The sequence below is a fragment of the Amphiprion ocellaris genome, chromosome 14 (genome assembly GCF_022539595.1).
Source record: "Amphiprion ocellaris isolate individual 3 ecotype Okinawa chromosome 14, ASM2253959v1, whole genome shotgun sequence".
NCBI classification, from domain to species: Eukaryota; Metazoa; Chordata; class Actinopteri; family Pomacentridae; genus Amphiprion; species Amphiprion ocellaris.
Window position 1 is genome coordinate 27,006,556 of NC_072779.1, and position 288,358 is coordinate 27,294,913.

General features: G+C 40.3%; 7 protein-coding genes across 11 annotated transcripts; 4 read left to right on the plus strand and 3 right to left on the minus strand.

The window, feature by feature from the left end:
* Positions 1-11,099: 11,099 nt before the first annotated feature.
* supt4h1 (SPT4 homolog, DSIF elongation factor subunit) lies at positions 11,100-15,746 on the minus strand. The gene is made up of 5 exons (XM_023269351.3): positions 15,559-15,746; positions 12,373-12,479; positions 12,236-12,291; positions 11,484-11,537; positions 11,100-11,367 (listed from the first exon to the last, which is right to left on the minus strand). Exons 1-5 carry the CDS (start codon positions 15,625-15,627, stop codon positions 11,300-11,302), a joined length of 354 nt encoding a protein of 117 aa, XP_023125119.1. The 5' UTR covers positions 15,628-15,746; the 3' UTR covers positions 11,100-11,299.
* A 1,043-nt stretch (positions 15,747-16,789) lies between these two features.
* hsf5 (heat shock transcription factor family member 5) lies at positions 16,790-20,664 on the plus strand. Its single transcript, XM_023269336.2, has 7 exons — positions 16,790-16,861; positions 17,327-17,808; positions 18,086-18,397; positions 18,654-18,745; positions 18,902-19,258; positions 19,660-19,758; positions 20,242-20,664. The coding sequence occupies exons 2-6, from the start codon at positions 17,343-17,345 to the stop codon at positions 19,756-19,758; spliced, it is 1,326 nt and encodes a 441-aa protein (XP_023125104.1). The 5' UTR covers positions 16,790-16,861; positions 17,327-17,342; the 3' UTR covers positions 20,242-20,664.
* A 648-nt stretch (positions 20,665-21,312) lies between these two features.
* Positions 21,313-133,015, plus strand: LOC111567938 (E3 ubiquitin-protein ligase RNF43). Its single transcript, XM_023269335.3, has 9 exons — positions 21,313-22,691; positions 86,449-86,562; positions 127,017-127,091; positions 127,225-127,356; positions 127,671-127,772; positions 127,863-128,033; positions 128,132-128,234; positions 128,580-130,082; positions 130,276-133,015. Exons 1-9 carry the CDS (start codon positions 22,470-22,472, stop codon positions 130,299-130,301), a joined length of 2,448 nt encoding a protein of 815 aa, XP_023125103.2. The 5' UTR covers positions 21,313-22,469; the 3' UTR covers positions 130,302-133,015.
* A 2,865-nt stretch (positions 133,016-135,880) lies between these two features.
* hpda (4-hydroxyphenylpyruvate dioxygenase a) lies at positions 135,881-144,432 on the minus strand. Its single transcript, XM_023269338.3, has 14 exons — positions 144,363-144,432; positions 144,121-144,147; positions 143,774-143,836; positions 143,100-143,204; positions 142,972-143,014; positions 142,809-142,891; positions 141,184-141,273; positions 140,982-141,088; positions 140,079-140,156; positions 138,913-139,075; positions 138,681-138,752; positions 138,445-138,567; positions 138,242-138,358; positions 135,881-136,209 (listed from the first exon to the last, which is right to left on the minus strand). Exons 1-14 carry the CDS (start codon positions 144,363-144,365, stop codon positions 136,096-136,098), a joined length of 1,188 nt encoding a protein of 395 aa, XP_023125106.1. The 5' UTR covers positions 144,366-144,432; the 3' UTR covers positions 135,881-136,095.
* A 13,169-nt stretch (positions 144,433-157,601) lies between these two features.
* mtmr4 (myotubularin related protein 4) lies at positions 157,602-221,259 on the plus strand. 5 transcript variants are annotated; one of them, XM_023269331.3, is made up of 20 exons: positions 157,602-157,653; positions 163,505-163,605; positions 182,829-182,918; positions 190,139-190,255; positions 191,316-191,345; positions 191,768-191,850; positions 194,437-194,603; positions 194,688-194,784; positions 198,555-198,668; positions 205,851-206,041; positions 209,431-209,559; positions 212,506-212,617; positions 213,175-213,370; positions 213,530-213,715; positions 213,933-214,103; positions 214,540-214,694; positions 214,824-216,294; positions 216,436-216,546; positions 216,712-216,800; positions 219,448-221,259. In XM_023269331.3, exons 2-20 carry the CDS (start codon positions 163,603-163,605, stop codon positions 219,623-219,625), a joined length of 3,690 nt encoding a protein of 1,229 aa, XP_023125099.1. In that variant the 5' UTR covers positions 157,602-157,653; positions 163,505-163,602; the 3' UTR covers positions 219,626-221,259. The 5 variants fall into 5 exon arrangements, with proteins under 5 accessions (XP_023125099.1, XP_054873072.1, XP_023125100.1 ...); XM_055017097.1 differs by lacking the exon at positions 157,602-157,653 and adding an exon at positions 158,119-158,137; XM_023269332.3 differs by lacking the exon at positions 157,602-157,653 and adding an exon at positions 162,099-162,222.
* Positions 221,260-224,627: 3,368 nt separating this feature from the next.
* ca4a (carbonic anhydrase IV a) lies at positions 224,628-237,519 on the plus strand. Its single transcript, XM_023269347.3, has 8 exons — positions 224,628-224,909; positions 230,171-230,215; positions 232,044-232,208; positions 232,298-232,443; positions 234,258-234,350; positions 234,449-234,515; positions 234,604-234,767; positions 235,730-237,519. Exons 1-8 carry the CDS (start codon positions 224,846-224,848, stop codon positions 235,907-235,909), a joined length of 924 nt encoding a protein of 307 aa, XP_023125115.1. The 5' UTR covers positions 224,628-224,845; the 3' UTR covers positions 235,910-237,519.
* Positions 237,520-286,424: 48,905 nt separating this feature from the next.
* Positions 286,425-288,107, minus strand: LOC129350557 (E3 SUMO-protein ligase KIAA1586-like). Its single transcript, XM_055017449.1, has one exon. The coding sequence runs from the start codon at positions 288,105-288,107 to the stop codon at positions 286,425-286,427; it is 1,683 nt and encodes a 560-aa protein (XP_054873424.1).
* Positions 288,108-288,358: the final 251 nt, after the last annotated feature.

Genomic DNA, 288,358 nt, shown 5'->3' on the forward strand with positions numbered 1-288,358 from the left:
ATGACAGTCAAGGGTCACTCATGATGCTACAGTTAGAAATAAAACACATCTATACCAGCAAAGGCAGTGAGAAAATTTGCAGCACATGGCTGCTTTAAAAGCTACACACATTTTTTTTTTTTGCCTTTTGTCATCCAATCTCCTGATCTCTGCTCTGCATTGTGCTAATCTCTGAGCTCTTCAACCCACTGAGTCACCACTGAGGGAGAACACCGGCCTTCATCTGGCGCACGACCGGCTGCTCACATTCACTCCTCTGAGCCATGGAGGAAGTGATCCTAACTCCCTGTCTGAGCAGTTCACTTAACTCTGGGGCCTTCCCAAGCCAGCCTACGCTGGCTCTGATGATAGAACTTATCTGGGCCGGCAGCCATTTCCCCTCCCTGCTGGCTGCTCTGTCCAGGCTCCTCACAGGGCCACGGTGTCGACATCACCGAGATGCTCTGATCCCTCACGGGATCCTTCACCACTGCCCCACACAGGCCTGAACTGCTCAGTTGGTTTCTGCAGAGCACCAATGAAAAATTATAAGATTGTAAACTACAATGTGGTGAATATGAAACCAGTTGGTCTTAACTTTTTTGACTGGTGGATCCTTACAAAAAAAATGTGTCTGGAGCCAAAAATCTGTTTTGCTTTGATCTTCTTAATATGGTGCTTTAAAAATTTTTTAAAAATTGGTTCATTTTTGTTTATGTATAGTACCTTACCCCACATAAATGGCATTCTTTTAAGCACAAAATCAGCCTGACTCATCATTTTGTCAGTTTAACAAAGTATAAAGACACCAGAAACACAAGAAAAATGACAGTAAAATGAAAAAATATCCAAATCTTTTCATGGCTCAGAATATTATGATAGAAACAGTTTGTTGTAAAAGTGATTGTTTTACTGTAAACTTAAATATACAAATACAGCAGAAGAATGTAAGAAATAAATCTACACTACAGTGTATTTGCATATAAAGCAATTTTATTTCAACTTGCTGAAATGTGCAGTTTCAAGGTGTGCTCAGCCATCGTGTTTACGACTTATATATAAAAAAATATATACAAGTTCAAAATCTTCATTCTCACCGAAGGTTTTTTTTTTTATATGTATAGCTTTAAATGAATGAGTTGATGTTTTAACATGGGGGTCTCTGAGGATTGAGTCACTTTTGAATCCAGTTGTTTGAATTTGAATGTTGGCTTCATATTTCAGTACCAGAGGCTACTAATTTGTGAAATTAAAAGCAAAACCTTTTTAATAAAAAAGAAAACCAATTTGTGTTCTGGGACTATAATTAACTAATTATCAGACAGCCCTTCAGATCTATCAGTTGACCACTGGGTGAGAACTTGACCCCACACTGGACACAGGTGCCTGAAGCAGGTGAGTAAAGGCAGAACTAGCTTCATTTGGAGCTGCTGCAACAAAAACGTACTGCTGACACACTAATGCATCAAGTACAATAAATTATCATTCACTGGGGACATTTTACAGCAGAATGCTGTCACTTTTGATTTTTTTATGTACATGTTACTGATAGTATGTGTGTGCTTCAGGATCTGTGCATGCACCTTCACTTGTAAAACGAGTTGAAATCCTTGAATATGATGAGCTACTCTTGGTTCTGTAGCTACTTTCTAATCAGTTTTGTCAGCCTTATGAAACACACACACACAGCAGCAGCAGCAGCAGTGTGTGTGGCCATGTGTTGATAATGTCCACCCCCCGTGTGAAGCACATCCCCTCACTTCCCTTTTCTCCACATTATCCCATTCTACTAGCCCATATTTCAAAACTGAGCTGGAGAAACTTCCACTTGCTTTTTCCTTCCACAGCAGAGGTCAGCCAGCATTCAGTCTGAATCTTGAGTCAACACCTAGTCTTCTGATCTTATACTTTCCCTTTAGCTCAAAGCCTTCATATATCCAAATAAGGGCAAAAGACAGTTGTGAGCACCAATGAGGCCCCTCTGTGTGTGTATGTGTGTGTGTGCGCACGTGTGTGTGTGTGTGTGTGTGTGTGCGTGTATGTGCATGTGTGTGTGTGTGTGTGTGTGTGTGTGCGTATGTGTGTGTGATATGCTGCTACAACACTTGATGTGTGGCACATGGGTGGAGCTGAAAGTCTTCCTGACAGCGCATGTGGTCGTGGAAGCCGGGTTCTCGGTTTTGTTTTTAGTTTACAGCTCTCGTGAAATGACTTCACCACATGTAGTTTTTAGAGAGGTTCAAGTCACATGGAGAAAAATCTGAAAAACTACTCTGTCTTAGGGAACTGTTGTGTGTCGCAGAAAAGAGGGTAAATATGAGCAGTTACATGCAGTCTCTGAATTCAAAACCCACATGGACGCTCCCAGACAGACACTTGTGGTTTATTCTTATTTGGTGATCAACTGTCTCCAACCACCAGAGACTGAGAGTGAGCTCACAAAGACCTATGATGGAAAGAAACCTTTAACATTCTGTGCATTTGAATAACAGACATTTTTGATTTCTGTGTTTTTTGTTTCAGTTTTTGAAGAAGGAGACAGAAGCAAAGTGGCTCTGAGGGGGTTTGAATGTTGAAAAATGAAAGAGCAGACTGGGGTTTTACTTATGTACTGAGGTTGTCCATTTCAGAGATAGTTTTTTGGGTTTTTTTTAACTTTTAACTCCAGTCTGCTTTTTGTGTCTCAGAGATGTTTGATCTACACGTAGCTGATGAGTATCAAATCTGACTGGTTGGCCTGATGAATTGTTTTTGGGCTAAGAATCCTTTTCTTTGTTAAAATAGAGTTTCATACACTGCTTCTTCAACTGGAATGAAACTTATAGCCCCAATAATACACTTATGTTTAAACACACTGTCAAACATCATCTTAAAAAACAAACAAACAAACAAAAAAACAGTATACACATGTTGTAGACAACTTACCATTTGTAAAATAATACAGATTTTTGATGTGGCCATTATTTACAGTTGCAGCGGGGTTTTATTTTGGTTTTTACAGTGAACATGCAAATAATACTTGTACATTTGGCTAAATAATTTAACAAAACAATGAAACTATGTGAAATAACAATTACATTTATTAATAGACATTTAATTTTTCTTTCAAACAGCATATATCTGTAAAACATCAATATTTTCTAAAGCTAATTTTAATACATTGAAAGAGTAAGATTTTTTTGGTTAAATTTTGTTTGAAAACTGTAGAAATGGTTAAAGTAGCAGTAAATACACTTAAAAGATATTTATATTTTTTAGATCATTTAAAAACAGTAAAATTGTAATATTATGGTCATGCATTGTAAAAGAACAAATTTTAAATGTGTACATTATTTACAGATTTGGGCATTTTTTTCATTGTTCAAATATTTTTTCTGTGATTTTACTAGTAATATTTTTATTTTCTGCAATTTAACCAAATGGAGAAAATTTGTAACATAACAGTAAATTGTACAAAGATATGAAAGTTACAAACTGTTTTAAAAAGCTTCTTCTTTTGAGTGCAGTACCTTCCTACCCAAGCTTAGAGGTGCTTTACATACCACATACACTCCCAGGCCACTTTATTAAGTACATTTTAAATAATTTCCTCCTGGATGAATAAAGGAGATCTTATGGCATCTTAACTCTAGACCAACACAACAGCTCTGCTAAAAAAACATTCTACTTTGACGAAGCTTCTACATTTTCTCTGTGCAAACGGTGTTAACTGTGCTTTAGTTTTCTGATTAAGGTCATAGTGGGTGGTGCTGGTGTTCTGGACCATGTTACATTTAAGTGTTCCTAATATTTAGTACAACTCACTGACATACATTAGGCGGGCAAATATTAGGAACACTTCACCACCCACAACAACCTCAGTAATACAGAGAACAAAACATAGGGCAGAAATATCACCTTTTTTTCTTTTTGACAACAAACACTGAGAATTTAGATGCTTCATGAAAGTGGAATTTATAGCAGAGCTGTTGTGTTGGACATACATTAGATTTTACAGATGTACCTAATAAATTGATTGTGAGTCTGGTCTTCATGAGTTAATATATGGGAAGGTGGAATGTGTCAAATGTTTGATCATCCTTACTATGGAAAGCTAATGTTGAAATTAATTTTAATGCTGGGTTTCTATTAGAATAATTCATACAGTATATTCACAGTATAAACATCTACACTCATCAGCCACAACATTAACACCACTGACTGGGGATCAGTTTGTTACAGTTAATGCTCTGCTGGTAAACTCTGGGTTCTGGCAGTGAAATCTGTGTTGAGTTCAAGGTGTCGACTCATTCTCTAAACTCCTCTCATCGTAATCTGATCCAGCACCTATTAGATCTGCTGAAACCAGGCCGACTCTCAGAAGCCAAACCCCTCAACTCACAGCAGCCAGAAGTTCCACTGTCCTCTTTCACACACCACAGGACATCCTCAGAGGTCTGAGTCCATGGCCCAGTGGGTCAGAGCTGTCTGCTGTCACAAGTGGGGGTTTTAGTGCTGTGGCTGATAGGTGACTATAGCACAGAAATGCCTCCCATATTAACATAGCATCTGCTTTTTTCTACTGGTCTTCTGGTCTTTCACATGGCGACATCATTGAGATGTGTTTTTGGATCTATGCAGGAATTCTAAAGACGATAGTTGCAAAGCTAATGGGTGGAGGAACGGAGTAAAGGTTACAACAAAATCAGGCAATTTAAGTAGACAACAGGGCCAAGAACAAGAATGAAAGGTTTTGTGTATCAGCAGGTGCCAGCTGCTGGTTGTTGGCTCTGACCTCTGACCTCAGTGAAGCAGCCGAAGGGAAAAAAATGTAGCTTTGAATTAGTCTTTTTATTCTCTATAGTGGAACAAATTTCCTATATTAATCCTTTAACTTTGTATGTCTGTTATCTGCACTGCAAATGGTTACTTTCCAGATTAATGCATTTGTTTTAATTAGACTCTTCTGCTCGTATTTATACATAACTTTTACTTATATTGGAACATTTTTTTGTGTGCTGATATTGATACTTTTATATATCAAAATAAGCCACCGGTGCAGGTGGAGGATGTGAAATAAGGTGTAGCTGTTGCGTAGTTGTGGTTTTTTTTTTTTTAGTTGTAAATTGACATGTGACCTAGTTCCTTGCATCTGCATCTTTTCTCGTAAAGAGATTCTGCCATCATTAAGAACAGATAAAGAGATATTTCCTTCTACATTACTTAACACAGAAATGGCTTCCTTGTTCGTGACAGTTCAAAGAAGGAGTAGTGTTTCAATAATTTAGGTCATGGCTTATGTTTTTGGTCATTCCATCTCTTCCCCCTCTTTCTCCCTCTACCAGTCATTGTTGTCTGTCCAGAAATGTAAAGTGAGAAATGTTCCTGGATGCATGAAAATGGGACGACTTTCCTGAATATCATTTTACAGATGCATTTCTCTTTTTGTGCAATTTCCAGAATAATTCCATAATAATAAATAATGGCAGTAAAAAATCTGAATAATTAATTTATTTTTTCTGTGACTTCTCCATCAGTTGTGACCTGTTAGTGTCATACAGTTGATTCACTATTAATGTCTAACTACAAAATACCAGCTGCGGGTTTCAGTGCAATAAAGTGAGGCTGTAGTAACTATGTAAACCATCACATAAGACAGCAGTCAGAGCTCACTGTTCTCACTTATGGAGATTTAAGTGTCCTCGGTGTGCATGACCCCGATCCTTCAGGTTACATTGAAATCACACAATGCCAGGACCCTTTGGCATTAAGCAAGCTTCCTAACTGTAACACAGTCCAACAGTACAGAGCTATACCTGCACAGCACCCGATATACACAGCAACTCACGATGACAACAACCTATAAACCTGAGATGTTTTTCTGTCCCAGCCTTTGTGCAGGGAAACAGTAACCACAGAAATGACAGGAACAAAAGGTCTGACATGTTTAACTGGAGACTGTATTCATGAAACACTGCAGGTGAGAATGTAACCAGATTTACAAACTAATAGTTTGGTCCATGGTTCCCTTCGTCTAAATTGGGTACCCAGTAAAAAGCACCATCTAGTGTTGCAGTTAAACAACTACAGCGTTCCTTTAACTGAGTCTGTCCAGTCAAATGTAATGAGAAGATCTCTGAGGCCTGTTCAGCAGTGAAACACCGCTCTATTACCTCATGAGTCAAGGATCTAAACATCATTCTGTGGTGGTGCATATGAGTGTATTTAACTCATTCAAACCATGTAGGAGTGCTTTAAGCAAAAAAAAATGTTCAGTACATTGCATCAGTGTGCACACGAGATGATAATATCACTAGTTCTGCAGCTGCTTGTTAGTGTTGTTATTAGAATTTTAGCCAGAGTCTTACTAATCAAAACATTTAATCTGGATAAGAATGATATTTTATTTAATAATTCCATGTTAGGCAAAAACTAAAAAAGGAACAGACTTTTCAAGATTACAAAATCTGGATGACCAGTGCTCTAAATGGGACCACATATCACAATGTAAAGTACCAGCTGAGAAAACACAAGCAGAAGAGCCAGCACAGAAAAAAAAAACAGCACAATAAAATGATACAAACATGTTCCATTTTTGCTTTCTTTAAAACAGTCAGACCCCTATTTGACCCACACAAAAATCACAAATACAATGTGGATGCTTAATTTTTGTAGTCATCATCCTAAAGTTAACAAACTAAAGAATGCTCAGAGTAGACTGGCCAGCTTTTAAGTTCTGTTGTTATTGTTGCCATTAATATACAGTGATAAATGACAGTTACAGTGTTTGATATTGACATTTGTTCAGGGGATTATTTTACAGAAATAAAAAAAAAAATTGTTCCTTACTTTGGAAAGTCTAGTGAGCTAAGCTACCAGTTTCTCAACTGAAAATGAAACTTCACTACAGTGAAGCTGTCCCTAAAAGAAATGTAGCAAAGTAAGTCACACCAACACAGCAGAAGTATTTTATTACATTGGAGGCCACTTCATTTATGTATGTATATTTTAAGTTTTGAGGATGGTGGTGAGAGGGCTGTCCAACATATCAGTCCAAAATCTGCCATAGGTGTTCAGTTGGGCTGAAATCTGGTATCTGTGAAGGTCTTAACATATGATTCTGTCGTGATCCCTGCTCCAGGCCTTGTTCCTCTCCCTCTTTCCCCCTCTTTTTTCCTTCTTACTTCCTCTTTGTCCTTCTGTATCTATTTTGACCTGTCTGACTCCCTGTATCTGTCACCTCTCCCTCATGTCTCTTTTTCTCCCTGTCACTCGCCCTCCTGCTCTCTGCTTCACCTGCCTGCACTCTACCTGCTGATCACTGCAGTGAGTGTCAGCTGCAGTAATCAGCTGAACTCAACTCACCTGTTCTCCACCTCACCTCCAGCTATTTTAGCTCTGTGCTTTCATTCACTCCCTGCCTGATCATCATCATCCACATGCCTTCATAGACTCTGCTCCCGCATGGACTCTGCTTCTCCACTTCTGGGCTCTGTTTTCCCCTCCTCTGGATTTCCCTCACTCGGACTCAGTTCTTCTTTCGGATTCTCGCTAGTCCTGCTTTTGTCTCCAGCCAGTAGCTCTGGTCTCATCTCCGTTCACCCCAAATTTCCTGAGCCTGCTTCCCTGCCCCTTCTGTTGTCAGTTCCCCCCATCTTGTAAGTGCCCCTCCTTAGCTTAGTTTTGTTAATTCAGTTTAGTTTTGTGATCTTCCATTTTTGAATTCATAGTGTTTGTTAATAGTAGTTTGGTTTAGTTTTGTTCCCCCCCCCAGTTCAGTTCTCCATTTATGTATTGTTTTAGTTTTCTGATTTAATAAAATTCTTTCCTTAATTCACCTGTCTGCCAGTCTCTTTGTCTGTGCCTGGGTTCTCCAGCTCCCCCCATAACAGATTCACATCGTTTTCATCAAAATGTTCATTGACTCCTTGTGTTCTATGGATGGGAGAAAACATTCCTATCACAATAGAAATGTTTCATCAGAGGATAAGGATGATCACACAGAACAACATGTATTAATTTGTCGTGAGTCTTCCTTCTGTAGTCGACCCAAAGAATTCCAGCCAAATGTCCCAACAGTATGATAACAGAGCTACTTGACTCCTCACTGTAGGGTCCAGGGTTCTGGATTTCCCTTGGGTACCCATCTGTATGTGTGGCAGAAAACTCTTGAACAGCTGCAGCTTTAAATTCTTCATGGTAAATGGTGAAGTAACTTTTAAAACAGAAACGGAAAGGCATATCTGTATGTAACTATCATCACCATGAATAAACTGTGGATTCAGGATCAATCAGGTTCAGTTCAATTAACTCATGCTTTAAGGCAGCAATTTTAAATCTAGTTTGCTGGTTAATAACACCGTCTCTGATCTCCCCTTCACTTTTTCTGGCCCTCCTCAGGGCTGTGTCCTCTCACCTCTTCATTCTCTATACCAATGACTGCAGGTCCACCCACTCCCAGCGCTGAAATGGTTCCCGTCAGGACGTCAGCTCTGCTGTCCTGGATGCAGGACTCAGAGGTGAAGAGCAACTTTTGTTCCCAGGGATGTTCAGCTCCTCAACTCCCAACCATCACTGCCCCCAGCCTCCCATGGACCCCCCTTGCTCATCCTGCTTGCAATCCCCTTGTATCAACACATAGCATATGCCATACATTACAGACATGCACCTGTACCTTAAACTATTTTAAAGTGAACTTGCTCTTCCAGAGGCAGAAGACCAGGAAAGCATCAGGCCCAGATGGAGTGTCACTCTCCTGTCTTAAAGCCTGTGCTGACCAGCTGGCTCCAATCTTCACCAGGATCTTCAACAGTTCCCTGGAACTATGCAAAGTAACATCTACATTCAAACATTCCACAATCATCCCAGTTCCCAAGAAACCCTCCATCACAGGACTGAACGACTACAGACCGGTAGCTCTGACATCTGTGGTAATGAAGTCCTTCGAGAGACTGTTGTTGAGCCACCTGAAGTCTATAGTAGGACCTCTACTGGACCCCATGCAGTTTGGTTATCACGCAAACAGGTCGGTTGATGATGCAGTCAGTCTGGGACTGCACTACATCCTGCAGCATCTAGATGGCCCTGGGAGTTATGCAAGGATCATATTTATGGACTTTTCCTCAGCATTCAACACCATCCTCCCTGAAATCCTCTCGACCAAACTCTCAATCCATATGTCAGTGGATTACCAACTTCCTGACAGACAGGAAGCAACAGGTGAGGCTGGGAGATATCACCCTAGCAGAGGTGTGGTCCTGTCTCCACTACTCTTCTCCCTCTGCTCCAACGACTGGACCTCCAAGCACCCAGCTGTTAAACTCCTGAAGTTTGCAGATGACACAACAGTCATCGGCCTGATCCAGGATGGTGACGAGTCTGCATATCGGCAGGTGGTTGAGCGGCTCTTGATATGGTGCAGCCAGAACAACCTGGAGCTGAACATGCTCAAGACTGTGGAGATGATAGTGGACTTCAGGAGACAGCCCTCGTCACTGCTCCCCCTCACCATCAGCAACAGCCCTGTGCCAGCTGTAGAGTCCTTCAAGCTCCTGGGGACTTCAATCTCTCAGGACCTGAAGTGGGAGACGAACATCCGCTCCATCCTGAAAAAGGCTCAACAGAGGATGCATTTCCTGCAACAGCTGATGAGACACGGCATGCCACAGGAGCTGTTGATCCAGTTCTACTGCAGTCATTGAATCTGTCCTGTGCACCTCTGCCAATGAGTGGTTTGGATCAGCCACACAGCAGGACAGAAACGGACTACAGCGCACAGTACAGAATGTAGAGAACATCATCATAGTCCCCCTGCCCTGCATCCAGGAACTATATTCCACTAGATCCAGGAAGAGGGCAGGGAACATCATTAGAGACCCCACTCACTCTGGACATAAACTGTTTCACCCCGTCCCCTCTGGCAGGCTCTACAGAGCCACGTTCACTAAAATCATCAGACACAAAAACAGCTTCTTCCCCACTGCCATCACCCTAATAAACAGCTGAGCCATTCCTACACACCTGTACAATAAACAGTATTCCAGTGGACATGTACAGTACTTTTTGCACCATGAACAGCATTCTCTGCTTTTTGCACTGCATCATGCAATTATTTGCATGACTGTGTTCATAGCAATTATCATTTTGCACTAATGTGTTTATGTATTCCTTTCTAGCTTGTAAATATCTCTATATATTGTTACATTTAATTTTATTACTTTTTTTTCTCCCTGTTCTTCTTTCTATAGTTTCTTTATTTTTATTATTCTCTTCCATATTCCTTGTATGTCGTGTACGTACTTGGCCATTAAAGCTGTTTCTGATTCTGATTTATTTGTTGATCCAACTGCTTTATGCCTGTTCATTATCGGCATTATCATCTTGGAATATGCCCATGCTATTAGGGAAGAAAAACTCCACTGATGGAAAGACCCAGTCATTCAGTATATTCAAGTAGTCAGCTGACCTCATTCTTTGGGAACATTACGTTGCTGAAAGTGACCAACCCCAGATCATAACCCGAAACCCCACAGGCTTGTAGGCACTAGCCATGATGAGTGCATCACTTCATCCGCCTCTCTTCTTACCCTGATGCACCACTTTGGAACAGGGTAAATCTGGACTCCTCAGACCACATGACCGACCACTTTTGCTCCTCGAAGATGATGGTTCACCACTATCCTTCCACGCTTTAATAATACGTTGGATGATTCTTAACCTGATTTTAGTAGTTTCAGAAAACTCCTTAGTTGTTTTCTTTGCTTGATGCAGGCCAATGAGACTTTGCTGAGACAGAATAACATCCTTTCCATGACCACAGGATATTTCTTCCAACATGGTTGTTTAAGAAATGAGAAGCTACTTACTGTATCAGCTAGGGTTAAATTAGTTGTTGCAGCTGAAACATATTCATCACTGCAGTAATTATCCAGTGGAAGGCTCTTACCTATTTGCTTCGTTAAATCCAGGTGGCGACTTTTATTCAGGCCAGGCAGTATATTTGTAAATGAAGTAAGAGCTGTTCTTTTTCATGACTCCCATTATTTCAATTATCTTGCGTAGGTAGTTAGATTTGTCACTCAATGTTCACTGTGTTTGCAGCATACATAACAATTGTACACATACAGTTTTTTGACAATTAGTCAAGTATCTTATAAAACAGACCTTTATTTTTCTGTTAGTCAAAGGAATAGGAAAGATCCACTTTTGATTTTCTCTAATCATCCATGTCAATATTTCATATTACATGAAAAAAAAAAAAACCATCAGATCACAAAGACTTCACAGCAGTGGTGCTGCAGTGTGGTACAGCTCTGAAAACATAAACTGGAGACAGTCAGAGTTATGACTTCACTGCTGTGTCTCTGGATTTGTACATCACTCCTCTGCTTTTCAGCTCCCTCACCACACCTTTAGAGAAGGAAAATATAATGAGCAACGTAAACTGCAGGGTTGTAAAGCAAATTTAACTCTTGGTAAGGAAAGCAATGCAATCAAACTGTGTGTGTCTCGCTATATGAGTGTACCTGGAGGTAGTCGACCCGTCACAGATACTGCGTATACACCTGGCTTGAAGTTGCCTGCAGGATGGAGCATAAAATATAAAATAAATTGCAACTCACCAAATAACTGAAATGTAAAATTACTTGCATAGGCAGAAGAAAAAATTTAATTTTGTGCTTCAGTAAAAGTAGGAGTACCACAGTGTGGTAATACTCTGTTACAAGTAACATCCATATATTTAATATTTTCTTAACTAAAACTACAAAAATATTACCATCCAAAGTACTCATTATACATAATGTCATACCTCAGAAGAATGTATACTGTAATAAGAAAAAAAAAAACTGGTGCATTATCACTTTGATATTGAAGCTTGCAAAGGTAATTTAGCTTCTTTACATAGTTTGCAATAAAGTTTTCCATTAGTGTGTAATATATCATAATTTATTTGTCTATTATAATTTGTATAGTTAAAGAAAATCTGCGAAGTAACCAGTAATTAAATCTATTTAGTTACTTTTCACCATTGATTAACTGACATGATCTCAAAAAAACAGTGAACAAGGTCATGAATAAGATTGTTCAAACAGCATTAGGGTAGAACAATGCATCAATGTTTTTTTTTGTTTTTAAATTATCATCAACACATTATTACATGGGAAATCAAGACAGTTCATTTAAAGAGAAACCCACAAGCATTAAGGACCTAACTTTACTCTCTTTCAACTAACTGTTTATGCTTCACAGCTGTTTTAAGTGTGGTTCATCTCCTTACCTATTCTCTGCCATTTAGCAACCCAACTGTCTTCAGGACTCATCATGGCTATAACGCTGCAGACAATAATGGTAAACAGTTTTAAAAAATCTACATAAACAATAGGAAGACAGAATCAATGCAAAATCAATATTTACCCATCAAACGAAGAACTTGTACATTCATAAACCATCTCTCGGTTTCCTTTCATCTGAAGGTAAGACTCGCAGTTGTCGCAACCGTCGTATTCAAACTGGTCGATGGTCTAAAGAAGACAAGAAGATGAGAGTTAAAAAAAAGATGGTAAAAGATGATATGAATACGAGTTTAACATCCAAGTTAAACACTTGATGATTGAGATTGAGAAATCATGCCCATGTTGATTGGTGACAGTTACAATGGTTACTAATGCAATCTGTATTTCCAACATGTCCTTAGTCTCTCTTGACCAAAATTGTCAACAGTGTCTTTTTGGTGTACAACATGGGAAATATCTGTAGCACAATAACGCTGAGTTTTAATAGTCTTTAGCAGACTTTGTGGTTTAATGTGTAGAGCGGGTTACAGACAAACTTGTCGTCCTTTTAAGCAAGAAGATTGAAACTCACGTAATTGCTTTTATTAATTAGGGTCCGAGCACCAAAGGTGCGAAGACCCTATTGGAATGCATTGGGTTTCTTATTATTACTATTAGGGTATGAGGGTACTATTCTTTTTTTCTGTCGCATTTAAAATTGCAAATTTGGCGGCCTAAATGTACCCCAAAATGCGTGAAACTTCGCACACACATCAGGACTGGCGAAAAATTTGATATTTTATGGGCGTTGCACGTGTGTGGCAAAATGGCTCCATAACGCACCCTGCAAAATTGAACATTTGGTCATTAGGCCAACTGGCAGGGTGTTTCATCTACAGCTACAAAGTTTTGTAGGCATATTCAGGACATCAGGAAACACAAAAAAGTCAATCACAGCCATACTGTAAACCCAACAGGAAGTTGGCCATCTTGAATTAGCTTTGAAAATTTTTGAGATTAATAACTCAGCGGGGTTAAGTCCGAGAGATGCCAAATTTGGCCAGCATATACAACAGCCCTACCTGATGAAAACTTATAAAAATGCTCCGCAAAAGTCAAAGGGCGTGGCAATGGCGACTCCCAAAAATATTGATCCTTCGCCATGAAACAGGAAGTGGTGTCTAACTTTCCTGAACATGCTCCAATCTGCCTGAAATTTTACATGTATGATCAGTGTCCTGCCCTGACGACATCCATGTGGTTATATACATTCAGAGTCATAGCGCCACCTTGTGGTATCAGGAAATAGACATTTTTTACATTTTGATGTACTATTCTTAGCAGGTTGATCGGGGTTGGTGGTGATTCACACAGAAAATGGTGACTCATCGTCAAAGGGCTTGTCTGTGGCGGTGCGGCGAATTTTGATTTCTCGCCATGAAAATTGAATTATTTATATCTCAGCTGGAAATGGTCCAATCTGGACCAAACTTCAAGTGATGGACACCAGTCCAGGTCTGAACATATCCACATTCATAAATTTAGAAATATTCATAGCGCCACCTATTGGCAACAGGAAGTTATTGTCATTACATTTGCACCTACCATTGCCTGAAACTTTGTCATATCATCCTGAAAATTGGTCAGCTCAGTGTTCACACCATAACGATGCCACAGTGTGAACATTTTGACAATTCATAAAATTCTGTTGCCGTGGCAACGCAATGTTGCCGTGACATGTACTTTTTGACCGGTTAGGAACGCTCATATGCTCGCCAAAATTGCCACACACATCAGGACTGCTGAAAAATTTGATATTTTAGGGAAATTGCACGATTGTTGCAAAATGGCTCCATAGCGCCACCTGGAAAATGTCAAACAGTTACTACGGCCAGTACGTGTCATCTAGAATTATGAAATTTGATACACATATGTAACTCATCAAGACGCACAAAAATTTAATTGACACCCATGCCCAAAACCCAACAGGAAGTCAGACATTTTGAATTACCTGTCACATTTTCGATGATTTTGGCTCATTTTTAGACATTTTCAAAAGCTATAAACTCAAACAAGGTAACTCCGAGAGCTGAAATTTGACCAGGTTGTACAGCAAGCATGGGTGACCAAAAGTTATCAAAATGCTCCGCAAAAGTCTGAGGGTGTGGAAATGGCGGCCCCTAGATTTTGACAATTCGCCATGAAACAGCAAATGCTGTGTAATTTTCCTGAACATGCTCCAATCTGCCTCAAACTGTACATGTATGATCAAAGTCCTGCCCTGATCACATCCATATGCTGATATGCACAGTCACAGTGCCACCTGGTGGATAGACAGTAAGTGGTGTAAAAATAGCCTATACATGCTCCAATCTGCCTGAAATTTTATGTGTGATCGGAGTCCGGCCCTGATGAGTTCCACAGACCGATATACAGTAACAGTCACAGCACCACCTGGTGGATAGACAGGAAGTGGTTCATAACTAGCCTGTACATGCTCAAATTTGCCTAAAGTTTTACGTGTGATCAGAGTCCAGCTTTGAAGACATCCATAGACCAATATACAGTCAGATTGATAGCACCAACTGGTGGATGGAGAAGAAATGCTGTGTAACTGCCATGTACGTGCTCCAAACTGCCTCAAACTTTCCATTAATGAACAGAGTAATGCTCTGATCACATCCATATGCTAATATACAGTCATAGTCATAGCGCCACCTGGTGGATGGACAGGAAGTGGTGTATAACTTGCCCGTACATGCTCTAATCTGCCTGAAATATTACATGTGTGATCAGAGTCCAGCCCTCATCACATCCATAGACCAATATACACTCTCGGTCACAGCGCCACGTGGTGGACATGCTTGGATTCGCCGACAAGGAAGGATGCGAGGACCCGTTCAACGCTGCTTGCAAACTTTAATTATTTTATTAATCCCTGCTAGCGCTTTATATCGTCTGAAATGAAAGATTATAACACAGCAAACTAGCCCCGTGTGTTTAAGGCGTTCTGTCATTTTGGCATAATTTTCACGAATATGACTGACCTGTGACTATTAACATCTGAGGTTCAGTTTCCTAAGCTAAATCGTAAACACACATCGACAAACAACATGGTCCCAAAATAAAGTGAACATGGTGCTACATACAAGCATATGAGGGTAGAACAAAGACGACCAAACAAGGTCAAGTGCCTCGGTGTCGGGTATTACTCGTTGAATAAAAGTTGGCAGGAAAGGGTTTAATTCACAAGTGAGACAAAACAAAAAGCTGCTACATGGTAGCACAGAAGCTAGCACGAGTTTCATTCTCGTCAATCAAGGTTTACCTTCACTAGAGAACAGAGAAGACACGCACGCAGATGGCGAAGGTCTTTAGGGACCGTTTCCAATGCCATAATAATAATATTCTCCGACAGAAAATACTGCGAAAATACTAAACAATCAGACTGACTGCTGTTTTGAATATTTTTTAAGACGCTGGGCAATTGCGTCACTGTGAGGATCTAATAAAGGACCCACAGAGAGGTGTCCCTGCTGTGCGCCTGAATGAAATATTCTATGACAACACACAGCTGAATTGGAGGGACTGTTTTTATATTTGTTTTTTTATGGTCAGGACCATACATTTGTTCATCTGTGCTTGGAAATTTGTCATGAATTTACTGAGAAGTGATGTTTATGCATGTGGCCATTAATTAATGTATTTCAACCAAGTAGAACTTCTCAGTTATAGTACATATTCAAATACTAAAGCAAGGACAGGTGACAGATACCCGATAATAATTTTAATCTAAGGCAGACTTGAGCAGTTTGAGGTTTGCGCCCTACGCTGCTTATTTTTGTGGACTGTTATCGATAAATGATGTTTCTAACAAAAGCCCGTTGATCTGCAAACTGTCGTTTTCTGCATAAATACACACACGCACGCACGCACGCACGCACGCACGCACGCACACACACACACACACACACACACACACACACACATACACGACTGTGTGCCAATTTCGAGAACGGGGTTATTAGAAGATGTTTTTTCTTTACCATCTGTACAATGTTACCATCGTTTTTCATAATTTACAAAAAATATTTTTAATAAAGGAATTGCGGCTAAACTGTCCACGTAAAGTAATATAAATCAGTTAAATGCATACTCACTTAGCCTTCCTGTATTGTAATTGAGAATATTTGTGAACTTTATGTTCCTTATATTCCACTTTATTCAACAGTGAAACGTTGTAGCCTACTTTTCAATGGAGATCTGCTTGATTGCTACTTTACAGATCTAAAAATTTATTCAATCTGTCACTTGCAACCTCCAATGCAAATCATTATACAGCCTTTGAGCATAAAGAGTTCTCTTACTTTTAATGCATTTGTGTAGCACTTTGCGCTCCTAAAAGGATGCATGGTTTAAACTTCGTGGTTTTTTTTAATTACACCATCCACCATCATTTAAGAAGACGAACAGTCCTGCGTTAGAAGAAGCTGCTGGGCGATGAGACAGAATAATGACGGTTGGATCCAGAGTCAGTCACATGCAGCCGTTAGAACGCGAACAACTCTAACGGTTCGGCAACTGTTCAACGGTTCTTTATGAGACCAGGAGAGTCCTCTTAGGAGATCCAGGTACACTTATCAATCTGGTTTATTTTTTGCTGTAGTAAGACTTAAAATATACAGTGCAGCATCGAATGAGTTTTTTTTTTTGCAACCTCTGCAATCATTACTGCGCGAAAAAATTATGTCAGACGTTCATTGGTGAGCTAACACAGACGCGATTCTGATGTTAGCTAATGCTAGCTGGGTACCTAACGCTAAAAGTTTGCGTACATCTCTCCTGGACTTAACAACATTCTGACATTTACAGTAGTTAACAAAATCAACATTATTTTCTAAGTTTTGAGAATGACCGAGTTTGATGATGTGTTATAACTTTGAAATATTAAGCGTTTCTGTTTCTTTTTTAACCACTTTGCCGTTATTAAACTATGAAATCATAGATCAATTAGTTACTTTATGACTGTACACTAACGATGTTACGGTGGCTAGGTTAGCTTACCTCAGTGTTGAAAGCATTACCTCTGTTTCCAGTTGTACAGATAAAACTATGGATGCCGGTGAAAATCCACTCCCTGACAGCATCAACCCCAACAACTTTCCTGCTAAACTGTGGCGTTTGGTGAACAGCCCGGCTAACGAGGCCATCTGCTGGGACAGTCTCGGAGAGGTGATCGTCATTGATCAGCAGCGCTTCGAGAGACAGGTGCTGTCTCCGGGCAGTATGTCCCCCAACAGCCCCGACGCCTTCAAAACGACAAACTTCTCAAGCTTCGTCCGTCAGCTCAATCTATACGGGTTCAAGAAAGTTGAACAAGATGTTACCCTACCTAAGTTGGGCAACTCGACCTTTCATTATTTTTACAACGCAAGCTTTAAGCGCAGCCACCCTGAACTTGTTGCGAGACTGAGAAGGCTCACAGTGGACAATAAGGCCAAACTCCAGGCTGGTCTGGACGTGAACTGTCGCCCTCCGTGTAGATACCAGCGTGTGAGTGGGAGTGAACATAACAGAGGTACAATGAGAGGAGGCTGGTGTCACTGGATCACTGCGGAAGAATAATCATTTCAATCTTGATAGAAAAAACCTACAGTAATAATAATCACATACATTTCCCTTTAATGTTAAAGTGAATAATAATGTAAAAAAAAAATAGTATTTTTCAAACCTTTTAAGCACAGAAAACTGTCCTCGAATCCCACCTTCATTTGAGCCAAACATCTAATTGCAGTTTTACTTACACAGTCCAGCTCTAACAGATCCTACTTTGTTTTTTGTTGATTCTGCTGAAGGCCCTTCACTGCTGAGCCCCAGCCATCAGCAGTCAACTCATCCTTACTATCCAAGTAAAACCCAGGCCACGAAAGCCCTCAATGGAACCCCAGTCCCACCGCGGTACCTGATGAGGGGTCTTGGTGCAGCTTTTTCTCCTACTAACAGTGAGAAAGCAGCATTTGTAGGCCAAGCCTATGCTGGGGTTACCTCTAGCCCAAATGCTGTGAGCATGCAGCAGGGCTTACTGCCCTATGCAAACCAAGGAAATCCAAATTTCACTGGTTTTAATCCTCATAATGCCCCATATCAGCCTGGCTTCTATTCTCCAGGTGAGCATGGCATCATTAGAGGTAGAACAAGGGAGAAACTACAGTTGTTATATACCATTACCTTAGACATACGTAAGACGACGTAACAACTATGGCAAGAATGTATTTGTATTGTACTAAAATGTTTTCACAGGCATTTATATGTTTAATAAATATTATTTATGAAGTTCGAAGCAAAAAAAATTGCTTTTAACTTCAACAGGAGCCCAAACCCTTGAATTAATTTTTCAAATATTATATGTTGTCCTTCCTGAAGTTTTCCATTGCTACTATCCAAACCCTGTGGGACCGCATATGGCAGGTGGTGGCCTTCAGAGACGGATGCTTTCCCCTCAAGGTTATTATCAGGTCGGTGATTTTTAGTTTATTCACTCTGTCATGTAATCTGTGACTTTGGTGAAAACAAAGCAATGATTGGTTCAACAAGATGTATTTTTTAAATTAGTATTTTAACAAATTTTATCATACGTCTAAAACTCACTTTTACTGTTTTCACCATTTTAGGCAGGACCTCCTGTGAATATGTTCTGTCAGGACTTACAGAGTAAAGAAAACCAGGAGGTGAAAAAAAGTGACACTAGCTTGGATGCAATTTTCCAGATGGCAGATGAGGTGATGCAAACTCCACCCAGTCGCTGCCTGGTTAAAGTTAAAATCCCAGAGAAGCCAGTCTCTGAGTTAGAGCCTTCTTCCAACACCTGTAACCCTAAAAGCAGTGACAACAGCATGAAAGCAAATCCTCTCGGTGCTGAACCCATTCTAATGGCTGTGTCAAACTATCCTCATCTAACTACATACAAACAGGAGGAGCAGTGTTTGGTTTCAGTACCTGAGCAGATGCCTGATGATGCTATCTTTGAGGTAAGCGTATTCAGTTTAGATTTCCTGAAGGCATTAGGCTGTATTTTTAATTAAGTAGAGAAGGCTTACCAGGAAAGATTTGCAAATAGAAATATTCCCATCCATGTATTTTTGTGCTTAATAGCAGGGATTCACAATATCAGTATTAAAAGCACTGTCTACATGGTAGGAGTAAGTGTAATTATATGTTAATCATACTATGGGAGAAAGTTTTTGTTCTCTGCGATTAGGTGGAAAAAATATCTGCACATATCAGCAGTTGCAATCACCCAAAAACATTTGGCAAATATCCAATACTGCATTGTGCATCCCTATTTGATAGGCTATGTAATGTATATAGTCAAACAGAAGCCCTGTACTTGATTTTCTGTGGTCTTCCTCTGTGCTCTGATCATGCAAAGGAGGCTGAGGTTGTAAGTGTTGAAGTTAGCACAGATACAGTCGGAGATACCAGGCATGATCATAACAGCAGCAACACTGGAAGAACGGCAGATCTTTAGGTAAGATGTGGTTGAACGTTTAAAGTTGGAGTCTGGTTGTGGAGGTTGTCGACATTTAGCTAGTTAGTATATTTAGATAGTTATGATGTGACAGATGTACCCTTCCTAGGACCCAGTGTGCGCCCCCCGCCCCCTTTCTTTTTTTTTGCCTTCTCCTCCCTTTCCCCTAGGACCTGTGCACCAACTTCAACATGCACAGAACTCACTAATTTTGTGTGATTTCAATCCAAGCCACTTTCTTTGTTTTCCATTTATGGAGCCAGAGCACACCACATTTATTGTTGCAGTGCACACACAGTACGTACAAGTATTCATTAAGAATTTAATTAAAAGTGTATTTTAGAATCATATAATTCCTATTTATGGAGCACATTCACAATAATGCTAGTGAAAGGAAATGCATTTAGTGTCTTAGTATTTGTTTGCAAGTCATCACAATGATATCTTTAACAGCTTGTTGTATTTCTTGTTTTTCGATCTCAGGTGGTCGATTTCATTGCCATATGACAGGGAGTCTTGGTTCACCCCAGGATGTGATCTTAAATTCTCACAATGATCAGATATCATTTTTCACATTAGTAATTCTTTATTATTTGTTGCCGTTTTTAATTTAAACCTTACTTTCAAAGTTTTGTCAAATTAGTTGAACATCATAGAGTTTTACTTAGTTTTATTATTATTATCATTATTTTTAAATAACTTTTTTGTTTCTGTAAGATTTTTAACTGCTTGTACCACAATACATTTAAAAATGTATGATAGGCTTAGGCTTTAAACACAATTTTTAAGCAATGTAAAGTTTGTACATAATTTAATAAGCACATTTTAGACTTTAAAATAAAGTGCTGTGTAAGGAAGACACCATCTTTTAATTAGAGAAAATATTGAAATATTTATAAATGTCAGTACTTTATGTGCTATGGATTGTTTTCTTTATTGTAAGACTGACATGCGGTGGTATTTTCTCCACCTTTTTATTTTTCACTGCATTTCCTTATGGGTGTGCTATTTTTAACTGGCAAGTTAAACGGACACTTGTGTCAAGCATCAATAAAATGGACGACAGGGGTTGTTTTTGTGTATTGACTTATTAATGGGGTTTGCTGGTTGTGGACACTAGAGGGAGCCACTCACTTGTTTTTGATGAGCCCTGCTGCTCCGCCCTCGTTGTCTTATGCTGCCTTCAGGTACTACTCGGAAATACCGACAATACTAACTTCAAACTTTTTAAAAATATATTTTAACTTTAAAGTACGTTTGGTGGATAAAACAAAGTTTGTAAGGAAAGTAGTAATTGATGGTAACTTAATTACTGAAGTGAATTTGGCGGAAGCTAGAGAAAGTTAGACAGTTATACATTTTAGGTTGCTTTTCCCGTAGTGGCATAACAGTAATAAAATAAAATTCCTGTAATAAGATTCAGTTAGACGGCCTATCTTTCTTATTCCCTTTCTCTTATGTTTATTTGCTGGCTCTGTAGCAAAGTTTCTATAAGCATCCAATCTCCGTAGGGCCTTGAAGGCAGCGGGACAGTTAGCAGGTAGAGACTGTCAATGAGATCCCAGGGGGAGCGACAGAGTCCGGGAGGTAGACTTTTGGGACGGTGTCATAACTGAACTCTGCGTCCCTACACTTTACCGACTCTAACCGGAGACCATGTGGAAGTTGGACCACTTCTATCCCACACTTTTTGCAGCGTTTCTTCTCCGAACTCGTTGATAACTTTTGATAAACGATAGATTTTTCCCTCGACGTTCTCTGGAGGAGCTCTAATTTGTCCCAAAGCGGAGGCTCTGAACTCCGGGAAGCCTGTTTTTTTTTTAGCTGAGCAGGTTTAAACGAGGACCGACTGTGGGGAGTTCAGTGACTGTCGCTTGGGTTCGGGACCCAGTTCAGTTACAAAGTTATAAGTGAAGTACAGCCACAGTCCATTTGCTTCGGTTAATAATTACAGACAGCGGTGTGCTGCATTTAACAGTTTCTTAGAAGATTAATTTTCGCAACTTCTCGGTTGTAAAAAATATTAGCCAACTTTCGGGCAGCGTTTATCCGTCGGCATGCCTTGTAGCCGTGCGGCGGCAACCTGTAGCCCAGCCTTTGAAGTTCAAGCCGTCGCTCTGGTGCGTTTTTCGGTGGATTTATCTAGAAAATGTGGCGCAACCAGGACGGAATCTCTTCTGAAGCTTCGCAAAATGTGATTGTAGGTTCCAGTGACTGCTGTGCACTGTAACAAACCACAGTAAGGATCTCCGTTGGCAGGACCTGTCCGTCTGGGAGAGGAGACAGCTACAAATGAGGAGATTTGTTGTGATGAAGAGCAGCTTGTTGGAAACCAATGCACACTTGTACATGTAACACAACACAGCGCGTCTTCATGGTGCACTGGTGCGTGCAGAGCTCCACCACCCACACTAATGACACTGGATAGAAGTTCATCAAAGCTCGGTTTATCTCGGAACATATGAGAATTATGCATTTGTTTGACGAGCCTAAATAACTGAATGGAAGTTTCAGGACATTCAGGCGTGACTCATGATGGAAGCCCTCCAGCTTTAAAAGTTTGGATTGTATCCGTTAAGCTGTAACAGAAAGAAGAAGTGGGACGTGTGGTATATCTGTGTAAACATATAGAGTTTTTCGGTTTATCTGTGGTGCTTGCCTGCTTTGAAGTCCACCATGTGCGGCCGGGCACCGCCGCTACAGCCGAGGCCATGACCGTCACCCAGCGGCGCCTGGCCGGGCTCTGGCCGTGGCTGCTCATGGCGGCCTTGCAGGTGGTGCTGGGCCAGCCGGGCCTGGAGTCCGAGCGGCCGACCCTCCGAGCGGTCATCAAGGTGACACTGCTGAAGCACGAACCGACGGGGAAGCCCATCATTTTGGAAGGGGTGTTTGTGGGAAGGAGTGCCGGCAAGGCGGAGGGAAAACTAATGCAGGTAAGATGTCACTAAACGGTGGTCACATAGTGTCACCATGTACCTCCAAACACACCCACCTCTGCACCTCGCATCTGAGCTGATTACTGAGTAGCAGTAGGGTTGCAGGAAATGTAATGCCTTGCTCAAAGACATCAACATAGTTTACATTTAAATATTTCGTCTGCTAGTCTTATATCTGTAGGTTAGCCTCAACACTTATACATTAATTCCCTCCTATTTACAGTTTCCTTCAGTTCCAGCAGGATTACTAGACTTAAATCTCATCCTGCTGATGAAACTAAGTGATGTCATGCTTTGGGGATCCCCTCTATCGCTCATCTACTTCGGTCACCCTGTGGCCATGCCACATGGAGAGTAAGCTAGTCCATAGACTGGAAGGAGAACATGCACATATTAAGCATTCATATGAAACTATCCCGTCTTTCAGTGAATCTGGTACCATGTTTCTCTAACCTAATAAACAGTTTACATTACCAAATATTGGTAGTACCTGCACTTGGGCACAATCAAAATCCTGTCGTGACCATGTGTCAGAGAGCTGCTCACAGTACCACACTTTTCACTCAGCGCTCGGCATGTGATGACAGAATATCTAAACTCCTTTAACAATAGTGATGACAAACAGGTGTTATTAAGGTTACTTTGTTTTCAATCTATTTTTAACCCACCCATGAAAAACAGTGGTTAGATTGAGGCTGCCAACTTTTTTAGGTGCATCTTTCGTTGCTTAGGTGTCAGCATTGTTTTGCAGTAACTATTTTTGGCATCTAGTCTTCTTCCAATCTAGTTAATGCCAAGGTGTGGCTGGTGAAGACTCACATCATGTTGAGAGCCATGTAAAACTAATTTAAGCAAAGTTTTTTTCTTTCATTTTTTTGTTACCACTTAGATATAAACATGCGTGAACCCTGTAAAATGTAAAGTATGTGATCTATTCAGTGTGCATATTTAGGATTCAGGAGTGGATTAAGGTTCCTGGGCCATAAAGCTCAGCTACGTCAATTTATTTACCATCTCCAAAGAAACAGGACCACAGATATGAGATACTGTAGGATATTGTCTCTTTTCACTCACCAGGTGTGGGAAGTTTTGCGAATGGTGGGCCAGATGCTGTAGTTTGTCATAATTGATGAGGATTTACATGGCTTATTGCTCGAGAAAGCCCAGCATTAGGCACCTTGAAAAGCCATTGCTGTTTTCTTCTCTACTTGAAGCTGATCTGACTTTAATGTGCCTGTGTGGGATGTTGACAACATGTTATGGATGCATATCACAGTGCTGAGATAAAAGGCACTTCCAGCTTTCTGGGAATTCCAGCTTTCTTTTTTTTCCCCACATAAAATCACACACTCTGCACAGTTTGCAGAGTGAATGGACTTAATGAAGGATGTAGAAGTGATATGTGTATTTTCCTAAAGGTGTGAAGGGAGGTGCGCCAATGCTACATTTAAATCTATATTGAATGAATGGCGACAGCTGGATTGCCTCCTGATAAGATTGCTCCCTTTTCTTCTTTTTGCTCTCTAAATGGTGTGTAGAGTTGATTATGTTTTCTCCTCTGTTTTCTTGTTTCTGTAAGTGAGAGAACTCACTGTGGTTCTGTTTAAGGCTTGGAAGGGTAGTTTAGTCAGATTCTCTTCCTTGTTGGGTTTCACAGTGCACAGAGGTGCTGTTGTGCTGCAGGATGCTCTGCTGCTGCTTAGGCCTGTTCAAACAGGTCTTCACTGACTCTGCAGGCAGCTCTGTGGTCCCACTTTATGTTCCTGTCTTCCAGTGGATGAGGGAGATGAAGGCTGTGCAGTAACATAGATTCTCTCCCTCGCTCTGTCTTTGTCCTAGCTTTCACTTTTTCCTCTGGATGATGCTTGTCTCTGATTGTGCTTTATTGTTGCCGGTGGGTATTTAGCAAGTCTTCTGGAAGAGTTTCAGATACCCCAGATTTAACTGCAGACCATGCAGAAACATCACAATTGCCGTTCATAAGCTACAGTTAGTGTTTGTGTTTTGGCAATTATAAGTTTTTTTTAAGCCTAAAATGTCTCATGTAGCACCAAGCCCTGTTTTTATCATGTTTACTAACATGTGTGGGTCAAGCTTCGACTACTTGGGATTGAAGAAGTTCTCAGGTTTCTTTACAGTGTCCAAGTCATGAGACTTTACTTTGGTATGGGTCTCCCTCTGATCTATTAAACTGTGATCTCCCTGGAAATATGCACTGTCCTCTGAATGAACACGCTCACTGGAACACTGGTTGGGCTCTGGCCAACAAGCTTAGTGAGCAGAGGAGAACTCCAAAAGCTTCAGAGATAACTCTGAACTCAAGAGGATTTTTGTTGAACTTTCCTCAAGTCTGTGTTGAGAGAATGAGTTGAAGTTTATCCTCTTATCACACAATGCCAAAATAAAGGACATCATTAAAGCTCCATCTATTTTCACTTGAAGCCATCTTGACTTTCTTTTCTTCCCTTTCTGTATTGTATTTTCGTGTCTGAAATGTTGAGTTGACCTTTGAGAGCTCCCTGAAATACATCAGCTGTAATTAAGATGGTCCAGGCACTTGAGTGAACACCAGTTGACTCTGCACCACTTGACATTCCTCTGTCTCCCTTCTCAGTGTCCCACAAGGTACTGAATACCTCCTCGTCTCCCTCCCAGAGGCCTCGGCTGTCTGAGGCTGCTATCTGCATGTCTCCACCCCACCCCACCCTGCCTCACCCCCCACCCCGGCTGGCCCTCAGCACGGCCGTTTGGGAATGAGGGATGGGAGGGCGGAGGGGGCGCTGAGGGAGAACATCAAAGTGTGTCCAGTTCCGAACGTGAGCTGGGATCATTAAAAGCTGAGGCTGTTTACACTGCACTTCCCATATGGGCCTGCTCCTCCCCCTCCCTCTAGATTTCCTGTCCATACTTCCTATCTCCCTGGATGAGATAACAGCTTGTCCAGGGCTCCTTAGGGCTCCTTGCTGCTTCACTTTGCTGGGGTTGCTTCAGTGTATAGTTTTACTCTTGTATATGTGACTTACTGTATATATCAAAGTTACATATAGGCTTTTCTTAAAGTGTGTGCAGTATTTGGTCCATTTTTACTTCATATCTAGTCTCATTGTGAGGTTAAAGAAAATTCTGCATAATTACATTTACATTGAGAATGGGCTTGCCTCCTATTTCACAAAGCTTTTATGAATTGGGATAGCTAATTTGGGATAATTAGATGAGCAGCTAATTTTGATAATTGAGAAATAAATGTACCAGGATGCCTTCCCCACCCCCAACAAGTGAAGCCACTCTTTCTGAATTTTGGCATCAACTTGGTAATAAAGTGTCGGTTCTTGTGGATCCCTACTTGCTAATATATCTGGGACAAGCTTTCCGCTCCTACATTTGGCAAACAGATCTGTTCACTGAGGTCTGATTTCTGTTTTTTTTATACAATACAATAACAGTGAAGAGGCCTTCTCTGAATGTTGCAGGAGCCTAGTTCACATTCATGGTGCTCATGTCTGGCACGCAAAGCTCTGCGTTGCCCACCAGTATGGACACCATATGAGACCTCAATATAAACAGCAGTGGAATCACGTCCCCATCCATCCCATCTGCCCCTCGGCAGCACTGGCAGTTACATAAAGGTATGAATGAAATTGCCATAAGCTCACAATTTCCCCCTGCCTTGCCACAGCGCCTGTTAAAAAGAGGGCTGACTTTTCTGTGATTATCTGCTGTTTGTGTAGAAAGGGAGGCCATTCAGGGACAAATGCCAACATAAAAGTCAGCATATAACATTAAAAACATGCTCAGGGTTGTTCATACAGAGATTATTTGCATTCATTTATTTGATCAGCAAACACAGATCCGCCATTGTGATGTTTTTTTTTTTCTTTTATTCCATATGGTCATTAGTTCAGCCTGCCTGCCATTGCTTTGCTGCCATCTCCTTCCTTCAGTGAGACTAAAGTTCTGTGTTGCCTCTGGCTTATGCCTTGAACAGACCCCCATGTGTGTCCAGGCTATCAGACAAGCCGTGGACTAATGGTTTCTCCTGAGCAGGGATCTAACAAAGCTGCAGCCTGCAGCACAGGAAGCAGAGGTTAGTGCTGTCCTGTCTGCCCTTTTCCACCAGAGATGGCTGTTGAGATGTTTCTTAGGGTGCTGGGAAGAGGGGAGACGCAGGTAGGGGAAACATGGCACGTCTCTTTATCCAGCTGGCCCCCTTCTTTTTAGTCATTAGACCACGTCTGGAATTCCTGAATGTTATACAACACATTCTTGTGTCCCTGTCATAGCTCTCTTCATGCAAATAATCAGCGAAGACTCCACCGCTATCACTGTTTCATTCATCCAGCCACTCGCTCTTAAATTTACAATAAAGTTGTAGACTAAATTCCATGTTTTCTTCTTCGTAGTGTACCTATGTAGCGCATGCAAACAGACACAGACACAGACACACACACACACACACACACACACACACACACACACACACACACACACACACACACACACACACACACACACACACACACTCTCTCTCTCTCTCTCTCTCTCTCTCTCTATGTGTGTGTGTGCAGTATGGTAAAGGCATTACTACTGCACTTATCCGTGAACCGGAGCTGGAGAGGACAAAAGAGGAAAAAGGGGAACATCACATCAGAGCAGGGACAAACACCATTACCAAATTTCACATTAAAGCCAAGGCTTGTTCTCCTACACCACGATGTTTGCATGTGTGCTCTCACTTTTCCACACTTCAGAAGTCTCTGACGGACTTGAAATGTTGAAATGTACATTCACTTACATGTCAATGATCCAGACTTTGTCCCTTGCTTCATTTTGAGCACTTCTCTCGTCTGTCCCTCTGAGAAACCACGAACACACTCAAGGAGTAGCTCTTTTAAGTTGTGCCATTATGTAGCCACGCATTCATTACAATGTAGTGAGTGAGTCACCACCGACTATAAAAGTACACATGCGCTCATATACACACACACACACTTGTACTAACTTTCCTTTGAAGGCAGCGTACCTGACATTGGGCCAGGTCGGACCAGCGTGCTTTCAGGGTCAGTGGAATTCAATTATGTAAAATGCCTGGAGTTAAACGGTCGAGAATGTCTTGGCATTTTTGCATTCTCAGTGAGATGTGTATCTTCTGTGACCTTTCTGAATTTGTCCTGATAGCTCAGGTCAAGTGAAGCACCTGTCTCTTTCCAGTTGAAACCGATCCACTGGGAGTACACAGGAAAGCCTACTGATCCATGGCGGGTGTGGAGGCCAAGCTATCCCTTCCCTGGGGATCAAGGCCACATTTATAGAGATTTACAGAGAACCGTGTTGCAACAGATGACAATTGTACCACACAGCAGGAGAATCCATATGCTACTGGTGGGAAAGTTGACTGCGTCTGTTTTATATCTTCCAACAGGTGAAAGGTTGTGATCACAGGGATAGGCTGCCTAAAAAGTGTTTTCATAATTATTTTCATCATTCATAATTTATGAATGAAGCTTCTATCGTATTTATTTAACTATGGCCCTCATCCACATGGACTTACAAAAAGTATCAATAGATGCAACTGTAAATGTGTCAAAATAAAGACCATTCCAACCTTTATGCAAGTGACATGGCTGTCAGGATGGCAGTGTTAGTTGGTTCACATTAATATCTCAACAATCAATCATTGAAATCTGATGCAGATACTCCTGGTGCCCAGAGAGTGATTCCTAATTACTTCAGCCATCCTTTGTCTTTTTAGTTCAAGATATCCACATCTTAACAATTGATTGATGCAAGTTTTTTTCAGAGACATTCATGCTTCTCAGAGAGTGAATCTTTTTGATCTTGACTTTTTGTCTAGCGCTACCGCATAAACTGCATCTAGAAGATGAATGCAGCCACTATGACGTCACCCACTGGTTTGTGGGACTGACTGCTATTTTGACACAGCGAGTCTGGCATTTGGCTGTCACCATTTTGGTCTTTTAAAAGTAGATGTAATGAACAAGGGGTGGATCTGTTTGAACCCGAGGACTCTATGCATGCATGCCAATACTGTAGCAACCTGTCAATCACTAGGTAGCCACACCCTAAAACATACCCTACTTTATCCTCCATTTTACTCTAAATGTGATCACAACTTACTAAATTAACATCATGCTGTATTGAAGAAGACTCAGAACTAATGACTCTGAGAATGTAAAACCTCTTGGGATAATTTCTGCTGAGGTAACAGATCAAATAAAAAGTACAGTCATTTCTCATAGACTTCTGTATAATCAGATTTTTTTGTAGCTTTTGGACTAGCCCCCTGATTGCTGTTGAGATGGTGTGTGCTGGAACAAGAAACACTTATTCCCCTATCTTAAATAGAATAGATGGAATTTAATAAAACATGCTGAAATTTTATGTCGTTGGAAATTTGTTAGCATTTAGTTCAGAGCGCCACAGTAATTATGTACTGCTTTGCAGCTTAGGACTTGGCTATAGATTTTCAGTCTTGTTGATTATCTGTAGCCCACAGCAGAATGCTGTAGTGCTTGTCTCACCGTAATATGAAAAGTTTAGAAAACACAGTTCACTTTCCACTTCAATCAAATCACCAGAATAGTTTTAAAGTTTCTTCATGTTGGTTTTCACAAGATTCTTTAAAAGCTTTGAATAGTGCTATTATTACAACACAAATTATCCTTGTAGATATATGGCATATCATTGAAAGTGTACATTTTATTGAATTTTGATTTTGCTTCTGTTTTGTTTGCAAAGATGTGGTGCTTTGAACCATTTTGAGCCCCCTTTAAGCTTGCTGTCATGTTATTCAACAGTTAACACACTGCTAATTTCAGTCATGAATTCAGTCACTAATAACTTCTGCCTCGCCTTTAGTGGCAAGCGCAGACTTTTCTGCTCCTGCTAACATCAAAGGCTCAGAAACTTCTCTGCAGTTTTTCATTTGGCTTCTTGTCTCGCTCCCCTTTCTCTCAACAGCGCAGCTTCAAATTCCTCCTCCTCACCTCCTCTTCTCTGACCAGCCCTTTCTTGTTTCTTGACAGCTCTTTAAAATGGTTGTAATTCATTGCATGTGCTTTAGTTTCAAGGACAAAAATGGCTACATGCACTCAAAAGGCAGGAAGTGCTTAGTTTGCTAAGAGGTTGGAGGAAAAGAGTCATCACCATACCATAGATAAATGCTGTCTGACAAACTCCCTCCCTCTCTCTGGCTCCCTGTGGCTCCTTTCGTCACTCTCAGACATTTTTTGTGGCTTTGTGCTTGCTGCTCTGGCAAATATAGTCAATAACACCTCCCAGCACAATAATTTAATTTCATATTGTTCGGGTTCTGTATGAGGAGCTGAAAATGATCTGTTATACATGTTTATGACAGATACATTTTGCTTGAGAGCTGCTGAGTGATATTAAGAAGCAGAATCTGCAGTGAGTGCAGAGAAGTAAATTCTCTTCTTTCCTGCTTCAACACTTGGCTCAATGATCTGCAAGAGGAAGAGCTTTCACCTGTGTGACCGTCTGATTCTTTATGTATGTGTGTAAAAGCATGAGCGTGTGTGTGTGTGTGTGTATGTGCATGCGCACATGCACGTGTGCCCACAGGAGACGGAGCTCCCATACTGAGATCATTTACCAAACTCTATTAAGCAGGATCAAAGTGACTTAGATCTTTCAGTGCTGCATGACTACAAAAGCCATATTGTAACCCCAGATCCACAGAGATAATGCTGCTGACAAAAAATGCTTTATGTCTCAAAAAGTCACATGGTCAAACCACAAACAACATGTCCCATTTTTGACCTTTTTTTTTCTTTGCTTCTTTCTCAGAAAGGCTTCAGTGTTAGTGATAATAATGGTCCTTATACTCTCCTGTTCATGCAGAGATGGATTTATTGAATTAGTAAAACTGAATACACTGTCAGATCTTACCATGACAAAGATTCTCTGATTCAACCTCACTACACACAAAATATGAAACAGCACTAAAGTCTCTTTGGGACATGATGGAATTGGCTGCTTTTGATTTTGGCCCTGCAGTCCTGTAATACACATTGTCACTTCCATGAAGGCCACAGATCACCCATCACACTCTATTAGTGTTAGTTGGTGTATAAGTGGAGTCAGGTGGGTGTATGCATTCTCTTCAACATCAAATATGTGGTAGCTAAGAAGTTAAACAATAACCTGTGAAATAGTGGTCAAAGCATGCAATTTATGTACCACTTTTCTAGTGAATTGAATCCAACATGCTTTCTGTGGTTTATGATTGTATTTATAATGTATGCTAATACCGGGATAGCAATTACAGAGCATGACTATGTTTCCATGTGCATGCTGTGGTAGGTTTTTGTTTTTAGTGACATGACTACTACAGGACAGCTACAGTCCTTAGATGAAGGTCAAGGTTGTTTTTTTTATTTTTTTTTAATTTTTACCCTTGTTAACATGTCCACATAATGTTTTTGTGTGGTGGAAGACACATCAAGAGCAAAAAAGGCAGCGAACACCATAGCTGAGTATTTCCACTTTGACACTGCGCCGGTGACAGTCTCAAAAACAGATATTCAGGCCTCCAGGGCTTTCTGTAACATTCTTCTTCTTCAGAATCTGTTTCTGGTTCAGATATGTATGCCTGAATGACTCCAATATTACAACTTACTATTCTGCAGCATTAAGTAGATGTACAGTGTTTTAACAGAGTTGTAGGTGAGCTGGTGTGCTTGAGGTACTTCCCAGAACTGCAGATTCTAAAGATTAGAACTATTTTGAGTTACATCTAAGCCACTTTGAGGCACAAAGAGATTGTTTTCATGGAAAAATGTCTTAATATGTAAATTTGGTACATGGAGAAGATTTTTTAGGGGTTTAGTCAATGACCAGAGAGTGATTCAGTGACACACATAGTTTCTGGTGGTAACAGCTAGTGGTTCAATATTTGTACTTTGACAGGTAGGAATGTACATGATTGTTGACTCAACAATTAAACATCGCTATCCTCAGTAGTACTACTAACAGAAATGCTAGCTTGTTAAGCTCTTTATTTATATTTTATTAATACAAAATGCTGGTTAATTTTCTGAAATGCTACACAGCCTCCTGCCACTATCTATAGCTGTTGCCAGGTAGTAATTGACTTTGGAGTTGGTTGAACATCCTATTGAGAATATCAACGGGCACATCTGTTCACAGCGCAGCAAATACATTGTGTTTTGTGTGACTGCTTCGGCAGTTTTATAAGAGTGTGCTTTTAAATGGAGAATATCTACGAAATAAAATTATAGCCAAAATGGATTGACACATTATTTCCCATGAATCCTTTATGAGCAGGTTGGTCATTTGTGTGGGAACAGCGATTGTTGTCATAGAAATCATATTACCATGATATGTAATTTTGAAAATTATAATTTTAAGGACTTATTCTACAGATTCTGATGTATGACTACAACTAATTACTAATTGTTTAGTGTACATAGTTACAAAACTTGAAACACTGAGATTATGATTTTGATTATGGTTATGATTTTGCCAGTGCACTGATGACTTTTCTGTCACCCTCTGTTGTCTTGTTTTTTTAAGATCCCTGTAATCTGCACTGCAGACAATGAGCAGTAATTTCCCAATATAGCTGGCTATTATTCACTATGGAGAGGTAGTACATTGCAATATGCAACACCAAATGAGAAAACTCTTTTGGCTTAATAGCTGTATTTCTTCCCTTTGCAGCTGCTTGCCTGTATGTTTGCTGCTTGATTGGGAGGTGATTGTTCTCTGTGAACAGAGTTGCTCATTATGCATCCAGTCACATGCCTGCCAGCATGATAGATAGCTGTTCTCTCAGTTGGACTAAATGAAAAGTGCCTGCCTTTGAACCAGACAAAGAGGTAGTATGTCTGCCAGACCTTAACTGATGTGCTCATTTCTGTTCTGCAGGGAGAGCTTTCCTCTTTCCCCTTCAGGGAGTTTTGTTGCAAATGCACACTCAGGCCTGCAGAGAGAATTCCAGTGTGACTTGCTGAGGGAATATGAACTGGTGTCACATGGCCTGGGGCACTACTGTACATGCACCTATGCATGTGCTTACAAATGCATTTCATGCAATTTTATCAATTGCCATCAGTACCACTTTGGTACTTTTGTGAGTTAAGTTGCATCCATGTTACACTTCAGAATTTCAGATCTCAGATCCAAGTCCCACAAATTCTAAATAAATCTGATCAGAGAAGTTCTTTATGTGCTAATACTCAGTCTAATGGGATCAGGTAGGATGTCATTCTGTTGCCACAGGTCTCAGTGTGTGCTGAAGGTGGCGTTCTCGCTTTTTGGGTCTGTTATGGTTTAACTTTGGTTGGACTGTGCTCTAATTACCTTTGGGGGACATCAGTTTTGGCTGGTTTTCCACAGAATGCATTCACACCTCTGATGAGCATCCTTAAATGAGTATAACAAGTGCCAAACAATAGTGCCAAATAATTAGTCTCTGCTGGAGTTTTCTGCCCCACAGAGCAATAAAATGATTTAACAACTGCTCCCACTGCCATAATGTCCTGCAGAGTTACAGAGCTACGATCTGAATGCCAGTTAAATACCGAACATCAAACTGACTTTAATGTTTTAAAATCTCCTATTTGTGAGGAGCCAATCACAAATAGGAGATCAATAGTGCAGTTTTATGTAGTTTTAGTGTAGTTTACAGGATTTTTAAAGAAAGAAGTCAAAATTCTACGTTTCTGATATTTTCTTTTGCTCCTTTATGACTGTAAAGTGAATATCTTTTGTGAACTAAACAAGACATTTAGGGACCACAGCTTTGGCCTTTGGAAAACACCAATTTCAAATTTCATATTTTAGAGCTCAAACAACTAATCCATTATCAAGAAAACAATAAACAGTTAAATTGGCAATTTTATTAATAGTTCCAGCCCTATTAGTCACCAGCTTCTCTCTTTGTAGTCATTATTGTTTAGCACCTAGAGTGTCTATGTAACCTCAGCCTATTGAAGTTCCCTTCAGAGAATCAAGACCAATTAATGGTCATGTAAGTTTGTAATCGTCCCAGATTCAGTCATGATGCAGCAGGCCTGTCTGCACATACATCAGAAAAATAAACTTTTTTCTTACACCTTATGAATATTCTGTTGTTTTTTTTTTTTACCATCATTGCTCCTATTATCAGTTGGATGCACTATTCTTAACTACTCTTCTGTTATTCAGCTAAATATGATAAACAATAGAGCGAGTCTTGTTGCCATCATGTTATCTAATTTGCATGAATTAACTACGACCAACCAGCAGATTTGTCTTTCTAGGAAGCAGTTACATAAATTTGGTCAACCCCTCTAGAAAATTTCTGTGGCACTGCATGCTGTTCATTATAATACTTTCTCTGGCCATAGTGAAACTATTTTGGAGATCTGCTGGCTTCAAACTTGAATGAGCAATGCTGCCACCAGCCATTTATTAGTGTTACCTAAGGTGGAATAACAAATTCAGCTGAGCCATGCAGTGACCTTGTTGCATGCTCCAAAAACAACTAAACCCAAACTGGACTGTGTCTGGTTGATTGTCCCAGCAACTCCAGGAGAGGACTGTGTATCTAGGAGACCTACTGCAATTGGCCATGACCTCCTGACTAGCTGCTCCTAATTAGAACCAGTCCCTCACAGTGCCTCCCTCTCTTGTCCAAAAGTAAATACCTTGGCACCCAGCAGGAATGCTGACAGACTGCTGTTTAGGGTGCTGTGACTGAGCCTTGGACAGTCACCGACTCCCCTCACATTTAACCCTCTGGAGTGTGGTGTGGCCAGCACCAACAACCAAGACCAGTCGGCAACACAAATGATCTCAATCAAAGTATGCATTCCTATCTTGGCTTTTCCATGGCAGCACACTGTGTGGATTTTCCACTTGCTTTCAGATTATTCTCTTCAAATGGCCTTGACCAGAGAATGGGAGTTTGTAGGGAAGTGATAGAGGTAGTGGAATATCATCTATATCTGCGTTACATAACCTGCATATTTACATTTACTTTGCGGCATTAGGCTTCCGGCAGCCTACAAGCAAAAAAACAGATCCTTTCAATGTCAACTGCCCTTGGTGCACTGTGGCTGACTGAAATATGGTGGGCGGATCAAAAGGCAGTCTGTATTTGAGCGGACAGGGCCATGATGTCTCATCAGGGCCGTTTACCTGATAACCTCCTCTGTGGGAGCCACGCCAAATCAACTTGACAGCTAACAAGGCATGTTTTTAGGGCTGGTTGGAGTTATATAGGCTCTCTTTCTCCTTTGAGATGGTCAGTGGGTGACTCAAGCTGCCAGGCCTCATTCCCTCACAGCCTGCTATTTAAATTCCCAGGTTGCTGTGCATGAATGTAGCCTAGCATGGTGTTGGTCTTTGTTCTGGGCCCTAGGTTAAGGTTAGCACTGCATTATACCACAGCAGCCCCAAAAGCCAGCTCTGAAGACTAAAGCAGAGCTGTGTGTGGTTTGGTGTTTGGTCTGCTCGCTCTGAGATTAGAGCAGCAGGCTGGCGGAGGATCGAGTAATGACATGTCTACCACTTTCTGAGTCCATGGAGTCTCTAAGATTGCAGGGGTACTCAACAGCAAGTAGAGCCCTTCTTGCTCTACCAGAGGACCTTGACTATGAATAATCACTAAGACAGTTTAACATTGTGGTAACAAGCAACAACACAATATATATAATCTCTGCCAGACAAAATGTCTTGGATACCCAGATGACACGATATGTGTCATCTGGGTGTCCAAACCTATTAGTTAGACTCATGTCACTGAGTCAAAACTTTGTTTTCCAGAGTGTTAAGTCTCAGCCAATGTTAATAGTAACAAAATAAAGCAATAGGACACGAGTGGAAGTGCCCAATGTCATGTTACTATAAATAAGGTTGTGCTAATAGTCTCTGTGACACAAATTATGTAATAGGGACTATAATTTTAATTATTGTCCATAAACACGGTGGAAATTAATGTGTGTTAGTAGTTATGCAATTTTGATTCATGTAATTCTGGATCTGATCCATCATGCTTAAATATCAAAAACAAACAAAACAGTACATCTTAATGTTAAGCCCTGTGCACAGAGGATCAGGCCAGCACTGATGTGACAACCGGAGACCAGAGAATGTCAATGAATATCAGCATCATGTAACGATAGTCCCGAACTAATCTCTGCCAATGACAGCAAAAGATACAGTTGATTGATATATTACACCATCACTGAGTTCTCCAAATGTTTACCACAAGGAACCAGTGTACATACTGTGTCTATGGTTCTTTAACCACATCAAAATGGACAAGAACCTTCATCATCTCCAGCAAACCTGAATTGTACAACTGCTCTCACATCTCTTATAAGGACAAATATATAAATTGTGATGTCTGGGTCTGTTTCTGAAATCACTGGAATCATTGACTATTTTTGTGTCTGTTAACTAGCTATGGATCTAATGGCCAATGTTATTGTGTTCTTTTCTTTATTTCAGAAATATGAGTTTTCACATTTTCAGTTTTACAGTTAAATTATTTGTTACACAGCAGCCCAAGCTTCATCGCAGATGTTGCAATATTTTTTTACTGTTCGTAAATGACTAGTCCGTTTACTCGTGTGTAAACTAAATGAAATTAAGCATTTGTGAGTGGTCACTATTGAAGTGTAGACTAATCGATTTAAGATTAGGGAGGGGAAGTACACAAGGTTACCAAGGCAACTAGACCCTGAAACGCCCACTGACTACCGACTCTCGGCCACAAGGTGATGTGCAACAAGCAAATCGTATGTGAACAGGGCTGTAGGTTTTTAATTTACTGAATCCTAAAAATGTATCTATACCACATACAAAATTTTTTAAAGTAGTCAGCGGGGCTGTTAGAGGACTGCCTACACCCATCTGTATTTCATGAAGAAAGTTCTTTTGATTGCTCATCACATCACTGTGTCCTGTAGGAGTCAACAGCATGTTTATGAAGCTCCAATCCAAAGCTAAGAGCCAGAAGCTGAGCCAAGAGCCCCAGTGCAATGCCAGATCTATCTGAGAGGGAAGAGGGGAGGGTTGGGCTTGGGGGTAGGGGTGAGGGGTTGAGGGAGAAGAAGGGGAAGCGGTGTGTCTACTGCAGTTCTCTGACCTACCTCCATGCTGCTGACTTCCACTGTTTGCCCACTCTGTTAACTATTACCAAAAGGCTGTGTACCTTGGCTGCAGCCCAGCACTCTTACACATACTGTGGCCCATTATCAAAGAAGACCTGCACTACAAGCCCTGGAGTCCTTCTAAAAAAGGGCCGCAACACAGTTTGTGCTTCAAGACCTATTCCAGCACTGCAGCACTATCTGAACACTCCCTTCTGTTTTGTCTCCCCATCTCCCTCTCTCTAATGTCCTCCTCCCATTCTCCCTCCTTCTCCTCATCCCCTTGCTTCAACACGTACATGCTGGTTAAACTGTCCTTGGCAGGTACCTCACCCACACAGATTTCTTTTTATAATCCCTCATATGTTTGCCTTCATTTTCTTTGGTGTGGTTACAAAGTACAAAAACAGGGAAAGAGTAAAGCCATGAGTGCTTCACCTCAACCCGTGAAATGAAGGATTTAAATCACCTGTTGCAGTTTTGTATTAATAAAAGGGCCTGTTGAATCTAATGCAGTACCACAATGTTTTTACAGGGTTTAGAGTTCTAGCAGCAACATGAGAATCTTACTTGAATATTGTCTTGTTTTTCCAGAATTGGAAACATAACAAATTAAAGCTTTTGGCTATAATTTTAAATATGAATGCCTTTATTGATTATTTGTATTATTGATTCAATTCTTTCTTGCATAATCAACCAATTTTTAGATTTATAAAATAAATATATTCTCATTACTTATTTATCCAACCATCAGTCCATTATCATAAATATAACAGCCTACTTTTGAGAAGCTGAAACTGTGAAATGATTGATTAATTTTGTTTAAAAACAGACTTTGAGTCATTAAATATACTAGCCAATAATAATGAGATATATATACTTGGAGTCTTCTACCCTTAAACTATTTTTTTTTAAAATCTCCCCTTGAATAAGCATACCCAAACTCAGCCAGTAACAGATCCACAACTGTAACGCCACAATGAACAGCCTTGGGCTTTATGGATAGGAGACACATTTGGAAATACAATCATTTTCTGTGGCTTCACAGCAGACCAGAGTGAGATTTCCAGCAAAACTGACATTTTTACTTTCATCTAATGAAAACTACAATGGTTTATAGCGCAAACAACCTCTAACAAAGAGTGACACTGAGGTTTTCACCCTGTTCTAAAAATTCTCAACTGCAGCTCTACCAAATTTAATCCAAAGCACAACAAATGGTACATCCATCTTAGTCACAATAGTAGCGAGTGGCCTCTTCGCTGAATGGGCTATTCCTAGTAAGCTTGGCTTTGCAAATTGTCAGTGCTGTAGTGGACAACTGTGTAATAGTGACACTGTTTCTAAATGATCTCAAACATAGCTGGGCATTTGAGTATTTCAAGTTTTTACTGCACCGATATGTGTAATATGCCTTCTGCAGCAGTCTAACTCTAGTCATTTTATCCCAGATGCTTTTACTGAGTATCTTCATGTTGGTGTATTATCATTTTAAACAACTGTTTGCATGTCAGATAACCATGGAAGGGTTTCAGCCTTTTTAACTGTATAGCTTAAAAAGTGAGAACAAAAAAAATCGAAACGTATGTAATGTAAATCAGGCAAGTGCAAAATTAACAGATGCTGCTTTTCTAATAATGAGACTGTTGAGGTTGTTGCTTTATATACTCACGCTGAAAGCGGATGCAGTTGCTAACAAATGTTTTATGCCAGTCATCTCATGTCACATCACAAAGTCACCATCCACAATCCAAATATAGAGACGCCTCACCTCCTGAAATCCAAAACACCAGACTGGGGCCTGCTATTACAATCAACTTGTTATCCCAACTTTATTATTTCATTATTCGTTATCATAAATTACAATTTAGTGCATATCTAGCCCATTATTTTGAGATAACAGTTCCATTATATTGCTGTCGGACACTAATATCTTACAATCAGGACTTTATTATCTTATTATCTCAAGTTGACAATTTCATGGTTTTGCCACAGTTCAGCCCAATAGCCTTATCCATGCTGACAGAGTCTATCCATGAGGAAGTACGTGTAGACATGGAGGTCCACCACTGATCAACAAATCTCATTTTATATCAATCAATTGCTAACTTAAAAGAGTAAAGATTACACAATGAGCAGGCTGACTTAGATAGAATATCCTTTGGCAAGATAGTGTAATACACAGATCACAAGAAAACAATTTTATCTGAAGTAATTACATAATTTTGTCATAAATAAGGCTTGTGACGACCAGAAAATCCCGTTGAGATATTGTAAGATAAGTGTACTCTCAGTTGAATTTTGAACAGATGTCTATGAAAGCATTCTGAGCAACCAGTTTCATTTTTCATAACTGCATAATCATTAAAAATGGAAATAAACTGCATTGACAAACAATCTTTCATAGTGCATACACAGAGCTGTAACGCATTTTACACTACAAAAAAAGGAAGCTGTTTCTTGATCTTTTCGCATAATTCACAATGCATGCTTCAAATAACAAAGTGAAATGTTTTAAATATTGTAACATATATTTTATATCTTTGACTTTGGTGCCATCATGTCACAAGGGATTCATTACAGCCAAGTTCCAAATATTATAATTAAATTGGCCGCATCATACAGTGTCATACTCCGGTCAACTAAATTCAGAGATCACAATTTAATGTATTTGTTATGCCCCCTGTTGGTTAATACTGATATATGGCTGCCATATTGTTGTAATTTTAGACTGCACATAGACTGTTGTGTGTGACAGCACATTGATATTATTCCTTGTTTGTGATTTATTGTGTTGGCGAGAGGAGTTGACAGCAGCCAGGTGAATACTGTGAATGTGTTTCTATTCTAGTGTATTGTGCAGCTTATTTGATCAGGTGGCAGCCTGGTCATACTTGAACCAGGTGCTCCATCCATATTAGGTTGAGTGTGTCTGTGCACACAGTGCTCTTTGTGGCATGTAAACATCCCATACTTTTAAAGTGTGGATAATTGTATGTCTATCAAACTTGAACTCGGACTCTTTGTAATTGACATGTCCACCGAAGGTGCTTTGAATCGTGTATGTGTGCGCGCGTGTGTGGTGCAGACTGTATCTGAAAGTGTGATATCAGATATCCTAGGGCACTGTGCTACTCTGTTGGTTCATTGGAGCTGAGAAGAGATAGTCCTCACACACTCCTACAGACACACACCCATCACAATCCCTCTTCCTCTCCCAAGCAGGAAGTCCTGGCCTTTTTTGCCTGGACAGATTAGTGGAGACCGTAGCTTCTCATCTGAGCCTCATCTCTGCAGCTTTTAATTAACTATGAGGTGTTTATTCCCTGCCCTGTCATAGCTGCATTTAAAGCCAGGGGAGGGCTGATTAGGTGCACAATAGCAGCACTGTGAAGCTATAATCCTTGTTTTCAATGTGGTTCATAATGGCCACTTTATTAGGTACATCTTGCTAGTAAAAGGTTGGACCCTTTGTTGCCTCAAGAACTGCCTTAATTCTTCATGGTATACTTTCAACAAGGTGTTGGAAACATGTCAGGCTCACAGCATGACAGCAGTTTATAGTGCTGTGAGACAGGATTTTACAGCTCTGTGACATTCCCTTGGTGGAAATTATTTTATACTTGGTTGCAATGATCACATGATAATGGACTGCATTTATTTCATGCAGAGCTAAAGTTGGTCTGAACATGGCTTATGAAATGACAATGCCAGTGTGCCATTATGCTCACAATAGCATTGCTAATAAAAGCTGATCATGTTTTCATGTTAATTGTTAATTAGCACAGTACAGCTGAGGGATGACTAGTTTTGCGCAGCACATCTATGGATTCGTCATGCAACGAACCATAAATGTCAGCTCAATACCTCATGGCCATTCATTAAAAAGTTGTTCAGATTTTTCTGAACCAAAGCAGTGGATTGTCTGACTTGGCAAACAGAGCCATAATGCCAGTATGGCTAGTAAGGCAAACTCTAAGCTGTAGTCAACTCTGGAAAAATCTTAATCAACTCAAATCATAACTGCTTTTCAAACAATGGAGTGGTCACAAGAAATAAAAGTCTCCATGTTAACTCTTAATGAATCTAATCAGCCACAGTGCACTGAGTGCACTTTAACTGCTCGCTTTATCAACCTAAATGAATAATAAACAAACATAAAAAGTGGAGCAGACCAGCGTGCCCCTGGCCATATTCATATGATTTCTGAAGACACAACCATGTCAACTCCTGATATGAACACAAGAACTATGAAGGAATATAAAGCAGACAATTTGGCAGTTTTTTGCTGATATGCTATGTTGATTCCTGAGCTGTTTGCAAAGTTTACACTTGAACTTTTGGCCATCTTCCAGCACCAGTTAGTTTATGGCTGACTCTGAGAAAATGTTCAGTAAACTTTAAATAAGCCTCTATGAGGTTCAAAGTTGTGAAAACAGAGTTGTGTTCACAGATAGTTGCCACAAATACTGTAATAGATTAATCCTGAAGGCTGTTGCAATAGCACCTTTCTCCTCATGAAAGCAACACCTGCGATTGTCTGAGCAACGAGAGTTTGGTTTAATCAGAGTGATCAACCAGTGGACCTGGACACTGCAGTTAACTAACAGATATCCTCAACTGACTTAAATATGCAGAGGAATGTGCATAAACATGCCCGATTGCTGTGTCAATACTTTGCGTGAAAGCTGAAAGTTAGGTACAGATCTTCCAGGCTTTTACTACACTTAAATTACTTGATTTATGTTATGTGGCTATCGGCAGTAATCTCATTTCGTTTCAGATGCAGATCTCTTGGTAGCTTGTTATGTAACAGTTTGTATATGGCACTGTAGCAAGTGTTTCTTACATGAGGCCTTTGCTGAAGGGATGGTAAAGTGGAGAGCCGACTTTGAGAAGGCCGGCATTATTTGACTCATATTTGTTGGTGCCCTGAGGACAAACAGTCGCAGCACTTTACAGCTGGGTGTTGCTAAAGTCTTCACAATACAGTGTACACAATGATGTAAAGGCCACAATCTGGATAAATTACAATCTCCAGTTTAAATGTCTGCACTTTCCAGTGCATAATTATGTGTAAAATATAGTTACTCACCACCTCTTGAACACAGAGTTATTGCTTTAAAGAGCCTATTTAAACACAACTTGAAAATTGACTGGTGAGATCTCACACATACCACCCACACACACTGACAGTACAACACACACAGACATAATAATGCTCTGTAGCAACCCAGTGGTTCCAGTGTTCATGGCAAGCATGGAGCAGAGAGGGCAGTACCCTTCAGAGGGTTTCTCTTCCACGCCTATGATGCCTTTGTTTTCAAGCATAGTGATTTCCTTTTGGGTCACCTCTCCTGCCTTTCAGGGCAGTGAAAGTGGATCTGTCCAGGGCCTCTCCATTACATAGCCCATCAGATAGCGAGCGCTAGATAAGTCCCCCCTGTATAATAAATGTCTCATATTTTATCTTCACAGGTGGGAGTGATCTCACAACACTGTAGCCAGGGTGCCTCTCCTGGGACAGCAAGCACAAACACCTACTTTTTAGAAGGAAAAAGACACGTCCACATACATTTTCACATATACTGTATCAAATAAACACACTTTTACAGAAAAATGCACACCCCAATGCTGCTGTTTCCTGTGACTTAACAATTTTGGTCCATGGGAAGGTGAAAGGTTAACGTACCCATGCTTATTCAGCCCAAGCAACCTTTCAGGAAGCTTTATGGTGCGAATCGTAAATGAGTTAACCCCCAACCCAGAGCCCTCTCTGTGTAGCTCACTTCCCTGCAGTGTTGCCTCGTAGGTTCAAAGTTCAGACTCAGGGCCCGGTAATCATTAAAACAGTACAACAACACCATTTTAATTAAAGGAAATGTGCTGGGAAATCAAAAGGACATATAAGACTTCTTGGCTCCAGAATAGACAAGCGAGCATAAATACAGAGGAAAGTAAATAGTGGAGGCAGAATGTCAGGCTGCCTTGTTAGCAGGTATAGTATTGCACAACTGTGGTCTGAATGGGAAGCACTGGAAACATGGGAGGCAATCTTAGCTGTGAGTTATGTTTCCCTAGCTGCACGGGTATGCAGTGCTTGTTCCCTCCTTCAACAGTCAAAGCTGTGGCTTGTCAATCAGTTTTTTCAGGGTGACATTTTGTTTGGGGATCATTTGCCACCCAGTGCAGGGGTGTCCTCCACTCAGCTCAGTTAGAAGCTCTCCCTCTCAGCCCCACCTATTGCTTCAGTTGACTCTGGGACACTTTGTGCCCTGGTATGGTAGAAACGCAGTGACCTGCTTTTGTGCTGTGCCTGTTTGCCTGCAGTATCAGGAACAACACTGTTTCACTTGTCATTTAACAGAGCTACACATGGCATACATTTAACTGCAGTCAAAGTGCTGGGAAAAGGTGAATATTAAAGACAAAAGAGTCCAGAATTCATACAGTGGCACTTTGAATGAAATGCTGTTGGAGCTATATCCAGATCAGCAGCAGTAATTTATACTGTTGGAAGTCTCACAGCCCTTTGTTTACTCCACTTAAGATATGGCTTTGAAACTTTGCATTGTTCTTTGTTTTACTGTTATGCAGATGGCTTATCTAAAGTAAATAGATAAAAGATTGTCAATATCAGTGAGCTATTTTAAATCAAAGTTTGTTTTTCCGGCAGGGGAAATAGTTGGTTATACTCCCTCTTTAAAGAAACATGGATTAATAAAAAGTGCCATTTAAATAGTTTAAATACTGCACTTTGTATTCAACATTATGTACAGGAACAAGTTGACTGGAGGATAATCCACATACAGGCTTCATTCCGTAGCAAAGTTAACTGATGACCTCAGGCTTGTGTTGTTGTTGTCAGTGTTTGTATCCAGTTGCAATGGAAACAAGTATTTCCTCGTTTTATCTGTTTCCCCCACTACACAAATTCAGTCACTGTAACTTGCACGCTTTTGTCTGTCATCGTCTGCCGGCTTCTTTAGCCTCTTATGTTTTTAGATTTAGTTTTAGATTACTTATCTGATAGTGTCATGGCAATGCAGAATAAACAAACCATTTGGATAGCCACAGGTTTTTTGGTTGGAACCTGTCTGTGGCGGCTTTGATCAGAGAGGCCTTTTATTCTGCCAAGAAGCTTGAGAAGCTGGGAGGGGAGCTGCAACCGCAGAGGCAGCCAGAAGAGCAGCGGTGTTCCTGAATGTGAACAGAAAGAAATGCAGCTCATAATTCTTAGCAAATTTTTAGCAAAGTTTTAATGAATCCACCTATATGAAGCTTCAAATGCTGGAATCAGGGTACACAATATTTAGGTATCATAATATACTATACAGATATTAGGAGATTTTATGTTGATGACCAACCAGTCGTAGGTTGCTGTCTATCTTCAGGAAGGATGTGTCGGAGACCACCTACCAGAAACAAGCAATGTTATGAATGAAACTAGCTGAAGCCTAAAAAATTACAAAACCAAACCAAACTGTGGGTGTGGCCTGTACAGGACCTTTCTGTGACTTCACTGTTTTGTATGTGGCAGAACACTTTGAGGTTCTTTTGGTCAGTAGGTTCTCGCTTGGACCAATGCACATGTAGGTTGTCACACAGCAAGAGAGAGCATTAAAACAATTAAAACTGCAAGCAGCGTTGAATAGGTCCTTGCACCCTTGCTGGTCAGCAAATTCAAGCATATCCACCACGTGGTGCTGCAATTGAGAGTGTATTTCGGCCTATGTATCTGGTGAAGGCCAGACTCTGATCACACATGTAAAGTTTCAGGCAGATTAGAGCATGTAGAGGCTATTTAGACAGCATTTTCTGTCCATCCATCACGTGATGCTATGACTGTGACTGTATATTGGCTTGTGAATGTCATCAGGGCAGAACTGTTATCACATTTGTAAAGTTTGAGGCAGATTGAAGTTTGAAGGATGTAGAGGCCAGTTACATACCATTTCCTGTTTCATGGCAAAACATTGAAATTCTGCTGGCCGCCATTTCCACACCATCAGACTTTTGTGGAGCATTTTGATAACTTTTGATCACCCATGTCTGGTTTGCATCCTTTTTGAATTTCATCTTTCTCGGGGTTACCCAGTTTGAGTTTATAACTTTTGAAAATGTCAAGAAGTTACCAAAAATTGTGGAAAATATGACGCATAATTCAAAATGGCTGACTTTCTGTTGGGTTTTGGGCGTGGATGTCAATTACATTTTTGTGTGTCTTGATGAGTTACATATGTGTACCAAATTTCATAAGTCTAGGTAACACATGCGTTTTGCCGCACACGTGTGCAGTTCCTCTAAAATATAAATTCCGGATGTGTGTGGCAATTTTGGCACGCTTTCGAGCATTCCAAACCTGTCAAGAAGTACTTTGTTTGTCACAGCAACGATGTGTTGCCATGGCAACAGCATTTTTATGAATAGTCAAAATCTTCACACTGTGGCACCGTCAACATGTGAATACTGAGACGACCAATTTCCACAATGATATGACAAAGTTTCAGGCAATGGTAAGTGCAAATGTAATGACAATAACTTCCTGTTGCCAACAAGTAGTGCTATGAGTATTTCTAAATTTATGAGTGTGGATGTGTTCATACCCTGACTGTTGTCCATCATATGAAGTTTGGTGCAGATATGATCATGTGCAGCTGAGATACAAACACTTCAGTAGTCATGGCGAGACATCAAAATTTGCCCTGCTGTCACAGACATGATGTTTGATGACAAGTCACCATTTTCTCCATGAATCATCATCAGTGTATTAAGGCTTATGTCACCACATTTGAGATGAATATGGACAACGGGCTAACAGTAGTACATCAAACTGTAAAAAATGACATTTCCTGTTGTCAGCAGGTGGCGCTATGACTGTGAATGTATTTCATCGTATGGATGTGATCAGGGCAGGATACAGATCATACATGTAAAGTTTCAGGCAGATTGGAGCATGTTCAGGGCATTTACATAGCACGTGATATTTCATGACAGAGGATCAAACTTCCAGAGGCTGCCATGGCCAAGCCCTTCGACTTTTGGGGAATAGTTTGATAACTTTTGATAGCTAAAGCCTGTTGTATGTACTGGCCAAATCTGAGGTGATTTGGAGTTATGCCCTTTGAGTTTATAGCTCTTGAAAATGAGCAAAAATCATCAAATTTCAAACAGTGAGCTCAAAATAGCAGACTTCCTGTTAGGTTTAGGATATGGGTGCTGTTGACGATTTTAACTAATTTTCAACCTTAAGGCGTGTTGTATATACTGTCCAAATTTCAGGTCTTTTGGAGTTACCACCTGTGAGGAATTAATCACTGAAAATGAACAAAAACACCAGAAATCTGACATTGAATTCAAAATGGCTGACTTCCTATTCGGTTTAGAGTATGGGTCCAAAAGACTGTTTTGTTCGCCCTGCCATGCTACATATGCATACCAAATTTCGTAGACGTAGGTTAAACTTGCTGCGGGGGCTATTTATTAAAATACTGCAGGGGGCACCATGGCACATGCTGTGAATGTATTTTGGCATATGGATGCAATCGGGGCAGGACTGTGATCAGACATGTTAAGTTTGAGCCAGATTGAAGCATTGCAGATGGTAGTCGGACAGCAGTTTATGTTTCATGAAAAAGCATCAAAATTCTGGAGGCTGCCGTGGCCACGCCCTTGACTTATGCAGTTGATTTTGACACATTGAGATTTAGTGATTTCATTAAGACCTATTTTACTGTCCAAATGTGAGGTCAATTGGAGTTATCCTCTATGAGTAGTTAACCATTGAAAATGACCAAAATTACCAAAAATCTCACACTTAATCCAATATGGCGGACTTCCTGTTGGGTTTAGGTTTTGGGCCCCATAGACTTTCCTGATGTGTGTGCAAAGTTTCATGCGTTTTCCAGTATTTATAGACTGCCAAATTTGAGTTTCAAAAAATGGGAAAATAATTCACAAACAGGTTACAATAAGGTCTTGGCACCCTTGGTACTCATACCCTAATAATTCCTTAGATTACAATAGGGTCTTCACACCATTTGGTGCTCGGACCCCAATTATGGCATGCCTGTGTGCTACTTGGATGTTAGGAGGCATCCCAGATGCAGCATTAGTTGTCATCAGCTAAGAGTATACAAGATAAAACATGACCAAGAAACATAGTGTTCATGATGTGATCCTTGAAGAAGACATGGAGATAAAGTACAGTAAGTTTGTTTTAGTGTTATTGGTGTAGTACATATAAATATATTTTTCTTTCTTTACACAGAAAGTTGCACGTTCATGTTGGTGCAGTAAGATCCATGTAAACATGTAGCATGTGTTACCACAACATACAAGGTTAATAAAATTGTGTCTGTCGTGCTCAAGGCATGTTTGGCTGGAGTTGCTGGACTGTAAACTTCTCTAAACCAAACAAAGAGCAGTTACTCTAAACTCTGATGCAGCATCTTGGCTCCCACAGAGCAGACATTCCAGACCTGGACACGTCACCCCAGCAGCAGCCGAGGCTGAAAGCATTACGATTTCACAGACATGTGTAATACCATAAAATGGTAAAGTGATTACATTTTATATGCAGAAGGTCAAAGGTCTGCAGGGACATACATGTACACTGCACCTTGTCTGGATGGTGGAGACATACAAGTGTGAGGCGATAATTTCAGCTCTAATATAACCAGTAACTAAGACACAGTACTAGATTTTTGAACAATATTCAATATGCTGCAGTTTGCCATATCATTTTGGCTGACTGCCAGTTCCGATATATGTACATATTTTTTGTCACGCCTGCTCTTATTTTCATGCTGACAGGTGCAGACAAAAGGCACAATGCTTTTCATATTCAGAAAGGTATTTCAATTAACATGTAAACCGTGCTATGTTTTCTAACGTAAAAATTTCAAACTAAACTGTAATCTTTCATTCTGCTTTAACCAGCTTGGATGCTGCTCTTCCTGTACAACAGCCACAGCCTGGGCAAATTTGACCGATTTCGCAAGTTATAAAACAGGAAAATAAATAAACCGTTGTCCCAGGGATGCAGCGTAGAGCATTAGGTCATTTTATCTGCCTGTCAATGTTGATTTTGGTCCGATGCCAATATTTCATAGTGAAGGATTAGTCAGGCAATATGATGAAGTGCCAATATTGTCATGCATCTTCTGTGGCACTGCTGAAATGTGTACTTAGTTTATGAATTGTTCTACTGGAGGTAGGTAGTAAACTATTTAGTAAGACATGCTCACATTTGCAGGCCACACTAGAACAGATAAACACAGTTTATTTATTTAGTCTTTGTTTTTCCCCCTAACCCTCTAAGTGCCAAGTTTGACTTCAGGGACTCCTCTTCCTCGACATTTGGAGATATTAAAACTAGGGCTGCAACTAACGATTATTTTAATAATCGATTAATTGGTTGATTATTTTTTCGATTAATCGATGAATCGGATAAAAAAAACAACACATTTTTAATTTCCGCCGCTTTATTCAGAAAGAGAAGATTTGGACTGACAGAGCAAAAAAGATCATTGTAGTGAAGTATTCGTCTTCAACCATCAACAGAAGCCTCATGTCAATGACCATCATGTTGAGGATGCTCTCAGTCAGGACAGATGCTTGCTGTGGTGGACATGATGTCTTGCTCATCATGAAGCCTGTCATTGTTTGCTGTCCATGAAATGAGAAAGATAGTATAATATGAGTATGTATTACAGCACAATTTACAACAACTCAGTAATTATCTTGTTTTATTTGCAGTATTAGGTTAAGGCAAGTAAGTAGCCCAAAGAGCAAAGCACAAAGCGCACGCACGCACGCACACACGCACACACACACATATATATATGTATGTATGTATGTATGTATGTATGTATGTATGTATGTATGTATGTATGTATGTATGTATGTATGTATGTATGTATGTATGTATGTATATACATACATACATACATACATACATACATACATACATACATACATACATACATACATACATACATACATATATATATATACACACACACAAGCACCAAGACCGGTGTGACTTTGTGAGAAAATTAAAACTTGAGGCTTAATCTTTAAATTATTATCACCATTGTGGGCAAGTTACGTTTATTTATAAAGCATATTCAAACCCTGCTTAAGCTGATTAAAGTGAAATAAAAAGTATCACACACACACACACACGCACACACGTCCTCTCACTGTCACTAATCAGCTAACAAGCAAACGCTAGCATCAGGCGAGCTACCAGAGAGACTAACGTTACGTTTCCTCACTTTACAACGGAACAAACGTAGGATACTGTTATGACTTACCTGCTGTTGAGCTCCTTCATCCTCAATGGCGACTCCAACGTGTTTCCGTTTCAGGTGCTCTATCATCATCGTGGTGCTCCTGCACCATCTCGTATCACTTTTGCAAAGCTTGCATGTTACACATGTTTTTTGTTTTGTGAAGCATGAAATGCTCCCACACTTTTGAGGACTTCGATCAAACTGTTTTCTCCGTGTCAGTCAGGTTTCATTGAATTTACTTTTCCTTTGAAATACTCTGCCTTCACCTTGCTCTGTTCACCTCGCTCTGCAGGTGGGGTTTTTGTTTTTTTTTAACAAAACTTTATTTCGGTCAGCCAGCATTGATTAAAAAAACACAAAACTTTATTTCTGTCAGCCACCATTGACAAAGTTTTGCAGGTGAAGTAGACAGCTCCGCGACATAGTGAGTGACTTGTGAATTGCGCAACACAACGAATCGACGAGAAATTCGTTGCCAATGCTTTTAATAATCGATTTTTATCGATTCGTTGTTGCAGCCCTAATTAAAACCTTAACAGGTCGGCCCTGTTAGGGTATAGTCGCTATGGTATGATTGGACGATTGCCGTTTGAAGACTGGGCTCAGTGAACAGATGGCTCATGACATTCTGACAAACATTTCATGAAGATATAATTATGAATTTGACTGTTCACCTTCAGTTCATGATAGCACTAAATTAATCACACCTGGATGCTACAGAATGCAAAATCAGACATTGTACACTGTATCTGTGTCTGCTGCTCACCCACACATTCACCCTCTTTCTCCTTTACAAGAAAAGAACAGAACCCAGCTTCATTTCCAAGTAACAATAAATGGTTTCAGCATCACTTTCAATCATGAAATCATGTTTACATCACTTGTCGTTAGAGCTGTCAGATATAGCAATTAAGTCATCTTGCCAACATTCCAATCACATCTACAGTATGTCTTGGAAACAGTTTGGTGTTTTGATTATGTTTGCTCAAAAGAACATCCTGTTTCTGACAAAAGACAAGCAACGTTTTTTTCATCTACCTACTTTGTGCTTCTGTGGTTGTACCTATCATAGTAACTTAGAGCAATTAAGTGATACTGGTATGGGGCGCCGGTTGCAACGGTGGAGTAGGTGTACGGTTGTGAGCTCACGACTCTGTTTCTGTGTGCCAAAATGTAGGTTTTTATTGACAATGTGTGCGTGTGAAGTTGTGCATGAGGGCCGAGCCTCTGCATGGTGAGGTCACTGCTCATTGGCCTTTTTGTGGGGGTAAGGTTGGGAGCAGTGATGCTTGCTACAGAAGGGGAGTGTGGGAACCAGCAGGCCAGTGCACAGGGGATGGGGGTCGGGGTAAAAGATGAGGTAAATGTTCTGGAGCCCAACAATCAGCATGTTGATGTCTTCACTGGGTGGCCTAGTTCTATGGAGGCTGCAGGACAGAGCAGGTCTCTGGGTTTCAGTGCGCTATGGGAGCACAGCCCACACTGCTGGATGATGGATGAGCTGTGCTGCTCACTGCTAAAAATAACGAGATGGAGTGTCAAAATATGTACTCCATTTGATACTGAATCCATCAATATGAATGAACTGAATCATTGTTGGTGTGTGTATTTGTGTCTTTTAAGATTGTAGTATAGACACTGTGATTTTATGTTAAGTCGCTTTAGGATGCCTGGTGTCACCAGGAAATGAAATTCCATTGTGTTGCATCACATACATGTTTTATTTACACATATACAATAATTCTATTATAAAACAAAACAAGTTATGAAAGACATATGAAGTGACCTGTAGCTCTATTCTCGTGTGACTGTATTTGCAGGCATTGAGCCCTTTAGCCTCTGTTTGCATTATGCTGTTAATACAAACTCAACACTTTTCAGCAGACAGAACCCTTCATTTCTGAACAGGGCTTTCATTATGGAATTTATTTTACTTTTTTAATTTAGTTTATTTATTTGGACGGGAAAGTGCGTATTAATGAATATACAGTCTCATAGTAGTTTACACAAGGTTGCAGTAAATACGCTAGATTTAGCACTAGACTAATTTCCATCCATTGTCCCACACATAAAGAAAAAAAACAAAAATAAAAAATACAGCATTACAGACGTATAAAAAAACAATATAGTAAAACAAAGACAATGACAATTAAGTTTAGCTAGCATGGACATTATTGGCTGGTCCCAGGAGTTTATCCACCCTTGCTTTCTCCCCAATCTGTATTTGGGGGCCAGCTTTTATTTTTTCATTTTGACCATGCCAAAGCCATCATCAGAGACCTGGATTTCAATTGTCCAATGGTATAATTTGAGGGAATACAGTAAAAGGGTCTGTTGTGAATAAAACACCTGATGTATGTCTTACTGTATAGATTGAATCCTGTCATCACTGTGCACACTCACTGACTTGTCATCATTCATGTGGTTTGTAAAAACATTCTCTGAGCATTTTTATATAATACATCAAACAGGCCTCTGTTTATTCCCTCATTAAAAAACATATCCGCTGGTGTGTGTTCTTAACTCTGCTGACACAACCGTAGTCCACAAGGTCGGGCCTTTATTGTGGGTTGGGCTATGCTGGCATAACATCACAGATTTTAGTCTTGGTTCTGTGATTTGCAGCTTTGGCACAGTTAGTTTACAAATAAAGATTAGTTTTTCCTTTTCTCTAGAAATAGCATCATTGTGGTGAGTCCTCCCAGCGACTCTGTTGAGTCCTCCTCACTCGAAAATACAATATCTCCATCACTTCTCCGGGCCACTCTGTCCCACAGCATATATTTATATTTTCCAAGCACAGTTGGCTCCTGTTGTGACGATGTCAACGTCCTCTCCCACACCCCACCCCCTTTGGAGTGAAATCTTTACAGCCAGCACTCAAAGCCTGTCAATGAAAGGCCAGCTGTTCCCCGCCCTCTGCCGGCCTGCGCAGGCCTCCGTTAGATGCTCAATGTTGGACCCCCACTCTTAACTCACACATGCTCTCACAAACACACACTCACACACTGACAGCCCAGGCTTGTGTGAAAGCATGAAATGCCATTACCAGTGAGCGTCAGGTTACATGGGCACGGCACCAAGCTATGTCCCCACTGCTAACGAAGGATGTGGTGAGAAACTTCTATGCTACATGCTACAGTTCTCAGCATGGCACTGTCGCACACAAACACACAGCTCTCAAGGCTGTCGGCTGTTACAGCACAATTCTGTAAAACCTAACCATATGACAGAAATAGAACACAGCAGTCTTTAATGTTAGAGGCTCCTCAGGAAAACACAGGCTGCTAGTGGGACCCCTTGGAATAAATGAAGACTTATGTGGCCACCTCATATGTTTCTGTAAGAGAAGAGATCTCTGACTGTTTTGAAGCGGTGTCTAATCAAACACAGTGTGGGAATGCCACTGCTAAACAGTTATACATTTATGACAGAGTATTTTCATCATTTGGCTTTTCAGCTATGCTAACAGCATGGCTGAGTACTAGTGAAACAGCCTCAGCTGTACTTTATTAGATTGACTCAAACTATCCAAAGATTTAATGTAGGGGAAGCTAGAGCGTTCACAAATTGTTTTCATTTGTATACTTTCTGCACCTTCTGGTAGCTTTGATGAAACATCTTAAATAAACTAGGAGAAAAAAAAATCACCTGAAGCTCCATGAAGTCGAAGGACAATAATGCAACACTCCAGTTATATAGACCTGGACTCAAATATGCTGCAGTGATAGACCATTTTACTACTATTATCATTTGCATTTGACTGATAGCTGAGGAAACACTGAAACTCCTGTCTTACACAAAAACTGTCTAGTTATAGTAGCTTCTAGGCTCAGGATAATAAATTGTACTTTCATCGGCTGACCGTCTTTTGCCTTATTTTGTCTATACTTAAGTGGTTAGATCACTTCATACCACCACTGCAAAAACAGTAGCAAAACTGAAACGGCTCTCTGATAATCTACTTCATATGCCTGAAGAAAATCTCTGGAGGAAACAATATTTGCAGAAAGTGAAAATGTATGAACATCTCTTCTGATGTCTTGTTCATCCTAAACTCGATCCAATTATTTTACTCAGAAACTGTGAATCTGAGCAGCAGCTCATGTGCAGGAAAACTGCCCCCGTCTCAATTTGGAAACAGAATAGGTCCTGCTGCTTTGTGATGCTACAGCTGTGTAATAAAGTCAGAAAAAAGATGAGGTTTTACATTTGTTTGTTTACCACAATACAACATCTTTAAGTGAGTTGGGAATGTTGTGATACTAAAGAAAGATGAAGCTGATCTCCAGCAAGATGTGATTTGGATGTCAGAAGATGAATCTCAAATTTTAAATTCCATTCTTTAAAAGTTTAATAGCAAATATGATATATATGCTAACTGATATGCTTAACTGGCCTATTATCATAATTTTTGTTAAACCTACTTTTTTTGCAGTAAAACAGTGCCTTCAAATGTTGTGTCTAGCAGTATAATCTTTGACACATGAATATTACCAGGTACACTGTATATTTTAGAATTCATTTTGAGACATTAAAACAACATCAAATAATATTGGCCACATGGTGAACCCTTATAGGCATGTCCACAGTGTTTGACAGCTGGGATTTAAAATCCATCAAGACAATTTTGGTGTCTTAATGAAATGATAATTACACCCTTTCTGTGTTTAAAATAGTATAGTTAAGACAAGATAACACAAGATAACTGTCAGTTCTGTTTTACTCTACACATGTGTTTTAATTACATCATGCATGACAACAAAACTGCATCTGGGCGACTGATACCACACTGTTGTGGCTGATAGCAGTGGTGGTGTTTTTGACAGTGAGGAGAGATTGGATATTTTTCCGCATGTGGGAGGCAAACTCTGCATAGCTCAAGGACACAAACCCAGATATCTTTTCAATCTGATGTCGGCTACTATCAGTTCTTGAGTGTCATCCATGACAGGCTGCATATTGTCTTTCCTCTCACCAGAGCCTTTTCTCTGCTTCTGTCTCTTATCTGTCAAAGATGAGTATTTCCAGAGTGAAATTTATTTAGGATCTATTTAAGGAGATTTATTTTTTAGATACTTTTGTCCTGCTCTTAATCTCTCCCTGCACTTGTCTTTGTCTGAGGCGGGTTAGCTTTAACGAGTGGACTCCATTGTTAGTTGGGACGGCTGCCTGCTTGCAGCTGTGGATGAAACTATCTGGTGTATTTGGCATGGCGCCTGCCTTCGGCCTCAGTTTCTTACAGGAGGAGGTGGAGGCCAGTGCCTTGGATGTACTTGATGTGGACTGATGGACAGCAGACAGCTTGCCATGTCTCCAGGAAAGTAAGACTGCTTTCCTAATCTACTTAGACAGGAATCCACGGAAACCAAATGCTGGACTGGGAGTTACACAAGAGCAAAGATTGCCTAACAGTACTTGAAGTGAAAGTAACTCTGTTCTGCAAAATTGTGCATTTTTTGGCAACTACTCCATATTACATCTCTGATGTTTTACTTGTTTCCTTACAGTGTAATCTGTTTGCACGGTTGTCATGCTGTAGTATGTGACAACATTCAATGACAATGTAAATTATGCCTTAACCTGTGCACTCCACTGTCCCCTCAGTCATTATTGTGGCTCATCAGATGCTGCTGACAGACTGTCAGACAAAACACTCTTTTCATTTTATCTGCCCAGTGCATTACTTTGGTTAGCCAATGGGATAAGCCTCTCTTGGGCTTTCCTAGTATGTTTTATACTTGGTAAATCTTCTTTCCAAAATTCTCACGAGTCTGAGCGAGATGAAGGCACTGTCATGGAACTCCCATATTGGACATCACTCAAATATGGTAATGTGTAATGTGTGAATTCATCCACAGAGTGCTTTCTTGAGCTGCATTGAGTACTGTTAGATTTCTTCTCAGATGAAGGTCACAAAAGTTGTGTAATAAAATAATACAATTCTAATGTTGCAGGACATTATTATTTAGGGATTGATGTGTTATTTCACAGGACCAGCAAGGTGATTAAAATACCATTCTCTCAACTTTGGATTAAAACTGGCTGAACCTGGATTCATAAATATATTTTTCACATGGGATGCACAATTATTCAGATTTTAATTGTCATCACGATTTTGGCCTCCCACAAATAACTGAACATGATCAACTGTAATACTGACATTTAAAATGGTATGCTCATAGAAAACAGTCCATGTAGATCAAATCTATTCACTATGTGTAAATCTGAAATTAGAATGCCTCATTTCACTCTTTTAAAAGTAACTTTTGGTCACACACCTGTCTGAGCTGCTGTGCTGCATTAACTGAGTGGAGACTAGAGGCTTCTCCATGCATAGTTACCTAGCATTCACTATAGCTTGCACGCTCAGCAAGTGAGGTGTTTTAGATTACATTTTAATTATATTTTGCCTCTGTGAGATGCACTGAATTCAGATGAAGAAGAGGTTATTTGAAGTGTTATTTGGATAGAGAATAGCACAACATGCAAGTGGAAGAGCTCTGCTTATACAAATGTCAAAGTACAAAAAAAATTATGCCACCAAATTCAATGAAATATCATGATAAACACTTAGGATTTCAATATTCATCCATACAATCATGATTATAATTTTGGCCACAATCTATTCATGCCCTTTTTCAGTGTCATGTAACATTTTCCTCTAAAAAACATGTGGTGTAGGAGGTAGACTGGGAAGGAGTCTGTATACATGTGTGATGGCAGTATCCTGAAATTCCATGATCTAGGGATTTTTTATTTGTTCCAAAACACAGTACAGGCTGGGCAAGCAAGTAGTTTTAGTAAGCCAAAATATCTGAACACTTGGAGAAGTCATTGCTATCATTCGTATTTATCACAGTCATATCATTGTGTCATTTTTTGGCCAGCTGCAATAAAATTCCATTTAGTGGCCCATTTTCCTTTTCCTTTTTTTGCAACACACTATATACCCACCCATACATCAGAATGTGTATGTAGGTATGGGCATCATGAAGACCAGTATGCCATCAGATTGTCGACATGCTCAGTGGTTTGGCTGCTGGACCACATTTGACCATGTGAACTGTCTTTTGTGTGGTTTGTGTGCAGTATATTGTGTCTGCGTGGTTTCCATGCCACTCTGATCAGCAGCAGAGCAGAGCTACTGTAAGTAACCAGGATGGAAATAAAGAATATGAAGGAGGACAGATTACATATTCATCTGGCCCATTTAGAGGCAGTGAAGCCTATAGAGGTGCCTGTCGCAGTGCACTCACAAACCCAAGATTACTCACAGGTGCATCTGTGAGACACACAAGCACCTCTGCCTTCACCCTCAATCTCTGTCGCTCTCTATACCATACTCTTTCTTTCTTTCCATTTCAGATGCTTGTGTTTCACCACCTTCAGCTTGGTGTTTCTTATCATAAGCCCTCATCTCCCTGGTCTTGGCGCGTTTCTGCATGTACAGTCTTTGTCTCTTATCACCAATCTGCACGGCTTATCAGTACCCTTTTATGTGCAGGATTTTTCTTTTTTGCCTTGTCTGTTGTCTGCAGGCTTTTATTTTTCCACAGTTACTCATAATAAAGTCTTTCATAGGAACGTCCTGCTCCAAGGCCAATGATGTTTCTCTTGTCAGTGAAGGGGCCCAGTACAGCCTGTGATGTCATGTAAAACATAAGAAGTGGACAGATTAGGGAAACTGTAATTTTTACTCAGTAATTGTAGAATAATCTATTTTTTTCTCCAATGCATTAAGCAGCTTTACACTGTTTGGCCTTCAGACAATTACCAGAACCAATACAGGCCTCATGTGGTTGGTCTAGTTTACTTGACTTTGTCCTAGGTTACCATTTTATTCATGTACAATTAGTGAAACCCATGAAAACTATACTGCTTCTCTCTTGTCATTACCTGCAATTCAATCACTGAAGGTTCAGTTGTAGATTTGGGTATTTTTTCATTAGTACTAGCCATGTAGCTTTGTGCTGCAAGCTTCAAGCAGAGATGAGGCACGTTGCGCAATTAGGTGAATATTAATCACGGTCACAATTTTGGCTTTTAATAGTTAAATGAACATGAGTGACTGCGATATTGATATTAAAATTCCTTTGCTCACATACACCGCTTATATACACTTGCTTTCAACTTGGTAAATCTGTCTTTATAACGCTTTTAATATTGATCATTATCATTGTGGCCGGAACCTTGCAGTCTTGATACACTTGCCTCTTCTCTGTCACTTATGTTCTAATAATTTAACTAAGTGTACTTTTTATGCATTTGCAGCACTTGAAAAGGAGACATTGAAATATGATGTTTTGGAAAATTACTCTACTAGTAAAAGTTGTCTGCATGCCTATTCATACTAACGTGTGAAATAAATACTCTATCATGTGAGAACTCTGCAAACAGGGCAGGAGACTCAGGCATATCCATTTACTGCCTCAGCATATTCTACATAATGTTCATTTTACAATGTACTTCGCTTGTCAGAGCATATTGTTTGTCTGTCTTCCACCTGTTCTCTACAGTGACTACAGCAGTGTGTGAGAGATCTCTGGTGCCCTCTCTCTGTAAACCCACTGGATTCCACTATTGCAGGTGGCCAACTGGCTTTGCATCACACTGTCAGACCCACAACTGATAAAAAGTAACGAAAACTACTAGGTAGCATTCAAGTTCACTCAAGGTTCAACACTGGGAACCATCCAGTCACTACTGAGAACATGTCTCTTGGTCCAACAGCTTTTCTTGTTCCCACATGTGCTGTGACTGAACAGCAGCGTGCAAACCATTGGCAGCTTTGGGTTTTGTGCCTTTGTGCAAAAATAAAAAAATATTCAATAAAAATCGAAAGCTCTGGAAAGAATGTGACACAATTCTAGCCTCCTGTTATGCAGTGGACTTTTGATGCTCTATTTTTGACCCTGGTGACTTCAAGTGATTTCCTGCACTGTTTATGGACTGCTTGATAACAAGGTCAACACTGAAATGACACCAATCACGTCTTCTATGACATTATCATTCAGATTTACCGCCTCTTAAATACGGAGATTGTGCACTAGCTCAAGATAAGCACTCTTGTTGATTTTATGTGGAGGATTTCATTTATGAAATATAATGTAGAACAACATTTAGGCAAAACTCTTGGAAGCCACAGAACCCAGCTAAGAAACTGTTTGACACACAACTCCGCTCCATGTGAAGCCAGAACTTGTTTTTCTACAGATTAAACTGGAAGATTTGCGTGCTTATCCATAAGCATTAGTCTTTAAGCTAACTGTCTCCTGGCTGCAGCTTCGCATTTAGACAGGAGAGTGGCATTGATCTTCTCATCTAACGCTTGACAGGAACGCAATTAAGCTCATTTCCCAAAATCTCAAAACATTTCTTCTTTTCTGAACCACGGGTTCGTGAGCAGAAGTGCAAAGTGCTGCAGTTTGGCTGTCCTTGAGGGTCTCTCAGCTTGACAAGCGTTTTTGATTCATGACTGATCTACTTACTTGCTCCTCTCCCACCTTTTGCCTGATTGGCCTGAAGGGCCAAATAGACGGCATGTTTCTGAGCAGATCTACACCAAAGGAGTGCAGCAGCTCAGCTGTCGTGGGTCTGTGCCTACGGCCAGATCCATCGCATGCAACCAACTCAGCCTGTAATTAAGCTTCTGAAGGGAGTGACAACCTTTATTAAGAATAGAGATATAACTCAGTGTACCACTGTTTCCTCTATATTCAATGCCCCAGCTGTGAAGAAAGGCAGAAAACCAACTGGAGGCACCTTCCATTCAAGCGCTGTTTTAATCTTAGTGGAGCTCCTTTATAGACTATATTCCTGTCGTTATACTTGTGTATGAAAATGAGTGTGTGGATCCGATTGTGCTTTTGCATCATGTTAGGATGTGGCAGTTGGATTGGGGGGGATGACTACACCAGATGATCTTGTGTCTAGCAGCAACAGCAACACAGCTGGAATGGTTATCTACTTTGATATTAGGGCAGCATGTAATGTGGAAATCACCCTGGGCCGACTCCACTTCCTCCTCAGACGATAGGGGTTTCACATGCCAGTTGCTTTTTATGATCCTCTCGAGATTTGTAGTTTATTCCACTGAATTCAACCTTAGCAATGTTAAATATTTCCCCACTGCTGTTTTGCTGAAAGAAGAATACAGGGAACTCACTCTCAGAGAATTAAGCCCCAAAGTCAAAGTTGCTGCTTCAAGAAAATTGCTTAATCTGTATCTATGGTAAAACTGGAAAATGTTTAACAAAGTGACTGACCAAGTAGGTGGAGCAGCATAAATAACAATCATGCTGGCATATTTTCCTCTGGGCCTTTGCCACTGATCCAGCACGCCCATGTGATAAATGTCTGAGAATCTCGGCCTGTCTTCCTAGCCTAACAACATATTCCTTAGACGGGAGTACGGGGGAGGAAGTGCTTTGGATGTTGTTGCCCATCTACCCAGAGGGGCTGCATGTTCAGACACACCCCTTCCTCCTCCTCTCTTTCCCTTCCCGCCTTCCCTTCACACCCCTTCCACTGATCTTCCAGCCCATCCATCGCTCCTGAGGCGACAGTCACGTCTCCTTTACTAGAGCTGTCTGGCCTGTGGGGTCTGCATAGTAAGACAAACACTCCCCTTAAATGTGCTGCCAACATCACTTCAGCACTCCAAGATATTGCAGATTTTCTCATGTTGGTGCCCCTATAATTGTGTGTGAAGTATGTATGTGTATTAGTTTACGCCAGGGGAATGTCTGAAGTAAACCAGGGATACAGAGTGAGGTCTGGGCAGCTGTTGTATGCCTCTGCAGACACAGATGTTTGCTGTATCTCAGCAGTGATCACTGGATGGCCTGTTATCTTAGTACAGTGTACCCCATATATGTAAGTGTTGTATTTGTTTCCTTTTTGTGAAACTTTTGGGGTCATTATTTGCCATTCCCTCTAGGATTATGATACCTGTGGTACTACACACATTTTTTAACAGCACCATTTGCCCTTTTGAGAGTGTAACTAGCACAGATATTCAAATAGATGCCATCCATGCAATTTAGGATTACTTTTGTGTCATAAATCAGTCATTACATATTAAAAAGAGATTCCATTAGTTTAGCAACTATTCAAAAGCAACGGGAATGTCTTTTAACAATGTCAAAGCCTCTAGAGTCATATGTCAAATTGTTAGCATTCAGAGGAATAGAAAGTTGTAAGATATTTTGGTGGTTTTAGTCATTTACTGATCATCTTAAGCTGGCTTAACCCTAGCCCTAGGGGCAATGACAGCATGCAGTAGTGCTATCATAGACTTTAGATAAAATATGCGTGTATTGTTTGAGTCTGAAAAATGAAACCAATGTGGAAGTGCCCTAAATCTGCATTTTTTTCCCTCACAACCAGCAAGGCACAACTCCTCTTGCTCCAAAAGTAAGTGTGATTGTTTAGGAGTCTATAAGAAAACAATTCTACTTCTCACTGGATTTATTACTGCAGTGAACATTTATCTAATGAGTTTATAATCTCAGCTCCTACTTCCCACTCCCCCCTAGTACAACTTGGTGTTCATTTAATAAATTATGTTCCCGTTTAGAGGAAAATAGATGATAAAACAGAGTATGCTTTAGAGAAGAGCTCCCTACAAGTTGCTACCATATAGTCATGCATCGTGACCCCGTGTTCTCAGTCAGATTCACCTCCTGCTTGTTTTGTTCATTTTCAGAACATGAAGGCTTTTTCCTTATGCTAAGCTAAGCTAACGAACTGTAGGCTCCAGCTTCATGGAGGACAGACATGAGAGTTGTATCTAATCTCTTTTTGATGTCATGTGAAGTTTTCGTTGCTGAAATAGTGTTAAAGGTTTGTTGTAGCCACCACTGTCCAACAGCTGTAGTTTTCAATTTTCAGCAAAATAATGAGCTGCTGTCTTCAGATGAGCCAGGGATTTCATGGCATACCTTCATGCAAAGTAATAAATCTTTCCCTGTGTGGGAGGTCAAAAGAGTTGGGCTGATGTTCTGCTCTAAAAAAATAAAATCTTACCTTCAGAAAAAAACAAAATATATAATAGCTAGTTAATTATTTTTTAATTAAATAATAGGGAATGAAAGGCTACGTTAAGACGTCCCCCTAGTATAGTATATCAGTGCCTTGAAACTCTTGAGTGTCCTGTTCTGAGGAACTAAGCAGTCCCAATAAAACAGGTATCAAATGAAAGACAGCTTGCGGCTAAAAAACACTGAATAATACAACAAGAGAAACTGGTTTAGAGTTTCATCTTCAGGCCTCTGTCAAAGAAATCTTGTTGATTTATTTTCATTCTGCTCTTCAATACCATTTATAATACCTTTCTTACCATTTAAAAAAAGTCTTTATTTAAACTGGACATTGAATTAGAAAACTTGATAATAATTTTTCTGAAATCCAAGTTCTGGCTGGTTTAATTATATGGTTCTTTCCGTGGTCATTTTAATGGCAATTTAATAACAAACAAATAACTCTTGATAGAATAATTGTAAGCATTAGGATTTACAGCAGCAAGACTAATGATATTGCACTGTTTTGATAACCTGAATGATGCATTTAGCTGGCATCTTGGTGAAAAGTCTATCTTAAGTGTGTTTGAGTGCCAAGAATCACAGAGAGAGTAGAGATAAAAACTTAAGTTCATGGTAATGCTGCCTAAGCTTGAACAGTGCAGCAGTCTGTCTATAAGGATGACTCATATAGGGCTCGCAGTGATAATAAGCTGGCGCAGTGTCAGCATGACTAAATATCTGCTTGAATCACACGTCTGCCGCTATTGATTTAATCATTGATTCTAGGCTCCAGGACCGGTCTGAATACTAAGATATATAGAGGGACACACCTACAGCTTACCTAATGCTTTATGAGTGTTAGACTGAATTAATTCCTCTGCAATTACTGAGCTTATTGAATGTAATGAGTCACACCTTCACATAGGCACATGAAATTAATTGAACTAAATAGAAGCATATGGGAAAACAAACATGTTGAAATAATGAGCATGAGATTTTTTGTCACATTCTAGGATTCTAGTACTGAAAGGAGCACTTTTTCATGTATTTGGGAATGGTCGGATAGACGCACACAACAACTTAATATTCATTCTGTTGACATTTCACATGGAGCGTCACTAAAACATGCCAGACCGAAACTGATCAAAGTTTGTAATTATATACAAATGATTGCAAGATTGCGCCCATTATCATCATGATGTAAGGACAATGTGTCCTACATTATATGTGCTGTATGTATCAGAGCAGTGGTAATGCCATCATAGTAATCTAAAAAAAAAATACTTTTAAATTATGGCAATATATGCTACAAGAAATAACCCACAGTGCTACATGTTGAGATGTGAGCACTGTCAGCATTTTTAGCAAAGATAGTAACCAAACATTGCTGACACTTCAGCAGAACCAGATAATCATTCACTTTCTCAGATTTTAAATGCAAGTTTATTACTTACTTATATAATAATTTCAATGCTCCTCTCAGACTTTTGCCTAGTCTTTGCTATTTCACCTCAGAATGCAGCAGAATGCATTTGGGCTGTGTGCCATTTTCTTAAACAAAGCTGCATTAATTGGTGAACTGATTCAGTCAGAATTTTTATGAAAATCTAATTATCAGCTGCAGTTTCTCACTTGATAGGTTTTTGCTTTTCTGTGTTCTATGTATATTAGTATTTGTGTTTTTGATTGTTGTTCACAGAAAACGGCACATTTGAAGATTGATCAGTCGATCATGTATATTCAGTTGTGTAAAGTCAAAAGCGTCATCGATATTCAGCCATTTTGCTTCAGCTACAGAAACAAGCTTGTGCTGGAAAACAATAAATTGAAAGACAGCAGCCTGCAGTGACTCAGAATTTAAAGTTTATTCAGGGAGTTTGGGAGCACTAGCAAATCCCTGAAATATTTTTAACTACTTTGCTTCTTGGGCTGCTCCCCAGAAATATATTTTTATATTATTTAAATATGTGTTTGTTTTATTTTATAGTTTGCTGTAGGGCTGGGTGATAAATCGATTTTATCGATTAGTTCGAGTTTGTACTTAATGTCGATTTGTTTTTATGAAAATCGATTTTCTCATCAACATCCGCCACCAACGCCTTCCCACTGGGCTCCCGTAGTTCAGAGTGCGCGCCCCCCTCCCCCCCCCCCGCGCTTGATACACAAACAACATGGCAGCGAGCGGTGCAGATCTAAAGGCGCGTGTCCACTAGATGCGATTTTCCCGGACGGCAACGCACCGCATCTGAAAATCACATGGACGGCAGGCGGTCACTAGCGGACCACAACATGGTCACATGACAGCGCTGAGAAACAGCGGGCCGCTACGTGGTGACGTCACCGAGCTTTCAGCTGAACAGTGCTGCAGACAGGTGGGATGAACACAGCGGCTCGGCCGCAAACTTTCCCTTTTATTTCAAAAACCACGTCACCGAAAAGTATTTCTGAAAGCATTTGAAGCGAGAAATAATCTGTGCAGCAGCTGAATCGGTCCTCGTTTTATGTCACTGACGCCTAGATTAGAAGTTTGAGGACAGTTTACCGATGCGTGGAATCTCTGCACGCCGCATCCAATTTGCATAAAGTACGAGTCAGTCTACTTTATGCAAATGAGCTGCAGCCCTCTCCAGGTAAACACACCGGATCGCAGCGGAAAACGCTCTGCAACCGGACCAGCATCCCACATGCGGCGCATTTCCAGCTGCGATCCAGTGTGTTTACCCGGAGAGGGCTGCAGCTCATTTGCATAAAGTAGACTGGACTCAGGCGTGCAGAGATTAGGTAGGAGGTAAAAAAAAAAAATCAGATAAATCGTGAATCGGGATTTTTTGTGAAAAAATCGGAGATTTTGTTTTTAGGCCATATCGCCCAGCCCTAGTTTGCTGTCAGTATGTTTCAGCTATAGATATATCTTTCTCAGTGTTATTAAAAAGTCACTAAATAAAAACATGTCTTGTAATGATTAAAAATCTGAAAATGTGGGTGTTTTCCTTGCCTGTGTTGTTAACATTAACAAAACGCCCACAAGAGCTTATTTGGGGCTGTTTAGCTAAATCATTTCAGGCTGATGCACTGCCCTTCTTTACGCTCTCTGTTATTTCATCATTATCCTGCAATGATAACCAGGTGTGAATGGGAGGAATGTGACAATCAGGAGGTGATGGGTGGTGTTAAAGGTCACAGTTGCTGTTGGTTTGGCTGTGATGTGGTGAACCAGGAGAGCTGGGGCATAATACAGTTTGGCAGAGTGGCAGCTGGCCTTTGCCACATTGCACCAATTCTTGTAAAGAGCTGGTTGTGATTTACAGCCCACCCACATAGCAGCACAGCTTAGATGGACCTAACTGAGGAAATGCTGTGCTTTCACCCAGCTTTTATCATTTTCCTGCCAGGAGTTTAATTTTATGCAGTTATTTACTGCTGTTCACATTTGAGTTCCATTGCTTTTTTTTCTCTCCCTCTCCTCCTTCTTTCCGCTGCGTGCAGGTGTGTGTTCACTCAACCGATGAGATTTGTTGGCTTGTCTACAAAGGCACTGACATAAATATGGATCAGGAAATTCTGGTTCAACTTTATACTGAGTCCCTCCCCTCACATGGTAGTAAATGCTGCAAACCAACCGACCCACAGCTGCAGGACAAGGTGATGTAAAGTTGTTGCCTCATTGTTGTTGTCACCTGCCTGCTGCTTTCTAGTGGTCTTCAATTAGTACTAAATTTCAACAATTTGATCAGTCGGGCGGAAGGTAGGAAAATCCCGTTACAGGAGGTTTTTTCTTTGTGCTGTAGGCGTTTCTGCAGACAAACTTGACTCAGGTGACAGTGGACCCTGCAGTTGACTCCAGTTGAGACAGGATTCTCGAATCTATTTTCATGTCATATGAGGTCAGTCTCTTTTGTGTGTGTCGTTATACTGCTTGTGTGTGTGTGTGTGTGTGTGTGTGTGTGTGTGTGTGTGTGTGTGTGTGTGTGTGTGTGTGTGTAGGTGTGTAGGTGTGTAGGTGTGTGTGTGTGTGTGTCTCACAGACACACACACACACACTTGGTTACAGAGACTCTGTCCTCACAACCTCAGGGCCAGAGGAGGAGACCCAGCAGAGGAAGTGTAAAGGTCTAATGTGAGACTGCTTAGTGACTCTGGAAGGATGCCAGATCAGGTTCCTGGGCCAGCTAGGTCAGTATTGTAGAGATGAGTTGATCTGTCTCGGTGAATGGGCCTTGCATCCGTCAGTTGAGTCCTGTTTGTGTAGACCCATGGACCTGCCTGTAGGCGCTAACCGCAGAATGCTGCCGTGGAAATTTGAATTTCTTTGTGCTGCAGAGGAATGCCATTCAGGATTTTCCAACTTGGAAAAAGACACTGGACCCAGTAATTCATGACAACATAATTTTGTTATGTGGTCTAATTTTTTTCTAGGGAGACAGGAACTAAGGAAAGGTTGTTGAGATCAGCAAATCAGTACAACCTGAGACATGTTAACAATGACAAAATGCATTTTTATTTTTCTTAAACTAGAACTTGACACCAAATCTTTCAAATGCATTTAAATCAAGAATCCTGCTCAAGATCAAAGCTGTGATGTTACTTACCACTGCCATACAATATAGAGGGGTGACTGTTTTCATTATCCAGTGATTTGTCAATTTCTAATATCTATGCATTGCAGTCATTACAAACATATTAATGCCTGCTTTGCCAACTCTGCAAAAAGGCTTCTGTATGTAAACACTTATGAACACAGTGAATGAAACAATGATATTTATTTCCGTCTCTATACACATTTTGCCCAATCTCTAAGTCTCCAAGTATTGCCAGAATCCTCCGTGCAATTCTGAAAAAATATGTCTTTTGCCAGTACTTAATGGTGAGATACATATAAAAACAAACCATTTCATGGTTAAAAAAACAAAAATGATTTCCCCTTGATAAAATGGCTAATATAAGAAAATCTGCTAATATTATCATATTAAATCATGAAAGACCTTGATAGTCAAAACTAGTCCGAAATAAACAAGATCCAGCATGTATGACCAACCCTCATAATGACCAAGATAAGTGCTTAAAAGTAAATGCAGTAAGATTACACTGAAAATAGCCTCAGGCTCATAGGGTTAATAGACTCATTTAAAAGAACAAAGGAGTTAAGTCTGTGTCCCTAAAAACAATGCACAGCCAGAAGGCTGAATGTGTTGATGGGGCCCAGAAAAAAGGACTCAGGGGTGAAAAGACTGACCCCATGACGAGCTGAGATTGAAATAAATATTCCAGTAGGAAATGACTTAAGGAGCTTCCTGGAACTGAACCAGACTGGTTTAGTCATTTGCCAGAGGCTAAAAGACAGCAGCAAAATAAGGAAGACACACTTTCCATCAGGAGCATAAGTTCTCTTTTCGACAGAGGACACAGCACAGAGGATTCAAAATATCTCTTTACAGTGAACGCTATCCAATGATAGTAAGAAGAAAAAAGTACATGCAGAACCTTCTCTGTTTGCCTGTGATTGTATTTGGATGATTTCTCTGTTTCTGCCAATAATCTGCAAAAATACTGAGTGTTTTGTCCGCAAGCCCAGAGAGCTTTAAGGTTTGCAGGAGGAGAGTGCATGCATGACTGACGGAGATGAACTACTGCTGGGGCTTTATGTACCTGAAGGCCAGTTTATGGTTTGGAAGTGGACGCAACTGTACTCAAACTACAATAGGTACATGTTGATCTCCTATGCACATGGTCACATTGGCCCTCATTATCACACACAGAAACACACACAGGGCTCTCATGGATGTTTTTTTACTGCTGGTTACATGTGGGGCTTTAGCACTGTGATTTTTTCTGAGGTGTGTTGAGCACAGTGGATGGACATAGCACAGGATATCTGGAGAATTTAGAACTTCATGCTGTGTTTGGGCACTAACTGTAGATCATTTCCCAGTACAACAAGCATTTGTTCAAAGTTCCATTTGTTTTCCTAGTGCATGCAAAATCAGTGTATGCGGACGTTTGCAGAAGGGTCTGTGTGAAACCTTGTGGACTTGGGTGGATAAAGTTTACATCCTGTGGACCATTGTGGACATGAGGACGCAGAAAGCATGGCTTTGCCTTTACCCTCCTGACCAACGTGGGCCAGTATTGGAGTGGTGCCTACTTGTGGTATCGACTGTCCCCTAAGTCACAATAAGTCTCTTCCCTGCTTAAGAGATTTATCTAATGGGTACAAGAATATACCAGCAGACCTGCTATGTCAAACAGCACAAATACCAATGTAAAAGCTTTCATATAACATGACAATGTAGCAGTGATGACAGGCCACGCTCTGTTCTGGGCACCACTACCTTTTATCCTATAGAATACGGAGGGGCAGTGGAAGTCAAGGGACCTTTAAAATAGGAAGTACTGCACCATACAGTTGCCATTGCAGTGAAAGGACGCCTTGAGCTTTTTTGTCAGATTGAGTCCATCTCAACATATGCTTCTGTAATTATGCACCAAATATATTTTAATGAGGAGTGATGCCTAAATACATGTCATTTGTGCATTCAGTTCTCTTGAGCTGCTGAAAGATATTTTGGCTGTTGCTCTATATAGATAATTTCTTTACCACTGTCACCCAGACAGAATTACAAAAGGTGAATGCTGCAGAGTTCATTCATCAGACTCGGGGCTGTGTGCTGATGTTCCAAGACGCTCTGACTCTCCTCCTGAGATGACACAACTCCGTGAAAATGAAATCCCTACGATGGCAGACAGCATCAGCAGCCACGACTCAACTGTACTTTGTTAGTGTCTGTGTGCATGCTCTATACATACTGTTACCAAGTAGGACAAATGATTTATGTGTATATACACATATATATATAGACTTTTATGAGTGTATATATGGATGTGTTGAGTGCGTACCGCTGTTGGAGTAGACAGATGTTATGTGATGATACAACCTTTTGCGTTCAGTATTTAAGACTTCCGTTGCTGAAGACAAGCACTGTTTGTCATCTATTTATGTAATAGGATGATGAATCGTGCATTCGTTGCATTCAGTTCATTCCATTTTCTGTGTGACTGAACATGTTTCTACTCTACCTTCCAACAGATTTTTACAGGAAATTTCTTATTAATGAGATGATTATGTACACTAAATAATAACAGTGTTCTACAGCTACTTTCAAAAGAAAGTTTTGGCAGTGTCAGTTTGTGACTGTTGGGGACATGTGGTGCATTAGGCAGGTTAGTCCGGCCAGGATCATCGTTATGGCAAATTTAAATGAGAAGCCAGAGAGGAGCATTAATTACAGAGCAAAGTAAAGCATAACTTCTGGGTTCTGTTCCAGGTAGGGCTGCAACAACGAATCGATAAAATCGATAATAATCGATTATTAAAAGCTTTGGCAACGAATTTCATTATCGATTCGTTGTGTCGCGCGATTCGTGCGTCACTCGCCATGTCGCGGAGCGTCTAACTTCACCTGCAGAGCTTTGTCAATGCTGGCTGATGGAAATAAAGTTTTTTTTTTTTTGTTGTTTTTTTTTTAAATAACTCCACCTGTAGAGCGAGTTGAACAGAGCGAGGTGGCGGCAAAGCGAAAGTAAATTCAGAGTAATTTCAACCAAACATGACCGACACGGAGAAAACAGTCAGACCGAAATCCAAATGTGGCAGCATTTCACGCTTCACAAAACAAAAAACATGCGTAGCATGCAAGCTTTACAAAAGTGATATGATCTACGGGAGCACCACGGTGATGATGCAGCACCTGTAACGGAAACACGGAGCCGCCGATGAAGATGAAGGAGCTCAACAGCAGGTAAGTCACTACATTATCCAACGTTTGTTTTGTTTTTAAGTGAGGAAACGTAACGTTAGTCTCTCTGGTAGCTCTCCTGATGCTAGTGTTTGTTAGCTGATTAATGACAGTGACAGGGCACGTGTGTGTGTGCGCGCGTGTGAAACTTTTTATTTCACTTTAATCAGCTTAAGCAGGGTTTGAATATGCTTTATAAATAAACGTAACTTGCCCACAATGGTGATAATAATTTAAAGATTAAGCCTCAAGTTTTAATTTTCTCACAAAGTCTGAGTGAAGACACTGGTCTGTGTTGGAGTGAGGCAGGATGAACTGCATTTAGACTGGGGTTAAAGTAACTTATTTAGTATGTAATATTTTTGTGGTGCTTGTCCTATCTATCTATCTATCTATCTATCTATCTATCTATCTATCTATCTATCTATCTATCTATCTATCTATCTATCTATCTATCTATCTATCTATCTATCTATCTATCTATCTATCTATATGTGTGTGCGTGTGTGTGTGTGCGTGCGTACTTTGTGTTTTGCTCTTTGGACTACTTACTTGCCTTAACTTAATATTGCAAATAAAACAAGATAATTACTGAGTTGTTGTAAATTGTGTTATAATACATACTCAAACTATACTATCTTTCTCATTTCATGAACAGCAAACAATGACAGGCTTCATGATGAGCAAGACATCATGTCCACCACAGCAAGCATCTGTCCTGACTGAGAGCATCCTCAACATGATGGTCACTGACATGAGGCCTCTGTCGATGGTTGAAGACGAAGGCTTCGCTTCAGTGATCTTATTTGCTCTGTCAGTCCAAATCTTCTCTTTCTGAATAAAGCGGCAGAAATTAAAAATGTGTTGTTTTTTTAATCCGATTCATCGATTAATCTAAAAAAAAATAATCGGCCGATTAATCGATTATTAAAATAATCGTTAGTTGCAGCCCTAGTTCTAGGACAATAAAACTGAATGCTACTTTTTCTGACAAAGGAAGGCATAGACATGTTTAGGCAGCAGAAGTTGCAGCTTAAAGGGAAAATGTCATTAGTAGAAAGTAAGGTATGAGATGAGAAAGATGTAATTGCTATAGTGGGGCAGCTCTAGAATTCTTATATGGTGTCATTTCAATAAATGTTCAAATGATCCAGTATCTCACCAAAGTCAAAGATAAGAGAAAAAGTAAAACATCTGAAAACAGATTTGTGTATCAGAACTTTCCCCCCCTTTTTATTTTTTTTATTTTTTTGCACTGTAACTGTTTGTATAGTTGTATTTCAGAATAAGTAGTGCAAATGGTGCTAAAAGGTGAATCAGTGTCCTTTGCCATGTCTATTACTGATTGGTTGCTAAACAATATATTTGCACCACGTTGTAGTCAGATGGAGAACCTACCACAACCTACTGGTCTTTTTAGTATTACTATAATCTGCATTCTGAGTTTCTGAATGCAGATATCTTCATTTCTTATTTAGCTAGATTGTACCCCGACCCCCACCTGACAGGAAAGAGTTCAGGTTTAGGAATATTTTTCACTTTCAGCCCTGCAAGTGTGGCTGCAGTAACAAGCTTGCTGTGCCTGACTAACAATATGTCTGTGGTTTGGAATTATTTCCAAGCCCACATATATCGGTATTGGTATCAGTTGACATCGGAATCAGAAATTGAGAGTTGGACAATATCAGCATATTGGTTTTTGGCAAAAAAGCCAATATTGGACATCTATACTTGCAATAGTATATTTTAACATCCTTGTTCTGGTACTTTGAAGTAAAGGATCTGAATACATTTTCCACCACTGGTCATTGGTTCGATTGCCAAACAGGTAGGATTAAAACTGGGTGGAGAAAGTGAAAATGCAGCACTTGCTTTTCCCTCATTATCACTCCTAAGGTACCCTTGAACAAGGCCATTGACCTCAGCCACTCCAGTCAAAGCTATGGTACTGGGAGCACTGGGAAGACTCCAGGTGTGAATGTGTGAAAAGTGAAGTTGGGAAATATGTCCAGGAAAAATAGTATTGCTTGGAGTAAGGCTTAAATTTTATTTTACAATAGACTACTACATATCTATTTGATTCAGAACACTAAAACAATTATTCTTTTTAAATTTATTGTAACCACAAAAGGGTGTAATTGGAACAGACAGGCTTAAGTGCAGAAGGCACTGAGAGTGAGAAACAAGGGAGGGGAGTAAGTCCTGTGAGGCTGAATCTCCTTCCACTCCTGCAGTGCTGTAGTGCAATGTGATCCCTCCTTTTTCTGTCCCTCCTCTTCCCTAAACTTTCCTTGCTAGTGCAGTGATAAAGACTGAGTAAAACATAGTTTTAATATAAAGAAGCAGGTGTTGTTACTCACTGATTTCGTTTCGCAGATATAAAGGTTAGATAATTGCTCATAAATTAATGGCTTACTAGCTAAATTATGATTGAGTAAATTAATCTCCATTTAACAAAACTGTTTAAAACATATATTTTTTTCTGTATATTTATAACCCTCCTCTGAAGGGGCTCTTTTTTGTTCATTCTAGTTGTTCTTTCCATCTTAAACTGAGTCTTTGTTTCCCTTGTAGATTTCTTACTTGGTGGCTGGCAAAAATGCATCATGAAATAAAGGCTTGTAGGTAAACCAATCTAAATGCTGATGGTGCCATCATTCTATAGACTCTCCATTGTGCAATCAGTATTTACTTTATAATGGTAAGGTAAAGTGAAAAACGTGGTCAGTGCTCACATTTGGTTTAATTGACTAACTTATCATTTGCAGATGTTTGCATTCCTTCATTTTAAAGCATAAATCATGCACCACTAGTGTTGAAAATATCAAAGTTTATTTTCCCTTCAGCACGTGACAAGCATTTCCCAACAAAACACTTTTTGACATTGAACCCTCAATATTGCATGCTATCACACTCCTAATAGGGAATAGTTTGGGTGTAACACTTACATAGTCACTCTGTTACACACACTGGTAGTAAGAGAGAGTGGCGTTCCAAAGGGCAGCAGTGTTTACCTGCCCACTTGAGTGGATTCCTCAGCCGGCTGGCTCTGACGCTGAGGTACAGACTCTGGTGCCTTCGTGTCTACTGTCTACACCAGAGACATTCTTAGCCTAATATCATTGCCAAACGCTCAACAAAGGTGTTGAAAGGGTAGGGGGGTGCGAGAGGTAAGGATAGGGAGGGAGAGAGATGGACTCGGTTCATAAAATTCACTGTAGGCAGCAGGGGCCGGAAGCCTTGAAGTGTCGTGCTTGCAGAGGGAGAGCAGGTGTGAGCTTCTGTATATGTTGTGCGGATGTGCTGTATGTGGCTGCACAGGCATGTGCGTGGGTGCATATGTGTGCTTATGTGTTGGAGCGATTGCATCTGTGTTTGAGTAATAAATGGAGCATGTGTTCCAGCCAGGCGGACGTTGAGCCACGCAGAAAATGCACTCGAGCTTGTGTTCATGCAACCACTAGAACACTAGTTAAAATCATGCTTTCGTGGTTAATCACATAGTAGTGTGTGTGTGTGTGTGTGTGTGTGTGTGTGTGTGTGTGTGTGTGTGTGTGTGTGTGTGTGTGTGTGTGTGTGTGTGTGTGAGAGTGTGTGTGCGTGCGTGCGTGTGTGTGCACTTGCGTGCATGCGTGTGCTTGTCTGTGAGTGATAGGGAGATGGAGCAACTTCAAAGCGGCATGGCAGCATTCTCTCAGCCCAGCCTGTTTACACTGCTCAGTGGAGTCTGCATTCCTCTGTCTCATTTTTCCATGGCATTCCATGAACAGCTCAATGGTCTTGGCTATGTGCCCTACAAAGTTTACCCCACCCCCTCCCAATCACCCCTACACATATAGTGCTTACATCCTTCTGTACACACAACTGTACACTCCATTTGGCCATTAAAACAAGACAGGAACCAGCTGGGAGTGAAGCTGCCACTAGCAAGAAAAGTTTAGGGAAGAGGAGGGAAAGAAAAAGGAGGGATCACATGCACTGCAGGAGTGGCAGGAGATTCAGCCTCACAGGACTTACTCCCCTCCCTTGTTCCTGACAGATTCAGGTGGATCTCCAGACGCATAAATGTCACTGCGTCTCTCCAAAGTGGGACAGAAACATCTGCACTGGTTTCTCTTCAAAAGTTCTCAGTGCATTCCCTGACAATAAATCAGGCAGCTTTTATGCTTGCCTTGCAGCCAAGGTGAAATATAGCAGTGCAAAAGAAAACAATTATGCTGCCAATTACAAGGTGTGTTGCAAGCCACATCAGAGAGCTTCTGCACTGTTTTGTGTCTATTTACTGCCAGAGTTGCTACGGATGCATCATGTGCCCAGACAATATGGTCGCCTAAACATTTGCGATGAGTAAAAATAACACCAAAAAATGTCTTAGTGAAATTATTGTGCTTACTTGGTCTTTGCCTTTATGACTGCGTTTCTCCAACGGCAGCTATAGGTGGCTATGGGATTCCCTGTGGGGTGGAACGGAGGGATGGTGGCAGACGGTGACATCTGTGGAGAAATATGTCACTGTTTCTCTTTTTTCCTTTCCACTGGATCCTTCCTTAGATTAAATTAGAGATCTTATATGGCATAGTAGGTAATGACAACTTCGCAGCAAAAAAATCCATCTGAAAAAGGATTTTAATCTAGTTTGGAACTTCCAAATATTTTAAAAATGTGGGAGACTGGGGAGATCATGTTACGAAGTTATGTTTCAGACTGTAGTCAAGTAAAAAATAAGTGGTACAGAAAAATAAGATTTAAGGCTTATCAAGTAACTCCATGACTTTAGGCTTTGCAGAGTATAGCAAGTGTACATAAACCAGGACAGATGTTTAAAGAATCAACTGTAAGAAAAGAGGAAGTCAGTGGATGAAGTCATTTTTGTTTGTCATTTGTTCTGCACAGATGGGAGGATGAGGAAGAAAATGATTTACACAAACCCTGATAACTGAGCCTGAGTGTTTCTCTGCAACCATTTACAGTCAATTCACATTTATGCAGGTAAAACATAGCTACTGCCAACTCATAGGCATAATGGAATACAGTACTGTTCATTAAACACAACCTAATATTCAAGTCAGTATCATTACTCAACATTTACATAATGCACTTACTTTTCACTCACTCGGTATATATGTATGTGAATGTCCCTCACTTTTCCCAACAACTGTCCATCTGATCTAGCCTACACTTGCCATTTGTATCACTCAGACCCAAGAAAGTGCAGACTCCTCACATTTTTGCAAAAGGTAGCTTTCTGTTGATGCTTTGACGACAGTATTTTTTCAATATTATGTGCGCTGACCTCACAATTACAAAAGCTCACTAACAGCCGCTCACTACATTTGTCAGGGCATCAGATTTGGGACGCACAAACGTCACCATCTGTGGCTAATTCTTCCTCTGAACCATTCTGCTCCAGTGCGTTTAAAATTTTCCTTTGCATCATACACAGATGCTGCCATTTTTGGGGTCTCACATACAGATGGTGCAGTGTGCATATTTGTTTTCTGCCAGTACAATGACACAGTTGAACATTTCTTTTTGCTGTATTTAAAAAAGGGTTAATATCTAAAACATTTCTAGATTCTACAGCTTTTACTCTGCCCTTCCATCTCACTTTAGTTTCTTTTTATTATATATAGTGACAATTGTGCAGGGTACACTGCACAAAGCAATGTTCCATTTTAGCCTATGCATATAATATCAAATATAAGGTCACGTATTACATACCAATGATTAAGTCATCGAAGCTAAATGTTTATGACCTCCATCAGCTGGGTACAAATGACTTTGTCGCTCATGCTGCAAGTCACAATCAGCCAAAGCTGCATGTTTTGGACTGGCATTGCATTTATGCAAATCAGTTTAAAAAGCAATACTTCACATTTTGAAATATCTTCACTTAATCTCAATATATTCATAGCATTTTTGACAGAAATTAGTAAAAATGTGTTATGCTTTATGACCAAAAATTTAAAGATAATAATCAATATCAAAGTATGGTATGGTGATAAATGGAAGAGATTTCTTCCCTAAAATTGAACATTTCTTCTTTAAATTTAATTTTTAGTATTGATTTCTTTAAAATGGAACGTTTGCATCTCAGAGTTCTCTCTAACTGCTTGCTGGTTTGAAGAATACTCCACCAAACATTTCCAGATTCATGGTTAACCAATTTGTTTTTCATAGACACATTCTTCTCCCTTGTGAAAACTGCGGACTACATTTCCTACAATGCAACTTGACTTCTGACTGTTTTGTCTCAGAATTCAGTGTTTTATGCAAGTAGCAGCTTAATGTAGCCTCCAACAGCTAACTTCAAGCACAGTTGTGGAGCAGGCTACAGTGACCCCCAGATATTCATCCTTTCTAAACTTGTAGTCTTCACTCCCAAAGTTAGATAAATCAAACTTCATGCAGCTGACAGGAGGCTGTTTGCAAATTTTTTCCATATGTATTCTTTCCAAAACCTGAGAACGGTCTTTGATGTGTATTAATCAGAAGAGTTCCCTTTTAAGCTTCCACAGTAGGGGTTTCAGGCTGTTCCTGCCATCACACACTGAACAAAGATCAATACATTAGTGTTCATTTTCAGCCCAGGAGCTGTGCTTTGAGTTTATGCATCTGGCTTCTGCAGCAGTTTAACACTTAAATTTAAAAAAGAGAAAAATGCCTCTCTCTCATATGTCATTATAAACTTTGACCTCTCTTTAATAACCATATATTGCTACAAAAGATACATGTTGGTGGGTGGGTTTGGTGGGGATTGGATTTCCAAATTAAAGAGTGGTGGTAAAAACACCCCCAGCAGTCTACTGTTTTCATTTTATGTGCCAGTGTGTAAAAAAGGCACCTGTCTCTCGTGAAACTCTGGCATGGTGTCCTGTACTGTCTGTGGAGAGACTTTCACACAGTGGTTTTATTTTGAAACCGTGTCCTCTGACAGTCGGGTTGAGCTGATCTCTAGTCAGACTCTTATCTTCGATGAAGGTCCTTGGACATGCTTAACCTTTGCAGTTGCTAAAAGTGCAACATTTACATACCATTTGGCTCAGTGGTGTTGGTCACATATGTGTTTAGCTATGCTAGCAGCATGGGCCAAGGTTTGGTTGGTTCACCGCTTTGGTCTTTACTGAAATATCTCAGCAAGCATGGGATGGATTGGTTTGAAAAGCTGTCCATGTTTACATATTCAGAAATTCCCACAATTCTAGTGATCTCTGAGCATTTCCTACATCACCATCATTACACCAGTTTGATACTTTTTTTACCACAGAGTTTGCTTTTTTGACTTGAGAGACATGAGATTGTGTAAAAACATGATTTACTGAAATGTTTAGTCTGCATTTCTCTGTTCTTGTCTCTTCACCATCATGAATCATATGTACAATTCAACTTTTACTTATTTCTGAGTCTTGCATGAGGGTGATTAGTCACTTCCAAAATTCTTTGTTTTTTGTGACTGAAAAAAGTGAGCTTCCTCAAAAGTTTACACACTGACTATTTCACTCCTGCTGAGATACTCTTTCTGTAAAGCAGGTTGGAGACTTGTGTAATATTAATTATCAAAAGCAGAATATGACCTTTTGCATTCATGTTTTTGTTGCCATTAAGCATCCAATCACCTGCGCTAACACCCAAGTCTAAGCTGATGTAAAACTTACTTTACTGGGCGATAAATGGTGTGATTATATAAAATTGCACAAGTAGCTATTATAATAATTAAAATAAACCCATCCCTCATTTTTGCACTCTTTGGCTGACACTCCATAAAATACATGTTCATCAGTTCTACGGATTGCACAGAAAATCCCAGCAAATATGTACTAAATAAGAAATAACTGAAATTGGTAACTTGAAGTCACTTGGTAAAAAGCTCATCCTTTGCACTAATTTGGGTACATGTTGGCTTATAACAGCTCATCCTCCTATTTCTTTGCCTCATAATTCCTTTCGATTGATTTTTCTATCTCTCTGTCTCCCATAATTTGGAGTTTCCTTCAGTGAGCACCCTTCCTCATTCCCTGGCGAATCGCTTTCCACATCACTGACCTTAAGTTGCCAACCGTAAGTGATTGGCACACTGAACAGTGTGGGTTTTCTCTCTGACTGATGTTATGGAACCTGAGAGAATTTGAGAACCGTCCTGCAGGCCAGGGACGGGCTGGAGGAAGCCTGGAGGCAGTGTGGATATGTCTACAGGGAAGAAGGATCACTGCAACACTAACAAACTGCTGGGCTGCCAAGCCACTGACTTGTTATGACAGGGAAGTGCTGTGTTTATGTTTAACTCGGAGCTTTGAAATGTATAGTGCAGCATTGGCCTGAGGCTGATGGAGTGGCCTTAGTTGTTATTGGTGTATGTTAATGTGTGTGTATGTATGCAAGCATGTGTTTGTCTTAGCAAGACCACAAAACCTGTGCATGAAGTGTGGACAGGACATAGGGCTCCATCTTACACTGTTCCCATGTCAGTCCCAGTGCAACTGAAACACTTAGTCTGTTGAGCCGCTGGAAATGCCTCATCACCAGACAGAGAAACAGCAAGTCATCATTCTGCTATGACTAGGACCCGACCGATATGGATTTTTTGAGGCCGATGCCGAGTCCAACACACGGTGAGTTGCTGTTACAGCCTGTGTCACGTTCTAGTATTTTCTGACAGAGTAAAACTAAGAGTGACATGACATCATGACGGTTGCTTAAGATGGACAGTCATATTAATCATTTGAACTGAATAAACCCCCTCCCCTCTGCCTTCACATCACTCCTCCTTAAATGCACCTCAACACACAGCTGACGGAGTGATGAACGGTCCTTCTGTACTCTCATTAATTTTGTACACTTACGTTTTTTTCTGCAGTTACTTACTGGTTATTAAGCTGTTAGCTAACGTTATGCTAGGTTGGCATAATTACAATGATGTTATTGCTAACAAACAGACGCAGAATAACTTAAGCTAGGTTAGTACAACTTTAGCAATGCAACATAAATGAAAAGCATGACCGACACAACGAAGCACGTATCACTTGTTGTGACACATGGCAAAGAGAGTTAGACTGAAACAGGAGACATGTTGAGTCATTGTTAATTTCACAACGATGTTATAAACTTATCTGTTGGCAAGCTCCACTCAGCCCACTCCTGTAATGTTGCCTGGCTGTAGCTTACTCGTGTACGTTACTGAGAAGACAGCGGTGAGGACTGAGGATTGAATGGAGTCAGAGCTCCATGGATTGGACAAACAGCGCAAGGACGTCATTCTGCGTGACACCAACACTTAACGGCGTTCATTGTTTTATGAGAAATTAAGAATATATCTGCGTTTAATCGGCAAAACTCCAGCCGATGACAATTATTTTGAAAAGGGCTATAATCGACTGATTTCATTAACTGAGCCGATAAATCAGTCGGGCCCCAGCTATGACTCACCAAAGCAGCTGTAACAATAATATCAACCCAAATGATTCAATGAGTAATGTGCTTTGTGACACTTCAGTAGACCCGAGAGTCAGTCTGGAGGTTTGCAGACAGAAATAAGTAATAATGTCTTTCAACTGGTAAGTAGATGAGGTCGTTATCGAAAATGAGAGCTAGTTCTCAACTAACTTACCTGGTTCAATAAAAGTAAAATAAATAAAGCAGAAAGGCATTGTGAACGATATCAGGTTTGCTGATTAATCCGTAGATTTTTAGATTACTCACTCATAAATGTCACATTTGACACAGCTGATCATCCAATATTTTCCTGCTGATACTTGATGCAACCAAACAGTTCCGGGACTGTTTATTTTATGTGTGCACAGAGAGGATCACAGTCACGCAGTGCAACATGTCCAAACTGTCCAGAGTCAGGAGGCTACATGACATTATGCTCTCAGCATCAGGACCTGTGCTGCAGATGTTTTTGTGACTGCTGGTAGGTGCCCTCTTGCAATTTTTCCATGGACTGCAAACTGGAGCAGAGAGTAAACACTGCATTTTGTGTCAGTCAGCTGCAGCAATGATCCAACGTTAACGTCAAGGGTCATCAGTGGTGGCGAGAAGTGGGTCTGTGGTTCTGACCCAAAGACCAAACAGTAGTTTTCACAGTGGAAGAGCCTGCAATTGCCAAAACTGGAGAAGTTGTGTGAGGTCAGGAGCGCAGCAGGACCATGCTTATTATTTTCTTCAGCATTTCCATGATTGTGCGCTGCAAATTCAACCCCGACTGTCTCTACTGTCAATGTAGAGTTCTAGCTTGAGGTCCTGAGGTGTCTGAGAAAAAATTTGGTGCAAACAACCTCAACTTTTGCACAATGGTATGTGGGTGCACCAATGTGGAGTGCACTGGGCCACAATGCAGTGATTAGACAACACAATTGTTGCTTCCCATTCACCCAACTCACCAGATTTGGCTCCTTGTGACTTCTTCCTTTTCTGCAAAATGAAACTCAGGTTGAAGGTTTGGTGTTTGGTTTTGGCACAGTGTAGGAGATTCAACACTAATCACAGATGGACATGTTTACATAAAATGACTTCCAGGCAGTGTTAGAAGCCTCGCAGAAGTGTTGGAAGTTGTGTATTGTTGCATAAATAGAAAAATTTGACAGGGGTGGTAGCCAAATTTAAATCAAACCCATTTTTTGATTTTTACGAAACTTATTGATTTCACCTCTTAGATTTGTTTTCATTTTGGGGTTTGGACTTTGAATACAGGTCAGCTTTGCTTTTAGCTGTCCCTCTGTGTCCATCCAAATTCTGTCTAACTTTTTTCTACAATGTGTGTTTGATGAATACAAAGTACAGTGAGAGTTAAGGTAAGAGCCCAACTTAGTACATACATGTACAGGGAAATTTATACATAAACTGTTGTTTTCACAAAGGGCATTATGACTCCAAAGACTTCTAAAATCTGCTATTTTCAGTGACATTTTCTAAGTCTGAATGAAAATCTGCTGCACTCATCAAAGCACAGGTGTGGCTGGACCCAGCTCGGCGTCTCAGTGTGCAAAGTTCATCCCAGTTGAACTTTAGTTCTGCCGGTTATCTCATAGAAGCAAGGGACACAGCAAGTGAGGAGGGTAAAGAAAAATGTGCAAAAGTGTTACATGTCATATGTGAGCAGCATGGTCTGTGGAAATATGATGCGTCACAAAAATGGAACAGTTATTCCCTTATGTGGCATTCCTCCAATGCTCAACTCACTCTTCAGCTTCCTTTCTCTAAAACCAACTCGTCTTCCCGCTCCAGGTTCTTTCTTCTCCGTCTAATCCCTTTTATAGAACGGAGAGACAATCTGACGGGCCTGGAGTTGGGGGGAAGCAGTCCTACTTAAAGAAAGCGCCCGAGTAAATTTGGGGCAGGTGGTAATTATTTGGGCCTCATTATGGGATCACATTTCCTCAAAATCATTCTCTGTGGTAACTGTTACTGGATATAGGCCTGACAATGTCAATAAAGCAGAGGGAAAGATGACACGCTTTTTGTTTTGACAGGACTAAAGCAACATTTGCAAAGAGAAAATGTAAGGGCCTCAGAGCCCACTTTTCCACATGCTCCGACAGAGAACGACTCTCTGCTTTGCTTCCCTGGCACTCGGTAATCTGGCATCAGTCTCATTTGAACATTTCATGTAAATCTACTTAGTTTAGGGTCACAATATACAAGGATGTCTGATTGAAGAATGCGTATCTATGTGATCTGTGGTACTGAGAGCTGGACCACAAAGCGTGTGTAGAAGTCAGCGCTCTTTTATCATTGAATGGATATGATCTGAGAAAAAGCTCAGTGTCTTGGCTGTCAGCACCCCCCCGAATCAACCACCCAGATTCAGACACACAGTCCTGCACCTAGCACTGTGTTACTCACAGAACCATGCAGGGACTTTCTGCACAAGTGGATCAGTAGACACACTCATGTACACATATGTTCACATGCAAGCACTTGCTCAGATGCCTCAGCAACAATATATTGCTGTCCTCTCCTCTTTAACCCACGCTGTTGCACAGACTCTCACATGCTGATGTCAAGCATACTTGTTACCTGACGTCTTTTCAAGAAGCAAAGGGTCAGTGTCTCACCTCATCCTGTCACCTCAGAGTCCATTATCTCTTTCTCCTTTGATGTGCACTGTGGGTCAGGTGATACCTACTTTCCATTGAATTTGGGTCACTTTTGACCTATTTTTGCACATCAAAGGGTTAAAAGAAAAATGCACAGACCAGATGGTAGCAGGGATCCACAGTGTGTGTCGCCCAGTGATCCCAGCAGCTAGATCATTTTCAGCTATCACATGCTGTCTTGATGCTTCCTTTGGCAGCCACTGTTCCTGGGCTTAAAACAAACATTTGCTCTCATTGTAGAAACGTCTGCCAAGTTGAATGAGAGAAAACTCCAATTCAGACATTCAGAGAAAACAAAATGTGATCTGGAACTCGGAGGGAACAGATTCAGGTGCTTTCATTTGTGATGTGTTATAAACCTGTGTGTATGCGAGAGTCAAACCAGAAAGAGTTTTATCACCCCACCAGCTGTCATTGAAGATTATTAGCATGTATGCATAACAGGTGCGTCTTTAATGCTTCAAGAGAAGGAAAGAGACAAAGAAATTTAATTCGATGTAGAGCCAGGATGTAAGAGTCACTGGCTGAAGAAGTGGGTCAAAACCCAGGAAACAGATTGTTTTCTGCATTTATATGTGAATGTGTGTTTATGCAGGTTTGCATGTGGCAGGGTTGATTGAATTCTTCCCGGATATACACAAACCTGGCAGGCTTTCCAGCCTCAAGGTAGAGCTCCATAGAAGAAGCCTTTTGATTTCGTCACTCTCAGTCCTGTCTGCTATGATAGAATAATCAGCACTGATGTACTTCTTGTATGTCCTTCGACTCCAATCTGTTTCATCCTGGTTTTTTGCATAGCATTTTCGCCGATAGTTCTTCAGAAGCCCTGTGACCTGAGCAGCTGGTAATTGAGTGGTAGAGTTTGATGAGAGGTGCAAGCTGCTTTTGCTTCCCCCTTTAACACACACTGACATAACTGACTGGGCCTGGTTCCCTGCTGGCAGGAGATGAACTAGAAAGCTCTCTTGCTGATTATTGGCGGATGAATAAAGGAGATCTGCAGGGCTAAGTGAGGGGAAAAATATTATTGACTTCTCACCGCAGCTACTCTTTATTTTCCTCTTTTTCTGTCCATGTATTTGTTTTTGAGGCTGTTAGATTCTTTCCTGGGAATATTTCTGGTGTAGTCTTTGACTGAGCTGGAAAGGAATGCTTTTAATCCTGGCTACAAAGGAACCGAGGGACATGTCCCCGTCAGTTTAGCAACAGATCTAGACAGATGAGGAGGAGGAGGTGGAATGGAGGAGTGAGCATTGTTAACAGTCTGTGGGGAACTGTTTGCGTGCCCTGTGGTTTCTAGTCCCTGTGAAATGGAGACTCAGTGATTTGGTTTCCCAGGCCCCTTTTTCTCAGGGCCATACAAAAACCAAATGAAGACGTTTCAGTCTGTCTTGGTTGCTGTTTATAGTCTAGTGTGTCTCTAAATGGTAGATGGCACCAATGGTGGCACATGTTCACACCGCCATCTGATTGTAAGTGGTGTGGGCATATCTAAAATAGAAGATAATGCTTAGTCTTGTCGACGTTGCAAACATAGTCACTGCGACCATTGAGGTGGTTGCCCTCAGAGCCTCAGAAAGCCAGAGGAAAGTAAAAGCAGTCACTCCTTCTGAGTCTGCTTGGCTCAGCTTTGGGATTTTTTATCAGCTTTATTAGGTATTATTACGTAGTCTCATGCATCAACATGTTTAAATATCACAGCATGATCCAAACATCATTGTGTAACTCTAAAGACTCAAGTGAAGGATGTTATTTTTCAGTAAAATTTTGTTCACTTACTGAAAGTTGTTCTTTCTCAACATTTCCCACAAATCTCCAGCAAGAAAGAGCAGAGGTCATAGCTTCAGTGCAGTAGTGTCATTAAAGGATTTTTTAAATTTTATTTTCTTTCTTTTTCTTCGTTAAGGGCCAGGTTCAACTGTAGGCCTTTAATTTGAGCCTAGTAAATGCAGCCTGGTAGAGGCAGCTGGCAGTGCAGCATGCAGGCCAGGCCAGGCCAGGCCAGGGCGTCATGCTGTCCTGCCGCCTGTCTTCCCTCCTGAGCAGGGCAGCCATGAAGGCAAAATGCAAGTGAAAACATTATTCAAGACAGAATTCTCCACAGTTTCTATTTTCAGTCTTGTACAGTCAAAAGTTACTTTTAGTAACTTATTTCAATAGTTTATCTATTACTTTTAGCTAATTATTAGATATTTTCCCATAGTGACTCACAGCAGGATATTTTAACAGTTCTGTCTGTGGTTTAGCTTAGCTTAACTATTTTAAATGTTTAACCTTTACTTTTAGCAAGTATTTGAATGGTTTCTTTGTTCCTTTCATTCATTATTTGAACAGTTCACTCATCAATTGTCAATTTTAGCCATTACTTTTAGCTAATTATTTGAACTGTCTCAATGTGGCTTGAAGCAAACTGTTGATTCACTGCTTTAGGTACCCATTTTAACTGTTTGAAAAGGGCTTTTCATTTAAATAATTTATTCATGAGTTTAGTGTAATGTTTGAATAATTCATTATTTTTAACTGTTGGAGCAGTTTCTTCATAACTTCAACATATTACTACAACTAAATAATTTTAGCTAACTGAAACATTTATCTATTTATGTGGAGTTAACAATTTAGTCAGTTTTTTTATTCGTTACTTATAGCTAACAATTTAACAGCAATTAAATAATTTAAATTTTTTAACCCTTATGTGTAGCTCATTACAAAAACTATTTATTCATGAATTTATTACATTTTTGTAGCTAATTGTTTATTACTTTTAGGTTATCGTTAGAACTGTTTAACCATTACTTTTGGGTTGCTACTTTTCATTACGTTTGGTGAACGTTTTGAAACAAATGAGTCCCCATAACTGGTGGGTTAATGACTATTGTGCCTGTACATTCACCAAAGATTACCTGCCCCTCCACAATCATTCCATGAAGCCCCTGGACAGTGCAGAAGTAACCCCCAGAGGTGCATGTGCACCTGGTTAGGAATCATTGATGTCTTGGTCGTGCTGATGTTTCATGTGGAAACACTAATGGTGGATGTCATGTTAATTTGCTGCCGCATTTATTAATTATTAATCCACTGCACACAGGGCTCCAGACTAACTTTTTTTCCTAGGAGCAAAGTGGCCCCAACTTAGAATTTTAAGAGCGCAAGCAGAAAATTTACAGGGGCACACCAAAATTGACTTGCAAAATAAATATTCACATTTCTTGTCATGTCATTGTATTACTGATAAATACTTGAAATATAAATGCAGAAACTGTAATGTTTTCAATTCACATTTTATTGTGCAGCAGTTGACACAACATAACAAGAACTCAGAGAGTAGTGCTGGATCCGAATATTTGGTCCCGACGGTGGTATCCGGATATTAATTTTGAGACCCGAATGTTCCCCAATACTCCGCTAAGGCTGCTCAGTTGATGTATCATTTCCGACAGATGAAATCTTTAATAAAAAATGACCTTGTGCTGAGCACAGGCATGTGTTATGCATGTGCATGTTATGTATGGATACAGAATTCCGTGTAAATGACTCTTATAAATGTCTGTTGATCAGTTCATCACTTTTGGCAAGCCTTTGTTTTGCTTACTGGTAAAATAACCGTTCCCTCCATGCTTTTATTTTGAAGGTGTATTTTTGATGGTACAGGCTTTTATTTTGTCACCATTCTAGCAGCACGGCAAGTGTTTATCTAAGAAGCAGTTTCTTGACATGACAAAGACGCTGCCGAAAAGTCCGAAAGTTCACATAAAGATGAAAGAAAACAGTTCCACGCTGTTGCTGTCTAGCAAAGGATCTAAACTTAGAAGCACCTAGCTGGAATGGGGACAAGCTCTTACGGTGTTTCCTGAAGAAAAGAGTGAAGGACAGAAAGGTGAATTTGTGTTCAAAATAAGGCTGATGGCTGAACGTAAATAAAGGCTTTGTGAAATCCCAGGAGCTTCACTGTCATTTGCGTCCCGCTCTCACATACATTGGCCCGCCCTCTTCTTTTGGAGTTAATGTCGGTTGGCAAACCAGCTCATTTCATTCCTGTCAATTACTGGGCTGAAGTGTGGAGCAGAACTTTATCAGCGACAAAAAATATTCAATAATAATTTTAAGAAAAATTGACAAATTTACTGGTTGCACATGCGAGAGTAGATGAAAAATTTATTCGCACTTTCTCAAATTTTAGTCACAAAATGCGACCATTTTGTCGCAGTCTGGAGCCCTGGCACAGCACAATCGTAACACCCTAAGTGTTTCCCTTCCACCAACCCCCATCTCTCATTTCTTTCCTTTTCTTTTATCTTCCTGTCCCACCACAGTTCCCCAAGTCTCCTGTCTTTCTTGTCTCCGCTCTCCCGCTCCTTCTGACGGATATGCACCAGCCCTTGCAGAACATTACGTCAATTCCTTGCCTAGGGGTGCCAGCTGTTGATGTCACCCTTGGGTCTTTTTGATTTAGGGATTTCCGCTGGGTGAGATGAGGGGAACCCCATGACCTCAGCCTACAGCCACATGAAGAAGCCCACCAGGACAGAACGAGGCCGGGATGGGCCCATAACCAGGCTGGGAAGAGCAGGGCAAGGCAGGGCAGGGTGGTAGCGCTCCACTGGTAGCGGTGTGGGTGAGCACAGAGGCGGGGTGCTGCAGGGTGATCTGTGAGCTTTAACAAGGGCTGATCTGACAGCACTTTTTTAGGGGGTGTCATCATTCATGATGGGCAAAGTAGTGATACATGGAGATGTTTCAGTGCTCCCTCTCTGACTGCCGTGCAACTCCTCGTACCCGTGACAGCTTGTCTGTGACTTGCAAACACTGCTGCTATCCCTTGAGCTCTTAAATACAGCCTTTCAGCAGCTAAGAATTTCCTCCCTTTCAGAGGGGATCAAATGTTCCTACCAAAGACTATCTCTCATTCTTTCAGTCCTCAAGGCTTTGAGTGGGAGTGAACATCACCATTCCATGTAATTGATTTCGTAGGGTGCCACAGTTTTTCCTCTTTATATCAGCTGGGTATAGTTCAGAGGAAACGCCTTCGTTTAAGACATAAAGGCTTCCATTAATTATTGTCCTGCTTTAAGTTACTGTATTGTTTTTAAGTTATTCTCTTGTTTTTTTTTTTTTACTATGAAGCACTTTAGTCACCCTTTGGGCTTTGATTGCCATAGTTCAGATGATTACTATTAATGATTACTGACATGTATTGCTTACAATATTAGTCTAAGAACTCCTGAATTGAAATGAAATAATGCAACTGAAGCAGTCATCACAAGAGCAACTTAACACAAACATACATAAATCAAAGATGCACACCTATACTGCAGTAGGTGTTGCAGTGAAACTTCTGTGTTATTTTAAACTTCAGATTTTTACAAGTACTTATTTTCATGTTTTTTCATTGTATTCTTGCAGTACCACCCTCTGTCTCTGTGCAACACAAGTGAGGATGAACGACAAGAGAGCGACTTCATCACCATTGTCAAACTGGAGCACAGGGTTCCCCGCTGTAAGGCGCTTCACGATAAGGTACGGATCACAGACAATTTAAAACACAGACGTGGTGCTGACTGCATCATGCATTTTTCTCAGGTGAACACTCCGAGAAACTCCCCTCTCTGTGACCCCTTCTTTCCTCAAACATGGCAGCAGACAGATAAACCATCTTGCCATCTTGTCTTCTATCCAGTACCCCTTCCACTCTTAGATTTAGACTTTAAAAAGAAGATGGTTTCAGAGGGAATTATTTGGCAGGAGCTTAATGTTTTGTTCAGGACAGTGATCTTTCAGAGTTAGGACTCGGACAGGAGGGGGTGGACTTAGCTCAGTGCTGCTATGTAGCAAGTGGCAATGAGCCCTGGCTTTGGATGTAAGGCTTTCAAGCCCCAGCTGTCACTGGTCCGATCCCAGCCACCCAGCCAGAACCAGACACTGACTCTGCTTCTCTCTAATATGAACGCAGCCAGAGCTCCATAGATTCTACCCACAATGGTTTATATGTATGTGTAATTTTGACAGAGTTGACCTAAATCTCCCTTGTGTGTAGGTGTTCTACCCTACACACTGGCTGGCATGCCCTAGCTTTAAAGTAGTGTGATTTAAAACTGTTGCTATTTTTTCCTCGTTTTTCAAGTGGTGACAAATTAGCAGGCAGGAGTATAGTGAGGCGACTGCCTTTTTTTAGCCTGTGTTTTCTTATCCCCTAATTTAAAGCCATGTTTAGGAGCAGCCCGCCATGGCGACGATGTTGAGACATTCCCACACTTTCCTGCTCCTTTCCTCCTCCTGTTGCTCCTTCAGTGGGAACCAAACCAGGGAGGAGGGGTGTCACTCAGAGCTGACTCCACAAAACAGTTTTGATTAAAGCCTTAATGGCAAGACCGTGTTGTGCCATAAACAAAACATGCGCTCTCCCTCATGCAGATGTACCCTTGAACAAAAGGTTGTTGCTTCCGAGTGCTTTCTCTCTCCCAGTAATCGCTTTTGAATTCAAGAGAAGGAGGAAGAGTGTGTGTGTGTGTGTGTGTGTGTGTGTGTGTGTGTGTGTGTGTGTGTGTGTGTGTGTGTGTGTGTGTGTGTGTGTGTGTGTGTGTGTGTGTGCGTGTGCGTGCGCGTGCGTGTGCGTGCGTGTGCATGCGTGCGTGTTTGTGCGGGCACATGGGGTCTTGCTAGTTGTTTTGGTCGTGTGGAAAGTATGTGTTGCAATAAACTCCACTCCAGCCACCTGCATCCTTGCTTCCTTTGCGAGATTCAAAGCTTTTGGTCGTGGTGGATTTATTGGGGATTGAAGTTGCAGCTGTTGAGTAGTTTGCGCTCAGCCTTTTGAAGAGGATGAATCAGATGGTTTGGGATGTGTGGTGATGGGTCAGCCATGTTCTCTAGCTGGGACTTGTTTACAGTTTAGTCTGACTGTAACCCGCCCCGCCAATCTATAGATACTTCGACGGCCACAGAGGGTTCCTGTTACACCACATACACTCAGAATAGACCATAAACCAAAGTGAAATTCAAATCCTTCAAGGACAAGGTTTCATTGTTGTTCTTTGTTCAGATATCCAATATTGCAGGGATATGTCTTTGCTGATTTGCAGTCATATATACTTTCTATCTAATGCTTTTTACTGGATAATTCTCCGATCAATTTGGAAAACTAAACTTTAGCTCTCCGCATGTGTCTGCTGCTCTTTTACATGTTGTTTTAATGATGCAGATAATCTTCCAATAAAGAGGATCACATTTTATGACTGACCGTCACTCCCCCACATGCACACATTGTACTGAGACGAGCTGTAGGATGAGCTGCTACTCCCTTTGACTTTGAAATGTTTATTCACTCTTCACAAGTAACTTGACTTTGCTAAAGATACTTTATTGCAATTAAGAGGGAAACATAAAAAAAACTATGAGGAATGATGTTTTCAATGAAATTTTAAATTTCCTTAAAATCTTTGTGATTTTTCTTGAAAAGAATTTTAATATGTAATCCTTAAATATGTTACTTTCCATGTAGCTCATTAAAACTGGGTATCTTATTCTAAATTCTTAACATTAACTCTTGACCTCATTTTGTGATTTTATTTAATTCTTAATTTTCATGTTAACATCACAGAAATAAAAAGCAAACTGAATACATGTTATTGGGGTCCGAGCACTGAATGGTGTGAAGACCCTATTGGAATGCAAGGAATTCTTATTCTTATTATGCTTTTTTTGTCTGTCAAAACAATTTCAAATTTGGCAGCCTAAACATTCCCCAAAATGCGTGAAACTTTGCAAACACATCAGGACCGGCGAAAAATGTTAGATTTCATGGGACTTTGCACGTGTGTGCCAAAATGGCTCCATAGTGCCCCCTACAAAATTGCAAAACGTGGTTACTAACCCAACTCGCAAGACGTTTCATCTACAGCTAAAATATTTTGTAGGCATATGCAGCACATCAGTACACACAAAAAAGTCATTATTACAGCCAAACTGTAAACCCAACAGGAAGTCGGCCAGATTGAATAAGCTGTGAAATTTTTTGAGGTAATTTCCTCATCGGGGGAAGTCCGAGAGACCTCAAATTTGGCCAATATATGCAACAGGCCTTCCTGATGAAAAATTATCAAAATGTTCCACAAAAGTCAAAGGGCGTGGCCATGGCAGCCAAAAATATTGATCCTTCGCCATGAAACAAGAAGTGCTGTCTAAATCTCCTGTACATGCTCCAGTCTACCTGAAACTTTGTATGTATGATCAGAGACCTTCCCTAATGACATTCACATTCACAGTTACAGCACCACCTTATGGTATCAGGAAATAGCCATTGTTTACACTTTGATGTCCTATTCTTAGCCAGTTGATCATATTCACCTCAAATGTGGTGACAAAAGTCTTAAGATGTTGATAATGATTCCCGGAGAAAATGGTGACTCATCAACGGCCATGTCTGTGGGAGCGCGACGAATTTCGATGTCTCGCCATGAAAAGTGAACTATTTATATCTCAGCTGCAAATGATCCAATCTGGCCCAAACTTCATAAGCTGGATAACAGTCTTGATCTGAAGACATCCACATTCATAAATTTAGAAATATTCATAGTGCCACCTATTGGCAACAGGAAGTTATTGTCATTACATTTGCAAGTACCATTGCCCAAAACTTTGTCATATCTTTCTGAAACCTCGTCAGCTTATTCGTCATACCTTGACGATGCCACAGTGTGAAGATTTTGACCATTCATTAAATGCTGTTGCCGTGGCAATGCACCGTTGCTGAGACAAACAAAATACTTTTTGACAGGTTAGGAATGCTCAAATGCTCGTCGAAAATTGCCACACACATCAGAACTGGTGAAAAAATTGATATTTTAGGGGAATTGCACGTGTGTGGCAAAAAGGCTCCATAGCGTCACCTGGAAAATTTCAAACAGGAACTACGGCCAGTACATGTCACCTACAGCTATGACATTTGATAGGCATATGTAACTCTTCAAGCCTAAAAAAAAAGTAGTTGACACCCATACCCAAAACACAACAGGAAGTTGGCCATTTTGAATTATGTTTCATATTCTTGATGATTTTGGGTGATTTTTGGACATTTTCAAGAGCTATAAACTCAAACAGGGTAACCCCGAAAGAGCTAAAATTTGGCCAGGGTGTACACCAGGCATGGGTGATCAAAAATTATCAAAATGCTCCACAAAAGTCTGAGGGGCCTGGAAATGGCGATTCCCAGAATTTCGCATTTCACCATGAAACAGGAAATACTCTACAACTGGCCTGTACATGCTTCAGTCTGCCTCAAACTTTACGTGTGATCCGACTCCCGCTCTGATGACATTCACAGGCCATAGTACAGTCACACAGTAATAGCGTCACCTGATGGATGGACAGGAAATGCTGTCTAAATAGCCTGTACATGCTCCAATCTGCCTGAAACTTTACATGTGTGATCAGAGTCCGGCCTTCACCAGATACATAGGTCGATATACACTCTCAGTTGAAACGTCACCTGGTGGACGTGCTTGGATTCGCTGACCAGAATGGATATAAGGACCCGTTCAACGCTGCTTGCAGTTTCAGTTTGTTTTTTGTTTTTTTTGGTGGTGAATGACAATATTCAAATACCTTTAAACAGCATTTGATATGAGCACAGTGCACTCGGCAATTAAAATAGAAGGGGTTTGGAAGACATTTAGCATTCGACCGCTGAATGGTGCGAAGAGCCTATTGTAACCTGTTTCTGAATTATTTTCCCATTTTTCGAAACTCAAATTTGGCAGCCTATAAATACTCAAACGCGTGAAACTCTGCACACACATCAGAACTGGTGAAAATTTTGAGATTTTAGGGCCAATGCATAGGTGTGAGCCAAAAATGGCCCAATAGCGCCAGCTGGAAAATTTGTAACATCATACTACAGGCAGCATGTTTCACCTACAGCTACTTAATTGGGTAGGGATATGCAGCATGTCAGGTTGAACAAAAAAGTCAGCAGCACCCATATTCTAAACCTAACAGGATGTCTGCCTTTTTGAATTGACTTTTGAAATTTGATGATTTTTGCTCATTTTCAAGAGCTATAAACTAAAAGGGCATAACTCCAAATCACCTCAGATTTGGCCAGTACATACAACAAGCCTTAGTGATCAAAAGTTATAAAAATATTCTGCAAAAGTCAAAGGGCGTGGCCATAGTGGCCTCTGGAAGTTTGATCTGTTGCCATGAAACATCAAGTGCTCTGTAAATGCCCTGAACATGCTCCAATCTGCCTGAAACTTCACATGTATGATCAGTGTCCTGCCCTGATCACATCCATATGATGAAATACATTCACAGTCATAGCGCCACCTGCTGACAGCATAAAATGTCATTTTTTACACTTTGATGTACTATTGTTAGCCCATTGCACATATTCATCTCAGTTATGGTGACATAAGCCTGAATACATTGATGATGATTCATGGAGACAATGGTGACTTGTCATCAAAGGGGTGTCTGTGATGACATTGTGAATTTGGATGTCTCACCATGACTACTGAAGTGTTTATATCGCAGCTACACATGATCATGTCTGGGCCAAATTTCATATGCTGGACACCAAGCCCAGTCTGAAGACATCCACATTCAAAAATTTTGTCATAGCGCCACATACTGGTAAAAGGAAGTTTACGCATTACAATTGCACTTCCCGTTGCCCCAGATTTTGTCAAATAATTCTGGAAATTGGATTGGTCAGCTCAATCATCAGCTCTTGACAATGCTGCAGTGTGAAGATTTTGACTTTTGATGCAAGACTGTTGCCGTGACAACGCATCATTGCCGTGATAAACAAAGTACTTTTTGACAGGTTGAAAATGCTCAAAACCACACCAGAATTGCCAGTCGGCTAAAAAAAGGACACTGTTTGCATCTGGCCACTGCATATGGCATAGCGCCCCCTGCAGCATTCTTATCAAATAGCCTCCGCAGCACATTTCACCTACATCCACAAAAGTTGGTAGGCATAAAGAGCACATCAGGACACACAAAAAAGCCTTTTGGAGCCATCCCCTTAACCCAATAGGAAGTCCGACATTTTGAATTAAGTGTGGGATTTTTGGTGAATTTTGTCATTTTCAAGAGCTATAAACTCATACAAGGTAACTCCAAGAGACCTCAAATTTGGCCAGTATATACAACAGGATGTAGTGATGAAAAGTTATCAAAATGTTCTGCAAAAGTCTGAGGGTGTGACCATGACGGCCCCTCGAAATTTTATCGTTCACCATGAAACAATAAATACTTTTTGACACCATAAGAATATTTGGAAATTCACCGAAATTGCCACACACATCACAATTGGCTGAATGCAGTACACTGTATGCATCTCAGCACTGCACATGTCATAGCGCCCCCTACAGCATTTTTAACAAATAGCCCCTGCATCACATTTCACCTACATCCCCAATATTTGGTAGGCATGTGTAGCACATCAGAGCGAACAAAAAAGTCAGTGGGGCCCAAAACCTAAACCCAACAGGAAATCTGCCATCTTGGATTAATTGTGAGATTTTTGGTAATTCTGGTCATTTTCAGTGGTTAAATACTCATAGGGGATAACTCTAATAGACCTCAAATTTGGACAGTATATAAAACAGTCCTTATTGATGACAAATGTCTCAAAAATCATCTGCATCAGTCAAAAGGTGTGGTCATGGCGCCGTCCAGGATTTTGACGCTTCGCCGTGAAACATCATCTGCTGTCTAACTACCCTCTGCATGCTTCAATCTGGCTCAGATTTAACATGTCTGATCCTGCCCTGATTGCATCCAGATGCCAAATACATTCACAGCATGTGCCATAGCGAACCCTACAGCATTTTAATAAATATCCCCCATACCAAGTTTGACCTGTGTCTACACAATTTGGTATGCATGTGTAGCACCTGAGGGCAAACAAAAAGTCCGCTATTTTGGATTGAAGTGTGACCCTTATGGTAATTTTGGTCATTTTCAGTGGCTTACTCCTCATAGGGGTTACTCCAAAAAACCTCAAATTTGGACAGTGTATATACAACACACCTTAAGGATGAAATCTGCATAAGTAAAGCCCGGCGGCCACCTGAAAATTGATGCCTTGTCATGAAAGAGGAAGTGTTGTGTAAATCCCCTGTACATGCTGCAATCTGCCTCAAACTTGACATGATTGATCACAGTCCTGCCCTGATCACATTCATATGCCAATGTCCACTCACAGTGATAGTGCCCCCTGCTAGAGAGGAAATTACATGTTTTACACTTTGATGTACTGTTGTTATTCGGTTGCCCATATTCCTGTTCATTATTATTAGTTATTAATAGTTATTTCTGCCTCTTTATATTGGCTCCCAGTGTGTTTCAACCTTGACACACTGGTTCCTGGTGTGTTTTATCCTCTTTCTACTGACTATGAGTTTGTTTCAGTCTATTTAAACTTACTCCTGGTATGTTTTAGTCTTCTTATTTTGGCTCCCAATATGTTTCAGCGTCTTTAAACTGGCTTCAATATATTTTGTCCTCTTTTTAAAACACCAGTTTGAGCTTTAATATTTTTCTAAGACTTGTCTGTCATTTTGCCTCCTTATGAAGCACATTGTAACTCTGAAAAATAGTATGTGTTCGCACATACTGTTCATAGATACTTTGTGATATAATCCTTGAAATTGGTCAGCTATGTCTCCACACCTTCACTTTTGTGTCACACCCCAACATACGCCACACCTCGATGTGCACCATGTCCCGACGTGCGTGAATGTGTGAGGACTCGTTCAACGCTGCTTGCAGCTTTAATTGCTCTTATATTTCGGTTGTATATATTTTTAGTCTGTGTTAATATTGTTTTATATAGTTTATTTTTAATGCTGCTACACGGAGATTGCTAAACTTATTTTCATTGTTTTTGTAATGGTGACAATAAAGACCTACTCTGTTCTATTCTATATTTTGTGCAAGATTAGTCGACTAAACAATTAAAAGTTGCTATTCTTGCTAGTCAGTTGAACTAATTATTATTATTTTATTATTGTACATCCCTGCTTAACTGATGTGTCTAAGATGATATACAGCCCGCCTCTCCCTGCACGAATGCAGAGATTGTGTAAACCAACAAAGTGGAAAATAGGACAAATAACATCTCTTAAAACCATCGCAGTTTGACTGCTCTAGAAAATGAAAATATGGTTTTGCCGTGTCAGAATAAACTCACTTCTAACTACCGGATTGAAGGAATATGTAACCACATTTAGGCATGTGGATGTTGATCTGCAAGGCATTTATTTTAAATGTTATGAAAAAAAAACTTTTATATGTTGTCATGTTATGCAGGATAATCTGCATCATTCTTAAAAGGGCAGAAATAGCCACACATTTTAGTAACATCTAAAATACAATATGGGTACTGAAGACTGTGATTAATAGATTCAAATGGCTTCTAAACTGCTTTTAGAGAAGTCACCTCATCTAAATTAAAATTTTGTTATAACTTACTTTGGAATTTGTCAGAATCATCTCTAGGAGATTGGACTTTTGATTCATGAGAAACTTGTTTTGCATTTAAACCAATTTGTAGATGCCAGTGTTCACACATTGTAGTCAGGGCTTAACTCTAGACTGTTCACCACAGTGTACTTAGGTGACTTATGTTTTTTGCCCACTTTTACAAAGTTAGCTTTAAATATTTTTTAAACAAAAAACATCCCTTGCTTCAATTTACAGTTAGATCCCAACAATCTCTGTTTCTACATTACCTAGAAAAAGTATTCACCCCTCTTGGAAGTTTTCCCCTTTTATTGCTTTTCAACATCAAATTATGGTCAATTTATTTAGATTTTTTTCATAAGAATTTACCAAAAAACACTCATTCATATCAAAGTGCAAACAGATTTCTGCAAAGTCATGTCAATTAATTAGAAATATACAATGTAAAATAAGAAATTGCAGAAGTATTTAGTAGGTGCACCTTGGCTCCAGTTCCATCATTGATCCTGTGTTGGTCTCAATCAGTCTGAACAACTGGAGCTGCAGTTTTACCTCATTCGTCTTTATAAAACTGTTGAAACTCTGTTCAAACTTTTAAAGTCCAGCCACTAATTCTCAGTTGCATTGTGGTCTGGACTCTGACTCGGCCTCCAGAACTTTCACCTTGTTGTCTTTAAAACATTTCTGTGGAGCTTCGGCTGTTTGCTTCGGCTCATTGTCTTGATGGAAAACACATCTTCTCCAAGTCTCAGCTCTCTCTTTGCAAATGTCTGAATCAAAACCCTCTACTGCTCCAGTGGTTTTGCATCATTACACAACACAACACAACACAAGCAGAGGCCACAAGCTTTCTCTGCCAGCTGCTATGCTACAATAGAAGTGATTTGTCTGCTGCTTTCCAGACTTTACTCTGAATAAATGTTGTAATCTGCACTTTCTCCCACTCAAACTTTAGTTTGATGAAACACCATGAATATGAAGCTATTTTGTGAAAACAGCTCTTACAGTGATTGAGTCTTTCACCCATGCCTGAACTTGTCGACTCTCATAGAAAAGCCTTGCATATTGATTCTGTTCCTTTCAGATGAAAAGGGTTCCTGGCCTGATTGCACAGTAATCCTGTTTTCTTTAACTAGGGATTTCATGTGCATGTTTATGCATACAATATGATACATTCCTATGTTACTTTAAATGTACTTTCCCAAATTTTTGTTAACCTACTCAGTATACAAAGACCGTGTCAATCACAGAGCTCAAGAGGCAGATGACACTGATATCTGAAGTATTTGTAATGTTTATCATAAAAATGCTCTACAACAACATAATTGGCATTACTGTAACAGTGTTCATTGTTATTGGCGTTTCAAAAACCTGCAGCTTGACATATAGCTGAGTTGCTGTAGGTGGATCTTCTTTGTGTCTCTGCTGTCCTGCTGGCTATTAATCATGTTTATTCTATTATTTTTTCTCTGCAAACAGTGTTAGCTGTGTGGTTCTGTGCATGATAATGTTGGTCAGTCAGTCTGTCCACCAGTCTGATCTACACTGAAATATGTCAAATGGATGGATTAACAGCACATTTAGTATATTCGTGGTCTCTTGATTATGAAACCTACTTTGAAAAGCCCCTCAGCTCTCCTGTATCACCACCAGAAGGTCAAAGTTTTCAGTAGTCCTATCAGATATTCTCACATTTACTGGATGGACTGGTGTACTGGACTAGTGGTAGGTTCTTAACTTTACTCATCCCCTGACCTTCCCTATAGCACCACTGTGAGGTTCACATTTTTGTTTCCCAGAGAAATATCTCAAAAACAACAACTAATGGATTGATACAGAATTTTTGCTTTTGGTGAATTGTACTAACTTTGATGATCTGTTAAGTGCGATCGTTAGGGAAAAAAAATGTAATTTGTATCTAGGGTTGATTGATTTTGGGAAAATATCTCATTGTAATTTTTTCTGATAGACATTGCAATTTGATTATTGATATATTATTTTAAAGTCCTGCTTCAGGTAAATATTCACAGTGTGATTGTTTTTGATCATGTTATAGAGCCTTACCTAATGAGACACTATCAAAAGTGTGACCGTCACACAAGGAGGGCGTCATGAATGTGAAGAATGAGACTGATTAAATCCTGGGTTTGACACTCTGCATAACATGTATCCTAAATTGCAGCCATTGCATTTTGCTAATTGCATTCTTTTAAAATACAATATATATTTTTAAATTGATCCATTGTTAAGCCCTGTTTATACAGCTTCACATATAATAAGAACAAGAAGAAGCTCCTTGTGGGTCAGAAGAAGATCAGTCAGCCTCTAATCAACAAATGTTAGCATGGTCGTATGCCAGACTGTAATAATTAATGTACTGTCTCAACGCAATCGTGCTAGCATTGACGTGAGCTTGTAGACATTTTTAAAATACAAACAAATGGTATGACTTGAATGAAGTTAGCTAAATGAGTTGTACGACTGTTAGTACTGGATCTTCATGTATTGGCAGCCATTCTGCCAACAGTTCATCGATGTGTCAAACAGAACCTTTAAGCATACCCTATTTTATTGTCAATTTTATTCTAAATTAGGCCATAATTTACAAAATCACCACCATGCTGTGTTGAAGGAGGCATGGAACTAGCGATTGAGACAATGAACTCATTAGGAAAATGTTTACTGAGGTAGCAAATAAATGTATAATTAAGGTCATTTTCTCATAGACTTCTGTACAGCAGACTTCTTTGTTCAATCAGTGGAGTCGCCTCCTGCTGGTAAATGGAAAGAATTGAGGTTTTATGTACTCTCATATCTTGCTTGGCTTTTTAGACTCAGAGCCTACATCCATTTCTTATCTACAGTCTATGGAAGTGGCAGCCAAGTGCACCCTTTTCAGTTTTGTGGATATGTCAAGCTCACTTTTATCATTTTCATGGCCAAATTTGCCTAAATGGAACTGTAGAACACTTGATAACAGGGTGGGATTATAAAGAATGCCATATCATATATTATATTTGAGCATCTTAGAATTTCTAGCAGTCATGATCAATAGCATTCACTACTCAAAATATGGGACTGTCAATGTCATGACACACTAAAAGTTTTGAAGTCTCACAGCAAGTTTATGTCAGAGCGAACAGATTGTTTTGTGCGATTTGCAGCATTGAAACAGAGCCAAAGCAACTCAAATAAACATTTGTGATTTTAAGTTGAAATCACATTTTTAGACATATCGATGCAACAGTCATGACTGTTTTTGTGCAAGAAAGTGCACAATTTTATATGTCATCACAAAAATTCAGACATCACCTGCAATCAAACACCACAGTTTCATATGCACATATATGAAAGTAAATTACAGAAGTTAACGTGAACTCATGGTATTTCGTAGAGCTGTAGTTTTGGGAGGGAGAAATGCAGCTCAAAAAGTGCGGATCATAACATTTATTTAGAGCATTATTTTAGATTGCAGCATAGTCCTCAAAGGCATCACTTCACTGCCTTTTCTTGTCGAGTCATGTATTGCTCTGTGACTTAACTTGAGACAATCTGGGAAATCAATATTTCCCAGCTGTAATCATATTGTGACATAAATCTGATCCTGCTAATGATCTACAAATAAATTAGAATTTTTAAAATAACACTCTTTTATCTCTGGGAACACCACTATATAAATGAACCTGAATAATCTCTGTCACATCATGTCGGGGATTGCAGTAACATGTCTTCCTCCAAGCGAAACTTAAAAAGACTTTAAGAAGAAGGTGATATGTGCAGTTGTTGCCCTGGTTACCTGTTGTTTTGGAAGGAGATTCCAGGAAAAGATTGAAAGGACGGGATCGTCCTGAGGGAGTTACACACAGAAAAGTTTTAATTGATCTATGAACTATTTTTCATGAGACTGCATGAATTATTTCCAATGTGTCAGTACCCAGCTTGCCTGTTGATCTGCAGTAGAATAATTAATCAAATTGACAGGTTTTAAAGAGCATGTTACCATGAGAGGTCCTGTGGTTATTTTGAAACACCCTGATCCTTGTTCCACAAAGTGGATGTGCTGAGTGTAATTGTGGCTTAACATTATTCCAGCCAGAAGCAGAGAAGGAACAGATACCTACAGTCTTCAGATTTCTGAAAAGAGAGTCACCAGTTCATAACAGTTTGCTGGTGTAACCCTGCATTTCACACACTGCACCAACAGGAAAATATAGTCCTTTGTTATATTACTTTACCCAATATAGAGGATATATATGGTGTCCCAAAAGTGACAAAAGATAGTGAAAGGTTACTGGATGAGTAGATCTTGAAGATCTCCACACTCACTGCAGCTGAGCACACCAGCTCACCTATGACTCTACTCAAACACTGTGCAAGTATTCTGTGCTCCACAATAACAAGTTGTAATATTGGAGTCAGTGTTTCCTCTAAGATTTTTTTCAGTAGCGGGAGCAGGTTCTCTGGGGAACCGTGGTGGCATAAACAAATAGCACTACTGCAGATTTTACTTTTACAACCTATTTCTTGTATGGCCAGTTGAAAATGGCTTCTTGAAAGCTGAATGTAAAAATAAAACAATAAAATGAAATAATGAAAACAATAAATAATAATTTCTTGATGGGGCTATAGAATCAGTGGCAAAGTTTGCACCCAGACTCAGAACAATGACTTTTTATGTTGTTTTTTTTTTTTTTTTAATAGAACAGTTCTAAGGCTCTGTTGTATAGCAATTCACAGCCTGATAGCCTTTGCTTCCCTTTAGGTTTTTCTCCTCTGCTCTCATCTCTCTCTCCTGCTCCTTCACTTTGTTCCACTGCTCCTCCCTGTCTAATGTTACTTGTCTTATATGATTACATAAAACTAGTGCTGTCAAACGATTTAAATTTTTTATCAGATCAATCATAGGGTTGCTGTGGATTAATTTTGATTAAACACGATTAAGTATTATTCATTTTCACTCTAAATTAATCAAGTTTCATTTTGAATGCTCAAACAGACTCAAGAAAGAAGAGAATATATATGCACGTAAGGTGTTTATTAAACATCTTTAAAGGTTCATGTTAGAATCTCAGACTAATGCATGCTTCACTTTAATGTGGTACTGTAAGCTGGAAGTGCTTCAGTGAAAAGAAAACTCCTTCCTGCAGAGTGTGCATATTACTGTATGTCAGTCGACTGTTCCGTCTCGGGGTCTTATTTTGTGTTCACATTTCCCACCAAGAGGGCCAACGTGCTGGTTAGTAGAACCTGACTGATATGGATTTTTTGAGGCCGATTCCAATATTTAGCAGAAAAAAATTCTGATAACTGAATAATCAGTTGCTTAATTTGAAAAATACATTATGAATAAAATAATTTATTTTTTGGTCCCTTAACACTACAACAACAAAGATATAAATTACAGAAAGAACATTTTACTGTTTTACAATACTTTGTCCTTTAGTATTTATTTAACTTTACAACAGAGACGAATTTTCAACAAGGCATTAAACTTCAGGGAAATTATCTAACCTTAAAAAAAAGTCAGTCTATAAATGAGTTATGAAATACATCTGGTCTTGTACTTCTTGTTGCTTCAGATTAGAGGTAGGTTATATATATATGCTGCATATAAGCAACATAATGAGTGAAGTTACTGTAGAATATTATTTCTGCAGCCCACTGATGCCCTTTCATGTTAAATGACATTTTCTCTACTCCATTATTTTCTTTGCCATGATGTCAGGACTCATATGAACCAAAATAAAAACCAGAAATGACTTTCTTAGATGTAAAACATGTCATCTTTGACAGCATTTTAAATATATAATGGTCACAAATAGTCCAACACTAATGTTCCTCCATGACAACACACAGTTAGTTGCTGTTACAGCCTGGGTCACGTTCTAGTATTTAAGACAAAGTAAAACCAAGAGTGACATCATGATGGTTGCTGAAGACAAACAGTAATGTTAATCATTTAACTTTAACTTGTTCTCCTAACTGAAACAGGAGACACGTTGAGTCATTGTTAATTTCACAACGTCGTTTTAAACTTGCCTGTCAGCTCAGCCCACTCCTGTAATGTTGCCTGGCTGTAGTTTAAACGGCGCAAGGACATCATTGTGCGCTCCTAAACTTAACAGCATTTACTGTTTTATGAGAAATTAAGAATGTATCAGCATTTAATCGGCGAAACTCCGGCCAATAATGATTATTTTGAAAAGGGCTATAATCGGCCGATTTGATTGGCCGGCTGATAAATCAATCAGGCCCTACTTTTTACTGTCTTACATATGGAGTTTCTTCTTCATCTTCTTCTTCATTTCCGGCAGCGTTGATGCCGCAAGGCATATTACTGCCCTCCTCTGGAGTTGCTTGGTTCTGCCACTACCGGATCAACTGCCCATTTGCGCATGTGTGATAGCATGCGCAACGGCAAGTCTACTTGGACAAACTGCCCGGAATGTGTTGCCAGGGATGTTTCAGGTATTTTGAGTCGGTCTGCGCTGCAGATGCATTAATAGCGTTAAAATTTTTAATCAGATTAATGGTGATGAGGGACTAATCCGCATTAACGCGTTAATTTTGACAGCCCTACATGAAACATTAGCGTTAGATAATTTACACTCACATCACATCTGATTATAAGTGTGAACACAATTTTTTACCTAACCATCATCATTTATGAGTCAGTAAAAGGCTAATGATACCTGACTAGCATCATCCTTATCAGGTGTCTCTCTTCTTAGAGAAATATTTGTACAAGCTCGTCTGAAAATGCAGTCAGCAATTACATCACAGCGTGAAGATATTAGCTTAATGCTATCAATTAGTTTACTCATGTTCGGGACACTGAGTTGGCACCGGGCCCAATTACCTTAAACTACCAATATGTTACGTAAAGTTAGCTGGCCATCAATATTTTGCGAATGTCTGTTTAACTTGTAGAATATATTATGAGTTATCTTAAGCTAATAAAGTCGCTGCCCTTTTTTCCAAGACGACACTCCTCTGACTCTCTGACCTGGTGCCTGGTGACATGATGTCACTTTCAAGGTCGCGCTCTTGCGAGTAATCAATGTCGTATTAACCTGACGTATCAAAGAGTAGATACTCAGCAAGATAGTTATCTGTAGTTTACCTTAGTACTCGCGAGTACTCAACACAGTGCAAGACTCTGCTGTGAAGGTGGAGACATGCGGCGGTGGTGTGTTTGCGACAATTTTTAAAAAAAAGAAATTTGAAGGAGTGGCGGCTAGGATTTAGGAATGGCGGCTCGCTACTCCTAAATGAATGTAGAGAAAACACTGGGAATAATTGAAACTGAATCCATGATTTTGAGATGGTTTTTGGTACACTGCAGCTTTAAATTGGAAATGCTCAGTCATGAAGTTGATTTTGATCATGTGTCTTCCAGCATATTAAAAACACCATATGGACATGTTACCATGGTGAGGATTCCATAAATATTCAGTATAGAACTCCCCAAAAACCATTGTGGTTTTGTTTTGTTTTAGGAAACAGATACCAGCGGTAAACTCTTAAATCCATCTGTAGCGTTAGAACAAATAACTAAAGAATGAATAATGAGAGCAAGTTATTGTTTAACCATCAAGATTTAAAACATAATTGGCTAAATCAGTCTTCCACTGTGACCTAAGCTTTCGGGCCAGGAAGAGCAGTCCCAGTGACAGGAACTGGTTGAAAACAAGGAAAGCCCATTGAGGGAGGACTAAATCATGGCATCATGACAAGATTTTTGTCTTATTGTCTGTAGGGGGTGACACTGACCTCAGGCTACTCCTGCCTGCTGTTTTTTAGCAACGAGTAGGGCTGAAAGTGCAATGGCAGCTGCTTTTGGCTGCTTTTCCTTTGGTAGCCAAGTCCAACTTCTCCAGCTCATCTGAGACAAGTCAAGGAACACAGGAGAACATCTGGAAAAGGGCGATATTTCAGCTTTTAAAAGTAAATGCAAAAAGCAGCAGGTACACAATGGACATTTTGGCTGGTATTAAATGCATCAGTGTTAGCAGTCTTCTGGATTTGCTTTGATTTCCATCCCAAGAAAATTCATTATTTGCTCATCTGTGCCAGACAGTTGCACAGTCACATTCAAAGGGATAAACTATGACTTTCTATTTTTTCTTCTGCTAGTCTAAGCTGGAATCTCTAACTTTTGAGACCTTGGCCTGGCTTTGCTAATCAATTGGCAAGCTCCAATCACCTCTTAAACTACTGCATGCAATTTAAAATATTCTTTTTAAATTGCATGCAGCGATTCAGCGATTGCTGAAGCATGCAAAAACACACACACCACCACATTCCTGTATGAGATGAACTGTAAATCACAGCATAAAAAGTTTGAAAACCATATTGAGATGGTTTAAAATCTGTTTTTCTGTACTTTGAGCAAAAAGTACAAGCTCTTTCTTTCTGTTATCCTGAGGGTAATGTACCCTCTGCAGCTTGTCAGATAGGCTTACATTCCTTTGATAATTTCATCTTGAATGCAACTGCTTCAGAAGTGATATAGAATTAGCTCTGGGCTTATCGCTCTCAAGACCCCTTGTCTATCAGGCAGCAGAATAAATGGACGTCCTTGTTCCCATCATACAGTGCTGAACATAGAAATGTCCCAAATATTTTTTGGGTTTTAAATGCGCAGTCCATTTTGTTGTCCTCATTCCACCCTTTTTTGCACTATATGTCATTCCTTCTTATTTAAAACCACAGCATTAACAAACTAACAAACCACACTCCTCTGCTTGTGCCTGTTTGACCCTGAAGACACATTTTTTTCCCCTCCCATTCCCCCTGTAGCTAAAGTTAGGACTCGTCTTCGCTCATCGTATCACTGTGAAGATAACTTAGTATGAAGTATTTAGCTTTGAGTCCAGCAGCCTAATGACTGCCTTCATTTCATTCAATGCACTCATTACGGCTCTGACTGTAGCCTGCCCTTGATGTAATTTGTAGTTTGATTAGCCTATCTCCAAGGAATGTTTATTTTGTCTTTGTGTTCAGTGGCGCTCTGACTATGGAGGTATTTGCCTGGGCCACAGTCTTCTGTCTCTTGTTCCTTTCATGAGGATGCAAATATTAAGCACTTGCAGAGTTTTCAATAAAGCCAAACAATGGGCACCTTTGTCAAGCTGTTCCCTTATCCACCTACACAGGCAGGACAATAACCCCACCTCCTTTCTTCCTCTAGTGTTGGTTGCAGTTGGTACTAGTAATAGTGGTGTGCATGTTTGTAAGTATATTAATGCAACTGTGTGTGTTCTTGTGTGTTAGTATCAGATTAAGACACTGGAAATGAAACCTGATCTGTATGATTGGGGCATGTAATTCTTTAGTTGATAACTGGATGTGTTAATCATCAATAGTTGGTTAATTATTTAAAATGAAAAAGAAAAGCAAGCACAGTTTCCCATAATACCATTGCCACATCTCCTCAGTGCCCTGTAAAACTGTATTTTAGATATTAAAGAATGGATGGTAGAGAATTTTTGACAGGTCAGTCAGGGCAAAACTTGTTGAAAGTCTTGTTCATTAGCACTAAAACTCCACTTCAACAAACTTGATGTGAAACTACAGCACTGGCATTGAAGTCTTATCAACAAGTGACAAACCTTGGAGTCATCTTTGACCTTTGACTTAGATCTCAATTTTGAGCATCACAATAGAAACATAAATATGAATGCATTTTAGTATGCAGTAGAGACACTACGGTATGCTTTTATTACTTGTAGGATCATAATGTTCTGCTATCTGGTCTCCCCAAGAACTCAGCTGCCTGTGTTTTGACAAAGATCAGAACGAGAACACACATTACACGAGTTTTAAAGTCTCTGCAGTGGCTACTGGTCTGATTTAGAATCCTTTCATTGGCCTGTAAAACTGTTAAGGTCTTGGTCCTACCGATTTGTCAAATTTGCTTTTATCTTATGAATCCTCTAGAACCCTCAGGTTATCTAAGAGTGTTCTTTCATGGTACGGAAAGTTAGAATAAAAACCCACAACATTGTGTTATTATGGCCTGCATCTCTGGTGCAACCTTCCTGAAGACCTAAGGGCAGCAGAGAATGTAGATTCTTTTTTAAAATCTGTTGGCTTGATTTTTAATTATTTCATTCATTTATATGTCTTTGTACACATTTTTGTCTTTTTTGTCTTCTTTTCACTCTTTGCTTTTCTTTTGTCTGGTTCAAGCTACATGCCCTTAATCAGTACAAGACTCACATAAAATAGATATCTGAGACAGAAAATTCTGACATTATGACAAAACCAATAATTTTTGTTAAAACTGCTGTTGTATAAAGTAATACTGGTTCTGCTGAAGCTAGCAACAGCTTGGTGGGAATATACATAGTACGACATTTACATGTTAAGTTGTACCTTCTGATACTGTAAGACACAACTGACAGTGACATGACTTCTTTTTGTGTCTGCTCATCACCAGAAGTCCATTTTAGACACGGCAGCAAAAGCATCAATTTGTGTGCAATACTGAGGAGGTAGTCTCTGAATCATGAAGCCGTACAGCAAAAATAAAAAGGCTGATATGTAAGTTGTACTGTATCATGTTTTGGTTTACTTTCCACCTTTGAAGTGGAAACATGACATGCTCATTTCCAACCCAAGGCATTGTCATTTTGGTCTGTGCACCTCTCTTGCATCAGGAATTACTCAAGTGTAGTGCAGAGATATACTCAGGCGCATTGAGTAAATGGAGAGCAAGGACAAAAGGGAGAACCTGACAACAAAATTTGAGAGAGCATATCAGCTGCCAGTTGGACTCAATGTTTGTGATGAATCTGCTCTGTTAGAAGTCCAAGGACAGGAAAACAGGATGATAAGTGTTGAGTTGTTGTCACACAAGCATGAGAGAGCATTCTCGTGGGACTCCGCCAAAAAATATTTTGGACAAAGAAGGGCCCTGAGCACCAGAAATGTTTTTCAAGCTCCACCTACCAAAACCAGCCTTGAGTTGCTGCTTGTTGACCTCAGCTTGTCTGTGGAGGGCTGGAGGCACATTTTCTGAAAGATTTTCCTGCTCATTACTACAGACAGTTGCTGTATTTATACTGTACATGTTGGTCATGTTGGTGTCCTTTTTTAACCACCTGAGCACCCAGTTATCTGGCAGAAATGTGCTGCTGAGGTCACTGTCTGCTTACAGTGAGAGTTCATAGACGAGGTTGAATCTGCGGACAGGGGAGTGGTTGTAACTACACTGTACAGAGGTGTACATTTAATACTAGGCCTGTGCAACCCAGGAAGAGATTAGCAAGCTTTGGAAAAAGCCTTTATTGTAGGGGGAGACCTTTCATGGAGGGCTTGGCTTTGTGAGCAGCTCAACAATGAGAGGAATACTTCAGGTTCTCCTGTTTAATTGAAAAGTGCATTCCTTTTTTGTCACCACTTTAAAAACAAGTGGTGTGCTTTGCATTTTGCAATCTTGTGTGGTTTTTGGAACAGTGATTTTGGTGGATGTGGAGAGTCAATAATGGAACACAAAACGACAGTGTGGTTACAGAAATGTCAGTGGATGAAAGGAATTAGGATCTGCTGTCTCGCTGGGGGTTGTAGGAAAATAAGCAGGGCTGCTAAGTGAGACATTTTTGACATCTGGAGCAATAAGGTGAGTCTACATCAAAATATATGGAAGATCATTGTTGTTGTCAAGTTTCTGCTAAAAGGACACAGCTGAAATGCATTAATCACTGGTCATACTTCATCTTAGGTTTTGGTTAAACATGATGAAGATGTGCATCTCACACCTGCATTCCACTATTTACAAAACAGCACTATAGATAGATAGATAGATAGATAGATAGATAGATAGATAGATAGATAGATAGATAGATAGATAGATAGAGAGAGAGAGAGAGAGAGAGAGAGAGAGAGAGAGAGAGAGATAGATAGATAGATAGAGAGATAGATAACTTTAATGTCTGTTCCAATTAAAAACAGAAATTCATCTTTAGTCACCGCTGTAAGAATAAGTTTTAAAACCAGACTCAAACATTGAAAGCACCCTCACACATTAAAAACACAGTACAATAAATAAAAAACAAGTAAAGCACATAAAAATAACTAAAAACAAACATGTCCACAGAGGCGTTTTTTATACTCAAAGGGTTGCGCTGCAGATGATTGACAGATGTTCTCCAACTGGGAAGCAATACAGACTACACTCTCCTGCAACCAAACACTGCCTGCACTTGATTGGACAAACACTTCTACTTGTAGTTATCTGCTCCCGGATCTCTACTGGACTAACATGGCGACTCATTTGGAACCTTTTTCTGCTATTAAAGTAGTCCACCAAAATGTTTTTCTGAAAACATTTGTGGAGAGGAATAAGCTGTACAGCTGCTGAACCTGCCGTCCTTTTAGAGCAAAGGCCAGGAGGTTATGAGTTATGAGTTTTCAGAGATGGAGAGTCTGGCTGGATACATAAAGTATCCTGAATTTCAACTTCATGCAAATGTGAAGCCAACAGGAGGCTTCAACTCTCAAAATGCAACGCAATGCTACCAGAATAAATTGGAAATCACAGCTGCTTATGTAGAAGATAAATAGGAAGCATAGAAATGACGGATAACTGCTGCAAACACAGGTGTGAGTGAGTCAGCATATATAGGTTAATAAAGGTCAATCACACACATTTCAACCTGCTGGTCACTGAGCATTTCAGCACAGAGACTCAAACTCAGGTTCGACAAGCCCACAAGACACAGCTCAATAGATGTCACCTTGACCTGCAGCATTATTGTCATTGAGCTCTGTTTAGCACTGTCATCACTCCCACCAACAAGGTGTGAGTGATTTGCAGAGGGTCTGCCTCTCCCCACTCATCCTGTCATGTCTTGTCGGTTTCTCGTCTGATGCCAGCGTTGCTATGCTAAACATTGACTCTGCGCTGATGGCACAGCAAACTCAGCTCCCCACATGTACATAACATCTGGAAGATGTGTTGTTTGCTTTGAGAGGTGATGTTTTCAGATGCTGGCTCTCTTTTCCCAGCGACTGGCGATTAGCAGCTTGTTGCTCCCACTTTCTCACTTTTCTGCTCTTCCCTTTTTCTCTTCCCTCACTGAAATGACACATTGGGCTGTGTACTGGTTCTACATATTTTCTGTAGGCATGTGGACCTAACACAGTCTTCTAGGATTCTGTAGTCCAATTAGAATTTGTCGACAGCATCACCACAAAACTTTTGTACCCAAACAGTGAGATGTCTGCCGTGCCGGCTGGTGGAAAGTACTTCTCCAAAATAGAAGCAGTTGGGCTCTCACCTGCTTGTGTATGTGTGTGGATTGTAAAATATGTCCATCTTGACATGTTCCAGCATAGAGTTTGTGCTATTTTTCTTATGAAGAGAAGTGCACATCTGACACAAGGTTCAAAATTCAGTTTTACTTGTTGCACAAATTCCTTCTCATTTTTATCTTTAGATCAACTGAGAGTTCACTCATCTCAATAAATAAAGCCCAACACTGTTTCCCCACCTGTCTATATAGACATTCTTCCTTCATATAAGAACTCTATTTAATACTTTGACAATAATAATATTTCAGTTTTATTCCTTCTGTTAGGGGGATAACCATGTTTTAAGCTTTAGCAATGAAACAGAGTGCGTCCTGTTTTAGCCTACATTTATTTGCATTTTGGCAAATTGAAAACATCATAAACAAGTAAGCTATATGCGGTTCCTGTTTGCAACGTATCTATGCATGTGCTAACTTTCAGATTTTACTTGGACTGATTCTGAAAACATCTCAAAAACGAAAGTTGTAGAGATACAGGGATCACATTTTTCCAGTGATTTCTAAATAGATTAGTGGCATTTACTCACAGAGGACATCTTAGATAATATCCCAATAAAATCTACTAAATCTGAAATCACTCACATTTTATTATATACATGTGTTTTGATTTAACTCATTCATGATTTAAAGACGGAGCACAAATTTAAATTACAGAACCTGAGCTGCCTCCATGACTGCAGCCCCATCTGTTATAGGGATCACACGGTACCAGAAAGGTGTTAGTCAGTACCAGTACTACTGAAACTGCAGGATTCGCAACACCATTTTCAATAACGCAGCAAATCTTAAACCAATAATCACATATGTATTTCAACATCAACTCTTTCAGTTTAAAAAAAACTTGGAAAAGAACTTTTCACTATTAAAAAAGACATTGCTGTCACTTTAAACAATATTGTACTAAAAATGTGCTAAGCATTTGTACTGTAGCTGCCCAATAAAAAAAGAATGCTAATAGTAAATAGGCACGGTGCAAAAAGTATGTGAAAAATGTTAACATTAAAAAACAGTGGAATTTGTCTTTAAGTATTTATATAAGTATTTTTAAGAATCTGTGTTCTAATGCTCATTCATCAGGTTTCCTTGTAAGGACTTTGATGTGAGTTTTTGTAATATTTTCTGAATTTCTGGAATATAGTTTACATATAGTTGCCTGTGTGTTAACATAAAATTGAAACAACTGAAACCATCAGCTTGTATTCTGTCAGTTTTTGAGCTGATTAGACCAGTTTAAGATGTTTCCTCTGTTTGTTCAAATGTGACACCGTTTGTATTTTCACTTTTGGTTGTCTGTAACTGTTTCCTGGTCATTGTCTCAAAAACTAAATATCTCCGAGGAACCAAGGAATTTAAATGTACATTTAGAAATGAAATACTACTTCTTTTCAGGCATCAGTATGAACCAAATCAGCATTCTCAATAAATACTATTTATGTCATTCATGTACAATGCTCTCATGTGTTACAGAACAAATTCCATCAATTAAGCATATAACATAGTGCAAAGCTTCTTGCCTTAAACCTTGTATGTCTTGCTAGTGCAAGTATTATATTGATGAGGTTACAGTTAGATTATTTTCTTTTCTGTTGAACAAAAAAAAAAAAAAAAAAAAAAACGGACCAACTTCCAGTGACCACTCAAACCCATATCATCATTCAGGCACTTCTGAAGTAGGTCATCCATAAAGGAGCTATTACAAACCCTCCACCTCCTCCTCCACCCATCTGTGTCTGATTTTATTGTTGATTAAATTGGCCAAATCTGTTGTCCAAACTGCACAAACTAACTTCCCTTTGCATTTAATGTAGGGCTTAAAAATTGATTTCAAATCTAAAATGCCATTTCAAAGCAAAGCAGTTTGCAATTTGTAGTCGCTGCATTTTCGTAGATGCATTACACAGTGCATCTGACCCTGAGTTTACACTGTCATGTCAATGTTTTTATAATTTCATATCATCGTCCTTGTGTGACCATCACGCTTTTGATGGCATGTCATGTGGAAATGCTCATCACGTTTTAAATCTATTACACATTAAGTTTTGAACAAATGATTTTGCACTTCTCTTTGAAATTAAATTTAGTTAAGGTACACTGCTAAAGTCAACAGATACGTATTTTTAAGCTGAACCAACTTTTTACAGTGTCCTCTCGCACTATGAGCCTCAAAATAAGCTGATTTAAAACAGAAAACATGATGTTATCTCAGCTGTTGGACACACTTGTTTACTAATGGAGACCTCTAATGCAATGCCTCCAAGTGAAGGGAGAGAATATCTTCTTTCATGTGCTACTGTGTATTCATGACTAGGCGCGCATACATTTAACATGCATTCACATTGTACTTTTGTTCAAATGAGCATTTATGCACGCTATGCTGTTTATCTGCCGCCTGAGGGCAAACACTCCCCCTTCTTTCAGAGCTGCTGCCGATATTCAAGAATGAAAAGTGTTTGCATCTCAAGGCGTTCATGTTAGGGTGGCACGTCTCTCACTTGTCACTTCAAAGGCAGCGTCGGGGTCAAGGTTTCATCAGACTGTCGTCGGGTGCACATGATCTGAGAGAAATGCTGCGCTAAAAATAGGATGCCGTGTCATGCTCATCAAGAGAGACAAAGCCCAGATGACATCAGTCTGTGCAAAATTTCTGCTATTGAAATGCTTCCATTCCCAAGCAGTTGGGAGACACTTTCAGCTGGCTGGTGGGAGGGGGAGAGTGGTGGTGAGCTATAGGAGATTTGGCCACAAACATGATGTTTTTGCACTTCCTTATCAGTTCAGATGACTGACAGTAATGGTAAGAGTTCATCCCTCATTCCAGCTCCTGCCTACAGAACTGAAGATGTTTTTCCTCATGGGCATGGCAAATAGAATCATTTGATGAATGCCTAATGGCCCTGCAGTTACAACTGTACTATATTACTGCCTCTCCCTGATGAATGAGGTGTTCATACGGCAGTAACTTATTATTATTGCAATATTAGTCCTTTGATCTCCCAGCAGTTTTAACCCTGGAGTTTTTTAGAGGGATGGCTTGGCAAAATAGCTTTGTAGATGGAATCGGGCCTGGTCTTGCCCCGGCTTTGGGAGGAGGAGGCCTGGAGGTGTGCAGAAGCACCAGCGTGCAGGAAAACCTGGCTACAGAGGCATGACACCTTAAGTCTTAAGGATGTTTAGTTCGTATTTTCTGAATGAATCAAAGAAATTCTATATTTTGTGACTGATCTGTGGTATTTTTGTTCACTTCCTCTGCATGGAGATTGATGATTCTTGTGTCTGCTGTGGAAAGTTTTACTTAAAAGGGGGAAAGCCCAGTTTGATCTTCAAAGACACTGAATATAAAGGTGCTGCCCTTGAATCCCTGCTCAGGAGCCACAATAAACCACAAGATGTCATTCTTTCCAGGACATTCCTCTATTAATGACAAAGGCGAATGGGAAGTCTCATGGTGAAAAATGAAGAGGGAGAGGAGAAGGGAACGGGCAAGTCGGAGATGTGGAGAGGTGAATGGGTTGATTCAGAGAAGTGGCAGACAGGGTCACAGGGCGACCCACCCCGGTCCTGTCTGTCTGACTGCTTCAAGGTCAGGTCTACCAGGTCTGTTGACAAGAAAATTTGTTGCTTTGATTTGCCTCTTTTGAATCCCTTTTTGTTGTCACCAGCCCCTCTGTGCTGCTCACATTCTCTTCTGTTTACCTTCCTAATTCTCTTTCCACCCTCCCATCCTCCATTACTCCGTCTGGCACATCCCAGTTCTCATTGTGCAGCCTGAGCCGCTGGCCCTCTTTAAGATCTGCATTAGAATGTTGTTTTTATATAGCAGCAAGCGGAGGCATGTGGAGCCTCTTTTGAACTGCTCGGCAAACAGATGGAGGTTTTCACGCTGCCTTTATAAGATTAAGTGAAACATTCCCATAAAAAAGACATTTCCCAGTGTCCCTTCACCCCTCTCACTCTCTCTCTGTCTCTCTTTTTCTTTCTGTCTTCATCTCTGCTTCTGTTACTTTCTCTTTTTTTTATGTCTGACTCGCCTCAGGCTTGGGCAAGGGCACACTGCTGTTGAAAGTGAAGTGGAAAGTAGACAGGTTTGTGTTACCAATAACTGCTTCCCCAGGCAAGCAAGCGAGCACCTAGCATCTCCCAGAGTTTAGAGGAAAACCAGCAAACAGGCCTTGTGAGTGCGACCCTGTAGGCGGGGTAGCAGGTCTAGTTTCTGCTCTACAGAGGGAACCTGTTTAACTCTGACTCAGGTAGCCTCATGCCAAATGCCCCCTCTGTTTTTTAACAGGGGCTTGACGAAACAGATTCACAGGGCAGACAGTGAGGCTATACAGTATGAATTCACCAAGATACAATGAGACTATTTAGACTCTGGTTTGCATGGGGTAGATGCCTGACAGCTCCCAAGCATGGTTAACTTAAAATTTGGGATTTTTAAAATTTTGAGCCACATGATGTTGTGTGGGCTGCACAGTGGCGTAGTGGTTAGCACTTTCGCCTTGCAGCAAGAAGATCCCTGGTTCGCGTCCCGGCTTTCCCGGGATCTTTCTGCATGGAGTTTGCATGTTCTCCCTGTGCATGCGTGGGTTTTCTCCGGGTACTCCGGCTTCCTCCCACAGTCCAAAAATATGCTGAGGTTAATTGATTACTCTAAATTGCCCGTAGGTGTGGATGTGTGAGTGCTTGTTTGTCTATATATGTAGCCCTGCGACAGACTGGCGACCTGTCTAGGGTGTCCCCTGCCTTCGCCCGAGTCAGCTGGGTTAGGCTCCAGCACCCCCCGCGACCCTAGTGAGGATTAAGCGGTGTATAGATAATGGATGGATGGATGGATGATGTTGTGTTTGAGACCAAATCAGAACTCTGGCTACACAGGTATATATGTGAGCTGTACTGACTTACCTTTGATCCTCTGTTTGTCCTATGAGTAAACTTAATACATACTGTGACCTACACAGTATGTAACATTTTTTCTGGCCTCTTAGTATCTGCTCTGTTTTTTTGTTTTTTTTTTGGCGGGGGGGGCGTCGGTCCTTTGCTTTAGCTGTAGCACTGTGACTCTCTGGATGCTGGTCTTCCACTGTGATCCAGACTGAATTATCTCAACAATATATTTGAGATATTTGCCAGGAAATTTTGTGCAGGTATCCGTGGTCCTCTCTTAGACTGAATCCTACTGACCTTTTGTGATCCACTGTTTTTTCTGCAGCACCACCACGAGGTTGACATTTGTGGAGTTCAATGAAATTTTTTAACAAATGTCAGATGGATTGCTATGAAAACTGCATTTATGTCATCCACAGGATGAATTGTAACATAATTATGATGTCTGATTTATTTTTTGTCTAATGCCATCATCAAGTCAACTTTTAAAATTGGTTCAGCTTCAGCATCAGGGCTTATTGAGAGATGCTAATGTGCTAAGCTAAAATGCTGAACATTTTAACACTGCTCCATCACCATTTTTATCATTGTCACCATGAGCATGTTAGCTCATGTTAGCATTTATCCCAGTACTTAAGTGCAGCCACACAGTGTTGCTCCAGACTATGAATCTTGTTATTACTGGTGAAGTAGCTTCAGCCCCAAGGCCTACTTTCTGTTTCCAGAGCTGAAGAATGAACATCCACCCAATCGTTTGTTATCTACACCTACCTCATTCAGTGTAGAGCTTGCTCACCCTTCCTGTGTCAATAGTTAAATCTCAGCCATTTTGAGGCAGGAAGGGATTATTTACATGGAGAGAAAAAACTTGTAAATATGTTGCTAGTTCATTTTCTTAAATGCTGCACTGAAGTTCAGTTCTGAGTATTTCTAGCTGATACTACTTTATTCTTAAAGTCTATTATATTATTTGGCAGATGTGTTTTACCTTGTGACTTTATGAAAAAATATACATTGGTGTTCATTTAACTTTTCAGCAGTATAACAGCTCAATCACACATGTTAATGCATCAGTAATAATACTAATGCAGTATTAAAATCCATACCAATATATATGACAATGTACATTAGGGAGGGACTCATAATGAGCCTTTTATTTTTTCTACTATTATGTATCAATAGCTGATGATAGGTTTTTCTAAACTGGCATATTGAATGTAGGACTTCTACATTGTGGTATTACTTCTTGTATACAAAGGACGGCTGTGAATGTTTCTTCCACCACCAGCAGTACATGATTCGCATGTGGTTCCATTGTTACTGCCATTATTTGAATGAAGCAAACAAAAACGAATCTGCATTATTACCAGGGGATATAGAAGACTTTGCGGTGTGACAAGGTGGTTGTAAAATATCTAACTTTAAACAAATGTCCCATTGACTTAACTGAAATGAGATTTACACCATTTTACTATAGCAGACTATAGTGTATGATATTCCTGCAATTTCAAAGTAAACAATTTTTTAAAACTTAATTTGTATCTAGGTTAATCTCATTTACAGACACAGTGTATGTTCATTTGTCACTTTGCTGCTTATGTGTGTGTGTGTGTGTGTTTGCTCTGCAGAAAGACACGGCTTACTGCATGGCCTGTTCCAAGAATGAATTCCTGGAGGCTTACAAGAGCTGTTGAATGAGATGGAGGGCTCAGAGCTGGAATGATGGGAAGGAGGGAGAGGAGTGAGAGGAGGGAGAGGAGGGAGGCTGCTCAGCACTGTAGGAGGGGTGTCAGCCTCTCACTTACAGCCCTGATTAAATAACAGGATGCTTTTTGAAAACAAGAACATTATCTGCCTCTTAAAAGACCGGGAAGGGTCCTCTAATTGGCTTCCCCTGAGTCTCTGTGTTGCCACCCATCGGTACGAGCCAACCACAAAAAAATTAGTAAATTTTCAACCTCGCCTAGTTAATGCTCTCATCAGCACCATAGGAATGTATCAACATACCGATACCAAGCCTGCAAAAACGGGTGTCTTTTTCCATTCAAAGAAGGATTACTCAGAGATGAATCTCTTGGAGTGCAGTGCAAACAATAAAGAGATAATGTCTGTCTCCTCTATGTGATTGTGGCAACTTTCACGGCTGAGTTGTTTTTTTTTTTAAAAAAGGCCCTCTAGATGTTCAGAGAAGTGAGAAGTAAACGTTGGAGGTGGGGTTTGGTATGTTTGTGTTCCCTGGTAGATCAGAAGAGTTTGTACATCCAGGGATCTAACTCTTCCATCCCTCTCCCTGCCATCTAACCAGGCGGTTGACTTAATTATACTTATTACAGTCAAGTGTTGCTGTATATCATAATAGTTACATCTGCAGTTAATTTTAGAACCATTTCAAATGCGCTGCACAGTGGCGTAGTGGTTAGCACTTTCGCCTTGCAGCGAGAAGATCCCTGGTTCGCGTCCCGGCTTTCCCGGGATCTTTCTGCATGGAGTTTGCATGTTCTCCCTGTGCATGCGTGGGTTTTCTCCGGGTACTCCGGCTTCCTCCCACAGTCCAAAAATATGCTGAGGTTAATTGATTATTCTAAATTGCCCGTAGGTGTGAATGTGAGAGTGATTGTTTGTCTATATATGTAGCCCTGCGACAGACTGGCGACCTGTCTAGGGTGTCCCCTGCCTTCGCCCGAGTCAGCTGGGATAGGCTCCAGCACCCCCCCGCGACCCTAGTGAGGATTAAGCGGTGTATAGATAATGGATGGATGGATTTCAAATGCTTACACATCTTCAGTTAATTATAGTGATTGTTTAGAGGAGCAGTAGTCATAGTGTTTGTAAAGCATCAGGGGTCTGAAAATGTCAAATATAGTAGTACACCTCAGCACTAAAGATGTGGCTGATGTTTTTAAATAAAAAATTCAGTGGCTGGTTTCTGGTTATGTCAAATAAAGATGTAGTTGTACAGTTATGAGTGTCAGTACTGCTTTGTAAATATGAATTTTCTGGTTTTCCCAATCTGCTCTGATAGTAAAACATGATTAATTGATTAATTTAAAAAACAGCAAAGTAGTAATTAATGTTCCAATTAATTTTTGATTTGCCTTATTATAATCATAAACCTTCTAATTTATATGCCTTATTATCAACAGTCTGTGTAGAAAAATGTGTAGAAAACTTTCACCTTTGCTGCCCCCCTGTGGTAGTTTGATAAAAGACATTGCGTAGACATCTGTACTTTACATGTGCCATTGCTTCTTTCCGGATTTCACTCTTCTTCCTGATGTGTATGTCTATATACATATGTAATTACCTGTTTTAGGCCTTTTTTTTTGGCTGCAAAAGTATTTTTTCTTTGCAATGCCAAAATGATTTTTGGCCAGCTTTAAAATGATTGAGCAGATCTAAGAAATTTTTCAGCAGACAATTTCTTTATCAAATGGTCAGAAATAACAGGAGAAGGCATAGATTTCTGTCAAATGAATTACATAGTCATCTCCCACAGGCCCATACTGGATTTTTTTTTTTTTTTTTTATAAACTAAGGATACTAGTTCTGGTCAGGTGAAACTGCTGGGGTTTAGCAGGGTTGAAAAGAAATTTCAGTAAATGGTAATTGTAATCCAGCATCTGTTCTTTCAATTTGATACAAGAATGAGGAGAAAATTTCTGTCAAGCAAAATGTTTGCGTTGGTCAGACATCTTTGTTGAAATGTTTTTTTCTTTCGCTTTTTGTCAGATTCACGCTACCTGATCCTCTCCTTTATGGAGCAGTTCAGCTTATAGTGGCTGCTTTTCTTCTTCTTGACACATTTACTCACTGTTAACTCTTTGTTAACACTCAGTGTACGGCCACTGGGATCCTTTGATTTACAGATTGATGTGTAAGGTCATATGGTGGAGTGCTGCAGTGAAGTCAGTCCTCCATCATCTCCATCATCGCTGCTGTCACCAGTGGTCACATCAGTTTCATCTGCCCCCCTCAGGCTGCTGGCCATCATTGCTCGGCCCTTTGATGTTTCGAGGATGTGTTTAGTGAGCGATAGTGTATCAGATGACATTGGTCTTTCTCTGTCACCTTGTGCTTTGCATTTCAAATGTGAGTCACAGAGCAGGGCCTGCTAACGAGAGGGGAGAGACAAGGGGGAGAGAGAGAGAGACAGGGACGGGCTCAACTTCAAAACTTCAATACTGTGAGTTCTCTAAGTGACCTTTCTTCGTTACCTTCCTCCAGACAGGCAGATCAGGTTTTTAACTTTTTCCAATGCGTCTCTCTCCTCCGCACGAGAAAGGTGGCCAAGCCCAGCTTCTGGATTTAGGGATTCTCTCTCTCTCTGTCTCTTTCTCTCTGTCTCTCTCGCTTTCTCTCTCTCTGTGCGTGCGTGTGTGTGTATGTGTGTGTCGGGATGAATGGAAGGTAGCAGAAGGAGGAGGAGTGTGTGATTCAGGCCCACCCCCTCAGGCTTAATACTTTTTCTGAGTGTAGAATCTACTCACCTGCCCTGACATGCCTGCCCAGATCCCCTCTCCGTCCTTTCTCTTCATACAGCACATGCCCCACTCCCACCCCCTAGCAGCCCCACATCAAAGTACCTCTGTGAGTAATGGATATCCAGCAGCACCACACCCTTCCCTCCTCTAACCAACTCAACTGCTGCTCAGCCAGTAGCGAACACCCGGCAAGCACACAGCAATTATTCGCATACAATTAGACTTTAATATAGTTATGGTTATTTTTGATGTAATTTACTGAAAATCAGAAAAAGCAATAGGATTATAGCCAGTGCGAAGATTTTGAACACACCAATCTCTTATCCAGTTCGGTTGAGGGTGGTTTTAGTGAGTGAATAGTAGAAGTATTTACAAGAATTCTACAATACAGAGTGTGGGGTTGATGGTGGATTTTGGATAGTTCAACTTGAAACAAATCAAGAATGTATTTTTTGTTGGAATCTTTATTTACAAATGTCAGTTGTGAAAGTAATCCTTTGTCAGTGATCATAACTGAGTCCCACTGTTAAAACGTGATGACCAAGTCCCTTCAAGGTGCTGAAATCACGACAGACAAAAACAGTGATGCATCTGCTCCACAAATGCATTTAAGTAAAAATCAACATTGGAAAAAGTCAGCAGGATTTTCCTCAGGTTTAAATGTTGAAAACACAGACACTGACATCATCCACATTCCTATAACCATGTTCTCCAGTTGTCATTTCAACTTGTACTATGAAAACTGAGATGATCATTAATACATACACACAAACTAAAATTACTTTTTATTGTCATACATGAAATTACTTTTTATGACTTTATATTCATTAGTAAGCCTTCATTGTGTTTATTATATTTATGTGCTTATGGATTAGTTATTAAATGATAGCATGCTGTGCTGGTTGAGTCACCTACATCTTGGATCAGGTCTAATTATCCTCAGGCCCCCTCAGATCACTACACTGTGACTTTGTTTAGACCATATAGTGTATTTCATCAAATGTCAAGTTTGTTTTTTTTTTTTTTTGTGATTATTTTCGGGGTTTTTTCTATTGAAAATTCAGTAGTTGTAAAAATTTTGTCAAGATATTGCTGTTCCCCTCATGATTAATTGCAAGAACTTCATCAAGACCTTAACATCTAGCATCACTATTGGATTAAGTTTTAATCTGTCCAACACTTTGGTGTCAGCTGCACTTTAAAGAATGTTTGCTTTGTCTCAACTCAGGTGACATACACAGGGAATATTGGCAGCATAACATCATATTGTCATTGTGTGTCTATGCTGTTGTCATTAGCATTTAACTGCATCTGTGCACAGTGTCACAGAATTGCTAGCATGACTGTAAACACTTAGTCTTCTTTAATAGTTGGTTTTCGAGCTGCTATCTTTTTACATTTTGGCAATTTCAGCAGCTGTGCACAGCAGTGGGGCTTTCATATTTACTACATAATCATCTGATTACAATTCTTTGAGCTGACCGTACTTATTTTGCATATATTTTGTATATAAACAGCTGGATGAAACTAACAGAAATATAATTTTTGCATCTAGGTTAACGTAATTTACAGAATGTAAATGTTCATTCGTCACTTTTTCATTTTAAAGGAACCAACTGTATGCTGAAGTTCAAATTTTTTGATAAACCGTATTTTGATGAGCATCTATTGACATTGATTGTTTTGGATTTAATTGCAAAGCTTAACATTTGTCATTTTGTCCAATTTGCAACAAAAAGGTGGCGCTCAAAGGTGCTAATGTGAGTAATCAACCTACAAAATGAAATTCACAATTAAATCATTAATTGCAATTATTTGTGTGACAATTAAGTACCAACTAAAACATCAAGATCTTGACAGCCATACGAAGCAGCTCAACCAACAGTCTGTCAGTGACAGATGGTCTGATGTCACTGCTCACATCACTTAAAAGGTAAACGGGCCAATCAGAATGACTCGATATCACTGATTACACCTTTGGTGATTGTTGCTATTAGACAAAAAGAGGTGCACAAATCCCATAGCCCTGAAGGTTCGTCTAGTACTTTACATTAGATTGAAGTAAACACAGTGTCCAGACTGCACCTGTTTTCTGTGCCACTTGGCCCTTTCTATCATCACCAGCCCCTGTCTGCTCCTCATTTAGCCGTGTGGTGTGTCCCAGTGCCTCAGTAATGGTTCCAGTGTGCCGTGCCAGTCAGGAGAAATGACAGAGCAGAGAGTCAGCCTCAGACCTGTAGGCCCAGAGCTCTGCACTCTGTCATTAGACACTTTAATGCAGCAGCACCACAGCCTGCTCGCCTCATTCCTCTCCCTCCCTCCCTCTCTTTCTCTTTTTTCTTTACCTCTTTCACTCTCACTCCTTATTCCCACACATATTATTCCACAGTGTAATTTGCTCTTGCACTGAATGATGTGGATAGTCTTGCTGGGAAAATAGACGTACCGGGTTTCCACAAGTACCATAAAGTTAGACTGAGTTAAACAGAGTCTGTTTTTATCAGCGACAAACAAAGTGCAGCATCAGTAGGTTTCTGGTCAACATGAGAATAAATAGGGATTTTGCGCTGCCGACTTATAAAAAATTAAAGAGTCAAAGGTTACAAAGCTACTGGATGACACTCCGAATATAGTTCTGTAATCATAGATGTTCAAATAATACAGCAGATGCTTCTCCATGGCAGGACTCAGTGTGTCTATGTGTGTGTCTGTGTGTCTTTTTCTTCTGTTACGTGGATCCTGACTGCTGTTGAAGGGAGTTTGCATGCTGGACAGAGCTGGCCTGGATGTGCCACCACATGAAACCCAGAGAAACAACACAAGAGACAAACACAGAGAGATTAACAGGCAAAGAGTCGTGTCAGGAGAAAACCTTGGCCCCTCTCTTATGTGAAATAAAGACATTAGAGCAGCATGTTTTGTTTCTGCTCCGTTGAGAACACACTATGATGCCAGGCCTGGCTCACAGACCACACTTCACCCGGGATGTAAACAATACAGCGCTTCCTGGTCCCAAGCAGGCCACCCACTGCAGGAGAGGGCAGGTCACTGGCTCTAGCTGATGTTTACACAAGATGAGCTGTGGTTAATACTGCAGTTAGCTATGTGCTAGTGTGCTAGTAAGGTAGAACATACAGAGATGTTGGATTGCTTTGTACCTGTGAATCATTTTCTCCTGTCATGTAATCTCTTCTGCAACTTGAAGCCTTTATAACCTTTTTTATGTATGGTTGAAGTATCTTTCAAAGACATTTTTGTGTGTAGACACATGAAATAATGTTGGTGGAGCACATGTGGTGTTTTTATCCAGTTGGTCCCAAATTAGTTTTATTACAAGATCCTTCCTCAGTAGACAGAGTTTAGTTTAGTTTTAATTCAGCAGGGTTTGGTAAACGGGATTACAAACTATGGTTAAATGAGGGCTTTAGGCATAAGGGATGCCCATATGGAAACTTAAAGAGAATGAATACTCTAGGTATTTTTTAACTAACAAGTACTTATACTACTATTGTATGGCACAATATTTAATTCAGATTTACTTAAAAGCTAAACCTTTTGATATATAAATTGTCTCATATTCAGAGTGGTCCTCAATAAGACCTACTGAACTACAAACCTACATTTGGAAAGAATTTGAAGAGCATTTAGATCGTAAAAAAAAATGATGCAGTAAATAGGGAAAACGTTAAAATAAAAAATAAATTAAAGCTGTAAAAGCTGCATCCTGGATGATCCATCGATCACATATATCCACTTTGTCTTGTGTCGTGGAGGTGGAGTCTATCCCAGCTGACACTGGGCAAGTGGCAGCATACATCCTAGACAGGATACCAGTTTATCACAGGCCAAACACAAGAAGACAAAAAAACGTGCGTCACCAATTAACCTACCGTACATATCTTCGGACTGTATGAGGAGAAAACAGTTACTCCTGTGTTTTCCCTGTTATGAAGATGTCTACTGTGAAAACAGGGCTGCAGACGACCTCAAAAATAACACATAGCTGAATATGTCAGAAATCCCCTGGTCGGACTGTAAGTTATGGGTTGTCTGCTTCAAACCTGTGTGACCTCACGGTGCCTCTTTCTGACTCTTTGCCCTCAGGTGTGTTTGTGTTTATGACTTTTGCAGAAACCTCCACACTAACTGCTTTCACTTCTTTCCCTCCGTTTCACAAAACACAGCAAAACTTGACCTATGTTTGCCCACAGACTCCATCAAAAACCCCAATAGTGTTAAAAGTACTCTATAAACCACAGTAATTTCCGATGCTGTAGTTGTTTCGGCTTACATGTCAAATAATGTGTAATCATGTGTCAAATTGCACCTCATGAGGATGGGTGTTTACCTAACCACAGCCATGTCTGGTTCAGTTCCGACCATAACAAACCTGGAGATGATGAAACGCTCATGCTGCTAGCCCTTTCAACTGTCTTGTTAGCATCAGACCTGCAGTTTTATTGCACTATTAAAGGTTAAATATATCTCCTATTAATCATGTAATGAGATCTCTCAGGCCGCTTCCGGGCCTGTGGCTCAGCAGAGGCACATGGTTTGGCGAGTACACTGTGGTGGCACTGCTAATACTGAGATATAATAAGACCATAGCAGTAGTCATTTGAGAAGTATATTATGATATATTCCTGAACTGGCCATCATTAGTCTGAACTGCACAGGACTGTCTGTGTCTGTTGGACCACAAGAGCGGTTGTCTCTGCATTTATCACCACGATTAGAGGATGTTTGAGCTCAGTGCTGCATAGGGAACTTTTGAACCCCAGGTAAAGCAAATTCCCACATGTCTAGCATCAAGCATTTCTTTTTTCCTAAAATGTGACTGCACCCCATTTAGGCCTGTGCATCTACTACAATTACTGTTCTGATGAAACAAAGGAAAGGCTGTTGCACCAGAGTTGCAAGCCAAGTGATCTCTTCCTGATGAATCAGTACTGTGGCCTTTCAATACCACCAGCAATTCTTTGGGACTCCATAATTGTGCGCATTGCTCTGAGGAAATAAGTGTAAGTGGGGTAAACTTCTGATATTTGGTGTAGGAAGAGACTTCAGTTCCTTCCTTGTCATGCTTTGACTTTCTTTTTTGAAAGTGTTAGGAGTGATCTGGGTTCAGTGCCACCTTTCCTCAAAAGAGGCTTCTCATTAACTTGATTAATGGATTAACTGAGTGATGCTTTTCCCTTTATTTCTCTACTGAATGTCTTGTGTGAGAGCATGTGCTCCTTCCATCCTGCAACCTTGGCTGCTGCAGGCGAGGAATCACTGCTTAGTGTTGTGTTTGACCCGGGCCATTAGATGTTTAAACTTGTGTCTCCTCATTAAGCGTTGGCAGATGCCAGACACTTGAGAGGATGTGATGAGACACTGATGAAACGGCTGGTATTTGTTTTCTCACTGTCTTCTCGTGATGCTGCCAAAAGTATTTCTGGGCTTTTTGTAGAGCATGTTGATGACAACAACATCAGTAACATTGAAATGCCTGATACACAACATGACATCAGGTCAACCCAGCTCCTGCCACTGAGGAGCTGGTGCACAGCGCACGCACGCACACACGCGCACACGCAGGGACACATGCACTCTTAATGTGTATTAAAGATTTTAGCAACTCTTCCTCCCATCAGGTTCTCTACAGGTCAGCAAGAAAGATATCAGTGAGTGTCAGTCACACCTTGACATTGAAGCCATTAGCCAACACACACTCATATGCTCATGTTAACATTGCACAATCTTCTCTTTCTTTAAAAATAAAGAAGCTGATGCATTGTAGTCTTAACATAGACTGAATGACTGGCTGCTTCCTACTTTTCATATCTGAGATGCTCTGTTGATACAGCATTTATATCTTTTAAAATATACAATTTACAGCTTTCATCTCTAAACATTCCTCCTAGTGATTGGAGTGCATCATTGTTTGGATGATAAAATGACACTAAGGATACTAGTTCTGGTCAGGTGAAACTGCTGTGGTCTAGCAGCATTGAAAAGAAGTTCTAGTAAATGCTAAAAATAAGACATGTATTCACTTTCTTGCAGCTTGTCAGATGACAAAATCAATTGTAATCCAGCATCTGTTCTTTGAATTTTAAACTAGAATGAGGAGATATGTAGTATCTAACCCAAGATATAGAACATCCATTATTTTCCAGCTGAAAATACACCCAGCATCAAACAGTTACACCTGGGACTTTGGCTACGAAACAATTACTTGGTCTGAGACAACCAGTAGCTTATGGTGGCTTATGTTACGTAGGTGTCAGCAAAATTTTGATAGATAATGCTTTGTCACTGATGATGTTCATCTAGTCCAGCAACAACTGAACACCCGCCCCATGACTCTTTCCTACATATGCAATATATTTCATGTGGTTTCAACATTTAGCATTACTACACACGTGGACAAAATTGTTGGTACCCCTCGGTTAATGAAAGAAAAACCCACAATGGTCACAGAAATAATTTGAATTTGACAAAAGTAATAATAAATAAAAATTCTATGAAAATTAACCAATGAAAATCAGACATTGCTTTTAAACCGTGGTTCAACAGAATTATTGTAAAAAATAAACTCATAAAACAGGCCTGGACAAAAATGATGGTACCCCTAGAAAAGACTGAAAATAATGTGACCATAGGGACATGTTCAATCAAGGTGTGTCCTCTAATTAGCATCACAGGTGTCTACAAACTTGTAATCAGTCAGTCGGCCTATTTATAGGGTTACAGTAGTCACTGTGCTGTTTGGTGACATGCTGTGTACCACACTAAATATGGACCAGAGTAAGCGAAGGAGAGAGTTGTCTCAGGAGATCAGAAATAAAATTATAGACAAGCATGTTAAAGGTAAAGGCTATAAGACCATCTCCAAGCAGCTTGATGTTCCTGTGACTACAGTTGCACATATTATTCAGAAATTTAAGATCCATGGGATTGTAGCCAACCTCCCTAGACGTGGCCGCAGGAGGAAAATTGATGACAAATGGAAGAGACGGATAATACGAATGATAACAAAAGAGCCCAGAACAACCTCTAAAGACATTAAAGGTGAACTCCAAGGTCAAGGTTCATCAGTGTCAGATCACACCATCCGTCGTTGTTTGAGCCAAAGTAGACTTCATGGGAGACGACCAAGGAGGACACCATTGTTGAAAACAAATCATAAAAAAGCCAGACTGGAATTTGCCAAACTGCATGTTGACAAGCCACAAAGCTTCTGGGAGAATGTCCTATGGATAGACGAGACAAAATTGGAACTTTTTGGCAAAGCACATCAGCTCTATGTTCACAGAAAAATGAAGCATATCAAGAAAAGAACACTGTTCCTACTATGAAACATGGAGGAGGCTCTGTTATGTTCTGGGGCTGCTTTGCTGCATCTGGCACAGGGTGTCTTGAATCTGTGCAGGGTACAATGAAATGTCATGATTATCAAGGTATTCTACAGAGAAATGTGCTGCCCAGTGTCAGAAAGCTTGGTCTCAGTCGCAGGTCATGGGTCTTGCAACAGGATAATGACCCAAAACACACAGCTAAAAACACCCAAGAATGGCTAAGAGGAAAACATTGGACTATTCTGAAGTGGCCTTCTATGAGCCCTGATCTAAATCCTATTGAACATCTTTGGAAGGAGCTGAAACATGCCATCTGGAGAAGGAACCCTTCAAACCTGAGACAGCTGGAGCAGTATGGTCATGAGGAGTGGACCAAAATACCTGCTGAGAGGTGCAGAAGTCTTATTGACAGTTACAGAAATCGTTTGATTGCAGTGATTGCCTCAAAAGGTTGTGCAACAAAATATTAAGTTAAGGATACCATCATTTTCGTCCAGGCCAGTTTCATGAGTGTATTTTTTTAAATAATTCTGTTAAACCACAGTTCAAAAGCAATGTCTGATATTCATTGGTTAATTTTCATAGAATTTTTATTTATTATTACTTTCGTCAGATTCAAATTATTTCTGTGACCATTGTGGGTTTTTCTTTCATTAACCAAGGGGTACCAACAATTTTGGCCACGTGTATGTTACTGTCACTTGTGTTTAAAAGTGCAATATGCAAGATTTTGAACATACAAATAGTATTAACATAGCATCAACTATCTGCCATGTAAAGATATATGGTAATAATAATGTTCTCCTCAAAGAATAATTCTGTCTGTGTGCACTGTAGTCTGAGCCTCTTTGTTTTGTCTTTTGAAAGCCAGCTAGGTAATGTGATCATGTTAACGCATGTTAGTGCATGTGAGTCCCTCTCTTTGAAATTGTTGACCATCCCATCTTACAAATAGTCCAACAGTGGCCTCCAGCGCTACAATAAAATAGCAAAATGGTAGTTCAGCTAGTGCCCTGAATTCTTCCAAAAAATTTATTCAAAGTATTAGATCTATTTTCTTCTTTTTAGCTCAATGTGTGAGTCTCTGCTGCTGTTTTGAGGCTCTCATCTCCTTCTCTGCTCGTGTCTGTTATGCTCCAGTGATTGTGTGTCTGTTTCTATATGTGGGTCAGGAAGGAGAGACAGGTGAAGTAAAGATAATGTTACTCAAGTTGACAGCAACTTGCTACTGGTCGGTCTGATCTCAAGGTACTTTCCATAGTAAGGCATAGAACTAGACTAGACTAGAACTAGAACCAGACTGGGTGGGTGGCTGTCTGCCTCGACCAATCAGACCGAGAGGAGAATTATTGTTTGGAAAAGGAGTTGTTTATACTGATGAAGCCACAGAACACAGTCACCCAGCTTTCTTGAGTTGCTCTCAGCTCTTTTGAGCTTTTTAGTGTGTTTCAGTTGTTAGTTTTTTTCATTTGTGTACTCTCACTACTTCCATCGCATTGCTTTAGGTAACAGCAGGTACCGTAGCTTCACACAGCAGAGAGGCACATGTAAAAGCGAGCTGACAATCTATGTTTTAATGAAATGTACTGAAATGTTTTATTGATGCACACATCTTTTTCCTAAACATTAAAGCTTTTGGTGGCAGAGAGGTCAAATAGTGAGGTATGGTGTACAAGTGCAGGACGCCACAATCATCGAATTTGGTGTTTCTCTTAACTGCTCCCTCATATCCACAAATTTCTTTATATTTATGGATGTTCCTTATTTATAGATATTCATTTTTCCTCCATGCTGTTCATATGTTGAAATACAACACAGTGCATTAAGATGAAGGGATTTAGGGATACTGTTTGACGCTATAACTTTAATGAGGCAGTGTGCAAATAAATAGCGGGGGAGAGGTGCAGCACATATTAAGGGCCTAGTTTGCATATAAAATGTGCCTTATTTGCATGTCAGGGTGATACTGCACTTATTTTCTTTCATTCAGGATTTCCCCCTTTTGTTTTCACTTAATCAAACAATCCTTTCATTCATTCATATTCTCTCAACAAATTGGACGAACGTTTGATCACACTGAAGATTGTGCCGAAGCCTTATCACTAACACACTCTGTCTGGTGTCCAGAGTCAGATACAGTGCAGTGGCAGGAGGAGATGTACTTTGGTCTGCATTGTGAGGACTGAGGCTCATGGCATGACTGCCACCTAGTGATGGTTTGAGGCACTGACACATACATTCATGAAGAGTCCGCTGTATAACTGACCTCTGCAGGGGTGACGTTGAGTGCATAGACTGTATGGTTGAGTGTTGCTTGGGTGACGAGCTAGCCTACTGAAGATGCACTTTTTGACTCTTATTCTTATCAGATCCATTCAACAATTCTTCCCAAATATTACACGTGTGATTTGGACGTATTGCTGTCTGTTTGTTTTGGGTTTTAACTGTCATCCGTCCTGTGCTGTTTCCTTCAGGCTCGCATGGCGCTGGATAAAGGAGCTCAGGCTGTTATCTTTGATGTCAGCGATGACGTCAATGCTGCTGCTGAGGTGAGTGTGCAGGCACAGCTGCAGAAACAGCTACAACTTTATTCTTTTATAAAACACAAGAAAAACAAAAAAAGCATGAGGAAATGTCATACTCATAGTGCTGCTGTATCTTCTTCCTCCTGCACACACACAGCTGCGGGAAATAGACTCCCTTCCCCGTCCAGTTGTTCTGGTGGAGGCTGAAGATGCTGAGGAGCTGATGGGTTTGGTCAACAAGAACGAGGAGGCCAAAGTTGTCATTGAGATCAAGATGGAGCCTAAATTGGTAAGCAATGAAATACGGAAACATCTCAGATTTTTCTTTCACTGGCTGAAAGAGGAGGAATTCCTGTGGGAAGTAGCAGAACAGAAAGGAAGAAAAATGTACGTCATCTTAGCCGAGAGGCAATTTGTAAATGTTTTTGTGTAAAACACATTCGTATTGATGTGGACTGAATTTTTGCCCGCCTGTGAAATATTATTGATGATTGGGCAAATTAATTTAAAGGCCATGCTAATTTTTTAAGTTCTGAAAGAAAGTCTTGTATTTATGCGAGAAGTGTCTAAAGAGTATAAATTCTGCTCTTTTTCCTTTTTTAGCCACATTATGATGTTGGTATCCTGCTCACTATCGTACTGGCTATTATCACCATCGTCCTAATCTTTGCTTTCCGCTACAAATGCAAGTCCAACAGAACCTGGGTGAGTGAAAGTAACACTGTTTGTAGGCAATAAATAGCCCCACAGAGATCTTTCAAATGTTTTCCTAACTTTCCCCTGTTGTGCTCACAGGACTCTGTCCATCAGCAGACTATGCGGGCCATCAGTAGATTGGAGACCAAAACCTACAGTTCTCAGGGCTGCTCAGGCTCACAGCGCCACCGTGGGGCCTGGGGTTCAGCCAGCAGCTCCAACTCCAGTCCCGTCTGTGCCATCTGCCTGGAGGAATTTCAGGATGGGCAGGTAAGAGGAGAGAGTGCAACAAATATAATGTGTATGATTCAACTATTTGTTGTTAGTTATTTATCGTCAGCTCTGCCTCTGGCTCATTTTCATCCCAGCATCTGAGGATAATCTCCTGTGCTCATGAGTTCCATAAAGACTGTGTCGACCCCTGGCTGCTGCAGCACCGTACCTGTCCCCTCTGCATGCACAACATCATGGGTGAGGACAAGTAGATTTCTGGTTCTGGTAGAGATGGCACAGATGCAGAAAGATTAAAGGAATCTTTCTATTTTACTGGCTACATCAAAATACTAAGGTTGTTTTTAAAATTTAATCTTGAGAAGGAAAGTTTTGCCAAAGGAAACTTTGCAATGTTTTTTTTATTTCTTTTCTTTTGGAAACAGGTCTGTGCAGCTCTTTGGAATTTGAAATTTGGAATTTAAATACATTTACAATTTTAGTGACGACAGCCACTGTAAGGCATGTTTTAGACATATCTCACAGTTGATAACTGCTCTACAAAATGAAAATACCACTGTATTCTGACACTGTTGTGCTTCACAGGGACCGAGCGACAGGCCCAGAGGAGCAGACTCCATCAGAGTCCAGAGCAAAGCCAAGGCTTCCTGCACCCTCAGCCTTACAGTGGCCCTCACAACCACCCTTTTCCCCAGCATGCTATCCCCTTCTCTATGAGGCCCCACTATCCTCGTGGGCCCTCTGGACCTTTTCCCAATCTGGGCCACTACAATGGCTCTTCTCCCATGGACACTCAGACTTTACGTTTCCTCACCAGCAGGCCGCTGGGCTCAGGCTGTGGGTACCACCTTCCTGCAGAGGGTCCGGGGAGGCCCCACAGGATTGGAGGTAACTGCAGGACTTCCACGCACCACTACACCCCCCGTCGGTCATGCCACAACTATCGCTCATCCTGTCCAGCCCAGCGCAGCGCATCCAGCTCGAGACTGCATCACTCTGTCTCTGTCACACCACAAACCCGTGGAGCGCTGACCCATAGCCGGCAAGACGATGGTAGCTGCTCAGGAGGCAGCTATCGCACAGAGCGCAGTGGATACCTGGCTGACGGGCCAGCGAGTGACTCCAGCTCTGGGCCATGCCACGGCTCCTCCAGTGACTCAGTTCTCAACTGTACTGATGTGTCCCTGCAGGGAGTTTATGGCAGCTGGTCCACCTTCCGTAGCTCTCTGAGTAGTGACTATGATCCTTTGGTGTATTATGGGCCTGGTCCTGGACGCGCTCCTCACAGGAACAGTCTGGAGGCTGGTTCCCAGACCCGGCCCAGGTCTCTGGATTCTGTAGTGAACAAAGCGGGCTGCCACGAAGAACAGCCGCAGACTGTATTCAGCCACATCCACTACCACCAGCACAGACACCACCACTATGAGGAGGGGGAGCACAGCCAAGGCCCCAACAGAGGCTCAGATGAGGAGCAGGGAGCAGCTGCAGCTGCCCCTGCTAACCTTGTCCTGGACAAAGACTCCCCTGTGTGCCCTCCAAAGCACAGCACCTGCCACTGCCCCAAACCAGATCCCACTGATCTGCCCAGTCCTGTGATGGAGTGTCAGGACCATGACCATGACCCCAGCAGCCCCACAGGACCTCCTGTCCTCGTGTCCCCCATCCCCTTACAGCTCCAGCCCCACTGCTGCCACCAGGGACATGCTGCAGCTCCTCTTGGGCGAGTGGGGGGCTGTGTGCTTGATGGTCCTTCTGTTCGTTTCCACCAGAGCCTGGATCTGCAGGACGATCGTAGCATCCACATCCACTACAGTCAAGGCCAGGGCTTCTGCTGCTCTCCCCCTGAGCTGCACCCTGCCTTGCTCCCTGTGCCCCTCATTCTGGAATCGGGGGGGATCGATGACTGGTCTTGCTGTGCCGGAGCCCATGTTGTGTGGCAAAAACGGGTGCAGCAGGCCCACTCGGAGCCTCAGCTCCTGGGACCTGGGATCGCGATGGACCGGTCACCCTGCAGGTTCCACCAGGGGCCTGCTGCTGACCGCAACACAGACATTTGTTTATACTGCCAGTCATTACACCACAGTCAGGGTAGGTGTCACCTCTTTATCTTTAATAACACGATCAGTTGTCTGATTTTAAACCATAATTTCCATTAATTACAATAAGGGTCTTGCTTTCTTTGCTTTCACCATCATTTGTATTGACTCTGTGACTCAGTTGTATTGATTCTTTGTTTTTCATTGTAATTTAAGTGTGACTTGGTGTGTTTTTGTGTCCACAGGATCAGAAGAGGAGTCTGGAGTGTGAGAACTTGTTGCATCCCCATTATCATATTGCTACACAGGAGCCATAATAATAAAGCCTCTCTTCGGCTCCTATGTCTTCTATATAATTCCACCAGCAAAGCCTTCATTCAGATGATTCCCCGCCTGCCTCTAGGATTCCAAGCTACAATGATGAAATGATCCTCATTACTAAAAGTGAAATTGGAATAATGCTGAACCTTTGTGATATTTAATATCAAAATATACTGAATGAACTGAACATGTGAAGATGGGGTGTTGCTGGGGAACCCACCTTGTCAGTTATAGGAAGAATATTTACAAAATCATAAGTTTCCAAGCTCCTTGGTGACAACTAACGAATGATCCTTGCTTTGGGTGTTGAGCCCTCATGAAGTGAGAATCCATCTCTGCATTGCTCACTCTTTTACAAAATAACTTGATTTATCTTTGAGGTACTTAACTTTCACATGCGCAGTCTTCGCCTTCCTTCGCTGAGTCCAGTCTCAGCTGAGAGATGCTTTTCTCTCCAGCCTACCTCAGCACAGATTTCTTAACACGCCTCACACAGGGAATCTTTAAAGGTACTGCTGTAGTGATTTTTTTTTCTTTTTAGTCATGTAGCTCACATAAACTCAACAAAAAAGTTATCCTCCCAGGAGTCCACCCTGTCCAAAAGGAGAGGAAGGTTGATGCTCAGCCCCTCAAACAACAAGCATTCACTGAGGTTGCTGAGCCTGCATCGCATGGGGCTTGTTTTCATTATTTCAATAATGGCAGCTGTTTTGTTTGTGTTTCGGATATTTTTTTTTTGGGTAGGGGTGGGGGTTCAATTTTTCTTCAACTTTCTAAAGGAACCAGTTTGACTGAATTTCGTTATTGTCATTACAAGCTATTGTCTTGTTTTTGTCATTTCTCTTGCCAGTGGTTACTTCACGTTTGACCTCAGTGCTGTTCAATCCCCGGATCAGTGAATAGGCTTCATCAGAAGGATAACAATTATATCCTCAGCTCCTCTAACTCATCACAATGTTGTATTATCCTCCTAAAAGGTTAAACTTGTTTTCCAGCATTTAAGGCTCCAGGTAAAAGCTTTCATACTGCAGCCATAGAAATGACATAATGACCATAAGATGGCATAACTGGAGTAAAGCCATGCTAGATAGACCCAATAGCATCAGCTTGGTTTGTTGTTGCAGCAGTTTAACTAAAGCTTAGCGTGCCTTTCCCATAATTATAAAGTGTATGAGTAGTAAAAATGTGTCCAGAACAATCAAACACTGGAAATATGGGAAGAATTCATCTTAGTTACAGTAGTAATACCAGAATCAGTGAAAATCCTTTGTTGTGATAAATGTGTATTGCCAGTCCCTGCTTTTGAGCTTAAGGCACTTGAAGGAAGATCCTTGTTGAAGCAGAAATCAGAGGTGTTGGAAAGACTTTTTACATTCTGATAGTTCTTAAAAGGTTTAATCATATGAAAACTGCAAACAGACGAATCAAGGTTTAATCTATTTTACCTAATACTCCCACACTGGCAGACAGACAAAAAATGTGTTTATATTTCAAGAAGATAATTGCGGATAAAAGTAGGCCTCACTATGCTGTCAAAGATGACTCACTTATCTTCTGTTTAACCAATGATTTCTTCATGCTCACAGACTAACTAATCTGAGATCAGAGGAGTAACTATTCTATTTTTAGTGCAGACTTTCTCTTGAAGGCTCACTGGAAATGTGATTTATTTGCAGATGCAGGTACAGCCGAGAAAGCACTCATGGATATTGCAGTAGCACTTACTAAACCTTCACATGACCCTCATTTATTCATTCAAACTGTTCATAATCCTAAATCAGGAACCTCCCAACTCACAAAGCTCTTACCTGTCGAACCAAAGAGGCAAAATTTTGAACACTTTGTTGTGTGTGTTGTGCCTTTTTTCCTGCTCCAGGCCTTTTTTGAATCTCAGCGTGACTCTCTGCAGACAAGAGAGAACATGCTAAAATTGAAGTGCAAATCATTCTGGACTCAATAGTTTTGGACAATCATGCAGAATGTTTCACCTGCAGTCCCTCATACTAATACCTCACTTTGAATGTGTCAACGCAGCGTCCTCTAGCTAAAGTATCAGGGTTTCCGTTTCATACCCAAAAAGTCTCAGAAACTGAGATGGAAATGACTGAATTACAAGCAGCACTTTGGCTTCAGCAGGTTTTTATAGAAGATGAAAAACAACATAAAACTTATAGTATTCATGTAAAGCAAGCCCGAAATCATCAGCACATGAAAAAAAAAAAAGCTTTTAGCGATGCTGCAGAATATCTGGTGTGATTTCATCCTGTTCACGATCTTTGTCTTTGTGTTGTTCATGTGTTTGTTTTCATGTTTTTCAAGAATAATGAGCTGAAACTGCCTTTTCTAATAGAGTAACAAAAAAAGTCCCTCCAGAACTTTAAGGGATGTGTCAGTATATTTTGGATACTTTGTGTACAAAAAGAGAACAACAAAAACAGAAATGAAATAGTGTTGTATTTTATATATAATAGAACATTTCAATATAGTGACATGTCACTAATATATTTATTTACTAATATATTTATCCATTTTGTCCAGGTTTGAAAGAAAGAGTGGTTTCTGTATAGACTGAATGTTTCTATATGGAAACTGACTGGTGCCATCACAGATATATCAACCTGTCTTCATTCCAATTATATGCAAATAAATTATTTTGAAATATAATCTATGTGCTAAATTTTTCATTTTTATTTATTTTATTTTTTTGGCAGGAGAATACAAAGAGCATTTGCATGCCAGCATTGTGAACAAAATGATTCAGCCTGATAGTTTTTGGTCTACTTCCCATAAAATTATTAAATGTAATTTATTAATAATTGGTGATTTTATTTGATTTCAGATAAATTCTGGAAACACAGTTTTCTCTAAACACAAGGAACACAAAGGGAATTCAGTAAGATGTCAAATATATATGCAGCGCCTATAAAAAATATTAATATATATATATATATATATATATATATATATATGTATTTATGTATTTATATATATATATATATATATATATATATATATATATATATATATATATATATATATATATATATATATATATATATATATATATATATATATATATATATATATATATATATACAAAAACAAACTTATTTCTACGTAGCAATGCCAATTCTTTATGAATATACACTACTGGTCAAAAATTTTAAAATACCCCAATTACTTCAGTTTTTTATTATAAATTATGCATGTTAATGTCTTAATGTACTCTGAAATGAAAGCATAGAACAAATAAAACAAATGAAGTTTTTAAAAAAAATCAATGTAGAAACCAAAATGCATTCTAAACTTTTGACTTTTCAAAGTAGCCACCTTTGGCAGATATAACAGCTGAACACACTCGTAGCATTCTTTCCACAATGAAAATCAAATTTTCTTCAGAAAGTTCTTCCCAACTCTGTTGTAGAAGTTCCCATAAATGTGTAGCACTTGAAGGTTACTTTGCTTTCATTCTTCTGTCTAGTTCATCCCAAACCAGCTCTATGGGGGTTTGAGTCTGGAGACTGTGCTGGCCATGCTATGTTTTCAAGCTTAACTTCTTGTTCTTTGTTCCTAAGATAGTTCTGGCATAGCTTGGACTCATGTTTTGGGTCATTACCTTGCTGTAGAAAACCCTTGACCAATTAGGAACATACCAGAGGGTACTGCATGGCACTGCAGAATGCTGTGGTAGTCATTTTAGTTAGGGGTACCTCTCATTCTGTACAAGTCAGCGACCCTGGATCCAGTAAAACAGCCCCAGACCATCATGCTTCCTCCTCCATGTTTGACAGTTGATGTCACACACTGAGGAACCATCCTTTCTCCTACTCAACAGCGTACAAAAATCCTGCGTGAAGAACCAAGGATTTCAAATTTTGATTCATCAGTCCATAATAACTTCTTCCAGTCTTCAGTAGTCCATTAGCGGTGTTTCATGGCCGAGACAAGCTTCTTTTTCTTATTCTGATGTCTGAGCAGTGGCTTTCTTGCTGCAACTCGATCTGTGAAACCTGCAACTCCAAGTGTTCTCTTCACAGTTGAAAGTGAGACTTTGTACTACAACCACTATTAAGCTGTGCTTGAAGTTGTTGTCCTGTGAGCCGCCTATCATCAAGCTCCTGACTCTCAGAAACTTGTCTTCTGATCTGTTGTGGCTTTAGGTCTTCCAGATCTCTTCCTGTCGGAGTTTCCCCCAGTGTCTGAGTGAATCTTGATGGTGAAGAAAACTGTATTCACTGACACTTTGACTTTCTTCACAATTTCTCTGTAGGAAAGACCTACATTTTGAAATATTATGACGGTCTGTCTCTCTTCTATTGTTAATTACCTTTTCCTCACCATTTTTATAGCAGCGCACTACTTTCTGAAGTACAATAATTCAAAAATTGCTCTCAAGGGTATGGTGCCGCTGTGTGTTCCAACAGTACTTTTATGCAGACAGAGGGGGTTGTCAGTAGTCAAGAATGGTTGGGACATCTGTAGGATTTGGTAGCACCAACTTTCAAGGCTTGATCAACTTTCATTGCTGCAGAACAGCTTTAAGTTGTTAACCCATTTCTTGTTCACTGAAAAATGCCTTTTTGTATAATTCTGAAATGTACATTATTTTTCAGTTTTGCGTATCCTCACCTTTGTTTAACCTCTGGCAGTTCACTTCTTACCTTTGTACCATTCCAAGCTATTCATTGGGCTTGAACTACTTGCATTTCAATAAAAAAATTGAAAAAATTGGGGCATTCTGAAACTTTTGGCCGGTAGTGTATATAGATGCATACATCATTATTCAGTAGCTGCACCTTTGGCCACAATTACAGCATTGAGCCTTTGCAGATAGTCTCAGTCAACCTTGCACATCTGGACGCTGTAATTTCACCAAATTCTTTTTTTTGCAAAACTGCTCAAGCTCTGTCAGGTTACACAGGGATCATTAGGGATTAATCCTTTTTAAGTCCAGCCACAAATTCAGAATTTGTTGAGCTCTGGGCTCTGACGTAGCCACTTCACAATAGAATGCTGAATGCTTTCTTTATTTGTGAAGAATTGCAAACCAAACTCCAAACCTTAAAATTACACGTAAAATATCCTGTATCTTAATTTGTGATGTGTTGTAATTATGCAACCTCAAAATCACTGCACAGTGTTAGATGAACTTTAATGAATGTGATCTCTAGTAATGCATCAAAACGCTGAAAGTGAGTCTGTTTTTCAGAATTTGAGAGATTTCAGGGATTTCAGTGGTGTAATGCAGAGGAGATAATGACTCCAACTGCATTCTGAATATTATTTGAGGTCATTCTGTGTTTTATTAACACCACAGATTCACACATTTGAATCCAGCTGTTTTCCCCTTTTCTTGGTCATTGTGTTAAACTAAGTCAGCTGTTTTCTGGCTGCAGCTTCATATTTGGCGCAAAGACATGAGAGCAGTGCCAATTGTCTCCTGTAGCTCTCCAGTAAAAAGCAAATAAGTGTCAAACTATTCCTTGAATATCCGTACCTTCGTTTCCCAAACACACTTGCCAGCCCACACCAACATGAGTTTCTTTATTTAGCCATACACCGTGCAATCTACTGACAGCTTAAAGCATATCTCATAACACTTGCAGCTTGTCACATGCAGATATTCAACACTCTGCATTTGTGTTTGATACATTGCAGTTGTGGTGGGAGCCGCTGATGACCTGTGAAATGTATAGCCATATATAACAGTCTTGGTGTGTGGTTTGGCAGCAGCAGTTGGAGGATCAGTAGAAGGCTTTGGCCTTCCCTTCAGGTGTCAGCACAGTGAGGTTGCCCCTGGCATCTTGGTCCTTCTCAATGGCCTCAAAGAGAGACTTGAAGTTTCCTGCCCCAAAGCCCTGGAGAGAGAACAGACACACACAGATGGATAATTACCCAAAGATCTGCCTTCTTCTGTGTCATTTGTTATGGCTCTGGGGATCTTCTGTCAGACTGCATTTGGGGTGTTTAACACTTTGATGTCAGATCACAAATGGCAGATAAATATTCTCACAGGGTTCACGCATACCCCCACCCACACACACACACACACACACACACACACACACACACACACACACACACACACACACACACACACACTCTGACAGGGAGGTCTGCTTTACCAGGACCTTTCAAATTAATCATGTAAATATTTTCATAGATAATCAAAACATCAAGTGTTGGTGGTTCCTCTGAGAGATTCTTTGCTGTGGTTCAGATTCGGTTTCTCACTTTCATGCATTGTATCCACATCTGTGGACTCTGGAGAGTGACAAGAAGTGCGTGTTCTGACAGGCAGAATGGGTGCTGGGTGTTAAAAATTTAGTGCCACGGGGTGCAACCCAATCCAAAGATCTCCCTTGCTGTGAAGCAGGCAGCCTTTTAATCTGTATCTCTGATAGATTTACTGAGCTTTTACAAGTGGGCTGCTCTTCCACAGCTCTCACTGGGTGGGAGCTGCAAACAGGTGTTCCAGCGGCTGTTTCTCCTTCTGTGAGGTGGTGAAGGTGGGAAACAGGACCACAGGCCTGTAAATACCAAGGCTGGATTACAAACCAGGCAAAGTAGGCAAATGTCCAAGGGCTCCAGTCCCTGCAGGGGCCCCATTAGTCATAATATTATTAATTACAAATTTGTCAGAAATTTGCACTACTGAAGTAAAACATTAACTGCGAGTACTGCAGAGACCTCATCAACACTTGGTTTCATGTTAAGGAGCCCAAATTCTTTGTAGGTATTTCCCTTTCATTCTCACTATAACTGCTTCCTCTAGAGCTACATCACAAAAATTATAGATCTGGAATTACAGAACGTTATCTTTCCTTTAAAGAGACAGGAGCTAAAATGAAGCTTTTCACATGGAAGGTGAAAAGATGTCCTACAGCAATGAACAGTATGAGAAAAATATAATGTTTTGCGAACACTAAAGCATGTGAATAAATTCTAGTGAACCCACAAAATAAGATGATGAACCTGTAATGCGTATGATATGGGCTCTTTAAGCTAAGTTGGTGGAAATTGTGTTTTTAGCTTTAATTTTTTGTGTTCAAGTACTTTACACACAGAGCATCCATTATTCCATCATGGAATTCTGTAATACTGCAACCAACAATTATCTTCATGGTGAGCTGATTGTTTACAGTATAAATGTCTGAAAAATAAGATATCAATATATTCTGTCAAAAACCAAGTTGAAAGTTGAAACTATGAAACTAGAAAATCTTTACGCGGCAGAAAATTGTGTGACTGAATTTGGCCTTTTTTTTGAAGAAAACAGATGAATTACAAATATATTATAATAAATGAATAAACTAGTCTTTTCAGCTCTCTTGTACTGGTCGGTTCTATGGTAGGAATGAACAGTGTGAGAACTACATCATGTCCTTTGGGGGAGAAAACTTATTTTTCTGTTTTAATAACTTAAATAGACAGATACAACATTTAGAAAGCTTTCATTTGTTTTTTTTTATTTATCTTTATTCCAGTCAGTGATAAGATTTGCACTCTGGCTTCTGCTCTGTAGCTCTATCTGATGCTGACTACAAGACAGCTGACTGAGGGGAATAGTTTCTTCTTTCAAGAAAGTAGTTTTTCATGATATTGTGCCATCACAGTTACACATGACACATGATTGTCACCTCCCAAAATCATGTTTTCAGGAGAGCTTGTGTTTTCATAAGAGGAGTTCAGCTCCCTCTGGTTCCCTTCTAATTCACACCATGGGGGTCAATAGGTGCCCAACAACAACTTCTTGTCCCCTGAGCAACACAGAGGTTAATCCAGCCATATCACCAATGTCAGGATGAACATGGCAAAGACAAATGCAAAGATTGCCCTCAGCTTACCACTTACCACACATACCAGTAGATTGCCTAACTGGTCACTTACAAAGTGGTTATTCCTCTGTATGACCTCCAGGAAAAGTGTTGGCCTGTCCTGCACAGGCTTGGTGAAGATTTGAAGGAGGTAACCTTTGTCATCAAAATCAACAAGGATTTTCAGTTCCTAAAAACAAAACACAGATGATTTATATTTTAGTATTTATTAGAAGAAAACTGTTAGAAAAATCTGTCTCACTGAAATCTCCTCACCTGTAAACGGTCAAGATCCTCCTTCACCTTGATTTTGGCAGTTTTGAGGCTCTCCCTCAGGGTGTCGTAGTATGTGTCAGGGGCTGCGAGGAACTCCATCCCTCTGGCTCGCAGGTTCACGATCTGTTTGAAGACAAATGTTGGAAAAAAGTCAGATCTCAAACCTGCCTTGAGAACATGATACTGTAGGTTAAAGTATAATTTTTAATCATAATGAAAAAACATAAGAGACTCACGGTTTGAATAATGTTTGTTGTGTTGAGAGCAATGTGCTGAACACCTGGACCCCCGTTGTAGTCCACATATTCCTGTCAGTACATCAGAGCAGGACACTCAATGGACACCTTTTATTATTACAAACATTCTCTTCAGAGTTCGCACAACTGCTCCTTAGGCTGCTGGAGTTACAGAACCGGTTATAGAACAAACCTCTGGGATAAACAGAGAAAATGGGCTGAGAGGTCACACCTGGATCTGTGACTTCTTCTTTCCCATGGCAGGTTCATTGATCGGCATCTTAATGGTCTCTTCGTAGTTAGTCACCACTATGGACCTGAGCGCGCTGTACTGAGTGTGGATCTGCTTGTCATCTATTGACCAGAACCGGTGGAACATCAAACACTTCTCGTACCTGGAATTTGAACACAAACAAGAAAAGTGATGATAAGCTGAAATAACAAGTCATACCTTGTTCGTTGAGTTTTGGATCAGGATTTTTAATTGTAATTGAAACAAGTGCTGGCATGGAATGTAACAGCACAAGGTACATTGACTCAAGTATTATTCTTCATTTTAAATTTAAGGTACACGTCTTTTACTTAATTTTTCTTTCCATACCACTTTCTACTTTTACTCCACAACATCTCACAGAGAAACATTGCTTGTTTAACTTCACTGTATTTATCTGAGAGCTTTAGTTACTTTAGTTAGTTAACTACAAATTAGTATTTTTGTACACAAAACATATAAAGAACTTACAAAATAAAATATTTTGTAATTCATTGAACTACCCAACACTTCATACAACCACAATTGAAACAATGAGTCAACTAGTTAATTACCCAGTTGACAGAAAGTGATTTTGATCATTATTTAAAGAACTTGTGAAAACAGTTCTTAAATGTTCCTAATTTTCAGAGATCAAACAATTGATTCATTGAGAAGATAATCAGTAGATTAGCCTATTATGAAAATAATCATTACTTTCAGCTGGATACAAAGTAGTTCAAAATGAAATGAAAACTCTACCTCAGCTAACTATAACAGTAAAATCCTGTTTTTACATTAATGCACAAGTAATAATGATCAAATGAAATGATATAATTAGACTATTAATATTATAGTATAATAGCATAGCAGATGCAGGAAACATATTTTGGCTTTGAGTACTTTTACCTTTATTACTTTAAGTACACTGTTGCGTTAATATATACTTTTACTATGTAATATTTTCAATGCAGGACTTCTGCTTAAGTAATGGATGTGAATACTTTGACTGCTTTCTGAATATGTGCACTAAAGTCACCCTGTGACAGTATTGCAGCGACAGTTTATGCAGTGTTTACTTGTCCTTTTGCCCCTGTGTGTGTCTGCTGTTCCTACTGTGTGTACGTGAGCTCAAACAGGAGTTTTACCATGCTGAAATTGGCACCATTTGGTCATCTGGCTGGTTTCCCACAATGTGATCGATAAAGTTCAAACCTCCTGGTGGACTACAGAGAAAACGGGGGAAAAACACTGTGTGGGTACTTTTCCATAGAAGTGAAATGAAAAAAACTGAGACCACCTCAGAGATATACATCAGATCCTCCCTAATTCTAAATACTTTCATGTGTGATGAAATTTGATCAAAATACACATTCAGTATTTTGTGTTAAAACAGGGTAAAATGTTTGTCTTTGATCAATGTCCATATTTTTATCTGGCTTTCACAGAAAAGGACAACTCTACATTTATAAAGCAGCTCTCTATAGCAAATTCTGGCAAAAAAGGTCAAATTATACCTATATATATATATATATATATATATATATATATATATATATATATATATATATAAAAATAAATAAAGGGAAAATTATTAACGTAAAGTAAATAAGTCTAGTTATGCAACTTTTGTAATTAAGTACAATTTTAAGACAATATAATTCTAATTTCTACTTCTATTATCTTACATTTTACAGGAATATTGTACATTTTACCATCATTTAACTGACACAACCTTACAAAAAACACAATAAATTGCAGCAACAATAGATCAATTGTACAACTGTAGTGTATATATATATATATATATATATATATATATATATATATATATGTATATATATATATATATATATATATATATATATATATATATATATATATATATATATATATATACATACATACATACATACATACATACATACATACATACATATATATATATATATATATATATATATATATATATATATATATATATATATGTTTATTAGCAGTGTGTTTTGGCTCTGTTTTATTGCAGGAGGCCTGTTATGTAAGAGACTCACAGTTTGGCTAACAGAGGATCCCTGAACAGAGGCTCTTTGTAGTTTGGCAGGAAAAGGCCTTTGTAGGGTCCAAGGTACTCAATGAGTGTGTGTGTCGTGTCTCCGTACTGGGGACAAAACATTTGCACAACATTATTACTCATTTCCACTTTCTGGAGTGTGTTTACATGAGGCTTTCCAATGTGAGTCACTCTTTGTGTACCGTCTGAATCACAGCATACTTGACCCTCCCGTGGCTATCCTGCTCCACCCAGGGCTGCTTCATGATGACAGCTCCTCGCTCCATGGCGGTCTGTCAGAGAAGGGGTGCAGGCGTCACTTTGGAAAAACACAAACTCGCTAATACTGTGTTTCTGCTTCTAGATGGTTCCTGAAAGCCCCCCAGTGGCTGAAGTAAGAATATTTTCCTATACACTGTTGCAGCTGTGACATGCTCACTGATGCATGTTAGAAAGCTGATGAGCTGCAGTACTGACCTGTGCAGTACGTCACTCATGATTGTGTCTCTGCAACCACCTGACAGTCACAGAGTTTATCTAAACCTCCAGTCTGACCTTGACTGAGTTCAAATGAGATGCTGAACCTCAAGGCTGCACTTCAGTAGAACCTGTTACAATGCTTGCATGTTTACTCCTATTACAACACACAAGAGAGCACCATGTATATATTACTAAACGTGAATGTGTGTTTTAAGGTGAAAGAAACAGCTACACAACCAGTAGAAGTTAGGGAATGTCAAGACCATGGAGTTCAAATCAATTACTTCTATTTATTTTATTTTACTATATTAAAAGTTGTGGGAAAATGTTGAAGTTGAGAGCAAGTTCTGAGGTATCTTTGAGGGGATTTCTTCATTTGCTTTATAGTTTTACTCCACTACAGTTTAAAGGCAAGTCTTGTATGTTTTACTCCACTGCATTTATCAAATAACTATAATTACAAAACATGATCAAAAAATTATTATAGACTTTCATCATTGGCTATGATAAGTTAAAATTTGTTGATTTAACTTATAAAAACTCATCTCTGTTTAATGTATATAGAGGTTTTCATCTATTTAAATATTCTGTTCTACACTGTTGTGTCTTGTAGAATGTGCAGATCTATGAAGCTCCCGCATCTCTCTCTTCACCTCTCCCCACCCACTGCAGCTCGAGCACATCTGCTCACCTACAGCTCGGCTGAAATACTGTGAAACTGCTCTCTGCTGTACAATAGTAGGTTGCACATTGGAGTATTTCAGCAATTATTGTTCAAAATGGAAATTGATTTTGGTAAAAAGGAATGATATGGAGTTCCACCCTGCAAGTTGACAGGACTTGTTCTTCAAGTTTGTTACTTAGAAAACCATAGAAGTCGGAATCTGTGTTTTTGCGACTTGTAATATTCTAGCATATAAAAAAATCATACGGACATGTTAGCAAGGTGAAAAAAAAGGGGATATTTGCTTGATTTGAGAATTAAGATAGAAAGTAAATCAAAATAAGCCTACTATTACCAGTTGCTACAATAAAGTGATGGACACTTTAGTGCAGCAATAGTGTTAAACTAATAACATAATAAACATTACTCTGAAACTGGCCATCTGCACAATGGGTAATTTTAGATTTTAAATGTATTTTGATGTGAAAATTTTTGTACCTTCACTTGTGTAAAATTTTAAATGCAGTGCTTCTACTCAGATATTTCTTACCCTTTCCACCACTTTATAGAAATGTATAGCTCTGTAAAATGATGTTTATCTGTAAGTGTATAATTTTTTTAACAACACTTTGCATGAGTCGTTCAACACATTGAAGTCACACACTGATCCTCCATTAATGTTACCTTGACTAAGAAATCACAGTCCTCAACTTGGAAAGCGATGTCTTTGACTCCATCTCCATGTTTAATCAAGTGTTCTCCCATCTCTGCAGGAAGACATAGCCATGTTGAAGCACAGTCATTTCATCATTCATACAGTATCAGGTATCCTGATGAGAAACCTCACCTTCATTTCCTGGATTTAATGGAGATTGAAACACAAGTATGATCTGGGAGGGGAGAGGGGGAGTGGTTGTGTTTATACAGAAGATGGATATAATTTAAATTCAAACACTCAGGATGTTAACTTGGTACCTTATCCTGTCTGATGACATGAGACACCACCTCTCTGCTGCCAGTCTCCAGACCTTTGTAGGCCAGAAGCTCGAAGCCCATCTTATCACAGTAGAACGAGGCTGCCTGCAAGGTGATTGAAGTGACACTTACTGTAGTTACAATGAGTAGAAGAAACAGTTCTTTACATGAAAGACAGTCAGATTTATTTCTATTATCTCCTTCACAAATCATATTCAACTTTATTCAAATTCAGTGAACCATGATAAAATTTCAGTTTTCATTCTTTTTCCCTATTAGGAGATACATAATTTTGTCTACAGTATGTCCCAACGCTGATGAAAACATTAAATGACACCAATTATGCAAACAGTGACTTCACATAGCTTGTTCTTATGCAACCAGCTCTCCAAAACTCAGAAATTTTCAGTTTATTTTTATTGTTTTTTAATCAGGGCTAAATTTTTCTCTAAATACTCAAAGTCAACACAGTAACTGAATTTAACCTGTTACAAGAGTACAGAAACATGAAGGTAACATTGAATTTTCAAATGCAATTCCTCTGGGATCAAAAAAAATAATCTAAACCTCAATATGAATGATATGGATAACCTTTGCATTGATGCTGAAACCAAGAAAATATCCTATATGACAAAATAAATTCCCAGTCTTGTGTGCAGGTTTTGGATACTGACCTGTTTGGCGTTGCCGACCCAGAAGGTGACATGATGAAACCTGAGAAACTTTCCCCTTGCAGGCTGAAAAAGTTAAAGTATATCAAAGAAAATAAATTAGCAAAGTAGTTACAGATTCCTTCAGGTGATAAGTACCACAGTGACTCAAAGACATTTCTGTGTTTTAAGTATGATATCAAGTTTTAAGAGTAAGGCTGGAGTGTTTTATTTATTCCTAAATCTTTCAAGCACTCATGCATGATGCAAGCATTTTTTGCAGAACTAACTGCTGTAAGTGTAGACATCAAACTGCATCAAACACCACAGACTTCTGCCCACCAAAAAATGTAAGAAATATATAACCTCACCTTCTCTCCTTTATCTGTGTAGCTTGTCTAAGAAGGAAAGATAACACATAATTATTATAACTTCATTAGCAAGCGCTCAGTGTGACCTGCAGTCCACAGATCTCAGATTTATAAAATGACTTAAGTGGCTCTTAACCAGAATTATTATCTCCACAATTACTCAGCTGTGAAACCGTTCACTGTGCCACAGCTAAGAACATCTGCTCATCACAATGCTCTCTGATTACAAGGATGTCTCTTACCATGCTGAGATCGCAGATGGGCCTCAGTTCACAGGAGAGACAGATCAAAAATCAGTGCCCAGCACGACTGCTTGTAGATAAGTACTGACCTGATGTCCAGCTGTGATTGGTCCTTTAGGATCTACACCCACCTGTCCGCCTCCTCACTTCCTCATGCACTTTAGCTAAAAAGTTCAGCAGCACTAAATCAACTTCTGTCATCTCTCCTGAGTCCTTGGACCAATCAGTCCTCAGAGACACAGTCGTCGTAGAAACATGGACACATTAACCTCAGGAAAGAGAAAACAAAGCACATATGCTACGCTCTCAATCTAGTCTGGGATGTTTTCCGTGAAACACAGAACAAACCCCTCATAAGCAAATAAAGACAGAAAAATGTTTTATTTCTAACGTAACTGAGGCTCATGAGGCCTTACAACAACCATGATGCATCCAGAATGCGAAAAATTTAACTTGGAGCTCTGCAGTCATTAAAAATGCAGTGACAGTGATGATGAGGGTAAATAATGAGAGGTAAGCCTGTCTCACAGCAGTCCCTCTGAGATCCTCACTGGTTTCTGATTTCCACCACCAGAGGGAGCAACGCTGCCTGACATTAACCACAAACCCAGAAACGCAAACTGATGAACACGTACCAGAATAGAATAGAATAGAATAGAATAGAATAGAATAGAATAGAATAGAATAGAATAGAATAGAATAGAATAGAATAGAATAGAATAGAATAGAATAGAATAGCCACTTTATTGTCAACCAGAGCATATACTAGTTGGTGCACATCCGACTGAAATTTCAATGCAAAAAGCTCACCATCAGATTGATAAAAAATAAAAAATATATAAAAAAACAAAATGAAAAAATTATTGAGTAAAAAAAAATTTCACTATATACATGTAAAAAAACTATATATATATATGTGTGTGTGTGTGTGTGTGTGTATATATAAAAAAATATATATATATATACATATATATATATATATATATATATATATATATATATATATATATATATATATATATATATATATATATATATATATAAATAATATATTTTTATATATATATATATATATATACACAGTCCAGGGGGGCAGTGTGGTGATGATGTGGTCCTTGACCAGCCTCTCAAAGCACTTCATCATTATGGGTGTAAGTGCCACAGGGCGGTAGTCGAGGCAGGTGATGGTGGATTTTTTGGGCGCTGGTATGATGGTGGCGGATTTAAAACAGGATGGAACAACAGCCTGCTCCAGCGAGGTGTTAAAGATGCCACATACCAGATACATAGCTTTCTACTTGCATGCAATCTGAGCTTGAAGGATTCCCATGAAGGACCTGTATTCACTGTTTTTATTGAATACTTTTACATTCTTTTAACAGTCCTTCATTTACTTAGACAAAAATGTTTAAAACTGGTTATAACACCTCAATCAGTATTAATTTACATCGCAGTGTGTAGCAAATAAAAATCCTAATAATTATTGTATTCTCTCTGGGCACGTTTTGAAGCTGAAGACGTAGAACAAAAACAGTGTGTGACCACAGCTACGGTGCTATAAACTGCATGGGCATGTCATATATATATTTATACACATGGGCCAGTCTGTTCATGACAAACATTAATTGTGCAGTTAGCTTTTCTACAAGTTTGCATAAAGACTTAAAGATTTATTTTTTCTAATGCAGTGGTTCCCAACCTGGGGTCCGTGGCCCCCCAGGGTGGGCACCAGAAATCTGAGGGGGGGTGCGAAGCTTTGTCTGCTCTGAGGCTGTGACGTTATAGAAAATAGATTTTTACATTGTGGATAAAATCAGAGTAACAGACTCACTGTGTCATCACAAGTCTACCCATAAAACATTTTTAAAACACATTTATTTGGTCCTTCTTCAAAAATCCTTTGCTACTTCGATGGCCACACCTCCTTGACCTTTCAACTTCTCTCCACGTTTTCTTCAGGTTGGCTCGCTAGTTCATCCCGATTCATTAGTTTGTGTGCAGTTAGAAAATTACTGACGGAAACGGTGTCTGAAAAACGCAAAACGGGTGACGATTCATCAGTACCTGAAAACTCCGGCTATACCTCGAGAGTTACCTTAAATTTGGTTTTATTAAAGGACAAGACAGAATTATGTCATTTGTGGTGAAATGCTCGCAAATGACAGAATGAAGCCAGCAAATTACGGCGACGTCAGGAAACAAAATACAGTTCGGTAGGCAGGCGCCGCGCTGGGGGTGCGCTGGGGCTGGGGTGCAGCTTATAGGTGGGGCTCCAAGCCAAACAGGTTAGGAACCACTGTTCTAATGTACAGTAACAACTGGGAGTGATCAGAGAAGACTGCATCTAATGATTATTATCACAATTTATTAAGATGGCGCCTACTGAGTGGCAGATAGTTGCAGCAGCTCCGACCCCTCTCTTTGTTTATAGTGACCTTTTCGCACTTTTAGCTTTTCTTTACTTTTTTCTTTTCTACAGTTGTCGCTCCGGCATACGTCCATTCCTTGATGTAAAGCTGGTGAGACTGCTGTTGTGTTTTTAATGTTTTTCGGACTTCTAAACGCTACATCGGTGAACACTCTCTGCCGTAGCCCAGCTGTTGTTTACACCCGGGAGCAGCTGTTAGCGCCTAGCCAAGTTAAGCTACATCCCGAAGCACGACTGGAGATCCCCGCCAAACTATGGAGGAGAAGGAGGGCATGCAGAGCCGGAGTAAAACGCAGCGAAAGGAGACGACGGTATAAACCACACCTTCCATCTGTTATCACGGGAAACACGAGGTCTCTCCTACATAAGATGGATGAGCTGGTGGTGCTAACGCGGCTACAGCGGGAATACCGAGAGTGCAGTCTACTTCACTTCACAGAAACCTGCCTGAACGAGTTAACCCTGGACTCACTGGTGCAACTCGACGGGTTTCATCTCATCAGAGCAGACAGAGACATGAGGGAGAGTGGTAAGAAGAAGGGCGTTGGAGTAGCGGTGTTTGTGAACAACAAGTGGTGTAACCCTGGGCACATTTATATCAAGAAGCAACGGTGTACCAGGGACATTAAGCTGCTAGCGGTTAGCATCCCACCGTACTACCTGCCGAGGGAGTTTTCACGTTGTTGCAGTAACGGTGTACATCCCTCCCTCGGCCAACACCGACTCAACCTGCAAGCTCCTCCACAGTGTGGTTTCCCAGTTACAGACAGCGCATCCTCAAGCTTTCTTCCCATCACCGGGTATTTTAACCATGCTTCCCTGTCTCCCACTCTCCCCACCTTCTATCAGTTCATGGACTGCCCCACCAGGGACAACAAAACTCTGGATTTGCTCTATGCAAACACAGCAGATGCCTACAGTTGCTCCCCCAGCTTGGCTGCTCAGACCACAACCTGGTCCATCTGCTCCCTGCTTATACACCTTTGGTGAAGAAACAACCCCAACCAAAAAATGTGTGAAGCAGTGGTCTGGGGAGGCCAGTGAGGCACTCCAAAACTGTTGTACCACCACAGACTGGAGGTGCTCTGTGGGCCACATGGACAGGACATTGACAGTTTAATGGACTGCATCATGGGATACATAAATTTCTTCGTAGAAACCACCGTACCCACTAGGAGGGTACGGTGGTTCTAAAACAACAAGCCATGGGTGACTCCTGAGCTGAGAGCCTTGCTGCTGGAGAAACGGAGAGCCTTTAAGTCGGGTGACAGGGACGATCTGAGGAGGGTACAGAGAGACCTTAAAAGAAAGATCAGGAAGTGCAAGGCCAGCTACAGGAAGAAAATGGAGGATCAGCTACAGAGTAACAACACAAAATGAGGTCTAGAGAGGACTCCAGACCATATCAGGGCAGGGCAGGGGCAAAAAGGGGGAGCCTGAACCTGGGGACAGAGACTGAGCCAAGTCAAACCTGTTTTTCAACAGGTTTGATACTGGTCTCACCCCCTCCCCCTCCAGCCTGAGCCTGGTCCAGCCGACCTCCAGCTCCTCCTGCCTGCTCGCCCCCTCCCCCTCACCTCCTTCACCACCACCATCTCTGGGGCTCTCCTCTCTCCCCCCACTTCCTCGTCCTCTTTTTACACCAACAGTGGATCAGGTGAGAATACAGCTTAGGAAGACCAGGGCCAGGAAAGCCACGGGTCCTGATGGCATCAGCTCCAGACTCCTCAGGGACTGAGCAGACCAGCTCTGTCAGATGGTCTGCTACATCTTTGACCTAAGCCTGAGACTGGAAGGAGTTTGTGGAAGACTTCTTGTGTGATTCCGGTTCCAAAGACCTCGTGCCCCAAGGAGCCCAACCACTTCAGACCCGTGGCCTTAACCTCTCACCTGATGAAGGCACTGGAGAGGATCGTCCTGAACCATCTACGCCAGGGGTCCCCAAACTTTTTCCTGTGAGGGCCACATAACTTTTCCCTTCTCTGATGGGGGGCCGGGGTCAGTTTGTAACAGAAAAAGTGTGACAATCGCAGGGGTGCCTAAACGTAAACATTTATTGTTTTCCAGAAAGCCACACATAACCAAATATTAATAACCCTTTCCGGGATCTTCACAGAAAAAAAGTCAGGAAATAATAACACTATCAATGAAATAAATAACACTATTTATGAAATAAATAATAACCAAATAACCCTCCCTGGGATCTTCACAGAAAAAAGTCAGGAAATAACACTATTTCTGAAATAAAAATTACACTATTTATGAAATCAATAAAAATCAAATAACTCTCTCTGGGTTCTTCACAGAAAAAAAAGTCAGGAAATAAATAACACTATTTGTGAAACAAATAATAACCAAATAACCCTCTCTGGGTTCTTCATAGAAAAAATAAAGTCAGGAAATATATAATAACACTATTTATGAAATAAATAATAACCAAATAACCCTCTCTGGGTTCTTCACAGAAAAAAAGTCCATGGAACATTAACTTTCTGTTGTGCCGTGCACAATCTTAACAGGTGAAAGTTCAGCTTAGTTGTCAGAGCAGAATCTCTTACTTAAATGACTCATATGAGCAGTCTCCATGAAAAAAATGAGCAGCTGCGCTGTGTCCTGCACGTTCGTGCTCTCATCCAGTGCTAATGAAAAAAAGTCAGATTTTTCGTCTTCTGCTGCAGTTGGGCATATACATTACCCCCGATTTCTTCAGTGCGTCTGGTGATTGTACTCACTGACAGACTCACGGCATGAAAGACATCTTTCTTCTCGGGACACACCTCCTCCACGGTAGCATTCAAACATTTCTTGGCAAATTCTCCATCAGTGAAAGGTTTACCACTGCTTGCTACCAGTTGAACAACCCGAAAGCTGGCCCGAACGGATGACTGGTTCAGCTGAGCTTGGTGTACAAATGTATTCTGCTGAGCTAACAGTCCACTTTTTAGCTTTCAGAGTTTGTCTGCTCGCATTTGGCCTTGCAAGCTCTCATACTTGTCTTTGTGACGGGATTCATAGTGTCGGTGCAGATTGTATTCTTTGAATACCGCCCGCCTCTTGACAGATGAGACAAACAGCCTTTTCTTTGCATTGAACAAAAAAAAAAAATCGTTTGTCCACTGCAGGTTAAACACCCTTCATTCTGAATCAGTCTTTCTCTTACCTAGCCTTTTCGCCATTATTCCCTTTTATTAGACGGGAGAGTCTAGGATTTTTTTTCTGTGGGGGGTTTCAGATAGGGGCACAGACTGCAGAAGGGTGGAATAGAATGTCACGTTCTATGTGTGTACTAGTCTCGATCGCGTGGCCAGACTGAAAAAAAAATCATAATGCGTCTCTGGTATTGTTCAGGGGGCCGGGCCAAATGTGGAGGCGGGCCGTATGCAGTCCGCGGGCCGTAGTTTGGGGACCACTGATCTACGCCCCCTGGTGAGCCCAAACATGGATCCCCTGCAGTTTGCGTACCAGCCTGGCATTGGGACAGATGACGCCATCCTCTACCTGCTGCAGAGATCCCTGTCTCACCTGGAGGACACTAGAAACACAGTGAAGATCACATTCTTCGATTTCTCCAGTGCCTTCAATACAATCCAACCCTCACCCCTAGGGTGAAGATGGAGAGGGCGGGAGTCAGTGACCAGCTGGCTGCATGGACCATGGACTACCTCACAGACAGACCGCAGTATGTGAGGCTACAGGACTGTGTGTCTGATGTGGTGGTCTGCAGCACAGAAGCCCCCCAGGGTACAGTACTCTCACCTTTCCGCTTCACCCTCTACACATCAGGCTTCCGCTACTCCACAGACAGTTGTCATCTCCAGAAGTTCTCCGATGACACTGCCATCATTGGATGCATGTTAGAGGGGAATGATTGTGAGTACAGGAAGGTCATCGTGGACTTTGTCGACTGGTGTGAGCAGAACCACCTCCAAATGAACGCCAGCAAGACAAAGGAGATGGTGATCAATTTCCACAGGAAACCCTCATACACTCCACTGCTGAACATCCAGGGACTTGACATTTATGAGAGTGAGGACCTACAAGTACCTGGGTGTTCACCTAAATAACAAACTTGACTGGACAGATAACACTGACTCTCTTTATAAGAAGGGTCAGTCTATACCTGCTGAGGAGACTCGCATCATTTGGTGTGAGCAGGCCTCTGCTGAGGACTTTTTATGACGCTGTGGTGGCATCGGTGGTCTTCTATGCAGCTGTGTGCTGGGGATGGGGGTGCTCTGAGCGTGATAAGAACAGACTAAACAGACTGATATAAAGAGCCAGCTCAGTCTGTGGCTGCCCCCTGGACTCCACTGAGGTGGTGGGAGAGAGGAGGGCTGTGGCCAAAATGTCTTCTATCATGGGAAACACCTCCCACCCACTCCCACCTGGGGGCAGCATGACTCAGTGGGTAGAGTTGCCGTCTTGTAGCCGGAATATTGCCGGTTCGATCCCTGGCCTAGAAAGCTCATGTCAAGGTGTCCCTGAGCAAGACACCGAACCCCTAACTGCTCCTGATGGGTCATGGTTAGCGCCTTGCATGGCAGCTTCCGCCGTCAGTGTGTGAATGAGTGAATGTGACGTATAATGTAAAGTACTTTGGGTATCGCTTCAGGTATAGTAAAGCACTATATAAATATAGACCATTTACCATTTACTCTCTGCATCAGACTGTGAACTCCTTAAGAAGCGCCTTCAGCAACAGACTGTTACACCCTAAGTGTAAGAAGGAGCATTTCTGCAGGTCGTTTATTCCATCAGTCACACTTTACAATGCCGCTGTATAAACTGCTACCTCTGTTACTACCGCACTTTTTCCTTTACATGTGCATACCACTTATGTGCAATAACTGTTTCAACCTCATCCTCATGTAAATAGTCTTCTTAAAAAAAAAAATCTGTGTATATAGTGTTCTCTGCATTTTTGCACTGTTTCTAATTTATTGTTGTACTCCCTTTATACTTTTTTTCTACTTGGAGCTGTTGTAACGGTGAACTTTCCATACTGTGGGATCAATAAAAGTTTATCTTATTTCAAGGCCTGCTTCTTGGATTTAATTGGTTTTCATGTATACTTTTGTGGGGTCCTAAGTTAGTCAGATTATTCTCCATAATTAATAATATTGCCGGGTCTTAGACTTAATATTTAGATTAGTCAGATTAATCTCAGTCATCTATATTAATGTAGAGTCTTGGCATTCATATTTATTATAGTTAGGTAAAATTGCATTTTACATAATTTTCTGTAGCATTGTAGTCTTTAAACATTTCGATTACTCAAGTAAACCAATACTGCATATATATATATATATATATATATATATATATATATATATATATATATATATATATATATATATATATATATATATATATGCATACACACACACACACACACACATACATATATATTAGTGGTGGGACGTGATTTGAAAATTTAATCGAATTAATTACAGGCTTTGTAATTAATTAATCGCAATTAATTGCAGTTTTGTCAAATAGCAATATTTGACACAATAAGTGAAGGTTTTCAATTCAAATAAAATCGTGGTTGACAGTTGAATCAATGAATAGACATATACGTGTTTATATTTTAAAATTCATTTAAAAAAAGGAAAATGGGACATATAGAAAAAAGTGATTTTGATGACTTAAAGCCTGAATTTTGTTGTTTTTTCCACTGTATAGCACATAAAATCAGCATAAGTAGTTCAAGGAGCTTCAGAAAGTTGACAATCCAGAGATTCATTCTGTTTTCATCTTTTCTGGGTCTGATAAATGGTGTAATTTTGATGGTTCTTTTTATAGGAATATCAATTTTTATTTATGTAATTTTTTTATGAACAAAAAGTTTATAATTAAGTTATTAAAAGAGATATTTTTGTTGTTTAGGTTATTCCTCCTCCAAGGAGGCAGAGCCTCAAGGGAGTAAAAACTTAAACCACAAAAATGTTTCATTTCTATTTATCTCCATTTTTCATCTGTCTGCTACATTCACAGATTACTGCAAATCTAAGTGCAATTATAGCGATTTTACTCAACATTTTAAGACTTTCTGTAAACTCAAACACTGTCTAGAAAAGTGGTCTATTATGGGATGGCTCCACCGTTAGCCGTTCGCATGACTCGTAGCTAACGTTAGCTCTGGTGCTAACAGCAACATGTTTTACATTGAGGAGATACTGTCAGCTTGAAGTTACGCAGTGATCAGAAAACTCTTTGTTGTACAATTTGCACACAACCAGGCTTTTATCCAAGCTGCCATAGGGAAGATTTTTAAAACGAAAATTTCTGCCCAACAAGCTCAATCTCATCTTCCCTCACTGTTCACCAGTGCCTGACTTCAGTCAGTACTTCCTGTGCTTCTTCTTCATGGTTACAAACAGACTTTAGGTTCATTACCGCCACCTACTGGGCTGGAGTGTTCATCAGCGTTACCGGTGTGCCAGAAATGAGGGAACTGAGGAGGGTGCAACCAAATGCGTTAAAAAATAACGCGTTATTTCCCGCAGTAATTAATTAATCGAAATTAACGCGTTACTGTCCCAGCCCTAACATATATATATATATATATATATATATATATATATATATATATATATATATATATATATATATATATATATATATATATATATATATAAATAAAAATAATAGCAATGTGACATAACCATTAATAATTCATGTTTCCTATCACATATACACTGTCCGGCCAAAAAAAAAGCTGCACATTAATATTTTGTTGGACTGCTTTGAGCTTTGAATATGGCACTCATTTGCTGTGGCATCGTTTCAATAAGCTTCTGCAATGTCGCAGCATTTATTTCTGTCCAGAGATCAAGATCTTATATTGATGGTGGGAGAGTCGGACCGCTGCACAGTCTTCTCCAGCACATCCCAAAGATTCTCAATGGGGCTGAGTTCTGGACTCTGTGGAGGCCAATCCATGTGTGAAAATGATGTCTCATGCTTCCTGAACCATTCATTCACAATGTGAGCACCATGAATCCTGGCATTATTATCTTGGAATATGCCCAAGCCCTCATGGAAGAAAAACTCCTTTAATGGAAAGACCTGGTCATTCAGTATATTCAGGTAGTCAGCTGACCTCATTCTTTGGGAACATAACGTTGCTGAACCTGACCAACCCCAGATCATAACCCTAACCCCCACAAGCTTGTAGGCATTAGCCATGATGAGTGCATCACTTCATTCACCTTTCTTCTTATACCATGATGCACCCATCACTTTGGAACAGGGTAAATCTGGACCCATCAGACCACATTTGTTCCTGGAAGATGATGGCTCACCAATATAGTTCCAGATTTTAATAATGCGTTGGATGGTTCTTAACCTGATTTTAGTAGTTTCAGAAAACTCCTTAGATGTTTTCTTTGCTTGATGCAGGCCAATAATTTGACCCTTCTGAGACAGATTACAATTTTTCTCTATTGAAGACACCGTTCCTAAAAAATAGCAAACATTGCCCAAAACACTGCACTCTATATTATTTATTAGGACACAATTCGAAAAACACTGCACTCTTGTGCCAAAAATGCACTTTATTGTCAGAATTTGAACTTTGTTTTCAAAATTAGCACACACGAAGCAAAAGTAGGACACTGCACTGCTAAATACAAAACACTCTTCTCTCACTGTGTTTTCACATGAAATATAAAAAGCATGATAGAGTCCTCAGAAATGACAACTTAAACACAAATGCATCCTATAAATGAATCAGAGGGGGCCACTGCAGTGCTTGTCTGTACATTAAAAAATGAAAATAATGTTAGACAAAAAAATACAGCACTGTATTGTACACAGTACAGTATGCAAATATTTATACCATGTCAGCATCAATTCTTTCAGCTTGGTCAGGCCACAGGATCTCATCAATAACACAAGCTATGTTTTCTCTGGCCAGGCAACGTGGAAAGAAAGACTGAGTGCGTCTGATCCAGCCCTGACATGCATCAACAGAAACATCACCACATGCCAAGACCATTGATTGCAAGAGATTTTCCTGAATGTATGGCTGCCACTCATATACCTTCCACCTCCATGTAGAGAAGAATTTTTCTATAGGATTCAGAAAGGGAGAATATGGCGGCAGAAAACCACAATAACTTGAGGGTTCATATTGAACCATTCCCAAATCAATAGTCCTCTATGAAAACTAACATTGTCCCAGACAACAACAAAAACCATGCCTTCTTGCCAAACACCCTGCTGCACCCATATCAGTAGGCCTTCGCGAAGTCCATGTAGGAAAGTCAGCAAATGTTGGGGGTTGTATGGGCCCAGAACTGCATCACGGTGAATTACTCCAAGATTGCTTATTGCAGGCCAGAGGGTTACATTGCCCCACACTGACCTGGGATGTTGACGATAGCCCGTTGTCCAATGATGTTTCTCCCTCTTCTCCTCCTCCTTTTGGCCAGGTTGAAACCAGCCTCATCCACATAGATGTATTCATGTGGCCTATCATCAGAATCCAATTGAAAAACTCTCTGGAACAAATGCACACAAAATAGTGAAAAAGTCAGTCATGTATACTTTCTGTAATTTTACTAGCACTTGTGAACCAGAGTTATGCATTAGATTTTTTACAGTATTCTCAGAACATTTCTGACTGCTTGTATTGTTACAGTATAGATATGTCACTAAAGTGACAAACAACATTTGCATACCGTGTAAAGTAAACCACAATATACCTGAAACAATTTACTTTATGCACCATCCTTACCATCTGCTGACCTTAACAGATTGTTCACAGAATAGTGCATGTGTAAAAAGGACTATACTGTAATACAGTATTTGGGTTTATGATACGCAAGAGTAATTTCATATACCGTACTCACTTGCACATATTGAAATCGCTGTTCCTTCACTCTGAGGGCATTCCATTCAAAGGGAACTCTGTAGACTTGCTTCATGCTGATCCTGTTTTTCTTCAGCACATGATCAATGTTGGAGAGGCTTGCATTGTTGATTCCTCTGAAATTGTTGTCTTGGATTATCCATTGCTGGATTTCACACAATTTTACTGCATTGTTTTGCACTACCATTTGGATAATCAAGGCCTCTTGGTGTTGGTTAAATAAAGGCGGTCTTCCTGTCATAACATGCGGTCTTATAACCCTACAAAAAAAATAAAAGGTAAAAGTACAGTAAACCTGCTATACTGTAAAGTATGTGTGTGTTAGAGTTGCTCATACCTGTTGTCCTCTTTAACTCGTCGAATAATTGATCCCACTGTGTATCTGCTCAGGTTGTGGGTCACTCTTTGCCCTGCTTCTTTCATTGTCATTCCATGAATTAGGACATTGTCAATGACAGAGGCACGAATTTCATCTGGAATTGTATTTCTTTGTGTGGGTCTTTGTCTCCGTCTAGGTCTTGGCCTTGAGCTTTGTCTGGGTCATGATCCAGGACCAGGTGCAGAGGATGGGTCAGGTTCTGGACCAGGTGTGTGGGCAGGTCCAAGCTCTGGTTCTGGCCGTGGGCTGGACCGTCCACGTCCTCTTCTTCCAACATGACGTCTTGCTCCTCTGACATCCATTCTGAACAGCTAATGCTGTTTCTCAGCAGGTTTTATTGTGTGCAGTTCATTCGCAAATGTGTTTTCAGCTTTGACCTGTTGTGTCTTAACTGTGACAACTGTGTTGGAAAAGTGTCCGAATTCTGCCTCTTAGTGTTCACTTTTTGGAAAATGTGTGCTATGAGTGAAAAGTGTGTTCAAATGAGCAAAAAACATGTTAAGTCTTTTGCAAAAAGAGTGCAAGAGTTTTGGAAACTGTATGCAAATCATGAATAGTGTTCGAGGTTTTGACACCAGAGTCCTGTTTTTGAGAAATGTGTGTAGTCATTGGCTGTGTGCAGTGAATGGAATTTAGTGTTTCATCAATGAAGAAAAACTGTAACATCCTTTCCCTGACCACGTCTTCCAACGTGGTTGTTTAAGAAATGAGAAGCTTCTCACTGCATCAGCGAGGGTTAAATAAGCTCTTGCCAGCTGAAACATATTCATCACTGCAGTAATTATCCAATGGAAGGCTCTGACCTATTTGCTTAGTTAATTCCAGGTGGCGACTTTTTTGGCCAGACAGTGTATTTCTCGATAGATTCCATTTACAATCACAGAAATGGACAAAACAACAAATCATCGCATTTGAGGAACTAGAACCTGAGAATTTGCAACATTTTTCTCTATTAAAGACTGAATGACTAATTTTCAAAATGTAATGAACAAGTAGTTTGGATTTCTCTTTTCTCTTCTGCTTCTTTTTCATTTGATTTAATTTCTGCTGATTGTATGCTTTCATTTAGTTAAATAGCAATAATTTCTGTCATTTAACAGTAATGTTTGGGGGAAAAAAAAGAAAAATTTTATGCCACTTCATAAATTGCCCCTTTTGTGCTTTTATTTTTTATTTTATGATTAAACCATGCTTTGGCTATATTAACACGATGTTCATGCCATGCAAGTATATTGAACTGAACTGACTTGAAATTTGAAATATGAATATGTCTGCTCTCTTATGCCTGATGTGTGTGTGCACGCGCGCCCGCGACTGGGCGCACGTACCGCTCTGTGTATATGTGTATCCAGCTTGTGCCGCGCTGTGATTTTCTATTGGTGCACTGTAGGCCCTTAGTGGCGTCTGATTGGCTCTGCTGTGGGTGTGTGAGAAACACTGACTTGCCTATTGTCACATGACATTGGCTAGCACGACTTCTATAGCGCCATTGGTCTACACCGCTCAATTTCCTACTTGACTATTGGCTGGCGCTGTTGTCATCACTCAAGAATGCGGAAGTTTTGTAGTCTACTGAGTCACCGTTGTGTCAGCTGATTCTTTCTGAGTGAGTAACTCGATTTAATTTTTAAAACGAAGTAACTTCTGAATAATGCATTGCGTGTGACATCTTTCCGAGCGACCGGACTTGTGTTGAACTCGTGAGCTTCGAGGCGTTTTGCCGTTTTCTGTCGGCAAATGAGCGAATTTTACAGCCCAGTCTGTAGATATGTTGCTATCTGGTAGCTAGCCCGATGCTAACAAACACCGCACATACATACACGTACGCACACTTTCGGTTTGTCAACTAGTCGCCTCGTAGCACAGTACCAGGCTATTTTGAGGCTGTCGTGTACTTTCACTTTCACCATACGTGTCTTTAAACTTCATCTCGCGTGTCTTTCGTTCACACCTGTTGTGCTGTCACCAGTCAACAGAGCACCTGTTATTCTGTTTGAATGCAGCTTACGGGCTCGCCGTGGAACGCTGGAAATTTCTAGATTGGTGGTTTTTGACGAGAGGAAATCATCCTGGAATCCCCCACTATACTGGTACATTATTATAGACTCGGGAGGAAGAGAAACTGGTTTTGCAAAAGGATCTTTATAGCTGCCTCTCCATACTTCACTAGCTATTGGTTGGATTAGTTATCCCTTTTACATAAGACCTCTGTTGCACTGGCTGTGCTCAAAATTTAGTCTTGGCCCATTTTTTATAAACAATTTTTTATGTTTAAGTGAAGTCCTGAATGGGGCTGTACAGTGGCGTAGTGGTTAGCACTTTCGCCTTGCAGCAAGAAGGTCCCTGGTTCGCGTCCCGGCTTTCCCGGGATCTTTCTGCATGGAGTTTGCATGTTCTCCCTGTGCATGCGTGGGTTTTCTCCGGGTACTCCGGCTTCCTCCCACAGTCCAAAAACATGCTGAGGTTAATTGATTATTCTAAATTGCCCGTAGGTGTGAATGTGAGAGTGATTGTTTGTCTTTGTATGTAGCCCTGCGACAGACTGGCGACCTGTCTAGGGTGTCCCCTGCCTTCGCCTGAGTTAGCTGGGATAGGCTCCAGCCCCCCGCGCGACCCTAGTGAGGATTAAGCGGTGTATAGATAATGGATGGATGGATGAAGTCCTGAATATATAATTTTCCTTAAAATTTTAGTATGATTTTTATAATTGATGTTTATCTCAATACTGTGGTACTACAGTTTTTGTCCAAATCTATTCAGTCTGATATCACTCACAACTAGTCTAGTATAGCCAGACTACTCTCTACTGCAGACACAGTTCAGTGTAGAATGGTCTGACAGCACCTTATTATTATTCTTCAGACTCTGGCCTGTTTGTATTTCTTTAAACCTATTAAAAGCGGGGCAAAGAATAGGATGCTATGACGTGTTCTCACAAAATAGCCTCGGAGGAATTGTATTGGTGGTACATTTTCATGCACGGAGACGAGCACCGTCATTAAAACGTATAGCTCACTGAAAACAAATAGCAAGCCTATTTTATTACACTGCAAAATTTAGGCAAAATTTTCAGTATGTAGGTTGTTGTTGCTTCCCATAGCAAATCAGATTTTGGAAACAGTAATGAATAGAGAGCATGGCAATAGCAAGCTGATACAGCCAATATCCAATGAGTCATACTACACTGGCAAACACCAGAGTCTCATAGTTGACAAGCTCACACTACCAGATTGTTGACATTTTTATTTGACTTACAGGATTAATTGATTGTTTAACTAGTTACTGCTTCATTTTCTGTTGACTGAACGGACTGTTTATCTCAGTTTGAATGTCTTTATGAGTTTCGATATTTATTGAAATCACCTTTGAATTGCTGGGCTGTATCATTTCTCTGAAACAGAGCTGCAGCCATGTATTATTTTCCATTAATGCTTGATCTGCAGATTAATCAAAATTCAAATCAATCAATTATTTGTTTAATGACAAATGCCAGATATAATCTCCCACAGCCTGTGGCAATCTATTTTGATTAGCTTGTTTTATGTGACCTGCTGTCCAGAACCCAAAGAGAGTTAATTTTCCTTCATATGTGATGCAGAAAAGCATCAAATGACCAGATTTGAGAAGACAAAAGCATAACATATTTGCCTTTAACAAAATAAATGTTGGTTAGTTATACTTAGAGATGACACCAAATTTATGTGCAGAGGAAATTGCTTGTTTTGGATATTGAACATGTCTGAATCTAATTCATCTGGACTTAGATTATGTTTTTAGGATCTTTTTAGTACGGTATTTAAGGACAGACTAAAAGTACCCAACAGGCATGGATAATGGGCTGAACAATATACTGTGGTAACTGATTTTGGCTAAATGTTAAACCTCAGTACTTTGATAACACTAACCTAAGTGTTTCCAGAGTACAGGCTTGAAATGCTTGATGATTGCACAGTTGATATTTGGGTTCTACCACAAAAACAATATCTAATCATATTTAGTCTTTTAACTAATGTGGGCTAAAGCTGATAAAGTATTTGAGTCTTTTTAACTCTCTGAGGACAGGATTTCGCATGCATAAAGCATGCACAATGCTGAGGAAGGTGTGGTTGCTACTTGCAGTTAATAGTAACATTTCCCTCCTCACCCCTGTATGCAAAAGGGCACACCTTACTGTGTATGGAATCTCAGTTTAGTTTTCCTGACAAGACATTTACTGGGCCAAAAATATCACAGTGAAAATATGACCGCACATTGGTTATAGCCTACAATGTTTAATTTATTCTCACAAGTGATTTCCCGTAAACTGGTGTCATATTGAGGGAATGACATCATAGCACAAACGTTAGCAAGGTTATAAATTATGATGTGTTTTCTTTCTGCTGAAAAAATGTCCCCCAAACATGATTAAGCAGAACGATCACCACTGGCTTGTTTCAGCATGTATGTCACTGTACGGTATGTTTTGTAGAAGTGGGTATCCTTTGAATGAGCTCTGGTGGTCTCTACTGTTTTGTGTTTTAGTGTGTAGAATCAGCGAATGAAAGGAAGAAATATTTGATTATGTATTATATTGAATATATATTATCTTGCTTACATTCATCTACCAAACTGCATTCTCGCTTTGACCCAGAAAATAGCTTTATAAATAAAGTGAATCTGCAATGGTTATCATGATGTAAGCCACCACGAATTTACAGCTCAATAATTTGTTAAGTTGCTGTTGGGTTCTTTTGTGGCCCAGTTATAAATGAATGCAGCCTTAAATGTTTTTTTGTCTTTAACTGTCTTCACTAAATCATTTGTCTTGTGAATGAATGTAAATGAAATGTTATTTAAATCAGGGTTTTACTAACCTACACCTGAATGCTTTTATTTATTTTTTTGTACACATTTAGCATAGTTAAATATTCTGACTGTTTTTAGTGAGCCAGTAGGTCCAACACTCATATTTGAGAGTAATTAAAACCCACGGTGAGGCGGCATTTAGCCACTATGGCCACCGCCTGTGGAACAGCCTGCTGGAGAACCTCAGGACTGCAGAGACCGTCGATATTTTTAAAAGAAGGTTAAAGACTCACCTTTTTAATCAGGATTTTAACTAACCTCTTAAATCCTTATGTTCTTATCATTTTGTATTTATTTCCGTATGTATTTTTACTTTTTTTAACCTTTCACCATTTTACTTATGTTATAGGTCTTTTATTCTATCTTGTAGTTTTAAATCTTTAGTTATTTAACTCCAGTGTTTCCTCAGGGGGGTCCTCCGCACTGGGGGCTGTATGCGGTCTGCTGCTGGGGGTGCTGTCCATGAGTCCCTTCGGCCCGGCTGGTTGGGGGGGCTCCCCACCTTGGTGTGGGGGTCCCCCTGTGTGTCGGGGTCGGGGGGTCTGTGGGTCTGGGTGCCGGCACACCCAGTGGTCATGGCCTGCGACTCCTCCCAGTGTGGACGACCCCAATTGGAGGCGTTTTCCACAATCGTCAGTGCCATGCCATGTCTCCCTACTGTCAGTGGTGGGAGTGTGTGTGTGTGTGTGTGTGTGTGTGTGTGTGTGTGTGTGTGTGTGTGTGTGTGTGTGTGTGTGTGTGTGTGTGTGTGTGTGTGTGTGTGTGTGTGACGTGTGTGGACGTGTGTGGACGTGTGTGGACGTGTGTGGACGTGTGTGGACGTGTGTGTGTGGACGTGTGTACGCGTGCGTGCTTCTGCAGTTGTGTGCATATATGTATATATGGAGGGAGGGAGGGAGGGATGGGTTTTCTTGTTTTTAATGTTGTAAAGCACTTTGCGTTGCATTTTTAAATGTATGAAAAGTGCTCTATAAATAAAGTTTGAAAGTAATATTGTACCCCTTTCAAAGCAATTTTAACCAATTTCCTGTGTGTGATGATTTTCACATTTATGACTGATTGGTGATCAAAGCCATCCCGTCTGATAAAATAAGTCATGAGTGGCCTGTAGTATGGTTTCTCTCAGGAGCCTGGCATTTCAAGAGTGGGAGGGAGATAGAGTAAGCAATAGAGACGGAGGGAGGGAGGGAGTGAGTGAGGTATGTCATGCACTGGATTACAACCAGTATGTGTTTGGGAGACAGAGACTACAGCTACTTTGCAAGACACAGAGCTTTAATTCAACTGTAGACAGAAGTTTGAACACAGTTTGGTTCAGCACTTTGTATAGGTAAGAGAAGTTTACTGTAAATATATATATATATATATTTTTTTTTTTTTGTGGAGCTTTGTGCAAAAGGGGGTGTGTCTGGGGGAAAAAACAAACATAGGGAAGTGAGACGAGAGCACTGCACACAACAACAACCCAGTTTGAAATTTTGTCTTTGCAAGAGTCGTTAAGTCTAAAAACAAGGAGGTGAACACTCTGTCCAAGTTTTGTCTGAATGCCTGTGTTTGCGTTACTTTGTATAGTAAACGTAGACTGACCGTGCTCCACTCCCTCCTGACTGAGCTTGCATATGCACAGGAAGGAAGAGTGCTGTTACTGTTCATACAGTCATTTAGTTAAGTCAGTATTTGGTTTCAGGCTGCTCAGTGTCTCTCTCTCTCTAATCATGTATTTTACATGTTTAATCTTTTCTTATGCACTGATATCTGATAGTGCTCTGTGTCTGCACAGCATGAGCAGCACATTACCAGCAGATTGAGCTGTGTGTGCTTCCATGTTTAGGAATAGTATTGAACTATAGGTATCTGTTTTACAGTACTTCAATGCACAGTCAACGTAGTTACATATGTAAAACATCAGAGAATTGATTTGAAGTGTAATAATATGCTTTGGATCGCGTTTACACAGTTTGCTATTTGGTGTTTCTGAAGTATTTCAAAACTTCACAGACATGCCATTGGAACATCAGGATATCAACCTCGGCATCTTTTGGCATTTTGGGTGTGGAGAGTTGTGGAGTTTGCCCATGTCTCCTGTCTTTTCCTCCTGCACTTATCTGTTTGGCTGCTGATAATCTGATAAGGACTGTTGAGTTTGCATTTCCTTAAAATCCGAGTGTCTTCCAGCAGTTCAGGTCAGGTCAGGACAGCTGATCTGCTCCAAGGTTTATATTGTGGTGTCACACTACACACATGTATGTACATGTCTGTCTGCAGTGCTGCATCTGTGCGCTGTGTTTACACTAAGTTGACCTCATTTGTTGAGAGCACTTCTTGTCCCAGGCAACCAGTTAAATCATCACTCTCTATGGCTTGAACTGATATTTTTTGAACAACTGATGGATCGTGTTGTTTGGGAGTTAATGTTAGGTCAGTGCTATAAAATAAAAAGTACATAAATGCTGAAATCCTCAACAGCTTTGTTATTTTAGAGCCAGCTCTCATTCTGCGTGCAGTACTTTAGACCAAGAAAGTCTGGCATCCAGCCCTTTACGCAATCACACACACTCCACAACCACCCACATACACACAACTCTAAAGGTAGTGTGTTTTTATGTTGGCAGGAGACATCGCTGGCACAACAGAACCCAGTAGACAGGAGGAGAGGGAGGGATCTGAAGAGGCGCGCCCAGACTCACTGTCTACAGCACTGGCTGGCAGCATGGTAAGCCAATCACACTAGTGAGGAGGGGAATGTGTAAGTTTGTATATACTCTGCTACAGATTGGTGTCTGCTTCTAAGTCAGGTACCTGATCTGAACTCCCTACCTGATTTCTACAGAGTAAAACGTCAAGTTGGGACTTCACTCTCACACAGGAAATGGCACAGTGCAGCTGCAGGCCTAAACCAAGCGCACTGTGTAGCAACACGTTGAACAGCTCACTTCTTAAACTTTGGTATTTTTTAAACCTAAGCTTGCACAGCTAATTGTACATGTTCATTTATACAGTGTATCCACTGGCCATTTTGGGCTTTTTACCTATGTGATACTTTACAATCAGAAATAGATAAAGACTGAAATTCACTTAAAACTCCACTTATAAAGTCCGTGCTGTTATTTAATAAAATAGGATGTAATTTAAAATTGTATTTGTTGGATCTTAATAAGCAAGACTTCATTGGTGATAAACATTTCTTTAAAAACTAGAGCCATTTTACCATCAGATGTGTCACGTTCAGACCTTCCAAGTAGTACCTCCAGCATTGTCTTGAATTCTAACAAGTGTGTCTGGGTATGTTTTTTGTGTGGGAAACCAGTGAGTGATTGTACATATTTGTTGCTGCGTGAGTGACACCTACTGTTACTTTTTAACATGCGGGAGGGCATCTGATCCCTTCTGAGCCCATACAAGGACTTGTGGAAGATTATTCAGAGTTTGCAGATTGTCCTCAGGCAGCACTTTCCCTCAGTCATAGTTATCTCTCCAGGGTCACTGCTTTATTGCGCTGTTGTTGAGATTTGTACATGCTTCTGCATCAGTAAAAGTGCTGTTCAACAGGTAGCAGATGTTACATCTCTTTGATGTAACTTGCCACTACATGCCTTCTGTACATCTCTTTCAGAATCTGTTTTTATGCTTGTGACCACCTATTCAATATAGAAACTCACTGTATAACATGTAATTTGTCTGGATAATAGAAGATGATGTCCTAAAAAAGACAGCAAACCTTCAGTTGTTGTTAGTAGCTTGAAGTGCTTGACGTTCACAAGTGGTGAATGTATCCACCCAAGGTGACCAAGGCAGCAGTCCGCAACAGTAAATTCTCAGGTTGTCTGTTTATCGTCTCCTTGCCCTCTAGTGGATGCAGATGAGTGACAAATTCCTCTTCAAAGTAATGGTCAGAACCTTTATGGGACAGAAATAGGAAGTGTAACAGGAGAATGTGTGTCCCGATGTTCTGGTCAACTGGGTTTACAGAATGTCACGGTGGCAGAGTGCCTAGCTCTCAGCCTTTTTATGGAAACTCTGTGCTTAATTGATGGAGGTGCTGTTGAACAAATAACGTGCCTGCCGAGGCACGTAAACCAAGAATGTAGACCTCAGTGAGACCGGGGTTAGTCCTGTGTTTAAGTAAAACTTTCTGCATTTTGCTGACTTCTACTAGCTCAGTGTGTTGTGTTGGGTGGGTGTGGTCAGAGGTATACTCTGCATGACTTACGAGCAATGGCAGGTGTACTAAACACACCCAGTACTTCAGGCATGACATATCAGCCAAAACCCTATTTGAAGTAGGAGTTTGAAGTTTTGATTTACAAACACATGCACATTGATAGTAATTATAATTTGTGCAACATGAAATTGCAAGTGTTTGTATATGTATGGTATAAAACTACATTACCTTTTCAAGTTGCTCTGTGGCCACAGCTAATGATATTTCTATTTGACTTCAGCTGCTGTTGATCTAAGGGTTATATTCTTAGGTGGGATTGTAAGACATTTGTTCCAGCAGTTTGTTCCAGAGGTAATAAGATCATTTTAATCCTGTCTTGTAAAGCAGCATTTATTTGTATCCCAGCCTAAAACTTTTTTTCTTTTTTTATTCACTGAAACAACATGGGAAGTGTTGGGTTCATACTGTTGCCCACTCATGCTGTGCAGAGATGAAAGTTTTCCGGGTTTTCCCGGAAATCCGGGATTTCAAATTTTGTGAGTTCATTTCCGGGAATCTGGGAAAATTGATCGAAGTTTTCAGTGAAAATCAGAATTTGATTGATAGTATTCTTTTTGAAAATCTTATTCTTATCGCTAATGCGTTGTTTGTTGTTTATATTCCTGTACGGAGGCAGCCATTTTGAATCTCGTTCATTGACGCGATTCCAATCTAATGCTGAATACATTGCTGCGAGAATTTGCGAGAGCGGATGCACTGAATAGCGCCAGTTTTGAGTACAAAGGAGAGATTAATCATTGAATAGCGCTCATTGAATAGACGACCTTTGCTTTTGTGTAAATGTAATGACCCGTACCTGTCAGGACAATGTTTAAACAGGTAGACAGGCACGCTGACGTGCGTGCTGTAGACGCGACAGTCAAGAACGCGTTCCGGTGGTCGTGGTTCGAAGAGAAAGATACGAACGGCGATTTCTTGTCTGAATATATCAGGAAATTAGACAAACCAGGTACGTTTTTTTAAATTTTACAAAAATAGATATCAATATATTGGTAGTTTACTGTGTCTTAAGGTTCCTGTCTTAATGATATTATAATATAATCCTTATAATAGATTAGTGACACATCTAGACTAGAGTATGAAATGATTAATATATGAAATATGGGGTACTAAACTACTGAATAGTTTACATTACTGAACATGTTAACAGGAATGTTTCCGCATTTTTATTAACATTTTCACAGTTTTGTGCTATTCTTTTAATGAGGGAAGGGGGTTATGAAATTCTGGGCTTGGCTCTTAGGGGAAGTTCTGCCGAAATTTTTTTCAGGTCAGGACTTAGAATATTTTTTTCATTTTTTTTTTTGAATGAATATTATTTGTGCATGTTTTAGAAGAGAAAGATACGAACGACGATTTCTTGTCTGAATATATCAGGAAATTAGACAAACTAGGAACTTTTTTTTTATTTTATAAAAATAGATAGACCTCAATTTTTTTCATTTTTTTTGAGTGAATAGATATCATTTGTGCATGCTTTTGATAAGATAGACTCCATTGAAGATCTATATTGTTTGGTCATTTTTAAATTTTTATCTTCATTGAATATTGCGTAGTCATTTTAATTTTTTATATATATTCTTATTGTTAATAAAGACTATAATGCTGTTATTTTAACTGTAACAATGACACTATTATAATTTATTATTCGGCACTCGCATAAGGCTGCCTTCGGCAGCCTCTTGGAGCACCTTCGGCGCTCACTTGGCAAAGTTGCTTAGAAAAAAATTTTTCAGGGTTTTTTGCAAACAGCCACTTTCATCTCTAGCTGTGGTATTATTAGCAGGATAATGTGAGCATGGAAAGCAAAACAATGTTTTTTTTTTGTTTTTTTTTTTAACCCCACCCTCAGTACCCACAACAAATTGTAATGCAATCTTGTAGGGGTTATGTTGAATTGGAAAGAGAAGTTAATATGACAGGCTGCACCATGCAAAGACTGACGTTTCTGTGTCAGTGCTCCATATGAAGTCACCTGGATTTTTTTTCAAAACACACCAGCTAGCCACCAGAGGTGCTCAGGTAGGCTTGTAGTTAAAGCCAGATGGTTCATTCAAGGTTGCTGTTACTGATCTGACTGCAGTTCTTCTTGAACCGACCTATGTTTCTGTCATTGTTTGACTGTACCCTAGTTTCTAAAGTCTGACTGTTTAGTTCATTTCAGATATTTGTAACTTAGTCATTTAGTTCAGTCCTGTGTGTGAGTCTTTTTTCCTGATGCATGTTTGATATTTGTGATATAAACTTTTGATGGTTGCCTGGCAGCCAGTCAGAAAAGGTAAACTGCTGAACAAATATAGTCAGTGAATTGGGTCATCCAGATGTTAATGACTGATAAACATGTGAATATGTCATGACACTGCAACAACTAGCTTTGACAAACCATTTCATATTGGCTGTATATTTCATTTCACCTACAAAGTGATTGTAATAGATTGAAAAACAAATCAAAATGCCTGGATTTTGATATATGTTGGAGCCTCCAGATTGCAGGATAGTCAGTGTTGGTTCTGTGTATGGAAGGCATGCAAATTATGTTTTGTAGTCATGTGCTTTTACATACATTTACAGAAATGTGCAATTACTTGAAGTTTTAGCTCTATATAGGCATTCCGTCTTACCTCATGTCTTATTCACATCCCACTTCTATAGCTGTGTGTCAACATGTAGACTGAAGCCCTGCATTGGTGACTTGCTGCCCTCCTTTCCTAAAATAAAACCTGAGACACAGGAGGCCAAATTTGGTTCTCACTTTTGCAGCTGGTTCAGGCCAGGCTGGGCACACTGAGTGGGGAAATTTAAAGCTTAGTATTTGGACTGTGGAACAACTTCTCTGTTTTTACCATATTTTTATCTATTATATTTGCACGTTTCTTTCTGTACTTTCAAAAAAAACTGTTGTCTGATTATGTGAATACACTGACTAGATTGTTGCTTAACTTTTTGTACATTGTACAGTCACAATAAAGGAATTCTATTCTGTTCAGGCTGTAATGTTTCAAAAGTCTTAAAATGTCCATCCAGCTTTGTTTTTTTTATTGGTTGGCCATGGATAAACTGCAAAAATATTTGAAAGCCTAAAGTGCGCACCTTAAATTTAAAGGTTAATGGTTAGAAATTCTAAATAACAAAGACTCTTCAGATTGCTTATACAGATTTATACTGACATAAAATGTCAAAGCTTGATGTTTACTGCATTTACAAAACTTATGTTCAGGCTACAATGAAATAATTTTTGATCGATGTACCTGCAGAGGTATTGCTGTGAGTCTTAATAAAAAGCTTTAAAAAATCACCTGGCAATGTTTTATAGTCTCACTGATAATATTTAGGAAAAGCCCTCCACATTCCCAGAGTTGATGAGGTGGTACTTGTCAGGGATATGAATAGTCTTAGCCAAAGGAAAAAACATTTGAGACTAAGGTACAGAGCGGTTTTCTGTCATGACATCACAAGCTAGAGAAGTAGGTCTTGCTTCTACAGTGTAGCTTTATCTTCTTCTCCAGCACCACAAATGTAAGCTACAGCGTTTGTGCAGTGGAAGACAACTACACTAATAAGAACATGATTTTTATTTGTAAAGCACAAATGTGTAGGTCCAGCTGCAATGCTCTATTTCATTTCTTCATTTTGCTTGTGGAAAATTAGTATAATGGGTTACAGGTGCAGCATGTGACATGAAAATGATTCTCGGTAAGGTTCTGCTTGATTTGTGGAAGTGCGTCTAATTGTAGCAGATGCATGCATCCATTTATTAGATGAAATGGAAATGATTGATAGATAGATTAAACCTTTATTGATCCCGCAGCGGGAAAATTTTTGATGATACTGAACACAAGTGCAATGCGTTATGACTGCTCCTTTCTTGTATGTAGCCGTACTAACGGTGAGCAAAATACTATGCATTTAGAAAATGTGCATTATGGTAATGTATTAAATGCATTTGTTAATACTTGTTTTTATGTTCAAAAGCCAGCATCAGTTAGCACGATAGAACAGAATAACCCTGAGATAAGTACAATATATTAATGGGTGCTATAAAATTCACTTACACTAACACTAGACAGCTCTGTACATGTTTTGTCGGGGAAAAAAATGAATAAAATGCAACTTTCCCCCCTCAAATAATTACCAATAGTCAAAACTGCCAAATAATGTCCTTATTATTAGCAAACACAAACAGTAAAACAGTAGTTGGATTATGTTAATTTTGTCGTTTCTTATTATAGAATGGCGTTACTTTTAAACTGACAACTTAATAAGGAAAGTATGCATCTGCAGATGCAGTCAAAACATGTTAGCGAGGTAAAACCATATTTTCCTTATTTCATTGTCGGTTTAAAAGTAACACTATTCTATAGGACTTACAGTAAATAGTCAACTATTAAATGTGCAGGGAAAATACGTTTAAGCCATAAGGTTGAATGACATGCTTGATTCTTGCTTTGTATAAAATATATCTGGTATGTCACATACTTATGGCTGCGTTGTCTGTATTTTTAATTTACCAGAGACCTGAATTTTCTGTAAATCCTGTATTAATGTAATTTTTGAGCGTGGACATACAGCAAAAAAGAATCTTCATTAGAAATACAGAAAAAACTTGCTGAAGCAGTAACCGTGGCTTGAACTGAAGCAAGAAAAGTCCGAGGCACTCTGTACTTACTCAATTAAAAGTCCTTTATTAGCTACATGGACACCACCAACATGTTTCGACACCAAGTCTTCGTCAGGGCAACATTTGTAAATGAACTGAACAGCAGGAAGTCTACTTTTTAAACAACACTTAACAGGAAGTCACATGATCGTGTGTGGTCATGTGACTCCGCCCAAGTATTCATTCATAAAAGACAAATAAAATATATACACTTTGGAATATTTTCACAAAGCAATAGGCAAGCATATCATCCATAATACATACATAAAGCTCATTTTGTAACACTATATTTCAATAATAAACCATGATGCATCATGTTAACATATAGAAGAAAATAAATAATGAAAAAATTACTGACTGCAAGGCACTGTGTGTAGAATAGGAAACAGTGGCATGAAACAGTGAGTAAACCCTCATCATCAAAGACAATCATTCAGAGCACATTAATATATTTACAGAAACGGAGAAAAGTCTATTTCTTCATTTAGTCCAGGGAACACAGTTGCTTTCAAAGAGTGGATCCAGAAGGTTTCCCTCTGCAATAATCTTTTCAACCTGTCACCCCCTCGGGGAGTGTTCTCAATAACTTCAATTGCCATGATTGTGAGTTCATTAATGTTTCTGTGGGTCATGTTCTTGAAATGTTTTGCAATCGGATAATCCATGTTTCCTTTACGGATAGCATATTTGTGTTCTGCAAAACGCTCTTTCAGTTTTCTTTTTGTGCGACCAATGTAAAAACACCCACAAACACAGTCCAGTCGGTATACCACATGTGTTGTATTACAGTTTGCAAAAGAACGACATTTAAAAGTGTAGGTGCATGTAGAGTCCATAAAATGTGTAGAACGATTGATCTGTGTGCAATGGACACATGCCCCACATCTGAAGGTGCCAATGGGTTTTTTGAAAAAAGTCTCAAGTTTTGATGCTGGCAAATAGCTAAAACTATTTGCCAGCATCAAAACTTGAGACTTTTTTCAAAAAACCCATTGGCACCTTCAGATGTGGGGCATGTGTCCATTGCACACAGATCAATCGTTCTACACATTTTATGGACTCTACATGCACCTACACTTTTAAATGTCGTTCTTTTGCAAACTGTAATACAACACATGTGGTATACCGACTGGACTGTGTTTGTGGGTGTTTTTACATTGGTCGCACAAAAAGAAAACTGAAAGAGCGTTTTGCAGAACACAAATATGCTATCCGTAAAGGAAACATGGATTATCCGATTGCAAAACATTTCAAGAACATGACCCACAGAAACATTAATGAACTCACAATCATGGCAATTGAAGTTATTGAGAACACTCCCCGAGGGGGTGACAGGTTGAAAAGATTATTGCAGAGGGAAACCTTCTGGATCCACTCTTTGAAAGCAACTGTGTTCCCTGGACTAAATGAAGAAATAGACTTTTCTCCGTTTCTGTAAATATATTAATGTGCTCTGAATGATTGTCTTTGATGATGAGGGTTTACTCACTGTTTCATGCCACTGTTTCCTATTCTACACACAGTGCCTTGCAGTCAGTAATTTTTTCATTATTTATTTTCTTCTATATGTCAACATGATGCATCATGGTTTATTATTGAAATATAGTGTTACAAAATGAGCTTTATGTATGTATTATGGATGATATGCTTGCCTATTGCTTTGTGAAAATATTCCAAAGTGTATATATTTTATTTGTCTTTTATGAATGAATACTTGGGCGGAGTCACATGACCACACACGATCATGTGACTTCCTGTTAAGTGTTGTTTAAAAAGTAGACTTCCTGCTGTTCAGTTCATTTACAAATGTTGCCCTGACGAAGACTTGGTGTCGAAACATGTTGGTGGTGTCCATGTAGCTAATAAAGGACTTTTAATTGAGTAAGTACAGAGTGCCTCGGACTTTTCTTGCTTCAGTTCAAGCCACGGTTACTGCTTCAGCAAGTTTTTTCTGTATTTCTATTCATCCGCGGGCCTGGTCCTTGTAGAGCACCTGCTTTTTACCCATTTTTCACACCTGTTTTGGAGCCATAAGCAGCACTCAACAATCCTCCCTTTTTTTGCAAAGAATCTTCATTGTTTGCTGATGACCATCATTTAATGAAAATTCTAGATATCTTTCCGTTAGTATAAATGGCTCTTTTGGGAATTAAAGCTATAAAGATGCGCTCCATTTATGGAAGTACAAAAGTGGAAACATCAGTTGTACGCCTTTGTAATTTTACTGACTTTTGTGGTCATATTGTTGCTTGTAGCACATTACATTCAAAGATATGCTTCATGCTTTAAGCATAATTTAAATGTAATATTAAAATGAACTACGTGCTGTCCTGTTTCCAGGCACATGTAAATGTTTGAAATCAATTACTAATGTCTAAGTATCTGTTCACCCTCCTTGGTATGGATAAAAAAAATCAATAAAGAAAAATAACTGAGAGCATGTTCCTCTACAGAGCAGTAAAACTAATCAGTTTAGCCAGATTCAAGTTCTAAGAATGAATATCAGGGTTAAGTGGAGAAATCTGCTTGGTTTGAATGGTTTCTTTTCACCTAACTACAATAAGTAATATTAATTACTCAAAAACTCCATGAAAATTCATCTTGTTATAGTGAAGTCCTACCATGTTAAAATTACATTACAGGCCCTCCCTAAAAAAAAAATTAATATTTTATAGTGCTACGTTGTTCATCCAGCTTATGCTGTGCGTACTATGCTATGTTACGCAATGTGGGGTCATATACACTATATTGCCAAAAGTATTCGCTCACCCATCCAAATAATCAGAATCAGGTGTTCCAATCACTTCCATGGCCACAGGTGTATAAAATCAAGCACCTAGGCATGAAGGCTGCTTTTACAAACATTTGTGAAAGAATGGGTCGCTCTCAGGAGCTCAGTGAATTCCAGTGTGGAACTGTGATAGGATGCCACCTGTGCAACAAATCCAGTCGTGACATTTCCTCGCTCCTAAATATTTCACAGTCAACTGTCAGCTGTATTATAAGAAAGTGGAAGTGTGTGGGAACGACAGCAACTCAGCCACGAAGTGGTAGGCCACGTAAACTGACGGAGTGGGGTCAGCGGATGCTGAGGCACATAGTGCGAAGAGGTCGCCAACTTTCTGCAGAGTCAATCGCTACAGACCTTCAAACTTCAGTTGGCCTTCAGATTAGCTCAAGAACAGTGCTTCAGCAGAGAGCTTCATGGAATGGGTTTCCATGGCTGAGCAGCTGCGTCCAAGTCATACATCACCAAGTGCAATGCAAAGCGTGGAATGCAGTGGTGTAAAGCACGCCACCACTGGACTCTAGAGCAGTGGAGACGCGTTCTCTGGAGTGACAAATCACGCTTCTCCATCTGGCAATCTGATGGACGAGTCTGGGTTTGGCGGTTGCCAGGAGAACGATACTTGTCGGACTGCATTGTGCCAAGTGTAAAGTTTGGTGGAGGTGGGATTATGGTGTGGGGTTGTTTTTCAGGAGCTGGGCTTGGCCCCTTAGTTCCAGTGAAAGGAACTCTGAATGCTTCAGCATACCAAGACATTTTGGACAATTCCATGCTCCCAACTTTGTGGGAACAGTTTGGAGCTGGCCCCTTCCTCTTCCAACATGACTGTGCACCAGTGCACAAAGCAAGGTCCATAAAGACATGGATGACAGAGTCTGGTGTGGATGAACTTGACTGGCCTGCACAGAGTCCTGACCTCAACCCGATAGAACACCTTTGTGGGATGAATCAGAGCGGAGACTGAGAGTCAGGCCTTCTCGTCCAACATCAGTGTGTGACCTCACAAATGCACTTCTGGAAGAATGGTCAAAAATTCCCATAAACACACTCCTAAACCTTGTGAAAAGCCTTCCCAGAAGAGTTGAAGCTGTTATAGCTGCAAAGGGTGAACCGACGTCACATTGAACCCTATGGATTAGGAATGGGATGTCACTTACGTTCATATGTGAGTAAGGCAGGTGAGCGAATACTTTTGGCAATATAGTGTAGCTGTGACTGTCACGACTCTGCCAGGGAGGAGGTTGGGGTAAGAAGGGGGAGGGAAGATATGCTGTACAAAACACTGTATACGTCAGATACTTTCAGTGACCTTCCAGATTTCATAGGTACAGTAAAGTGCTGTATGCATTGCTCAGTGCAAAGATGCATTGGATAGTGCAAAGTAGACACTCAGAGACAGCGGAGAGCGAGAATTTGTCTTTAGAATGCTGTGTCACCAGAGATCTCTGCATAGACTCATTCTTCTCAACACCCTCCCTCTTATGTCCTCTGCTACGTATTTGCCTTGTGTACAAGATCAGTTGCTGCCAGTGCAACGATTTTGTGATGGGACACCGTCCAACAACTGGATGATGTGTCCCCCTGCGCTCCGTGTTGGCTTCAGGTTGTGTTTTTCTGTTCAGTACAGTCCGTGTACACAGTCAGTCTGCCTGAGCAATGGCTGCAGTGCACTGCAGTGGATGTTAGACGGTGTATGTGTGGCAGTCAGAGCGTCTTCCATTTCCCGGCAATACACTTTAGGCTTTACCACCTCATTGCTGAGGGAGAAGCATATTTATGAGGAGATGTCGGTGAAGAGTGAAGGAGGAGGGAGTGGGGGAGGAGTAAGTGATGAGAGGGAGATGGGGGAGAAATGCAAGCATGTGAATGTGAGAGAGCAAGGTAGATGCGCATGTAGAGGGTGGAGCTTAGCATCAGGCAGTTCCCTCTGTCTGCCTTTCTCTCTTGCTTTCTTTTCTCACAGTTTTCCCCCATCCTCTTGCTACTGTTGAGGCACATCTGCAGTCATTTCATCACTTTGCTTTCTTGTCAGTTCTCACTTAGCTGATCTGCTGTACCGCTGCTCTTGTGTGTACCTTTATGGATTATCCTCCTCCTTTTCTCAGCAGTGCAACAGGGGCTGTCTTCAGACACCAGCGTGCTTGTTCTCCCCTCTCTGGGAGCAGTGGAGGGGTGGGGTGGGATCCTGAATAAGAGCAGGGACTGGTGTGTTGTCTCATAGAACCTCTTGAAGGGGAAACGTGGACAAGGTTGTGGGTGGGGAGGGAGTGGGTTGACAAGCAGAGAGAGTTCAGAGCAGACGAGGTGTGGAGAGACTGGGAGAAGAATGGTTATGCCGGCTCCTCGTGCTCTAGTCCTGCTGCTGCTCTATAGGCTGTGTGTCATTCAGACACAGCCCTGCCCCTCGACATGAGCCTCGCAGGAAGGGTGTCCTGCTCCATGCTCAACTGCTTCGTAAGTCCACAGGTTTTTATTTTGGTCTTCATTTTTGTGTGTGAGCCTGGTTTGTGATGGGTGTATATCAGCACCCTCCCCTCCCTACATCGCCTCGCATATACCGTATGTGTGCCTGCCTTCTCATCAGTGGGGGTGGGTGTGGGGGTGGTTGCTGGTGACTCCATACACATAATTGAATTGCCTCAGTGTGTTCTCGAGCATGAGATGATGAAAAGCGTCTTTATTGCTGTCATTCCTCCCCTCTGTTGTATGGAGGACTTTGAGCTGCCGGTATGTTGATCGGCAGGGAGGAGAGAGGGGGCCTGGCAGGAGTAGGATGGGTAAAATGTTTCTGCTGCTGCGACTGAGCATATTATTCATTCACTGTTGAAGCTTCAGAGCAGTGACGTGTATTCACTGCAGTGGAGGATCTGCATTAAGTTAGGAAGATTGATGTAGAACAGGTGTTTCTCTTGGTTTGCATCCTGAGGGAGAGTTGTAAAAAGGTTGACAGCTTAGGATCGAGACAGGATGGTCTTAGCATTATGTCACTGAGCCTAGTTTAGCTGATGGTTCACATGTTGACTTCTGACTTTTCAGGGGTGTCCACTGTCTGTGCCCATTAACAGCTACCTTAAAGCAAGTCTTCTCTTCAACTCAACAATAAATTCCTTCACACTCCCAGGGTATTTACCTCTAAATATATTATCTGACTTGTATAATTTAAAGCTGACAAAAACAGCAACTGGTAACTGGGTCAGGATTTGTTATCATTGGGGAAAAAACATCTGCATTATATGGTATGAGAAATAATATTCTTAATGTAGCACGTTTGTTTAGCACTTACTAAACTGGTTAAAGCCTTTTTACACTCAGTATTAACATAAATGACCAAAGAAATTACAATTCCTCTGTAGGGACAGGTGTGTTTACTAAATTTCTTGGCAATCTGTCCAACAGTTATTGAGACATTCTGCTCAAAACCACAAATATGGATCTCAAGGTGATGCTTGAAGAAATGTCAGAGTAAGTAGGCTTTGTCCTCTAGGAAACACAAATGTCTGTAAAAAATAAATTTCTTAGTAATCCATATGATAGTTTTCTGACGGTTGAGAATCAGCCAGTGTCTGCAGACTGTCAAATTATAAGCAGCAAGCAGTAGGACTGAAATGATCACAAAACCTACTCTTTCCACACAGTAGTTATGGGATTCCTCCTGTTTTGTTATCGCAGAATATGATGATAACATACATAACTTACTGTTTTCAACAATAAATACCAATAACATTGGGAAATATGTCTTTCTTATCAGCACTTTTTGAAAATGTGTTAATTGCTGAAAGATGAGTGCTACTCCTGGCTCAATCTACTTTTTCTGTGAAAACACATGGACAGGCATTACACAATCTATGATCTCTCTTTAACATGTCTGTGCCGCAGCTGACTCTGCACTTCTCCTTGTGCGTCAGTGTCTAAATAATGTAGTATCCACGACCTCTGTTACTTAAGTAGATCAGAGCTCTGTCAATCTTCTGCTGTTAAAGGGGGCTGGAGGATTTTCACAGTCACAACTATAGTTGTGATCAATCATCAATGGGGAAAAAAACATCTTCAGTTACTGTTGCAATATACCAAGTTTATCGCCTTTTGCCATATGTTGTCTCCACTAAATGGAACTATAAAAAGCTCAATTGAATTGTTTAAGATTGTTCCATGACTAAGATTTTGTTATAGCTACTAGCTAAACGAGTTAAGCAGTGTAAGCAAAGCCAAAAGCTTTATGGATATGTGCTTTAGGTTGTATGCCTTTTCTTGCACCCTGTTGGCACCTGAGATGGGTCTCCTATCAGGGCACAGTACACAACCACAAGACCGAGAAAGCCATCATGCTAAAATTATCCTAATAGAAGACTAAAAACACAGATATGAGGCACACGGTTTTATTTTATTTTTTACTTAAAAGAATCGTATTTAGCCATTGTTATGTGTGTTTTCTTAAAGTCAAGACCACAAAACCTAAAAATGTTGTCTTTACTATTTTGGGTAGCCTTCAAAATTGTCACCGAGCATTTCAAGTATTTACCTTGCTTATTTGTGTTTTAGTGCTTGTGCTAATGTTTTAAAACGTTTTTTGTCAACCACCTTATTATGTTGTTTAATTTACATACATCTGTATCTGTCAGTATTTTGAATATGTCACCAAAGAGAGTCTCACTGTGCTAGAAAGTGTTTATCCAACTTTGTGTGTTTCAGATGAATTCTGCTTACTTAAAGAATACATTTCCTCTGCCGGCTTTCCTCAGTACTTGCAGTACCAGCCCAGTTATAACTCCACAAGGGGATTGATCCTGTAGAACATGGTGGTCTATGAAATATTAACATAGTCAGAGACTGGACAGGGAGAGAGAGAAATGCATTTGAAGACATTTATCATATCCTGTCATGTTGATCTTGACCTTTTATGTAGAGTTGTTCCTCCCTGAACTCCATTTGGAAACGAATGCCTTCATCTTCATTGTTTGTATGTCATATTGGCTGCTTTTCATTCTGTCTCTATCCATGCGACATTTGTTTCCATCCACTGTCGTCCTTTTCTCATTACCTAGCATTTGATTTAGGGTCATCCTTTACATTATAAACTTTGTGTCAAGCTGTATTTGTCTCTTTCATCCAACACAGTAAATCCCTAGACAGGTAAAAGCAGACACAAAAGTGCGTGTTGTCCACAAATGCCGGAGGTCACCTATGCATCGTGTAGTGCTTCTCTAATCTGCACAACTCTAGGACAAAGCCACGGTCAGATTAAGTAAATAATCTGGTGAGTAAGGACAGCAAATTGTTACCAAACGCTTTAGAGAGAGAGGGACTCTGACTCTAAAAAGAGGTTGATGTATCCATGGCAATCAGACACTTATTCAGGAAGACTGTGCCTGTGTCTTTTTCAGTCTCTTTGTCTATTCTACCTCTGTGATGTCACATGGCCAATAGGTTGATATTTCCATTTACACAATCCCAAAAATCTCAGCAGGACACTTTGTCCAGTCATGCTTTCCCCCAGACAAGTAAAACCTTGTTTTAATTGCACAAAAACTGAGCCCTGCATTTTGTTTCCTCTACAAACACAATGCTAATATGCTGTGTTAACACTGTCTAGTTTGCTGCCACAGCAGCTAATATTGAGCTGACACTGTTTTGGCAATACATGTTACATGTTCTATCAACTCTGACATTTATATTCGATAAATGCATGGAGGCGTATGTGCGCATGCCTGTTCGCTCCAGCTTTTTGATTGCTGGTTGGATGAGGGTGGGGGAGGGTGCGCAGGCTCACAGCAGTGACAAAGCAAAAACGTGTCCGGCACAGGACAAGCTGTGCTTGATCTTTGTGAGTCAGTTGGATATGAGAGCATTTCTCTTTTCCTTTAATCTTCTGTAAGCTGATTGTGGACAAAATGCAATGGATCAAAAAATCTGACAACAAAAGTGCTTCATTGCTTGTGTTTGTTTTCAAACGTAATGACTTTTAAGCCCGCTCTTAATCAAGTGCTGTCTCCTGCGCAGAAGCTGAAGTATTAAGGCTGTTTGCAGAAGAGGTCTACATTTCTACAAGTCTTTCTTCAAACACTGCTACATTAATGTGTGTGTTTCTATGCAGTTCAGTGTATCTATCTGTACTTGAAATTTCTCTCCTTTGTTCTCTTTAAACTACCATAATAAGCTGTTAGATAAACTGTTTGGAGTGTAGTATTTTCTTTGTTATGAAGCAAAAATCAACTTTTAGTGGGCTATTTTTGCCTTAAAGTCCTAAAGTACACTATGTTCCAGCAGGGCTGTTAGAGCAATGCAGCTGCATAAAAGCATTAAGTAAATGGTGCCAAGTATCTACCAGGTAGTGCAGCACTAGATATATAGGAACCAAAGGGTTGGATGTTGTATTGATGTGGGACATGTGTAAAAACTAAAAGCACTGCTTCTCTTAACTGATTGCCATTGAATTTCTGTGGAAGAGGTTCTATGTATATAGTAGCATCTGCATTTATTTATGATGGCTGTCTGCCACACCACTGTAAACTTTATTCCGTTAACAAATGGATCTGTGCCTGGATGGCAGGCTGGTGGTTCAGGCTGGCTGGCTACAGTATGTGAGACCAGCCAGTAATGACCTGAACATCCCAGGATGCCTCAGATGGCCACTGTCATGATCCACCTATTGTCAGGTGAAAATAAGTAAAACTGATAATGCGGAGCTGCCTCATCCATCTGATGCTGAAAGCAACACAGGCCAAAGGTCAAGAGATTAGTGAGGTTACACTTCAGGGAGATGTGGAGGTGTGCAGTCTAGTTCAGGGTCAACTGCAGTATCTTCTTTGAAGAGAGGCACCACAATTGTAATTTTAAATTGATGATTTTGCAGTGCAATTTGGCATAATGTTCAGCTTTTGTTTTTGTTACATGGCACACATCATGTAATAACATTTACATTATAATTACAGGCAGCCATGTGGGAAAAACGTTCATGCCAACCTTTAAATTGTAATTGTGACGCACCATAGCTATAAGACCACCATCTAGCAATAAGATAACAATAATAAACCAAATCTAATATAAGCACTATCACGAATCCACTAATTTGACCGGTGATACACATTGTTGAATCTGCTTTCTCTTGTTAGCCCACCACTAAAATTATGGAACTCAAGAAAAGTAGTAAATCTGAGTATTTATCTAGTAACAAGGCAAGAAATGAACCAATTAGAAGTTGACTAATATTTCTTTTCAAGCCCGATTCCTGTATCATGGTGGTGGCACAATGGTTAAGTCTCTGGACTACTGATCAGAAGGTCAGAGGTTCAAGCCCCGATGTGGCCACTGTTGGGCCCTTGAGCAAGGCCCTTAACCCTTCCTGCTCCAAGGGCGCTGTACTGTCGCTCTGACTCCCCCCAATTGGGAGATATGCGAAAATCGGAATTTCCCCTCGTGGGATTAATAAGGGATAATAAATAAAAATAAAATATCATGTATAATTATAGCATGTAGCAAATAGCATGTATAATTTCTTCACATGGCTACAATAGACTGACTTATTGTTTGACTTGATTGCAGAAGGGAGGTGAGGGAATCTTACATTTTAAACCTATACAACATTGTTTTCATTTGAAATTGGTACGTTTTCAGAACACTAATTAGGAGAGGAAATGCCTGTCCTTTGCATTCAAATGAAATTTTAAGTTGTTGTGCCAATGGATTGCTTAAATAAGCTAAAGGAAACAGTCAATGGAAGTTGAAAAATACAGCTTTATCTGTCATACTATAATCTATGATGTTCATGGCATTGAAATCAGATGGGGACATGTTAGTGATTTATAAGGAAGATATTGTCACTGTAGGGGAACAAGGATCTCCATCTGTTACCAGTCTGCTCAATGGGTGGTATTCTTATTGTGTGGTTTAATTACCAGCTTAGACCTTTGGATGACAGATGTTATCACTGTAAACATGACAGGAGTCAGACATCAGGGGTTCCCTGCTAAACTATATGAGATTTTGTTGTGTTGTTTCTTTGGGAAACCTCAACTGCCAGTGGATGCAGTTCACAAAAAATTAACCACCCTGACAAGATTCCATTTCTTTTTTCATTAAGAAACTGCAATGGCATATGGTCATAATCAGATGGAAAAGCCAAATCCAACAGAGTCGCAAAGGTAGTACTATTCAGGCAGCCAGCAACCAAACTGAGTTCTTGCTCCACTGCTGTGGTAATTCAGGCGCAACAGAAATGACAGAAAAAGACATGTATGTACATGTCATAGATGTGATCAGAAACCTGGATAATGTTAATTACCTGCAGAAATCACAAAATACCTTTCTCATTTACTTTGTTTTACAGTTTCACATCTATTACAAATTAAAATGTTAACAGCAAAACCTCATGAATGAAGGCAGTATGTGAGATGAATGAGACTTACCAATGATAAATGTAACCTAGGTTTGGACTGAATGATAACAGGAGCTGCTGTTAGTTCTCAGCTTCTAGCTGTTGTAAGAGTTTTTGCTCTAAGTTTACTGAATATTTGCAGCGTCAGACGGCAGCAGTTTCACTATGAGCGTCTCCAAAATATGACAGTTAAGCACATTTATGCACATGGAACAAAAAAAAGTAGCTTTATCCCGGACGTGGACAGAATCAGTCAGGATCTAATGGTGAATGATAGTATGTACTTTTCTTCACATCAGACAGTTGAGCTGTCATGCCCGGAGTCATAGTTTATAAACTGCAGTGAAATCATTTGGCACATAGCAGCCATCATCTAGTTGAGTCCTGAGCTCCATCACAGCTGTTGGGATGTTTTTATTTTTTTGTTTGTAAAGTAGAAGTTGGGTTAACATCACACATAGACAGAATTTTTAGTGTTCAGGAAATCCTAAATTAACTGGACTGTTGGGTATTTGGACAGTTTGACAAATGTGCTATTAGATCTTTTGTTTATTAATAAATTACTATGTATCATACATCTCTTGATGTGCTGTCCAATCTTGCGTCCATGACAGACAGTGCATTTATATGAGCCTCTCTATTGCTGTGCTAGTTATATCTCAATGAAGCCTAAAAGAACATTGTCAAAAAAGTGACCTATATTTGATAGACAAAACAACTTCATTTTAACAGATTGATAGAGCCAGCAATGTTGTGTCTGAAAAGGGCTTATGTGTATCTTTTAAATTACGAAGTGAAAAATCTACTATTGACATGGTTAACTTTCTGAGTTGTTTTTTGTTAACAAATAGGTAATCCAGGATGAAGGGCATAGGCTTGTCCTTATATTTCATCATGTGATTACCTTTTCCTCTTTTTTTCCCATGGATGAAAGTATGACCTTATGAAACTGTTTGCTTAGTCTAAGAGGGGCACTGGCACTCTAAGCTGCAAGGACAGAGATGACTGCCCCCCTTTGTTCTTCCCCTGTTCTCATCTCTGCTGTTTCTTTAAGTGTTGCAGTCTAATTTTAGCCCACCATCTATTAGAACAGGTGTGAACTTGATAAGACTGCAATTGGACGATGCATTTTTCAGCAAGCTCAGAAATGTTTGCAGTAGTTTTATATAATTATCTTAACCAATCATACATACATAATTATCAGGTATCAAAAGTGACCCTGACAAGGATTTATTTATCATAGCTGTAAAAAGACAAAGTCCATGCATGACTCATGAAAAACATGTTCGTGTGTGAAATTCTTAACTACGTCTTTGCTTACACAAGAATGTAATCCAGTCACAAAGTCTACAGGCTTTTGGAATCCAGGGCCCAGTGCCATCTATCATTTGCACATGCAGTACCTACCTGCACAGTGCCAAAGCAATATAAATGAACTAAAGTTAGATTCTTCCTTCACCATTATTATTTATCAGTTGGAAGATACTGCTGTGGCTGGAGCAGCAAATATTTTAAAATAGTTTCTTTGACCATACAAGGTCGCATGCCACTTATTTGAAGTGAATTTAGGTCTCTCGTAGTCAATTTTTAATCTCCTACATGATGTATGCAAGTTAGCAATAGGAGGTTGTGAAATATGACCTGGCATGCATCCAGAGGCTAACCACCTTGATAACTGTTTAATACAAGAACAGTGAGAATGTTTACATTGGATTTAATTTTGTTGGACTGGCCCTTCCAGTGTTCTTTCCTGTGGTTAGATATTACTATCATTCAACTGTATATGTTTTGCCTGTCTATTTTCCCTTCATTTTGCTTTTCAGAAACAGCCTCATGTGGTGTTTCATGCTAAATGCTAACTTGTATGTCCACCTCTACATTGTGCTTCTGTCTGGCAGGGTGAAGAGGCGCCTCCCAGTCTGGAGTACATCAAGGCCAAGGATCTGTTCCCCCAGAAGGAGCTGGTGAAGGAGGATGAAAGCCTTCAGGTGAACTGAACAATTTTCATTAACCTAAGAGAAAACACCGATCTACAGCAAAGTCCCACCTGGTCAGATTCCCAGCAACATGTATGTAGATTGGACAACCAGGAGCTTGTGAAAAGACCAAATGTGACACTTTCAGATTATATCTTTACCTCCCTACATTTTAATTGTGGGCCCTAATATAACATCTGAATTTCCTCTGGAACACCCTCCACCTGAGGCTTGGTAGTGTACTGAGTGATGTCTTATGATTGCTAAGATATTACTGCAGGAGTTGCAACTTGAGTGACTGGAGGGCAAATACTGAAGAAGAAATGATGACAGTTGCTTAAAGGAGCATTTTTTTCATTGTAAGTGTTCTGCCCCCTTTAGTAGTCAACACAGAAAAAAAGTTCATTAGGAAACTTGGTGGATAACAAAATATTTCTATTTGAAGGCAACTGCTACCCTCACTCCACACAATAAGTACTTCTGCTAAAAGAAAAAAAACAAATGTTCTTCAGTATTTATTTAGAAAATTGATTTTGAATTAGGCTACCATATTAAGCTAAGGAATTCATTTCTGCAAAGCCTTGACATGAAAAAAAGGAAAATTTTGAAAGTGGGAAGTTGAAAATGTTGACATGCTTTTGCATGTATGAAAGGGCTAAAGGCTTCTCAGAAAGTGTAGTGGTTGTCACACAGCTGTGCTTTTCATACCTCACTTACTGGCTTAATGTCACATTCAAACACATATTTTACAACTTTTGAGTTATGAATGTAAATATAAATATGTTTCATAAATTACAAAAATTTTCAGTCTTTTAAAGATCAACTTGTTTTAGTATAGCTTATAAACTCTATTTTAAGTTAACTCCCTGTGTGAGCCCTGAAGAGGAGTACATTAAACCAAGCTATTCAACTTAAAAAAAAAACAAACAAAAAAAACAGGAGTCACTGCAGAGCACTGACAAAAACACGGTGGCTTAAAAGCATTTACGTCTGCTAAGTGAGAAGAATTTGTAAATCTATTCTATGTTGGAGATGCCAAGAGCAAAACTGATGGCTTGTGCTGTGACTTCTGTGGTGTTGAGTTTGCGCTCTTTGACTGTCTGTGGCTTAATGGAGCTGGTCATCATGTGTCTGGAGACCCGGAGAAAGGAAAGGGGGAGGGAGGAAGGATTTGCCAAGCCTTGGGTCACTATCTGTTGTTTCTTTTTGTGGTTTTCAGTTGAAGCATGCTTCCACTTGGTTTGCACTGAACTGCAGGGATCATCAACCTCTTCAAAAATGTTTTTATTACTGAAGGGCTTCGCATCAAAGAACTTGTGTGTCAGTGGTCTCAGTAAATGTATTTATTTCCAGCTGAGCAGTGTGCACTGCACCTTAATCTGAAGCACCAGAAAGCAATTTGTAATTATCTTCCTTACAACATTTTCTTTTACTTGCTCTCTTATATTTCCTTCCCCTCGCCCTTCATTCACACATGCAGTCACACACTGTGTCTCTGCTTTTGTGTTTTTTGTAATGTGCAGGCACTCCCATAATACTTTCACTGACAGCTGACGTCTCCTACCACTGTTTTCCCCTAGGCAAATTACAGGCATTCCCCTCCCCTCCCATGTGCGTGCAAGCTGAGCTGTATGCTTACAGTTGTGTGTGCATTTGCACACACGCAGTTTCTGTCAGGCAGGCTGCTCGAACCGGAAGTCACGACTCACAAGTCAGAGAGCGTTATTCACAGGTCTTTCTGCTCACTCTCTATCCCTCCCTCCCTCCCTCCCTCTCATGCTCTCTGCTGCTGAAGGCTTTGTAGAGGAAACGTGACACAGTATCTTCTGCTGCACTTGCTGGCCGCCAGTGACTCATGTACCTACTTTCAGAGCACAGCTTGTTTAATGCAGCTCCCAGTCTGTGTAGCACGTTAACTATGGCAGTCTCAGCAGGACATGCTGGGGCTCTTCTCACCAAAGAAGCATACAGACTCAGTAGCTGCATGCTCTCATTTTAGCCATTTCTGCTGCTGCTGAGGCAATTTGTGCTTCAATTTGGCTACATTCCCTCGCTCATACACACTAATACACATATTGAATTTTTTGTCTTTCCATTCAACGTAAGACTGTATCTACAGATTTTGTTCTGTCAGCATCTTCCAAGTTTTCAGCTCTGCTTGGATGCCAGCAAAAGATGGTTACATTGCTGATGAAATATTTCTTTGCATGCTAAATGTTACTGTTGGATTTTCGTTATTCCAATTTTTGAAGTCCGACTGCACAGTGCCAGGGGGATTGCTTCCTATGTTTGGCTCTGTTAGAGTACTACGTGCTCCATTTCCCAGGTTAATCTACACTCTTTTCTGTCATCATGCTATCTGTCTGGACTGAGGTGTGCATTTTAAGTTAAAGGGGACCAGCAGGTGTAGTGACAAATGTCACGAGTTTAATGTTTTTTAACCTAAGCTCTCTGGACCAACAACAATCTGATGCTCTGGGGGATTTTGACCTCTTTATATTCTGTAATATTCTTTTGAACAGAAAAAAATATTTGAGTTTTATTTTAGATTTATTATGTGTGTTGCCTGTTTTCTGCACAAATGGTCAAAGGACTGTTGTGTGGGTAGATGTTAACTTGTGTTTTATGGGTCTATCAGTGATATCCTGCTTGGGTGCTCTATGTGCTGTGGCTGTACTTTTAACAGCATTGACTGATGTTGTTTCATACAAGCCTGATTTCCTGATATCTTACAATATTCCTCATCTGTGCTGCTGCATGTCTTCTGTTAACAGGCACTAGTGAGTCCACTATGTGACTCAGCACTGCATGCTAATGCAGAATGAGGTAATGTTGTCTCTAAGAAACACTGCTGTCCTCACTACCAGCAATGAAACAAGACTTGAGTTGCAGTTCATGGTTCCCAATGATTAGTGTAGGGCAGTCAAAATACGATGTGACAATCACACAGAAGTGGTGACTATGGTAAAATAAACTGTGAAGAGGTCATGTAAGTGAGGAATGAATGGGTGTAACACAATCCCCAATCTTACATACGGGCTCTACTTTCAACCAGAAACAGTGTTTTTGGACAACGACTGAAAGTGATTTATTCTATGTATATGATGTTAGAACTCAATTCTTTCTGGTCAACAGCATTCATAAATTAAAGCTGCAAACGGCATTGAATGGGTCCTCACTCTCATGCACTTCGGGACATGATGCAAGTGGAGGTGTGGTGTACGTTGCGGTGTGACACAAAAGTGAAGGTGTCGATACGTAGCTGACCAATTTCAGGGATTATATCACAGAGTTTGGAGATATGGTATGTGCGAATCTAGAGCATTTTCACAGTTATAGTGTGCTTTATACGGAGGCAAAATGGCACAGACAAGTCTTAGAAAAATGCTAAAATTGGTGTTTAAAACAAGAGGACAAAACATATTGAAGCCACTTAAAGAGACTGAAACATACTGGGAGCAAATGTAGTAAGACTAAAACATAATTGGAGTCAGTGTAAATAGGCTGAAACATACTGTTAGCCTATAGAAAGAGACAAAAAACATACCAGGAAGCAGTTAGTCAAGGTTGAATTGCACTCCCAATATAAAGAGGTAGAAAAAACTGGATGCCAGTGTAAAGAGGATGAAAGAATAGGAATATGGACAACTGATGAGTAATAGTACATCAAAGTGTAAAACATGTAATTTCCTCTCCAGTAGGAGGCACTATGAGTGTGAGTGGATATTATGATATGGATGTCATAAGGGCAGGACTGTGATCAATCATGTAAAGTTTGAATCAGATTGCAGCATGTAGAGGGGATTTACACAGCGCTTCCTGCTTCATGACGTATCATCAAAGTTTGATGGACCGCCATGGCCACACCCTTTGACTTGTATGTACGATTTCCACAAATTTTCAGCCTTAAAGCATGTTGTATAAATTGTCCAATTTTGAGGTCTTTTGGAGTTGTCCTCTACGAGGAGATAACCACTGAAAATGACCAAAATCACGAAAAATATCACAATTAATCCAAGATGGTGGACTTCCTGTTGAGTTTAGGGGTTTGGTCCCATTGACTTTTTTTGTTCGCCCTGATGTGTTAACATACGTGTACCAAATTTTGTAGACATAGGTAAAACATGTTGCGGGTGTTATTTGTTGAAATTACTGTAGGGGGCGCTATGACACATGCAGGCCGAGATGCATACAGTGTTGTCCTTTAGCCAATTGTGATGTGTGCGGCAATTTTGGTGAATTTCTGAGCATTCCTAATGTGTCAAAAAGTATATGAAGTTTCATGGCAAAGGGTCAAATTTCCAGGGGCCGCCATGACCACACCCTCAGACTTTTGCGCAACATTTTGATAACTTTTCATCCACGTCCTGGTGTATACAGTCCCTGACAAAAGTCTTGTCACTTATCCAAGTTGTAGGAACAACAAATAGGAACTTGACTGGTAGTTGATCAATTGGAATTAGAAATGGCTCCTATGAATGGCAAAGCCCTCTAGATTGTATTTATTATACTAAAATAAAGTTTTGTATCATTCATTGAGTTTTATCATTTAATTAGGAGAGAAAGGTCAGATTTTGCTTGGACAAAAGTCTTGTCGCATACAAAAATAATGTAGAAATTAGACATATACTTTATTTTGAATATGCAAATTTCCTACAAAAACATCAGAACATAAAGTCTGGGCCTTGCAAAAAAGAATTAATATCATGTATGACTCCCATGTCTCACCAATGACTCAAACAATTTTTTGGTCTTCTGTGTAATGCTGGTTTCTGAGCAGTAATTTGACCATGGAGACCACCGCATGAGAGAATTCGACAAACTGTTCTTGTAGATACATGGGTTTCTGGTGACCAGTTCATATGTAGCTCTGCTGCAGTTGAAAAGGGGCTGGCCCTGGACTGTCGAAACAACAAACGGTCCTCTCGAACAGTTGTCTTACCGGGTCTGCCTGACCGTTCTCACCAAGTACGTGAGTACGGAATTGCATCCTTAGAATTGAGAAATGGCCAGTGTCCTTCCTTTAGCCAATTGTGATATGTGTGGCAATTTTGATGAGTTTTATGAGCATTCTTAACCTGTCAAAAAGCACTTTTCTTACCACATCAACAATGTGTTGTCACGACAACAGCGTTGTATGAAATGTCAAAATCTTCACACTGTGGCATTGTTATGGTATGAAGACACTCTAGGGGGCGCTATGGAGCAATTTTGCCACATACCTCTAAAATTCCTATCGAATATAAAATTTTTCACCAATTCTGGTGCATCTGCAAATTTTACGCGAATTTGAGCATGTTTAGGCCCTCAAAAATGCGTTTAAAAAGTCGGGAGAAAAATAATAATTCCTTGCATTCCAATAGGGTATTTGTACCATTCGGTGCTCGGACTCTAAATATCTTACTGTTTACTACATTTCAGTTAGTCATTTTTCATTCCCTTGAAAAAGCAGCTACAGTAAACACTCAGAAATATTGACCAGAATGGTAAGTGTGATACCGATCCCTCTGAAACTGGTTAAAAGCTTCAGTTTTTATATAAATTGGAACATGGTTTAGAAGTTGGCAGATGTAGCCATGTGTCTCTTCCACTTGGTTGGTTTTTAGAAATAATGCCCTACCTCAGAATAAAATGAAAATGCTCCAGTTACCTTAATGTGGGGGTCTTGTTGCAGCCAAAGTCATGGCTTGGCTGTAACTGTAATAAAATGGGTACAATTAAGAATGTTAATGGACAGTTTGGGATCCCTCACTGTGCCAGTAGCATTGGTGTAAACAGTCTCCTTCCCAGTCCTGCCTCTTGTCTCCCTGCTCATTCAGGCTCACCAACAAGCCCTCTGAACTCACAAAGATTCTTCTGTAAAACTACTATGTGCTACTTGGAGAGCTACACATGCACAATGTTTTTCATGTCCCTCTTTTCTCATATCTTCAGTGTCATTCGGACGATGGGAGCATGAACTGTCTGACTTATGTTCACCACTGGGTATTGCTATTGCAAATATGGTATTTCAGTTTCAGTATCGATGCCAGCTTAGTCTGGCTTTCTAGATGTAGACTTCAGGTTTATGACTACCCTTTCTCCTGCTTTCTCCTCTTCTACTACTGTCTGGTTGTAATTGTTTTGAAAATCCCTGTCACTACAGGAAACAACCTCATCTACAGGCTGAAAATGGCAACCTTTGTAGAGAATGTGGCTTGTGCAATAACACTGGCATTGTTGGTTCTTCTGGTCAGTTAGCCATTTTAATGACAATGCTCATCTCCCTTCTTGCGGATGCTCTACTAAAACGATTTCCCCATTACTATTTTGCAGATTGCTCTCGCTGCATCATGGACTGAGACAATTGGAATCGTTTTTTTAAAATGCAAGCAAGCCAGAGTGTTTTTCCTTCTGTTGCAGAATGGTAGTAAAGTGCATCCATATCATTCTCCAGTGCTGACACAACCCTCAGGTCTAGCTATGCAACACTAATGCCAATATAATACGTGAGTCTTCGCTTTAAGAAATGTCACAGGTTTATGCATGTTTCTTTTCAAATACATCAGTGTTTAATTTAGTCTTACTACCATTCGGTCCAGACAGGAAAAAAATTCAGCCGCTTTTTTTTTAAACAGTCTTTCATTGTGCTGTTTGTAATCATGTGACTTACAGATGGTGTTACTGTATCTAGTAAAATTTCATGTCGTATACATTGTTATGAGATGATGAATCCCACTGACTTGGTTGATCATTTGACTTTTCAATCTGGTGCCATCATCACGTCCAAAGTTTAGTTTGTCAGATACTTTGGTTTATGATTAAATACCTGCAATAGTAATGAGGTTGTCACCAGTTTTTGCTATAATTGTGTGTAGTGCTACTTAGCAAATGTTAGCATACTGAATTGCTAAAGTAAGATGGTCAGGATACTATACACAAACATGTCAGAACTGACTTTAAGCATATTGGCATGCTTACATTAGCATTTATCAAAAAGTACCACTGTGCCTAACTACAGAGTCACAGAGCTGCCATGGTGACTGTACAGTCTTGTTAACTAGAGTTTTGTATGGGGATCATCAATAATGGGCACTAGCTTGGACAACACTGAGAGCACAGCTTTAAAAATAGACTCATGGATGTCAAGATTAGACTTGCAGTAGACACAATAAAGCTGAGTAAACAGGTGTTGCTGTAATGATATTAATGCTCAGCAGACTTAAACAGTCACGTTGTTTTGGTCTCTGCAGGTGCCGTTCCCAGTTCTTCAGGGGGAAGGGGTAGAATATCTTGGCCGTGCTGATGAAGCCATCATTGCCATTTCCAACTACAGGCTCCACATCAAGTTTAAGGACTCTGTCATCAACGTGAGTACACTGTCTCAGATGATAAACATACTGAAGAGCCACAATGGCACAAGTGTCTGCGTGATCACCATGCCACTACAAAAACCAATAGCAGGAGAGAAAAGGATAAAGTGTTTAGTTTGGATACACATGGGCTTTTTCCCTTTTCCCCATATAAATTTTATAAACACATAATTGTGCAAACAAGGCAAATAAACCTACAAGTATTTTTCATGGGGTAAAGCAGTTTTAGTTGTATTCCAGCATAGCTGACTTGAAGTTTGAGAATGTTTGTACCAGATTTGTGCCATGGGGGTAGCGGGCTCTCTGATCCTCAGACAGGAGAGGTTTAATGTGACGTCCAGGCTCCAAAGGCCCGGCCCCCACTGGCACTGATGTCCACCATCCTGCTCCTGCTGATGTCAGTTCTTGCTCAAACACAAACAGTCCAATTGTTTGTATTCACTGGCAGTGAAAATCCTCCTTTTTCCCAAATCCCTGTCATCTTTTCCAAAAGGATTTGACTTCTGGAAATGATGACGTTGTTTAGGAAAGGAAGAAGGAGGTGAGGGCTGAGACATTACTGAGACATTTATGATGTCTTTTCACCTTGACTTACTTTAGCAGAGGACAGTGAGATGAATGCACTGAGTTTAAATATCAACAAATAGCAGTCCCTATTGAGGTAATTTCCTACTAGGCAGACTCCTACCTTGACCTCAGCAACAGAGGTAAACTGTATGAATGCCAACAAGCCACAACCTCTCACCTACACCTCCCTTCACAGCTCACCCTCCTACTTCTAAGCTGCTTTCTTGCCCTTTGCTCCTGTCTATGTTTGTTTTTCTCTCCATGATTTCCATTTGGCTTGGTCATGTGCTGCAAGTAGCTCACTGCATGAGCCACTCAATTATGTTTCATCTTACAGCCTCTTTGGTGTTTTCTTTCCTTTAACTCTTCATTTCCCTTTGTCTCCTGAAGTTCTTTAGTTTAATTGTTTTTTTCCCCCATTTCCTCCTGTCTTGTGTCCTCCCTCCTCCTTCTCTCTCTGTTTGTGTTCCATGGTGTCACTGTGTTATAGACCTACCCTGGTGTGGACAATGAGATATCTGTGAGTACCATATGATGCAGGACTGACCTTCATGAAATAAACAAGCACCATTTCTGCCATGATTCAAAGTAGTTGTTCATACAAGGTGCACACAGTTCTGTTGCATAAGGGTTTGTCCGAAAATGAAGTTGCGTAGGTGACTTGTAAATATTGCCGGTGACTTCATTAACCCTTCAGTCTACAGTACCACTTAAAGCTTTAAAAGTACTGTAGACATCAGGTATATTGCTGTTGGTTGGTGTCAGAGACAAAGCTAGAAATGGACAGTCTTCCTCTGTTTCACAGTGAGACTGTGCTTTGTGTTTCTAGCCTGGGTTCAGTCTGTACTAGACCAGAGGGTGGTAACTTCTCTACAGATGTGCTGTCTGCTCTGACAGTGGACCATCATTCTGATTGCACCTGCTCTCTGTCTCACCCTACAGGTGCCTCTCAGGCTGATAGAAAGTGTGGAGTGCAGAGACATGTTCCAGCTGCACATCATCTGCAAAGACTCTAAAGTTGTCAGGTAAGAAGAGCAACACACACGCACAGATGAACTCTGCAGGGTGATTGCGGTTGCTTTTGATAACAGGAGTAAATACAGCACAGCACTTTGGTGGTCATTTGTATTAATAATACAATAGTTCAATTCTATTGAGCCTTTAGGAAGCAATTTCGGTAATACATTGCCCTGGTTAACCACTAATCAATATTTCTATGTGTACAAATAGCTGTTACAATACTTAACTTTAGTAATAAAATTATGTTAACATTGTTCCAGTGGTATTTTTAATGCTCTCCTCCTGAATTATTTTTTGACGCTAGCGAATATGGATCTTAATATTCATAGTTCAACAGGGTTATTCCAGCTGGTGTAAAGTGAGCTTTGGAGTGAAAATACATTATTCTGGGGATTGGGTAGGGAGCAAGAATTGTCACTGATAATGACTTTGGAAACTCATTATTAGACACATGTGACATTAAGTTGCATGTGTCTATGATGAAACTTTGTTTTCTTTTGGTATGAATATATGTTGGCAATGACAGCAAACTTCATGACCAGCTTTTAAATCCATTAGGACATCAATCCATTTGATTGATGAATCAGTCAGTAGATATTAACTTATTGCTCAAATGGACTTTTTATATGTAGGGCCCCAATATTTCCGCGATCACGGAATCGCGGGTGGAATCGCGGAATTCGCCGTTAAAAACAGAATCTATGTTTAAACGTGGAATATCGCGAAATTTGACCGCAATGCTGTTTTCATGTGGAAGAGGAATGTATGTCTGGGGAAAACTGCACGGCGGGAAGCAAATCTGGGTGACATAGCAAGCCCCTTTCAAAGACTGAGCCCCTCCCCCTTCCAAACATTGTAAGCATGGCGAAGCGGCTCCCTGTGGCTCTGTCTTCGTCGGCGAAAAAACTGCGAAACGGAAAAAAAGAAAAGCGACGAAGAATGACATGCTGGACAATCTCCATGATGCCTTTCATTTGGCTTTCACAAAGTTCTTGAAGCACTGGGACACACATCCAGCCAGAGATGTGTACAGGCTGACCAGAGTCTTTGATTCCAGACAGGCTCCAGTAATGGAAAAGCAGATCGAAGCCTACTCAACACTGAAGCCCATGGCTAACCCATCAGCAGAGCTCAGTGAGCAGTGGATGGCCTATCAGCAATGTGTTTCCAGGGACCCCCTGTCAACTGATTGGACTACTGGAGAGGCCTGAGTGCAAGATTCCCAAGAGTTGCAGAGATGGCTGTGCCCTTCATCTACTTCTCAGTCAGCTCACTCGATTGTGAGCGGAGCTTCAGCAAATACAAAACTCTTCTCACAGACAAGAGAGAGACACTCACTGAACTCAACACAAAGAGGCTGGCAATCATGTATTTCAATGGTGATGCCTCTGATAGGTGGGAAATTTGAAGAGAGTAGCTCACAAGGACTAACTAGTCCTACAGCTTAAATAATTTGTTTAAGTTACTTTAAAAGAAGTTTCAGATGTTTGGTTGTTGTTTTATAAGAAGTCAACTTGTGTTTTTTTTACTTGCTGCTTGTTTTTGATGCACTTTAATTTTGCCATATTGAGGAAATGTGTTGTCTGTCACTTCAATAAATGTAAGTTAATTTCTACTTAATTTGTGTACATTTTAGTCATTTACATTAAAAACACTGTTTTTGGTCATAAAATAAGAGTAAAACAGAATTACCAAAAATTAAAATGGCAAAAAATGGAATTCCCAAAAATTAAAATGGAAAAAACAGAATTTGGGAAAAAATAAAACAGATTTTATAGGGCCCTGTATATGCTTTAAAATATATATTTCAGTTTATAGTAAGATAAATTATACAGTATTAATAATAATAAAGAATTTAAAAAATAATGCAATTCATGACCATGTAAATTGTTATTAGTTCCAGCCGTAATGTGCAGTTCGTGGAAATGCCAGTATTTCACAGAAACGAGCAGAGGACAGTGACACAAGTTATTTCTTTGTATACTTTTAGAAATTTGGGGATTTTGTTGCTGAGTATTTTAAATGCAACACAGAAATATTATTTTGTATTAACAATTACATGAATGAGACATTTTCCTCCATTAAGTACTGCTGTCTTTCTAGTCTAAACACCACATAAAATGAGAATGAGAGGTTGTTCCCCAGGCTTCTACTGAAAGAATGTTTTTGCAGAATTGATCTGTAGCTGCTGTTATTAATGATTTCAATAATTTGATGTGATTGTTACATAGTCATTTGCCCAGTACAGAGAGATGGAATATATTTAGATGATATTTACAGAGTTTCAAAGGAAAAATGGGCAAGGCCTGCTTTTATTTTCAGCAGCCTGAAATTCTTATCTCTGTCTGATCATGGACATCTGTATAGTTCAGAACCATTGGAGCCTTCAGATGCTCTGTAACAGATGTGCCAGAGACATCTTGGTTCCTTATCATGAAGCAGCCTCATTATACCCCTGCTTCTACATGCTGGAAAATCATTGAACATCTTATGAGTTGGCTTTTTTGATTTTCTCCTAGTTCACAATGCATAAAGCTGTAAGGAGATATTTTCTTATGGAGTTTTCTAATCTTCGCACTGGGTTTCCACAGATGCCACTTTGCAACATTCAAGCAGTGCCAGGAATGGGTTAAACGTCTGAACCGGGCCACCGCCCACCTGTCCCGGCTGGAGGACCTGTTCGCCTTGGCGTATCATGCTTGGTGTCTGGGAGGCAGCGCCGATGATGAAGACCAGCACGTTCATCTCTGTCGCCCAGGTTCACATACACAACAACTTTAGTGTAAAATTTAAGAACAACTTTGGAAATTCTTTTTATTCACTTTATGCCCTGTGTGTGTAGGTGATCACGTGCGTCAGAGAATGGAAATGGAGGTCAAGAGGATGGGCTTCGACACACAGAACGTCTGGAGAGTGTCTGACATTAACTGCAACTACAAGTATGTAACAGATAATTTGCCATAAATAGCGTGGCTCTGCTGTCCTCACAGATAACCGTACTGTATGTAATACTAGTAGTACACGAGAATACTGTGAATGGTGAGTAGCAGTGTTTGAAAGAGCTTTTTCTGAGCTGTGACAGAGAGGAGGACTGGAATCAGGCAGGACTAGAAACACTGTCACCACAATGTCGCCAGTCTGAACAGATTGTGTGAGGAACAGTTTGTGTGTGTTTTGGCACTTCTCTGCACTGAGTGTCAAAACTTTGGTGGGAACTGGGAGTTGTGAAATTGCCCTGAATTACAGTTACTTCTTGGTTGGTAGTAGTGAAGTTAAATGTAGATTTCAAAAGTACACTTTCAAGGTGGCTCTGAAAGACTTGTAGCTTGCTGGATGAGGATGGCAGCTGTAGTTGGATCAGATTAGTGAGGCAAGCCTCTCCAGGGGGCCGCTCATATAACCCCTGGCAAAATTATGGAATCACCAGTCAGTTGTTTAGTTTTGCAGAAAAAAGCAGATGACAGACATGCCACAAAACTAAAGTCACTTAAAATGGCAACTTTGCGGCTTTAAGAAGCACTAAAAGAAATCAAGAAAAAAAATTGCGGTAGTCAATAACAATGCTTTTTTAGATCAAGTAGAGGGAAAAAATTATGGAATCACTCAATTCTGAGGAAAAAATTATGGAATCACCCTGTAAGTTTCCATTTCCAAAACTACCACCTGCATCAGATTAAATCTGCTCTTTAGTCTGCGGTTAAAAAAAGAGTGCTCACACCTTGGAGAGCTGTTGCACCAAGTGGATTAACATGAATCATGGCTCCAACATGAAAGATGTCAAATGAAACAAAGGACAGGATTATCAAACTTCTTAAAGCAGGTAAATCATCAAAAAATGTTGCAAAAGATGTTGGTTGTTCACAGTCAGCTGTGTCTAAAATCTGGACCAAGTACAAACAACATGGGAAGGTTGTAAAAGGCAAGCATACTGGTAGACCAAGGAAGACATCAAAGCGTCAAGACAGAAAACTTAAAGCAATATAACTTGAAAACAGAAAATGGACAGCAAAACAAATGAGGAACAAATGGGCTCAAACCGGAGTCAACGTCTGTGACTGAACTGTAAGAAACCACCTAAAGGAAATGGGATTTACATACAGAAAAGCTAAAAGAAAGCCATCATTAACAACTAAACAGAAAAAAACAAGGTTACAATGGGCTAAGGAAAAGCAATTGTGAACTGTGGATGACTGGACGGAAGTCATATTCAGTTATGAATCGCAAATCTGCATCGGGCAAGGTAATGATGCTGGAACTTTTGTTTAGTGCCATTCCAATGAGATTTTTGAAGACGACTGCCTGAAGAAAACATGCAAATTTCCACAGTCATTGATGATATGGGGCTGCATGTCAGGTAAAGGCACTGGGGAGATGCCTGTCATTACATCTTCAATAAATGGACAAGTTCACATTGACATTTTGGACACTTTTCTTATTCCATCAATTGAAAGGATGTTTGGGGATGATAACATCATTTTTCAAGATGAAAATGCATCTTTCCATAGAGCAAAAACTGTGAAAACTTTCCTTGAAGAAAGACACATAAGGTCAATGTCATGGCCTGCAAATAGTCCGGATCTCAATGCAATTGAAAATCTGTGGTGGAAATTGAAGAAAATGGTCCATGACAAGGATCCAACCTGCAAAGCTGATCTAGCAACAGCAATCAGATAAAGTTGGAGCCAGATTGATAAAGCGTACTGTTTGTCACTCATTAAGTCTATGCCTCAGAGACTGCAAGCTGTTATAAAAGCTAGAGGTGGTGCAACAAAGTACTAGTGGTGTGTTGTAGTGTTTTTTGTTTGTTTTTCATGATTCCATAATTTTTTCCCTCTGCTTGATCTAAAAAAGTAAATAGTAAAGCCAGAAAGTTGCCATTTTAAATGACTTTAGTATTGTGGCATGTCTGTGATCTGCTTTTTTTTCTACAAAATTAAACAACTGAATGAACATCCTCCAAGACTGGTGATTCCACAATTTTTGCCAGGGGTTGTAGACAGATATGTGAGTAAAATATACTGCAATGTCAAAAGCAAGCCTTAGCAAATTTGCATTAACATTCACACTACTACTCAGTCATATCGCAGTCAAATCTGAACACACTTCAGTCTATTGGTATTGAAATTTTTCATGTTTTGTTTCTAATTTTACTGTCCTAGTAAAGTGGAGATACACAGGTGAGTACTTATTCACCTTTTTGTTGTCTAATCCTTTAGGTTAACAGTAGTCTGACCAATTCTAAGCATAAACAAATAATCAAAACAGTGGGATCAAAGGAGTTTGGAGGCCATGTCGACACCTTCCACTCTTTGTGTTCCTCGAGCAATTCTTGAACAGCTATTTATTTAACAAGGCACCTTGTCGTGCTAGATTAGGCCACTGGCAATGGGAAGGGCTGTTGGCACAGTGGGTGTATGTGATCTGCAACAATATTTATGTAGATGGTACATGTCAAAGTAACATCCACATGAATGCCAGAACACAAAGTTTCCCATCAGAACATTGCATTCTAACAACATGAGCTATATCATTCACTTCACTATCAGGGTTTTAATGTTGAGGCTGATCCGTGTATATCGAGTAGTTGTGTGTGTACCTGTATATCATTGTCTACTCTGCTCTCTGAGTAAATAAACATTACAAAAAAGGTCAGTCTGCTTGGAGGGCCAAGAAGAGCACATCCTCCTGAGGGAGACAGACACACAGGACAACTGGCTAATTAAACAAGCCACAGCCTACTGAGGTCCATGACTCAGCACAGGATTTCACTTTCGCACGAACACACACACACACACACACACACACACACACACACACACACACACACACACAATCTGTATCCCTACCTCCTTGGAGCAAGTGAATAAAAATTGATGAAAGTATCATGGGAGAGAAAGAGGAAACCATGGAGTGAGGCAGTAGCACTTTGTAATTTCTTCTCTGCAAGAGCTGAGAGTTGGGCTGCCACCTAAAAATCGATGCTTCGAAGCATCAATCAGAGATCCCTGATTTGACTCAGAGAATCTGAGTCGAGCATTCATTTATCAACATGACAACATGCTCTGCTTTAGTGGGTAAGTGATGGCCAAAGCTGAACCGTGAAGTGGAGTGACAATCTTGTCACTGGCCATGCCTTTCCCTTTAGGGAAAATGGCCTTGTGGGTAATCTGTGTGTGACGTAGGTTCATTGCTGTGGGAAGTGACCAACTCTGGTGTGCAAGAAGTACTGTTGCCATCACACAGCTACAGCCACGGTGAAGTGCATGCTGACAGAGGGGATTAAGTTACTGCAGTCTACAATAAAGTGTTGAGATAGGCTTGATTTCAATACAACAACAATCAAAACCTTGTGTACTGTGTTCGCTGCTCTGAAAGAAAGGAAATAAAGCCTGGTTTCACAATAATGATGTCTCTCCCAGCAAGGCATAATATGTGGGTAAAACAAATGAACAAATATTTAAATCATCATAATGAATGCCTGAATCAATTTCAAGTGACAAAATTGTGATTGGGATTTAGCCGTAGCTGAGAGTTATTAATGCTGCGGTGACCCTGACAAGTCAAAAATTTTGGAAGTTGTGTTTGCAGCAGCTTTAAGCTCTGTTTCACCTTGTTTTTTTATTATTGGAATACATTAAAAGTAAATACAGCATCATAAACTACATTTAGTCATCCTCTAATAACTTCTTACCTCTTGTTCTTCCTCCAGGTTGTGCTCCAGCTACCCGCAGAAACTTCTGGTTCCAATATGGATCACTGACAAGGAACTGGAGAGTGTGGCTTCCTTCAGGTCCTGGAAGAGGATCCCAGTGGTGGTCTACAGGTAGATTTACTGATATGTGTACAGTATCATTCAAAAGCTTGGACACACCTTCTAATTCAGTAGTTTTTATTAGGGTCCAAGCACCGAATGGTGCGAAGACTCTATTGGAATGCAAATGTTTCTTATTATTTTTTTCCTGAAACAACAAATTTGCACACACATTGTAACAGGCGGAAAATTTTGTATTTTAGGGGAATTGCAAATATATGTGGCAAAATGGCTCCAAAGCACCTCTTATACTTTCCTACGGGCAGCATATTTCACCTACAGCAGTCAAATTTGGTAGGCATATGCAGCACATCAGGCTGAACAAAAAAAGTGGTGGCCATATTGTAAACCCAACAGGAAGTCTGCCATTTTACGTTGACTGTCAAATTTTGGCCATTTTTGATTATTTTCAAGAGCCAACTCGTCCTAGGGGGTAACTCCAAATCACCTCAAATTTTCCCAGTACATAAAGCAGGCCTTAGTGATGAAAAATTATTAAAATGTTCTGCAAAAGTCAAAGGGCGTGGCTGTGGCAGCCTCTGGAAGTTTGATCCTTCGCTATGAAACATCAAATGCTGTGTAAATGCCCTGAACAAGCACCAATCTGCCTCAAACTTTACATGTTTGGTCAGAATCCTCTCCTGATGACATTCATATGACAAAATCCATTTACAGTCATAGTGCCACTGACTGGCAGCAGGATTTTTTTTCTTTACATTTTGATGTACTATTGTTAGCCCTTGGCCCATATTCACCTGAAATGTGGTGACATAAGCCTTAAGATGTTGATGATGATTCATGGAAAAAAATGGTGACTTGTCATCAAATGGCACGTCTGAGGTGGCACGGTGAATTTCAATGCGTCGCCATGACTACTGAAGTCTTTATATCTCAGCTGCACGATCCAATCTGTCCAAAACTTCACGTTTGGACACCAGTCCCGGTCTGAAGATATCCACGCTCATAAATTTAGTCATAGCACCACTTATTGGTAACAGTAAGTTTAGGCATTACCTTTGCACGTGGCCCCAAACTTTGTATCATTCTGGATATTGATCAGCGAAGTCTTCACTCCTTGATAATGTCACAGTGTGAAACTTTTGATGTTTTGTACAACACTGTTGTACAATCATTGTTGATCCTTCAAGGACCATAGAACACACAATTTGATACATGCATAATAAGACAGATGATACATGCAAAGTACAACTAACATGGAAACTGATTATAGTTTACTGCTATGGTGTACGGCTCTGGCATTAAATATACTACATATATAGCTGGTGGTAAATTCAAAAATATGTAGATGAGCAAATCAAGTATAGTAAGGGCAATGCAGAGTAGATTGGTGGAAATGGGCAGCTGGAAGCAGTGGGCTGGAGGAAGGTCAACAGCAGCATCCCAAAGATGGAGACTAGGCCAGTTGGTGGGAGAACAACCACAGATCTGAAGCATCCAGCTCTGGGACCGGAGATGCTCGGAGAAAGGACACGGAGAAACAGAGTGAGTGTAATGCAATAATGGTATATATAGTAAATACATAGGTAGTTAGAGAAGAGCTCAGTGCATCAAGAGAGGTCCCCCAGCAGCCTAGGCCTATAGCAGCATAACTAGGGGCAAACTAAAGGACATTGAAAGGGGAAGTCAGTTGTGCAAATGAGGACACCAGCTGACCCCCTCAGGGTCCCCCAGTCAGCCCTTACTATGAGACTTGTCAAAAGGGAAGGTTTTAAGCCTGGTCTTAAAAATAGAGAGGGTGTCCGCCTCCCGAACCCAAACTGGGAGCTGGTTCCACAGGAGAGGTGCCTGATAACTGAAAGCTCTACCTCCCATTCTACTTTTAGAGATTCTAGGAACAACAAGTAATCCTGCAGTCTGAGAGCGAAGAGTTCTGCTAGGATAATATGGTACTATCAGGTCTTTAAGATATGATGGAGATTGGTTGTTAAGAGCTTTATATGTCAGAGGAAGGACTTTGAATTCTATTCTAGATTTAACAGGAAGCCAATGAAGAGAAACCAGTTTAGGAGAAATATAATCTCTCTTGCTAACTCCCGTCAGTACTCTGGCTGCAGTGTTTTGGATCAGCTGTAGATGTCTGAGAGAGCTATTGGGACAACCTGATAATAAGGAATTGCAGTAATCAAGCCTAGAAGTAACAAATGCATGGACTAGTTTTTCTGCATTACTCTGAGACAGGATGTTCCTGATTTTTACAATATTTCTCAGGTGGAAAAAGGAAGTCCTACAGATTTGTTTGATGTGTGAGTTAAAGGACATGTCCTGGTCAAAGATAACGCCGAGGTTCCTCACAGTAGTACTGAAGGCCGATGTAATGCCATCCAGAGTAACTATATGCTTTGAAAGCAATTTTCTAAGATGTTTGGGGCCAAATACAATGACTTAAGTCTTGTCTGAATTTAGTGTTAGGAAATTATAGGTCATCCAGGTCTTTATGTCCTTAAGACAATCTTGCAGTCTGGCTAGCTGATTAGTTTCATCTGGCTTCATAGATAAATACAATTGAGTGTCGTCAGCATAACAATTTCTGAATTAATACAGTGCTTCCTAATATATTGCCTAAGGGAAGCATGTATAATGTGAACAGTATTGGTCCCAAGACAGAACCCTGAGGAACTCCATGATTAGCCCTAGTATGCTCAGAAGAGTCATTGTTGACATGCACAAACTGGAACCTGTCTGATAAGTAGGATTTAAACCAGTCCAGTCAGTGCTGTCCCTTTATGGCCAATACAATGTTCCAGTTGTCGTAATAAAAGTTTGTCGATTGTATCGAATGCCGCACTAAGGTCCAACAAAATAAGTATAGAGACCAGTCCATTATCTGACGCTATGAGAAGGTCATTAGTAACTTTCACCAGAGTTGTTTCTGTGCTATGATGCACTCTGAAGCCTTACTGAAACTCTTCAAACAAGCTATTCCTTTGTAAATGTTGACATAATTGATTTGCAACCGTTCTTTCCAGAATTTCCAGGTCACATCCAGATGCCAAAATACATTCACAGCATGTGCCATAGCGCCCCCTGCAGTATTTTTAACAAGTTGCCCCCACAGCAAGTTTCACCTCCATCTACGAAATCTGGTAGACATGTATAGCATGACAGGCAGAACAAAAAAGTCTCTTGGAGCCATACCCTCAATCCAACAGGAAGTCCGCCATCTTAGATTAATTGTCGGACTTCAGAATCAGAATCAGAATCAGAATGAGTTTTATTGCCATTGTTCATGAGGTTCACAAACGAGGAATTTGACTCGGTGCAATGCTGCTACATTAAACATTTAACAAATAGTAGAGATAAAAATAAAGATAAAGATAAAGTAAATACTATAATAAAAGCTAACATCTACTATAATAAAAACTAACAACTAAGTACACTGTACAACAAAAAAGTGACTAAGTGAATAAAGTGACCAGTAGCAGCAGGTGGTGGGGGCCACCACGTAGTGCAAATATTGTAGTGCAAAAAACAGTGGTAATTGTTGATGAGTCGGTGCTGAGCTGCTGAACATAGGCACGTGTGTGTGACGTAGAGTCATCTAGTGTTCATCAGTCTGATGGCAGAGGGGAAGAAGCTGTTCATGTAGCGGGAGGTTCTGGTCCGGATGGACCTTAGTCTCCTGCCTGAGGGGAGGGGGGTGAACAGTCTGTGTCCAGGGTGAGAGGGGTCGGCAATGATCCGACCTGCACGCCTCCGGGTCCTCGAGACGTACAGATCCTGCATAGATGGAAGTCTGCAGCCGATTCACCTTCTCAGCAGTGCGCACAATGCGCTGCAGTCTGAATCTGTCCCTGATGGTGGCTCCAGCGTACCACACAGTGATGGAGGAGGTGAGGATGGACTCGATGATGGCCGTGTAGAACTGCACCAACATCTTGGTGGGCAGCTTGAGTTTCCTCAGCTGCCGCAGGAAGAACATCCTCTGCTGGGCCTTCTTGAGGAGGGAACTGATGGTCAGCTCCCACTTGAGGTCCCGGGTGATGGTGGTGCCCAGGAAGCGGAAGGAGTCCACGGTGGAGATGGGAGAGTCAGTGAGGGTGAGGGGGGGTGGTGGGGCTGTGACTTTCCTAAAGTCCACGATCATCTCCACTGTCTTCTGGGCGTTCAGGTCCAGGTTGTTGTGGCTGCACCAGGACACCAGCCGGGCCACCTCCCTCCTGTAGAAGGACTCATCACCGTCTGAGATGAGCCCGATGAGGGTGGTGTCATCTGCGAACTTCAGCAGCTTCACAGACTGGTGGCTGGAGGTGCAGCAGTTGGTGTACAGGGAGAAGAGCAGGGGGGAAAGTACACAGCCCTGGGGGGAACCGATGCTGATGCTCACCGAGTCCGAGACAGTCTTCCCCAGCCGCACGTGTTGCCTACGGACTTTTGGTGATTTTTGGTCATTTTCAAGGTTTAACTCCTCCTAGGGGATAATGCCAACTGACCTCAAATTTGGACAGTGTATAAAAAGCCCTTAATGGTGAAAAGTTTTCAAAATCCTTTGCATCAGTCAGAGGTCGTGGCCATGTCAGCCACCTGAGCTTAGATGCTTCGCCATGAAAGATGAAGTGCTGTGTAAATCTTCTCTACATGCTGCAATCTGCCTGAAACTTTACATGTTTGATCACAGTCCTGCCCTGATCTCATCCATATGCCAAAATACATTCACAGCATGTGCCATAGTGCCCCCTGCAGCATTTTCCGAAATAGCCCCCACAGCAAGTTTAACCTATGTCTACAAGATTTGGTAAGCATATGAAGCATAGAACAAAAAAAAGTCTCTTGGACCCATACTCTGAACCCAACAGGAAGTCTGCCATTTTGAATTAAGTTTTTGGTCATTGCCAGTGGTTAATTCCTCAGAGGCAGTAGCTCCAAAATACTTGAAATTTGGACAGTATATACAACATGCCTTAAGGTTGAAAATCACCCTCAAAAATCAGATGCCCTGATGACACCCATATGCTAGTATCCTCTAACAATCAGAGCACCATCTGTTGGAGAGGAAATTATGTTATACATTTTGATGAACTATTATTAACCAGTTGCCCATATTCATGTTCATTAATCTTTCATCCTCTTTACACTGGCTTCCAGTATATTCTGCCTCTTTATATTCGCTCCTAGTGTGTTTCAAATTTGACAAACTGGTTCCTGGTATGTTATATCCTCTTTCTATTGACTATCAGTATGTTTCAGCCTATTTAAACATACGCCAAGTATGTTTTTCTCAGTATGTTTCAATCTCTTTACACTGGCTTCAGTATATTTTGTCCTCCTTTTTAAACACCAATTTGAGCTTTAGGATTTTTCTCAGACTTGTCTGTGTCATTTAGCCTCTGTACAAAACACACTGTAACTCTGAAAATGCTCTATGTTCGCACATGCCATTTATAGAAACTTGGTGATATAATGCCAGAAACTGGTCAGCTACGTCTCGACACCTTCACTTTTGTGTCACACCCCAACAGACGCCACACCTCAACGTGCGTGGGTGTGCGAAGACCCGTTGAACGCTGCTTGCAGCTTTAATTTATTTTAATTATTTTCTACATTGTAGATTATTACTGAAGGCATCAAAATCATGAAAGAACACATCAGGAAATATGTTGTGAACAAAAAAGTGTTAAACAAATCAGAGTATGTTTTATATTTTAGATTCTTCAGAGTGGTCCCTTTTTGCTTTGACAGCTTTGCACACTCTTGACATTCTCTCAGTCAGCTTCATGAGGTAGTCTCCTGGAATGGTTTTGGATTCACAGGTGTGCCTTGTCAAGAGATAATTTGTGGAATTTCTTCATGTGTTTGACAGCATCAGTTGTGTTGTGCAGAGGTAGGGTTGGTACTGTTACTCCTTTGTTGTATGCACGTTTTATGCCATTCCACTAGGGGGCTCTATTACTCCTGTGGTGCATGTTGTTGTTCCATAGAGTGACCATGTTGCAGTCGGCAGTCAGGAGTTAGTTGAACATGCTACAGGCAAAATAAATTTTTCCTGAACTAAACATGGAGTTACCTTCTGTACTAACAGGTACACAGTTGGCAGCCCTATTTGACTACTGTTGTGGTCCATATTATGGCAAGAACCACTCAACTAAATAAAGAAAAACGACAGTCCATCATTACTTTAAGACATGAAGTTAAGTTGATCCGTAAAGTTTCAAAAACTTTGAATGTATCCTCAAGTGCAGTCGCAAAAACAATCAAATGCTAAGATGAAACTGGCTCATGAAGACCACCCCAGGAAAGAAAGACTAAGAGCCACCTCTGCTGCTGAGAATAAGTTCATCCAAGACACCAGCCTCAGAAATCGCAAGTTAACAGCACCTCAGATCAGAGCCCACTAGGGCTGCAGCTATCGATTAATTGAGTAATCGTCTGTCTCTGTCTCATGCACGTTACAGCATCAAAAGCGGAAGTGAGCGCACTGTGCAACAGAAATAACCGTCCGGATGGAACACGGAAAGACATCCATGCACATAAATTCTTCACAGAGGAGGTATGATGGTGTGGGGGTGTTTTGCTGGTGATTCTTGAGGATTTATTCAACATTCAAGGCACACTGAACCAGCATGACTACCACAGCATTCTGCCACGCTGTGACATCCCATCCGGTTTGGGCTTACTGGGACCATCATTTGATTTCAAGAAGACAGTGACCCCAAACACACCTCCAGACTGTAAGGGCTCAGATGGCCTGGCTTCCACAGACCCCTGGCCTAAACCCAGTGGAGATGGTTTGGGACAAAATGGACTGCAGAGTGAAGGAAAAGCAGCCAACAAGTGCTCAGCACCTCTGGGAACTCCTTTAAGACTGTTGGAAAACCATTCCAGGTGGCTACCTCATGAAGATGAGAGAATGCCAAGAGTGAGCAAAGCTGTCATCAAAGCAAAAAAGAGGGCTACTTTAAAGAATCTAAAATATAATCTGACTTGTTTAACACTTTTTTTTTTTTTACAACATAATTACATATGTGCTCTTTTATAGTTTTGATGTCTTCAGTATTAATCTATAATGTAGAAAATAATTAAAATAAATTTAAAAAAAACACTGAATGAGAAGGTATGTCCAAGCTCTTGACTGGCACTGTATGTGTTTGTCCCAGCTGGCACAACACCACATTTTGGTTTAATTCTTCAATCTGGTTTTGTGTTTAATCTTTGTGACATTTTTACCGTGAATTTCAGACATCTGAAAAATGGGGCAGTGATCGCCCGTTGCAGCCAACCTGAGATCAGCTGGTGGGGCTGGAGGAACACAGATGACGAGTACCTGGTGACGTCCATCGCTAAGGCCTGTCACATGGACACTGGAGCCAAGGCTGCACCAGCCTGCCGACAGCGCAGCGAAGCTCCCGACTCTTCTGACAGCGATTTTGGTAAATCTGTTGTTGAATTTCATGTATGCAGATTCACACAGCACTGAAAGTCTGAAAATACTTTTCAAACTAAGGCCAGTGATTTGTGACGCTCCAGGAAGAATATAAATTCCATTATTTACATGCCAAATTAATTTTTATTACTTCCGATATAGACCAGGAGATAATAAAACTTAAGTACTAAGAAATACACCATTTTCAATTACACCTGCATACGTAGGGCTTGTTCAGCAAATACATTGTCACCTACTTATACAGTCATATTTAATTAGCATTAAATTATATTTATAGTCCATCATTGTTTGCGTTCTCACACTTCAAAAAAAGGAAAAAAAAAAGCACCTGCATTAACGGTCAGTATACTTCATTATAATCAATCTGTGTTACAGAAAGGTTACTAGGCTCTAAGTAGGGCAGCTGGCAGCAGCTACTGTAGAAAAACAATATGGTTCGCTCATTCGTTTTTCCATTTCAAAATAAAATAAAAAAAAAAAAACAAACTGCGTAGTTCTTTTGTTTTTCAGTTTTTAAAACTTAAATGTAGAAATGCATTAGTTAACTAATGAAAAAAACACAGTGTTGGATTTTTGCTGTAGAAATTACAAAATACGGCTCTTGTTTCAATTTGTAGCAACACCAGAAGTCGCCGAGGAAGAACAGTTTAGAACTGGTCTGGACCGTGAACACATCTAGAATGGCTGTAGTTGAGCCCTTTTCCAGTTTCATTCTCTTTGAGAGGGGAAAACCCACGCAGAAATCATGGAGCTCCACATTGCTCTATAATGAGTGTCAGGAGGTTCTGCATGGAGAACTTTTTAAGAAGACGCAATCATGTGTCCGATACTGATTTGGAGAGAGCTGTAATTTGTTCTGTTAACCAGATATTATTTTCAGTGTTATACTTTATTAACTGTAGAATGTTACATTTAATTTTTGTGTGTGTGTGTTTTACAAATAGGTCCGACATATGGATGGAAGTTTATGAAGGGATACTGGTCGTCTATTGGTGCCGCTGTTCCAGTTTAACTGACGATCAGGTTAACTGGTGATAGTTTCCGTCTCCAGATGTTTCGTTGCAGATTCGACCAGGCCAGACCTGGCTGTGTGTGAAGAAAACCTCGCTGAAAAATGTCAGCATCACTACTTAATAAAGTCTATAACCATGTAAATATCACCTACAGACAAGTAAAAAGAAATGTGTTGGCCGAAATAAAAAACATGTATTTTTATGAATGGTGAGAGGAAACGATGGAATCCAGAGATAAAATTAGAGATCACAGTCTGACTCATCATGCCACCAATCAGTCTGATGAACATCCCTTTTCATCCACATAGATCTTTGTCATTCTGCCAGGTGTTGAACACCTGGCGATTGTTCAGGAAACACGCCCAGGTTAACTGAGGATAGTAACAACTTAACATAGGCTGCCTGGTTAATAACAAGCCACAAAACTAATTATTGTCTCACCAAGAAAACCCACAACATAGAAGCACGTCCACTGCTGTGTGTTAGTCTGAGTTCAGTGGAACAGATCCAGAGCAGAACTTCAGGTTTATCTCGAGTTTGTTCACAGAAACACTCAGACCCTCAGCAGCCTCCCATCATAACACGCAGCAGAACTTTAGCTAGATCTGATAAAATACACCGGAGCAAGACCACGTTGTCAAAACTTGTCACTCAGAAAACAATAAAAATACATTCAGTTCTCCGTCCTGACCGTCATGTCAGAGCACGTTAACCGCTGACAGTATTAAATAAAAATGGAAGTAAAGGGATCCGATCTGGTCAAAACAAACAATATATTTGTGTGAGTTGTGTCTTCACAAAAACCCTGGCTGGTTTAGAAATGACAAAAAGATACTTTTAAAGACATTGCAGAGGAAGAGTAGAATACTTCCAGTACTGTACAGTCTGAGTGATTATACTACGCAGGTAGTTTGTGTTATATTTTGTAATCCTTTTTACATCCTTGTGAAGATGATTAACGGACTGATCGGTGGCATGATGAGTCAGACTGTGGTCTCTAATTTTATCTCTGGATTCCATCGTTTCCTCTCACCGTTCATAAAAGTATGTGTTTTTTATTTCAGCCAGCACATTTCTTTTAGTGTCTGTAGATGATATTTACATGGATATAAACTTTGTTAAGTAGTGATGCCAACGTTTTTCGGCGAGGTTTTCTTTATCTAGTATCTTTATTTCACACACAGCCAGGTCTGGTCGGGACAAATCTGTGACCAAACATCTGGAGACGGAAACTATCACCAGTTAACCTAATCACCAGTTAAACTGGAACAGCGGCACCAATAGATGACCAGTATCCCATCATAAACTTTTGTCCACATGTTGGACCTGACTGTAAAACACACAAATGTGCAACGTAACATTCTACAGTTAATAAAGTATGGCACTGAAAATAACATGTGGTTAACAGAACAAAATCTAGCTCTCTCCAAATCAGCATCGGACACATGATTGCATCTTCTTAAATTGTTCTCCACGCAGAACCTCCTGACACTCATTATAGAGCAATGTGAAGCTCCATGATTTCTGCGTGGGTTTTCCACTCTTAAAGAGAATGAAATAGGAAAAGGGCTCGAGGACAGCCATTCTCGATGTGTTCACGGTCCAGACCAGTTCTAAACTGTTCTTTCTCGACGACTTCCAGTGTTGCAACAAATTAAAACAACAGCTGTATTTTGTATTTCGGGTTTAAAAAGCTAGAGCAAAAATCCAACACTGTGGTTTTTTTCATTAGTTAAATAATACATTTCTACATTTAGGTTTTAAAAACTGAAAAACCAAAAAACAACGCGGTTTATAGTTTAAGATTTTATTTTGAAACGGAAAAGTTAATGAGCGAACCATACACGGATTAAAAACAACTCCTCGCATCTCTTTCAAATGTGGTTTTGTTTTGTTTTTTTTCTTCATAGTTTTTATTTCTGTTCATTTTCAAAGACAATGTCAAAATACAAAGTGCTAAAAAAGGGCTTTAGCACATTTACAGGCGGAGATACAGAGTGTACAATAACAGGCTGGAAAGTGAGTGGCAGCTCAGCACCGAGAGAGAACAGAGATAAATAGTTCAGTTTCAGTGTCAGAGTAATTACTTGTCTTTCTCCCTGGTAGCTGCTGAAAGTAGGACTCTTGACCTGTGATTGTTACCCATAGTAACACAGTGGTTGTGTCATCAAGAGGAGATAGTGATTGTTCAGCTGGTTACAAATAGTCAGTTTCTGTTAATCATGTTCCTGGCACTTCTTTGATTCCCTGCTGCTTCTTTCATACTTTCTATTCCGTCCCCTTCCCAGCAGGTCAATTCACACAGCAATGCCTTACTTCTCTTAACAATAATAATCTTATCTCTGTCATCCTGTCTCCACAGACTCCTCTCTGACGGTCGGTTCTGGCTGCGATGACAACACTGTGCCACAGAAACTGCTGATTCTGGATGCTCGCTCATACACTGCTGCAGTGGCTAACCGAGCCAAGGGCGGAGGCTGTGAATGTGAAGGTTGGTGATCAGACATTTACAAAAGTTCAGTGGATTTCACTTTTTTGTCATCTGCTCAGCAATTCAAGCAGATAGAAGAAACTCAGGATAAAAGCAGAACTTTTCTGTATATTTCTATGTGAAAGGTGCTGCTCATGGTGAATCCAAAAAATCAACTTTCATCAACCTCATTTTCAGAAAGAACGGCTTCATTTTTTTGCCAAAAAAAACGCTGGTAAACCCAATGTTAACTGTCTTCCTAGAACAGTGGTTCTTAACCTTGTTGGAGGTACTGAACCCCAACAGTTTCATATGCGCATTCACCAAACCCTTCTTTATTGAAAAATAAAATATGATTTTTTTCAAATTCAAGACATAGTTATATGTTTTACTGGTGCACAATATGAACCATGCATTAACATCTCTTGTGTTCTTGTATTCCCCATCTCCATGCAGCTTAAGGAAGTGTTCCTTTAGTTTTGCCGGTGCTAGACTAGAATTGCTTAACTTGGCATTGCAAATCATGCAGATAGGACGCTGATTCCCATCACATTCCGTTATACATGTGAATCCATGTTGTACATATTCGTCTGACCACTTTCTTTTTTTGCTCAACATAGTTAGTATGGATTAAAATTAGTGATGGGACATGATTAAAAAATTTAATCTTATTAATTACAGGCTTTGTAATTAATTAATTAATTAATCGCAATTAATTGCAGTTTTGTCAAATAGCAATATTTGATACAATAAGTGAAGTTTTTCAATTCAAATAAAATTGTGGTTGACAGTTGAATCAATGAATAGACATATACGTGTTTATAATTTAAAATGTATTTTTAAAAAAAAGGAAAATTGGACATATAGCAAAAAGTGATTTTGATGACTTAAAGCCTGAATTTAGGTGTTTTTTCCATTGTATCGCTTCAGAAAGTTGAAAATCCAGAGATTCATTGTTTTCATCTTTTCTGGGTCTGATAAATGGTGGAATTTTGATGGTTCTTTTTAGAGGAATATCAATTTTTATTTATGTAATTTTTTATAAACAAAACGTTTATAATTAAGTTATTAAAAGAGATATTTTTGTTGTTTAGGTTATTCCTCCTCCAAGGAAGCAGAGCCTCAACAGAGTAAAAACTTAAACCACAAAAATGTTTCATTTCTATTTATCTGCATTTTTCATCTGTCTGCTACATTCACAGATTACTGCAAATCTAAGTGCAATTATAGCGATTTTATTCAACATTTTAAGACTTTCTGTAAACTCAAGCACTGTCTAGAAAAGTGGTCTATTATGGGATGGCTACACCATTAGCCGTTAGCATGACTCGTAGCTAACGTTAGCTCTGGTGCTAACAGCAACATGTTTTACATTGAGGTGATACCGTCGGCTTGAAGTGACGCAGAGATCAGAAAACTCTTTGTTGTACAATTTGCACACAACCAGGATTTATCCAAGCTGCCATCGGGAAGATTTTTAAAAGAAAGCCTTCTGCCCAACAAGCTCAATCTCATCTTCCTTCACTGTTCAACAGTGCCTGACTTCACTCAGTGCTTCCTGTGCTTCTTCTTCATGGTTACAAATAGACTTCAGGTTCGTTACCGCCACCTACTGGGCTGGAGTGTTCATCAGAGTTACCGGTGTGCCACAAATGAGGGAACTGAGGAGGGTGCAATTAAATGCGTTATTACAGCTAACGCGTTATTTTCGCGGTAATTAATCGAAATTAACGCGTTAAAGTCCCAGCCCTAATTAAAAATATTAAGAAAGAAATCACACGACGTACCATCACGACAGTCACAAGTCGATTACTGAGCGCACCAAATTCCCTGCAGCACAGATTGGCCAAGCAATGTAGCGTGATCACCTGCAGCAAGTGATGGCCAAGCGGAGCGTGTCATCGTGAATCATATGAGTTGGGTGTGTGTCTTGACCTCCGTCGAACCCCTGAGACTGACTCACCGAACCCCTAGGGTTCGATCGAACCCAGGAACCACTGTCCTAGAGGAAACACTGCTACCACCCCTTGGAAACAGCACAGCATCCATGTGTCAGTGTCTGGGCAAGGTGATGGCATCATAGACATATACACCCATGTATATACACATGTATATGTCTATGGATGCATCCCTTCAGCAACGACGGTGACCTGCTCCAAGATGTCGTCGGAAAAAAAAAGATTGTCCTGCAGGATAAAAGAAAATGTCAGACAGAGTTTGTCCTGACGATACTCCTTGTGTAACAGAGGCTCAACAGCTCTCTCTCTCTCTGGCGATGTTGTTGTGAATTTATAGTTTCACACAACAGACTAATGTATTTCACAGTTCGTCTTCGAACTTGAATTCACTTTTCAGTTTCTCTTCTCAACATATTAGTTCAATTTTCCAATTCAAACCTGACGTAGCTAGCACCATGCTACCTGTCCGAGCTACGTGTTCTCCCTCCCTCGACTGTGTAGGAAAAGGGAAAAAACTTATGCACGCACATAACGTAACTTGCTCAAGGTGCGTTCGTGGAACCTCTGTAAAATTATGCACACGTAAAGCAGCACGCTGGCGATGCATTCAAGGAACCTCTGTCATTTTGTGTAACAGAAAATAGCACGTTACACATCATTTGAACTACCTACAAACATTTCCATTTTTGTTAGTGTTGGAATGCAGTTGGCATGACTTTTAGAAATCAGCTAGTTTAGAGTTCAGTGATGTTGACTTCAAAAATTATTTGATGTGTGCAGCTTTTTATCACACATCTGTTTAAAAAAGTGCTGCTTTATAGACTGGAACAATGGCCTTTCTCTCCACTTCCATTTGTACAGCACAACAGTCCAATTTGACAAGTGGAAAAGATTACTGCTACCTGTGGCTGCACACAATCACTTTTAAAGTTGGCAACTGACCTCTAAGTTACTCATCTACAGATTGTCTTATGACCTTAATCAGAGTTTTTTGTTTTGTTGTATTTAGAGTACTACCCCAACTGTGAGGTAATGTTCATGGGAATGGCAAACATTCATGCCATCCGGAATAGTTTCCACGCTGTCAGGACTGTCTGCAGTCAGATCCCGGATCCAGGAAAGTAAGTTGATCAGTTTAACCTTTCTCTCTGCCCTCGTTTGCACCTCCCTCCCCCTCCCCTGTTTTCATGGCTTCACCCCTCAGTAAGGTGACACCAGACAGCGATGGGAACAGTCCAGTTCCGTTCCTGTTGGGCTAGCTAGCTGTCTGTCTACTGTACGCATCAACAGTGCTTACGTGTGGTGCGGGTATCCCTTGTTTACATGTTTTTCAGTGCCAGCTGTGTGTTCTGTCACTGTCTGTCTGTTACATGTAGGTTTATGTGTATGGTTCATAGGTTAACCCAGTTGTCATTGTCACATGTTATTTTAAGGTGTGTTGTTATTCCGATTGTGGTGTATAATGACGCAGAGAGGCCTACACAGAAATAGGTCAGAGTGCCCCTGCACTTAGCCCTAAAAATCCTTGTCCAACATTACCCAGAGTAACACAAGCTTATGTGCTTATACAGTTTGTAGACTCCAGATCACATCAATCGTTACATATTTTCTTATAGATTATTGGTTGTCTAAGCGGTAGATTATTGGTTATCTAAGCAGTCCAGTCTTGTGTTTCCAGCTGGCTTTCAGCACTCGAAAGCACCCGGTGGCTGCAGCACCTGTCCGTCATGCTGAAGGCTGCCACTCTGGTGTGTTCAGCGGTGGAACGGGAAGGCCGTCCTGTCTTGGTACACTGCTCAGATGGATGGGACCGCACACCCCAGATTGTTGCACTCGCCAAGATCCTGCTGGACCCCTACTACAGAACATTAGAGGTGAGAATGCGCAGTTTAGTTTTCTCATTTCTAGTCATTTTTTTAAACATGTATTTGGTTGTAAGTCGCACATGAGCATAATCTTCCAAATGCACGATGAAGCATGATTTTTGTTGCAATCTTTTATTACTTCAGTACTGACTGCCATGTCATTCGCAGGGTTTCCAGGTGCTTGTCGAGACTGAGTGGTTAGACTTTGGTCATAAGTTTGGGGACCGCTGTGGCCACCAGGAGAACACCGACGATGTGAGTGAGCAGTGTCCCGTCTTCCTGCAGTGGCTAGACTGTGTTCACCAGCTGCTCAAACAGTTCCCCTGCCTGTTTGAGTTCAATGAGGCCTTCCTGGTGGGTGGCTGTTTAGTACTCTCTGCTGCTCTTTGTCTTTCTTACAGTGCTTGTATGCATTTTCTTGTGACTGTTTCACCTTGAGGTGTGAAACATTTGATGAACACATTCATATGTCAGTCATCAATTAGCTGTAACACAGATTATGTACAGATTGTTATGTGCATCATTGCTGTTACAAAAGGCCTGACTTGATGTGTTTTCCTTGGATATCCAGGTCAAGTTGGTGCAGCACACATACTCGTGTCTTTACGGTACGTTTCTGTGTAACAATGCTCGTGAGAGGGAAGCGAGGAACATCTACAAACGCACCTGCTCTGTCTGGTCCCTGCTTCGCACAGGAAACAAGAACTTCCAGAACTTCCTCTACATCCCCAGTCATGATATGGTACCTTCAAGTTTCACATTTTCACATTCACCTTTTTGTTATTGTGCTACCACTTAAATGCAGTTATATCTGGAGGTTGCCTCCCTGTGTTTGCCGCTGAGCCTTTCTCTTGGTCAGGGAAAAGGTGACTTGGTTATAATTTTAGATCTGTAGCACACATTTTCAAATCTGTAGTCATAGTTCTCTTAGATCCTGTGCAGAATAAGTAGTTTGATTAATGCATAGCATGACTCTAATTTTAACTCCCAAACTGTCCTTTTGATAAAAGATTGAAAGCACAAGATTAAATTTATCCTTCTTTTCTCTGACACCCTTTCTGATCCCTGCTCACAGAGAATTATGTGATCATTATGCACAGTTCTTAAAGCATAGCAGACACTGTCACTACCATTTATTGACCTTCTGGGATTGTCGTTGTCACTTGTTTGTCTGCCAGGTGCTGCAGCCAGTCTGCCATACTCGGGCACTACAGCTGTGGACAGCTGTGTACCTGCCCACCTCCTCCCCCTGCACTGCTGTGGATGATTCTGTGGAGCTCTACCTCCCCCTAAGCGTCACAGGGGACGAGCTCACCTCCCGTTCCCTGGACAGGTAACGCTTGTTTGATACTAATCTGATTACTTTTACAGAGATGCAAGCTGCCCTCTAGAGTTCCAAATGGAGAATTGTATCCTTGCTATTTCTGCACATCTGGAAAAATATAATCTTTCTGATTTCCAGACTTCCCAAGACCCGCTCCATGGACAACCTACTTTCAGCTTTTGAGAACGGGGTGCCTCTGACTCGTACATCCAGTGACCCTAATCTCAATAAGCACTGCCAGGAGGGTCGCCCTGCAATGGAGCCCTCACCTGCAATGGAAGAGCCCTCTGCAGACCACTCAGACGAGGCAACATCTGACACTGGAGTGGACAGTGCTGAGCAGCAGTCTGTACATCAGAGTGCTGCCAAGACCCCAGAGAGTGTCCCAGGTGCAGAGTCCTCTGAAGACACACTGGAGGAGTGCTGTCTTACCACACAGCCTCTGCCTTCTGTGCCCCTTCCACCTGTCCCTGTCACTGACATCACAATCGCTCACACTGCCTTATCCACACCTGTCCTCCAACAAGCTCTGCCACAGTTCACAAATCCTCCACTCCCACTACCTCCACTGGAGGCTGAGAGCCCCTGTAGGACTGCTGAGAACACCATGTCACCCACTCATAAATCAGAGCCGTGCTTACCACTGCCCTGCAAGAGCATTCAGTCTGCAGCAAACACACCCACCCCACTGCTTAACGGACACATTGATGGTCAGGAAAACGGCCTCTCCGAATCTGCCACCCTGCTGGCTCTGAAGCAGCTAACACCACTCCTTCCCCTGGAGGACTCCACTGAGACTCTCACAGGTGAGGGAGAGTTTCCACCCATCTTGCCTTCCACAGTGACCCAGGATCTTTGCCAGGATCAAATCACCGATAAGGAGCTGCCTGAGCTTCAGCCACAAGCTCAACCCCAGAAAGAGAACATGAGACCAGATGTCATGAAAGGAAGAGAGCGTCTGTTGGCTGTTGCACCAGCTCCTGTAGACTGCACCCCGGTAACTGCTCGCCATGTCATCTCCCAGAGCCAATTCTCAGACCTGTCACTGCTCAGCTCCCACTGGGAAAGTGTTCAGGGTCTGGTCCAGTCTGCCTGCAGCACTGCCAGCCATTCTGGTATCAGCAGGGCCCTACAGCCCAACATTTACCAGAGCCGCCGGCTAGCCAGTAAACTCCTTCGTGCCCACGGCTTCGCCATCCCCAGTGGTTCACAGTGTTGCCGCAGGGAGGCTCTCTGTTGTCCCAGCAGCCCTCTGCAGGCTGGATGGCTGTCTGCTGCCAGGAGTGCAGGCTACACCGGTCTGTGTGGACCCGCCGCTGCTGCCATCCACAGCTATTCCCTGGCAGGTCATCAGCTCCTGCCGGCATCATATTCCTCACCCTCTGCCTCCAGCTCCCCTCCACCACCCCATGCCCCAGCCTACCTTGATGACGACGGGCTGCCAGTGCCAATGGATGCTGTGCAGCAGAGACTGCGACAGATCGAGGCAGGTTACAAGCAGGAGGTGGAGGTGCTGCGGCAGCAGGTGCGACAGCTGCAGATGAGGCTGGAGAGTAAACAGTATGGCACCCCTCCCTCAGAGCCAGACATCGACTATGAGGATGATATTGTGAGTAGCTTTTCCTTGGATGGCGTTTAATTTATTCTGTCTGCAGTGTTTTTTAAATTAAGTATTTCCTCTAGATTATCTCCACAAGTGTTCGCTTATTTCTGTCTGCCTTCTGGTCTCATCCTGTCCTCTGTCGTTCAGACATGTCTGCGGGAGTCCGACAACAGCAATGAAGAGGATTCTCTGTCCACCCACAGTGAGGACCGTCTGTCAGAGGGCAGCTGGGATCGAGTGGAGCGCAAGGACACTGAGGTCAGCATCCTTTTGAGCTTAAGCACCTAATATAGCTCCTGTCTCCACTTCCTCCTTCCCTTCACCTGCATGTCCAGGAGCACCTCTTAATATCACACATGGTGTGTGTGTGTGTGTGTGTGTGTGTGTGTGTGCGCGTGTGTGTGCGCGTGTGTGCGTATGTAGGTCACGAGGTGGGTGCCCGACCACATGGCTTCCCATTGTTTCAACTGTGACTGTGAGTTCTGGATAGCAAAGAGGCGTCACCATTGCAGGTGGGGCTTCACTGTGGTTTTCTTACTCTAATCAGCACATGAATGTCTGTATGTATCTGTAAATATCACATCCCTACAAATGACAAAGATAACAGAGAAACAGCCTGGTTGTGAAATATCGAAGAACCTTTTTCAGTTTGATCACAAACGCAGTGACTGAACAGGGTTGGAGTAAATATGCACTGTTGGAGACAATCAGACCTCAAGTCAGAGTTTAGAGATACAAATTACAGAAGTGAGCCGTGTGCTCATTTTATAAGAGCTCAGAATAATTCTCATGTCTAATATATTTATAATTCATGGCTAAGGAGTTTTCACTATCAAGTGATTGATGGTTATTCCTTCTATTTACTTTAAAGACGAATCAGTCATCGAGTGATAGTGCTAAAATACAGCCCATAATACTGCTCATAATTGCATGACAGACCTCACTTGTGTCGGAAATGTGTCCCCCATACCATATAACATCTTCAATTCTTTTGATAACATGCTTTCAAATGATTGGGAATTGACTTTGTTCCAGTAAGGTGGATGGCTGGGGGATTTGATTCACTACATTGCAACGGAGACAAAGCAAGTGGTGTATGTGTTTCCTCCTACTCATTCATTTCTTTTATTTATCCATAAATAATTAAATTCAATTTTATTTTATTTATATAGTGCCAATCATAGGTCAAATTGTCTCAAGACGCTTTACAGAACCCATATGCCTGAATACTTTATGCTATTTATTTTAGTGTAATGTTATGGTGAGTTACTGCTAACCAAGAAGTAAAAGAAGTCATTCATTTTATAAGAAAACGAAGTTTGAACAAAAACAAGAGTCATTCAGGAATCTGTACCCAGCAGTTTTGATGATTAAATCTTGTCAATTATCAAAACTGTAATGTAATATAATTCTGTCAAAGGATTTACTACACTGAAGCAGATCTCTCACTATAGTTCCCACAGTGTCTCTTTTTAAAGAAATACCACAAAAAAGTTGAGACATTTGAAGAGGCATTTTTATTTACTTTCTTACTGAGAGCAAGAGGAGAAACTTCAGTCATCAGACTGTTTTCCCCAACATAACACAAATATTGGATTTTTTTTCTTAATCTGGCTCAGTGAGTTTTAGAGGTGTCAGTATGCAGATTTTATTACCTTTTAATGAGGTCAGTCAAGCTGTTTCCCTGTGTTTTTAGTTGTTGTGCTAAGCCAAACTAACCAGCTGTAACTTTATATTTAGAATACACTATTAATCTCATCATCTAATTCTCAACAAGAAAGAAAATAGGTACATTTCATAAACGTTGAACTGGACCTTTTGGTGTTTAGATTTTATTATCTTCATTTATTTTCTTTAGTGGTAGATGCCTCAAGATGAGGTGTAAAAACATTCATGTTTCTTTATTCACTATTTAAACTAATCAGATCAAATAATCATGGATCCAGGAGAGCTTTCAGTTTCCTTTCAGACAGTTTTTTTTTTGGGAACATCCATCATTCTCTCAGCACTCGTTGCTGCGGTGTGATTCGTCCAAAGCAGCAGCCTTGCAGTTAAAACACACACATTGTTTAGTATTTTTCAGGCAATAAGCCAAACTTCAGTTTCAGAATCAAAGGCTCTTGACTTATCATAAAATGATTTATATGCTCTACTAAGGAACCGAGACAAATTGCAGAACAATGTGTGTACAGCAGATAACATATTCTAGAGTATGAATAGTTAACTATTAGACACTTTCTGTACGTGTAGCTAAGATGATGCTAACAGCAGATTTCCAATAAGTGTCAAACAGAACAAACTGTGACAATCTAGTTTGACGGAGTTAAGCAAAACACCAGTCCTTCAGTGTTTTACATTTCACATTTCATTAAGGTGGTTGAGTCTTTGGATAAGTGTGGGTAGAGGAGGCCCCTAAAATGTTGTGATTAAGGATATAATTCACAGCAGGAGGACAGTAAAGTAGATGAGCTTTATCAACAGTGAAGCATAAATCTTTACTTGCTCTACAGCTGATCAGTCACTGCCTGTTGGATTGATCCTGCACAAATTCTTTTGCTGTTAAACGCATAAGCTGCCTTTTTTAGATTGTCCAGCTTGCGATGTTCTGCTTTAATGCAGCAAACATCTCATGTTCTAAAATGCATGCTAAAATCTAAATTGTTTTTGTTTTGCAGCATTACAGATTTGGTATTTAAATTGTCTGAAATTTTTAACCACCAAAGCACTCAGATTTGAAAGTTGTTTTGATTTGAACTGATGTTTCAAATGAAGGCAGTCATGAATAAAGTCATGTAGATTACCACACACAGCATCAAAAATACACCATTAACTTTGAAGGCAATTTACTGGTGCAGCTGTATATAGTTGAATAATTGCATTCCTGCACGTTTAATGTTTTAGTTTAATGTTTTAGTCCAAGTTGCCAGTTACAATGAGCAAAACTGTTACTCACTAGAATTTTTATCAATACTCAACTTACATTCATTTACATTTCATATTACAGCATATTATTGTCACCGTAGAATATATATTAGAGTTAACCTTATGGTCCTAACTTCAGTGTATATTCTTGTTTGTTTTTTGTTTATGTGAAATTTCCTTTTAGGTTTGATATAGTATTTTAATAATCATATTTTTCTGTGTGCACATTCTTTCCAGGAACTGTGGTAATGTGTTCTGTAAAGACTGTTGCCATCTGAAGCTGCCCATTCCTGACCAGCAGCTGTACGACCCGGTGTTGGTCTGCAACACCTGCTATGATCTGCTGCTAGAGTCCCGCACCCGCGAGATCCGCAGCCAGCAGCTTAAGAAGGCCATCGCCACAGCCTCCAGCTGAGAGAAGCACAGCATAGCATGACCCACCTCAGCTCTGTTCTGCTCGTTTTGGAATGATGAGCTGAGCACCTCGTTGTAGACCTGACCTGTTGTAGTTTTGGCTGCGGGAGCAGGGGATGAGGAGGAACTGTTAACGTTTTCGGAGGCTCGGTTTAGAAATGGAGATGCACAGAGACTGGGAAAGGGAACGTCTGAGTTCGAGGCATGTTAGCAGGTGTTGACGGTGGTTGGTGGGGGTTTCTACAGAACAAACCCTCCTGTGCAAAGACATTTATCAGTCTGGAGCGCTGCAGCGTCCTGCTGCCTCCACACGGCTCAGTCCTCTGGAGGTGCCCTGTCCGGGACACATGTCCAACCTGTCCACTCACCTTTAGTACCAAACACCTCCTGACAGACACGTCTCGCACTTCGGAGGACAATCGCTCATCCTTCCACGTGTTGGAGACTCCAAAGCCTTTACCTGTACTACTGGAGGCTTTCAACTTTAAAAGAAAAAGAATTGCTGCTATAGTATTTAAAAATCTAATTTTGTATTCTTATTTTGTGCACTACTAGCTGTTATGTATTTGAGGGAATTTGAGACCAAACTTGAGTAAAAGGGAGAAATCTGCTGTTTACTTTGCCGTTGCATCTTTATTTCTTGGAGCCTGAATGTAACATGTAATAGGTAACTGGATCGAGTTTAGGTTCATGTTCATGTGCATTTGGTAGGTCGTATATATGTTCATTGCTGCAATGTGTTCTCAAAATTCTGTATATGCACAATGTGGTTCTGTCTTTATCAATGCTTTTCTCCAGTATAGCCATGTTGCGACATTAGACGTTGTGAGGACTGTGTTCGGACACACTGGTGCAACACTGCGTGTTTGTGGCAATGTGTGCTTGATGTAATCAGAGGAAGAGGACCGAATTAAGTTGGGAGACAGCAGGTTTCTGTGACGTTTTCTGATGGAAGAAAAAGTCTTTTGAAAGTACTGATGGTTTCTGTGATGTGACTGAGGGAATTTCCTAAAGGTTTCTGCTGACATTCTTGTGATTGAGCAGCTTCGTGTCCACATAAAGCTTAATGTCCATCTGACTGATGACTCCTCCTCAGATTGTTAACCAGCAGTGCTGACTGCTGGGGAAAGACTGAACAGAGTGATTGCAGTTTTTGTTCTGTTAGGGGACGTCCCCTTTTTAAAAAATGTGTTTTTGTCTACTGATTGTTCGTTGAGACAATAGTGCCATATTTTGTTTTGTCTATTTTTGAAGCCTTTTTCTTTCTTTTGGATGGCAGCAGGTTTCTAATTGGCCACCTCTGTATGTTTTAACGGTACGGATAGTTAGCTGCTTAACAACACTGAGGCGATGAAAGATTAACAGATGGTTATTTGGTAATGAGGCTAACCACATCAGCGGATGATGGAATATCACTGAATTAGTCGACCTTTATGGTTATCCGTCGTTTAACATTTGGGATTTTGTGAACGGTGTTAATGAAGTCAAAATCTTTAAGAGGAGCTCGGAAATGTAACATACATAGTTATCTGATCCGTAGTGGCGACTAAAACCTGTCACTTAATGAATAATTGTTGTAAAGAAATGCACTGTAAAAGTTAAATCCCATGGGTTAAAATAAAAGATTATATCATGCATCTCTTTTCTGTGCTGGTTATTTACTTGTTCTGAGGAAAAAGTATTAAAACACATTTAGATTTTCACTCTTAATTTGTTTCATGAAAGCGAACAAAGCTTCAGAAGTGGTGCTCTTGCCAACAGATCAGAATAAATCCATCAACATGGGCATGAGTAAGAAACTGTTCACAAGAAGGTGAAATGCAAGAGAAAAAAATATTTCCAAGTGAGCCACAGATCAAGACAAGGATAGAAAGTTCAGACAACCAATGAAACAACCTGCAAACCGATAAAAGAACATGCAGAGCCAGAATCAAAAGTGCCACAGTTCTTATAGTGTGACTAGAACTTTGAGAACAAGATGTAAAGCTGATGAAGGTCACTGTAGAATACCACAGGGTGGATCTCTAAGATGGAGAGATCATAAACCACACCTGCATTTATTATTTAGACTGTTGTAGTTTTCATAGTGTCAGATACTTTGTGTTAGTGCTTATGTGATCAGAATCCATTTCTTGATGTTTTTGAAAAGCAGAAGTGGAAAAACACTACACTTACCAAAGTACTCTGCAGTTCTGAGGTACTTCTGCCTTATTTAAAGTATTTGATGCCACTGCAGGGCATTACATGTCAGAGGAAGATATTAGACTTTTTACTGTACTTGTCATAAGATTATTAACTTAATACATTTTAAAACCAGTAATGAACATACAAATCTGGATTGTCTTCAGTTGCTTTCCATTGTTTTCATGCATACTGAAGATATTTTAGCTTTCTATTTATTTAGTAAAATTACTGTGTATTTTTTCCCTTTTTTGAACATTTTAAGTAGGAAGATACATCAGTTGTGTGATTATGAATGGTTAGGCAGGGTTAGGGTGAGGTATAGGTGTAGGGCTTCCCAAACTTTACAGCCCCAGATGCCTAAAACAACACTTACAACTTCCACTATCCCCAGATGGAGGTCGATTTCATACTATTTTTATTTTTTTAAATCAATTATTACAAAAAGATGCAATCCGTAATTATTTTAGTGTTTCATTTGATTTCTGAAAGTCGCGATCCCCAGTTTTTGTCTTACAACCCGCCAGTGTCCTGTCCCCACCTCAGGAACCACTGCTGTAGCAAACCAAAAGTAGAATCAAGATCTGCACGTAAGTGATTGTGCACAGTGACATTTAAACATTTCAGCAAAGGAATTTTAAATTGAACACTTTTTTCTGTGATTTTAATACTTCTACTTGCACACTGAAACACATCACAGTCATGGTAGAAGCACCAGGGTTTTTCCTGCATCCGTCCACCAGATGGAGATTTTTCATCAGGAGAAACACTAAGAAGAGCTGCCGCAACCAGAACAGCAATTTCAGCCAGTCATAGTCACTGAATAATGTCACACTTACAGATTACTTTATTTCGTCCCTTTCTCTGGTACAGACAAAGTGAAGTTCCTTCTTATTAAGGAGCCAACTGTCACTTCCTCTGTAGTTTAAAATGATGTCGATGTTAAAAATGAAATGATGATTCAGAAATCTGCAGTGTTGTGCTATTCCTAATGTTTTATATATTTCCTTGATGCTTCCACACACACATATCTGTGTAAAGGCAAGACCTTCACATACCTTCATAGCCAGTTTTTCATACTAATCAAATTCTTGGTAAAAGTTTTCAAGAAAACCAATACAAGCTAAACTATGTTTTTGTTGCAGGAACTGTACTCACTCAGCATGATCAATAATTCAGACTGAGGGTATTCTAGGTTTCCACTCCGTGAATGAAAAGAAAGGTGACAGCTCAAACATTCTCTGTTTTCTGTGGAAAACTTTAAGAGAAATATTGTGCTTTTTGTTTGTTGTGTTTGTTGTTTTTTGGACAGGTGAACTCTCTCTGTCTCTCTTTAACTCATCAGTCCTCACTGAGCTGCTGGTGATTCGTTCATTACAAGCACTGCTCAAATCCATACACTTTGGTTTCACTTCTACTGTAATTGGAGGTCTTATTTTTTTTTGCAATAAGACCTCCAATTACATCAGGAGGAACTTCAAATATAAATAACATGCAGTGGTGTAAAGTGCATTTACTCAATAGCTCCATTTAAGCACTTGCATGGAAATATTTCTAATTTATGGAGGCTACTTTTACTGAACCATTTTACAGTGTAATATTGTACTTCTCACACCATTACAATCGTGGGTGCTTTATAAACAGGGAGGTCCTCAGATATTGTGCGCAAAAGAATTCACAATAACAATATTATTGTAATATTTAGAGAAAATTATTTTTTTAAAATCTTTGTTTATTATGTGATTTGTCTCTTTTTTTTTCTTTTGGCAAATAAATTAGACAGCAAATACAAGTGTAGGAAGGGGGAGAGAGTCTGGAACCATCACTGAAGTGTTAAGCAGATAGTTACTGGAACTTTATTATTTACAATCTTACCATATGTGTGTTATTAACATGATATCAGAATTCCGTTTTTAAGTTCATCATAAAACATATGATATCACATTATGGTTTATGATGAATTATTCTATATGAAACTGCCCAATAAGTAGTTGTAACATCGTCAACATCATAACAAACTACAATATTAAGTGACATATTAATGCATCAATGGCACCGATGAATGAAACTAATAACACATAATGAGAACTTTTAATGGTTTATAAGTAGATTATTTTGGCATCATTCAACCAAACTCTATGATATGATTAACCTTTCACACAGATTATTCAAAAGCATGACTGACACGCTGATAATAACAATATAAACAGTGCATACGGATACTAGAATTTGTGATTGAATACTTCTACTTATTATTATAATGGAATATTTTTATAATGTGAAACTTTTATTTTGGTTAATATTTGAATTCAAAAGCATGACTGACAGTCTGATAATAATAGTATAAATAGTACATACTCGAATTTGTGACTGAATCCTTCTAGTTCTTATTATAATGGAGTATTTTTATAATGTGGTACTTTTATTTTGGTTAATATTCGAATCCTTTCTTCCACCACTGACAAACAGTGCACCAGACATGCAGAAAGTTTCCATGTGATCTAATGCTGTCATACAAGGTGGAGTTTTGGGTTTGAATATGTCACTGCCATCATGTAGCTTCATTTAATATCTGGATGAAGCTGATGTAGAACATGTGTAGCTGCAGGACCAGGCTGGAATATAATTGTGGCCCTGATATTAATGTGAAGGAACAGGTGGAGTAACGGGGGAGAGGTTGAGGCTGGACTAATAAAAATATTCCTCCCTCTCTCTCCGCTCTGTTGATCAGGTGAAGGCCACCTTGAGCCACCTATGAAGTTGTCAGCGCCCCGTCATCATTATCTCTGGCTGATTTGCTACAGATCACCGGAAAGCTTCTTCTCCATCTGAACGCTGCGTTAATTTGGCTCCAGGAGCCCATAGAGAGCCTCCTCAACGGCTCTCAGCGGAATGCCCGAAGGGGGAGGGGCCACTCCTTCTTTCCTGTTGGGGGGTCCGCTGATAGATAAATATAAGACCCCCGCAAGAATGCGATCACATTGGAAAAAAAACAAGTGACTGTGTTGCCTCCTCTCGCTCGACACACAGACGCTCCAAGATGCAGCAACTGATCCTGTGTGTTCTCCTGGCATCCTTCTGGACGAGCTGCACCGGAGCAGGAGGTGAGTCTGCTCAGCCATACAGGGAGAAGATGTGCAATTTATTTACATTATTTGAATCTCTATTGCCTGTTAGTCTGCTAAATAAAATGTGAAAGAAATTGGCCGGTTAATTCAATAATAGATGGGTAGTCTGTGCTTTTTCTGGGAATGTTTGTCCTTTGCGCAATTTCAGCTTGTTGTCTCAATATTTATTTTTCATTTTGATCTGTCAAATTATTTTACATCTAATCACGCTTGATATCGAAATTAATACAAGCTCTAATATCAAGGCAAAACAGTAAATATGGAATGAATGACTCGACCAGAAAGCTGCTCAGTGAAAGCAGTAAGATAAAGTTGCGTTTTTTTCTTCCGCTGTGTCACTTAATTAGTTGGAAAGTTGATATATTGTGGAATTCCGTGAATCTAAAAATAGACAGAAATTCCAGAACTGATAAAGAAAAACGTTCAGGTGAGAGATGGAAGCTCGGAAAACGAGCCCACCCCAACCCTCAACCACCCTTCTCCAAAAGAGAGCACCAAAAACCGCCTACGTGACGCGCTCCACCTGCCTGTCCATCAGGCCGGGGAGGCTCCTCCGTGCATCAAAACATGAAGCTGCAGCTCCGGGCTGACGGCAGCAGAGGGTCCGAAGAGAAAAGCAGCAGAACTGAGATTCCCTCTGAGCCTCCGCGCGTCAGACACGTCTGTGTCTCCCGTTCTCTCGCTTGCACTCCCCCTCTTTTTGCCCCCTCCTCTCTCTGACTCCTTCTCTCACTCTTGCACCTGCTCGCTCAGCCAGTCACAGTCGTTTGTTGCCGCAGAGAGAAGCGTCATGCGCAGCGCCGCTGTCTCCAGATCTCCAGAACAGTCCTCCGCGGTTTGACACCACGACTCAGGGATGGTAGCAACGATCACTGCAGACCGATCAGAGCGACTCACTCTAGTCACCGGTCACTATGGAAGTAAACGGCTAAAGCTCCTCTTATGTTTTTTTTAAAATTTGTTTTCTTTTAAAACTCCAAATACACATTTTCTGTCTGTCTTTAAAATGTGGCTGAACTTGACCTTAACAAAAAATAAATGAATAAAAATACTTGACAAAAATGTAAACATTTTAGTCAAGTATTTTTATTAATTTATTTTTCATTGAAGTGACAGCTGAAATGAAAATAGCATCATTTATGATCGCGTGTTGCGAGATACACTATATTGTCAAAAGTATTCGCTCACGTGCCTTGACTCGCATGTGAACGTAAGTGACATCCCATTCCTAATCCATAGGGTTCAATATCACGTCGGTCCACCCTTTGCAGCTATAACAGTTTCAACTCTTATGGGAAGGCTGTCCACAAGGTTTAGGAGTGTGTTTATGGGAATTTTTGACCATTCTTCCAGAAGCGCATTTGTGAGGTCACACACTGATGTTGGACGAGAAGGCCTGGCTCTCAGTCTCCGCTCTAATTCATCCCACAAAGGTGTTCTATCGGGTTGAGGTCAGGACTCTGTGCAGGCCAGTCAAGTTCATCCACACCAGACTCTGTCATCCATGTCTTTATGGCACTGGTGCACAGTCACGTTGGAAGAGGAAGGGGCCAGCTCCAAACTGTTCCCACAAAGTTGGGAGCATGGAATTGTCCAAAATGTCTTGGTATGCTGAAGCATTCAGAGTTCCTTTCACTGGAACTAAGGGGCCAAGCCCAGCTCCTGAAAAACAACCCCACACCATAATCCCCCCTCCACCAAACTTTACACTTGGCACAATGCAGTCCGACAAGTATCGTTCTCCTGGCAACCGCCAGACCCAGACTCGTCCATCAGATTGCCAGATGGAGAAGCGCGATTCGTCACTCCAGAGAACGCGTCTCCACAGGTGGCGTCCTATCACAGTTCCACGCTGGAATTCACTGAGCTCCTGAGAGCGACCCATTCTTTCACAAATGTTTGTAAAAGCAGTCTGCATGCCTAGGTGCTCTATTTTATACACCTGTGGCCATGGAAGTGATTGGAACACCTGATTCTGATTATTTGGATGGGTGAGCGAATACTTTTGGCAATATAGTGTACATACGTGCTGTATGTTTACCATCACAGCACCTTTAATACAGTCACGAGCTCTAAAATATTCTCTTTGGTTTATATAACATCTGTGACATCCAGGAGGAAGCTGCGCTGTTTCTACAGCTGATGTAAAATATATTTTAAATGGTTAGTGGTCGTTAATTTTGCATCAGTCTGAGAATTCATTCATTCATTCATTCATTCATTCATTCATTCATTCATTCCGTGTTGTGGACGGTGGCCAGTGCGCGCTCCGATAAACGGTCCACATCCATAGAGACCCAGTACTGCTCTTAGTTTTGTAAGTTTTGTGCGTGTTGGGGTTGTTCTGCTACTTCTGAGAGAAACACTTTTGACTCAGAACTACTGTTGTGGGGAAATTAGTGCACATTCCCATAACTTTAACGATTAAAGAGACTTTATCTCAACATTTCCATAATTTTAAATGTCAATTTGAACTAAATACTTGATTTAAAGTTCAGAATCAGGTTAATATTAGCGTTCGGAACTTTGCTAAGGGTAATTCCAGGGAATTATGTCATCCGGCGTCCCTACTGAAACAGCTGAGTGTTCATGTGGCTCCTGGTGCTGCCGAGTTCTCATGTCGTTTTCAGACGCGCCGACGGACGGACAGTTTGTTTGCCCTTCGCTGCCTTTTGTTTCCTCCTTGACAGTTTCCTCAGCTCACTCTCTGGCCACAGCTCTCACATCTATTCAACTCATTCATTGCTCATATTGTTCATATTGTTCATTCTGCTGAGCGCCACACATAAGATCAAAGCCGAGCGCCCATTGGTCAAGAATTGTGCGGACAGAAATCTGATTGGCTGACATGAAAAGAAGCCATTCTGAGACATAACTAGAGATATTTCAGTGATGTAGGGTATTTCTGGATTCGTTAAGTATTTTTGCGTAAGTAAAACCAGCCGTATGACATGTAAAAAAAAAAAAAAAAAGCTCCTTTAGTGGTAGAATCCATATAATATGCAAATATTATGTCACAGGTATTTCAGGCACTGTTCTTAGACAAATGTACGAGTAACACAAGTAAAAGTACTCAATGTATTATTTACGATGCATTTTAATTTAATTCAGTTCAATTTTATTTATATAGCGCCAATTACCAGTCAAATTGTCTCCAGATGCGTTACAGAACCCATATGCCTGAACCCCCAGAGCAAGGAAAACACCCTTTTAACAGGGAAGAAACCTTGAGCAGAACCCGACTCTATTTTAGTATTTGTACTTGGTAAATTACGTTTTAAAACCTCAGTTCAGTAACTTGTAACTACAGTTCTCAAATAAATGTAGTGGACTAAAAAGTAGATGCATGAAGTGGCATGAAGTACTAAAGTCTTTGTACATAAGATCAAGTACTTAATTACTTTCCACTGTTCATACACACGAAACGAGTAAATATTCTATGTGATTTCAAAGATTTGATAAAAGCTTTTTTGGTGGGTAGCTACAGCCACATCCTATGGGGATCAGTGGAGGCTGATCACTTATCGGCTTGGTTGATGAACAGAATCAATATTCAGCATTTTTCTGATAATAGTAATTTTTAACGGATTAATGCATTTTATGAATGTAAAAACATGCTACTTTGGCTCTGATGCCTCTCTCTCTTAAGTCCCGCCCACAGCACCATCTGATTGGTTACATGTCCTGAGTAAAACTGAAGAATCTATGCTAAAAGTATCTGTTCTGAATAAATGGGTGAAAAACACAAGACAAAGTTTTGTGTTACTTTGTTTTTCGGTTTTCTAAATTTTGGGACCCAGATTTTTAAGATTTTTATTATTACTGCATATATATATATATATATATATATATATATATATATATATATATATATATATATATATATATATATATATATATATGTATATATATATGTCTTGAAAAAACATTGCTGGATCCCAAAGTAGCAAATACTACAAACATTAATGCTGATGACTGACAAGCTTCATTATCACCATCATGAGATACAGTTGAACCATCTTGTCTCTGTAAGACTCACACAACTGTGATACTAAAAATAACACATTTTACTGTTAAAGCTGAAGCTGTAAAAGCTTGTTGGCAAACGTGACTCAAAGTTTGAAATTAATCCTAATCCTTTAATACACTCAGCATCCAGACTGCAGTGACGGAGAGTAATTAGACATTTCTGAAGTAAGATTTTTTTCTTCTTCAAGGCCCACACTTCACTCCCATGCAAATCCAGCGATTAAAATAAAACATGAGAAATAAATCTTTGAAATATGAGAATCTCTTTACACTCTGGAGCCATTGTAGATAATGATAGTACCCCTCAATACCACCTGACCCCCCAGAATGTTTGGCCCCTGCATGGTTTATTTTCAGAATCCATTATCATGCAGCTGCAGGAGGAAAAGGTTCACCACCATGGCAAAGAAACCAAGCAGGGACTTCCTTCACAAACACAGTGAGAAGTCCTCATATAATACTAATATGAGAGCAGGAGACCCTCCCCGTATTTTTTCAATGCATGTGTGTTTTTCATAAATATTTGATTTGTGAGATAGCAGCAGATATTTGTCTCTGCGTAAAGGGTGGAAACATGCAAACCAATTGTGAAATATTAATAAACCCACAGACAAACATGTGAGAATGGGATCTCAGTGTTTATGCTGATAGCACGGAAAGATAAAGCACAAACGACTACTTTTTTGTGAATAGGAAGACAGTTTCCTGTGTATTAGAGGTTTTGGTGTGGCCCTGAATAACAGTTGACTTAAACTAATAGGAGAACAATTCACTGTTTGCAGTAAGGAACAAAAAAATCTATTAATAAAAGCACGCATATGTAAATATATATATATATATATATATATAAATATATATATAATATATATATATATATATATATATATATATATATATATATATATATACATATATATATATATATATATATATATATATATATATATATATATATATATATATATATATATATATATATATATATATATATATATATAAAAATATTTCAGGATTCGTGCCAGCAAATATGGCAAGAGTCCAGCTGGGGTTTATTTGGCGTCATTTAGAAATGAATAATGCGAGGAGATGACACTGGCATCAACTGTGTTTTTGCTCCTTACATCACTCACTGTTGGTATCAAGATAAATATATACAATGTCTTGTCAATAAAAACCTATTCTTGACAAAATAATTTTTTGTGTTTCAGACTGGTGCTATCAATCCCAGTTTACCTGCGATCATCAGTGCAATGGTGAGCTTGTTTCACAATTTTATAACACACAGAAAACACACAGAAGTGTAGTTTAAAATAAAGAGAACTGCAGCATTTACCATACTGACAAAGACTTACCACGAGATCTGCACTCATAGTCACAGAGAGTTAGCAAATCAGAAATACAGGTAGGAGTCCCAAATATGTGTAAATGAAACCTTAAAAACTACTCTTGAACCTACAGTTTAAAATGCTAAAATTGAGGCCATATGCAGTTTTCCATCTTTTGTGTCTTGCTGCAGCCATCTGCAGCAGTTTGCATAGGTTGTGCTGAATCAGACAGTTCAAGTGTTAAAATGTAATAATAGCGCTCGATTTGAAAGTGACCTGGGGTCCGTTTCACAAAGCAGGTTCGGCAAACTCTGAGTATAACCCTGAACTCTGAGTTGATCTGCTCTGAGATAGGAAACTCTGAGTTTCCGATTCCAGAACAGCTGATCTGCGTTGGTTTAATCAACTCGGAGTAGTTTCACCAGGAGTTAAGCGCGTGCACCACAACTATAAAAAGCCAGCATCAATGGAGCCATGATTCAACGAGTCACCATGGCAACGGGGAAACGGAGGGCTGCGTTTTTCACCCATTTTAATTGGAAATCTTAATGCACTCATATGGCGAGTTTGAACAAATTTTTATAAAGAAGTGCACCACCGCTGCACCTGCAAAAGAGAGGGAGATGGTGTGGGGGAACATTGCTGCCTGGGTCAGTGCCTAAGTTTAAATGCAGTCCTTTGCAATCACAATAATATTACAGGAGAAAACAGTTTGAATGGTAGCCTATTAAGTTATTTCATTTAGGTGCAATCCCACGGGGGAGAAGCGCACGTGGCAGAAGCTTAAGATGAAATATAAAAACATTTTTAAAACAGGTAAGAAGTCGTCATAATCTCATGGAGCTACCTCATTTTGATCATATTTTACGGTTCGTTAACGAAAGGACATGTCATTTTGACAGACGGCAGAGCTAGACTACGCCAAAACCCGCCTGCTGACTGCATGAATGAATGAGGAAATCAAATAGCGTGTGTGACTGAAAGAGGGCGGACCCAGAGAGAAACTCGAGGTTCATTAAGAAAAACCTCGTCCCGACCAGGTTAGGTTCATTGACTCTGTTACTACAGTAACTGACCGAGAGCTTAAGTTACCCCTCTCTCTGAAACAGGCTACAGTTACCCCTCTTCTCTGGTTTGAGTTGCCTCCCTTTTTGACACGGAAAACGCAGTTTCCCTCATTTCAGGGTTAACAGACTCAGAGTTTTCACTAAATCTGCTTTGTGAAACAGACCCCTGCCTTTTTAAAAACAAACAAACAAACAAAGATAAGTATTGAGCCTGTAATCCAATGTCAGCCAAAATTTCTTGAATAAGACATGACATAAGCCATAAATATGTTTTACTAAGTGTGGAGTCTGAAGCTATGATAATAACTTTTATTGGTGGTTGCAGCTGGTGATGACAAGTTTTAACTTCTGTGAGAAAGACTTGCAATTTGTTCAGTTGCATCACATAGTAAGAACTGACAGAGAAGCAAAGCAAATAACTATCTGTTTAAAAATGCAAGCTGATATCGTGCTTCTGAAAGATTTGGCCCAAAGGTAAAATCTCTGTGGAGAATAGTAAAGGGCCAATGATTGATCCCTGTGACTCACCATGCATGTGGTGGATTTACTGTCCCTCCAACCAATCTGTTCAGAGACATAATAAGAAAATCAGTCTAGAAGCAATAAAACTGATGTTTGGCCTCTGCCAGCTGCTATAAGAAGATTATTAACCAGTTTAAAACTTTAAACTCTGCTTTTTCTTGTCGTAGCACCAGAAAAGTGGGACCACGCCTTTAAGGAATGTGCAGGAAAATACCAGTCGCCCATCAACATCGTCACCAGAAAGACTTTGAAAGATGAACGTCTGACTCCGATAAAGTTTAAGAACTACCAGCAGATCTTCAGGAGCACCATCAAAAACAACGGCCACTCAGGTGAGCCTCCTTTCTGTTTAACATTGATTAGTAAACAGTGTTTAAAGCTCTGTTGTGAAGTCAGTATGTTTGGTGTTTGTCCCCTCTAGTTCAAGTTGGAGTTCCTCATCTGAGCACCATCTCAGGGGGAGGCCTGCAGGGCATCTACAAGGCGGTGCAGTTCCACCTGCACTGGGGCAACAATGGAGGACCTGGCTCCGAACACACCATTGATGGGGAGCAGTATCCCATGGAGGTACATTAACAATCCTAAAGAAAACACACAGACTGTCTGTGACATGGTGAATATGAGAGAGCAGTCATAATTGAGGATTAGTGATTCGGGATGTTGTGTTGATTTTGGCCACATGAAGACAGCTGAATGGACATACACCAGCACAAATGAAGTCAAAACTTTCAATTAATAATTATCTTGTACCACACTCACTGTCCACTGATTAAAACATTTTATTGGCTGCATAGCATTGCTATAGGAAAAAAAAACACCTAATAACTTTGCTAATCAATATGAAAACATGTAGAAGTTAGTAAATGATCATATTGTTTCCTTAACCGCTGAAAACGTAGTAAAACAGACCAATCATTTTAGGCACGATGATAAAAATGGTTTTTATCTATGAATTAAACTCTTTATTATGTACAGTGTATGAATACACAATATTTTAAATGAAAAATGGTGCTATTCTATACTATTAGCATATGAATAAAACACTAAAACTAACAATATGATTGTCCATCTCATACTTGTCCACATCCTCAGCCTGTAGTTCTGAAAGCACATACTGAATATTTACTGTAGTCTTTAATGTGACTGTTTGTTAGAAAACACTTTCAGCTGTGGATTTGCCTGTTAGTGAATACTTAAGGTGTCCGAAGGCTTGACTCAAAATAGATTACACTGCACTTGCTCATGGTAAAGAAGGAACGTGTCACTCTGTAGTGACGTGTTGCGGCCCATTGATATTTTTTAACTGTATATCAGACTTGGAATACACAGCAGACGGTAGTCTTAGAATGGAAGAATATCACCAGATCTAACCTTTAAAGGTAAAGGCAGCGTGGTGTCATATTCAGGGAATCACTGCTCACAGTCTCCAAGCTGTTCCTGCATAAACATGAGGCAGTTGTATAAAATGCCATGGAGAAAGAGCAGGAACAGCAAAAAGTGAGATTTCCTTAACTGTACTGCAGTTGTGAACAGACACAACAAAGTCAGCAATGCCTGCAGTTCATCACTCATGTTTAATTAACCACTGGTAGTCAGGACCGAGGTCTTTGTTTTCCCCTGGAAACCAGTCATGTGGTAGGAGTCTGATGAATCAGGCAGCAAGAAGTGACAGTTCAAATCTGAAAGCAAACAGATATCTGTGTTATAGTTTCCAAAATCCTTCATTTCTGCCTGTTGAGGCTCAAACACAAACCAAGATATTTCAAACTAAAAGAGGTTCAGCAGCATTTACAAAAGTTCCTTTAAGACATCCATCCATCCATTATCTATACACCGCTTAATCCTCACTAGGGTCGCGGGGGGTGCTGGAGCCTATCCCAGCTGACTCGGGCGAAGGCAGGGGACACCCTAGACAGGTCGCCAGTCTGTCGCAGGGCCACATACAAAGACAAACAAGCACTCACACATTCACACCTACGGGCAATTTAGAATAATCAATTAACTTCAGCATATTTTTGGACTGTGGGAGGAAGCCGGAGTACCCGGAGAAAACCCACGCATGCACAGGGAGAACATGCAAACTCCATGCAGAAAGATCCCGGGAAAGCCGGGACGCGAACCAGGGACCTTCTTGCTGCAAGGCGAAAGTGCTAACCACTACGCCACTGTGCAGCCCCTCCTTTAAGACATGTTTCTGATAAATACCTGCAGAACCTGATATCTATTTCTTTTGTTACAGCATGAAATCTCCACACATGTTGCAATTGCAGCAGCTATAATTGTGACATTTTTGCTGGTTCTGTTTACAATAAGGTTCTCCATATACTGCATGAAATATAATGTTGCAGAAGGTGTTAACAGTTGTAATGTTTTCTCTGCAGCTGCACATTGTTCACATGAAGAGCCACTACACTGATCTGACTACAGCTTTGAGAGATCCAGAGGGAATTGCAGTTCTTGGATTTTTCTATGAGGTATTTCATAATTTCCTGTTTCATTTTATCAGTCTACAGTTGCAAGTGTGAAATTGTGAAATTAAACAATACTGATATGTGTCTCCTCCCATATTTAGAAATCCAACAGTGCAAACAGAAAGTATGAAGCCATCATCAACACTGTGCGAAATGTCAAAGCCACAAGTATGTATGACTGTTCTGTACAATCAACCAAACACGAGGCTGCATATCTTTGTTGCTAACGTTTTCACTGCGGCTTCTCTGTTTTCAGATAGTAATACATCTCTACCAGCCATCTCTCTGGCCCAGCTGATCCCATCTGAGCAGAATCTGACCTCCTACTACCGATACAAAGGCTCTCTGACCACCCCAGGGTGTGCTGAGGCCGTGGTTTGGACTGTGTTTGAGAAGCCCATCCCTCTGAGCATGGATCAGGTTAGAATTCACCTGATTTTACTCACTGTTTTAAAAATTAATTTTTCTATTCTCCACTAATTTTAAATCAAAACTTCAGTTATCAAAATGTTTGCCTGAGTAGTGAAGGGAGAACTGTTCAGGAAAAGTTTTCGTTCTGCAGAAACCCATTCCCTGTAACTAATGACTTTTTTTTTATACTCCTTTGTTAGATTGTTACAGATGTATTGATGTTAATGCAGCATCTTTTTGTTGTGGCTGGTTATGGTGAAGCTAGATTCAACTAGCTTATGTACAGTTAGTGGTTCCAGCCCTCTGTTACATGAATCTCTAATAATTTCTTTTACTTGTCTCTAACTTTTACTAGCATTCTACAACTTGTTCTCAAACTACTGGATGATTTATATACCATACCAGCCATGTGAGAAGTGACACTGTTAACAATTCACAGATAGAGAGGTTGTTACGTTATTAAAGCCACTACAATGACAGCTGCAAAGCTGCAATAGGCAGAACTTGAAAGAATTAACCCTCCTCCTGCCGCTCTCATTTCTTTCAGTTCTAAGCCCCTGCAGATGTGCAGAAGTCTAGTTATACAACTGAATCACAATAAGCTGAAATGCTAGTGTGGAATTTTTGCCATCTATGCCCCCCAAAAATACTGCCTACTCAACCTTAATATTTGCTAATGTGTTGTAAACTCATAAGTCTTTCAATGCAAATTCTTAAACTGCAGACTCACTGATAAATGTAATTGTCAGATAAAAGAGGTGCACTATTTTCCTCCTAAAATTTGTGGAGCAAAGCAGCATAAAAAGAAAATGCTGAGGTGCAAGCAGTGTACAGAACGCTAGAATCATTCCTTTGCTGGTCCTCCGTATACAAATTGACATAAAAACTCAGCGTTCCCAGACTCAGTCAGATTACACATTTTGGCGAAGCTAGAGCCTGACTTTATATCTAATAATCTTCTGTTCCTCCAGCTGGGAGCATTCTCAGACCTGCAGTTCCACGATGGCAAGCAGATGATGGGAAATTTCAGGCCTGTCCAGCCCCTCAATGGCCGGCAGGTGTTCAGATCAGGAGGTGCCATGATCCTGGCCAGCTCTGCCCTCCTGATGGCCGCCATTTCCATGGCGTTGGGATTGTCCCACCCCAACTAGAGCGAGGCATCCCAATGCTGCACTGCGACATCCATAAACACAATAAGCTCTGTATCAATCCTCAGCTGAGCCCTGGTTTGTAACATCTTAGTCTCACGGCTGCAAAGATGATAGACCATGTCGTAGTGCAGGCATTACCTGCCTGGTGTTCCTCCCTTATGACACAAATGACAAAGGCATTCGAGGAATGCCTTACGAAAGGAGCTGTAAGGGTTTCATCAGCATTCATGCATGCTTAGTGAAAGAATAGGTCTTATTTCAGCATTATGAATGTGCCATAAAACAGGTTGCCAATCACTCTAAAATGACAACTAATTTCAGATTCAACCCCAGATCTCCTAGTCATGCCCTCGTTTCTCACAGCATCATCCTAAACACCAACACACTCCTTGAACACTTAAGACCTCATCCCCCCTGTCCAATGTCAGGTAAATTTAGTCTCTGCTAATGTCAGAGTGACTTGTCGATGTCAGCCCCATGAACTGGCATGTGATGAGTTATTAATGGGGCATGTGAACAGCATGGAGTTATAAATAGCAGAACTGATTCATAAAAACAAGCTCCATTTCAAAGTCAGAGGTCAAAACAGTTTGTTTTTTGTTTCAAAGTCCAGGAGCGCACAGTACAACTGACAGGTGAAGCCCTCACAGCCACTGAGTCAGCAGCTGGTTTGTGAAAAGGAGCAAGTGTGACAAGTGTAAGGCCTTTTTCCACCAGCATTCTGTAACTGGAAAATCCACAAAGAACAAATGCATACTGTTCTGAGAGCAGAGCTGCAGGCTCTCTCCTCTCAGAGTCAGAGGAAGCCGACACCTGAGGGAAAAGTGATGATGATGCAGAGATGCTGATAGTGACTCACACAGTGAGTGACAGCATCATGCAGAACGAGGACACAGCAACACTTCTCAGAGCCGAGCAGCACGTCTTTTCCACCATTACTTTCACGCATTTCAAACGTATCACATGAGCCCGTATGTCTTGATGTTGCAGATGGTGAGCTACATGCACGTGGCTGCTGAAGTGATGCCGCACACACTAAACAATGCTTGCCAGATTCATACACACACCTCCGTTTCTCCCAGTTTTGACCCATAAAGTTCAATGAGCTTATCGTGAGGACATGTGACTGTGTTCATGGCTTGTATTTCAGGCTCTGGGATGCACTGAATGTTACCGACTGTGAATTACACCCCACTGAGTTCTCACTCATTTATTCAAGAGGACTTGTTATGCATTCTAGTGAGAGATCTGTGCAATTTTCCAGCAAGATGTGTTGTGTTGATCTAGCAAAGAATCTGTATATTGTCCATTGTTTCATACGCCCTACAGTTATATTTCTATGCTGTGCCACTGTACACATGTATTTATGTACTGAATGTGTATATTGATATGAGACGCACAGTTATTGTTATTTATGTATTGCAAAGTACAGTAGGCAGTAGTACTGAGTGCAAACCTATATATGAAGCATCAAGTTGTTCATGTCCAATAGAGTTTACTTTATGATCTTCAAGTGTATAAGACTGTCAGGTTGTAATGCTTGAAAGTGTTGTAAATAATATGGAGAATGTGTTTCAACTGAACAATAAACTGCTTACATGCCTTTTTAATGGCCATGTCTTCTGTGTACATGCCTCAGTGTCAGCTCTGCCTCCAAATCCCTGCACAGTGAAAAATGATATGAGAACACACTCTGTTGACTCTGTTGTTTGTCTGCTGGCTCAGACACACAGACAAGCTTCTCAGTTTGCTGACCGATTCTCCTCCGGTCCGTCAGGAGAGTCTGAGGGTGCTCATGGGTCTTGATCCCTTAATCCTTTTCTAATTGACTTGTTCTTGATGCTATGGAGGCAATTTTACATGAAGAACAGGAGATTGTTGTTGTAATATACTTAGAGCGACCACAAGTACACAAACACACTAAAATGTGACACCAAATACATATATTTTTTTACTGGGATATGAGACAATTTGCAGGTGCTTCTTCAAGTTATTGTACATCCCCTCCCCCCCTTTTACCCCTGTCATTAAAGAATCAGAAGGCTTATTGAGACAGACAGGCTTAGGAAGACAGCAGGCCTTCACAGACACATGCTTGCAGGTCAAGAGAGCATACACACAAAAGCTTGAATGAATGACTCCTGTTCATTCCCCTGCTGGGTTGATGCTTCATATTTGGCAGTGGCACCTTTCAGTCTTCCAGTCAACAGGACAGCACCAACACAAGTGCACTAAATCTCTCCTCAGTTCCCCTCGTCCCTGGGGTTTCTGGGACAAAGGGCACCATTTTCCCTCCCTAAAACATGCACAGCAACCCATCAGATAACCAGCTGCAGGTAAAGGTCACTGGGCCAGTCATTGTCCATGTAGTCCAGAGAAAAACAAACAGTGCCACCTTTTCCCGGATCTCCTCTCCCTCCCTGCTGCATCTCAGGCTTGATATAAATCCTAGGCAGCCAGCTGATTGATGCTGCAGTGCTCTACGACAGGCTGTCACCGAGGGATATTTGTGACCCATTCCACTATATTCTAATCCAATTGATACACCTGCTAACCTGGTTATTGTACAGTTACCTGGCTGTTATATGTTATATGAGAGTTATATGACTCTCTGGGCTGTCTGCCAGCTGATGTAACATTAGCCAATATAATATAACCAGAGCTTGCAAGGTGACGTAGCAGCAGCTCTTGTTGGAGCACAATCTCATTCTACCAGGAAAACAGACTATGTGTGAGATAGTTCCTGCGCATTCGTTGAATGAAGCGATAGGAGAAAGTATTCAGGTCTCATTCAGTATATTTATTACAAATAGATTGAATATAGCATACAGAGCTCTGGGTCCAACTTCCTATCCCTGACAACAGAGTTCTTGTCAATTCACGAAGTCTGACACACTATTCTTCCCCTGACCCAGCCTTATATCTAATTTCACAGGTGCATAAGCTTTCAGGGTGTGTCTTTCTGCTGGTTGGTTGTCTTCTGCGCATCTAACCCCCTCCTTTGCGTATGAGCAGCCATCTTCTTGTCCCGATCTGGATCCTCCGAACCTCACAGCCATGAAGATGGTTCCCCTCTCTTTGTGGGGGAGGATGAAACCTCAGCAGTTGTTCTTATCTGTGAAACAGAGTCTCCAGTACAACCTTGAAACAGAGTCTCCATCATAATTTTTCACCTAGTTCTTTTCCAATCTTGCATACCTCCGTCATCCAGTATTTTTCCATCTTCATAGACAGTGTAAAATATCATCATAAACAGTGCAAAACATTAGGAATATGATTCTATAAAAGCAAGCAGTTAATATAAAACATATTATTCTATAAAAGCAAGCCGCTAGTATAAAAACAGTATAAGAACTCCATTTAGAAATATCATAGAAATCCCACACTCTCGAGCAACAACCTCCCTCCTCTAGTTTTTACAATTATGGAGATGCTATCAAAGCAGTCCAAACATTAAATTCCTTTTGAATTAAACTCAGAGGAAAAGAGCAGCATGATGGTTTTTCTTCCAAAGTTTAACACTTTCATTTTGGGAAAAATACACAAATACAGTAAGGGCCCATTAACCGATAATATATTTTTTAGCAGGCTGCTCATCACATAACAGACACTGTTACAGCCATTCGAATGCATTTGGGATAATATCCTGTCATTTGTACACTGTAGCTGACAACTGTTTACAAGCAATGCTCTGATAAATGATGAGAAAGAATGTGAATTAACTCAAAGCCTTTGGATCTCACAGAATAGAGCAGTCCCCTGGTTTCCAAAGCCTTTTAAAAAATGTCTTTATCTCTTTCAATCACATCACCAACATGACCTGGATGAATGAGAAACTACACAGATCTTTCAATCACACTTACTTCTCAATAGCTGCAGAGGTGAGAGGTTGTCATGGTCAAAGTTAACACGACACATAGCTGGGATGTCTTTATATGTGAGCCCTGTTTCCATGCTGATCTGATCTCAGAGGTGTTTGAGGAGCACCGTTGCATTTAGTTCAGAGGCGATGAGATCAGCTGCTGCTGAGGTGGCTCAGAGCTCCTGATGTCAGAGCCATGAAAGTGGAGTCATTAAAACAGACAGACCTGGCTCTGAGGCTGCTCTGCCAGAGAAGCTAAAGAGATAGGTTAACCTCTGTAATCCCTTTTAGGAGCAGCACCTTTGGGAACGCGATCTGGATTAGTCTGGCCGCCTACTGACAATATTTCATGGAGAGATATCAAGAGTGGACACACGAAAAGGGAACAACCACTCAAAGCAATTCACCTCTGTAGTCAGGTGAATTACAATACAATACAATGACTTTATTAATCTCCGAAGGGAAATTCAATTTTCTGGTCTCTGTTTATTTTTGAATTTAATAGTCTGATTGCTGATGGCAAGAAACATTTTCTGAATCTTTCTGTCCTGCAGTGCAGGGATAGGAGCCGTCCACCAATGTTTTGTTGTTCACTGAGGCAGATGTGAAGTGGATGATCCAGGTTTGTCAAAATGGCCTCCATCTTTCTAAGTGCCCGTCTCTCCACCTCATCCTTCAGTGAGTTCAATCTGATTCCAACCACAGAGCCAGCTTTTTAAATCAGTTTGTTGAAATGCCTTGCATCCTTGTTTTTTATACTGCCTCCCCAGCAGACTGCAGCATAAAACAGGACACTTGCTACCACAGACTGATAAAACATCTGCAGCATCTTACTGCAGATGTCTAATGATCGAAGTCTTCTGAGGCAAAAAAGTCGACTCTGGCCCTTTTTGTAGATGAAGTATACGTTTTTAGACCAGTCCAACTTATTATCAAGGTGGACACCTAAATATTTATACGATGTCACCACCTCAATGTCCACGCCACAAGTGTTCACTGGCTGAAAAGTGGGTTTGGATCTGCAGAAATCGATGATCATTTCCTTTGTCTTTGAGGTGTTGAGTACCAGGCAGTTTTTGTGACTCCAGTCACTGAAGGCACTAATCAGATTCTTGTATTCAGCTTCATGTCATTTCTGATACATGCCACTATAGCAGTGTCATCAGAGTATTTCTGAATGTGACAGGACTCAGTGCTGTATTTGAAGTCTGATGTATACAGTGTGAACAGGAATGGAGCCAGGACTGTTCCTTGTGGAGCCCCAGTACTGCTCATTAATGTCCCAGAAACTCAGTTCCCCAGCCTGATAAACTGTGGTCTTCCTGTCAGGTAATCTATGATCCAAGAAGCACAGGAAGGATCCACTCCCATCTCTGTGAGCTTGTCTTTGAGTATGGTGGGTTGGATGGAGTTGCATGCATTTGAAAAATCAGAGAACATGATTCTCACATAAACTCCAGGTTCCTCCAGATGAGACAGGGCACGGTGAAGCATGAAGAGGATGGCATCATCCACTCCAATGTGTTCTTTGTATACAAACTGCAGTGAATCGAGTTTGTCTTTGACCTCAAGCCTCAGTAGGCGTAGAATCAGCAGTCCCAGAGTTTTCATGATGTGTGAGGTAAGGGCAATAGGTCTGTACTCCTTTAGTTCTGCCGGACATTTGACTTTTGGTACTGGTACAATACAGGATGTTTTCCATAGAGCAGGCACCCGCCCCAGCTGTAGACTCAGGTTGAAGATCCTGTGGAGAGGTTGACACAGTTGTGCAGCACTTTAAGTCTTTAAGCAGCCTTGGACATACACCATCTGGGCCAGCTGCCTTCCCAGAGCAAAGTCTCCTAAGCTCCAACATCACCCCTGTTTCTGTGACAGAGAAAGGTACAGGTGCTAGAAGGGAAGTGGCTGCAGCTGTGGAGACATGTTTAGGAGATGGAGAAGGAGGAGGAGGAGCTATAGTGGGGATTTCCATATGTTGAGGAGAAGAAGGAGGAGCAGCAGTGGAAGTAGGTGTGTCCACAGTGTCAAATGATGAAATGTTGAAGTTTTTCAACAGATTTGACACTGTGGACACACCTAAGTTAAGGTTAAGTTCATCAGCTCTTTCCACACCACCCACTATTGGCTCCCTTTTCTTTTTATTGTTATGTCCAGAGATGGTACTGATTCCTCTCCACACATCACGAATGTTGCTGTGTTGAAAATTCCTCTCTATCTTCTTTTTGTATTCCAGCTTTGCCGTCTTCAGTTTCCTCTTCCACTCATGTTGTACTTCTTTGAGCCGTTCTTTGTCACTGTCTCTAAAAGCTTTTCTTTTCTGGTTGAGGATTGCCTTTATGTTGCTTGTGATCCATGGTTTGTTATTGGGGAAACAGCGAACAGTCTTTGCAGATATGACTGTGTCTCTACAGAAGTTGATGTACTCAGTAAAACAATCAACCTGTCTGTTAATGTTCATACTGTCCTCATCTGTTTCCAGCAGCACATTCCAGTCTGTTGATTCAAAGCAGTCCCTTAGAGCTTCACTAGCTTGAGGAGTCAATATTCTGATTTTGACTTTAGTTGCAGGCTGTCTCAGCGCACAAGGTTTGTAACAGGTCTGCAGATAAACCAAGTTATGGACTGACCTGCCCAGTGGTGGTAAGGCAGTAGCTCTGTAAGCTTCTTTGACATTGGCATACAGCAGGTCTAGGGTTTTATTTTCTCTGGTAGGGCAGTTAACAAACTGTATAAATCCAGTCAGGTGAGAGGAGAGGCTGACATGGTTGAAATCTCCTGATATTATTGCAAGTGCCTCAGGATGTTGAGTCTGTATCCTAGCAACAGTATCATGCAAAACATCGCACAGAACCAAGTCAGTTGCCTTGGGTGGAATGTATACAAGTATTGTTATGATATGACTGAACTCCCTTGGAACATAATATGGCCGAAGGGCAACTGCCAACAGTTCAATATCTGGACAACACAATTTCTCCTTAACAGTTATATGTGAGAATTTACACCATCTCTCACATATAACTGTTAAGGAGAAATTATTCACTAACTGTGACATTTGCCTTTTCCATAGACAGAAAATTAAAGGATAGTTTCAAATTCTTCACTTTGTGTCACTGTAAAATATCTATAACCTGTCCATGTATTCAGCGTATAAAAATAAAATCCATCTAGTTAAAATAATCCATCTAGTTGTTACTGAACCTGAAGAGACTCTAATATGAGAAATGGAGGAAAATATCCTCAGTCTGTGCAAAACACAGTTAAAGGTAAGGCTGTAGATAACAGGAGGCTTCAGTTCAAACCAAATGAACTTTCCAGATTAATGTGTTTTATGCAAGACTTTCATTACATATTGTAGATATTGTTACTCCGCCAAGGAACAGCAGAGTTATGTGACGATAGGCATACATTTGTCTGTGAATCCATCTGTCTGTCTGTCTGTCTGACTGTGTGAAACATTACTCAAAAACGGAAAAACGGATTTGGATGAAATTTTCAGGGAAGGTCAGAAATGACACAAGGACCATCTCATTAATTTTCACAATGATGTGGCTTATAATCTGGATCCACGGATTTGTTAAGGATTTTCCATTGCTAGATATAGCTGCTGGCACGGCGTCGCTATAACCATGACGTGAACATTGTGTCAGTTACCTGCTGCTGATCACATGATTGTGATCCTACTACAAAATGACTGTGATTTATCAGTTGGAAATCATACAAGGAACAAATGATTAAGCTGTGGGGTGTTTCTGAATCCCATCAAATCCTGCTGCCCGCTACATATTTAGGTCACGCAATGTAGCAAACCTCAGCCAGAAAGTGGTGAAGTTTCTGATGTTTCACAAAACCTTTATTTACGTTCAGCCGTCAGCCTTATTTTGAACACAAATTCACCTTTCTGTCCTTCACTCCTTTCTTCAGGAAACACCATAAGACCTTGTCCCCATTGCCACTAGGTGCTTATAAGGTGGTTATAAGTAATCCTTTGCTAAACAGCTGTTGGTGCAGCCATACTAAAGGTCGGAATACCAGTAAATCACACTGTACATTACGGAGGAAAACAACACAACCAGTCTGTCTTGGTGACTGGCCAGAACCAACTTGCGCCCACTTTATTTTTGCACATGTGCACATATAATTACTTCCTGTAGTTCTCCACATCAGTATAAGAGCACATTGAACAATGTCCTTATAGAGTTAACACCCCCACTTGCTCTTATACCGTACATGTCATTCCAACATAACTTTACTGTTTACACAGCTTGTTAGCCTTAGCTGACTGCATGTCACTCTTTAGCATATTACACCAAACATATAACCCACAAACTTCTCAATCCTGAGTTTTGTTACAGACTTAGAATATCTGCAACCATATCTGCTGTTGGACAATATTCAATGATTATTTTACCATCACTGAGTATAGACCGAACAAAATGATACTTAATGTCGACGTGTTTGCATCTCTGACAACACACTGGATTCTTTGACAAAGCAGTCGCACCTTGATTGTTCTCAAAGATCTTCACTGGTGTGTATTCACCTTCAGTGTCCATTTCTTTCAGTAACTGTACAAGATACAAGCTTTCCTGTGCAGTAGCTGCCAGTGCCATGTACTCTGCTTCACATGTAAATAAAGCAACTGTTTACTGTCTGTTTGATTTCCAAGAAATAACAGGTCCCTTTTCAGCTAAACTAAAACAGTATCCTGTTGTGCTTCTCCTGTCATTTTGATCTGCTGCCCAGTCAGCATTACTGTATGCTACAAGTTTGAGTTTTCCTTCTCGCTTCTTGTAAGACAATTCCTGGTTTATAGTACCTTTCAGATACCTCAGCACATGTTTTGCTGTTACCCAGTGTTGCTCTTTTGGCTCGGACAACTTACTTAGGATCCAACTCAGATCAGGCCTTGTACATGCTATTATATAGATTAAACTGCCCACTACTTCACAGTATCTCTTTGGATCAACAGATTCACCATCGTTGCTGAATGATTGTCTGTGTTCACATGGGGCTGATCTTGGTTTACAGTTAGACATGTCAAACCTTTCCAATAGCCTTGTAATGTACCTTCGTTGGTTCATTTTTATTTCTCCTTCTTTCTGTATGAAATGAATGCCAAAGAAATGTTTGAGCCTCCCAAGATCTTTCATCTTAAACTTAGTTCCCAACATTTCTTTCACATCTTTGAGTGAATTTTTATTGCTTGCTGCAATAATCAGATCATTGACCCAAATTATCAGCATTATCCTCTCATTTTCTGTTTGTTTGCTGTAGACACAGTGGTCAGCTGGGTTCTGTGCAAAACCATTTTCACTCAGAAAATCATGCAACATCATGTTTCAGTTTCTTCCTGATTGTTTTAGACCATATAGTGATTTGTTAAGTTTGCAGACTAGTGTCTCGCCTGTTTCTGACTTAACTTCAAATCCTTCTGGCTGTTCCATATACACCTCACAATCGATTGGTGCATGCAAATATGCTGTTTTAACGTCCATCTGATGTAGCTCTAAATCATATTGAGCTGCGAGCTACATTAGGATACGTACAGATGTCATGTTTGCAGTTGGAGAAAAAGTCTCATTGTAGTCCTCTCCTGCAATCTGCCTAAAACCTTTTGCAACATATCTGTCTTTGTATGCTTTTGTTTTGTCTGAGTTTTCTTTAACAGTATAAACCCACTTGCCCCCCACTGCATTTTCACCTTTTGGCAGTGTGGTCAGTGTAAAGGTTTCCTTTTCTCTTAGAGAATCCAATTCCATAACACCTGTTGTGATTTACTGCAGCAGTCATTACAGCGTATGTCCATAGCTCTTTCGGTAGGTTGCTCTCAAGTAGTAAACATCTTGCCATCTCAAACAGTGTTCTCCAATTTCTCTCAGCTGTTCCGTTTTGATGGGGCGAATAAGGGGCTGAAGCCTCATGCCTTAAAGAGTTTTTACTTAGCAGTGATTGGAAACCTTTAGATGTGAATTCTGTGCCATTATCTGACCTGATGCACTTGATTTTTCCATAAGGACTCACATCAACAATGAACTTTTCTGTACCTTTAACAGTATCGCTCTTCGCTTTCAAGAAGTACACAAAAAACTGCTCCTGAGTAGTCATCAGTAAATGCTAAGGTGTATCTAAACCCATCTTTTGCTTCTGGTTCTATTGGGCCAGCTAAATCAGTGTGTACAAAAACTGCCTTTGCTCTTTTGTCAGGCTCTCTGTTTCTGCTCTGAACAAATTTTCCTTTTGTGCACACCTCACACTCTAGGTTAGACCATTCAGCTTTACTTTTCATCTTCATTCCCTCTGTAACACTTTCCAACTTCAACACATCTTCGTAGTTACAGTGACCAAGGATTTCATGCCATGTTTGAACATCATAACACCCATGACATTCATCTACATTTTCATCAGTGACTGTGTTTAGATAGAAAAGCCTATCATACACTTTAATGTCAAATGTGGTACCATTCTTGTGGATAAGCTTATTGCATCCTTCTTTAAAGATGACTGTAGCTCCCTTGCTTGTCACTGCTTTGACTGAGAAGATGTCTTGTGGAAATGATGGGATATATAAGGCTCCTGTGAGCATCATTTTCACCTCATGACCTTTGTTGTCTCTCAGGCAGACCTCTGCAGCACCTCTCTTCAGTGCGATCCCAGTGGCTCTCACTCCGTCAGCCAACTCCAGGACATACTGTTTCGGCTTGAAAGTTTCATCAAAATTCTTGAATTTGCCAATATCTGTGACTATGTGTGATGTTGCCCCTGTGTCGACCATAAGTCGTTTTTGCTTCAGCATACAGGCAGGAGATACATCTACGTTGCTTATTTTGAATGCAAATGAGTGGTCTTCATCATCTGCTGCTTGTTTCACATTATCTTTCCTCTTTCATCTGCAGTTTGAGTCTTTGTGTGTGGAGCTCTTGCAACAATTGCACCACTGTCTCTGTTCTTTGCGTTCACCAGGGACGTTACATTCACGGGCCTTATGTCCTCTCTGGACGCATGCTGTAGCATGTTAGTTTAATGTCATAGTTATCTTTTTCTTTGCTCTTCATCCATTCACTGGTTTTCATCACGTCGTCGTCAGTTGAACTGGCAGTAACCTTTTCTGTGCTCTCGTAGCTCCTTAGCTTTGACTTGAACTCAGCAAAAGTTATCACAGAACCAACTCGCGCCCACTTTATTTTTGCACATGCGCACATATAGATACTTCCTGTAGTTCGCCACATCAGTATAGGAGCACATTGAACAATGTCCTTATACAGTTAACAACAGCAACAACGTGAAAAAGTTTTCTTTCATCTTTTTTTTTTTTTTTTTTTTTTAAATTTTCGGACTTTTCGCAGCATCTTCGTCATGTCCAAAAACCGCTTCTTAGATAAACACTTCCTGTGCTGCTGGAATGGTGCCAAAATAAAAGTCCGTAACATTAAAAATATGCCTTCAAAATAAAAGCATGGAGGAAACGGTTATTTTAACGCTAGCAAAACAAAGGCTTGCCAAAAGTGATGAACTGATCAACAGACCTTTATGAGAGTAATTTACGCGCAATTCGGTATCCATACATAACATGCACATGCATAACACATATGCCTATGCTCAGCGCAAGGTCATTTTTTATTAAAGATTTCATCCGTTGCAAATGATACGCCAATTGAGCAGCCTTGGTGGAGTACTGCGCTCTCTGAGTGCTTTTCTTGTTTCTTATGTGTGTTACTGTCTGTTAGGACACACTGTCACAGGAAACAAATGGAGTATATTTCACAATAAAATGACTTTGAAAAGTATCCATATCCACAAAATCACTCAAACCTTGATTGCACTCTCTGGCTGACTCGTACAAGGACAGCTGGAGATGGACATACTGGAATTTATGGTTCTTATACTACTTTATGGTTCACTTGGATTCTGCCTGAATGGCTATTTCATCATGTGGAGTAGATCAACTTCCATGATTCAATACATTCACACTAGTGCTCTTGTAGTTAAGACACACAACCCAACTTTTACCCTGTACAAGGAGGTCTGCTGAGGGGGCCGGACCCCTGCAAACTTGGGCAGTTTAAGAAATTTATGTCCTCTTATATCCTCTTATACGTCGACAGTTGGAAACTATAACACTGACCTTAGACCTTGATTAAACTCCCAATGGATGGCAGTGGACATTGTTTTAAATTGTACTAATTTTTAGTCCACTTCATACATCATAGATTGCCATCTGCACATTCCAGACAAGCACACTACAGCAGACCATGCGTCCTCGGTATGTAGATGCAAATTTTGGGCCGCGTCTACAGAGGAGTGTGCGTTGACTCTCATGAATTTCGGTAGACGGCAAAAGTTACGTTACAACCCTTACAAAACCTCCTATTCTCATGGAAAAGATAATACTGGTCTACCACTGACCTTCAGCTGGAAACATGCGCAGCATTTTTCCATTGTTGTCTACTACTTTGGGTGCTGTGGACATATAAGCACAAAGGAAGTTACCATATGTACTGTTGCTTTTTTTAATTCTTCTGGTCTTTATATGTTGCTTATCTGATTATTACATTGCTTAGGAGGGAGGCAATTAATGAAATAATTAGGTGAGGTTTACCATAAACATGAGGGCCAGTTATCAACAGGGAACAATGTGCAGCCAGTGCGTCGACAAATTTTACGAGGAGCCTACTAAGTAATAATGTGTAATTCTAGGTGCACATATATCACGTTTGTGGAGCTGAAACATGCCTGGTGAAATACTGTGGATTTTGTTCCCTATTCAGTTTATTAAAATAACATAGGAAGGGATTTTCGTAAGGCCAGTGTGAAAAAAATTAGCATTTACAGCTAACAATAACTCTTTCAATACACACTGATGATCCAAAACATCCTGACAATCCCTGCTGTTGGTGATTTGGGAGTTTCTGTAGTGTCTGACACTAAGACATTGGCAGCAGATCATTTAAGTCCTGGAAGTTGTAAACTGGAGCCATTGCAGATCAAACTTGCTCCAGCTCTTCCCCTGACATCTTGACACCAATTATCTGTCCTCAGGTCACTGTGAGTAAGTACTCACCCTCCGGTCTTCACACCTACTCATTTCTCTAACATCAACAGCAGACTACTATAACAGCGACTGTTCACTTACTAGTCATTATGTTCTATTTGGCTCAACAGTGCATGTACAGGATTGTGGATATAGTTTTAAGACAGAAAAAGTGAAATTGACCTTGTTGGAATGAACATGATGAAAGTGGTTTTCACAGGTCTGTTGCAAAGGAAATAAACTGGACAGGGTAGTTTTGTAACAGAGACACTGAGATGCTTTTTCTATTACCTATTACAATAACAATTTTCTTGTCTTTCAGTGATGATAGTGCTAGTAAGATCTCCAGTTGTTTCTTTGTGGTGTCTGGGTTCAGGAAAGCTGTTTGATTAGATGGTATCACGCTATATAAATAGGTTTTATTTCATGCCCAAGAGTCTCAGGGTGTAGACCACTGAAAGGGACCAAGTTTTAGCCTTCTTTTCCATCTGTAAGCCCCGATTACTGAGAGGATTATACGCTGCCCACAGGCCTATGACATAAGAGCTGGTATTGTCTGAGAACCATACCATTGGTATAGTGGGTTTACTTCATGTAAGCCATGTCAACTAAAATAAATTTGCTCACAAGGCCTAAAATAAACTGAACAAACCTGATATTCTGATAGGGAAAATATAACAAAGCTTCCTAGAATTAAGCTGACGTCATGGCAGGTCTGTTGCAAAAGACACTTTATAGTGACCTGAGTACAGACTAAGACTGAGATGGCGTCAATCAACAGGAAGAAGTCACAGGCTGGACTGAAAAACAGGCCCCTTTCTACCAGAGTCCCCAGCACTCACAAAGAGCCGGAGGCAAACACAGAGAACTAGTGCTATTTTTGACAACAGTGTTATTTGGCTGCATTGTTCTCAAGGCACAGGCCAGTGAGGGGGTGAAGGATATTGTAAAAAGTGACAATTGATATGAAGCTTTATGTTGACCTCACATTCCTGGATAAACCTGATTCACAGCAGGTTTTTTCTAAACGATTGCTGAGAAGTCAGAGTTGTGATCATGTGCTGATAATCAGTGTTTGTGTATTTTCAGTCACCATATGTATACATATGGTAACTGAAAATACACTATGTATATGTATATATATATATATATATATATATATATATATATATATATATATATATATATATATATATATATATATATATATATACAGTATGAATGTTTAGTGTTGTCTGTATTTCTTTATCTTCTGGACTCTTATTCAGACAACAAACATGCCAAAGACACAGAAGTGGTGCCTGCCAGAGGTGGGTCTGCAGAGCACATATCCTGTCTACAGACTACACATAGTGATAGTTACTAATCGAATTCCCAGACAAACACCCATGAGGACGTGATAACACATGTTCTATTATGTACCTGTCTATGACAAAACACGGTCCACCCTCCCTCTTTTATTGGTGCTACAGTTTTTGTTCTGGCTGGCGGCACACCCAGTTCAGCCGGATGCCGTGAGGAAGTGGGGGGCATTCTCATTTTCCAAATCCAATTTAATGAGTCACTCTGACCAGTCACAATGACAGTGGAAGGCTGCTGCCTGCCGGTGCATCACGACTAACCCCACCACCACCAGCTTCTCTCCCATCCACCATCTAACCCTGGCACTCAGCCTCATCTCCCTCCCCCTCATCACACAGCTCTGCTGCTTTTTGAATGCAAATAAAGTCACACTGAAAAAAACACAGGGAGCTAAAAGGGGACATGTTTTGGAGCAGCATCAAAGAAGTGTTTGAAGAACACAGTTTGTTCTATTCAAAAACTAATATTTATGTTTATAAAGGAAGGAGACAACCAGCCACACAGACAGACAGACAGACAGACGGACAGACAGACAGACAGAGACAGACAGACAGGATGAGAGGACAAGAGACAGAGATGTCCTTGGACTTTAGCTGTGCAGAGCTCAGTACAGTCTAATATGAATTCATTTAGCTTTGAGTAACTTCCAGCTTTCATGCCCTTATAACATGTGTGTCTTATAAAATATAGTTTTGGTGCTTTTTTCATTGTTCAGCAGCTTATTTTGTAGTAATAATGACAGCAATGCTCAGTCGTCTTTAAAGCAAGTTCTGCTGTAACAGCACCTGGCAGAGAGATTATAAGGTTTGTTTTATAATCTGGGCTTTTAAAAGGCATTTCTACTGTGTGTCTCTTCTCAGATTAATTCTTGAACAGCTTTCACTTTCACACATAACACACAACATTCAGCTAACCTTTCGAGGAGAGCAATGAATTAGTTATTAATTGGATAACAGTCCCGCCTCTAGTGCAGCTTACACAGACTTAGCTCTCTCACAGGGACGGATAATCAGCACGATATTACCAGCAGAAAGTCATTAGCATGTTGAAATGATGTGGAAAAAATAAACGGTGCTAAAGCCTGGTGCCTACACAGCGTCTGTGGACTGCAGTGGATGTTCTCTGCTTCCACGCTTTAAAATATTCTCCACACATGTAGGATAAATCTGCTCATGCTCCTGGCATGGATTCTCTAATCAGCTAATACACAGTGTAAGCCCATTTTGTGGGTTGTTTGGCTGTTGTTAAGTCTGATCAAAGGACCCACCTACATATTTGCACACACAACTGTGTTCCTCAGTTCTAGAAACTACTAATGTGTATAATATGCACCAGTGCCATACCATGGAACTGAATTTATCTTTCAGTCAGATGTGATGCACATTTTAACATGGCCAGTTAGACACTCATTTAGTTCAGGTTAATTCCATCATATAATAAATAATAAATAATAATAAATGATTATCATTTTACTGGGAACAGAATTACAAAATCATTGCCAGTGCTACTTAATTTTCTATTTTTTTTAATTTTATCTGGTTTTATTTTGTACTTATCTGTTGTACTTAGATCGCATTACTACTTTATAGTCACTGCATCTACTGTATGGTCATGTTATTGTAATCTTTTCTGAAAAAAATCTAGCACAAGAATTTAATTTGGGATTATACATTTCTATGTTATTGTAATTATTAAAAACTCTGATATGTTTTATCATGCATACATTGTTGTAGTATTAGTGCTGGACAGGTGTGGGGGAGGTATTTGATGAAAACAGCTTTTTCTTGTTAGTTGAAACTTTACTGAGAGCAGTGAGACTGAACAATATTGTAAGTTTGTTTGGTGTAAAATCAAAGCAGTGACGTACAGGAGACTAATAAGCTCAATGGAGCTGCACAGTTGGGCCATAGCTTTTCTTGATTTATGCAAAATGCTCCTCAGTGGAACTGCAGACTGGATTACAGAGAATAACCTGTGACAGCAGAATCGTCTGAGTGGGTTACACACAGAATAAACCAGCTCTTATTTTACAGACTTGTGTCACAGAGTCAGCTGCTGCTTAATTATGTCTCTTTTATTCTAAGATAGACTGGTCATCCAATTAGCCAAGACATTTTAATTCCTTCCATTACCTATACACTGCTTAATCCTCAATCGGGTTGCGGGGGGCTGGGGTCTATCCCATGTGACTTAGGGTGAAGGCAGGGGACACCCTGGACAGGTCACCAGTCTATCACAGGGCTACATACGGAGACAAACAATCACACTCACATTCACACCTAGCTACAATTTAGAAACACCAATTCACCTCAGCATGTTTTTGGACTGTATGAGGAAGCCGGAGTACTTGGAGAAAACCCACGCATGCACAGGGAGAACATGCAAACTCTATGCAGAAAGATCCCAGGCCCAGGCCAAGGATCTTCTTGTTGCAAGGCGACGGTACTAACCACCGAGCCACTGTGCACCCCCACACATTTTAATTTTCATTTTAATTTTCAATTTCTCCAGCTCCTCAGAAGTAGGAACTCTTAGGTTCCTGTGTTTAAGTATTAGCAATAGTTTCTCATTGCATTAAAAGACAGTGTATTATGGTTGCAATTACATTTCCCTTAAATGTATTTTTTTTGTTGAGAGGTAGCTGTATATCCATGCAGTTTCTAGGAAACTTTTTTTTTTTTTGCTTTTTTTCCTTTTGTCTGTATTTGTTCTCATTGTTTAACTCCACAAAAGAGGTGTCAACATTGTATGAGATTGATGCATATTTTAGTCTTGCAGCCAAATATTTTAATATTTAGTGCGTGTGTGTGACCATCACTGGCCCTCCCTGAAAGCTAAGCAGACATTCTTTATTAGAATTCCCTATTATAAGCCAGGGAGGGCAGTGCTACACATACTACTCCTTGTGTTTGTTTGATTGCACACGTGTAGTATGTTAACCCCGACCCACAGGCCTCAGACACATTGTGCAATGAGGCTGTGGATCATGACCCAAACATAACATAGGCGGGGAACTGCTATAGGTTTGCAGGGTGATGGACAGTGACATCACACATGCCTAACCAGAGGGAGGATGTTAGATAGATACCCAGAGGATTGTTTGTTTTCAGTGTGAGGGAAGTGGACAAGTTGGAGATGCAGATAAGGAGAACAACACATTTGTGCAGATTTAATATTCAACAATAGGTCATTGGATTAGTATTAACAAGATTTTATCATCACATTAAAAGAAAATGTAATCTGTTCGCAATTACATTTTGTTTAAATGTAAATTTGACAATATTCAACTAATAACAATCTTTGGCCAATGTTCAATTTAATTTTCTGTATGTCTTTGCGATCTAGCAACATTTCTTACAGTAGCTGTGACACTGATCCAATAGCTTATCTGAACAGAAGAGGCCACTCAGGAAACTCAGCCTACAAAATCCTGGCTCTACAGATACTATGATGCATATAATGCAAATGAACAGAAAGAGAAAAGACTGTATAATGCACATTGCATTTGCAGGATTCTCAGTGTGTCATCACTGAATTTACAGTAAGAAAGTTGCATCACTTCTTTTGTTTTAGTCATTGTGATGCAGCACCACTTCCCTAACAAGTTGCTCAAGTAACAGTGTGGCGTGTCCAGCTGTGTTAAAATACAGAAAAAAACACAATTGCATGTTCTCTTGGCAGTGGCACGTGTTCTAATACAAGTGAAGCAGTCACAAAAAAAATTACATTTTCTGAATTATGTTTTCTGGAAAATGTATTTTCTCCACAATTACATTTGTCTGTGACCAGTTACAAATACATCTCTAATCAATACTTTTGTCATTTGACCAAGTACATAATAGATGGAATTCCATAATAGATGGTAACCCAGAAAATGGGGGAGAAGTTTTTTTTGTTTTAATACAACCCGTAATATTTTCCTCAATCTAACCAGGTAGTTTTGATATCTAAACTCAACCAAACAGCATCAGAAAATGAATGGGTTCTTTTACTTCCTGGGTAAAGTTATGTGTTATATTAATGCCACCACAACCTAATACAGGCTTTTTGAAAGAAGAAACATTTCCTACTACATGAAAACATGTTTCTTTGAATACTAAATTGGGATAACGTTTAATTGTCTAGGAATGTAGTTTTTGAGAGACATGGCTATTCAGTGTCTATCATTTATTAGTCTTACACACCATATTGCACATCATTATCACTGCTATATGGAGATATAGTTCTTTAAACGAATCACAACTGCCTTGAGTGAAGTTTATCGCACAATGCTTCAATGATGGGTTCGAGAAATAGTGATGAAGGAATTGTTTTGGTGGAACATTTGCACGCATGGATGAGAGAGAGAAATGTCATTCAAATAGCAAATTCACGAACTGGGCTGCCATTTTGAGCCATTTTCCAAATCCTTTCCAAAATTATTAAGCAACACAACGGCACTTACACATCAATATAGAGTTGGCAGCCGTGTTAGCACTTCTAAAAGCTGCACGTTTAGAGTCAATAACATGGGGATGGCTTTAGTGGAAAGGTCAGAGTCAGAGTTATTGTATCACATCTGTACTTGCTGCAATCCACTGCTTCAAAATACTTGGTCTCCTCACTGTGGGCAAAGTGCTCCCACCTTTCCAAAAGCTGGAGAAATATCTTTCATATAGTGTTACACCACCTCACCACCTTTCTCAAGGGATCCGTGGCAGGATTAGTGGCTCAGTGGCTGCCAAAACTACACATTGGGCAGACTGAGTAAACTCACCTCTGATGCTTTTACAACACAGGAAGGAAAGAGGATATATCAAAAACTTCCCTTTCTTTTCTTTCCTTTTACTTGACTTTCAGTAGGTCGTCTTTAATACAGCTATGAGCCATTAAAACAAGAGGCAGCTTCCTCATCAGGCATTCGTTTCACAGCTGAATGTGGTTAAGGGATGTCTGTGTGCTGCAGCTCAGAGGTGCAGATCATATTCAGCTTCTTTAATTTTACGCTGAATTAGACAAGCGCTCCAATTTCAAAGGGAATGCAGGATTTGAAGGGTAGCATTACCAAATGTTTCTGTGGCCAAGTCAATCATTCACACAAACACACACATACAAGGGCATAGCGTGTATGCATACAAGACAGCAATGAGGATGGCTTTACATCCATGTGTGCAAACACAGCTCAGTGACACTATCTGTGAAGGTTGTGGTTGATATCAGGAGTAAATGTTACAACAGGAGATTGACAGCCTAAAATGATTTTAACAGTTCACATATGATGCTGTTGTACTACAACATGTCAAGTGATTTCCCAGCACACATCAGTCACACACACTCTCTGTCCTCCTATCAGTCCAGCACGGTGTTGGCAGTTGATTCTTCTGCTGTGCAGTCTGGGACACTGCACCTCTCAGATGTCTGATTTAAGTTCATTCAGCCTTTTTCCTGCTGGCCTAAAGGGGACGAGGGGCTTCTCTTTCCATTGCTTCTGCTGACTTCGTGCTGATTTGGAATGGAAAGCAGAGAACTTTTCAAAAGAGTCTCAGGCAGTCTAAGGCTGCTTCATTCTCTCTGCCCCCGCCCCTCTTCGCACATACCCCCAGCTGCATTTGTTTGTTTGCCTGTGTGATCAACTGCAAATGGGTGTCCTCATTCTGCCCTGAATGATTCTGCACAGATGACAACATTTGTCAGCATCAAAAAGCTGCATGGCTGTTGATCAGGGGATTTCTCGGATCACACAAACCCAATAAGACACTGAAGCCACAGGAAGAAATTACTGGTGTAAAAAGCTGAGTGTAAGATATGCATGGGTGCTGGTAGAGGGAGGAAACAGTTCTTTCTGGAAGACTTGAAAGCAGTGATTTAACAGGAGATACTCTCAGAGCAGAGAGTGGCTCTGCTCCACTTGACATGTGTTTCATCCTGACATACCAGGATCACTTTGCAGTTTCTATCTTTATTCTGACACCGAAAAAAAAAGATGTAGTAAGAATAGAGAAAGGAAATATATTTTTGTATTTTATCATGACTTATTCAGATGATAACCATTTCCAAGGGGAAACCCTGCTCCATCCTGGTAGAACTCAACCTTCTTTGCACTTTCTACAGTGTGTTGTAAACACTGCCATGGCTGGATGCACAGAGAAATGTTCAAACACATACCAACTGCCATTCACCCTTTAGACACTAAAAGACTATATGTAAATGTTTAAGTGCAATATTTATATAAAAAATATGAGACTAATAGCATGTTTAAAAATCATGAAAACTACCTAAGAAAATAATGTAGTTGTTGTGGAGCTTGTGGATCAAGTTCCACAACATGATCATTCTCAGAAAATGGAACATGATTTTATACATTTCCTTCTCTGTGATGACAGCAGAACAGCTGACAAACTGTCTTGCGTCTTCAATATTATTGTCTGGACATCTCAACAGCAATGAAACTGAATTGCTCAACACTGGTGTTAGAAAAGACAGACTGAAAAAAGCAAAGAACCTCAGAATCGTCTCTGCAGCACGGATCATAAACATCATCAAAAATTAGTTTTACCATGTTTGAAATATAGCCTGTATGCAGCCTTTCCTAAGAAACATATAAAGACTTATTCTTGATTTTATTTGTAACTGACTAGGTTATTTTAGAATTCATTTTAAGATTTGGCTAGCAGTTTTTATATCTCTTAATGGACTACTTCTTGACTATTTATCTGATATGTTGGTTATTTATGCCTCCTCTAAATCATTAAGATCCTCTAAGTCTGGTCCCTTCAGTGTTCCCCAGAGTAGAAGTAAGAAATATAAAGATGTTGTTTTGTGTCATCACTCCTCACCTCTGGAACAGCCTTTCAGAGGAGGCTAGAACATTTAATTCAGGAGAAAGCTACAAAGAAAAAAACTGAAAAATTTACACTTTTAGGTTTGCATTTGTGTAGCTTTTATGCAGTTTCATGCATTGTTTTTGTATTTATTATTAAATTTTTTAGCTTTCTATTGAGTTAAATTCCTTTGAGTTGCCCTTGAATTGTACTATACAAATTAAGCTATTGTGAATATAATAATGATGTTTATTATTCTTGTTATTATTATTCTTGTTATTCTTACTATTATCACCATACGTGAACATAAGCTTCAGGAAAACGACCAAATGACATGATTTTTTTTTTTTTTTTTTTATTTTCAACAAACAACTTTGAACCTCATAAATGATATGGAGGACAATATAGAAAAATGCACATTCTGTAGCCTAACATGAAGAAGTCATTTCAAAGTATGTTATATAATTTGTAAATTTGAATTTGAAAACAAAATGATTGATTGAAAAAATTCTGTTCTGTTTGAAGAATAAACATACACACACGCTCATATTTCAACAATTAACTGCAGTCATTAAAATCGATTACTTAGTGGTCTATTTTTGTTTTCTGACCATCTGAAGTCATTTGGTGTTCACCGACCCAATGTTATCATTTTCCCTCAATCTGTCAATCTAACGTTTTCCCACAGTCGTGTTGGCATCTGCTGAAGCCTATTTGGGTGTTTCTGGTCCTGAGTGTTCTCCCAGATGAGTGACTCTCAAAACACCGGCCCCCTGGATTATTAATATTTATCATTCACACATCCTGCCGTGAATTATTCTCCAGAATAGGATGAGATTTTGTCACTGGCTGAAAAAATGAGATGTTGTTTATTTATAAAAACATGGCGCCTCTGTGGGGAACATTATTTTGTGCCTCACACGCCCTTAGCGTGACCTTTTCATTCAGATAATGATGTCATGAAACACACAGAAAGCAAACAGACCTTGTGTCATTTGGTAGAGCAGCAAGTTGTGCAACTCACTAAATGATGAAGTAACTTTGCTGTCAGTAATGTAAAACGGGCCACGTAGACAGACCTGAGGCATCTTAAGCAACTCAGTGAAGTTCATTTTCACCATACATGGAATTCCTAATTAGATGAGCTTAACTGTCTGTGAAGCAGGGAACATTTGTGTCTGCCCATTATCCTTGCCTAGATCTATTCCCAAGACAGGAGGACTGCCAACCCATCTTAAAGCTTCTGTTTCCACACTGAAGTCCTTTTGAGCCCAGGTAATAGCAGTCTGCAGCTTTTTAGGATTCAATCATTTGGCAATTTTTCAGATTTGTTCACTTCACTGATGATACAGCTCCACAGAGAGTTTGTAGCAACAATGATTGAGAAAAAAAAGATGCTCTGACAGCATCTAAGTGAAATATTTTTAGAAAGCAGATCTCTGCCACTTTCTAATGTTTCTCTTTAGTAATTTTACACTTAAGGCATTCATGACTACTATTTATGCATCCTACTATAACTGCATCCTTAATTGCTAGTGAATTAAGCAATGCCTTACGTAAATCTAATAAGGCCTTTTCAGGCATGCTAGCAACATAGTCCTCTAGCAGTGTTGTCAGTACAGACTGTAAATAAACTATGGATGTGTAGGTTTGTGCTGTAACATTGTGAAGCCTGAAGTTTGGCATTTGGCCATTGCCATCTGGTCGCCCCCTACTAGTTGATAGAAAATATGCATTTTCAAGGCATTTCTTTAATGGCTTTACTTTTCAAACCTGGAGGGTACCACCATCTTTTATATTTTATATTTTTCTGTTTTAAGAAAAAAATTTGAACTGAGCCATGTTGGTTTTTTAAAAAGCTGACTTTTCAAATAGAGACAGATCAGACAGATTTTATATTTTTCTGTTTTAAGAAAAAAATTTGAACTGAGCCATGTTGGTTTTTAAAAAAGCTGACTTTTCAAATAGAGACAGACATCCTCCTGGTTTATCCAAGGAGGATAAACCCTCCTTGGCATCACCCATAACTTTGACTAGTGGTTTTGAAGTAGTGTGGTGACTCTGGCTTGACTCCTAACTCCCAGCTAATCCAAAAATGAGAAAAGAGGTAAAGTGTGAGTGGAGCTGAAATGTAGCATGTCAATGAGTCACTGCTGTGGTCCAGACAGAAATATTTCTCAACAACTACTGCATAGATTTACATACTATGAAATATTGAGCAGACACTCTGTTATGATGCCTGCTCCCCCGGCCCTTCTTCCCCCTTCTCCCTCTTTTCCCTTCTTTCTCCCTTGGTTCCTGGTCTGTTTATCTGTTTTGACCTGTCTTTTTGGCTCCCTCTATCTGTCACCTCTCCCTCATGTCTCTCTCTCTCCCTGTTCACTCGCCCTCTTGCTCTCCCTGCTTCACCTGCCTGCATTCTGCTACCTGCTGATTACTGCAATGAGTGTCAGCTGCAGTAATCAGCTCACTCAGGACACCTGTTCACAATCCCCTCATGCAATATAAAGCTCAGTTCATTCAGTCATTCCTCGTCGGTCCATAGATTCTTTTCCCCCCTTGGATTATATTCTCTCACCAAACCCTGACTGCTTCAGCTCCATGGACTCTTCTCTTCTTCCCCCCGGATTCCTGCCAGTTCCCGTTTTTGTTCCTTGTTTGCCCACCTTGCCCCTGTAGCTTAGCTTCCCTGGTTTTGTAACTACTCTGTTTCGTTGCCTGCTTCAGTTTATTGCTGTTTGGTTTTTGTAGATTAGCTGTGGGCTTTTGTAGGTTTAGTAGTGTGTTTTTTTTAGTATAGATTTGGTTTAGTTTTCCCAACTTTATCGGTTTTCCTTTTTCTGTATTGGCTTAGTTCCTGTTTTGTTTAAATAAAAACCTATTTTCCTTTGACCACCTGTCTGTCACTATCTGTGCCTGCACCTGGGTTCTCTGACCCCTCCCGTAACACACTCGGATGAATCCCTCTGACTGTGGTGGTCCTGTGACATTTCCTGCAGCACTACCATGAGGTTGTAGTTTTGAGTGAAATGTCTCAACAACTTATCGATCTCCATGTCTTTGGACTGTGGGAGGTAACTGGACCACTGAAAGAAAACACAGACATAAGGACAGCATGTAAACTAAACACAGAATGGCCAATCAGCATGTTCAAAGACAGAACTTTCTATCAAATGGACAGATTCCTGTCCCTGTTATAACTCTGGTAATCTCTCAACTTTTCATACAGTACTGCCATCATATTTACAAAATCTTATTTTAAAATACCGTTTATAACCAACTACTTACAAAATGATTCTCCACCATCAGCAAGGGTTAGCCTGCTAAATTCATTGACTTTATACAGAGTTGGATAAACCCTCCTTGGCATCACCCATAACTTTGACTAGTGGTTTTGAAGTAGTGTGGTGACTCTGGCTTGACTCCTAACTCCCAGCTAATCCAAAAATGAGAAAAGAGGTAAAGTGTGAGTGGAGCTGAAATGTAGCATGTAAATGTCTCTGGGCAGTGAACTGTCCTGTGACTGCACCCACCTGTCACTGAAAGTGGCTACGCCCTTAATTATGTATTACATTCAGCCTCAGGTGCCGTTTGAAAAGGTGAGTTGTACATTCACCCCTGTACAGTTATTATGAATGAGGAAATTATCTAAAGACACCAAAATCCCTTTTTGTTGCAGGCTGTAACCATGTTTTTTCCTGCTGTAAATTTGGATGTTTTACACGAGGATCTGTAGAGAATTGCTTGCTCTCAGAGCCTACCTCACATTTAAGGTACTGCATTTTATGGTGTCATTTTCCAGCCCTAGAGGTTGAGCTTAGCTAACATACTAAACTATGATGCCAAACAATAGTCCTTTTAAAAAACTGCACAGCCATTGTGGATAAGGTTATTTTTAAAATGAAACATTAGAGATGACTAGTTACCCTACTAAATGCAATAAGTAATGTAACTATTTTAGTTATTTCATCAAAGTAATGTAACTTATTACATTGATTTTCTTTTTGATCACTTTTCTAACAAATGTTTGCAACTGGGAGAAAACATCTATTTAAATCTGCCAACGCAAACCTCACAACAGTGTCGAACTTTGATTAAAAGTTTTTCAGTGTAGTTTGTGTGAAGGGTGCAGCACAACCTACATTTAATTTGTATTAATAACTAATTCCTACTCAACACTGCGTATACTCAAGTCAAGCATGGCTTTTTTGGTGGGTCTTTGGTAAATTATATATAGAGGTCTCCTCTCAGATTCATGTGATATCCTGACCAAAATCTATTCATGTAACCCTCCACCTCTATCCCTCTACCCTTCTACCTCTACCCCTCTATCTCTACCTCTCTACCTCTTCTGTCCCTCTCAACCCGCCCGGCCAGCAGGCAGATGGATCCCCCCACATTAGAGCCGGGTTCTGCTCGAGGTTTTTTTCCCTGTTAAAAGGGTGTTTTCCTTGCCACTGTCGCCTTTTGGCTTGCTCTGGGGGTCAGGCATATGGGTTCTGTAAAGCGTCTCGAGACAATTTGACTGTAATCGGCGCTATATAAATAAAATTGAACTGAATTATGGTCCAGGCCTATCTAAATAATAAGACATAAATAACCTTATATGCCGTTATAAATGTTAGTGAGGGTTATGAGTCTTTTACTCCATAAAAAGCCACCAAAAAGGCAGACGTAAATGATAAAAGATGGAAAAAGATGAACTGCAAATGCTTTACTGATCCACTGAAGGTGTGCTATGGATTCATCAAGAAGCAAAATTAAAGATAAATAAATACAATGTTGCTCAATTTTTAACTTGAACAAACTTGCAATCTCAAAAAATAGTGATTTAATGTTGATTCATAAAGCATTAATAAACCACCAGCATCTTGAAATGTATATAGCGTAATTAATGTTAAAAAGTATTATTGACATGTTTTACACTAATTCTTTTTAATGTATTGTCATTTCTCATTATAGAGAAACAGTAAAGGCTCATCAAGCGAAAGAGTTTGACGCCAAGGTGACATTTTCTATTTTCACAATCACCCAAACATTTCCAGTGTTTGTTTGGTTGCAGACGTATGGCTTAGGCCTGAACAGCTAACCCTGACCTACATGTGTCCGATGCACCATGTGAGGAGGCCCTGGGTCACGACCCTTGCCAGATAACATAGGTGAGGAGTCTCCATAAGTTTTCAGGGCGAGGGACAGTAGCATCACACACACACCCAACCCTAGGGAGGATGTTAGATAGATACCCAGATGATAGTTTGCTTTCAGTCTGAGGGAAGTGGATGAGTTGGAGAACTGGAGATAAAGAAAACAACACATCATGTGCTGAATTCATATTCTTCAATTAGGTCATCGCATTGTTGACAACTGACAAGCAGTATGGTATAATTGAAACTGCGGTATGTAATGTGGTATGTAGCAGTTAATTAAAGGACAAGTCTGGGCTATTGGGATTCTGTCAGAACTGTTTAACTAGTAGCCTAAAACTTTGCTAATGTTTCAGCCATTTCCAGATGTTTCACCCTCAATTGTTTATTGTGGGTGGTTGTGGTCAAGGCCACGATTTTCTCATGATTTCTGTCCTCTTCCCATCACTGATACTACATATTCCATCGTAAGCTTCTCTAGAATTCTAACCTCACACTGGCCTGACCACAGCATGCGGATATGTGGGTCAGCATGGACTATACATAGAGTAGGTAAACTGGGATCAAGATCAGAGATGTGTAGGGCCCTGAGACCACCATGGGGCTCTAATGCACCAGCGTATTTCAGTTCTTGTTGGATATCCACAGGCCACCCTCAACATTAGAATCACTGACAGTGGAAGTAAATAACATTAATTATCTCATTAACGAGTGGGATATATTAGGTAGGAAGCAGGAGAAATGATAAAGCATAAGTATCTGAGCAACTTTGATAACGACTAAGTTGTGATGGGTAGACGACTGGATCAGAGCATCTCCGAAACAGCAGGTGTTGTGGGAAAGATGAACTGATGACATGGTCATGAGCCTCCAAAGCTCAGTGGTGGTTGTGGCAAGCAAAGGCTGGCCCATGTGGTCGATTCCACAGAGGAGCTAGCCTAATGCTGCTGTGAAAGAAAGATGTCAGTACACACAGAGCTGTAGCTGCATAGCTGCAGACTGGTCAGTGTCCATGCTGAACCCTGTCTACCTGTGCATACAAAAGGCATGCAAACATAAAACCTGGAACATGGAACAATGGAACAAGGTGTCCTAGTCTGATTAATTGTATTTTCTTTGTGTATGACCAGGTTATTTACCTGAAAAAAACATGGCAGCAGGATGCAGTGTGGGAAGAGGGTGTGGAGAGAGAGTTTAAGACAAAAACTTTTCTGTAGGTTTTATTAAGCATCTTTAGATGGTCTCACACACACAATCAAAAGAATGAACTGTGTGGATTAAACCAAGAAAAAACTAAAACATTTTTGCAGCAAATTGGTTGAAAGTTAGTCAGGCGTCCTTTGCTGGGATACAAAACAATGTGTCTCTTGCTTAACCTTGCACATTCTTTCAGAGGTGAAAGAATTAACCTTTGTAATGCATAAACAATTGAAAGCTACAGTTGCTTGACAGTTTATGCAAGAAAGTCATTGTGATGCACATACATAGGCTGCCACAGATACATGAGTATTCCTTCTTTGCAAATGTTGTTCAGGAATGGTTTGAGGAACATGACAAAGAGTTCAATGTGTTAAATTGTCCTCCAAATTTCCCAGAATCCCATCAAGCATCTGTGAGATGTGCTGCAAAACAAGTCTAATATGGAAGTCCCACTTCATACTTCTATTACTTAAATTATCTGCTGCTAACCCTAACCTAAAGCACTATTAGGATGGTGGGTTTAATGTTGTGGCTAATCAGTGTAAATTGGCACTTCAATTAAGGGTCTAATAAATGTCACAATATAGGCCAAGCATCTTTCTGACCACCGTGCAGCACAGTGGTGCAGTGGTTAGCAATGCTGCCTCACAGCTAGAAGAGCCTGGATTCAAACTTCTGTTTCATATTTTTCATGGTTTTTCACCAGGTCTTCTGGTTTAGTCCCACAATCCAAAGACATCCTTAGGCTACCTGGGCCTCTAAATTGTCTGTAGGTGATTGGAGTGAAAAGAGTGATATTGGAATATTTTAAAGCTATTTTAGAACATTCTGCCCATCTGTACAAGTGGGGTCTTAAAGCTTTTCAATCTGATGGAGGTGAGCCCCTCAAACAAGACTTTGCATAGGTCCCCTGAAAAGCCACAGCTACAATCTTTCTTTTTATATTAAGTCTGACCTAACTGGATGTAAACTTCATACATGCTTTTCCTTCCATGTGTCTGAGGTGAAGATAAATGATAATCAACATGCTGTCTGGGCAGAAAAAGCCATTGTTGATCAAAGTTTTATCAGCTTGAAGGTCACATTTCCCAAACACAGTGTCCTGGAGAGCATGTGATTACATGAAAATCTGTGTGAGGACATGAACATACAAACCAGTCCCACAGAATACTTCCCACCCTCATCTGTTATTTCCATACTGTTCTGTGCTGATGGTATGACTTAAAACCTGCATGTTGTTTCTGAAGGATGGCCACATTGTTAATGTTATTTGTCTAAAGTAGGTTACTGTTCTGACTGAAACACCATAAAAGGTGAAAGTCAATAGTTAATTGCTTAGTTTTGATTTAAATTCTTTTTTGAATTTAAAAATACCTTTCATGTTGCTTTTTCTTTTATAAAATTCTTCTTTTACCAACTTGCTTTATCCATGTGTGTTGAACAACACTCTGAGGCACTGAATTAGGAGAGAACCCTTTTCTGACAACATCTCTTTAACCTCTCTCTCTTAATATCTGTTAAGGTATATAAAACCGTTGGAAACCTGGACATGTGATTGCATCACCACACACCCCTGGTGGAAATCTAAGTATAATGAGAAATTCTCCTTGTTACTTTCCCAGAGTGTTTTTAGACAGCAGATATTGAGATAAATCTGTGACTATGTGCTCTATTCCATCTTCGGGCCTAATGTGAGGACCTACTTGAAAAGCACAGGAAAGTGCAGAGGCACAGTTTGCGTGACACAGTTGGAGAAAATCTCCAAAGGGAAAATGCAGAGACACCTTGTCCACCCTGGGACAATGGGAACCAAAACTGCATCACATCATGGCACACAGCCATTCTTAGTAACTAAGACACAGCAATGAAGGACAAAAAGGCTGCTGAGTCAAGCCAGACAGGCAGTCAGGGAGTTTGTTTGGGGTATGTCACTGTACATGACTTTAACCACTGTGCAAAGGCCTTTGGCCTGCTGCATGCCAAAGGTGTCCCTGCAGTGTGCTGGCATCAACATCTGAAGAGCGACCCCTCTGTGTTGATATGATTGTAAACATTGATTAAGTCTCTTGTTGCAAGCACAAGAAAAGAACTGGGAAGCGGTTTGCTACACAATAAGGAACAAAATGTATGAGAGGACATACTATGACAGCATTGTAAGGATATTTTTTCTAAATGCGATATACACGCAGGTGTAAAAAAGGTTTATTAAAAAAAGAAATCGCTACATAACTTAAAAATCTGATTGTTTTGTTTTGTGAGCTTCAAAATATGTTAAAGGAATTTTGAGACCTTTTAATAAAAATGTTTATTCATTTTCACATTGAGAACATTCATTTCACTAAGACTGGAATTAGGGAGGAAACAGATTTGTTCTGTTTGAAGCTACAAAATCTATCTTCGAATGCTTCAAATGCTCACTTGTTGGATTTAAAATCTGGACATAAATAGAAATGCAATAAGAAATCTCTGAGATTAGGCAGGTGTTATTTGTTTGCTGTTTTGGCTTTATATAAGTACTTATGTAAAGGTGCATCATGGTTCTGCTGTTCAGTGTGATGCAGGGACTTCAAGCCTTAGACAAGTTTGCCTGTGGGAAATAAAGTAAACATCAATCTGCCACAACATTAAACCAACTGCCTAATATTGTATAGATCCCCCCTTAAAACCAGAATAATTCTGATCTGTCGGGCCTTGAACTTGGGAACTCCTGGGAGCAGGTCCTTGGGTGGGTAGGTAGGTAATAAGGCAGGGGACTTCACAGATCAGGCTTGTTCCTGCACAGTCCATGGATACTTAGAATAGTTGGAGTTTAAAGGCCAACATCTTAGACCCTTGGTCATATTCCTCAAGCCATCCGTGGGCTTTTATTGCAGTGTAGCAGGGTGTATTGCTTTGCTGGGGAGGCCATGTTGGGGTGTGCTTGGTTTGTGACAATGTTTTAGTAGGTGGTAAGTATCATAGTAACATCCACATGAATGCCAAGATCCAAGATCCAAGGTTTGCCAGCAGAACTTTACATTGTAACAAGATGATCAATGTTCAACTAAGTCCACTTGCCTTCTTTTTTAATATTTAGATATACCATAACCTGGATGACCGTGAATCTTCACAGACATATTGATCAAGCACAATTAATCAAATGCATTTATTGACTGATTTATCTGAATGTATTTTTAAGGGACCATCAGAGTGGGTGGGGGTTGGAGACCCTTAATGGAATTCTTTGCCTGGTCCCTCCCATGTCTAGGATCACCACTGGCATCAGATGGAAAGTCAGAGGAAGTTATTGCAATTCAAAGAAAACGGTGGACCAACAAGCCAACTTTGCCATGATCATAGACACACAATTGTTAGTGTAGCTAAAAACTACAAATCTGTACAAGTTACACTGCGTGTACCTCGCGTGTATTTTTAAAGGAATAGTTATTCCTTTGAAAATACATGCGAGGGACACCTTAAAGAAGTGCACCTCAAAGATAAGATCCTTATCATCTGCAGTAATCAGCTAAGTGAACAAGCGCATCTCTTAGACAACAGGACATGTCTTTCAGCATATACAGTCAGGTCCACAAATGCTTGGTCACTGGCACAATTTTCACCATTCTGGCTCTGTACACCACCACAATGGATTTGAAATTAAACAAGATGTGCTTTAAGTGCAAACTTTCAGCTTTAATTTGAGGGTATTCACATCCAAATTAGGTGAACAGTGGAGGAATTACAACACATTTTAGATGTGCTCTCCACCTTTTAAAGGGACCAAAAGTAATTGGACAATTGGCTGCTCAGCTGCTCCATGGCCAAGTGTGTTATTCCCTCATTATGCTATTCACAACTAGCAAATTAAAGGTCTAGAGTTCATTTCATGTGCAGTATTTGTATTTGGAATCTGGTGTGGTCAATTCTCAATATGAAGTCTAAAGAGCTCTCACTATCAGTGAAGCAAGCCGGCATTAGGCTGAAAAACCAAAACAAACCCATCAGAGAGATAGCAAAAATATCAGGTGTGGCCAAATCAACTGTTTGGTACATTCTTAAAAAGAAAGAACGCACTGATGAGCTCAGCAATGCCAAAAGACCCAGAAGAATATGGAAAACAAGTGAGCTGGATGACAGAAGAATCCTTTCCCTGATCAAGAAAAACCTTTCACAACAGTTGGTCAGATCAACAACACTTTCCAGGAGGTAAAAGTCAGCAATTAAGAGAAGACTTCACCAGAGTGAGTACAGAGGGTTCACCACAAGGTGTAAACCATTGGTGAGCCTCAAAAACAGGAAGGCTAGATTAGACTTTGGTGAAGAAAAATGAAGATCTAAAAGAGCCTGTGCAGTTGTGGAACAACATCCTATGGACAGATGTGACAAAGATCAACTTGTACCAGAATGATGGGAAGAGTATGGAAAAGGGAAGGAACTGCTCAACATCCAAGGCATACCAGCCCATCAGTGAAGCATGGTAGTGGCCATACATGCCCACTTATTATAGTGGGCATGTATGGCTGCCAATGGAACTGGTTCTCTTATATCTATTGATGATGTGACTGCTGATAAAAGCAGTACGATGAATTCTGAAGTGTTTCAGGCAGACATGCTCATATTTAGCCAAATGCTTCAGAACTCATTGGATGGCACTTCATGGCGCAGATGGACAATGAGCCAAAGCATCCTGCAAAAGCAACCAAAGACTTTTTGAAAGCACAGAAGTGCAATGTTTTGCAATGGCCAAGTCAATCACCTGACCTGAATCCAGTTGAGCAGGCAAACTTCAAGCGAAGATTCCCCAAGAATAAGCAGCTGAACTGCAGACAGCAGCAGTGGAGGCCTGGCAGAACATCACCTGGGACCAAACCCAAAGATTTATGATTAAGATAGTTTGTCCAATTACTTTTGGTCTCTTAAAAAGGTGGAAGGCACATATTAAATGTGTTGTAATTCCCACATCATTCACCTGATTTGGATGTAAATAACCTCAAATTAAAGCTGAAAGTCTGCACTTAAAGGACATCTTGATTGTCAATGTCCAAATATTTATGGACCTGACTATATGTTCTGAAAGATGTATTCTGTTGTCTAAGAGAAGCACATGTTCACTTAGCTGATTACTGAAAGCTTTGACTCAACAGTGGCTGCCATGTGAGCCCCTGAATACTGAGACCTCAAGTCTCTGACACACATTTTTTCCTAGCAGTGGAATGTGTGTATGGTCTCATGAGACTCGGTCCCCCAGACATCCTCTGTGTCTGTCTCCCTGTGAATGTGCTCCTGCAGTGCCGGACTCTTACTCAGTCTCCTCAGAAGCAGGAAGAGGAAGCTATGTGTTCAATTGTGTACAGGAACCAAACACTGATCAGAACTTTTCCAGAATACCACTCCTCTAATAACAAAGTATGTCATGACCGTAGAATTATGCTACAAATGGCACAACAATAAACAGTATGTGGAAATACACTCATGACACATTGCTTCTATGATATCACTCTACTATTCCCGAAACATGTTTCTGTTGAATTATTTATTTGTCAGTTGTACTTTTTCCTTAAGAATTTTTCCTGAAGAATGAGACTGGAAAGCTGTGTTGCTCAGCTTTGATGATTCAAGACAAGAAAGAAATCACTGATTTATTTTCTCAGCTGAACACCCCAGGATGCTGGTCCACTCTGGAGAACTCTGACCCACTATAGGAGCATGAACCTCTGCTCTGCAAAAAAAACCCCCAACAAATCAAAACAGGCTTCTCTCACAATGGAAACCAACTTGGACTGCAGGTTTGAGCCATGACGTTAAAGCTGCGCCTGATCAATACTTCATATGAATAATGCATGTTATTCCTATTTGTAATGCAAAAAGAGTCACCTGCAGTGATATACCCACAGGGAATTCATATTCAACAGCTCCAGTTCTTAGCTCTTAGGAGTGCTTTAGTGTCACTGTTTTCTGTTTCAAGGCTGCATGTTTATAGTTGTGGTTCAGTCTCACATTTTTTGACACGATAGACCAGCTGCCTGGCACCAAATGGAGGACAGACAAATTAACCTTCAAGGTTTAGGACATGCAATCAGACGACTGACAAATTAAAGGAAAAGCCTAATCCTTCGACCACTACAGTGAGAGGATTTGGTGGCTCTGTGGGGGAAGTTTGGATTCATCTGTCCCCTTAGAAGTAGGGGTCAATGCAAATCAATAAAAAGTTGCCCTGAGTGATCTTCTATATCCTGTGACGAAACATTCCCATCCTGATGGCAATGGTCTCTTCCAGGATGACAATGCCTCCATCCTTTGGGCACAAGAGGTCAGTGAACAGTTAAATTAGATTAATGTCAGTCATATGTGATGACCTTCACAGTCATCAGATCTAATTAAGCTTTTGGCAAGCATGTTAAATAGCACTCTCTACCATCAAAGCACTGAATGAGGGAACTGCCATGGTGACATGATCTTTTTCTCTGTTCTTTGTGTTTCTAATGTTTTCTCCTTCTACCTTTTGTCTCTCATTTGTCTTTTCTGTGTGTGTATTATGTGAGGCTTAGACATGGTCAGCTGCTCCTCTCTGCAGGAAATCACCTGACACACCTGAGATCCTTTGACAACTCATTCAGCTACAGTACTTAAACCCTGGCTCATCACCAGTGTTTACTAGATTGCTTGCTGCTGTGGTAGTATTGTCAGCCAAACTCTGCTTTCACTTTTGCTCAAATGTGTTTTTGCTCTGAGTCCAAACAGTAAATCCTTAGGTTTCAGTTACCAGTCACCTCCAGTTGTTTCCTTGCCAGCCTGCCGCACCCATCAACCTCCAGCCTGCAACTCACAGTGTCAGACGCACAACTTCCTCAGTCTCCAAAATGTCAACGGATCACTTACTTATCAGTCCTCATGCTGTGTTAAAAGCCATCCAATGTACAGTGTCACATGTTAAATAGCACTTTGACACCAACCGCTGACTAATTACAACCTTCCTGACCCTGGATTCCCATCTTGGCTTCTCTCTCATTATTAGGACTGACTAATACCACGGGCAACGGTATTGTGTATGAAGGCTGCACTTGCAGAAAAAGAGGCGAAGTGACTCTTGAGTGTATATAAGCAACCTTTCCCGAACTCCTCCAACTTGTCCAAAATGCAGCATTAAGGCTTATTACCAGTTTTAGTAGACAGCATCACATCACACCTATGTTGGCTTCCCTCCACTGGCTTCCTGCTGGTTTTAGAATTGATTTTAAGATTGTACTGATCACTTTTAAAGCTCGCCAGGGTCTCGTCCCAAGCTACATTTTTGATCTGCTGACCCCTTATAAGCCTGCTCGCAGCCTTAGATCCTCAGGTGGATCCCTTTTGGTCATTCCAAAGTCGAGGCTTAAATCTGCGGGTGACAGAGCTTTTCCATCAGGGCCCCTCAACTTTGGAACGACCTGCCTGTGGAGATAAAGCTTGCAACGTCAGTAACTTCTTTTAAATCACTTCTTAAAACCCACTTTTTGTCAGGCTGGCTGCTGCCAGGCCGAGTTAGTGCCCTCCCCTCTCCTTCCTCTTGCCGGTTAGGGCAGCCCAGCAGCGGAGAGGAGGGAACAGGTGTTCCCCATCAGCCACAATCAGCAGCTCAGGAGTGGAACCAATCAAGCCTCATCTGGTTCACTATAAAACCGGACACAACTCAGCTCTCATCGTGGGAGCGTAAAACGAAAGACGGAAAAAGAAAGCAAAAGAAGACAGAGAAGGAAAAAGAAAGGAACCTTCATGTACCTTCTGGACCCACCGCGTTCCTGCCATTTGTGCCGTTAGCACTGGACCCTGGACCCTCCGAGCGAGGAAACACTCACCCGAGCCGACTCCCCCCTCCTGTTGTCCTTCCCCCACTCACCCGTCGCGGCTCCAAACCCTGGCTGCCTCCGCCGTGAGCCGGTTCTGAGCATCCCCGGTGTACTCGTGAGTTTGTTGTTCATTGAAGTTATAGCTCTCGTTAGGAGCACCGCATTTTGGGGAAACACTGTTTATGAAAAGACTTCGTTTGTAGTTACCTCTCGCTATCCTGGTGAAGATAGCCGTGGGTTTAGTTTTGAGTATTTGTGAGATTGGTCCTTTTCTCGCCTGGGTGTTGCCTACCGCGAGTTGGTTATAGTTTTGTTCTCATTACAGTTCCGCCCGGCCCTTAGGTGCCGTTTCAGGATTCAGAGCTTGTGCGCTCCACTTTTGTTCACTGTACATCTAAACTTCTGTTGTTGTCCCTGAGGACAGTGTTTAATAAACCAGAGTTGCATTCTATTCCGACTGTTCATTTCCTGCGCCTGAGCTCACACCCAACCCCCGTGACACTTTTATAGACTTGCTCTTATGTCAATTTTACTTTTAGCCTTATTTAGTTTTAATGTTTTATTCTGTATTATGTCCTGTTTATTTTAGATGTTCTCTGTTGTTTTATTTTAATTTTAACTGCCTGGTTCTTTGGTGTGATGTTGTCTCTCTAATTCTTTAATTCTCAAATTGTTTGACTTTTAATTTTAACCCTCAATCTTGTTCTTTAAGTTTCCAACTGCCTAGTTCCCTTGTTTGATGTGTGTGCAAATCTAGCTAATTATTCATTTAATTTATTGTCATTTTTATGATTCATTTTAATTGACTGCTGACTTGTCTCCTATATCTTACTTGTTTGTCTCCGTGTTTACCTGTTTTAATTGTCAAAGCACTTTGTGAACGCTGTTCGTAAGGGTGATATATAAATAAAGTTGTTATTATTCACTGTCATCCACAACTTTCTAATTAATCATTTAGTGAGATATAATTGAAGAAGTCGGTGAGAGACTTTGGAGACGTTTTGATTTGTCCATATTTTGCATTGACAGTGCGCTACCACAGTAGGAAGGTCTGACTTCTCCAGAAATCCTACAATTGCTCACTGGGTTCAACTAAGGAATAATCACATTGACACAGTGCTACAAAGCAATCTGTAGGTTTCTGCTATATTCCATTAAAAAAGGCAAAGTCACGGCCTTTCAGAAACATGAACAATATGTTTTTTTGTGGTAGTTATGAGGGACAAAGTAATCCTTTGTGAAGCAGACCAACACATAGCCGTCATAATATGAATAAAACTGTGTATGTTTGCACTGTCCGCTTTAAAATCTGTATCAGTCTGTACACACAGTACTTATTAATGTTTTTTTTCCCCCTTTGTTTTGTCACACTTTTACAGGTTTAAAACAGTGACTATTACATTCACTCAGTGAGAAGAAATGCTAATATAGCTTGCCTAATTTCTGCTGAATGTGTGAGTATGCCATTTGCTAACGTACTAGCCACGGCATCATCATAAGTTTATAATATGTCTACTATGAGTTTGTTTACCTTGTTCTGAATTTCTGTCTAAATCACACATAAAGCTGGTTGATGCTATTCAGCTCCAGCAATAAAAAATGATGAGCAATTTAAAGGACCCTGTCGAATTTTTCCATGGTTGACAAGAGTTATGGTTGCGACTCACCTCACTGAAACTGTCAGGATGTCAGACATTAATCAAGTCATGATGACTTTCACATTTCCAGTAGGGTAAAGACATCTTCAGGGTTTCATTTTACATCTTCTGTGCTTAGTTTCATATAATCATTGTGGCATTATTGTTCTCCTGAGCCATGGAAGATTAAGCCACAGTTTTTGTTTTATCACAGCTTTTACATATTTTTCATTTTATGTGTGGTGTTAGTTTTAATTGCTCCTGCAGCACCCAACTGCTTGTTGTCATTAAAAAGGGGAGACTCCCAGCACTCCCTTGAAATAAACACTTATCAGTTCACTCCAGTGCCCCATGTGCTGGCACACACACACACACTGCTGCTGTGCATGTTCGCTTACAAGTAAATAGTCTGAATGATGTACATGCTGCACCAGCCTCTTCTCTTTCCATGCTGAGCAGCTCTCTGGTGTTGTACTCCATCTTCAATGAAACTGTCAGGTTATAACCTCCACCATCCATGCACATCACTGCTACAGCACTTTAATAAGTAAAAGTACAGTGTGCTCTTTTGTCTTGCCTGGGGGTGTGTTGCGTCTTCACATACATGTGAGGTGTATATTTAGAATAGTTGTGTGTAACAGTGGGTGTTGCGTGGGCGGATGTGAAGAGTTACTTTTGACACTGGAACCGATGAACCGTGTTCCGCAACAACAACCACACATGCACGAAAGTTTAGATGCGTCAGCACAGATGCACACACAACTTCAAAGAGGCTCATTTATGTGCATGTAAATACACATGAAAAGGAGAATGTGCTAGGGGGAGGGAGATGGAGCCCCAGATACACCGACTCTACCTCCACCCCTCCCCAGGAAACCCCTGCATGCAGACACAGCTCTGAGTGATGCTGCACTGATGTATTATTAACCATATTTAAACATGGATTCTCTTTTCACTCCATTTACACAGTTTTATTCATTCAGAAAGCTCTAGAGCAAAAAATATATTGAGCACATGGATATAGAGAATGTTGTTGTATTTACTGGCAGCCAAATCCAGCCCAGAGTGCAGGTTGAACACATGAGATATATCTGTGCTCCTCTGATAGAACATTCTCATTTATTCCTTTTTTGTGTGTGTGCTGCTGAAGATCACACAGCGGGGGAAACCCTCTTCTCTCACTCTCTACTAGCTCATCAGCATGCATCCTTTAATCACTCACACATATTCATTATTCACCTCCCATGGGCTATGAATTATTCAACACTCAGATTTTCACATGAGAACAGTGAAAGTGAAAGAAGGCACGAGGATTGCCTATTCCTTGTCTTTTCTCTCACTCCCTCCCCTCCTCCTCTCACCCTTCAGCTCAGTCCCCCTCTATCGTGCAGCATTGTCACAAGTATATTGAGCACAAAGATGGGGAAAAATCACAGATTGTTGTGCACATTCTACCTTCAAAGTGTCTAATTCTAAATATAACTGAGGCTGGCTTTTTGTTGCTTTGCAAAAATCCATTTTTATAGCCTCTAAACAGACCAAAATCTGGAAAAAAGAGTATGAAATTGTATGGAGAATATTACATTTTAGAACACAGTGGCTTTCTTCAACATAGTAACATGGTTCATTCAAATATCTGGAGTGAATTGTTTCTAATATAAATAATGCCTTAGGATATGGTTTAATTTGTTACTAATGTGAGCAAAAAACACCTGCTTTTTGTCACTAAAAATGATGAGACATCCAAATCCACAGAAAGGTCACTGACCTCTGCTCTGCCCTGCTCCCATTACAGCTATTTCCCTCCACAGCTCCAACCACATGACCTGCGATGGTCTTTAACAGGCTGCAGGAAATGTTTAGCTGATTGTTTTCCTTACCTATGCAGGTGGCTGTGAAAACAAGATTGTGAATTATCAGAGTATTGATGTTATTTGTTGGGAATTTTGCTGAGATGTTGAGAAATGCTGTAATCCATAACTATTCTCTTCTTCTCCCTGTCAGCAGTAGTACAGTTATAATGCAGTATATCTTTTTTACTGTTTGGACAGGGAGACGACTGGAAATTGGACTTAAAATCGATCGATGAGGTCCTGTATTCTTGTGCAGATTAGATTCTTTAACATCTCACATGATGTGGTGCCTATGAGCTGCTGTCATGCATCTGTGTATGACAGCAGCTCCTGTCTGTACACTGAGTGCAGCTACACCAGCCACCATTCATGTGCAAGGAAATGAATGGATTTTTTTATTCTTATTTATTCACAGAAAGTTATCACAGGCCATAAATTCTGTGACACACACTGTGACAGATGGCAACCCTCTCAGCAACCTGTTTTGCTCGTTGTGGTCGAAGCATTGTAATCACTTTACAGCTGCAGCAGTATTAACAGAATGTCACATCCTCAAACTCGGCATTTCTGCAGGAAAATAACCATTGATATAGCTCACAGGAAAGGGCGGATCTGTGCTGAGATGTTGCTGTAGGCTCCTGATCACAGCCGGGGCTTTGGCAGTGTGAAACCTTGGCCAGAGATAGGCGTAGCGGGACTAAAGAGATGGCTTCCTACTCTGTCATGCATGCGCCCACACAGCCAATCTGCCACTACTGCTATTGGACTGAGCCTCCCAGGACCCTCGGTGCAGCTACACTCTTATTTAGTCTTCCTTTATCTGCCCCACTTGCATTTCAGGGAAGACAATGGTGCATGGTGTAAAAAAAAAAAAAAAAAAAATAGCAGAAAAAACAACTGAAAGCAATTTAATTTTTATGCACACCTAATGAGGTGCAAAGTTCCAGCCTCTCTACTTTGGATTCCTGTTGAATTCAAACACAAGGTCATATAAAAGACTATCATGCCTGACTAAATTCCAACAATTCCTGGATCTTAGCTTCTTTTAGCAACACATTTACACACCCATCTCTAATGTTCATAATGCTTTAGTGGCTAACAGGCAGTAGCTAATTAGATTCTCTGCTAAAGATTTATTGCATTTATATGTGTAAATATCTTGCTAAATGGTAAACACTATTCCTATGTTATCTGTCACAGTCTTGCAACAGTAATAGTAAGAGATAAGTAAGGGAGAGTTAAAAACATTTCAGGTGTTGCTGCAACATGTTTTTGCTGCCCCGGGCAGAGGATCTGGAGTGAGTTAGAAGGCACACAGCAAGCTGTCTCAATGACCGCTTTCACCTTGTAACACATGCTCACCGGGAACAATACGTAGCACTAACAGAGAGTCAAACAAAAGCTCTGTCTGCTCTGACTGACATTGGTGAAGCAGACACACAGTAAAGGCACATATCAAACAACTGAACTCCTTATTTCCTCTACCATCTGATTTCTGTATTCTTAAATCTCACAACAAAAAAAAATAATAAAATAAAACAAAAACGGAGCAATATCATCCATGTTGATTGGGACTGTGAGCTGGAAGATTCTGGTTTCAGATGTGTCATGAAGCTGTAGATATCTACCCACCCAAAACAGACTAATATCTACCATGAAAGGAGCAGGATGCAGTGTCCTATAGGAAACACAGAAGCACATCTGTATTGCACTGGAACTCTCTCTTTCTGGTATATATCTGGATTACTATAACTAGACATGTTCAGAGAAAGTTGCAAAACAAAAAGCGACATCAAACAATTTCTCAATACCACAACAGATAATGTGTTAAAGCAGCAGCGTGGCATCATGTTCTATCAGTGCTTGACAAATAACACTGTGCACCATTTAAATGCCTAAAGTGTTCCTTTTTAAATCTTCAACCAGATAAATGACTGTTAAGACATATAGTCTTGTTCTGTTCACAAAACTGAATCACTGAAGAAGCTTATGTCCAGTCTTTTATGGGATGTGAGATCTGGGAGATATAATGTCCACTTACTATTAACCACAAAATACAGACTGTGATAAAGACACAGAATATAGATACTGGTTGCATTTGGACAGACTGCTGCACATTAACCTAGCATGTTATACTTAAACCAGCAACTTCTCTTGTCTTTTGTTGTCATATACATCCATCAGCCACAACATTAAAACCACCTGTCTAATATTGTGTAGACTCCATTTGTGCTGCCAAAACAACTCTGACCCATTGGAGGACTGACACGGCCTTTCTGGTGGGGTTCTGTAGTGTCTAGGACTGGGATGTTGGCACCAGATGCTTTGGATCTTGTATATTGCAGGATGGAGCTGGCACTGTTTGAGCTGCTGGAGTAGAATGGGATCTGAGGCCTATATTACAATGCAAGTTAGTGAGATAACTTCAGGTTTAACTCTGGGTTTTCAGGGATATAACAGCAGTTCACTACTCACCAAGTAACTTATACTGCACACCAAACTTGCTCCAGGGCATGATATATTGCAGGTAACCGATCAATGTGTATAAAAACACTGCCTTCTGGACCATGTTTGGACCACAAGAATGTTGTGCACTTCTGGACCTTCTCATAGCGTCAGATAATGAACTGGTCTCTATACTTGTTTTGACCTTAGTGCGGCATTTGACACCATCGACTACAAACTTTTATTACAGCAACTAGAACATTCTATTGGCATTAAAGGGACAGCACTGACCTGGTTTAAATCCTGGTTTAAATCCTACTTTAAATCCAGTTTGTGCATGTCAACACTGACTTTTCTGAGCATAGTAAGGTTAATCATGGAGTTCGTCAGGGTTCTGTCTTAGGACTGATACTGTTCACATACATGCCACATGCTATACATGCTTCCTTTACCCAATATTATTAAGAAGCACTGTATTAATTTCCATTGTTACGCTGACGACACTCAGTTGTATTTATCTATGAAGTCAGATGAAACTAATCAGCTAGCCAAACTGCAAGATTGTCTTAAGGGACATAAAGATCTGGATGACCTGTAATTTCTTTCTTTCTTTTCAAGACTGAAGTCATTGTATTTGATCCCAAACATCTTAGAAACTTGTTTTCAAAGCATATATTTACTCTGGATGGCATTACATTGGCCTCCAGTAGTACTGTGAGGAACCTCGGAGTTATCTTTGACTCGGACATGTCCTTTAACTCACACATAAAACAAATCTGTAGGACTTCCTTTTATTACCTGAGAAATACTGTAAAAATCAGGAACATCCTGTCTCAGAGTGATGCAGAAAAACTAGTCCATGTATTTGTTACTTCCAGGATTGGCTATTGCAATTCCTTACTATCAGGATGTCCCAATAGCTCTCTGAAAAACCTACAGTTGAGTCTTCATTTGCACAAATGACTTTCGATGTCCCTTAGTTATGCCCCTAGTTATGCTGCTATAGGCCTAGGCTGCTGGGCGACCTCTTTTGATACACTGAACCCTTCTCTAATTACATTTGTATTTACTATATATACCATGAATGCATTGAATTCACTATGTTTCTCCCCATGTCCTTTCTCCAAGTGTCCCTGGTCCCAGAGCTGGATGCTTCAGATCTGCGGTTGCTGTCCCACCAACTGGCTTTACCTCTATCATGTCCACTGTGGGCTGCTGCTGCTGCTGTCTTTCCTCCAGCCCTCTGCTTTCAACTGCCCATTTCCACCAATCTACTCTGCATCGCCCTTACTGTACTTGATATGCTTATCTACACACTGTTTGAATTTTACTACCAGCTATATATGTTAGTATATTTAACCCTTTGATGCACAACATGGGTCAAAAGTGGCCAAAATCCAATGGAAAATGGGTATCTCCTGACTCACACTGTGCATCAAAGGGTTAATGCCAGAGCCTTACACCATAACAGTAAACTTATGAATGAGTTTCAGTGTTAGCTTGCACTTTGCATGTATTATCTAGCTTATCATGCATGTATCCAATTGTGTGTTATATGTTCCTTGTTCCCTACCCTCCTCTTCTCCCATTCCTCCTGCTCCCCCTCCATCTCCCCTTCCCTCTCCCCCTCTGCCTCTACCTCTCTACCACTCTACCTCTTCTGTCCCTCTCAACCGGCCGGCCAGCAGACAGATGGGTCCCCCATATAAAGAGCCAGGTTCTGCTCAAGGTTTCTTCGCGTTAAAAGGGAGTTTTTTCTTGCCACTGTCGCCTTAGAGCTTGCTCTGGGAGTTCAGGCATGTGGTTCTGTAAAGCAACTTGAGACAATTTGACCTGTAATTGGTGCTATATAAATAAAATTGAATTAAATTGAATTGAATTAAACACCACCTCTTTCATGTGAACACATAGCTAGATTCAGAAACCCTGAGGTGACTTAATGAGTGGATAACCAGCTTCGTTTGAACCACTTAATGTGACTGCAGTTGTTTGGCTTTGTTAAGCCAGATAGCAGCCTGGGAATGCTGAACTTGCTTCGTAGTACAGGCTGCTCAGGAATGTGGAGGCTGGCTCTTAGTCATGTTCCTCCAGCACTACCTTGCCTTACATGTGTTTTTAGTGTTTTCAGAAGTGAGGCTGTTACTACTCCTCAGTTTTTTTGTTTTTTGGAGATGCAGTGGTAACAGGAGCCTGTGAAAAGCATATCAGCAAAACTTCTAGCTTTGGGGAATTGTGTTCCCCTTTAGTTTCTGTTTCTTGCCTTGTGTATTTCCACTCCTCTTTGCTTACTTATGAATCATGCACGAATGAACACCCTTCAAAAAACATTTTTACTGCCGATAGCTTTTTTTTTCCAGACTAACAAATTTGTTGGTTGAAAGAATGCAATTAAAAGAATCAACAGCAGGTCAACTATAAAAATGCTCAAAAGCAGCAAGGGCAGCTTGGGTGACCTGAATTTTTTTTGTTGCGAGCAGCAGCAGTGCCTAAAATTAGAATTCTATCACAAAGGTGAAGATAGTGTGTGTCTCTGTGATCTACTGCTTCACTAAATTTCTTCAAAATCGGAAACAATAAACATCAACATCTGGTCATATTAATAACTCTTCGTAACGGTCCCAAACATCCCCTAAACTGCAAGTGGCAGTAACAGAAATTTTAGAGACTGAAAAGGACATTTGATATCCAAGCGGTCACATGGATTGACGGTTGTCAAAAGCAAAGCCCGAGCTGCCTCGCCATCTGATGAACTCTGTCAGTATTTTGGTCAAGGTTATGACTTCTTAGCTAGTCCACAGCTCTGTTGCTCAGGATTGTGTATGTCTCATAAAGGCTGCAAGGCTAGTAAGAGATACTTTCACAGCATCTTGAGGGAAAATCCAAGATGCAATCAAACAATTCTCATCACTTCACTTTTCCTATTCTTCAGGTCTGTAAGCTTTGATGAGAATATTTATGTTTTCACTCCTGCAATAACAATCTGGACTAGTGACACGGTTGCCTAAGATCTATACTTTTTTTTTTCAAATTATTTTTTGGCTTTATTGACTGTTCAGCAGTAAGACAAAGAGAGGCAGGAAAGTTGCTCTGCAGCAAAGGGCCATGGGTTGGAATCCAGCTCAACCCAGCTGTGTTGGGGACTGTAGCCCTTGTTTATGGGTCGCCCGCTCAACCTTCTGAGCTACCAGGGTGCCCGAAGACGCATAATTCTTTTTAAACAAGGAGTCAAAGCAATGTGTGTGCCAGTTGAAAAGTGAGAGCTGAGGCCAGCAGGTAAAAGTAAAACAGCCTCTTGTGTGAGGTGTGGAACGATGAGGAGGATCCGAACAGACTGCAGGAGGCCACTGAGACTCAAGTCATTTATTGTCCTGTGAAGCATGTAAGGACCATTAGAGCTTTACAAAAAATGTACAAGAACATTTCAGAAATACTCAGTCTGGGCTTAGCTGAATAATGGTGGAACTGTTGAAAATTGTCAGCATTAAACAAAAGAAAACACAAATCATGGTGGTTCAAGTATTCAAGCGTTACAATGTAAGACACCAAGTTTTTTTTTTGCAAAATTTTATGTGATTTTTGTCACAGTAATGTTAAATCCAAGAATAGGTATTTTGAAGGGGGCATCATTAACTTGTGGCTGATTTATAACTTCAAAAATAGATTAATAGTACTTTAATTTCAAAACATTCCAAAAGGATCAGTGGGAAAATGGGTTGGGTAGACTTCACACAGGAAATTAACACTGAACTCACCATTAACCTTGCATTAATTCCAGGCAGATGGCAGTGCTATGGATTGTTTGGACGAGCGTGTCACTCTGTGCAGCACTTTATTACAAACTAGTTTTGTTTGTGCTTTGGATGAGCAGTAATTTTATTTTTTGCAGTAAAAGGATGAACTTTTCTACTCACATATTACTAGATCAATGTGAAATATTTAGATTTATTGAGAAAGCATGCTCCTCAAAAATTAATCAGAATAAAAGCTTTTGGAGAGGAACCAGGAGGGCTAAAGAACATGTATGTAAAAACGATGGGAGAGAAACCAATGAAAAAGGTTCCCAAGTATCTGAACCAGTCACACAGATTGTTATGTAACCTGGGTCCTTCGTGATTTTATAAACCTCTGCTTCGTAAACACATCGGTATATCATTAAGGTTTATTAAAGACATGGAAAGCTTTAAATAGTGTTCATAGAACAGGTTTTTTTTTTTTTTTTTAAAGTATCCTCCAAACTCAGCATCTGCACTCAGCCCAGAATGGAAAATAGGAAAAGCAGGCAACTTCACTGTAGTCATTTCAAGACTCTCTACAATGAAAATCAAGTTGATTTTTCACTTTGTTGACATGGCCACATGGTGCATTTTATATACAAGCAGACACAATGTAAGCGAAATAAGTAGAACACCATGGTCAAGTATTTCTGTTATGGTATGTGGAGGCTCAAGTGCAGGAAATGAAATTTCAGACCAGGGGACAATTTAGAAAACTTTATTTTACAAAGCGGGAACAAGATACAAGAACTACAACTGGAACTATTCTATAACACGGAAACATCCTTTACATCTCAGGACAGCTAGATTCCTCCTGGTGGAGAGGTAGACAATACAGAAAGAAAGAAAGAAACATTAGCAAACCATACACAAACATTAGTTACCATACCATGAATACTCTAATCGAAAGAACCAACACTGGCAGACTGTGACACAACTAATTAAACAGATTATGACCGTGGGTCAAAAACATAAGCCAGAATATTAAATCAGAGTCTGGTATTGCTCGGGTGGGAAAACTTAGCTGATGTGGATGCCTCCAGAGCAGACCGGTGCGCTGGGAGGTGGTGGTGGACAGCCAGCGGTGATGTGGCAGCTGCAGGTGGCTGTGGCTGGAGCAGCGGTGGCGTAGCAGAAATCTGGCAGCTGAAAGGCATCACCTTAGTGAAGTTGGCGTCAGAGGTGGCGTATCAGCCAGAGTTTGTAGTTTGGCAACAGAGGCAGCAAGCAGGTGACAGACATCAGAGATGTAGGAATGAGGGAACCAAATCTGAGGTGACAGAACCAGAGATATCCAGGGGTAGACCATGTAGGGTTCTGCAGAGGATTTTCAGGAAGACAGAAACCAGGAACCTGGGGTAATACAAGCAGGCAGGAGCCAGTCTGGAACAGAGCAAAAACAGGATTATAAAACATACAAAAAACCAGGAGCCAAGACTGAACAATGCGCTGCACTGACTAGAGAACATTCACAGTGTGGTGACAAGTGATGAGTGGTATCAGCTTTTATGGAGGAGTTGAAGTGGCTGATTAACTGCTCCCACCTGCTTGTTCACATCTCTCGCTGATTAGTGATTGTAGTTACCTGCTGCCAGCCTCTGTGCACATGCACACCTAATTAGAAAGAGAAACCAAAACACAAAGGGGAGGGGGAGAGCACTGTTGCTACCTGGCACCCGCAGCTGCGGGTGTGACAATTTCCACCTTGAAATTGCAGTTTACCAATGCCAGTCTGAAAAACACAGATTCAGACTTCCAAGGTTTCATAGTAACAAACCTTAAAAAACAATTGTAAATTGTAAACTTGCAGGGTAGAGCTTTCTGTGTCATCTGTCTTCTTTAGAATCAGTTTTACTGTCAATTAAAACTCAATTATTTCACTATTACAACTTGCCATTGTGTAACCAGAATAGTTTTACAGGTCAGCTGGTGTGCTCCAGCTGCAGCAATCAGCAGAGGTGATGGATAAAAGGCAGGAACATCACAGAGCTGCATGTTATAGAAGAAGCAGTGATGTAGAGTAACATATAAGCCTTTTGGAGGGCAGGAAGACATTTTTTCATTTAATTTCTTAGTATGTACCTCAAACTGAAAGATGAATTCTTGGAGGTTAATTCATGACAGAGACTTCAGTCGATTGTAAAAATGTAGACCAATGCAATATCAACTCAAAAGATGTTAACCTCATTGTTATCTGTATTTTGTTGTTTTCCAAAAATGGTTCATATTCCTGAATACATTTATGTTTTATTAAAATGTACTTAGTCCAGTGATTAAATTTTCCTTCAGGGGCCCAAAGCAAGTTCATGTGGACTTTCATGTGAAGGTGTTTGGCGCCACCTTGTGTCAGTTACTCAGTGGTGCAGCTGAATGAGGTAAGACAACATGGGAAAACAGTTTTATGATGCACTGGCCAATTTTAAGATTTTGGGGTATTTTGCTTACCCCAAAATCTTAAAATTGGCCAGTAAGCAAAATATCTCCCCACTTTTTTTAAACATCAGAACTTCCAATTATATTGTGATCTATATTTGCAAGGTTTTTACTGTTAAATTCGTTCATATATCATTCATACCTGATTTACAGAACATTTATTCCTAAAAACATGGTGAAAACTTTTCTTTTCTGGCTGTTAACAATATTTTATGATTCAGAAAGTATTTACAAATATCCAAAATCTTCTCTGTAAAAACAAAATGAAGGTGGCATTATTTATTGCCCAGATTTCTATTCTGGAAAATAATGCAAAATAGGGCATTTTGAGACACATAAGAGTGTGCCTGATTTGCATGTTTAAACATAAGTTTTAAACTTACAATACAAAAAATAGTTGTCTTAATGTAAGTAATCACCTGGAGGAGTTGAAAGTTGACATCTACTAGTTTTACGAAACAACCTCTTAACTGTAGCAACTCCTTTTAAAATGAATAATGATAAAATAATGCGGATTTGAAATAAAATTTCCTTATGTTCCTTGACTAGTTATCATGTGTGTTTCTGCTATGGTACAGACAACGCTGACTCAAGCAATGCTGTGCCAGAGCACATCTCTGATTCCATGTCCTGGAGATCCTTGGCTGGATCCGTTTTTACCTTGCTCTGTATTAGACTGATTCCATTTTCTAGAAAGTAGACATCCCAAGGCATTTCTCTTCAGCTTATGACATATTGCATTTTTTGGACGTTTATGGCATGATTGTGTCACAGCCGCTGCAGGTGAGCAGCATGAATGAGATGAGCTGCAGCAGCACACCTGCAGCTCATCCTGCCTGCTCCCTGCTCTGTGTGCTTCTCATTTTGGGTTCGCCACTCCCCCGGCACCGTAACAGCTTGACTGATTTCATGAATATGCCAAGCTAAATTTTGCCTAAGTTGCCCTTGGCAACGGACGTAAAAACATGGCTGACAGATCAAATGCAACTTTAGCACCCAACGGTATTACAATATGCATCATGTTTTTTTTTTTGTGTAGTAGTCTAAAATTGTAAAACTATCATTAAAAAATATTCCAACAGGGTGTACCATGTCCCCCATCTTGTTCATTATGGGAATGAACCTACTAATATCCGCAGCAGAGGGCATAACCTGGGGGCCTAAATCGGAGTTGGGTATTGTCCAGCCAGTGCTGCGAGCCTTCATGGATGATATCACAATAACAACAGTGACTCAGGTCCAAGCAAGACAGGGATTGGAAACTTTGAGCAGCATCACTTCATTGGCAGGGATGCTGTTCAAAGCCAAGTCCAGGCGCTTGATTATTAAGAAAGGCAGAGTTACCAGCATGTTCAGTCTCCAAGTTCAGGGCCAGGTCATTCCATTCATTGAAGACAATTCAATAAAGTACCTGGGGAAGTGGTTCAACGTGTCGCTGACATTTCCCCCAAGTTTCCCCTCAGTGGGCCTTTACATCCGGTCTGGGCAGCTGCAACTTCCCCTGTCATTGGAGGAGTACAAGGTGGCAAAGAGTCGTGTTAAGTCTGAGAGATTCCAGCGACGACCTGGTTAAACAAGCAGGTGTCACAACCAGGTGCAAGTGGGCTGCCAACGCAGCTGTGGAGCAGGCAGTGAGCTCTCTGAAGCTGCGACACATCGGCAACCAATGTGTCCATCGGCAAGGCCTCGGCTCCACTCATTTCCAATCGTGGGGAGATGCAAATGCAAGGTCCACATGAAATATGGTGCAGGGGGAAGTCCGGAACAGGGATGAGTAGAAGCGGATAGCCAGGACAGTGAAACAAGGCTACCCCCTGGTAGCTTGGACAAAATGGGATCTGCCCAAGCGCAAGGTCACGCTGTGGCGACCCGAGCCTTACTGTACAGTAGTGTGGTAGGATAGATGTACTCTGATTTCCGTAAGTCTGCTAACAGACTGTTTCCCTTCAGGAGGCTTTGCAGCATCAGGACTAGAACCTCTGGATTCCATCTGCATCTCACTGAACAACAGCTTCTATTATAACTGTTATTTCATGTCAGAAATTTCACTTTTACATCTATACTCCTGTCCTCATCTTCTCACATTTAACACTTACTATTATGATTCATTTTCACTACTACCACTACTATTAATCACCACTTTACAGTTACCCTGGTGCTCTTCACACACACTGTAAATGGTGCTGTTTATGGATGTTTATATTGCTGTTATTTTTACTGTTCTCGTTTATTTCTTTACTCCTCAGCTTTTATGTTACTTTCAGCACTTTATTTTCCCCTTATTACTGTATACAGAGAGCTAAGATTCACTGGAGTCAGTTTGTGTGCAAAAACTTGGCCAATAAAGTTTATTCTGGTTCTGATTTGATTTATTTATTTGTGAAATTATTTTATTTCATGCTCTGTTCTTGATTTATTCCTGCTGTAACAAGTATTCATGGTGCTCGATATACTTCCACACCGCCTGCCACTTGTTGTGCACATGTCTAGGAATTGGTGGACTACCTTTCCTTTATCAAATATTTTTACCGTCAGAGGGTTAATTTTTTCTCCCCCAGCAAAAAGAATAAATAAGAAAATGGTGCATTTGAATCAGCTATAGTCCATTTCAGTCATGATTTGGGAAATACCTGTGTCATTGGATCCATCTGTGATCAGGGTGTATGGACCAGTTTTCATTTTGTTAATCAGCTCATTCATGAAGTGCGGTGCAATAGCTTCACTGATGATGGCTGTTGTCTTTGTTCTGACACATCTGTGGTCCGTTTCACGAAGCAGGTTTAGTGAAAGCTCTGAGTTTGTTAACCCTGAAATGAGGGAAACTCAGAGTTTTCTGTTTCACAAAGGGAGGTAACCAGGGGTGAAAGTAGATTTTTTTTTTTTTTGCTGGTACTGTAGATAAATTGAAAAATCATGATATATATATATATATATATTTTTTTTTTTTTTTTAATTATAATTTTAATTCATCAAATACATTTATTGATTTAAAAAGTCTAGTCAGTTATGTAAACAGGCTTTTGTTTGTAGTGCAACAATGCAACAATGTAAACAACATGAAAATGTATAAACTGTGAATGGCAGAACTAACTTGAAAAAGAACAACATACTTAAAATAATCTGAAGCTTACAACATATCCCAAAGTGGGCTAAAATAGTCATCTTCTGTAGGGTCATGGCATGCAATGGCGTGCCATGCCACTTGTTGCATGAGCTGCTCTTCTGCCTTTCCCCAGCCAAGTTTTCACATAGGGCAGTGGATCCCATTTCTTGCAGGGGGGGCCCACAGAACTAATGAGCAATAGATTGGATGCATTCACTGTTGTCAGACGTCCTCTGTATTCAGTCAGGATGTTGTTCATTGTGCTGAAACCACGCTCACAATCTGCATTACTTGCAGAGAGGGTGTTCACTGCTGTGAACAACTTCTTCAACTTGTCAGGGATGCTTCTGCCACCACTTGCTTTGTATTCAATGAATCCAATATGTGCCTCCTTGTCATTAATGCTTAGGACATCACATAAACCTTTGACTTCCTCTTCTCCATAGTGAGGATTGTCTTGCACCCAACTGTCTGGGTTGAGGACTGCCATCTGATTGATCAGACTGTTGTAAGCCTCTTTGCGGCTAGTTACCACACTGCTCTGTGCTCTGTTTGCTGTCGTTGTAAATAATCTTTGCTTCATATTTTCAACAACTGCATGTATAAACTGAACAGAATCAATGGTGGGGGACTTTCCCACTCTCAGTTGTTCCCCCTCGAAAATCATCTTCTGCTCACTCTGGACTGCTTCCACTGTATGTTTCCCTGGGTAGTCACACAGGCTCTCAATGCGCTGCACATAGATGGTCATCATCTCATGGGCCTTAGGGATTGTGGTCTTCCTGCTCTGAAGTATTTCAGACAAGTTTTTCAGCTCTGTCAGAATATCCACCATCAGTGCCAGACTTTTGACAAAACTGACAGAGCACAACTTGGATAACAATCCACTAAATTTGGCTCTTTCCTTACTGTCGCTGCTGTGGTCCTCTGATGCCTTACGAAAATGTTGTGCCAAGGCTGGGTATGATTGCCACACTGCACTGACTGCTCTCCATGAAGAAGCCACCCAGCGAACAGTAAACACTTTCCCTATTCTTCTGAGGGTGATGTGTAGATTGTGGGCACATTCGCTCAGCTCTCTCGTGTTTTTAGGAGACTGGCTGTACAGGGCATACAGTGAATCCAGGAAAGCATGAAAGTCCTTTGTTCCTCCTTTTTTATCAAGTGCTTGGTCTGCAAGCTCTAACCTATGGTTAGGGCAGTGCCACAGCACAATAGATGGAAAGTCATCCTTGAGTAGCTTTCCGACTCCAGACTTCACTCCCAGCATCACACTTGCTCCATCACTACAAAATCCAATTAACTGTTGTTGCAGCAGTTGAGAGCTTAAACCATTTTTTTGCAAGCAGGTTAGGAGTTTCACTTTGATGTGAGCTGCATTCAAACTATCCAACTCAACCAGCTCCAGTGGGAAAGCTATTGGCTCCATGGCTCCATCAACACTAGCCTTAAGAAACACAATCAGCGTGGACTTGTTTCCAACTGTAGTGGATTCATCTGCCAGTATGGTGATTTTACTCTTATTTTTGATAATCTTTTTCAAGATCTCATTTTTCATCTGTGAAGCCACATGATCCACAATGTCCACACTGTGTAAAACACGGCCTAAATTCATTGAGTTTGCCTCCTGCAGGTCTATCAAACTTTCAAAATCAGTGAAAGGTTTGTTAGATTTGGCCACATAATAAGCTGTTCTGAAGACTCTGGCAGTTGTCTCAAAGGCAAATTCCTGACTTGTGGCATTTATATTCATCAATATGTCTTTCTTTGCTGTTTGCAGTATTTTATCTGCCTCTTTGTGTGCAAGGGAGTTTTTGTGCTCATGTATTTTTTTCCTTAGCGATGTAAGCTGAATTTCCCTTGTTTGTTCAAATGAACATATTTTTCCCTCAGCCCAATTAGCAGCAATATTCACACCACGGGAGGACATGACACCAAGGTCTTTAACATTGTGGCATAATGTGCAACTAAGCATTCCATTTTTAGCAAAGAGCCATTCATTTT

What these genes read in the sequence shown, in the direction of transcription:
- supt4h1 (XM_023269351.3), bottom strand. Translation starts at nt 15,627, where the DNA reads ATGGCATTGGAAACGGTCCCTAAAGACCTTCGCCATCTGCGTGCGTGT. An exon ending in TGCTAAATGGCAGAGAATAG is followed by an intron (nt 11,538 to 12,235) that starts GTAAGGAGATGA and finishes TCCATCCTGCAG; the next exon opens with GCAACTTCAAGCCAGGTGTA. An exon ending in GACGGGTCGACTACCTCCAG is followed by an intron (nt 11,368 to 11,483) that starts GTACACTCATAT and finishes CCTTCTCTAAAG; the next exon opens with GTGTGGTGAGGGAGCTGAAA.
- hsf5 (XM_023269336.2), top strand. Translation starts at nt 17,343, where the DNA reads ATGGATGCCGGTGAAAATCCACTCCCTGACAGCATCAACCCCAACAAC. An exon ending in TGGGAGTGAACATAACAGAG is followed by an intron (nt 17,809 to 18,085) that starts GTACAATGAGAG and finishes ATTCTGCTGAAG; the next exon opens with GCCCTTCACTGCTGAGCCCC. An exon ending in CTGATGATGCTATCTTTGAG is followed by an intron (nt 19,259 to 19,659) that starts GTAAGCGTATTC and finishes GATCATGCAAAG; the next exon opens with GAGGCTGAGGTTGTAAGTGT.
- LOC111567938 (XM_023269335.3), top strand. Translation starts at nt 22,470, where the DNA reads ATGACCGTCACCCAGCGGCGCCTGGCCGGGCTCTGGCCGTGGCTGCTC. An exon ending in GTAAGGCGCTTCACGATAAG is followed by an intron (nt 86,563 to 127,016) that starts GTACGGATCACA and finishes TGTTTCCTTCAG; the next exon opens with GCTCGCATGGCGCTGGATAA. An exon ending in CTGCATGCACAACATCATGG is followed by an intron (nt 128,235 to 128,579) that starts GTGAGGACAAGT and finishes TGTGCTTCACAG; the next exon opens with GGACCGAGCGACAGGCCCAG.
- hpda (XM_023269338.3), bottom strand. An exon ending in AGTATGCTGTGATTCAGACG is followed by an intron (nt 141,089 to 141,183) that starts GTACACAAAGAG and finishes TTTTGTCCCCAG; the next exon opens with TACGGAGACACGACACACAC. An exon ending in AGAAGAAGTCACAGATCCAG is followed by an intron (nt 138,753 to 138,912) that starts GTGTGACCTCTC and finishes ATGTACTGACAG; the next exon opens with GAATATGTGGACTACAACGG.
- mtmr4 (XM_023269329.3), top strand. Translation starts at nt 174,969, where the DNA reads ATGAGCCTCGCAGGAAGGGTGTCCTGCTCCATGCTCAACTGCTTC. An exon ending in GCTCCATGCTCAACTGCTTC is followed by an intron (nt 175,014 to 182,828) that starts GTAAGTCCACAG and finishes TCTGTCTGGCAG; the next exon opens with GGTGAAGAGGCGCCTCCCAG. An exon ending in ACATCCCCAGTCATGATATG is followed by an intron (nt 214,104 to 214,539) that starts GTACCTTCAAGT and finishes TTTGTCTGCCAG; the next exon opens with GTGCTGCAGCCAGTCTGCCA.
- ca4a (XM_023269347.3), top strand. Translation starts at nt 224,846, where the DNA reads ATGCAGCAACTGATCCTGTGTGTTCTCCTGGCATCCTTCTGGACGAGC. An exon ending in CTGCGATCATCAGTGCAATG is followed by an intron (nt 230,216 to 232,043) that starts GTGAGCTTGTTT and finishes TTCTTGTCGTAG; the next exon opens with CACCAGAAAAGTGGGACCAC. An exon ending in TCCCTCTGAGCATGGATCAG is followed by an intron (nt 234,768 to 235,729) that starts GTTAGAATTCAC and finishes CTGTTCCTCCAG; the next exon opens with CTGGGAGCATTCTCAGACCT.
- LOC129350557 (XM_055017449.1), bottom strand. Translation starts at nt 288,107, where the DNA reads ATGAATATAAATGCCACAAGTCAGGAATTTGCCTTTGAGACAACTGCC.